At 43.0% G+C, this 288,358-nt stretch overlaps 2 protein-coding genes across 4 annotated transcripts; both read left to right on the forward strand.

The window, feature by feature from the left end:
* The first annotated feature begins 19,899 nt into the window (after window positions 1-19,899).
* On the forward strand, window positions 19,900-203,102 carry WWC3 (WWC family member 3). Of its 3 annotated transcripts, none has more exons than XM_074992746.1 (23): window positions 19,900-20,305; window positions 77,946-78,055; window positions 83,080-83,283; window positions 93,743-93,819; window positions 96,218-96,297; window positions 111,447-111,576; window positions 115,780-115,929; window positions 119,344-119,417; window positions 142,456-142,698; window positions 145,805-145,894; window positions 147,914-148,488; window positions 160,714-160,834; window positions 163,411-163,485; window positions 165,426-165,512; window positions 167,012-167,204; window positions 170,467-170,634; window positions 171,874-172,025; window positions 183,814-183,973; window positions 185,409-185,573; window positions 187,926-188,018; window positions 193,995-194,222; window positions 195,771-195,898; window positions 200,746-203,102. In XM_074992746.1, exons 1-23 carry the CDS (start codon window positions 20,097-20,099, stop codon window positions 200,810-200,812), a joined length of 3,579 nt encoding a protein of 1,192 aa, XP_074848847.1. In that variant the 5' UTR covers window positions 19,900-20,096; the 3' UTR covers window positions 200,813-203,102. The 3 variants fall into 3 exon arrangements, with proteins under 3 accessions (XP_074848847.1, XP_074848856.1, XP_074848862.1); XM_074992755.1 differs by having other exon boundaries at window positions 160,714-160,762; XM_074992761.1 differs by lacking the exon at window positions 83,080-83,283.
* Window positions 203,103-213,336: 10,234 nt separating this feature from the next.
* On the forward strand, window positions 213,337-270,833 carry CLCN4 (chloride voltage-gated channel 4). The gene is made up of 12 exons (XM_074983344.1): window positions 213,337-213,390; window positions 229,911-230,062; window positions 232,425-232,524; window positions 240,778-240,965; window positions 245,418-245,540; window positions 248,403-248,609; window positions 248,698-248,778; window positions 249,758-250,303; window positions 254,298-254,484; window positions 260,171-260,569; window positions 266,816-267,032; window positions 268,333-270,833. Exons 2-12 carry the CDS (start codon window positions 229,919-229,921, stop codon window positions 268,421-268,423), a joined length of 2,283 nt encoding a protein of 760 aa, XP_074839445.1. The 5' UTR covers window positions 213,337-213,390; window positions 229,911-229,918; the 3' UTR covers window positions 268,424-270,833.
* Window positions 270,834-288,358: the final 17,525 nt, after the last annotated feature.

The raw sequence follows: 288,358 nt of genomic DNA on the forward strand, positions 1-288,358 counted from the left end.
TTGGCCAATGTAAATTGCAATGGGGCATTGCTGCCACATGATGGCATCTATCATTTTAGTAGATGTGCAGGTAAAGGAGCCCCTGATGGTGTGGTTGATGTTAGGTCCTGTAATGATATAGTTGGTGTAGATATGTCAGCAGAGTTGGCAGTGAGGTTTGTTGCAGAGATTGGTTCCAGGTTTAGAGCTACTGTGTTGTGGTCTATAGTTGCTGGTGAGAATTTGTTTAATGTTGGCAGGCTGTCTGTTGGTGAGGACAGGCCTGCCTCCCAAGGTCTGTGAGAGTGAAGGATCATTGTCCAGGATGGGTTGCAGATCCTTGATGATGCATTGGAGAGGCTTTAGCTGGGGGCTATATGTGGTGGCCAGTGGTGTTCTTCTGTTTTCCTGTTTCCTGTCTTGTAGCAAGTGGCTTCTGGGTATCCATCTGGCTCTGTCAGTCTGTTTCTTCACTTCCGTAGGTGGGTATTGTAGTTTGAGGAAAGTTTGGTAAAGGTCTTGTAGATGTTTGTCTCTGTCTGATGGATCGGAGCAAATATGGTTGTACCTTAGTGCCTGGCTGTATACAATAGATCTTGTAGTGTGCTCTGGATGGAAGCTGGAGGCATGCAGGTAAGCACAGTGGTCCATGGGGTTTTGGTATAGGGTGATATTTATGTGACCATCGATAATCTGCACAGCAATGTCCAGGAAGTGGATCTCTTGTGTGGACTGGTCCAAGCTAAGGTTGATGATGGGGTGGAAACTGTTGAAATCACGGTGGAACTCTTCAATTGCATCCTTCCCATGGGTCTGGATGATGAAGATGTCATCAATCTAGTGCAGGTAGAGGAGGGGCGCTAGTGGATGAGAACTGAGGAAGTGTAGTTCCAGGTCAGCCATAAAAATGTTGGCATACTGTGGGGCCATGTGGATGCCCATAGTAGTGCCGCTGATTTGAAGGTATAAAGTGTTCTCAAATCTGAAATAGTTGTGGGTGAGGACAAAATCACAAAGCTCTGCCACCATTTGTGCCTTGGTCTCATCAGGGATAATGTTCCTAACAGCTTGGAGTCCATCTTCATGTGGGATATTGGTATAAAGGGCTTCTACATCCCTGGTGGCCAAGATGGTGTTTTCAGGAAGGTCATCAATGGATTGTAGTTTCCTGAGGAAGTTGGTGATATCTCACAGAAAGCTGGAAGTGCTGGTAGCGTAGGGTCTAAGTAGAGAGTCCACACATCCAGACCATCCTGTGGTGAGCACGCCAATGCCTGAGATGATGGGGTGTCCGGGATTCCCAGGTTTATGGATCTTGGGTAGAAGGTAGAATAAACCTGGTTTGGGTTCAAGGGGTGTGTCTGGCCGTGTCTACATGAGCCCCAAACTTCGAAATGGCCACACAAATGGCCATTTCAAAGTTTACTAATGAAGCGCTGAAATGCATATTCAGCGCTTCATTAGCATGCGGGCGGCCGCAGCATTTCAAAATTGACGCGGCTTGCCGCCGCGCATCTCGTCCAGACGGGGCTCCTTTTCGAAAGGACCCTGCCTACTTCGAAGTCCCCTTATTCCGGGGGGACTTCGAAGTAGGCTGGGTCCTTTCGAAAAGGAGCCCCATCTGGACGAGACGCGCAGCGGCAAACCGCGTCAATTTCGAAGCGCCGCGGCCGCCCGCATGCTAATGAAGCGCTGAATATGCATTTCAGCGCTTCATTAGTAAACTTCGAAATGGCCATTTGTGTGGCCATTTCGAAGTTTGGGGCTTGTGTAGCTGTAGCCTCTGTGTTTTTATAGGGAAGGTCTTGAGTAAATGCTGTAGTTTCTGCATCCTAGATTCTGTCATCCTTTTCATTACTAAACTCCAAGAAGGCCATGGTACCTATGAAGGATCTCATATCTATGCTTTTTGGAGATGGCTAACATAAGTGTATGAAAATTCAGTACCTCTGTACACAGTGGTACCCCGATCTATATAGTGATGGTTATACATTATCAGTGAAACCGGTAGCTTGCTTGTAATTTAGATCGCCCAGTACCTTCCATTTAAAACCTTGTTGTCAGCTGCTTATAATTTTGATAAACATCAATCAAAACTCTCCCCAACATGTGAAAGGGTGAATTGTTTTTTTAAATCAGCTAATGTGGTTCAGTTCCTGTTACCTATGTGAATTGGGGAAAAGATGCTGCTCTGCTTTGTACATGGAAAATACAAGTTTCACTGAGAAGCTCTATGAGCTCCATGCTTTTTAGCAGGCACTTGACACTTGGCAAGGTGCTTGCTGTAGTGTTGGGGGTGTGATGGACTGTCCCTGGGAAAACCTGTACGAATTTGGCCAAGTTACAAAGCTAAAAAAAATCTAATTTTTTACTTGCTCAGAAAAGACTCGCTAGAGTTTGGCAGCTAAATTCTCTGCAGATCTGTCTGTCTGAAGCACGGTCTCTGTCTCTCACAGTTCCTGTGTGGCTACTGGACTGCACATGCATCATTCTCATCAGATCTGCATCCTTTCAATCTTACCATTGGGTGCTTGACCCTCACCAGACCCCAACCCTGCTCCCACTCCACTTCTTCCCCCATGCCTGCACCTCGACCCGTCTTTTCCCACCCCATTCTGCCCCATCTTCTGCATGCTCCCTGCTCTGGCTCCTCCCCTACCTGACAGAGCCACCTGAATGCTGCTGAACAGTTCATCATGATGGGCTTGAAGCACTGGGAGGGGCAGGAGCTGACAGCATGTCCTGCTAGGGGAGAAAGGAAAGGAGTTAACTGGGAGATTGCCAGTGCATATTGAGCACCCACTAGTTTTTTTTTTCCGTCAGTGCTCCAACCCTAGAGCATCCATGGAGTCAACATATATAATTCTCATCCAGTGTCTGATTGTCTTACAGTCCAGGGCTGCATCAGCTGAGCAAAATTCCCCCTTCCATCTCTCCTTCCAGGGGCATGGGGCGGCTGTGCAGCCAGGCACCAGAACTACGAGCAGGGTAGCAACATGATGAAATTTCTATTTTTTTCAATTTGCCTTTTAAAAGTTTACGCAGTTATGTAAACACACACACACACACACACACTTGAAAATGCTAAGATTGCAAAGTCAAGACAGCTAAATTTAGGAAATGCTAATTAATATTGCTTATGCATTACGGTGGTCTTTAATTACAAGATCACATACTGCTTTTTCCACAAGACACTTGCCTCACTCAGCACCTGAGATGGACCTGCTCTGGTGATTACTCAGGGTTATATCGTGAAGACGATCATTATACATATCAGTCCTGTCTCATGTATTGCAGAAGTTGGAAAGTATGTTGTAAATGGGTTAAGGAATATTGGAGGTGGGAAAGGAACAGAGAGTATCATGATTAAGGCAGTGGAAGCCTGACCTGGACAACTATCCCAGCTTTTGGCACAGAGCACCTATGTGACACTGGTGTTCACACCTCCAGATCAACTGCTGGTAGTAAGCCTCATCCTTCCTGACTGAGCTAACCTTGTTATCCCCAGCTTTGCTCTGGCTTATTTATACCTGGCCCTGCAGATTTCCATGACCAGCATCTGATGAAGTGAGTCTTTGCTCACGAAAGCTCATGCTCAAAACTTTTCTGTTAGTCTATAAGGTGCCACGGGACCCTTCATTGCTGTATGTGATACTGGGTATATCATTCAAAGCAAAATTTTGATGGGTGTGTTCCTCATTTGCTGGGTGACTAGCTGAGGCACCTCAGGTGTGATCTGCAGAAGTGCCAAACACTTACAGCTGCAGTTGAAGTCACTGGATGTTATGCTTTGGGTGGTATTAAATAAAGTCTTTCAATTATGAAATCCCAGAGTCAAGTTCTCTAAAACTGGGCATCCAAATTTAGGGGATACTTCTTACATTTTTGGCCTTAATCTGAATTAAGTTATAATTTGAAATATGTATCTCCTAGAACTAGAAGGGGTCTTGGAGGTCATCTAATCCAGTGCCCTGCCCTCTTGGCAAGAGAAGGTGCCATCCCTGGCATCTATTTGTCCCAATCCCTAAATAGCCTCCTCAATGACTGAGCTTGCAACCCTGGGTTTAGCAGGCTAAGGCTCAAACCACTCAGCTATCCATCCCCCCTTAGGTCTGTTGGTCTTCATCTCTTATTTGTAAAACGTAGGGGATTTGTGAAGCTAAATTGATGCTAGTGAAACAACCAGATAATGTCATGAGAGCAGGATAGAAAAGCCTTCCAGAAAAATAATAATTCCATTTTCAGAGTTTGGAAGTCATGCATGAAGCCACACGCTGAGATATGAGGAAAAGAGAAATACTGGATGAAAACGCCGCCTGTGAAAATCATCCATTTTTACTTCTGACATTTCTTAACTTTTGAGTGTTCAACTATGCAACCTTAAGTTTCTTTTTAATATAGATTTGTATTATATATGGCCAAAATGGTAATAAAATGCATGATATGAATCATTCATGGATAAGTAAGAAACCCTCAGAAGAAAGGGTTAAACCTAACAACTCACACAAGGGCTGGCTACAGGAATAACATTCCAAAAGAGAGTACATAGGGTAAAGCACCTTCATTTGTCTGGGTGAAGTCAAATAGAGAAGCTGTCTTGATTTGGCAATAGACCAGCTCCTCAATTGCTATAAATTGGCATATCTTCACATTTAGTGACATGAGACTAATTTGCAGCTGCTGAGGTTTGGCTCATTGATTAAAGTCCAATCTATTGGCGGCACTCCCTTGCATTGCACTGTAGCTGGGAAAAAATGGGATTATGGCCAGGTCCAGAAATTAGTCCGTGCTTGGTAATGAGAACAAGGAGATCCACGTGGTCTCAGGGAAGCGATGTGGGACTTTCTGTAAAAATAAGACTTTAAACCAAAGTCTGCCTGAAAAGAGCATCATAAATTTAATGACATCAGACTCATCACACTCACTTTCACTTTTGCTCTATTTAGCTGTGGGTATGTGGATGCTGATCTGCATTGGAGTTCCTCAAATATTCTTCCATTTATTCTGCACCAGATATGATGATATGATTATTGTGGACTTTACAAGGCTAAAATTACTATAGAAACTTACTTGGCACACATTTCTTATATTAAGAATGAATGGCAGAATGATTTGAGACATCATTTTAAAGTGCTGAGGGCGTCTTGGAATTAGCTTGAGTGACCCATTCCTGATTTGTACATAATTGACAAATTTATGGGTAATTGAAATTCACTTTTGAGGTTTGTAAAATCATAACTGGTCTCTTGAGAGTATAAACCAACCATTTAATTTTAGTTTTTAATCGTGGTGTTATTGCCAGACCTCTTCATATCTAGGTAAGCTGTCTACTTAGTTTCTGTGGGACCAATATTTGCTAAGGGAAGCTGATGCTTAGAAGCAACACAGCACGAATACCCTTAACCTATTGTCACTGAGTATTAGAAATTCCTTGCACACATCCTGCTTTTGGCAACGAGCTGTACCACAGTCACGGGCACCAAGAATTGACTTGATTTCAGAGGCTTTTGTTTACTTAAAAGAACAGTGCCCTCCCAGCTGGTGAGACAGAGCTGGTCACATAAAAACATAACAAAATACCAAGCAATGTTAAGTAAAAGAATCCATTCTGTATACTGGGTATGAACACAATGCTTCTATAAAAAAGAGAGACTGCAATTGTCCTCTCATGCATACTGGGGCGTCTGGGAGGAATTCTTGCTTCATGAAATGAGCTTCATCCTGGAGTGCTTCCTGGGAAAGTGTCCTGCCAAATCACCTCCACAATGGGTCTGTGACTAAAAGGCATAAATGAGGCTTAGACTGTAAATTTCAATTTGTCTTGAAGGAAGGGCATAGAGATCAACTTGGATCTGAGATATTTTTCTCAGTATGCAAGGAGGAACCCCGTGTAGTAAAGACACATGATGGCTCAGAGCATAACAGGATCTAGAACAGTGGTTCCCAAGCTTTTCAGCGTCACGCCTCCCTTTTGATTTTTGAGAAACCGTCACTCACCCTCACCTCTTTTTTACTATCATCCAACCCCCCTTTTAACAGAAAAATTCAATTCGTAATTTAAAATAAACACAAAAACTTGATATAAAATGTTATTGAAAATTAAAAACAAGCACAAATAGTTTTTCTTGGTCCTTTGTGGGTGCCTGGTGCAGCCCCAGCTGGCCAGCTGCCTGAGCCCCGTGCTAGCCGCTAGAGCTGCCCACACAAGCCACCCACCCGCCTGAGACCTGCACTGCCTGAGCCACCCACCTGAGGCGCTTACCTGCCCTCCACCTAAGCCCCACACTGCCGAGACCAGCTGCCTGCCCACTAGCCACCCACCCCAGCCATGTACCAGCTGCCCGAGCCCCTCGCTGCTGGGACCAGCTGCCTGCCTGCCAGCCCAAGCCGCCTCGTGCTGCCAGAGCCAGCCACCCACCTGCTAGCCAGAGCTGCATAAGCCCTGTGAGTCACCCACCTAAGCCCTTTCCCTCCCATAAAGCCAGGCACCACTAGCCCTTGCTCTTACTCCATCCCCATCCCCCATCTAACCCCATCCTCCTCCACCTCCCCCATCCACACCAACCCACATTCAATCACCTTTGCAGAAGGCAGCTAGCTCCATGTGGGTCTTTGCCATCCGCCCGGTTCTTATAGTGGCTGTGCTCGGTCATCCACGTAAAATGGCAGGGGCTGAGAGCCACAAGCAAAGGCCAGCTCTTTTTTCAGGTGGGGAGAATGATGGAGGGAGGCTGGGTTGCCTTGAGCCCCCTCTGGAATTTCTTCATGCCCCCCTGTTTGGGAAACCCTGATCTAGAGAGAGATTGCAAACTGGAGACTTGCAGCCCTTTATTTTATTTCCCTCCAGCACAGTGGTAAATACCAGTAAACTTTTGTTGTAAACACCTGCTGGCAATAGCACTACAAAAAAGGCATATAAAAGTACCCATATTCTGGAAAAGCTTGTGAACGTGCTTGCATGGAATTGTAACTCAGACGTTTTATGCCACAGTGATGACAGGAAGATGATCACTTCATCCAGACTGCTGGAACTGAGGAGCAGATTCCTCCCTCCATTGATCTGTGTTAACATATTTCACAGACACTTGATAGATTGCTTGAGGATCAGAATCACAAAGTACATCAGCAGCAAGCATTATTTTCAAACTAGTAAACCAATTTCTTTAAAGGGGAAAAATATTTTCTGCTGAGCGTTCATTTGACCGCAGCCAAAACGTCTTTGGATGGAAAGGGAGAACAAACCCTACTCATGTGACTGTAACACAAAAGCAGCTTCTTTTCCACAGCAAACATCTTGCAGAGGAACACATACCTCTCCAGTGACATCAGTGTGAGAACAAGCTTCAGACTGTTGGTGAAGTAAATGGGACTTGCAGAGTGAAACAGAACTGTGCTGGAGACCCTGTGCGCGCATCTCATGAACCTCAACCTAGGAAGGTCCCTGCTTATTTAATTATTTTAAACTATCCCTAATGGAAAGACGAATACATCTATCTAGTTATTTATCTTACAAACAATTTCTAGAAACAAACTAGTCTGTGAACCTTTATATGCAAGTGTAATGTGATCCACTTGTGCACTGATCGACAAACCATAGAGGAGTGGCAATAATGGAGGGTCCTGACTAATGGAGTGTGGTACAGTTAAGTGTGCATAACTCCAGGGTCCAACAAGAAAGAAGTGATAACCTCTTTGGACTGTAACATTGTTCTTTGTAGTTCACAGTAAATTTGTGGTTCTGCAGTCCTTAAAGTCTGTTTGGTGCTCAGTGGGTTTCCTCTACAGAATCAGAAAAGCGTAAACACTTTTGTCATATACATTTCTCGAAGGAAAGATTTCTTACCCAAGCTTCAAGATAAATTAACAGCTTTTCATTTTCAGGTTAAATTCATAGCAAGATAAACCAGTAATACAATTTTTCAGGGAAGAAGTGATTTTTTCTTACTACAACTTGAGGTCAAGTTGTTGCATAAAATTCTAAACATGATTAGCACAAAACTTGAGTATGTTTGGTAAAGCTTGTTTATCGGTTTAAATGTACAGTCTTCCACTGCTATCTTCACCTTTTCTTCTGAATGGGTCCGCTGTCTCCACGGATGTCCAGTGTAAAGGAGGCAATGTCTTCCCTGGGTCTTAGTGCATGTTCTGTCCTTATTCTGACCAGGCAAGCTCCCACAGCAGGCTGTTGCAGTCCAGTGAGTCTTCACTTGGCCACCTCCTCCCCACCCCTCCCAGTGAATCTATTATATTAAAAGTATCAGAGAGGCAGCTGTGTTAGTCTGTAACTTCAAAAAACAAACAGAAGTCCTGTAGCACCTTATAAACTAACAGATATTTTGAAGCATAAGCTTTCGTGATCAAAGATCCACTTTGCCAGAAAGCTTGTGCTCCAAAATATCTGTGAGTCTATAAGGTGTCGCTGGACTTCTTGTTGTGTTTTAAAAGTGAAAAGCTTTTGAGCCTGCCAGACTTATTAGCATAACATTGAACCTTTGAAAGAACCATTAAGTGGTAATGAAACCATTTAACAGGAGTGTACCAGCCCAGAGGTCTATATAATTTGTTTCTGAATTTACTGACAAAAGCAGCTGTACATTACTGTACAGGAACTTAGTTTAAAATTTGCTTTAAACATGTCATTATTTTGCAGCTGAAGATTACAAAATCACCTCTCTAAAAATATCCTTGCATAGGTTTTTAGATGCACAATCTGAGTATTCACCTTTAACCTTAAAAGCTTGGATCTTCAGACACAGTTCTTGAAATAAATTTGTCAAAAGACCACTCTTATCTAAACTACACATTTTAGTTTTAGTTACTATAGTACAAATATTTTCTTCCAAAGTCTTCCTGTCCTTTCTGTCCATCCCTGCTCTCCTTCATCATCATAGTCTTACTCCCCAACCCCACCATACCCCACCACGCCCTTCTGCCTTCAGAGACTGGTGACAGAGGGGGGGTTTAGCCAGCAGAGGCATGTCCACATCCCCTTCTGCCAGCATTGAACTCTCATGTGGCTATAGTAATGTGCTTCGGAAGTATGCAAATAAGCAGCCATTTGCAATCCCGAGAAACTCACTTTGCATAGCTCTGCTGGCAGCAGTGCTGAGCAGAGCTCTGTGTAGACCCAGCCATAGTGAAATTTCATAAACATGTTTATTGTCATGGAGATCACATAAAATAAATTAATGTTCCTTTTTTTAAAAAAATGGGTGTGTCTACTCTAGCCAGCTACTTCGAAGTAGCTGGCACAATATTGAAATAGTATGCATCACGTCTACATGTGCCGTGAGCTATTTCGATGTTGAAATTGACATTAGGCGGTGAGACGTCGAAATTGCTATTCCTATCCGAAGATGGGAATAGCGCCCTACTTCGACGTTCAACATCTAAGGAGGGCATGCGTAGATGATCTGTGTCCCACTACGTTGAAATAGCAGGGTCCTCCATGGCGGCCATCAGCTGAGGGGTTGAGAGATGCTCTGTCCAGCCCCTGTGGGGCTCTATGGTTGCTGCGTGCAGCAGCCCTTAGCCCAGGGCTTCCGGCTGCTGCTGCTGCAAGTGGGGGTCCATGCTGTGTGCATGGGGTCTGCAACTGGTTGTTGGCTCTGTGGATCTCATGCTGTGCAGACCGAGTGTGTCTGGGAAGGGCCCTTTAAGAGAGCGGCTTGGGGCTTTGCTGGCCCCTTATTTCGACGGGGAGCACTTGTGTGTGTGGACGCTCCGCATTTCCTTCTGGGGCAGCTCCTTTCAATGTTCTCCATTGCTACTTCTATGTTGAACGTTGATGGCACCAGCCCTGGAGAATGTGTAGATGATACATGTCGAAGTAGCCTATTTCAATGTTCTTACTTCGAAATAGGTTACTTTGATGTAGCATGCTAGTGTAGTCGTAGCCAATGAAATTTGTTATGAACACACTAAACCACTTTGATTAATTTAAAATGATGTCTTTGTTTCAGTGCTGTACATAGGTAATAATGTGGAATTATTACTTTCTGAAGGCTTTAGAGTACATTTAAAATATAAAATCAGCTTAGAAATGCCGATTAAAAAATATAAAACAGAAAAGAGCTGCAAGATGTAGTGCCTATAATTTAATGCTGTATTCAGCAAGACAATGCAGTTGCCCTTTCTACAAGGTTTTTGTGAATAAATCTCAGATCAACTTAAGTGTATATCAAAACCTGGTGACTGACTATTCTTATTCCCCACTGTAGTGCTTTTAATTAGGTACTGTCTGCATGTCCAGTTTTCACAATCTGGCATGCAGTAGAAAATATGCTCCATTTTCTTGAGAAAGAAATTTTAGAAGAGGTTTTGTTTTTCAAATGTCATTTTCCATATTTTGGTTTAGGGACCTGACAGGAAGGGGTGAGCAGAGAGAGGGGGAGAAGAGTGAGGCAGTGCAGGTGCCTGTGCAGGTGGGGGATGGGGCTGTGACAGAACCGGGGTGGAGTATGGGTGGGACCATAGGCAACGGATCTTCCCTCACCAAGCCTCAGCCTCACCCACTGCCCACGACTATCTCACTTATCTTTTGGACCTTCAGCCTCCAGGTCCATTTAGCAGCAGCACCCTCTTTTAATTAGGGCATGGGAACAGGCTTTTCAGGATAATTCCATTTATTTTCACATGTCTGAACATTGTTAAATCAAATAAAAATAGTAACTGCATGAGCAGGGGGTAAAAGGTGTTGTGGAATAAAACACCCCCAACAAGAGAAACAGTGGACCTGCACTGTATGAATGGCTTGCTATACTGGATTAGCTCCTCTTGCTCCCTTGCTGGTGCTGGGATCCCATCTCTGCATTCTGTCTGAAGACGCTGCCACATTCCAGTGCATAAATCTGACCTTATGGCTTAGCTTATTAGTAGCTGGCTAGGAAAGCAGTTATGTGTAATGGTCCTTAATTTTACAAATAGGAGAGTGGATGAAGTGGCAACCACCATTCCTCTTAGGAACCAAGATGGAAGAGCACTTGTCCTGGATGTGAATCGGTGAAGGTGCAGTGCTGAGAGTGTTGTCATTTCTAGCACGTGGTGAGGGACTATTTCAAAAACTGTTCTTGTGGAAAGATTTTTGGGGTCACAAATTACTTGGTTGTATTCTGCCTCCGTTCACTGGTCTGGTCTGCTTGTATTGGGCAAACTCCACCTGGGACACCAAAGCAGTTTAAAGAAAAGCTTTGGTCTGTGTCTTTCACTGCTAGCTATAGAAAGGGGAAAAACAAGGAACAGGAGATCTGCTAAGTGCCCATATTCTGTCCTTCAAACATCACTTTCGGGCCAGAGTAGGACTTTTGCACTGATTAAACTGGTTCATCTCATGTAGCTACATCATATAAATTTGAATAAATAAATTAATAAAGATGGCAATATTGTTGCTTGACAAGTTATGACAAGCGTAGGCCTTGAACAACGGCTGGTATGAAACATGCTCTCACTGTGTCAATGGAGTGAAACATGAGAATAAGATGCTCCTGATAGCATAAGTTATGAGCAAATATCTCATAGGTATAAAAATCTAAATTTTTTTCATTGATCAATGAAAAAACCTTATGCATTTGAGACACCAGGATTTTAAATTGAAAATTGGGCCTGTCCTACTAAAATTGAGCTGTACAATTGCTTTAGTAAGAGCAGTTTTACATTCACTTGAACTTTACTCTGTATGAAAATAGTATGTAAACAGCCAACAAGGACAGCAAAACGGGAATTAATATTGCCTTTTCCCCTGTCCTCACAGACAAATGCAAGTGGAGTGCTAAGGACCATAAAGAGAAATAGGATTAAAAAACCCACTGAGGCAACTCCCAAGTATGGCTGTCTGCTCACAGTAATTCATTTTCCCAAAAAGTCTGCTACGTATATGTAAGGATAAACTTTACTAACTCCTATACATTTTCTATCTTTCTTATTTTCAGGTAGGAAGCAGATAAGTCTAGAAAAAGATCATATATTGTTTCTGCCTAATTTGGCTTCTTTCTAATATTTTGTTGATTTACATTTATGTTACCATCTAATAAATAATATACATTAAGAGCCTTCTCACTCATTATTTCACAGTATTACCTTTCAGGTATGCCTTACCAAAGGGTTACCGTAAAGGCATGTCTACACCCTCCTGAAGCTTTGCAGTGTGAGCCTCAATTTCAAAGTGCTGTCTATGCTGTTGTTTAGAGCATGCTAACCCACTATCCCAACCTAGACTGGGAGACCTATGTCTGCAGGCTGTGTAAGCATACCCGAAGGCTCTAATTTACAGAGGTGGTCTCCGATTCTGGATTGTCAAATAAGTGCATGTGCAATTTTTTGAGACCAGATAATTGGGGGCACAAATTCTTTCACTGGACAGCAGAGATCTGATTTACAGACCTGTAAAGGCTAACTGCCTTGTCAATCCCTCTGCTCATTACAGCGCAGATACTGTTCTTTCTGGACGAGTCAGCAGCACCGCCCTCCTCAGTAGGCTGTGTCATCCATGCACACTCCTGCATGCACATCCAGGAGCTTGGGAGATGAACTGGGGATAATGTTTTAATGTTTTAATGTTAAATTGTCTCAATCCTATTCTGCAAGTGCCAGCTGAAAAGTGAGGGTAATTTAACCTCAGAAATCATTCGTTCCTACTGTCTGCTGAAGATATCAGTTGATTAACTTGGAGGATTTTCTAATGTCGGTATTTCTTTACTAAGCAGTACCTCCCCACCCCGCAATTGGTAGCTGGACGACAGCTTGTAGTCTTTTCCTGAGCTGGATTTGAACCAATGACACAGTGATAAACACTCCATAGCCCATTGAAATGAATAATTGCATGAGAGAAAAGAGGAAATAAAATACTAATAGCAGAAAAAAAATAGATTTCTTACCTTTATCCTACTGGCTGTAGGATCAGCAGGACTCAAACCTGACCAGCAACCAATAGCCTCACACTGCCCCAGCAGCAGCTGAAACTCAGGCACTCTGTAACCAACAATCTGCAGAGGTCCCATGTCCTGGGAAGTTACACCTTGAAGGAGTTGACTGATTTTAGTGACCCCTGCTTGGTTCCTTGTCCCTATACCCATGGACCATACCAGAAAGTGTCCTTCAGGTAACAACGGGAATCCTTAGCTAGCTGCCAGAAATGCTCTCTTCCTCTGTTCCTGAATTACTGGTATTGACCCTCAGGCTTAACTCCTCACTCTGGCTTCATCCTTGTCTTTTGACCCTGATTCTGACTCTGACCTCTGATTTCAGCCCTGGAATCCAGTGCTATTTTTACTTGTCTTGACAATTACTTTGGTTGCACTGGTCAGCTTCAAGCCCCCAACTACAGCAACAGACCTATTTCTTGTGAGACCCTTATACCACTGAGTCCCTTCTTTGCTCTGAGTTGCTGTTGAAGACAGTCACCTGTTTAAGTCCTTTTAAGACAATCCACTGTTGCCTGTCTGCTGGACAGCATAATCATAGCCAAACTCCTGAGATGTTGATTTGAACTTGACATCCCTTCTCAGTCAAATACTGCCTCACTTGACGAATAACCCTTTCACAATCGGTTTCCAAGTCGCCTACGGAAGTTGCCTAGAAACTAAAATTTCAGATACAAGTACAGAGCCAATACTTTTATCTTCAAGTATAAAAATGATATGTGAACATGAGCAATATAAAAAGAGTCAGTGAATAGTAAGCTTCCAATAGATACCTCACTTGGCCTACTTTGCACAAGATTTGGTGCGAAGCTAAACCAGGGATTGCAACAATGTTCATGTCAAAATCTAATAATGTCACAACTAGTGAAAGTGAGAAGATGATAATGGAATCTTCTTCACTGTCTGAAGTCACCCTATTTTTTTTCAAGATGGACTCGAAGATAGGGATGAAACGGACCAATAAGATCTTTTCCATTAACTTGATAATTGTGGCAAAGACTGATGGTTGGTGCTAGCTGACTATCATTTAATGGTTTCCAGGCCTGGGAAAAGCAACAATTGTCAGTTCTTGACAGCCTTTTTGGATCTCTTCAGTAGCATATATGGAGGTGAATACTTATCTCTTTGGCCCCAAATCCCTAAGAAATTCATTATAAATGCCAACCTTTCTAACAGCTTTTTTGCCTTGCTTATCTTTTCTATTGTGTATGTGGATGATAGTGGTGAGCTTTGTCACATGTTTAAAAGATCTCTTTCTGACCACTCTGACTAATTGGCTTGTGTTTCGGTCTTCAAGGTGTGAAGAGGTCACACTGGCCATCACTTTCTGTTCCATGGAAGGGGCTTCTTGGGCATAATGGAGTTTCCCCATCAGATGGATTAAGCTATTCTGCCCCAAGAGGAGGGCACTGGATAACAGTTGGCCTGTGGAGCCAGACCTTAGGGATGAAGTGTGTGTGTGTGGCGATTATAGCCTTTTCCCTAAATTTTCCTATTCTGTCCTGGATTAGAACACAGTGACTCTCTGAAAACTGAAACATAAGCAGGTCAGCTGCCCACCTCTAAAACAGTGATATGGGAGGAGAGAGAAATCTTTCAGTGCTCTCCCTCCAGAAGAGTCTGTGTGGGGGATCCAGATGGTTTAGGGGGCAGCAAGATAATGGGGGCAGGGGTAGGGTTAGAATATTGTCTCACAATTGAAAGCTAGGGGAACAGATGCTGCTATTTCCAAACAAGTATGGAATGAAGCTGAGCCAGTCAGTCAGGTAAAGATTTCCCCACAGATAAAGAATTTTCCTCCAGACTAGAAAGGCCAGAAATTCCATAGTCAAGAGGGACTGGATTGACATTTCTGGGATTCAGTGCATGTGCATATGCAAACAGCAGAGGTGGGATGAGCAGGTGCCTGTACAGAATTAGGGGCTATATGTATTCAAATGGTAAGGAAGGTGTGTGCACCTGTACAACAAGTGGGTGGGTAATGTAGAATGAATCGGGGTAGGTGTGGAGTGATAGCTGCCTCAGGAATGAATGAGTGTGTGTGTTTATGGGTGGAACAACTTGGAACGGAATGAAAACAGGTGTGGGGTGGAAATGAGTGAAGTAAGTGAAAGTTGAGGTGCATGTATTGAATGCATGTGGTGGCTGTGAGACAATGAGTTGATGAAAATGTAAATGTGTTCTTTTTCATTAGCTACAAATAACTTGTCAATTAATAATTTGCATATGTTACCAGGGTGCTTGTACTGCACAAATTGTGTTGTCCTTCTTGCAAAGTCACACTCAGGGAAAACTTAAGTGCCATATTTTGTGCACAGTGGCTCCGGTCTGACAGCAGGTTCTTTTGCCTGCTCTACCTAAGGTGGAAAAATTTTGCATCATGCTGGATACCTAGTGCATTCTTTCCCTTCCAACCCTGTCAGAAAACAGAGGCTGCTAAAAAGCAGAGCTGGTTGGCAGCAGCCAGTGATATTTTGGAAAAGGAGGGAAGAGGGCTGTCAGACAGCCTGAGACACTACATTTTTCATAAATTGAGGAACAGAAGTTTGACACAATGTCGGTTCACATACTAGGCTTTTATTAGGCACTGCTCACAAAGCGTCACTTCATTTGTTAGGCTCAGTGAGACGAACAGCTAATTACAATGGACTATATAGGGTGGCGATGGGCAAAGGGAAGCGATGGGGTGGGAATTCCCTAGCCCCTGGGTAGATGCTAACGGTAAGGCATAAGGAGCACAATCAGACAATAGTCTAAAAGGTTATATGAGTGCTCTGTCTATGGTTCAGGTTTACATGTTTGTTAATAGACAGGTGTTATCCCTCAGGTTTTCTCTTGAAGAGGATAGGCTACATTCCCATTCCAGGTCTTTTGGAATGAAGGGTGGCATGTCCCAGTAGGTTTTCCCACAGGTACATTCCTATATGGCAGGGTTTCCCCAGCTTAATATAGTTGGAATCTGGTTTTTTTCAGTGCCTTTTTATGCAGCCCAAAAATATAGATGCATATAAAAAAATGAAAAATGAATACTTTCACTTTTTATTACTTATTCACAATAGTAATAGTACATAATAATGTAACTCTTGATATAAAATACTTAAGTGCCTAACTTATTGTTATTACCTTAATTGTGTGGGAAAACACAAACTGTACCAAATTAATAGGATCGCACACAATAATCTGTATATTTTCTAAGGACAAGTATTTTTTTTCCAAGAACCGGTACTGGGTCGCGGACCACACTTTGGGAAAGGCTGCTCTGTAGCCTGGAGGCAAAGGGAACTATAAACAGTACATTACATTGGCAATAGTATACAGTTATCAATGCCACCCCTTTCGGGGCTCAGACTGGAATCAGAGGAATAGAGACCATCACTCACGCTGACATGTTAGTCCTCTTCCTGAACTAGGCTGGTATTCGAGAAGGACACACTGTCATCTCTCCCTCAACTGGGGAGCAGAGTCTGTGGGCCCTCGTCAGTGAGTTATGGGTCTATAATTAAAGATAAGTCCCAATTACTGCTTTTACACCCAGGGTTATGTTGTCTCAGTTCTTATTTTATGCCTAGTTACAGAGACTAAGGTTTGTTTTCCTATCTGTGCCATGCCATGTCTATTGCTCAGTCAAATCTTAGACCTTCATGCCTGTTTTGTCTAGACATATATTAAAGATTCTGAACAAAGACTGTGGCCAGAATCTTGCATAGTATTATTAGGATCTTAGCCCTTTAATAAATGCATTGCAAGTCCAAGTGTGGTTGTAGGCATGTCATACCAGCTCCAGTCTAGCTATCAGTGAACATCAGAATATAAGGACAGCCATTGTGGGTCGGATCAAATGTCCTTCTGGTCCAGTATCCTGTCTTCTGATAGGGGCTAGTGGTGCTGACAACTGTGGGCCCTGGGGCAGGTTGGGATTGGGGTGGGGACAAGAGTGGTCAGCTCTCAGTGACTCCTGGACCATTGACCTGCCCCCCTCATCCCCACAGCCATGCACAGGTGGAGCACCACTGCCATTGCATTTCAAAGGGTCGCCAAGCTCTGGCTGCCATTGCTGCCAAAGTAGCACTGGCAGAGTCCAGAGCTTTGGGCCCCTTGGAAACACCAGGCAGAACAGGTGATCCATCCTGTTACCCTTTCCCAGCTTGTGGGAAGCAGAGGCTAAGGACACCATGGAACTTCCTCTATGAACTTATCTAGTTCTTTTTCGAACCCTGTTTTAGTGGTGGCCTTCACAATATCCTCTGGCAAAGATCTCCACGAGTTGATTGTGCGTTGTGTGAAGAAATATTTCCAGTGGTAATAACAGTAAAGTAGACCTGATGCCACATACTGCAGAATGGTCTGCCATTGCCAACCTAGATACAAAGCCAGAGTTCATGTCATGTTTGCCTATCTATGCTACAATTGCAACTTCGCTCACCGAACACACATACCACAGGAGGAAAGACAGCAGAAGGGCACAGAATGGGCAGTGGCTCAGAGCCTAATATGCTTCTCTACCTGCTAATAACATTTTATCAGCCTTGCCTGATTTCTCTATTGCCTGCTCCAGGAACTGGCAGGAGAAAAGGGAAATCAAAGACTGGGGGTACTTGGCCTGGTCTGTCAGCAGGACTGGGGTGCAGTTCCTGTTCTCAAGCTGAGTGGTTCTCTGTCCAGGTTTCTTGAGATGGTTGAGAAGGTTATGGTCCTGACATCTTGTGCATATGTGAGTCAAGACAGGGAGTTCCTGCTTTTTGGGGGGAGAGTAACTGACAGGCAACTAAGAAACCTCTCCTAGGCTTCTTGCTTTTCGCACACCTGGGAGAACACCACAGGTGGGGGCAGTCTGTTTCTCAAGATAGCCTCTTGGCCAAGGTCTTTTCACGGCTGTCACACGTGCCAGCTCTCCTCATCATGGCATTCACTAAGCAGCTGTGAGTGGAACCCAAACCTCTGGATCACTGGATATTTTTAGCCTGCTGTCTCAGCAGGCTGCAGCACTGTTTTCCTCTTTGGCCTGCTTGGCAGATTTCCTGGACACCAATTTACTCTGTTGCCCTTTCTATGGAAATGGAGCCCCTCCCATAGCCTGCCTGTGAGCCTGAGGCAGGTAGACTAAGGGGCTCCATTTTGGCTGGGAAGTGCTATTATTCCCATTTTACAGATGGGGAGCTTAGACACAGAGAAACTGACTTGGAAAAGGTCACAAATGGTTTGTCACAGAGCAACATACTGGACCCATGTTTCCGTTCCTAACCTCTGGACCAGCCTTCCTCTCATGGCAGGCCCAATAGCTGTGTCCTCTTCAAAACATGTCTCTGCTGACTCTGTCCCTGACCCTGAATCCTCCCCCGGCCGGTTCCATGCAGCCGCTGGCCTCTCTGTGGAGTAGACATGGAGATGACGCAGAGACAGGCAAGGGCCTAATATGCAGCCACTGCATTCTACAGAGAGTAATCAATGTGAAGGAGCCAGAGGCTGTGAAGGGTGGAGCTGGGTATGATCCATGGTGGTGCTAATTAATTACTTTAAGAAATACAAATTAAATGTCCCCCAGGTTTAACCTAGATTTAAGATTGGCTGGTGGTACTTTGTGCCCTTCCAGACCAAGGTCAGCTGAACTCAACTCTTTGAAAGCCAGGAAATAAAGAAAAGCACACAAAGTTCTGGAAGCTGGAAACAGAATTGAAGTACATGCCAACTCAACCTTAACTCTGAGTGATGCCTCAACTCACTCATACGAGCACTCTGTCCTTGTAGATAATGCAGAACACTCCAGGAATCAGGAGTATGATTGCCTACAGCTGCATCTGTAACTGCTGAAAGCCAGGCTCCAACCTGGGACCTCTGTAGCTTAAGCTAAAAGCTGTCTGGCTCTCAGCTCAGGCTGTAGAGGACACTCATTCTTTCTCTGGGATGCAGTCTAGGTACCTCTCCTTGGGACAGTTAACCACACCTAGGAGTGTGGGTTACACATCATTCTGTCAAGTAAATGTAGTAACAGGAGCTGCCTCCACCTATCCTACTGTCAAATGCTGATCCTGCTCCACAGACACATCCCTCCCCCATTTACTAAATACTGTGACCCCCCTTCATCCTTTGTAGCATTCCATCTAATGGGCTCTCTTAGCCATTACTAAACCTATCTCACTGCTGGCAACCCCCCACCCCCCAGGATACTCTTGTGCCTGACTACTCACACACCACAGCTCAGCCCTGAAAGGAAGAGTGCTGACCCCAGGAAAGCGGTGCCTGCACACCACGAAGCATGAGGAGAAATGGGGACAGGAAGGGCTCGACACCCCCTGACCTGCAGGGCCCCCGCTATCATCCCAGCTTCTCTAACTCATCCCTTCACCTCTGGCTCGCGCTACGCCCAAGGCAGTTCGCCCCGTGGGAGCGCACGCGACTGATGCCCCGGCGGGCTGGGCAGCTGATCTCGCCCGCCTCTCATTCTTACATCTTCTGCGGTCCCTCGGGGAAACCGAGCCCCCCGCTCCCGGCGCACACGAGCCAGCCCAAGGCGCCCCGCCTGGGCTGAAACGAAGCGGGGAGGACGCGGGGAGGGGGAGGAAGCCGGAATGGGCCCGCGCTGAGCCAGCTCCCTCAGCCCTGGGCAGGGAAGCGGAGCAGCCCCAGCAGGGTGGGAGGCGGCGGTAACCCGCGCCCGCCCCCTCCCTCTTTGTCTCCGCGCCGCGGGGGCCAGCAGCTCCCCCCGCCCGCCGCCGCCGCCGCCTCCTCCTCGGCCCCCTGCCCGGGAGCGGGGCTGGCCTAGCCTGGCCCGGCCCGACCCGGCCGGAGGGCGCGTCTGCGCCGGCGGGGCTGGAGGCGGAGGGGAAGCGCCGCTCCCCGCCCCAGCGTGGGAATCGGCGGGAGGGGCGGCCCTGGCGCGGGCGGGAGGCAGGGAAGATGGCCGGGGCCGGCGCCGGGCTGCGGCGGGGGGAGCTGGCGGGGCCGTGAGCGGGGCGGGCGCTGGGCGACGCGGGGCCGCTGCCGGGCGGGGTTAGCGGCGGGGCCGGGCCGGGCTGGGCCCGGCTGCGAGCGGCGGAGGATGAGCCCGGCGCGGCGCTGCCGGAGCCGCTCGAGTCCCGCTCCCCGCGGGGCCGCTTGGTAGCGCTGGAGGCAGCGGCGGCGGGCGGCCGGGGCCAGGGCCAGGCGGCGGCGGCGGTGGCTGCGGGGCCCGGCTGGCGGCGGGCGGGCGGCGGCGGCGGGGCCATGCCGTGGCTGAGCGGCGGGCGGCGGCGGCGGGCAGCGGCCGGGGCGCAGGAAGGCGGGCAGCCGGCGGCGGGGGGCGGCCCGCGGGGCCGGGAGAGCTCGGAGCTGCCGCTGCCCGCGGGCTGGGAGGAGGCGAGAGACTTCGACGGGCGCGTCTTCTACATCGACCACAACACGCGGCAGACCTCGTGGATCGACCCCCGCGACAGGTAAGGGCCGCCGGGGGCTGCGTGCGGGCCGGGGCGAGGGCCGCTAGCGGCTCCCCTGGGGGTCCGTGGGGCTGGAGCCCGGCCAGGCCCGGTTACATCTGGCTGCACCCCCTCCCCCCCCCGGCGCGAGTAGGTCGGGTCGGGTCGGATCGGATCTGCTGCCTCCGCAGCGGGGCGTGTGCTGCTTTCGGACACCAGCGGGTTCGCGGGTAATGCCCCCCGGGTGCTCGCTCGGAGCTGGGCTAACCCCGCGGCGGTGCGGCTGGGCGGCAGGGGCGTCAGCCACCTGAGCAAGCGGCCGGGTTGCAGCGCTGGGTTTGCTGGATCTGGGGCGGCGGTGGCCTGTTTGTGCCGTGGGGGAGGTCTGCAAGCCGGGGAGGGCCGGGAAGGCCACATACCGCTGCATAGTTAAAGGCCTTTGAAAGTCACCAGTTGCCCTGGTAAACTTTAACTCAGCTCCCAATGTGAAAGAAACCAGCAGCTCTGGAGCACTTGAGAGACTAACAAAATGCTTTCTTAGGTGATTGATTTCTTATGCATCTGATGAAAGCGGGTCTTTGCCCACAAAAGCTTATGCTCCAAAATATCTCTTAGTCTATGAGGTGCCACAGGACTTCCTGTTGGTTTTTGAAGATACAGACTAACTCGGCAACCCCTCTGATACTACTAAGGTGAGGAGCTTTGGTGGGACAGACCCACTTCATCAGATCTGGAAATTCTATAGATCTGCTGAAGTGGGTCTGCCCCAGGAAAGCTCATCACCTAATAAATTGTACTGATAGTCTTTAAGGTGCTACATGACTGCTAGTTTGTTTTGTTAGAATACAGACTAAAACTACTACCTCTATGTTACTTTCCAATACGAAGTCAAAGAAATGCCTCTTGCTCTGGTCTCCTCCAAACTTATTGCTTGTATGTCAACATGAGTGTTGGTAAGGTTTAATAGTGGGTGCCATATCCCTTTGAAGTGGAAAAGTGCAGATATTTGGTGCATTGTGGTAGACGTTAGAGTTGTCATTTGTATGTTACTCCTCTGTATGCTAACAAGGCTACCACTCTGATATTTGTATGCTGCTAATATAAAAACCATTTCTCCTTCTCAAGCCTTGGCCCATCATTTCTTTCTCAGAAGACTAGACAAATATTTTGGGCTCCCCTGATATAAGTATCTTGAAGAGGCTTTGTGTGCAGTCTTTGCTTCTCTGCTCTAGAAACCCCGAACTCCTCCTCCTCCCATGAATCTGAACTATTTTAGATATAGCTGTGTTTTAAAGAAAGATGAAAGAAGTCAAGACCCTGGTATTCAGCATAATGGACGGTTGGAATAGGAGAGGCAGACCCAACAGAGAATGGGTAGATGATACAGTAGATTGATGCAGAGCTAGTCTACAGAAACTAAGCCACTCTGCACTGGGCAGGGCAAGGTTGAAGGAGATACTGAGGGAGACATCGGACATGACAGGAGCTCAACGTGTAGTGGGTGGTGGTGGTGGTAATTGTGTGTTTTTAAAAGAAATGGAACAAAAAGTCTCTTATAGTGAATAGATAAACCTGAATAGTGTTTTTTCCTAACACAGTAGTTAGTCCCTGTGAACACTTGCACATGCTTAACTTTACTTGCGTGAATAAGCACGCTGTCTTCTGAACTGGTGAACCCATTTCAGGTAGGCATGTGTGTGGTTGCAGAATTGGGTCTCCAGTCATTTCTGTTAAGTATTACAGTATCTTTTGACTTCTGATTTTTAATAGCTTATTTTAGGAGACAGAGCGGCACTGTCTGACGTTAGTGTCTGTACATAGTTTTGTGAGGTGTGTGTGTAATTGGAATCCCAGAGTGTGTGTGTGTGCATTTCTCAAATGCTATTATACAGTCCACTACACTGTAGCCTGACCATGCTGATTTATTAGCTGGTTTGGACAAATTAGAAACACAGCTGCTTGAGATATGAGGAAATAATATCATACAGTAATCTATTAGAAGACAACATTTAGGGAGAAATCTGGTAAATTAGTGTTTTTTCTAGTCAATTTGAGAAAAACACTGGCCACTACAAATAACTTTGGACTAGATTGTTACAAAATTATTTCACATTTTGGGCTTTGGAGCATGTAATAAATTGCATTAACTCATTGCTAGCAAGCAAGACCATCAAATTTTAAAAAGAGGTTTTACTTTTTTTAATAAACTTGCATCAGCTAAATGAAGAATTTATTATAATTTAAAGATTATAGAAGTGTACAACATTTATAGGTGTCATGATCTGGTAAACATAATCTTACTTTGAAGAGCTGCTGTAAGAAATTTCCACATACTATAGTTACTGAACACAAGTGTCAGTATTTTAGGTGTTGGTAAAATAAGAAACAGTTTGCTGAGTTACTTTTCTGTATTAAACACTTTTTTATATTAAGTGAAGTTGGAAAAGGACAGTTTGAACTTCGGCCAGAACTACCTTGCCAGAAATATGCAAGGAATGCTAAGCAGGCCACAGAAACATTTAAGTGGAGTCTGGTTTAAAGACTGTAATAATAATTTATTCAACTCCTGTTTTCTCGTACAATGGAACATTGCTGTTTTGGTAGATAAATATGCTGTTTATAAAGGTAAATGTTTTATTTTGAAACAGAACTTTGCCTGTTTGGTTCTCTGTGTGTATGTGTACACTTGTGTTCATGTACTGTACTTTTGTGTATTCAGTTGACAAATTTCTATAAGTGATTTTATACTCTGATGCTGTTGTTGATTTATTTAACATATGCAGTGGTGCTATAGCCTTTTCAGTCCCAGGATGTTAAAGAGACAAGGTTCGGGAGGTAATGTTGTTGTTTAATGGACCAACTTTGGCTTTGAATATGCTCCCTGAAGTGTGTCTGAAGTCTAGAATGTTTGTCCCAGTAGTCAGTCTCTGTTTTCCCTTGAAATGTAATGGAACGAACTCTTTCAGTATGGTTCTTTGGAATATGTGGAGCAAATATACTGAGTGCAGAGGAAAGAATTAAACAAGTGTTAGCATAACACCATTGAATTCATTACTGAATCTACCTCAGCATGCTCAAAATTATCATATACCTTAATTCTCTTAAATAATAATTTGGAATGTTGATATGGGTACAGTGTTATTTGAACACCAGTTTAGATTAATGCTTAATCTTCCTTTTGCTCACCAAGAATGCAGAATATGTGACAGTTTATTGAGTGAAGATTGACCCGTTTAACTTGAAGCAGATACTAAAGGTGATTTATATCAAGTTAGCACCATCAGCTTCTGTAGAACTTAAGCTTTCATTCTAGCCTTGTGGTTGCAAAGATAACCTTTCAAACGCAAACTCGGGATAAACTGGTGCTATGTTATCTTACAGACGGACATCTTTGGAGTATGCTGCTGCTAAGATGTTCCTCAGGAAATTCAGTAGACTGAAAACTGACCAGTCTTGTCAGTTTTCATTGTTGTTTCTCAGTGTCTTCTTGATGGCAACAAGAAGTCCTGTGGCACCTTATAGACTAACAGATATTTTGAAGCATAAGCTTTCGTGGGCAAAGACCTGCTTTGTCAGATGCAACAGGGAAGCTTTGTCCATGCAAGCTTATGCTCCAAAATACTTGTTAGTCTGTAAGGTGCCACAGGACTACTACTTGTTCTCAAAGATGCAGACTAATACGGCTACCTCTCTGATTCTTGGTGGCAGTGCAGTAAAGTCAGAATCAGGTTAACTCAGTTGTGTCAATGCCTGGGAAAGCTCTCAGCCGCTGAGGCAAATATATTGCAGCCATTCATTTTTTGGGGAAAAAGGACTTAAGACTAGGTTTAGGGTCGGACTGGGTTGAAGGTAGCAGTAGTCCACCTCCCATAGCATCAGGCAGGAGACAGGGGTAGGAGTAAAGTAGCAGAAATTACTCCCATTCCAGAAGTAGCCAGAAGATTTTGTGGGGTGAGTCCTCTCCTCCGCCTCATGTTTTTATTGTCTAGCAGCCAGGAGGCATTAGGGGGAAATTTGAAGCTTGGCCCACGTGTAGGATTTCCAGTTTTGGTTGGAAGTATTCCTAGAGATTTTATCACGTGACATAATCTTTAATTAAAGATTAATCTTTAATTCTTGGAGACTCCAGGACAATCCTGGAAGGCTGGCAACCCTATCCACAAGTCCCTGAAATTGTTAACCTCTACTAAGTAGAGAATGATAAGAAATCTGGAGCCCCCACCCCAAAGCGCATGTCAGAGGCAAGACTCTGTTAGGCATTCCAGCGTGCTCCCCATTCCCAGCAGTTTGGGGAATGTTTCTTCTTGTTGGGCATTACCTCCAGGTAGTAAGCATGCAGTGTTGCTCTGTCTGTTGTTTGAGTACAAAATTAAACCTACCAACAATTGTCTGGTTAACAAATTGATTGCTACATGAGGGTGGGGAGGAGAGAGGGGAAGGTTGAATTTAACTTTTAATGGATAATCATCACTTAGTGTGAGCTCCCCCTTCTGTATTTATTATACTTAGGCTTTGTAGTGTAGACATGGGCTATGTCCATCAATGTGGATGCGGCATATTCTGACAGAAGTTCTGATGGCATGGTAATATCATATTCCTGAATGACCAATACTTAAGCTGACAGGACTGTTGCTGCTAGTGGTTTTGTCAACATAACTCTCTTTGGGGGCATGATTTTTTTTTAGTTCTATATTTCTGACCAGCATGACTCCCCTTCTCAGTAGGGGCACTGGAATAACTTTTTAGGTGGAGGGTGCTGAGCATCATTGAACCAACTGTACATGATGGAAACTACTTCAAGACAAGGGGTGAAGCAGCACCCCTCGTTCCAGCACCTGGGCTCCTCAGGCAGCAGCAGATCCCACCAGTTGGTTCAAGAGGAAGATGTGTGGGCTAATAAGTGGAGGGTGGTGTGCCGTGCCGTGAATGAGCCTGGCAATTGCAGGAAGAGAAAGCAGGTTCCCCTGACTCAGGCAGCTGAATGCTGCTTTGGAGAATTGGATTCTAGTTTGGTTCTGTCACTTCAACCAGGTTTTCCCGTGTGATCGCTGATTGTGCTCCTCATTTTCTGGCTGCTGCTCCTTTTTGTTATAGTGCTAATCCCTAACTAAACAGGGTGTGCTCTCAGTGCCACCTGGTCTAAAGCTGTTTAACAGTTTTTGTCAATGATGTGGAAGAAAACAAAATAGTTGCTAATATAGTTTGCTCGTAGGTGAAACGGTAAATTGTGATGTTTGGTCACTGATCCAGAGCAGTCAGAATCAGTTGGTAAGTTTGACACAGTTTGCAAGGCGACGGTATTAAAAATACAGGCCATACCTACATACTGAGAAACTATATTCTGGAAAGCTTTGGATCTGAACAGGCTATAGAGCAGGGATTCTCAAACTTCATTGCACTGTGACCTCCTTCTGATGACAATTACTACATCATCCTGGGAGAGAGGGGGCGGGAGCCAGTGTCACAATGCCCCAGTGAGGCATGAGGGAGCTCGAGCCTTGGGTCCCATCAAGTCTAATGGGGTCCATTTTGAGGTCCTGACCTACAGTTTGAAAAATGCTACTTTAGAGGATGTAGAACAGTGGAACCCCACCTTTACAGTAGCACATCACACTTCAATGAGAGAAACAAACTTTTTTCAGCCAAACTGATTGTTCATAAATATCACATTTACTGTGGTTGGGGTCTTACTAGAGAGGTTTCCAACATAGTACTGCATACAACAAGCTAAACAAGGACCAAACACATGAATGTTTCAAATCTACCATAGAATACACAGTCTTAGACAGCAAGCACAGGCACATTTTCAAAATCTGCTCAATGCCATGCTAGAGAGGTTAAGTCAACAAGTAAACACTGAACGCAGGTTCCCATCCCTGTCAGCCTGTTGGATCCAGGACACAGCATTTGAACTGCATCCCAGCTCCAATGGGCTCCTGCCCTCTCTCCCTCTTGCTGGAGCAGGGCATGGGGGCAAGCTCCCACCAGGTCATTCAGGCTGGGAAGCTGAATTTCAGCTGCATCACAGTGTGAATGGGGTTTTGTGGGGTTGCCATTTCTCCTCATGGTGGCTCTGCAAAGAACGCCACAGCAGATGTGGGGTCATCAAAAGTGCCACAGTGAGGGGGAATTGACGACATTTCATGGAACACTTGGACAGTTCTCATGGCACACTGGTCATAAACCACAGATGTAGAAGGTAACTTTTTCCAGAGCACTGCACTGGAAAATCTTGTTGAATTTGTTTAACATATATCCTGGGTGTAAAAATGAGGATATTGCAACAGACAGTTAATATTTTCTTCTTATATGGCATTAGAGAGACCTCTGCTATGATACTGTGCAGTTCATTATGAAGGATGTTGAAAAATTGGAGAGGGTTAAAAAGAGATAACAGAATGATTTGAAATTTGGAAAAATATTCCTTCCAATGACAAACAAAGAGTTAAATGAATTTATTAAGGGGAAAGTTAAGACAGTGACCTAATTAGAAAGAAGTTTAGGGCTGCGACTTCACGGACCTTTGCTAATTTAAAGTCACAACAAGAAATTATGGAACTGGAAGTTAGAAATACTTAAAAGAAGAAATAAGATACACATTTAATTAACATTTGGAAAAAATAACCAACTGGCAAGCCCTGAAATCTCTAAAATAATATCGGTTATCTTTTTATAAAATATTATGTAGTCCGGAGGGTGTATGGGGTGTCCAGGGATGGGTAGCACCTCTGGTGTGGGGACTTGCCGTGTCTCTTCGGGGGCAGTTCATGCACCTTTGGTCCCCACCTGGCACCCAGCTCTCACCTGTGGCTCCAAGAAGCTGTAGCATGCAGCGGCCACACCCCGATAAACCACTTCAACAGGTGGGCTAAACCAGGTGAAGGTAGCCGGCAGGTCTGAAACCTACGGTGAGATAGGGAATTGCCTATCCCAGCATGCAAAGTCAGCCCTGGTGGACTGGGTGGATAAGATCAACAGCAAGATCCAACGATGAGGAAGGTGGTTCTGCAACACTCTGTGGAGAGTGAAGGGCATGACAAGGGACCCAAGATGGCATGGCCATTCACTGAAGCCTAGGAAGTCCCAGCTGTGACTACTTTTCATACCACTGCAACTCGGCTTCTGAGGTCGAGAGAGTGGAACTGCCCCTGTGCAACAGCTCTTCCACTTTAAACATTCTCCTGCACAGGTTCTTTGCACATTCTCATCACTTCTGTCTACCTCAAAGACCTGCGGTGATGGCAGAGGGGCGAAGCGACATGTGGAGGTGACCACTGGGAGTCGTAGCTCCAAAGGTGCATGTAGGCAGCCTGTGGACTTTAGTCTTGATCAGCATCTGGGAAGAAGGCATGCCCAAAGACTTGAAGGATGCCACAGTTATCTCACTCTTCAAGAACAAGGGCAGCAAAGCTGACTGTGGAAATAACCGGGGTATCTCCCTTCTCTGTACTGCTGGGAAGATCTTGATCACCAGCATCTCGGAGGAGAACCTACCAGAGGCACAGTGTGATTTTCGCCCAGGCCACAGCACCATTGACATGATCTTTGTTGTTCATCAGGTCCAGGAAAAGTGCACAAAGGAGAACTTGGATCTGTACGCTGTCTTTATAGACCTGACCAAGGCTTTTGACACCGTCAGCAGAGAAGCCCTGTGGATTATACTGTCAAAACTTGGCTGCCTGAGAAGATTTGTTAACCTCATACGCCTGTTCCACGGTGACATGACTGGCTTTCTTCTTTCAAATGGCGAATCCTCAGATCCATTTGAGATGTCCAATGGTGTGAAGCAAGGGTGTGTGGTGGCCCCAGTGTTGTTCAACCTCTTTTTCACGTGCATCCTCAGCCACACAGTTAGGGACCTGGACCATGGAGTCTACATAAAATACAGACTTGATGGGTCACTTTTCCACCTTCGTCGTTTGAGTGCTAAAACCAAGATGCTTGAGAGGCTCATCCTTGAAGCCCTTTTTGCTGACGACTGTGCACTTATGGCACACAAGGAATCTGATCTCCAGCTCATTGTCAACAAGGTTGCTGATGCCACTTGCTTCTTTGGTTTGACCATCAACCTAGGAAAGACCGAGGTACTGTTTCAACCTGCTCCAGGATCTGCTGCTCTCCCTGCTTCAACCTTTATTGAAGGAACAGAGTTAAAAACAGTAGAGGAGTTGAAGTACCTTGGCAGTGTGATAGCCAATGATGGCTCCCTTGACAAAGAAATCAATGCCAGAATCTGCCAGGCCAGGCGCTAGGACATCTGAGAGTGCAAGTGTTGAATCAGCACAATATCCAACAGTCCACTAAACTGAAAGTGTACAAGGCTGTAGTCCTGACCAGTCTCCTGTATGGCTTTGAAACCTGGACCTTGTACAGCAAACCTAAAAAATGCTGGAGAGCTTCCACACATGCAACCTGAGGTGAATACTGCACATTCGATGGCGGGACAGAGTTACAAACCTGGAAGTCCTGGACAGAGCAGGAACCATGATCATCGAAGCCATGATTCTGAAAGCCCAGCTTCGCTGGACTGGGCATGTCATACGAATGGAGGAGTCAAGAATCCCTAAGCAACTTCTCTATGGTGAACTCTCCCAGGGCAAAAGGGATCAAGGTAGGCCTTGCAAGAGGTATAAAGACTGCATGAAGGCCAACATTGCTCGTGCTGGTTTAAAACCAGTTCAGCTAGAGCAGCATGCAAAAGACCGAACAGGCTGGCATGCTGTCATATGATACATGTATGACAACTTTGAAGAGCAGTGACACGTACACCTCATTGAAGCTTGTGAGAGGAAGAAAGCAACAGCAGCAGCTGCACCAGCAGAGCCAGGACAATTCCCTTGTCCCCACTGTGAACACCCATGTCCTTCAAAGCTTGGACTCCTCAGCCTGCATGCAAGTCCACAACCAATGAGCCTGTGCAAGCTCAAGACATCATTGTTGGACACGACGGACTACCTACATATAGTCCAGGATTTCTCAGGCTTTTCTGAATCTACTTTAGAATTTTTTTAAACTTGGAGGCTCCCCCCACCCCACAAGTCATGACTGTGTGCAAGATGCCATCTCAGATTTCCATTTAGATCCCTGGAAGAGCTTGGATTTTTTTTGAAGGTTAAAACAGTAGTTGAGATTATTTTCTATTCCACTCGGCAATGCTCCTGTGCTGCATTCTGGCAGTACTCCTCAACTTTTATAGGCTTCCCTCAAATCACCAGGCAACATCCACCCTCATGCTCCCTCAGCTCCATCTGTTGCAAGCTTTCTGTCACACTGCACTGCCCTCAAATTACCTGGCAGTGCTCTCACTGGGCAGCTGCTCCACCTCAGTTGCACATCCATAGCTCTCCTCCTCCAGGGAGAGCAGAAGGGTTGGGTGGTTGTGGAGGGAATTCCTCCCTGGGCGTTCTCTGTTCCACACCCTTCCCTCACCATGCTCATCTGGGTTCCTGGTTGTGGTGGGAACCCCCTTCTACCCAGAGATGCTGTGACTGGCAGCACTGCAGGACAATCACAGCTTTTCAGTCTGTGTTTGGGGCTCTCTAAAGCAGCTCATGGATCCACTTAGAACATCCTGCAGCTAGTCTTCCATGCTCAGGTTGGCTGACTTTGTTCTGAGTTACTTGGTCCCTCTTCTCCTTGCTCCCCGCTTCAGGATTTGCTCTGAATGCTAGACTTATTGGCTGGATTTTTATGGCCTACACAATGCAGGTGGTAAGTCAAACACAGAATCACAGCTGTCCTGTTTAGCTTTTTAAATATATTAGTCTATTTCTTTAAATTGCTGGAGAAATAAAGGTGCAAGTATTTTTTACTTTATTTAGTTGGTGCATCCCCTGAAGCTTCAAACATGCTTAACTTGTGTATGTTTGAAGTGTTTTTGAAGGAGGTGTGTTGGACTAGTCATTGTTGGGTACTACATTAAACTTGTGTCAGAGAGGTAGCCATGTTAGTCTGTATCTTCAAGAATAACAAGAAGTCCCGTGGCACCTTATAGACTAAGAGCTATTTTGGAGCATAAGCTTTTGTGGGCAAAGACCAGCTGATGGGCAAAGACCATCTGATGAAGCAGGTCTTTGCCCATGAAAGCTTATGTTCCAAAGTGTCTGTTAGTCTATAAGGTGCCACTGGACTTCTTGATGTACATTAAACTTGGTGTTTACTTAAAAATGGTAGCTTCTTTGTTGTTCTTATTTGATAACTGAAATCGTCCTGGTTAACAACTTGTACTTGATTTTTTGACCCACGGAGCATTATGGTGTAGATACTTTGAAACAATTGAAATGGTTATGGTATTATTTGTTCCAAAATTATGCGTCTGTTCTGGGGAGAAAAACAATGGCAGTTATCTGTCTCTGTGTTGATTCAATATCCACGTTACCTAATTAATGTCTTTGGTATCCTATAGTGTATCCAATCTTGTTGAACACTGATGTTGCACTTCCTGTGGCACAAAATTTTGAATAGTACAGGCTTAAAATTTGCTGAGAGTCATGTTGTTAAGTTACAGAAGGAAGAAATTGAAGCTGCTTTCCAGATTACACAGATTATCTCTCTCCAAAAAGCGAAGGATTGTTTCCTACTGTACAAATTACAGATTCATGTGTTAAAAAGTATGTTACTTTTTTTTTAAAGTTTAGATTGGCTAACCTGACCATAAATGTTTGTATTACTCAATTTTTTGTGACATCTTAAGAAGGACAAAAAAAAAGGTAGAGTGCTGTGAAACCATGACAAGAAGAAAGATAAGCTGCTAAATGATTTGTCAAAACTCACAGAAATTAAATTTTATTTTATGTACTATATAAACCCTGGGGTTTCAAATGCCATTATAAGTATGAACTGCAAGGGATAGGAACATTGTCCTTAACTGCACGTAAAAGGCGGCGTGCTCCAGAAGCACTGAGAAATAATACACGTTTAGGTGTTACCGAACAGGAGTTTAAATATTAGCTGCCGGTAAGTCAATCATAGATAAGTTGATTACGTCTATAGCTATAAAAATGGTAGCTAGAAGGCATATCAAAGAACATTTTTGCTCTGCTTTTCAGCTTCTGTCACTTGCTGATCTGAGAATGAATGACTTGAGATTTCAGTCCTGAGTACAAGATGCAGATTTAGGTTTCTGTTTCCTTGAGCAAGATTCCATATAGCTGTAGAATCCATCAATATCAGTTTAGTTGTGTTAGAGGCAAAAAGTTAGTTATAGAGTTTGAAGTATGATGATAACAGTATGCAAACAAAAGAACAAATGCTGTACAGTCAACAAAAGAAGAATAGGAACTTGTATCTAGCAGAAAACTTCCCCCCCCCCGCCCCACACTCTCTACTACATTTTTCCTTATCCTTCATAAATTATTGAATAAAATGCTTGCTTTGTGGGGCTTTCAGTGTTGTGGTGGAAGTGTGTGGGAGAGCACTTTTATAAAGATACATGTGGGTCTCTACAAAAATACGTGTAATTGCTTTTTTGACAGAATGAAATAAAACTACTTTTTCTGTCTTCAGTTTAAAAATAGCCCTTCCTGAATGTCATGTCCGCTACAGATGTGACAACTTAGATTCTTCTGCCCAGGGAGCAAGCGCCACAGATTCTTAACATTGACTGCAGCATTGGCTAATGAAAATAGAAGTGTAAGGTATTTTCTCATCTTGGTCTTCTTCCCAGTCAAATATAGACTATGGTAGCATCTGTACTAGTACAAACAAGGATAAAAAGAGAAACAAAAGTTGCAAAAAGGCTAGATTGTGGCCAGCCCCCAGGGAATAATGTTTTTCGTGTTTCGACAGTAGGATTCTTGTTTTTAGTTTGGAGTACCACCTGATTTGCTAGGTGCATTGTCAACATCAAAGATATTCTCTGTCTGAGGCCAGGTCTACATTAGGCCTTAAAAATCTACTGTAGATGAACACTTCCAGCTATGGCGACTGTGTAGCTGGAATCGCCTTACGTATACTCGATTTACCTGACCCCCCGCACTGAGGGAGGTCGATGGGAGAAACTCTCCTGTCAACCTACCTCTCTTACTCCTCATGAGATTGAGGCGTACAGGGATCAACTGTTAACCTGCTGATAGTTTGATTTTGCGTGTCCCAACTAGGCAAGTGAAATTGAACCCCAGAAGATTGGCCCTGACTGGATGCCCACATTTATACTGTAAGCACACTCATGGTAAGATACCACTGAGGTGTGTTGAAACAAAATTAGGGTGGGAGGGCAGGGAAAGAGGGTGAAGTAGTAGGAACGCCAGGCATCATATTTAAGACCTTGTCTACACTGATTTGCATTGGTTTAACCAAAGGTGAGTTTACAAGTGGCTTAGAAGAACAGGTATAAATTTAATGTAAATCTATTTTAAAACGGTTTCTATTGATTGATCCGAAGTTGGTGAGGACTTACGATAAATTGAGTCAATTTAAAATACGAGTACAAATCCTTAGTTAGATAGCAGTCTAACAAAACTGATCTTAAAACAAAAACAAAACAAAACAAAAACCAACAAAACCACCAACCCCCCCAAAAAACCAAGATTGTATTATTTAAAATATGTAGGTTTAAATTTTTGGAATTAAAATAAGATGTGTGTATCGGGTAATAGTGACTCTCTGAACAGGCCATGTGCTTAGTCATTATCATTAGTTTGGTGTCATGGTGAATCTCAGTCATTGGAAGGGGTGAAGGACAGGGTATTGGCTGAATCATTTTGGGAAGGCATTTCAGGCATAATGGCTAGGAAGGAAGAAGGCATGGAGGTGTGCTTGAGGAGTACAGGTGAGTTATGGGGGCAAACGTCCTTGGCTAAGCAAAGTGGGTGTGTCATACACTGAGACAGAAGATCAGCTGAGGACCTAGATGGTAGGAACCAAGTTTGTATTTGGTACAATTAGGATGGGAGAGCCAATCAAAATAATTAAAGTTTTTGTGGGGAAGAGGGTAATATGATCAAAGTGGGAGGCTAAGGTGATTTTTCTGGAAGCTGTTATTTGAAGTAGTCAGTTTTTTTAGTTGATCAAAGTTTTGTTGGTTCTTCAGTGAAGTAAGATTGGAATACTCAAGGTCAGAAAATATGGGGTGACGGTAAATGAAGCCTGAGGTGACATATGCAAACTTTGCTTCATTGCTGGTTATTGCAGCATTCATACTGAGGAAAGTACTTCTGATTCTAGAACAGTGGGCCATGGATCTATGCTGCATGGTAACTTGAACATCAAACTAGACCTTGGTTGGCCATATCTGGAAGTTCTGGATGTTTTGTTGACTGATTTTTGTTCTCTCTCCTTTTCCTTCCCTTTTCTAGGTACATAATTTTAAATAGTTCAATCACAAGTTTGTGATCACTTTTAACAGTCCACTGAGTGATTTGTCATCCATCCTGCACACTCTGTTCAGGGAGGATAGCACTGTGTGTATTTGAAGTGGTTAAATGAGAGCTGGTGGACTTCTTGCTTGTGTTCTATAAAGAAGTTTGTTTGAGTCTATTTGCTGGGCGTATTGCTTGTGTGAGGAATGTGGCAATGGTCCCTAAATATGCAATTGCTGGTTGGGTACAGCTCCTGTAGCTTGCAGAGTGGAAGAGGCGTTCTGTGCCATGGCTTCAGTTTTGCTGGGTGAAGAACCTGCTTGGCAATCCAGTCTGAATTAGTGAAAATGAAAGACAGAAGTTGCTGTTTCTTTAAAATACTAAAGATGAATTTTCTATTTCAGTACCCTTGTTGGCAGTGAAACAAAAAATAAAATGAGTGCAGTTATCCAACATCCTTGAACCAGAAACTGTGAATCAAAGAGTAGCTTTCAAAGCTTTCTGAGAGATTTATTTTCAGGGTGAAGTATCTGTGGTGGATCTTCTTGGGACTCTCTTGATTAATATTATATTTAGCTTGAGCCTGTTCAGAAAGAGATCAGATTATTCTTCTTTATGGTAAAAAAAAGTGCGCTTCATATCACCATTGAGAGAGTTGGATTTCCAACCTTATTTTAATAAATCAGATATGAAAATACATACTAATGGCCAAAGCTAAACATCTGAAGTGTATGTTAAGTTTTTGAACATCATCCTCCTGATTCCAACAATACCCTACAGTAAAAGGGCGGTTTGTTTATTTTTCAAAGACTAGTGCAGTATTTCATAGTTATTTAGTACTAACAATGTGTATGCCACTTCACAGAAAAGGGATTTTGGCAAAAGTGTTTTGAATTCGAATTTAATTTTGAAATGTAAATTGTTTACATGAAGGATTGTTTAGATATCTAGTTTTTAAAAAAAAGCTTTAAAATAATTATGAACTAAAAGTTTTGTATGGAAAGAGAAGACTGAGTCGTTTAGTTGATGTTCAGAAAACAATGCTGGTGTTTGTTTGTTTGTTTTAATCAGTAATTTCCCAGTTATGCATCTACTGTTTCCAATAACTGAAGGAATTATGCCTTCTTAGCTGAAGGTGATGATGATGAATTTCAAGACCTATTATTGAATATGGTTAACAAATAGTGAAATGGTACAATTACTGTTAGACCATGCTATTAAAATTAGTTGATTTTAAACATACTATTAGCAATTTAAAATATGTTCAGAATGCAGTAAGTGTGAGTGTTTAATGTTGTAGTCAGATTTCAAAATACAAATGAAACCTTTAGCAGTTCAACAGGCTTCCATCACCGGCGTGAGAGAGCTAGCATTTACTGTTAATATTGTGGTAGAATTTGTAATGCCTTAAAGTGTCTTGGGGGCCATTGTATTGAATTTGTGAATTATTTATGTATAGATGTGCTCTGTGACATGAGGGAGGATTGCTAAAGCTCGTCCAAGAACTAAAAAACGTGGGTTGGACTGATTGAAATGAGTTACCAAGAGCAACCACGTCTTGTCAAAAGTTGATCTAATTTGGTGTCCAGTCAACCCTTTTGACTGGACACCCAAAGTCCAGTTACTACAAGCAGAGGAGGTGGGAGGTTCTGGGTCATTATCAGTTACAGGTCTTTCTCGGTGCTGCCTCCTACCTTTGTCAGGCAGCTTGAGCTCCCATGTCTTACTCCTTGGGCAACTCCCTCTTGACCCAGATGGTATGCCGAGCAGATTGGAGAGGAGAAGGGGAAGAAGGAGTGGACAGGGGAGTGGGATCTCAGGGGAAGAGGTGAATTGGGGCTGGGGCTCAGGGGAACAGATGAGGCAGAGGCGTGGGGCCTGGGCAGGAAGACGCAGGGCAAGCGAGGTTCCAGCACTCCCATGGAAAGTCTGGTTTTTAAATAGTACCAACTTGGCAACCCTAGATAGGTATACTTCCTTGAAGTGGCTTGCATATACTGCTTCAAGCTGGGTTTTCTGGCTAGTCAAACATAGGAAGGTCTTATGGCATAAGACTTCTGAGTTTAAAAGACCCATGTTGTGTTTCTGCTTCAGCAAATGGATAGGGCCATGGGTAGTCACAGTTCTTGCAGAAGGATTGGAATGACTTCAGCTTATTAGGGCCCCACAAAACTTTGATCTAAGCATCATAAGACTTCTGGTAAGCTGTAAGCATGCATCAAAGGATTTTTCCTATAGTGCTTTTACCTTAAATTTAAATGTGCATTTTTAGAAAGAGTAGTAACTGGGAACTGCCAGAAGTACAAATAGTGACTTTCTTGGAGAAAAAATAATGGCTGTTAAGCAGACTGACTTGCTGGGGCTATCATAGTCCATGACAGGGTAATGTGCAGCCTTGAAACCCAGTGGTCAAAAGGGAGTGAGGGAAAAGTTGTCGCCTAGAGCCAGATGGTAGGAACAGATGAACAGACTAGTTACTCTTGCAGTGCATCATGTGGAGGAAGGTCAGGAGATAGTTGTAGTTAACCTGAAGCTGTGATGAATATTATTCAGAATGAATGGAAAGGTTTTACCAATGCATAATTTCCAGCCATACTTAAAGCCCTGTTCCTACTTATACATGCAGGAGTAATAAGCTTATAGATGCAGAATTAAGCTTGACAGAATTTAATTTTTATTACTAAATCATTTTAGTGGATAAAATCAATGTTGATTTTTAAGCCTTGTAATTTTTTATCAGTTCAAACTTTCACAGTTTTAAGTGTTTGAATTTTGTCTTGTTCTTTTGTACAGCAACTCCTCAATGGACAATTCAATTCAATATTCAGTATCATTTATTTAGCAATCTTAAAATATTCTCCTTTTGAAATGTTGCCCTGATTTCATCATGTTAATTTGCAATCTTCTAGCTAAGTAACCAAGCTCCTTGAACTCCAAACTATCCCTGCTGTCTCTCTGGTGGCAGGTTGAATGCAGACCTATTAATACAGAAGGAATTTTTCTACATATTCATCATAAAAGTTAATTAAGCTAAAGTTAGCTTGTGGAACCTGTTAGCCTATTGCTTACATTTTTGGAGAGAAAAACCTTTTTCACTGAATTTTTACAAATATATTCTGGACTGACACAAGTTCAGCGCATACCCTAATGCTGCTCTCAGGATGATGGACAGGCTCTGGGGAAGAGAAGTGGGTTAGATTGGGCATGGAGTCAGTCATCAGTGTGTATGTGTGCTCTTGATAAAAACTGGTTTTAATTTCACCAAGTTCTCAGCCTTTGAAAATTGCAATTCATATACACACAGTATGATTTTTAGGCAAGTTTTTTAGCCTAGAACAGTGTTTCCCAAACTGTGTTCTGTGGAACATTGGTGTTCCATGTGACGCGAAAAGGTTTTCCATGAAAAAAATTTTGATGCTAGTGATATTTTTCCTTCTAATATATTTAATATGAAATTGTGTGTATCAAAACCACTAAGCTGTTTGAATAATATTTTGATTGTAGTTATATTAATCTGTACAGTGTGTTCATAATATAATTATTATGCAAATCGTGCCAAAACAATCAGAATTGATTCGGATAGTTTCAGTATGAGGCGTGTTCAGAGAACTCTCGTGATATTGCACCAGATTTGAGGATCCAGCTCTCCAGCATCAGTCCTAATAGTAAGCAGATTTTTGATTAAAAGATGTGAAAACACTCTTCTCATTAAAAAAAATTCAAATGTTAATATTTTTATACTCCAATAATTCTCTGTAAAAATAGCAAATGTATACAAACAAAATTGAAAAATATTTTTCCATACCTAATTTGTTTTGCATTTTTTTTTTTTAAGTTTTAAGGAAGGACAGTCATTTTTTCCCCAATAATACCGTCCTTTCTATTTTTATGCAAATAGACAACCTTAACCATTCTTCTTTTGGTTGTTATATTGATTTTTGTTTTGGGCTTGTACTTAATTTTTAATTTTATACTTAATTATAGGGTGGCTAACCATCATCCTATCAGAAGGACACTACTTGTTCATACAGGCTACGGTTACACTACAGTGCTCTGTCGAAAGAAGTCACTGTCAGAAGAGATTTCCCAACAAAGCTTCTGTCCACAAAGTGCGGCCACACACAAAAGCCAGTCAGAAGAGTGCTCCACTCTGTTGACAGAGCAGCTGGACTGCCTGGCTGCTCTCTTGGCAAAACAGGCACCTGGAAGCACAGCAGACAGGGCTACCCGTTGTTCTAGATGCCCTGTCTGTCGAGGGAACGCCCTTCCCAGAGCATCCACACACCTAATTTTGTTGACAGAATTTGTTGACAGCAGTGTTGCGCCTCATGGCTGAGAGGCAGAAGGCTGCCGGGAAAAGTGCTGAGGTTTGTAACTAGAGCCACAAGTGATTTTCTCTAATTTTTTTGTTCTTTACAAAATAAGACCTCAAAAAACCCTAACTCTTTTAAATAAACTTTTGAACATTTCAAGTGGCGGTTTTTCAGTCTGAATCCCTTCATGCCATCCCCCACCCCTCCAACGAGCAGGCATGGGTTTCCTCAGTATAGTCTAAGCCCAAAAATGTTCTGTGGGCAAATAAGTTTGGTAAATGCTGGCCTAGGAAGAGATGTGTAATGACTTTTTTTTTTTTTTTTACTAGGGTTATTGATTGATTGCAGTTAATTTATGCAATTAACTCAAAAATTCATCACAATTAAAATCAGCTTAACAACACTGCTAAACGATAGTAAAGAGATTGTACTATTATGCTTGGAGAAAATTGAAAAATACTGTTTTCTGTTTGCAGTGCAATATTTATAATTAAAAATATAACGAGTGCTGTATACTTCATGTATGTGTCATAAATGAAATAAAACATTTGAAAAGGTATAAAATATCCAAAATAAAAATATGGTATTTGGTTGTCTAACAATGGGATTTTTCACACTGTTAATCACTTTTTTTAATCTCATGATTAATTTTAATTGCTTGACAGCCCTATTTTTTTAGTCACTTGAATTATTCTCAATTAAGTAGGACTTACTTCCACGCATATTCAGAGAATATCGGTGTGGTACTAAAGCTTGCTGCCTGCTTTTGCCTTGCTTAACAGAAAGCCTCCTCAGCCAAGGTGAATGTGCACAGGGCGTGAAGGTAGGAACATCTGAATATTGATCTTATTCTCCTCCTTCCACTGATTTGCCTTTCCTTAATTCCATGCATAACCTTCATTTAGCATTGATTCAGAAAAATACTGAAGACCATAAGTAATCTGATTAAAGCTAGCAACCACAAGATCCCTTGTTTTCCATCCTTGTGTCCATTCCTCTGGAGCACCCATGTATCATCATTTTCAAGACCCTCTGGAAATTTTTGCATAAACTTGGATTTCCAAGTTTTTGTCAATCTCTAGACACTGAAGAATGAATACAAAATATTTTTGATTAGTTTTTAAAAAGTTGCTTCAGTTTCATGCTCGTGAACTCCAAAAATAAGGTAAATGTGATCACAACTGCTTTTTTTTTGGGTGTGTGGGGAGGGAGTGGTTGTTTTACCTACATTTCTTTGTAAGGCTACTTCCATGCTCAGTCTTGTTTTTGAATACCCTGTCTCACAGCTTTCACAAAAAAGAATCGCATGCTGATTTGGGCCAGAGGAGAATCTCTAGGACAGTTTGTCAAGGTTTACTGAGATTATAACATCCTGAGCAGTTTTCAGGAAAGAAATCTTAAAACATATTTTTAAAAAGCTCTCTTCTCCAATTTTGTCTGAAAAATTCAGAAATGGCTTAATGTAAAGCCTTATTTTATACTTGATTCTCAGTATAAATCACCTTGTTTACATTTTGTATAAGCTTAGTGTACATTTTGTAGTGTTCCTATTTAAATTGTTCTTCCACAGAAAATACAACTTCAGTTTGTATGTACTGGTTGTTTGCTCGATGCTAACTGCTGTTGACATTAGTTAAATCTTGCAATCAAGTAGACCCATGTTGTGGTCCTGGATGACTCCGTGCTTGTGTGTTTAAACACAGATATTTAAGTCAATTGTTACAATATGCTCTTCTCTTGGGGGTAGCTTTTATTCATTGAGACCATGTATGTCTATAATAGGAAATGAAGTGCCTCATTCACAGTGTACCACATGAGTATCCCTAGTATGTCTCCTTGTAACCCAGTATCCCTGAATTCTGTGGTAACTGCCTACCTTAAAGGGTACATAAGTAATCCATTGGCTTCTTCCATGACATAGCAGTGATTATACCTATATCTACCCTGTTTCAATTTCATAGAGCTGGAAGAGACTGTCAGAGGTCATTCAAATCCAGTCCCCTGTAGGGCCTATCACCACCCCAACACACTTTTTTAAAATCTATTTACCCCAGATCCCTAAATGGGCCCCTCAAGGACTGAGCTCACAACCTTGGGATTAGAAAGCCAATGCTCCCTGCCTCCATGAAGGCAACTCTTTGTTGGAGAACATGGGCATTGATCCTACTGCCTCTTGCATGCTGAGCAAGCACTCTACTTATTTGAGTTGATCCCCCCCAGTGGTATCCTGAAGGATTGAACTCACAACCCTACCTTTAGCAGGCCAATGTACAAACCACGGAGCTATCCATCTCTGATGTTTTCTGTTTTGTGTGTGTGTGACCTTTTGCATATGATCTCAGACTTCCATTTTATTTCACATATGCTACCAAACAGCTGTGAGATCAGGGTTGGGAATCCCCAGCTAACCTGTTCCTGCACCTCTCCCACCCCTCAGCCTGCTCCTATATCCTTCTTCCCACCCACAACCCACACCTCCAGCCCACTTCCTGTCAGCCTCCTGCTACACTGAACATCTCATTTTTGACCCCATCTCAGAGCCTAGGAGGGCCCACAAAATGTATTAGCACTGACCCCCTCCCCAGCTCTAGGGCTGCTGTGCAAAAGGAATGAGGAAAGTGTGTTCTTTTTGTTTCACAGTTAGGGATCAAATCAGTGAGGTTTTTTTTTGGGAGTGGAGTTTCTCACTTGTGTGATCCCTGACTAATTTTTCTATGGATCAGTGGCCCCCGACCCAAAAAAGTTTCCCCACCCTGTGTTAGATTGTAAGGAATTTTCAGTTACCACTGATCTGGTCCATTTAGACAAGTGATCTACACACACAGTTATTTGCCAGTTCCCCCTGTGATATATTGTTCCCTCCTCTCCCCACCTCCTCATATTAACCACTTAATTAGTTGCCAGTGTAAGCTGAAGGAGAAGGTTGTGTGTATATTTTCCCTAATGTGGCTTGATTTAAAATGTTGGCCAAGAATCTTTAGTGGTCTGTATCCTGCTTTTATAAAATCTCTGAACCATTCTGTCATTACAACTTTACGGTAATACATCACTGACATTTTTGTTACATGTATCATGTCTAATACATGAAAATGTTTACCTGTATTTTTAAGATGTTGCACATTTAACTATTCCCAGATTCCTTTAAATGAAACATTTTGTCCAAATGTTTGGTTTATGCTTTCTGAAGTCAACTGGTAACATCTTAGGGAAGTACAGTGTACGTATGTGATATATGTATAAAACTTCAGATGCATAAAAAGGGAACCTTAAGCCTCCGTCAAGTATAAGAAGTTGTGGAAATTAGTAAGAAACATTTTATTTTAAAAATAAATTTACTATGTATCCAGTTCTTTGGTGCCTTGTAAAAAGAACCGTGGAAGATGTCCTTGTCATGGAAAGTGCCATCCCCCATCTCTCTCTTCTGTAGATGAAGTCCTTCCGAATGAGTTTGTAGGTTATGTATTCTATGGATGTGGGTCTGTCCCACGAAAGCTCACCTAACAAACTATTTTGCTAGTCTTTAAAGTGCTACTTGACTGCTTTTTGTTTTGATAAAATGATCATGTTTTATATCTGGAAAAATAATTTCTCTTGTTAGTCTGTTATTTCATCTGTTTTGCTATTACAGTGGGAAAACTCAGTAGCAATGGTAGTCTTTCAATTTTAATAGTAGGTTGTGTCTTTACTGCCAGAGAGGTGTATGTGTTCATGTGTATGTACACCTGCCCCCACTTAGATTTTACATCAGGTTAGCTAACTCAGTTTAAGAATAGACCCTTCTGTGTAATTTTAAAGTAGTAAATAAGGTGGGGCATCACTTTTGTAAGACTCAGTTCCTAGAGGGGTAGGGATGGGGGAAATTTGAGTACCTGATAGGTGTGTGAGTCTAATAGGGAAGATTTTGTATAGATCAGAGGTGTCCAAAAGGAAGACACCCAATCGCCACATGTGCCCCTTAACCAGGCACCCTCCTCCTCCTCCTTCTGGTGACTCACCAGAGCCATGCAGCCCCAAGAGCTGGGGTGGAAGCTTGGGAGGCAGCGAGGTGGCTCTGGTGCCTGCATGACAAATCTTCGAGTGCCACGTAGTGGCAGTGGCTTGGGAGCGTGGGGGCTGTGCAGTGGTGTGGCAGCTCCTCGGGCACTGTTCCATGTGGCTCTTATGACTGCGTGGGTTGGGGCTGGGCAGTTCTGGTGGCATGGTGCCTGAGGAGCCACCATGCAGCTCCCAAGCCACTGCCACCATGTGGTGCCCAAGAAGCTGCGGCATGAGCCTCTGCTCTGCCTCCCGAGCTGCCGCACCAGCCCACTGACCCTCATTCACCCCAATGGGCTTCCCCATTTGTTATATGTGGCAAACAGGAAGTGTGTTGGACACCGTGGGTTTAGATCTTTGACCCTGTGTTTTGGTTAGTCTTTGTGTAAATATCTCAATATTAGCAAGTGTGTTTTAAAGAATGGAGTGGAGTATAAAATTTAGCTCTTATTTGAAAAACAAATCAGACCTGCGTCTCAAGATCCAAGTGAAACTGCTGTTCATATGAGGCTTTAAGAAGGCATTTATATGGTGAAGAATGAATGGCATGCCTACTCTAACACCCCCAGGGTGGCTATTTCCAAGGTATCAGACAGAGCTGTATACGTTGCAGTCTCTCTCTGTTCAGATATGAATGTTACTCTCTCAGCAAATCCTTAAAAACCCCTTATGCCACTGGAAAAAAAAAAGTGACAGAGGTAATTACACTCTTTTCTTTTGTTCCCGTTTGTGAGTTCTTTATGTTTTGTAAGTTTGGGTTTTTAAAAATCATTGTTTAAGTAGCATAGTTTGGAATTTCCTGTTCACATTTTGCTACAATGGTTTGTTTAAAATGATAGACCACAGTTGTTTTCCTGACTTAAAACTAGATTAGCCTTGACTGTTGAAGAAAAGTATAATGAATAAGAATTGTTTGCTTATGTCATGAAGACGGAGCTTTTTTACTTCAATGGGCTCAGTAAAGTCAAATGCCATACGTTGTGTTTTCTTAAATATTTATGAAAACAAACACAATTATTGTATGAACTGTTAGGTCTCCAAATTTAATTTCTTTGATTCTCTGGGGCAGGCCATTTTTAATGAGGATTGCTATTTTTTTAAAAAGAAAGTACTTTACCTACCTATTGGGGCATGAAATTCATTATTGCCAGCAAGGTTTTCTTGCCTTCCTTTGTAACTGTTAAACGCAATAAAACTATTTTAATACAAAGTTAAAGTTGTAAAATGACGCATTCAGATCTCAGGAAATAACACAATTATGGATGGAAGACACTTTGCTGCTCTGCACCGCCTGGTGCTTGCCTTGACGCAATGGTCTTTAATTATATCAACATATATTTCTTTTAAAATAATTAAGTAAAAATATCTCTTTTAGATGCATAAATATGTAGCATATTTTAATATGTGTAATTCTGGTATACTTAAACCAATTTCCTCATCATGACATGACTAATATATGTACATATATTCTAGTCCCAACATATGTGGAAAGTCAAGTCACAGATTTATTTTCAGGAACCTTTAGGCACTTGGTATTACAGTGAAGCGAGGTGAGTAAAAAATACAGTTACAACTTTTTTAAAAAACCAAATTCTCAAAGCTGTTTTTATATGACGATGTATTATAGAGGTTTAGCTGCACATTTTGGGGCAGACCTATGTAACTTGCTCATAGCTTTGCAACCTGCTTGTTAAGTGACTTTTGTGGACTCATGGTGATATAAACCTTTTAACACATTAGGCATATTTTTGTGCGTGAATATTTACGTAACAATGCTGCATATGCTCCAAGACGTGAAGTGAATTAAATTTTCAAGCCAGGATATTTCACATTTTAAAAAATATGGGTTCCATAGCTAATGTGAGACACAGGCATGTTGCTACAAGAGTGTTACCAGTTTAAAATACTCAGCTGTTACAATATTTCTAGCACCAGCTCTGTACCATCCAGCAAATACGCACAAAAATAGGACTTGCTGTGGATTTATAAGGGAAATATTTAATGTATTTTTAAAGAAAATAGCCTTGGAAGCGAAAATATTTGGGTAACTTCCACATGAATGTCTAGGCAAGGTGGGGGACGCATTTGCAGAATGCTGGTCTCAACATTGGATTCTTTTCTGAGAATTCTGAAAGGCTAGTGTGGCTGGAGTTGCATACAAAACATTACTGTTTTTCACATGTTGGTGTTATTTGCCAGCTTTTAGCACCCAGTCTACAAAATCAAATTTATTCTTCATACACACGTTTAAAATCTTACCTCCTTCTTTGCCTAAATGCAGAAATCATAAGAAATAATTCAGTATTAGTGACTCCTCAAAGTATGCTTCAGATTTAGAACTTTAGGGTAGAGACTTGACTTAAGTCCTGCTGTTTCACTCTTACAAACAGCGTCTCCAGAACTGAAAGGAAATATTTGAGTTTTCTATATCAGCTTCAGCCTATATCATCTTTATGGCACTGACTTGATTTGAACTTGGTTTATATAAGGTTTTTATTTATCAGTAGGTGTATCTAAAGTTAGCTAGCCTTCTATTTAAATTGCACAACTACTATCTTTCGATTAGTATCAGAGAGGTAGCCGAGTTAGTTAGATGCGTCTTTGCCCACAAAAGCTTGTTCTCCAAAATATCTGTTAGTCTATAAGGTGCCACAGGACTTCTTGTTTTCATTTGATTGGAGTTCTGGTGTTGCAGAGCAGTGGAAAGGCACTTGTCTTTCAAAAATGTGTAGCAACCCGGAAACCATGATTATTGTATACCAAATCTCTAAGGATTTTTATCAAGAATAGTAGTTCACACAATGTCTGCTTTTGTTATGAACAAGGATTGTTCATTTGTTTTCACCTTACAAACTTATTAGCTCATTTAATTCTTTGGGTAAAATAAAATGCAGCTGAGAATTTCATGGTGTGATAATTCATTACCTTTTTATGGGTCTGTCAAACAATTTAAATACGATTAAAATCATCTGTTTTAGTCACACAATTAAACCATAATAGAATAACTATTTACATTTATTATAAATATTTTGGATGTTTTTCTACATTTTCAAACAAATGCAATCTAGAAGTTGACATTTGAATGTTTAATATATATGGCACATAAGTGCATTGCAGTCTCAACTACAACTGTGCCATGCAAGTACTTGTCCTTACTTTCAATTCACATCATAAATAAGAAGTAGGCAGGGTCATTTCCCACAAATATAAACAAATCTATCTGTCTTAGCGTTTGGCTGACCCAGAAGTAGGACTAAATGGACATGTAGGTTGTAATTTTTTCCACTACTTTGTTTTGAGTGCAGTTATGTAAATAAAATCTACATTTGTGAGTTGTACTTTCACGAGAGGGATTGCCATACAGTATATGTATGAGGCGAATTGAAAACTACTACACTTGAACCTCTTTAATTCAGCAACCCTGGGAAACAGGGTATGCCAGATTATGGAATTTTGCGGAACACGGAAGTGCTGGTGGTAGGAGTGAAGAGGTCAGTGGAGAGGGAGGCTGTGTGCATGAGGGGGATGGGAGTGTGGGGTCTGTACATGAGGGAGGCTGGAGCTGAGGTGCTTACCTGGAACCCTGCTCCTGGGAGCACATGTGGCTGTACACCCTCTGCTGTTCCCACGTACTTCCCCCCCGGTCCCTGCTGCTGTGGGAGCTGTGGTGGAAACGCCTCAGGAGAAGTGCCTTGCTGTGCTGCTGTTTTCCTGGCTGAGGTGGGAGGGAAAGCAGCAGCACGCAGAGTTGCTTTCTTCTCCCCCTGCCAGGGTCCTAAACACCTGTGTTCCTGGATTAGCAACACCTGGATTACAGAGGTTCAAATGTATTTCTCTTACCTTTTTATGGCACAATTAAGAGTATATAGTGAGCACTATTAACTTTGTATTCTTGTGTTCTAATTGAAAGCCATATATTTGAAAGTAGAGAAAAAACATACAAAATATTTGTAAGATATTTCAGTTGGTATTCTGTTAGGCTGGAGCTACATGGCGTTCTGCCCAGTGCCACTGCCAGCAGAGTTATGCAAAATGAGCTTCTCAGGATTGCAAATGGCATGCCATTTGCATACTCCCGAAGCTCATTACCATAGCCCCACAAGAGTTCGGCGTTGGCAGAAGCGGGTGCTGGCACTGCAGAGGCCGTGTGGACATGCTCCTGCTGGCTAAACCTTCCTCTGTTGCCAGTCCCTTGTGCCTCAGATGTTATAATAGGGTTTACCTATGTTGCCATTTTACTGCATTGTCACTTTCTGGCTCTGAGGTGTGAAAAAACACTTCCTGGAGGGCAGCATGTTACAGTACCAAAAGCACCAGTGTAAAGGGTTTCTTAGTGCCGTTAGGTACTCCTATCATGGAGATGGTTTACCTCCAGTGCTGGGGGAGCTGTCTCTCGGTGCTCCTACTGTGGCCACACTGCCTCATTAAAGTGCTGCCTAGACACAGTCATGGTGGGATTCAAAGACTCTGGAAAGCTGGAGTAATTTTTGTGATTAACAACAAACAAACAGACAAACACAGGTAGAAGGCAGCATTGGTGAAACAGTATCCTAACGATTTAAAAATATGGGTTGTTTCTAATACATAGTTAATGTTCGTCACTCTGAAATCATATGAACAAAAGCAAAGGAATGTAGTTGCATTTGCCATAACTGTGAAAAAGGTACAAGACCATAAATGACTTTGAAGGTGCAGGTGTATATATTTAGGAATATTTTTATGATTTTTTTTTTGTTTTGGACATTGAAGTTAGGAGAATTTAAAATAGGGTATTTTCTAATCTAGTCAAGGAAGAATGTGGTGACGCTGAGTAGAAATTGAAATGTCCCATACAGTTTATTAAGGACAGTCCATAAGTCTGCTTTGAGGAGGCCCTCCCCATTAATTAAAATGAACAAAAAAGCAGTTGTAAAGAAAGTTAGAACTACTTTATTTTTCTTCAGAATAAGATTCCAATAGAGGCTAAACTCTGCTAGAAAATTTTATTCCTGTTTACTGTCTTTTTTTTTTTTTTTAAATGTTAGGGGCCTGATACAAGGAAGATAATGACAATTGTGCATCGATTGTGTCGAAAATGAATTTAAATCTAGATTATAGCTTTTAAAATGTTTCATGTACTTTAATAAACTGTATACAGTTCCTCCTGATTTATATACAATTGTTTTGGCACAGTGAAAAACAAATTGTGTTTTATCCTTTCTAAGAGTTCTAAATTAGCTCTGCTTGGCAGACTTTTCATCATGTTCTTTTCCTAGAACCTAATTCAGTTGTTGGCAATCTTTTTTTTTAGTTTTCTGAGCCACAATATGTATTGAATAGTCCTTCTTTTCAGGGTTTGGTAGACTTTTTAAGACATGCACACCATTTAGTCAATGGCAACTTGTCCTGTTCCATGACTTTTTAGGTTTCAGGACTACATGGCACCAATGAAATGTCACCTCAAGAAGTGACATATTGTACAGATGAATGGTGACAGAATTACTTGCGTGTTAGTCTGTCAAGTGTTTTTCTTCGTATTACTTGGCTGTATACATACTGAAAAGGGTGAAGATAGTATTACACTCAGGAGTGTTTTGAATGATAATTGTGAACTCGGTTTAACATGTTGTGCCTTACATGGGAGAAAACATTTAATAGCCTTCATAAGAATAATTTAATGCAAAGCTTGAACAAAACAAAGCAACAGAAATGTAGCACTTTGAAGACTAAACATTTTTTTTAAAGTGGTACGTTTCTGCTGTTTTTGTTTTGTTGGAGTACAAACTAACATGGCTGCCACTCTTACTATGCAAAGCTTGAGTCATCTTAACCCTTCTGGTGAGTAAGTGTCCTTGTTTGTTGAATGGGGATTGGGAGTAGGGGCTAAGCCATTTGTCTGTGCAGATCTTCGCCTTCCTTTAAAAAGTTTTAGTTGTTGTTTCTGTCACACGACAGTGTATACCGATAGGTTAGGTATGAAGTCAAGCTCCTCACTTCAAGGGGTGTCTGTACACACAACACATCAGGAAGAATGAATGGGATGTAGTGAAGTTCAGTTTTACTGAATGGTGATTAAGCATTGCTAGGTCCTCAGATTCAAGTCCTTATGGCTCCAAAGTGACCCTTGAATGGAGTGGTGAAGGGTGGGTGGAGCCAAGAAGGAAACAATCCTCTTGAAGAAGGAGGGAAGAAGGTAAATCATACACCAGCTTGTATTATGGTGATGTATTTGTTTTTCAGTCGTGGCCCAGCTCAGCTCTTATTGAACTTGGTGGCAGGCTTTTGCAGAACTCTTGTGGACCTTAATGATGCAGAATCAGACTTTCAAACACCATCATGAGCTGGATACAAACATAGTACATTACCCGGTGCACTGATGTCTTCTTGAATCTGCAAATACATGCCTGTGCTCCAACTTCAGCTAGCTCAAACAGTGCCAGAGGGAAATTAGTAGAATGCTGGTGAGTGTTAGTAATGCTATTTAAAACACTGGGAACAAGAATCCTGTTGCTTTAAATCTGCCAGTCCCTGCAAAAGCTGTAAGTAGCATGTGCAGATAGTTTGTATTAATGGGAAAATGGGACCTGAAAAAGGAGATGGGAGGAGGGGATAATAGAGACGAACCATCAGCAAAGAGATAGGAAAGGGCCAGCATAACAGAGAAACCCTTAGCCCCTCAAACAGTAATTTGGGTTGTGGAGTGAACAGAGGAAGAAGAGTGAAAGCTACCCTTTCAACACTACAGGGAAGATCGACCCAGTCAATCAGAGTTGATCTTCCAGAGTTTGATTTTTGCACGTCTGGTCGAGACGCATGAAATTGAGCAATCTGAAGTTGGCAGTTGACCCCTGTACTCCCCGATATCATGAGGAGTAAAGGAAGTTGATGGGAGGGTTTCTTCCTTAGACCTCACTACATGTCAATGGCCAGGCAAGTTGATTGCAGATAGGTTGATTCTAGCTGTGCAGTTGCCATAGCTAAAATTGTGTATCTGCAGTTGACTTACCTGCCTACTGTAGACCAGGCCTATGTGAGAGGTTTCACAAATTACTTAGTAAGTATCTCAAGGATTATAAACATAACAGAACTCAAGCAAAACAAAAAGCAGTCAAGTAGCACATTAAAGACTAGCAAAATAATTCATTAGGTGAGCTTTTATGGGACAGACCCACTTTTTAAGTGAGTCTGTCCCACGAAAGCTCACCTAATAAATTATTTTGCTAGTCTTTAAAGTGCTACTTTACTGCTTGTTGTTTTGATAGTGTATACACTAGCACGGCTCCCTCTCTGTTACTATTAGAACTCAAGCAGTGCGTAGGGACAGTAGGTAGGCAAGTATCAGAACACTGTTAGTGTTGGATCATGCCAGCGAGACCTTTACCCCACCAGTCCTTTCTTGCTTGTTCTGCCACAATGGAGGAGGACATGTTTCTTCCCCTTTCATTTCTCCTTTGGGTTCAGACTCATTTTGCTGGACTGCTGCTGCACTGCACACTGGCTGTAGTTTGCTCTCAAGTTCATCTGAGAGACTCGCGTGCTGCACTACAGAATGGAAGTTCTGCTCAGGAACTGCTGGGAGCTGGACTTAACTGGATTCTCAGTAACTCTGTGTTGACTGAGGGCTGCTTTTTGCTGGACAGTCCTTTGAAGACAAGGTCTCCAAGCTCGCCTACCTCTAAGGCAGTCAGAATTCCAGTGAAAGACAGAGACCTGCAGAAAACGTTGGATAACTCAGTGGGTGTCCTGAGCTTGGGGGCAAGGAGATGAGATCAACTTGTGCCTCTTCGATTGCCTGTTAGGGCTATGAAGACCATAGAATTGTTATTGGATAAGGCTTTTGTTTTGCTTCCTATGAGGCAAGCAATCATATTACAGTATAATCTTTCATATCTGGCATTCTGTCATCCAAAACTCTCAAATAACTGACATTTGAACCGTAAGTCAATTTTAGGTTTTCTGAAAGTACAGAATAGTGAAAGTAAATGCAAATAAATACAGCAAATACAGGGTAAGTTTGCAGCATACAATACTACTGTTGTTGGTAAATAAAGTACTGTGCATATATTTGTTTGTTTCTTAATATCTAATCTTCTTTTTCTTTAGTGTTATGCATTCCTAAGTGTACCTCTCTGTTATCCAGAATATTTGACTGTCTGGCAACCCCATGGTCCCGGGGCTGCTGGATGTGAAAGAGTTTACTATATTTACACTATACAACTAAAAAACCATCAGGTCACTTCTAGCAGAGCTGGGAATTGAACTAGCTCTCTAATGTAGCAGCTCCAGTCTCCTCCACTTAGTCACATTGCTTTTTGTAATAAATCTATCCAATCTGTGTGCTTAGTACTTACAAACAAAACAACCAGCCTCCTTGGTAACAGAAGTCTGTTTCCTTCCTCCCCTTACTTTCCCTATTAAGCTCACGCACTAACTAGAGTTACAATACTACTCACATATGGCACATTGATGACTAACATTTTTCTTTTAAAAAGGCTAAGAACATTACCCCCCTCCACCCCACCCCATCTAGCTATGGGCCTGACATCTTTGACTATAATTTTCTTTTTTTTTTTATGCTGTATTAAAATTTAGATCTTGGCCTGCCTTTGGGGTGAAGTAGGAAAATGGACTAGGATGGAAGTTTAAGTACCAGTTCTGGAAAAATTGTAGTTTAATGAACATGCTCTTGTGTTTATCCCTGACTTTTGAAATTTATTAGTTTTCTCTTTTTTCATACACTTTGACTAAACAACCTTTGGTCTCTTAAATGATGATCCTACACGTTTTAGTAAATCTTGAATAACTAATTGTTCTTTGAACAATTCTTGCTGTTTTTCCTTAGCTATCTTAATGGATAATTGATTTTCTTTTGGTCTGGTTGGATACAGCATGTCATACATTTGTGTGGGTCATTTCATGAAAGGCTGTAGAATAAGGACCTGAGTGGAACAGAATATTTCTGGAGTTACTGTCTAGTCGTGAAGACTTGAAAGTGCTCCTGAAATTTTGCTTGTCTGTTAGACAATCCAGGGAGCCAGGGGAAGGAAGGGTGAAGGTTCATTCAAGAAGCTTCTTTTCCATAGAGTAAACTTCAGACGCACATCTTAAATGTAGATTTTTGAGCCTCATTGGGTCCTTTGCTTCTGTAGAGTAGGGTTCACAGGCATCCAGATTTCGGGCTGGAATGCCCTTTTGAAAAGGGACTCTGCTCGATCCAGTCAGCATCACCAACTGGGCTGTTAAAAGTCCATTTGGCAGTGCAATGGGATCCCCGTGGGCTAAGGCAGTCTGCCTACCTGTCTTGGCTCTCTGAAGCTCCTGGAAGTGGCTCCCAGCGCTCTGTGACCGTTTAGGCACAAGGAGGCCCCATGCACTCTCCCTGCCCTAAGCCCCACATCAACAGTTCCCTTTGCCTAGAGACTGCAACCAGTGGGAGGGCGGAGAGGCAGACCTGACTGGTGCAAAGAACCTCTCAGGCCACAGGGACCTGGCGGATGTTTTCCTGGGAGCCTTGCTAAGCCCAGCTGGGATTGTGCCCCTCTGCCCCAACCTGGAGTCTCCTCTTGCACCTAAACTACCTGCTGGAACCTGCACTTCAACCCCCGCGTCTCCTCCTGTACACCAAACCCCTCACCCTCCGAGCTCCGACCCAGCTGGAGCTCACCCCTGCCCCAGCCCAGAGCCTTCCTCTGCACACTGAGCCCTTCATTACTGGCCTCACCCCAGAGTGCTCATTCAGAGCAAGACCCCTCAGATGCCTGAACCGTATGCCCTAGCCTGGTGAAAGTGAGTGAGGGTGGGGGGGAGAGAGGATCAGCGTGAGTGGGGGAAAAGGGCCTCAGGGAAGGGGTATTCAGTTTTATGCATTGGGAAAGCTGGCAAGCCTACTACCGAGTAAATGTTGAATTACATTTTAAAGAATCCTTACCATGCGTTACAGAAACATTACAATTGCAACCTTAATTTGGCCTCTTTTTATTATGAGGTAGTCTTTAATTACATGATCACAATAAGCTGTTCCCACAGGACCCATGTTTCAGCAGGATCTGCATCTGTAGACCCAGATCACAAACCTCCACCATTGGAGTGAGCTAATGGAATGATGGATGGCAGTAATAAGCAGCTGTGCTGTGTGTATCAGTCACTTGACGGGGAAGAGATGCATGTTTTTAGTGAGCTTCACAAATAAGTGCTGCACGCTGAGGAAGGTGGAGACTCCTGGCTTCAATTCTGGGTTTTGTAGGGCAGTGTTCTCCAATGTAATCCCTCTGTCCTCCTGCTCCCCCAAGGTTTTCTGACCCTTAGTCCTCCAATCCTCACCCTGTGCCCCTCTCCCACTCCTTTGCTCGTGCCACTCCTCCCTTTTCATGCTGATTATACCCACCCTCCCCATCCTCTCCTCCCCCCTGCACACACCTTGGCTCTAATTTAATCCAGGGCTACGTGGTTGGGAGTGAGAGATCTGCAGTCCTGTCCTTTCTGCTTGGACATCAGAGGGAATCAGTCTGTGAAGTGATAGTGGATATGATCTTCATTTATGTTTCCATTGACAACAAAAGAATGTTTAAATGCACAAAAATAAGTCAGTGTTGAAGGACATCTAAGGAGAAAACTGGGGGAGGTGGAAAGGGGGAAGAGAGCGAGGAGGGGATTTCATCATTAAAATGGCTCCTGTGCCTTCCAAGAGAGGTGGAGAGACATGCCAATGAGATACCGTTTTATGAATAACAAGTAACACAAAGCGTACAAAGTCAGTTTCCTGAGTTGTTTTAGATGGAAGTATTATTTTAACACTCCTCCTTTTCAAGCACAAACATGGGAAGTTTGCAAACCAGATAAACTTTCTCAGAGCACTGGAATTAAAAGGAAATAATCTGAGGAAGCGGAAATATCTATTTTTAACTTTCTTAATCATGTTTGTTTTTTTGACGGGAGGAGGAGGGCCCTTATCTGGTGTTGAAGGATTTGATAAATATAGCTCCAATTACTATGCTACGTGTGTAAAGTCCCTCTTCATTGATAGAAGTAACGGGATTTGCTCTTGTCCTGTGGTAAACCTTTTTTTTTTTTTTTCCCCTTCCTGCAGCAGCAATTGCCTTCTATTCTCTAGCTGCCAGGTGCCAGTGTTCATTACTTTTGGATGTACAGTAGCATGTAATTTTGCAGTCAAGATCCAATTGTGTCTCCAGTGCTGTTTATACGGTAGCCCAGTTATATTTTGTGGAGTTCCAGGAATTTACTATATTTAAGATTTACACTACTGTATGTGGAAACTTATTTAATGGTTATTTCTGCAAAAGTATTTTATGGGTCTAATCTTTTCACAGTTATTTTAAGAGGGCTTTGCAGTGCAAAGAGTTGGCGGCAGTGCAAAGAGAATAGTAAACAGTTTTGATATCTTAGGTGATGTTTTTTCTTTTGCTTTTGAGAGCACTGCAGTTTTATGTTCTGAACAAGTTTTATAACTTCAATTAATACTATTTTATACTGTTAAAAGGCTTCATCACTCTAACTATTTGTATTTAGTTTGGTATACAGAAAAAGATTTTTCCCCTATAGGTCTATTTCTTTATCCAACCGTATTTATACAGGTTCCATTTCATAGAATCATGGAATTCTAGGGCTGGAAGAGACCTCAGGAAGTCATCTAGTCGAGTCCCCTGCCTAAAGCAGGATCAACCCCATCTAAATCGTCCTAGCCATGACTATGTCAAGCCAGGACTTAAAAAGCCTCTAGGGATGGCAATTCCACCACCTCTCAGGGTAATGCACTCCAGTGCTTCACCACCCTCCTGGTGAAACAGTTTTTCCTAATATCCAACCTGCACCTCTTCCTCCGTAACTTTAGACCATTGCTCCTTGTTCTGTCATCTTTCACCATTGAGAACAGCATCTTTCCATCTTCTCTAGAGCCCCCTTTCAAAAAGTTGAAGACTATCAAATTGCCCCTCAGTCTTCTCTTCTGCAAACTAAATAAGCCCAAATCTCTCAGCCTCTTTACATAGGTCATGTGCTTCAGACCCCTAATCATTTTCATTGCCCTCCGCTGAACTCTCTCCAGTATGTCCACATCCTTTCTATACTGGGGGGGCCCAGAATTGGACACAATACTCCAGATGAGGCCTCACCAGAGCCAAGTAGGGGGGAAAGTAACTCCTTCGAGTGTCCCCGTGGGTGCTCCACGTTAGGTGTCGGGCTTGCCCCAGCGCCGCAGGTCGGATCTTCCAAGCAGTTTCTGCCGGACCGCGCATGCGCCGGTGCGCGCCGCTCCCTTGCGTGCTCCTGGCCACATGCGTGATCCGGTCCCCGTCAGTTCCTCTTTAACCGCCATCGGCTGCAGACGGAATCCTCTCAGGCTACGGCCAGAGTTAGCGTATTTAACGTTTTTAATTGTTTTAAAGTTTCTTCAGTCTTAGATTAAATTAGTCGGCTGTTGTTTTCAAAAAAAAAAAAAAAAAACAAAGGAAGGAAAGGAATTCAAAGCTTCCAATCCTAGTAACAAGCGGAGCACCGGAGGCCAGGAGCCTAGGGCCATTAGCCCTCCTGCCGCGGCAGGCTTTATCTGAGAGGGGAACAAGCACAGAGAAGGTGCTAAGTACCCTATTAACAACTCAAAGACTCACCACAATGTCCTCTTCAGGATTCAAGAAGTGTGAGTCGTGCCGCAAGGCGATGCCAGCGTCTGATGGGCACAGTCAGTGTATAAGGTGCTTGGGGGAATCCCATGTCACTCAGAAATGTTCCTTCTGCACCAAGTTAACAGCCAGAGCAAGGAAGGACAGGGAAATGCGGCTGAAAATGCTGCTGTTCGACAAGGCCCTCCAGCCAGACGTGCCGGAGCGGCCGCAGCAGGAGGGACCCTCCGGGGCCCATAAAAGGAAAGCCGCGTCCCTAACCCCATCAGTGCAAAAACAGAGGAAAATCTCCCCAACCCGATCCCTGCCGGCAGCAATAGCGAGCAGGACGGGTGGAGCGCACAGCCCCCAGCCTCAGCTACAGCTGATCAGCGGCGGCCCGGAGATGCACGTGGCGGAGGTTCAGCCTCTGATGATCAAACAGCCACCCCGCACCGTGGGCAGGGCGGCGGCCAAGCAAGCACTGGAACCGGCGGCACCGCAAAGAGCGGCACCGACCCCTGGGGAACCGGCGGCGCAGAGCGCACAGGCACGCAGCCTGCAGGCACCGGGGGAGACCGCCTGTGCGGCACCGCTGAGGAGCATGCCGAGCGCGGTGCAGACTACGGGGCCGAGATCCCTGATGCGTCAGGGGGGCGGAGCCGCCCCCACAGGGGAGGGGAAAGGCAGCCCAGAAAACACGGCACCGCAGTTCTTCTCCATACAGGGCTGCAGAGCTGCTTTCTCTGAGCCCTCCGCTCGTGCTGCGGACTCCAATGAGAAGGCAAGGGTCATCCCTAGCCTATCCGGAGCCCCCATCTCCATTTCTACAGCCAGCCTCCCCATGGCTTGGACCACCTTCGCCCTCCTTGGGCTTCGAGCCACTTGAGTACTGTCACAAATCGGTCTCTCCAGCGTCCCAGGTCTCCAGAAGATCTCACTCCCCCAGATGTAGGGGGTATGCACCAAGGGAGTGGTCCAGGTCACCATCCCAGGAGCAGTGCCCGTGTTGCCATGGTCGCCCCTATCATGCGGGGCATAGACACCATAGGCATACTACCAGGGACAGATCCCCACAGACGGTTCCATATCCCCGAGGGCAATCGCGAATGGGGACAGAGACTCAGATATCTCGGGGAGTTGGTTCTGGAACCCCGGGATTTTCCCTCGTAAGCTTCTAGCGAGCGGATGTACCACCGTCAACAGGACCCGGAGGGGTCCAGAGAGGCGTACCCTAGCGGTTCCTCGTTGTCCTCCCTGGATGAGGCTACGGCCCCGGGGGACGTCCATCCTCCGGACGATCTCAAACAGTTCCAAGAGCTGTTTAAAAGGGTGGCCTTCACGCAAGGCATCCAGACAGCAGAGGTGCAAGAGAAGCACCATAAGCTCCTTAAAAATCTGAGACCTCCGGCCTCCTCTAAAATAGCCATACCGCTTGACGAAGCAATCTTGGAGTCCGCCACCATGATATGGCAGACCTCTGCGACTATTCCGCCTGTCCACAAGAGAGCGGACAAGAAATACTTCGTGCCGGCGAAGGGCATGGAGGTCCTATTCAGCCACCCGCAACCAAATTCTCTGGTGGTAGAATCGTCTCAACAGAGATCAAAAATGTCTCAGTTCAAAACAGGGGGAACGGACAAAGATGCCAAGAAACTAGAGCTGTTTGGCAGAAAGGTCTACTCCTCCACCCTACTGTTGAGAATGGCGAATTACGCAGCGCGTCTAGCGAACCACAATTTCGACAACTACTCTAGCTTAACCTCCCTCATGGACTCGCTTCCAGAGGACAAGAAGCCGGTGCTCAAGGCTATCGTGCAAGAAGGCTACGCGGCCTCGAGGACAGGAGTTCAGATCGCCCTGGATGTTGCGGACACAGCAGCATGCTCAACACCTACGGCAGTGGTAATGCGAAGGGAGTCCTGGCTCCAAACCTCGGGTATACCGAGGGATCTGCAGGCGAAGATCGTCGATCTCCCCTTCGACACGCAGAAGCTGTTTGCTGAATCAACTGACTTGGTCCTTCATTCCAGTAAAGACTCAAGAGCCACTCTTAGGACCTTAGGGATCCACACCCCTCCATACAGAAAGAAAAAAGTACTACCCTCAGCAAATACGGTACCAGTATCAGCCACAGCGTCCCCAGTACCACAGGGGTTACAAGCAAGGGCGACATCAACAGCAGCAACAATACAGAACTCCCAGGCGACGTTCCCAACAGAGCCGGGCGTCCTCGGGGCAGGGCCAAAGGCCACAAGTTTGACACACAGATCCAGGGCTGCGCCATCACACAATGTCATCTGAAGCTGTTATTCCACCATCGCCTCCGACCATTCTACGACCAGTGGCAAAGGATCACCACAAGCAAATGGGTGCTGGAGATCATAGCCACGGGGTACGCCATCCCCTTCCAGTCGCTCCCACCGCCACGACCTCCACCCAGGCCCCACCTGCAGGATGCCTCCCACAAAGCGAGACTCAAGCCGGAGGTAGACCATCTTATGCTCATAGGGGCAGTGGAAAGAGTGCCGGAGCAACTGCAAGGGAAAGGGTTCTACTCCAGATACTTCCTCACAGAGAAAAAGACAGGAGGCTGGAGGCCCATCTTAGATCTTCGTGGCCTCAACCGGTACCTGTGCAAGCAATGCTTTCGGATGATCACAATCGCCGCCATCCTTATGGCACTGGACGATGGAGATTGGTTCGCAGACCTCGACTTACAAGACGCGTATTTTCACATAACTATCCATCTGGCTCACCGACGATTCCTCCGGTTCATGGTAGGCAAAGAACATTTTCAATACAAGGTCCTACCGTTCGGCTTCTCCTCGGCCCCCAGAGTCTTCACCAAGACCTTGGCAGTGGTGTCAGCCTACCTGCACAGACAGGGGGAATTTATATTCCCGTATCTGGACGACTGCCTACTCAAAGGGGCTTCGAAGGAGGAGGTACTACGCATGATACGCGTCACAGCAGGCACGTTCTCTTCGCTCGGCCTGGTTATCAATCTGGCAAAATCAAAGATAGACCCCACACAGGACATAGAGTTCATAGGGGCACGCATAAATTCTATTACAGCGAGAGTGTATCTACCAGAGACACGCTTTCGGGCCATCGGCTCCCTCGTGCAAGTCATCACCTTCAGCCCTACGGTGCCTGTTCTGACGTGCTTACAGCTGCTGGGCCACATGGCAGCAGCGACGTTCGTAGTACAGAACGCCAGGTTACACATGCGCAGCATGCAGCACTGGCTGGCGAGCGTATACAAACCGGCAGCACACACCGTTCACAGGGTGGTGTCGCCCACGACAGAGGTGCGCAAATCCCTGCAATGGTGGGTAAACCCCAAGAACATGCTAACAGGGGTACCCTTCCACCAACCACAAGTATTGGTTTTTCTTACTACAGATGCCTCCCACATAGGGTGGGGAGCACACATGGGCGAAGAGGTGACGCAAGGACTGTGGTCCTCCACGGAACAGTCACTGCACATAAATATACTGGAGCTCAGAGCAGTGTTCAACGCCTGCAGACGCTTTCAAGACCATATACAAGGCAAAGTAGTCAGGATCAGTACAGACAATACCTCCACCATGTTTTATATAAATCAGCAAGGAGGAGCTTGGTCCCGTGCCTTATGTGTGGAAGCAGTCCAGTTGTGGAACTGGTGCATCGCCAACAATATAACCTTGAAAGCCTCGTACTTACCAGGCGCTCACAATGTGAATGCAGACCAGCTGAGCAGGCGTTTTGCAATCATGCACGAGTGGCAGATCCATCCCGATCTGCTACGACCGATTTTTCATGCATGGGGCTTTCCCCAGATAGACCTGTTTGCCACTCAACACAACAAGAAGTGCCCACGATTCTGCTCCAGGGCAGGACTGGGACGGGGGTCCCTGGGGGACGCATTCGCGATCTCGTGGAGGGGCCCCCTGCTTTACGCTTTTCCTCCCACAGTGCTGATCCACAAAGTCTTGCAGAAAGCCAGGAGAGAAGGAGCCCGAATGATCCTGATAGTCCCAACGTGGGATCGACAGCAATGGTTCCCCCTACTCCTGCGCATGTTGGACCGTCCACCGATGCCCCTCCTGGTGGCGCCGGATCTGCTCACGCAAGCCCAGGGGTCCATAGTGCATCCGCACCCCCAAGGCCTGCGACTACAAGCGTGGTTAATCCATGGCTCAGCTCCCTAGAGAGCACATGTACGGAGGAAGTGCAACAAGTCCTAGAAAGTAGCAGGAGGACTTCCACCAGGAAGACCTACAAGCAGAAATGGACTCGCTTCACGGCATGGTGTTCTACCAAACAGTTAGCCCCCCTTGCTGTGCCTATACCTGTAATATTAGAGTATTTACTGGACCTCAAGAGAGGAGGACTCTCACTATCCTCGTTAAAGGTCCACCTTGCTGCCATTTCGGCGTTCAGACACGAAGAGGAAGGGCACACGGTGTTCGCCCATCCCATGGTTACCAGGTTCCTCAAAGGGTTGGTAAACCTATACCCCCCTCGGAAAACGCTTCCACCTTCGTGGAACTTGGACCTGGTGCTTAGTGCGCTAATGGGACCACCGTTCGAGCCTTTAGCCACGGTAATCATACGGCTGCATCCAGCCTTTGTTCCTAAAGTTTCTTCTGAGTTTCATATTAACGTACCTATTGTTTTACCCTCGTTTTATCCAAAGCCTCATAACTCTAACAAAGGGGCGCGCCTACACCTCCTGGACGTGAGGAGGGCGTTAGCCTTCTATATAGACAGGACCAAGTCCTTCTGGAAAACGGATAGACTCCTAGTCTCTCTCGCTCCCAAATCGAAAGGAGAAGGTCTCTCTTCGCAGAGAATCTCGAAGCACATCGTATCCTGCATAGAAATGTGCTACGAACTCAAAAAGACTCCTTTACTGGTCACGCCCAGGGCTCACTCCACTAGGGCGGTGGCGGCATCAACAACCTTTTTCAAGGGCGTTGCACTAAAAGACATTTGCAGAGCGGCGACCTGGCCATTCTGTGACACCTTTGCCAAGCACAACGCCCTTCACAGGGTATTCCAAGAGGATACCCAGCTTTCGACAGCGGTCCTCTCGGGGACAAGCTGCACATGATCCGATTACCCACCTCCTATTTTGGGTTACTGCTGGATAGTCACCTAACGTGGAGCACCCACGGGGACACTTGAAGAAGAAAGAGAAGTTACTCACCGTAGTAACGGTGGTTCTTCGAGATGTGTCCCTGTGGGTGCTCCACCACCCGCCCATCCTCCCCACTTCGGATCTCTGTTTAGTGTTTTGCAGGAGCATCCGAGGCGGTTGGTCAAGGAACTGGCAGGGACCAGATCGCGCACGTGGCCAGGAGCGCGTAAGGGAGCGGCGCGCACCAGCGCATGCGTGGTCCGGCAGAAACTGCTTGGAAGATCCGACCTGCGGCACCAGGGCGAGCCCGACACCTAACGTGGAGCACCCACGGGGACACATCTCGAAGAACCACCGTTTCTACGGTGAGTAACTTCTCTTTCTCTAGATTTGCTGGAAATGCTTCTCCTAATGCACCCCAATATGCCGTTAGCCTTCTTGGCTACAAGGGCACACTGTTGACTCATATCCAGCCTCTCATCTACTATAATTCCCAGGTCCTTTTCTGCTAAACTGCTACTTAGCCAGTAGGTCCCTAGAGTGTGACAGTTCTTGGGATTCTTCTGTCCCAAGTGCAGGATTCTGCACTTACCCTTGTTGAACTTCATCATGTTTCTTTTGGTCCAATCCTCCAATTTGTCTAGGTCACTCTGGACCCTGTCCCTATCCTCCAGTGTAGTTACCTGACCATGTTTGTTATGTAAAACAAGTTTCTATTTTGTCATTGGTGTTTGTTCATTGAAAATACCTTTTTGGTCAGCATTCCAGAATGGCTTTTCACAGAACATTTTTAATTTGTGGACTGTACTCTGCATAAGAGTGAGAGTGAAGTTATGAGCCACTGTTGTATTACTTTTTTCTAAAGGTCTAAATTGCACTAGCTTTCTTTAAATTTAAATGTATTGTGAAACTACTGGCAGCATTTAAGAATGTAAGGTTTAGTACCGTTGTTGTTACCTCTGAAAAATATGGTGAATATTAAGCTTGATGATTTAACCTAAAATAATAGTCACTGTAAACGCAGCATGATTAAATGCATGGTTGGGATTTATGAGGATATAGGAGCTGAGAGTGATCACAGAACAGTTACTTGAATGGAACTCACCACTGTACATAACTTTCATAGACTTTGAAAAAGCCTTCAACAGGACCAATAGACACTTTGTGGAAATTGCTGAAACACCGTGGCATCCTATCCAAAATTATTAACCTGATTGGTTCAATGTATGAACCCTCGACATGCCAAGTTGTTCACAATGGTGTCTTAACAGAATCTTTCAGCATACACTCAGGAGTGTGACAAGGGTGCTTATTGTCACCTTTCCTATTCTTGATCACAGTGGACTGGATTATGAACAGGACCAACAGATGGCCATCAATGGGGCATTCAGAAGGCACTTTTCAACCAGCTAGAGGACATTGATTTTATTGATAATGTCATCCTCCTGTCACACTGACATGAAAGAAAAGGTTACAACACGGGACAAAACTGCTTCATTGACTGGACTGAGCATTAACCAGGGAATGACCAAGACAATTAGGATCAACCAGTACAGCAACAACACTACCACACTGGGAGGGGATGACCTGGGGAATATTATAGGCAGAGATGGAGGAACAGATAAGAATATCAGTGCCAGGACAGGGAAAGTAACAGCTGCATTCAAGACTCTTTGTCCCATATGGAGTTCACAAATAATATCTACGAAGATGAAACTGCAGATCTTCAACACAAATGTGAAGAGTGTGCTCTTGTATGGATGTGAGACCTGGTGTACTAAAAAAATTCTCAAATCACAAGCTACAGACATTCATAAACAGATGCCTGAGGTACATCCTTCTCATCAAATGGCAAGACTTGGTCACAAATGAGGAACTTTAGAACAGAGCAGGACAAGAGTCACTCAACATTCAAATGAGGAGAAGAAAGTGGAAATGACTAGGCCACACTCATAAAACCATCATCCACGATAGCCTGTCAAGCTCTCAAATTGAATCCTCAAGGAAAACACAAAAGAGGAATACCTTGGACAATGTGGAGCAGATACTGAATTTGAAGAACAACTGGAGTCAGCTAGAAGTTTTGTCCCAAGACAGAACGAAGTGGAGGAGACTTGTAGATGACCTATGCTCCACTTGGGCTATGTCTACACTAGCCCCAAACTTCGAAATGGCCATTTAGATGTTTATGCCTATAAATCTCCTCCTCCTACTACTACTACTTAAACCCTTGCACTCCAAGGCCATGTCTACACTAGCCCCAAACTTCAAAATGGCCATGTAAATGGCCATTTCAAAGTTTACTAAAGAAGCGCTGAAATACATATTCAGCGCCTCATTAGCTTGTGGGCGGACGTGGTGCTTCAAAATTGATGCGGCTCGCAGCCGCGTGGCTTGTCCAGACGGGGCTCCTTTTCGAAAGGACCTTGGCTACTTCGAAGTCCCCTTATTCCCATCTGCTCATAGGAATAAGGGGACATCGAAGTAGGCGGGGTCCTTTCGAAAAGGAGCCCTGTCGGGACGAGCCGCGCGGTGGTGAGCTGCATCAATTTCGAAGTGCCGTGGCTGCCCGCATGCTAATGAGGTGCTGAATATGTCTGTCAGCGCTTCATTAGTAAACTTTGAAATGGCCATTTACATGGCCATTTCGAAGTTTGGGGCTAGCGTAGACATGGCCTTGGAGTGCAAGGGTTTAAGTAGTAGTAGTAGTAGTAGGAGCTTTATAGGCATATGTAGGAGCTACATACATTTACTGGGTCATAATGAAGAACTGTAAAACAAGCACTATTATCTTCTGGGATCGAGGAGACTGAGTGGAGGAGAATGGTAGGTAATAGGATAGGAAAAGCTGCTTAGAGTTCAGAAGAGCTTGTGAGAGGTCCTTCTGTCTTTTAAGATTTGCTTGACTAGCCTACATCTGGGGGACTTTATGAAGCTTTATAATACTATTTGTATGTATTAAGTAGTGTACCTAAACATGGTAAATACATAAAACGTTATTAGCAAATTATAATTAATTGAAATAAAAATTACATACCATAAAGCTATGAACGCAAATAGGGCAGTTACATAGCCCTCTAATTTTTGAGGTCAGAAGAGGTGATGTGGAAGATGAAATGTATTCATGCTGCAGAAAATATTTTAAAAAAAATCTAAAGACGATATAGTTTGGAAAAACGGTTTTATTTACTGGCTAACATGCTTTGGAGTTGGGTGGGTGGTGATGGTTGTCACCTGGTTGGAAGGGTGTTTCGTAAAGGACATGGAAACAGCATGGGCAGGGGAGAGGTGCCAGTTAATGCCCTTAACGGTCATTCACAAATTTGGTTTTCAAGGCATCCCTGATTTTCAGTGCCTCTTTCTGGGTTTTCCTGTTTCCCTTGGGGTCAGTTGCCGGTAATTTCTTGCCAGGATCTCTGCCTCAGCTGCCCCATGCAGGCATGAAACTTACCCCATTGATTCAGAAATACGACGAAGAATACAGCAGTCCCCAATGACAAGGGTAGTGTTTTCTTCATTGAGGTCTAAGAAGGTCAGAAGGCACCTGAGCCTGGCTTTTAAATGACTGAAAGTGTATTCTACTACAGTTCTGCACCTGCTCAGCCTGTCATTGAAGAGCTCCTTATGGGAATCTAGGGTGCTTGTATAGGGCTTCATGAGCCAAGGGAACAAGGGATAAACAGAGTCAACAGGAATCACGATGGGCATTTCCACACCCTCAATGTTAATTTTCTGGTCTGGGAAGAAAGTGTCACTCTGGGGTCTTGTGAACAGACCAGAATTCCTAAAGATTTGTGCATCATGCACCCTTGCCAGCCACCCCATGCTGATATCAGTGAAACAACCTTTGTGATCCACCAAGGCTTGCAACACCTTAATGAGGTGTACTCCTTGCAGTTAACGTACCCTGAGGTCTGGTGCCAGTATGGGGATGTGCATTCTATCTATTGCCCCATCGCCATTAGGGAACCCCATGGGATCAGATCTGTCCACTATCTCCTGAATATTCCTTACAGTTGCTGTCTTTCATAGGAGAAGTTTATTGATTGCCTTAGCTACCTAAATGATAATAGCCCCCACTATAGATTTGCCCACTCCAAATTGATGTACCACTGGTCAGTAGCTGTCTGACACCGCATACTTCCACAGTGTGGTTACTAAACACTTCTGAACCATTAAAGCAGGTCTCATTCTGGTATCGCTGTGCTTTAGAGTGGGAGACAGCAGTTCACAGAGTTCCGTGAAAGCAGCCTTATGCATGCAGAAGTTTTGTGGTCACTGTTTGTCATCCCATGACTACAAGATGATGTGATCCCACCAATCTGAGGTGGTTTTGTGGCTCCAGAACCTGCACTCCATGCTGTGCAGTGCTGCCAGCAACTCCACGCTGCTTCTGTCCAGATTGTCACATTCATCAGTGCCCCTGGCATCAGTGAGCTGATATCGCATGGGCAGTACATTCAGAAGATACTGCATCACAGTATAGGAACTGAGCACAAAAGACTGCTCAGTTAGTGTTTGTAATGGCAGATGACAGTTAATATAAAATCAAGAGAAAATTCCATATGTTTTTGTGGGAAGTGAGGGAAATGCATTCTGGGATGATGACATCAGAAATCCAGAATGGTTTGTGGCGACTTTTTTTCCCACAAGACATTAGCACAAAATCCCACAATGCAATGGGACTGCAGGAACTGTGGGATAGGCCCCCACAAGTCACTGCTGCTACAGTTGTAATTCAACTACCTTGTTAGGGACACATTAAATTGACTTGGTGAGCAGTTTAGGACACTCATTCGACTTTATAATATCTAGTGTTAAAAAGTCAGCTGTAACAAATTCAGCTTTATTCAGCCTCAGAATGAAACCTCAGAGGCTTATGAGTGAGACACTCTTGGCTTGAGATCTTAATGCTACTTTGAACTATAGAATTCTTTGGGTGTGGTATGTTTGTATTGCAAGTGTTTTATTTTACATTTTTCACACTAAATTTGTTTTTAATTAGTTTGAGTGTGAATCCCTGGCATGAATGTATTTTTGGCACCACCTACAAATCATTGTATGATGAAATTTAAAAAGAATGTCATCTTGAACATACATTTTTCAACCTTTTTTTTTTTTTTTGCTCAGTCTAGATGAATTTACTTTTTCCTACCATTGTTAGCTCTTTAATTTCATTTCATAACTCTTCGTAACCTGGTTCTGTAACTTTTTTTCAAATAAGCTTTCTCGTCCATAAGACTCAGACTGGATAAGGTCCAAGGCCAAATAATACTTTACTGGGAAGTCTTAGGGCAAATAGTGCTCGTGGTAGTAGCACTTGCTACTGGGAATAGCTTCATTGAAATTAATGTCAACACTCCTAGTCACAAGCGTTCTGCGGGAACAGGGCTTTATTAAGAAAATATTAAGGGTGAGTTCTTGTGTATCCTGTGGAGTTGGTAACTGCTTTGGCACACTGAAAGTCTCAGCCCCTACTTTGGCTTATTGATATTTGAGTGCAGAGTATGACAAACTGCACCCTGGGACTCTCCCCATGCTGTGGCAAACTGGTATGCTGTAGATTCACACCATGGCTTGCTATGCAGCAGCTAGCTGTTTACATGAGTCTTAAGACCCTGAATTTCTTAGGCGTGATATACATTTAAAAAGTTAGGTCAACCCACCTATAGCACTAATGTGTGAGAAATCCATACCCTTGAGCAATGTAGTTCAACTGATCTACCCCGCCACCCCATGTAGACTGTGCAGGGTCAACTGAAGAATTTTATTCCACCTAGCTGCCATCTTTTGGGGAGATGGATCACCTATGCCAACTAGAGTAACCCTCCCTTTGGGGTAAGTAGTGTCTGCAGTGCAGTGCATTTCAGTTGTAGACATGTCCTTGGTTATCCATGAAAATAAGGTTTGGTGTATTGGTCCATTTAAAAATGAATAAGGTGTGTTTCTAATTTTTGTTTCTAATCTTCTTTAATTTCATCTCCAGAGAGACTACAATAACTAGCCTGTGCTAACTAAAACATTTAAAAATGTGATTTGTCCCTGATTATTATGTTTAACATGCTGTTAGTTCAGGGGCTCTCAAACTTTTTTTTCTGACTCCCCCAACATGCTATAAAAACTCCATGAACAAGCTGTGCCATAACAACTGTTTGTATAGAAAAGCCGGGGCCTGCATTAGAGGGTGGCAAATAGGGCTGTTGGCCCCACACCCCAGAAGGCACTGTGAAGCTGAGGTGCTCATACTTGGGCTTTAGCCTCAGGTGTTGGAGCTCAGGGCACAAGGGTACTGCAGAGCTATGGCTTTCTACAGTGGGCCTGAGAGAATCTTCATGGAAAACCCCTGGTGGATACATGCAAGAAACATTGATCTGTACAGAGGTGTAGAAGTAAGGGTCTCATAACTAGGCTTACAATTTTTCCATCTCTGTGACTTGAGCCCACAGTGCCCATGAGCTGCATGGTCTGCCCCAATGACCACAGTGACCTGGCACTCCCAGCTGCCCTGGGTTGAGACCTGGCACTCACAGCTGTCCTGGGTTGAGAGGCAGTGCTCCAGGAACCCACAGGAAGTGTCCTCCCCTCCCCCGCCCCCCAGGGGTGATATGCATTCCTTGGAGCTCTCCATTTTGTCTTGAATATTTTAGTGAAAGTAATGGATAGGTCACGGGCTTTGGTGAACTTTTTTTTTTTTATACCTATGACTGGTCTGTGATTTTTAGTAAAAATATGCATGACAAAAATCTTAGCCTTACTCATAAACTCCTCCACACCATTGTTCTGCCTGCAGCATGCTGTCCTGTATTCTTTCTTGCTGGCCCTCTGTCACCAGTAGGCTGAGTTTGCCTGGCTCTCAGCTTCCCAGTCCCAGATCCTAGTGTGTCTATCAACTCTTCCCTCTGGAGTTAGCTCCCAGCATACGCTGCCTCTCTGATTTTGGCCTTCTGCCTAGCCTGTTTCCAGGGAATCCTTGTTTGTGAACACAGGGCCATTAAGCTCCTGAGGTCCACATTTACTAGCACATGTGGATCAATAAACAGGCTTAAATTTCATATTTCAAACTTCAAATGCAGGAAAGATACACACATGTAGTAGAAAAAACACATTCAGGGGATCACAAGTTCTTCAGTGATAGGCTATGTGCTCCATTTTCAAGTGAGGCATATTCATATTAAAAAAATGTATTCCCATAAAAGATCTGGGAGTGTGTTCATAGGAATAAGGGGACTTCGAAGTAGCCAGAGTCCTTTCTAAAAGGAGCCCCGTCTGGATGTGCCGCGCGGCGGCGAGCCGTGTCAATTTCGAAGTGCCGCGGCCGCCCGCATGCTAATGAGGTGCTGAATATGTCTGTCACTGCTTCATTAGTAAACTTCGAAATGGCTATTTGCATGGCCATTTTGAAGTTTTTGGCTAGTGTAGACACAGCCTTTGTGGCACAAACTGCATCATAATAGAGATTTTAGTATTCCATAGCTAATAGTACTGATCTCCTTGCTAGGCATTCGGTTTATTTGATATGTCAAAGGGCACACTGAGCATGTTTAGTATGTGTCTCAGATTCCAGTACCTGGGTGTGGGTCTTTCCTGGCTGGCTGATTATTGTTGACAGATAAATAAGTGTAAAGGGGTTGCCCAGCCATGAAAATATCCTGTTGGAGTGATCTCTGAATTGATGGATTTTGCCGTAACACAAAGCTCACAACCTGGTAAAACTGGGGGAATCAAAATCATTCTAGTGAGTCTTCAGGAGGCAGAACAGAATATTCCTGACCTGTTAATTTAATACAGTGATAATTTCCAGTGACATTCCAGTAAAGTGGAAATAATTTTCTTCATAGATAAAATTATGCGATGATAAATGTTTTTTCTACTATGTCTTGGCTCTGCATTCTGTAACAGTCTCCAGCTTAAGCAATATGAAATGATTTGCTGATGTGGATAATCCAGGTTGACCCTCACTAGTCTGGCACCCTCAGGACCCAACTGGTGCTGAACGAGAGGATTTACCAGTCGACTGGAGGTCCACATTGTCTAGCAGCATTGCCAACACTTCCACTGTTTACTGGGCTCTTAGAAGACATTTAGGGGTAGGTTACAGCTAAATAACAGCACAGAAAGCTGAGAGCCAGGACTGGTGGCTGTAAACAAACTTTAAGGGACCATGGGAAACTTGGCCATACCCATGGCAAGTGGTCACCCAGATAACTCAAATCATGCCGGATTACGGATGTTGCAGGATGAGAGTGTGCTGGGCTAGAGAGGTTCAACCTGTTCTAGGTGACGAAGTTCTAATCCTGCAGTCTGATCTTTGCAGGCAGACTGCTTATGTTTTTGCTGACCCTGCTGATTTCACAGAATGTGGCTGAGGCTACATCTACACTATGAGATACTACTGATTTTTGAGTCATTTAGTTCAATTGTACCAAGTGCCTGTCTTCACTGTAAGTTCCATTAGCTTGATTTATGGAGCACTAAAATTGATATAATATTGGTATAATATTATCAGAACCTGATGGGTGTAGCGTTTAGGTCAAATTTAAAATTCCAAATGAAGGGTAGCTAGGAAGTGCTGTGTCTTTAAATGGAATTAATTAGCCTCCAGACATGTGCCCTATCTGCCCCACAATGCCCCTCAGTTCTCCACTCTGGCCTCTTCCATCTCGGCTGCTCTCAGGAATTAAGCAACTGGAAGACCATTTCAGTTCAGCACCTGGAAGCCTGTGGCTGTAGTGTCATGCTTGAATAAGAGGCTGAAAAATCCTTTCTTTCTTTCTTTGCTGTTAGTGCGGCTGTGGGGTCTGTGGTTCTGTGTCTACCTCTGCTGGCTGTCTTTTCTTTTTTCTGTGCTGCCTGGCGCCAGCCCCTGCCCCCCAACACCATGTGGCAGCTAGGCTGTGGGTGGGGGTTGTGCTTGTATGATAAGATGAAAAACTTCTTTTCAGCCATTTACATTTTGTTCTGACCCTCCACAACCCTTTCTTCCCTCCCCCAGAGGCGCCATGCAGTCTAGAACTTTCCCACACCCAGCCGCATCACGTGGCTTGACCCTGAACCAATAAAAGAATGTGCAGCTCAAGTTGCCAGGCAGCTTGCACCTGGTGAGGGTCCTGTAGTTGCTTGAGGGAAGTCTACCTCGATGGCTAAGATATTGGGGGACTTGTACCCGTTTGGAGGCCTTGCAGTCCACTGGTGGAAATCCCTCGTGGCAGCCATGATTTTTGAGGGCAGGCAGCTACCTGGGGAAAGTCTCCAGTAGCTGAGATACTCGGGGGTTAATGCCTAAATTTGGTGGAGTTTTAGGCCTTTCTTCTGCATGTAGGCAGGTGCAGGGGCTTACGACTACAGGGAAACTTGTAGGCTCATGCTTTTAGGGACAAATAAGACACAGACTGAAAATATTATAAACTGGGTAATCAATAGAAAGCAGTTCTCATTCATTGCTTTTTAAGCACCCTGAACTTCGCTCATAACTATTACTTCAGCCTTACGCCATTGGAATACTATTGCAAATGAATATGCCTCACTGGTGCTGTCGTGGCCATAATGCTACACTGTAACGTTTCTGATCCAGAATCTTACTCATGAAAGCTCATCATCTAATAAAAAAAACTTGTTAGTCTTCAAGATGCTACAGGACTGCCTGTTTTTGGGGGTTGGTTTCCTTATTTTTTTGGTAAAGCTACAGACTAGCATGGCTACCCCTCTGAGACACTGTTTATGTTTAATTGTTTAACGTTTGGTTGTATCTTCCATAAAGTACAAGAAGCACTAGAGGAGAGGGTAAAATAACAGACCTTTGAACTGATGTCTTCCCCCCCACACCCCGAAGAGTAATGCTTCATTTCTGAGTTGGGGGGAATCCACTGAGTGGCTGCTTTGAATGCGAGTTGTAATTCAAAATATGTGATAATTTATCATACAATAAAATCACAGTATCATTAATTACAATCTGTACAGTAAGTGAACTGGCATTGATTGTTACTGTAGCTGCTGAGCACAGTGCAGTTTCTTTCATAGTGCGAGTCTTTCTGTGGTTTCCTCCCAGTGACCTCAAGCTGGGATTTATTGCACTTTGAGTTTCTATGCTAACACTGTCGTTCTGAGCATTGAGCTTCATTTGTGCTAATTTCTGTGTGATCATTTACATTGTGGATTTATGTGTGGGAGGGCTTGAAGTGAGGTGTACTAAATTATTTTATTTCAGAAATTAAAGTTAAGTTTGAGCTGCCTGCCATGAGATCCAATTAGCTAGGCAGTTGTACACAGTTGTACACTTTTATATGATAGAAAACTTTGCCTTTAGGTTTTATCTTTAAAAAATTGTTGTCTGATATTTTATATTGCTCTAGCCTATGTATGTTTCTGAGTAGTGAATGTGAGCTTTAAGAGTGAAAAAAGACTGGCAGTTTAAAATGCCAACCTAACTTCAACAATTTGAAAAGTACTCCTGGAAAAATTCTGCACAAACATTTTTAAAAATTCTCTGCACAGTATTTTAAAAATGGCAAAATTCTGCTTTTTATTTGTCAAAATAACACACACAATCATGCCAATTATTTTGGGCATTTTATTGGGATTAGGAGTTTATTAGGAATTAGGGGGCCTCTTGCATGCAGACCCTGGCTGACTCCAGTCTTTCCCATTCAGTCAGGCACATCTGCCCTGTCCCTGTGTGCCCTGTGCTCCCATTCCTTCTTGTGTCCCTGTACCCTTATTCAGTCAGGTTTAGCTTTCCCTGTCTCCATGTGTCCCTGACGTCATGCTTCCCATTCTGCCACAGCTACCTGCTCTTTCCTCTGTGCCCCCGCATCACCCCCTCCCATTCTGCCACTGGCTCAGTAGTGTCGCCCCACTAGCTCCTCTGTCCCAACCCCAGCCAGAAAGAATATATTTTTGGAAAGAAATATTGCTGAAAAAGCACATTCCTTCAGGACCAGTGGAGTGCTTTCATTATTTGTTCAATACTGTACAGTCCTGCTGGGAGGGAGATGGCATCACAAAGGAGAGTGCGTTTGATCTCTTTGAGTTAGTCTCTTTGGAGGACCTGTGAGGGTTTGGGCTGCGGGAGGGATATAGCTGAACAGTTCAGTGGTCACGGACTGGCTTTCTTCAAAGAAGTTCCTGCAGGCCTTGGAATGTTCTCTTAGCCACCCTTTAGTTACAAAGGTGAAGGAAGTCATTATAGCTTCTTCACGATTGGAATGTGACTCAAAAAAGCTGTAAACAGCTTTTCCTGTGAATGGCTTTGTGGAACAACAAAAAAAATCCCTCTGCAACATTTCCCTTTCCTAACCGTAGATCTCTGAAAAGGAGTTGCTAAAATATCAGGCTAATATGAAAGCTTACATTTATTAAAGTGGCTAGAAATGAAATACAGGGTGAAGGGCAAACAGTAGGACAAAAGGCAGACATTTGCCAAAAAACATCTCAGATGCTTGCTTTCTTCTCACTTTACCCTCTCCACTTCCCTCTCCACCAGCAAAAGCCAGTATGGTATGTAAAACAACCTCCCTTTTGTGAGTGAATCAGCATTAACCCTATGAAAATGAATAAGAAAAGTGCAGTGTTTTCTTGTGTCATACTGCACACTCCCTGGTTCAACTTCTGTGACCTTCTGTGTCTCTACTAGGAATAAATTTTAACAAGCTTGTTACATAGTTTGCATTGAAAACCATGAAAACCATCTTAAATCTCTGTTGGGCTGAGGCCAAGTCTACACTACAATTCTACATTGGCTACGTTGCTTAAGGTGTGACAATTCTAACTCCTCCCTCTTCCCAGTTGACATAGTTATATTGACTTAATCATCTATGTAGACACCATTGTCTTGACAGGACATAGCTACTGAGTGTAAAGGGACCATAACAGGTGTGAAAATCTCACCCAGCATGTTCCAGCCTTTTGTGCTCCCAGTGGTCTAGCTCAATTTCTCTACAGGCTATTGAAAGTAATTAAAATTGTCTTGTCCTGGCCTGTACTAATAACCAAATTGCTTTCAGCCCTCTTGGAGGAGCAGGAGGGGGATGTAGATGTCACTTGTTCTGAACCCATAATAATTTTATTATAGAAAGGCCCTTTTTTTTTTGTTTTAGAATCCTGAGGGGATTTCCACTTTAAGGCGAAAAACAGCGTTCTACTTTAAATGGTGTTAAAGTTTGAGAGGAAGAAATTTGTGTTTTCACCAGAGGTAGCATGATTTTTTTTTTTTCCTCCCCATGAGCTGATACATTTTGGGGAACTATGTCTACTTTTCCAAAGATGTTGGACTGTGTTTGGAAGCCGTGACATCATCTGGAGGGGTGGCATTTACGCATCCACAACAGATGATTATGTAAACTGAACAAAATGGGGATGGGAAGCAATTCCCTCTGACTCACGCAGAATCTAATCAGGTGGCAATAGTGTCTCATGTCATAACTGGACTTCTTTGTAGTTTGGCTCTTAAATAGGTAGATTGAATATTACAAAAGGTAGGCATTACAGGCATATTTTTGTATGCTTCGTTGCATGTGCATACAAGACTGTACTTTAAAAATATTTCATTTACTCCAAATATTTAATTTACTAGGAAAAAAAATCCCCCAGAACAAAATATTGTGGTTCTGAACAATTTCCGTCTGTTTATACCAATGGATTTTGGATTCCAGAAGCTTTCTAATGTGCTCTAGAATTTAAGCCTCTAAAGTTACATAGCCAAAAATAGCTGTGATATCAGAACATTGATATTACTTTTGTATAAGGTAAAGTTAAATCAGAAGGCTGAGGAAATCAGCTTAATCTTAATTTAAGTCATTGTAGTAATGGCAGCAATACTGGTAGAGTAGTGTTGTGACAGTTCACTGTGTGCTGGGACTTTTAATGTCTAGTTAAGAGACCATAAACCTTTTCATTTAAAATATACCATCTTACCTTGTACACTGCAGCTGTGTCTACACAGTAGCATTATTCCGAAATAAACTATTCCAGAATAGCTTATTTCAAAATAACACTGCTACATTTAGAAGTAGCACTTGGCTATTTTGAAATACAGCATCTACACACAATAGAACCTATTTCAAAGTAGACCCATTGGATGCACTATGACTTTATTCCCTGTCTAAACATCTCCTGTTTTCAAACAGCTATTTCAAAGTAGGCTCTGTTCCTCGTGCAGTGAGACCTACCTGTTCTGAAATAAGCCAACCGCTTTTTTGAATTTATTTCAAAGTAGCAGTAGTGTTGTGTAGACACTAGGAAAGTTATTTCCAAGTAGTGTTTCTGTGTAGGCATAGTCTCAAAGTGCTTTGAAAGACAGAATAAGCCAATGTGGAGTGATCTCACCGTGTCTCTGGTTTGAAACTTAATCCGTTGGACTTTATTTGAATATTAAAAGTTTACATGAAACCTACCAAGTGCTTTTTCATGTGCTTGGTGCAAAGTTTTGGAAGGTTTGAATCAAGGGGCCACAATGGAATCTCTGCCTCTTAGAGAGCATTAAACAGCTTAAAGGTTGCACATTACTCAGTTGGCTTTTCCTTGCAGCTAGTGTGAATTTTGTTCTCATGAACATGAAGGATGAAAACTATTGGTTTGATCCAAGTAGAGCAGTTGGGCATCATACAGATTTTTAAACTAGTGGAAATGTGTATAACAAGGACCAGTGGCTAGAAGTTGCAGGTAGACAAATTCAAATTAGAAATAGGGCACACGTTTTTAACAGTGAAGGTGATTAATTGTAACAAAAAAACTACGAAGGGAAGTGGTGTTTTTTCCATCTCCAGTCATCACTTAGATGCCTTTCTGGAAGATGTGCTGTAGCCAAACAACTTATTTGGCTCAACACAGAGGAATTGGATGAAATGGTATGGCCTGTGATAAATAAGAGGTCAGACTAAATGCACTAATGGGCCCTTTTGGCCTTAAGCTCTCTGAATCAGGGAGTTTCATCCTATAGGGTTTTTTTTTTTCAGTATGTCTCAGTTTGTTACTCTGTTCTTCAAGTGCTAGTGTTTTCTTATACAGAGATAGCTAATAATGCTATGTTCTGTTTTGGTTTTCTGCTGTGGACAAATGAGGAAATAGGATAAGACAACCAAAATCACTTGTAACTTCAGACAAGAAACTATTAAATTCCTTTTTGATAAAAAGTGACTGCTCTTGTTCTGTTACTGCCTCATTCCTAATATTGATGATTTCAAGTGCTTTTGCAGATGTACTTGTTCCATATGTAATTCCTTCTGTAGAAAACAGGAAAGGAGACATCTCCCATTTTAGTAGCATAGTAATTAATCAGAGAAAGGGGTGTGATACTTCCATCAGCTGTTTAATTTCAGTAGTCTCCTGATGTATATTTTGGCCAACTTGCTGCAGCTGTGTCTGTATGTTACTGTTCTTCAACTGCATGTGGTGGTGTTATTCAGGAGCCTGTTGTTTGCCTAGCAGAAAAAAACCCATTTTTCTAAGTTTGTTTATAGTCAGAGTTGTACCAGTTTAGTGAAAGGTACAACTTTCAAACTGATTAGTTAGAGCTGTGCAAAGCACAATGCAAATGTAACCCTATCTTCTGCCCTGTGCCCTGTGGTTGACCTGTTGGCTGGGCCATCCAGGTGTTACGGTACCTGGTGGCTCAGTTGGACTTAGAAAAATGTTTGCCCTAGCCCCTTAGATTGACTTGCTGGCCACTAGGAGCCAAGGTTGATGTGCTGACCGGCCTGTCCTGGGGTTTACCTGGTGGCCACCAGGAGATGGGGTTGTTGTGTATGTTATACTGTCCCACCTATTGGCACTGAGACCACTTACAGGCGGAATGAATCTGTTCTACAATTCTAACAGCCAACTGGCTTGTAGCCTATGCATTATGCTCCAGAGGTCCCAGGTTTGATTCTGCCTGCGGATGCTTGGGGTCTGTCGGTGTTACACAAATACCATAATCTTATTTAAACTTTTGCTTGTCTTAATTTAGCTTAATTAAACAAGGAATCAGTGAGACACATTAATAAATGTTGTTTTAAATCAAATGAAGAACGTTCATTCTGTTTGTTCACTGGTTTAAGGAAATCAGTTTTAAACTGAATTAAAGTTAAATTTGAGTAGAGACCATTCCTTAGCAAAAGCTTGATTTAAATAACTGAGTTGTTGACTGTGTGATCATGGTTTCCATTTCATTTTTTTTTCTTTTAGCATGCTGGCAGGAATTCTTGACAGCTCGCTGAGGTTTCCTTGGGATACACAAATTATCATTCCCCAGTTTAAACAGGCTTTTGTGAAAACAGCATAAAACCTGTTACATTTACTGATTCAATTTCTTTACTGTTAACTCTTGCTTCATCTGTTTCTTGAAAGTTAATATTGGTTATGTCCTAGAAGTTTAAGCAAGAGTGGTGGAATGATCAGGGTTCTTAGGGCATGCAAAGGCAGTAGACTGCATGTGTAGGTTTTACTTACGAATATGGGACGTGTATGTGTGATGGGCAAACATTCCTTACTGCCCATTCCAAAGAAAACTATGTCGGTAATAAAGCAAAGGAGGCAGGAACCAGTGTCTAGAATGTCTTCAATAATTGTAAACATGGTATCTCTAGAACAAAATCATCAGAGACATACCAATTGCTGTGATTTTCTTGATATTGTTTCGAATATTGCTCAATTATTCTGTTTCTCATGTTTGTAAACATAAAAGTATGCTATTATTATCTGCATTTTGAAAAGGATTGGAACGCTTTTGTATGGAAGTGTGGTATAATGCAGTATTGCTATAAAAGCGTGGAATACTTTAAAAAAAGTTGAGGGAGGGTGTGAGGAACAGGAGACCCAAACAGCAAAATGGATTCATAATATTTTCCTATTTTTATTTGTGATGCTGACATCAGGCTTAAGATTGTGGAAATTAGGAAGAATTTCACTGATTTTATGTGAAAAGATAATGTAATGTCTTTGACTGCATTGAGGCCCGTTAGCAAAAATCTAAATTCTTTATTCTGAAGAGGATGTAGGCAGCCATGGTAGATAACAAAACAAAGATGAGCTGCCAGTGTCATGCTATGGCTAAAAGGGGTGAAGATTGCTTTGGATGAACATTGAGTAGGCATATGGAAATACTTATTGCTTTTACATATGACAATGGTGAAACCACGATGGAAATACTCTGGCCAATTTTGGTGGCAGTATTTCAAAGATCCTGAAGAATCGAAGAGGGTACAGAAAAGAGCCAAGACAGGTTTGAGGTCTGGAGGATACAGCTTCCAACAAAAGACTTAAGCTAAGTAGGTGAGTTTCATGAAGAGAAGGTTGAGACACAAGATGGTAATTCTCTGTGTTAGCACTGGGAGACTGTATCTGATACTTCAGGGCTTTTAAATCTAGAGTACAAAGACTTAAAAAGAAGGAATTTTTCAAAGCTTATTAAATTGAAACAATGAAGAAGGTACACATTTTTATCATTTGAGGGTAGTGAGCCATTGGGACCTCTCACCAATGGATGTGGTAGGTTCTCCATCACCTGAGTGATTGCTTGTGTCCATTCAGCATTGGTGTGTGTTCTGGCCACGTGCACCGGTGCTGGAAGATTTTCCCTTAGTGGTACCCCAGAGGAGCTGGGTCAGGTGCTGATGTACTCGTTTGCAGTAGTACAGCAGACATCTGGGGTTCTTTTGGAGTGCAGCTCCTCTTCTCAGAGTGGCATCAATTGGCTCCAGGTGACATTGGTGCCCGACTCCTTGCAGGCAGTCCAGGATGTCTTGTCAATGCCAGTGCTGTCCATCCCTGTTGTCATGGGACTGAGCTATGAAGGGAAGACAGTAACAGCACTGCCCTGGTTTTCTGCAGAGGCATGAGTCCCTCTTGGGGTGGAACATCCAAAACCTCACCTCTTTGCAGCTTTCCTTGCCAGTGCCCCTATCCTGGACATCTGTAAGGTTGTAATATGTTCCTCTCTGCACACTGTCACTATGCACCTTGATGTAACAAGCCCGAGAGGATGTTGTGTTGCAGATAGCGTGTCAGTTAACTCCTTCCACCTCCAGGCATACTGCCTACGGTCACCTATGCTGAGTGGACATGAGCAATCACTCGAAGAAAAGATAGTTACCTGTTTCCATAACTGGTGTTCTTCAAAATGTGTTCATGTGCATTCGACTTCCCACCCTTCTGTCCCACTGTTGGAGTTTTCCAGCAAGAAGGAACTGAGGGAAAAGGGGCTGGAGGCATCCTATATAGTGCAGCATATAAGTGCCACTCCTGGGGGTGCCTGAGCTGGTTTCCCTATGTGTACTGCTAGGGAAAATCTTCTGGCACCGGTGCATGTGGCAAGCACGTGCCCCTACATTGAATGAACATGAGCAACACATCGTGAAAAACACAGTTGTGGAAACAGGTAACTGTCTTTTTTTCTTTTGTGGCTGAGTTGATTACATGGATAGGTATAATTTTCTACTTCAACTACTTAGGGTCTATTTGGGAGGACATTAGGTTTGAGAAACTGCTGGAATGATGCTGTGGGAAGTAAATTAACACCCTTGATTCTGTCTGCAGTATTTTGCCTTTGTATTGATTTTTTTAAAAAATTTTTTGATATTTTTAATATTCCAGAGCAAAACAGAGGTTGAATCCATGGCAGATAGGGAAAATTACTATTTGCCAGTGTTCTACTAAATATTATCACTTCTATGATGTTGTTATTATTCATTTGTCCAGCAGTTGCTGCAGAATAATATGTTATCCAAAGAGGTTAGTGATGTTGATGCTGATACTGGTGTGCTTCACAAACCTATAGTGATTGCTTGCTTCCATTTTCTGGGGGCAACAGGACAATTTATGTTGACCGAAGAGAATAGAATTTTATTCACCATTTTGCATTGGTAGTTGAAGGTGGGGGGCAGGGGAGAGAGTGTAAATTTCTGTGGACTGTAAATTGTACTGGTTTGACATTCTCACAACTTGGATGCTGTAAAGTTTCCAATAAATGTGAACAGCAATGAATTCCAGCTCTGTTCTCATATTCTTCCAGAAAGTGGAAGAAAAACTGGCAGGACTGCATGCCTTCATAATTAAATAGCTGAACAGAGAACCTGAAGGGAGAAGCGGTCTCACCTGTTTTGGGAGTATCTGTCAGCATAGTTTCTAAATGAAATTTTCCTTTTCTTTGTACATTTCGGTTTTTGTGTATTTAAAATTACTGTTGCATACTCCAGTGTCTTTATTTAATTTTGATCAGATCAGACGTTTGTTTGGTATAGCCAAAGCACATACTAAATAGCAGTAATTGCATAGTAAACTCTGCATCTTTTGAGTTTATTTTCATTATTTATATTTTTACAGGATCACAAAGCCATTAACATTTGCTGACTGTGTTGGCGATGAACTTCCTTTAGGATGGGAAACTGTTTATGATCAACAGATTGGAATTTATTACATGGACCATATAAATCGTGAGTAGAAGTAGAATTGGTTTTACGAACACTCACAAATTGATACCTACAATTGCACCAAGGGTGTCTAAGATGACATTCATTCAACTTCTAGCTCCTCTGAGATGCAAGTTACTTCTTGTAGTGTTTCAGGTGGCCCAAATGACCAATTGCTATAATGTTGTCCATTTGTAAGGTGCTTTAAAATCTATGGATGCAAAATGGTTGTATGTAAAATCACTGTTGTGATGTAATACAAAAGGTTTCCGAAACAACCTTGTCGGAATAGGTCTAGCTTAAAATTTCATTTGAATACATATTTATATTCAGGGAGAATATCAAAGGTAGGTGGATTCCTAATCCGTCCTTCAAGTTCTCTTTTTGACACAAGAGTGTTGAAGGAATTTGGCAAAATTTGATACACATGTTAACATTGGTGAACTCTCAGCATTTTCAGACTTCCTATTGTCTGTTGCAGACCTTTCCAGCATTGTTTTCCTGTAGCCCATAGTTTGCTCCCTTACGAAACCCAAAACAGCCGGAGAAGGAAGTGGTGTGGTATTTTTCAGTATAATTTTAAGATTAACTGATTAACTTGTCACATAATCTTATCTAATCAGACAGTCTCACCCTCTCCTAAGTACTGCAGCCTTCCTGCTTCCACATAGCAATGGCAACTGGATTTATGCAGGGGAATGTGGATGGAGACTGTAGAGCTGTTGCTGAGCTTCATATCACCACTGTCCATCACACTGGCCAATTATACTGTTTAAAGTGTATATCCCTATCTTTATAGCTTGGTATTATTGCTACTGCTAATCTTGTGCCATCATTGAGCTGCTTATTACTAATGAGAGGATGGGTTTCTGTAGTGCACCAGTTGATAACTAGCTGGTAAGAAAAGAGGAAAGGAGTAGTAGCAGAAGTAATATCAGAGGTAAATAGCACTATCTGCAAAACCAGTTTCAGCACTGTCTCTTTAGAATCTAGTTAATTTAAAAAAATAATTTGGGGTATTATACCAGCATCTCTTAACAACTTTGCATATTCTTGTGTGTTTCACAAAAAAAAAAAAAAATGGAAATTCACCTCATTTTGACGTGTAAAAGACCCACACAGAGATAGCACTACTTCCCTATAAAAACAAAACCCTTTATGGAGTTTTTAATGTGGACATTAGAAGGATCAGTAACCTAGCGAGTATTTCAAGATCCATTGAAAAATCACATTGCACATGCTGTGAAATTCTTAGTGAACTTGGCACTAAGAATATTGCTCATTTTAATTATTTTTATTTGAGGTGTCCAGAGAATTTTTATATAACATAGTTTTTATCTCAAACTGTAGTAATGTATAGTAACAGGGAGATGGCTGTGTTAGTCTGTATTCTAACAAAACAAATCAGCACTAAAGTGCTACAACTGCTGGTTTGTTTTGTAATAATGCATATATGATACATACATAAATACCACAGGCATACACACTGTACATATGAACTTAATGTAAACTGTATATCTTCAAAAAGTCTGGAATCTTCTGTTTGTTAAAGGAGTTATGGGAATGGGAGATAATTAAATACGCAACTCCCATTGAGATGCTGTGGTTGAAAGGGCTAATAAACATACAATGTAATGGGATTTATTTGTTAGTAAATAGATTCTTCATGCTATGGAACAGAGATATTTTCATTTTTTGTTTCAGTTTTTTAAGTTTGATTCTAGTGCAGGAGAACAACCTGTGAAGGTTATTCAGTAACCTTTGGGGGGATAGTGATGGGTGAATGCAGTGATGAAAGAAAAAATCAAGGAGTAGTTCTGGTGGGAATTCTGAGATCTGTAGATGTAGGGTGATAGTATCCAATGGGAGAACAGGATTGCTCGTTCATTAGACTTTATTCCGTTCTTCTATACTGATGGTCTGGTTAGCTGCTACAGAGGGCGTATAGAGCCTAATATATTAGTAGACATGGCAAAGATGAATGTGATAGTAAAAAGAAACAAGGGGAGAAAATATAGGAGAGATTTCAGATCAGTGCTTTTCAAAGTCCATGCATTATAGAAATATCGCAAGCTATGCACACCCAAATACTTCTTTTTTTTTTTTTCTTCCTTCCACCCTGCAGAATAAAGCAGCTGTGCAAATCATTCTTCTAGGCCTCCTGTCTTGATAGGTTTACCCAAAAAAGGAGAACACAAGCTGGGAGGTGGTGAAAAGGATTTTGGCCAGTGACTTTCCATTTACCTTAGGAAACCCAAAAGGAAAAGAAATTCTCTGTTAATCACAGAGTTACCTTTAGTGCCAACCATGATCTCCTCCCTATCCTGTTAATTCTGGCCTTTACTGACACCCTGACTAAGCTGGTGTTGGATCCCATCCAACCATTTCTTAAGAAGCTTCAGTGACTGCCAACCACATAATTCCTTTCCCCTCCTCCTCTGAGTCTTGAGAGCCTTTTGAAGTTTCCTTTAACCAGTTGCACATTTCCCAGTTGGGAATAAAATTTTCCATGTTCTTGGCCAGTCAGGGCTATGCTCAAATGACTACAGGAATTTCAGTCAACTGTAAAGAAACTAAATTAGTAGCTATCCAAATCTAAAACACCTTCAGTTTCAGTTCTTCTCTGGTAAGTAGTACAGTCTGTGCTCCATACACTTATTCCGGGCCAGAGTACAACGTACTCTACCACTGAAGAATGTCAGTGTTGTACTTAACAGGAAGTGACGCCCTTTTGGAGTGGGATGCAAGATGCTGGTGAAGATTTTTGATCCCTTGGCAGGTTATTCAGGGCATCAAAATGTACACCCTCCTCTTTTCAGAGGCTATGTATGATACATTTTAACTTTCGTTATTACCTGGAATTAAAATTGGAGGATTGTAAAGAGCAATTTACTGGGATATCATGTTCTGAACCATTTTAAAATATTTTTACTTTTTTTTTTCTCGGAAAATTATCATTTGTGTAGATTACATTTCAAATGGTTCTCAAACAGTGCTTCTTGTGTGTGTCCGTGGTGATTTTTATAATTAGTTAGGTGGAGAACTACAGTGGGTTTTATTATATTGGAGGCTCAGTCACTGAAATCTCAACTTACCCAGCAAACACAGAAATATTTGTGTAGTTTTAGGTTCTATCATTAGCACTTACAAAATAGCTGACTTTTCCTCTTTCCAGTAATACTAACACCAAAAGCAAAGGTGTTTTATTATTTATTTTATTTTTTGGGGTGTGGGGGAGAGAAATAACTGAAAATATTTTCTTTGCTTGTGGTATCTGTCTTATGGCTTATTATACATTCTTAGGGTGACCGTATCTCCCTGTTCCAAATACAGGACAAGGAGATATGGGGGAAGGGGCAGCTCCTCCTGGCTCCACCAAGCCCTGGGGAGCTGGGAAGGAGGCGGCAGTCGCCAACCCTCCCCAAGCCCTGGGGAAGTGGCAGCCACTGGCCCTCCCTGAGTCCCAGGGAAGTGGCAGCTGCCCCCTTCTTTCCCAAGGTTTGGGGAAGTGACCTAGTGCTCTCCAGCCAGCAGCTGCACCTACGCAGCTGCTGACAGAAAAAGTCAGTGGGGGAAGGCCCAAATATGGGACAATGAGTCCCTTCTATAAAATAAGTAGGGGTGCCTTTTTTGCAGCCCAAAAATGGGACCGTCGCACCAAATACAGGATGGATGGTCACCCTTATACGTGCCTCAATGATTGCTGTGGTACGATGTTTCAAAAATCATTTTAGGAATACGTTTGAAATCCATGGCAGAAGTACTTCCTGTGGTGTAATTAACCTGTGCAATGCCCTACTCCAGGTTTACTGTGGCTTAAGTTTGGAAAAAAAAGAGTAGATGATTTTGATAACTATCACACTGTTACGTTAAGGTGATGATAGCACATAAAGATTGATTTATGTGGTGGCAATGGAACTGCAGTGTAGAAAAGATATAAGGCTTTTTACCATCATTCTGGCTAATCTGCTTCTGAAGTATGGTGGTGAAATGCTTGTCCCTTGGCTGTATTACAGACTGCACAATTACTATCAACAGTGGAGCTGCAGTTATGGAGAATTCTGCATCTGATTTTTGAAAACAAAGCCATAGAAAGGTGGTATTCACATAAACAGCAGTCACTGAACAGGCAGGATGATGTAAAACTTCTCTTCCTACTGCCTCCCCCTCCAAACTTTCACCCCCTTGCTCCAGAACAGTGCCTCAAAAAACCTGTGGTTATTTTCCAGGGTTTTCATTCTATTATGTTGAATTTGTGGGCCATTGAAGTGTTTATGTGAACAGGACATATTGAAACTTCTTTTATGCAATAAGCATACGTTTGGAAAGGTTTTTTGATATTAGAAACAAGGCTTACTTTTAGTCTGCGACTATAAACATTAGCCACTCTCACATGTTAAAAGGATAGTGATGAGAGCTTCAGAATTCTTGTTCTGCCTGTTAGGATAGAAGAAATTAAAATTAAACATGTGTTAAAGTGATTTCCTGAATCTGGGCCCAAAATAATAATAATCTTGGTAGCTAACTTCATTGTTCACTGTTTGGTTATGCATACATAAAGATAACATAAATAGCCATTCAGGACACTGCATTTCTCCTTCACCTTTCTGGAGGCTCAATGTGAGGTCTCTGAGCTGTTGCTACCACCCAGTGACTCAGTTATTGGAATATTGATGTGGCTGTCTGGCTTGGCTCTGGATGTATTATGGTAAGGCCAACAGAATGGACCAGTTTGCCATCTTAAAAAAAGTAGTTTGAGTAGTGTCATTTAGGGTAGAATGCTTAGTGTCGTCTTAATGTCATCTCTAGCAATTAAAGACTCACATATAACTGACAGAGCTGGTAAGGTGCCTCTCCTTTTCATTTTCTTTACTGGAGTGATATTGAACTTTCTATTGCATTGGGTAGAGTAGATGGTTTAGAAACAAACATCACCTGGATTCATAAGCCATCCCAAGCTTATGAACTATCAGTAAAGATATTGAGAACTGATATGGGGAAAGTTCTTGTCATTTGTGGAGTAACAGGACTTAAGATTTTTTCCTCAGAGCTCACGCAAATTGAGGACCCCAGAGAGCAGTGGAGACGAGAGCAGGAGCGCATGCTAAAAGAGTATTTAATTGTTGCCCAGGAGGCACTTAATGCCAAGAAAGAGATCTATCAAATTAAGCAGCAGCGTTTTGAGCTAGCCCAAGAAGAATACCAGCAGCTCCACAAATTGTGCGAAGATGACAGCCGCTCCTATGCCAGTGGTGAGTTTACTTTCATTCTCTTGCTCAAAGGTGGTTTTCCACAATTCGCTGTTTCCACACGATCTGAAAGCTTTCTTCCATTGCTCTGCTTTTAGTGAGGTACAAATTTAAACTACTCAAAAGTTCCTTTGTTAATTTCTTGGAAGGAATTGTGTCTTGAAAGGAAATAACTCTCTCCAAAGACAGTTTCCTCCAATATAACGACCAGTTTTATTTTAATGAACTTGTACTTTTAAAAAGTTCTAGCTTTACGTAGAACACAAGGCTAATCTTTTAATCCATCTGTAGAATAGCAAAAGCATTAATGTAGCAATAAGAATAGAAATAGGCCAGCCCCAATTTCTGCTCCTTAAGCTCTATAAAAGTGAAAGCCATATTACTGTAATGAAAAACACATCCTTCACTGGAATATTTTAAAGTATATTTGGATTCAGGTTACATGTGTGCATTCCAGTTTCTAAGGTTACAGTACGCTTTAGAGAAGACAGTGCCTTCTGCAAGGTGTAACTGCAAGTCATTGTATTAGTTTGCAATGCTACACCAGCTGGGGACAAATTTATTTGCTTTAAGTTAACTTTTAGAAAACTGAAAAATTGTCTTAGCTTAATTCACCATTGGTAAAAAATGTATTACTCTCTGGTGTTTTTAAAGGTAGTGGTTGGGATAGAATGAGCAAACAAGTTCTAAGGTAACTAGTCTGGACTTCATCCTTTTATTTGATTCAACCTCTTTATTAATATCATTTTATAAGATATCATTAGTATCATTAAAGAAGTTAAGTTCGTTAAGAAAGTATTTGGTCAGTGCTACTTAAAAATAGAATGACTTTAAGAATTGGTTCATTTTCACTTCCCCTCTACACTATAATCCAGTCGTCTTCTGCTGGCTCCATCCACAGGCCTCTAGCTGTTTTTCATCCCTAACTGTGAAGTCTCTAACAAACAAAAACTTTTACCCCTCAGATGTCTCCGCTATGTTGCTGTCTAATACTGTTTAAGATCTGTTGAAAGACCTACCTGCCTCAACTTTAAACTCTCTTACGTCGTGTGTTGCATAGTTCAGTCTTGGTTAAGTCACACTAAGAGTTATTAGAACTTGTGATAGTTAAAAGTACAAATTCCTGGGGTCTGACACAGACACAGCTGTAGTCCCGCAATTAATATCTGTAGGCAAGTCAGACACAGATGGAGGGCTGGGTGCAGGTTCATTGTATCTCACGCATGGAAACTGAGCATGTTGCAGGGGGGAAAATGGTATGTAATGAGGGGTATGGAGGAATGACTGGAAGGAAAAAGGACAGGGTACCTATTAGGAAGGAATAAAATGAGTGAAAGTCCAAAATGATCTGGATAGCAGTAGATGACTAACTGAATTCATTGAGACTTATCCATCACGAGCTGAGAGTTGGTTTTGATGTGGATTAGGTAACAAGCTAGACATTTTATGAGAGATGACTTTATAATGTGAGCGCCACAGAAAGCTTCCTTTCATATGCCCAACCACTGGTTGGTGACTCTGGCAGACTAGACATAAAGGGTTTCTACATGACTGCCTTCTCATTCCAACTTACTGTCCAATCCCAGTACAATTTATTCTCTTTTATTAGTGTCTGCTTTTAAATATAACATTTACTTACAGTTTGGTATTCAGAGCCAGGAACAAAGATGTCTGATGCATGGCTTTGGCATTTTGGAGGGCTTGGAGCCAGGGTGTCCAAACAGTTAAATAGGTTATACAGTACACAACTCGATAATTTATGTAAGAAAATTCCTTTAATAACTGTATAGTAGCCTTTACTAAAAAGCTACTTTGTTTAGCTCGTTCTTAAATGTTGTTCTTGTTTCATGCATAATATAACACTCAATGTCATTTAACTTTGGGGATCCCTCCAACTCATAATCCTCCTAGGTTCCTTTTTAAGGTTTTTACAATTCAAACACAGAAATGGATAATTTGTAAATACTTTAAAAATATTGTGGCAATGGTGGCTGTATCCCTTGCAGTGGAAATATTGTGTCTTGGGAGCTCTGCTAGTATGAGAACTTGTTCATACCTTGTGGACAGAAGAGAGGGAGTGAATGCTGTGGAGCTGAGGTTTGAGCTGGGAAGCAGGGAGTGGGAATTAGCAGGGCAGCAGTGGGCCCAGGAGCAAGTAGGAACACCAAGCGCATCCTTCTCAGCTGTTGCTGGTGGCAACCTCTTGTTCTGGAGTGTCAGAATCACTTCCCTTCTGATTCTTCTTCCCCCCTACCTCCATTCTCAGTGAGTTCCTGTTCCTTCCTCCCCTCCTCCCAGTGGCAAGAGAACATTGGGAAGCGTGTTGAGTATTAGCTATAAATGCATCAGTTATTTCAGAATGGAACAGACTTCGGAAAAAGCAACTACTGATACGCACCTGGATTCAGGATGGTAACCAGTGCATTCATCACTATATCACTTCAGACTAAAGGCTAGTTTGGGATATGTGTACTTTCATATAGAATCATAGGGCTAGAAGGGACCTCAGGAGGTCATCTAGTCCAGCCCCCTGCTTCAAGCAGGATCAACCCCAACTAAGTCATCCCAGCCAGGACTTTGTCGAGCTGGGACTTAAAAACCTCTAGGGATGGAGAATCCACCACCTCTCTAGGCAACACATTCCAGTGCTTCACCACCCTCCTGGTGAAGTAGTTTTTCCTAATATCCAACCTACACCTCTCCCTTCCTAACTTCAGACCATTACTGCTTGTTCTGGTGTGCGACACCACTGAGAACAGTTTCTCACCATCCTCTTTATTGCTCCCCTTCAGGAAGTTGAAGGCTGCTATTAAATCACCCCTCAGTCTTCTCTCCTGTGAACTAAACAAGCCCAAATACTTCAGCCTCTCCTCACAGGTCATGTGCTTCAGCCCCCTAATCATTTTTGTTGCTCTCTGCTTAACCTGTGCCAGAACATCCACATCCTTTTTATACTGGAGGGGGGGGTCCAAAACTGGACATAGTATTCCAGATGTGGCCTCACCAGTGCTCAATAGAGGGGAACAACCACTTCTCTAGATCTGCTTGAAATGATCTTCCTGTTGCACCCTAATATGCTGTTAGCCTTGTTGGCTACAAGGGAACACTGTTTACTCATATCCAGCCTGTCATCCACCATAACCCCTAGGTCCCTTTCTGCTGTACTGCTGCTTAGCCAATCGGTCCCCAGCCCATAACAATGTTTGGGATTCTTCCCCCCAGGTGCAGGACTCTACACTTTTCCATGTTGAACCACATCTGATTTCCTTTGGCCCAATCCTCCAAATTATCCAGGTCAGTCTGGATCCTATCTCTACCTTTCAACGTATCTACGTCTCCCCCTAGCTTTGTGTCATCCGCAAACTTTCTGAGGGAGCAATCTAGTCCCTTATCCAGTCATTAATAAAGATGTTGAACATCACTGGTCCCAGAACCGAACCATGTGGCACTCTGCTTGAAACCGACTGCCATCCAGATATTAAGCTATTGACTACTACCCATTGAGCCCAACTGTCAAGCCCGCTTTCTATCCATCTTATAGTCCGAGGATCCAATCCATATCTCCTTAACTTATGGTCAAGAATGTTGTGGGACACTGTATCAAAAACATCGCTGAAGTCAATGTATATCACATCTACTGACTTCCCCATGTGCACAGAGCCTGTGTACCTTGTCATAGAAGCTAATCAGATTGGTCAGGCAGGACTTGACCTTGACAAATCCACGTTGGCTACTTTTGATCACTTTCCCTTCTTCCAAGTGCTCCAAAATGGATTCCTTGAGGATCCCCTCCATTATTTTCCCAGGGATTGAGGTAAGGCTGACCAGTCTATAGTTCCCTGGTCTGTCCTCCTTGCCTTTTTTTGAAGATGGGCACTACGTTTGCATTTTTTTAAAAGGCTCGGCAGTGACGTCAAATCATACATACAGTCCTTAGGAAGTACAGTAAACTTTCATATCCAGCAGTCCTGTGACTGGGAGGTTGCTGGATAGTCAGATATTCTCAATAACGGAGAGGGATATCTAGCAATGCATAACACCAAAGAAAAACAGGATTAGATATACTTTATATACCAACAACAGTAGTACAGTACACTGTGAACTTATACTGTATGTGGTGTGTTTATTTGTATTTACTTTCACTATACTGAACTTATGGAAAACGTAACTAACATTTACTTATGGTAAAAATGCCAGGTTATCAGAGAGTTCTGGATAGTAGAATGCTGGATATGAAAGAGTTTACTGTGCTTGTGGTTCACAGAGGACAAGTACTCCTTTGGACTCTCCATGGCACCAAGGGGGTGTCTGGTGTTTTTTTTTTCTTTGTGGGGGGTGGGGTGGGGGCAGGAATACACTATCATTGGTGGCTGCTTACGTGGGGGGAAGGGAAAGCATTCATGCCCCTCAAACTCTAGCTCTGCTCAGGAAATTCTCTGCAACATTTGACTAGACAGAAAAATCTCTGTGTCCCACATCAATCACAGCTGAGCTGGCTTAGTACTTGGATCCTACAAATGCACTGAGAGGGGTGTCCCTTTCAGTCTCTCATGACGATATGGTGTGATCATGGATGTCGGGACAAGCAGGGCTATTCATTTTGACCAGTGAAGAGTCAAAGTCCCCAGGTGAGAATGGAATTATATATGAAAGTCCTGAAGCTGAGAACTGTTGGACTGGTCTGTGTGGTGTTCCTACAAATGCTCTGGAATTTGGTCATGCAAGTTTTTATGGATGTGACAGTGGAACACTGTGTCGTAAGCTATGGGAGCCTTGCTCCTTGGCCCTCTTACTGAAAACCATGAGATTCTAGGCTTAATGCTGTCAGGATGGGGTGAACCTGATAGCTCTTCACTTCCTAGGAGTCAGGAACAATATGATAGATTTCCCAAGTGGACAGTCTGTGACTAACCAGAGATGGTCTGTACATAGATTCATTGCAGAAGAGCTGTTGCATTTTTGGAGATCTGAGTAGATTAGTCTGACACAAGGATAACATCGCTAGTCACTACTTTTCTACAAAAGTTGGACTGAGTCCACAATTGTAGTTAGATACGTTCTTCTTACAGTGGAGCAGTGGTCTCTGATCAGCTGTTCCACAGATTCCCTTCCTGATCTTCAAGACAGAGAGAGACAAGGCCAGGCTCATTCTCTTTGCCTCTGGATTGTGTGAAGTGGTTTTTAGCAGAGGTTTCTCTTTCCAATGTCTGTTCAGTCTTTGATCCAGCTCCTGAAGCACTGAGACCTGATCTCATACCACCATAGTCAGATACTCCATCCAGACCCAGAGATGCCACACCTAAGAGTGGATAGGATAGGACAGGATCCAGGAAATTCTTGTTCAATGTAGGAAAATATCTGTCAGATGGACTTAACTCATCTCAGTGGAAGAGGTTCTCAATATAGGCAGCCCACCGTGGCCTGGACATGATCCAGACTCCCATAGTTAAAATTTTCTACTACTTGTTACTGTTGAAGCAGCAAAACTTCCATTTAGCTTTATAAATGTCTGCTTCATAATGATTTCAGGTCACACATGCTTGTGCTGCTTGATCTTTTATCATCCCATAGTATCAGTGTTTCTCAATAGATTCATATATGCTGATTTCCCTTGGTTTAGCCACTTCTGGGTCCCTCTGCTACCTTATCTCGTGACCCCCTGGTGGCTGTCAGCTGTGCTGAGCTTCTCCCACCAAGCATCAAGTCTCTTACATGTTGCAGTTCATGACTGCAGTGTAATGCAGACGTCCAGTGCAGGTACTCCATAGGACATGGGTACAGTGAGTAGGTAAATGGCTTGGAACAGGACTTAGAGTTGTTCATTAAAGGAGCAAACAGGAGAGCACGTGGAGACTCCTAAGATTGCTATGGCAGGGAGCCAACACCCCATTCTGAGAGTCCACCTTAACTCTCCTACGAGGTAGGGGTGGTATGGTAAGGTCCCAGCAATGGATTTACTGGAATGATGTGGGCAGGAAAAGAGGCAGAGTGGTGGGAGTCCCCCAGGTAATTGTGAAATAAACATAGGGTTACCTGCTCTGTATGGTTTTGTCTGCTGGGTAGTCTCAGACTTCTAAAAATAAAGGTTCAGCCTGTTTAAACTCTTGTCAAATGTCTCCTATCCTTTTTCAGTACAGCCAGACAAATAGCTTTTGGTTTTGGCCCTTTGGTTCCTGAGGTGCTGGATGCTGAAGTCATACCTATTTAGGCTTTTGACTTTTTCCCCCCACATATATACTAACATGGTTTTAGTTGTTGCTACTGCAAACCCTAAAAAAGGTGAAACTGATGCTTGATGAAACATTTAAATCCCTACTGTTGTGGGGTACAAGGTTATCTGTTAAAATAAGTCAAAATTGTAAAAAGCAAACTAGTAAAATGTAGTGATATTTTAAAATAGGAAAGTCACCAGTTTTTTAAAATATTTTTCAAGACTTCCAATGGTTCCATAAAACTCAGTTTTTTGTCAACCTTTTGCCTGCTATATTGCATAGGCAAATTTATATAATTGGGGAAATGAGGTCTCTTTTTTTACTGCTTTATTTGATTCAGCTGTTCTGTTCAGAAATGGGAAAGTGCTTTTGCCAGTAGCATAAGCTAGACACAAACAGTTATTCAGTCTTTGCTGGGAGAGCGTCCATCAGAAAAGTACAAATACCAATTTTGAAGTTACTAAAACTATCGTTTTGCTGGTATTCTTCAGAACCCAACGCCTAACAAAATACCGTTAATATTTTTAATAAACTGTTGTCCTCATGTTTTTAGATCTAGAAACATTATGAACCAGTAAAAATGTTTTCAGTGTTAGTAAACATTTCTGAATATTGGTCCTAGACCAGTTAGAGCAGTTCTGGAGCAGTGAAGAGCTGGCTTGTCAGATGATGATCACATAAGCCTTCTTTTTTCCATTTGTCAAACCACATTGAAAGACAGTTAAAATACATAAAGACTTTTCTGTGTAAGCATTTGCTGCAAGTTCATCAAGGCTGAGTATTTGTGAGCGGGGGGAGATGAAAGCTGTCTGATTGCAGGAAGAAGTGAAGGCATCTGTGAAACTCTTTTGCTATGAGTTAATGAATGCCCTAAATCAGAAAAGCTGATAAGACTGCCAAAAGAATGCCACCGTGGCTGAACATGGCTGGGAAGAAGTTTACAAAATTCTGGACTGGAGAGTTTCATTCTATGCATTGATAGCAATTGCATCTTTTGGCAGGTTACTGCCTGGTTTCAATGACCTCAGCGTTCTAAAGTTCTTTCCACAGTTGATCATGACACAGCAGAATGAAACTCTCTGAGCTGGCTTATAAAGTGTTAGGCCACAATTTGATTAAAAATGGGCATTGAGGGGTTCCCCTACCCAGCCTACTCCTCTGAAATACGAAGCATTTGATTGAGACTAGTGCTTAGCTAAATGGCTTCATGGAATGAAACTAACAGTTAGCAATCTCCTCGTGGACTTAGCCCACTTTCAAATACTTTCACTGCCTCAGTTAGCAAGACCTTCCGGGTTCCTCTTTACTCAACTCAGTAAGAGAGTTTCCCACCATTTTCTGGGACTCTTAAGCTCATTTATGTCTGGGAGCTGGCCCTCTTTGCCTTTTTAGCTGCATTAGACATTCCGATTTTTCTTCTTAACATAAACTGTACTTTTCCATCTACAACAGAGTTTCCATGGCAAAATCCTGGTATCACTCATGACTAATTGAACTAAATAAATTGGATTAAAAGAAAAAAAAAACTTTCTTGTACAAAAAACAAACAACAACAAAAAACAAAAACCAAGCAGTCTGGTCAGAGCCGCACTAGGGAAAGAGTTAGGGGACATGAAAATTAAAAAGTTCTTGTTATTCTTTAAGGCCATTATTATTCATTTAGACCCAGACTGGGGACTGAAAATAATTCTTTCCTAACCCTCCTTTTTTGTTAAATAATTACTTCCTCTATAAACCATCATGTTCCCCCTCAGAATTTAATTGAGCTGCACACACTGGCTGCATCTACACTGCCCCTCCCTTATGAAAGGGGAATGCAAACATGGCTAATCAAAAATGGAAATGAGCCACTGATTTGTGTATTCAGGGCTTCATTTGCATGATGGTGCCAAATCACCATTCCAAAAATGCTGTTTTTGAAAGCCAAAACAGCCATGTAGATGGGGTTCCTTTGGAAGGAAGCCCCCCTTCTTTTGAAAGCACCCTTCTTCCTAATTTTTTCAGGAAGAAGTTTGCTTTTGAAAGAAGGAGGGGCTTCCTTTTGAAGGAATCCGATCTACCTGGCTGTTCTGGCTTTTGGACAGCATTTCAGGAATGGTGATTGGGCGCCATCATGCAACTGAGGCACTGAATATGCAAATCAGTACCTCATTTGCAGTTTCATTTGGTCGCATTTGCATGCCCCTGTCAAAAGGGAGGGTTGGGGTAGATGAGGCCACTGAGTTCTTTTTCCTGTAGTATGAAGACACAGTATGTGTCACTGTTTTGACAGGGGATAATACAAAAAAAAAAATCCCACAGCAGTAACATTTAACTTTAAAAAAAGGGAACTGCACAAGAAGAGGGTGCTTGTTACATGGAGATTAAAAGCTGTCACAAGATTTAAATGCCTGCTTGAAGCATAAAAGAGGCCTAGAGTTAATGTGTGCCCTAAATCTCAAAATAATGCCATCATGGCTAAACAACAGAGTAATGCAGGCAGTTACAGGCAAAGAGGCATTTTTAAAATTTAGAAGTCAGATACTAATAAGGAATAAAGAAGGTGTGTGATCCCTACAAGGCTAAATTTAAAAATATAATAAGGCAGGACATAAAAAGAATTGGAGCTGTTGTGATTTGCTAAGGAAACAAAAACTAGTAATGTGTTTAAAGTACATGAGAAGCCTGTCAAACAGGGGTTCGGGCCACTACTTGATCAGTGTGTTCAAGGAGCAGTCAAGGAAGACAAAGGCCATTGCAGAAAATCAGTTCTTTGCATCTGTCTTCGCTGCAGAAGATTTTGGGGAGGAACTCCCATCAGAGCTATGCTTTTCAGAGAACGAATCTCAGGAACTGTCCCGGACTGAAATGCCAATCTGATTGGAAGTCTGAGGGGCAGCCATGTTGGTCTGTAACTTCAGACACAGCAAGCAGTCCTGTGGCACCTTAGAAATTAAGAAATTTATTAGGTTAGGAGCTTTTATGGGTAGACCTGGTTTTGGAACAAATTAATAAATAATAAGCACTGGAACAAGCCTGTGTTGTAACAGGCTGGAGGGTGGGTTATATAGTGCTAATTTTAAAGAGAGGCTCCAGAGGTATTCCTGATAATTAAACTTGAATGGAACGTAGCACCTTTTAATCAACAGACAGTGCTGATATAAAGCAATTCACAATAGATAGTGAAGAGCTATAGGCAGACAATAAATACTTTCCTGGTTGGAATTTAGCTTAGTGACTTTTGAAATCTTGTACCATAAGAGTGAACATGTTGTGTGAAATGATGTTGCATTTGGGAAAACTTCGGTCTACCAAAAGAGAAAACGCAAAGACATCTTTAAATTGAAATTCTGTCCAAAGGGAAACTCTGATGAGATGGTTAACACACTCATCATGGAAGGGCTGTAACTCTGAGAATAAGAAAAAATTCGAGCTGTAGACTTGCATGTGGTTATTGCATGCTCTGAGCTGCAAGCAATTAGAATTTCATTAGGTGGGATGATTGAGCTAGAAAGTGATTTATTTTTATGCAGAGCAACTTTTTAGTTTTCTCCTTCTTAGAACAGCTTTATTAAATTGAAATGCCTAATGACATAATTTTACTTCCATTATAGGTATTTGGTACCAGACTGAGTCACGTTATCTTAGATTGAGTCCAAATTTATGACAGCGAATACATTTAAAAGTGTATTGCACGTAAATACCATACACTTAATGAACAACCAAAAATGACTCATCTGAAATCATGCTGAGGAGGTTGTAAATAAAATTTGTTTTACCATAGGGCTGTTAAGTTTGCTTCTGTAAAAGATCCTAATTGCAAGAAAAAGAAAAGAAAAAACTTTTAAATTCACAACAAATTTTTAGACACTGCTGGTTAGAAGAAATCATTTTGTTTGCAGATATTTCTGTTTTACTCAAAAGTAATTACACTGAGCAAGTCTTGCAATAAATGATTGTCCTAGCCTACAAAGACATGCCTGCTGTTGTAGATAGTAAGCTTGTGCCATCTCTGAAATAGAATGACTCAGTTTTGGGAACCCAGAATGATGTGTAACCAACTCTTTGACAAGAATGTACTTTTTTTGGCCCTGACCCCTTAAAACAATTAAGCACATGTTTACATGATTGCTGAGTTGGGGCTTTGAACTTTTAGAAACATGTTTTGAACTGGCTAATCTATTGGTGACATTCACATGATGTACAACCTACACACACTGTCCTTTAGCACTTTAAAAATGTGAAAAAATTATTGTTTTCCATCTGTTTAGCATTCTCTGGATTTTCAACTAATACCAAGTATGATCCATATCAGATTAAAGCAGAAATAGCAAGCCGTCGTGACAGAGTGAGTAATAATTTTTGACGTTATGTGATTGAAACTGTGCTGTACACACTCACCCATTCTTAGGCTTAGAAGTTGTGTGTGCATGCTTTCTAAAACTGCATATGTTTAAAGTGACCTTCTGCTCTTGAACAATTATTAAATTAAAATAGCGGGGTCGTTCCATAGTTCTTAAGTCCCAGTGATTCCAAAGTTTTTTTTCTTTCTGTTTATAAATGAATGACAGCCACATAAACTCCACTTGTATTTTAAAAATTATTTCCTTTCTGTCTTGAGCATCACCACTAGTAGCAAATATTCTACAAGTCAAATTCTGTCCCCAGCAACACCTGCCCAAACAAATTGTCTTTAGATTTTGCAACTGTGTTCAGCAGAGTTCCATGGATGTAACTGAGGTCAGGTTGTTGGCTCTGTGTTGAGAACTCAATAATTAAACCAGCTGATTCACAAACCAGAATAGATCATTTGTTCAGGGCTGCATTTATGAAAGAATAAAAAGTGACAAATGAGCCACTCCCAACACTTCCTTCAGGTACTGTGATAAAGCTGTGTAACTGAATACACATACAGACCACATCTGTTGTATAAGAAAGTAGTACCATGTTTTAACTTTTGACCATTTTTAGATTAGAACCATACTTTGAATACTGTCTTATGTGAAGTAGTTGCAGTGGGAGAGAAGAGAGTTGTACTTATCTTTCCAAATCTGCTGGGCAGTGTTCCTAAAGAACAGTAAATACCTACACATAGCATTGAGACTAGTTATTAATGTGGTATATGGTCACAGCTAATAAAACGGCTTATAATGTAAGCACTACCATATTTCTAAATTGCATATTCCTTTAATTAATGGATAAAGTGGGATATAGTATGCTAGATGTTTAATTCATGAAACAAATAAAGTACATATTTTTGAAGGGTGGTGTTTCAGTTTATGACTTCAGGATTTTGGTGACCACTTTTCACAGGCGTGACTCTGAAAATAAAGTATGTTCAACGCCCGTCAAAGGCATTTATTCTGTCTGCATGCATTTAGGACATGCTGTATGTAATAGAGCTAATGTTAAAAAATGTAGCAAATCAAACAAGAAAATAGGAAATTAAAAATTTAAAGTTAAAATTTCACTAAGTTTGAAGGTTTGAAGAAAATAAGTGACTTTTCTCCTTGGATATGGATTACCCATCTCTGTGTCTGACATCAAAGTGACCATGAAATAAGCCTTTTATTTTCATGTATAAGGTGAACCACTGTGTTAAGCATGCTCCTCTATATTAATATAAAGAGTGAAATATACTATACAAGATTGAATATATAGACATGGAAGATATTAGTAATGTTGTTTGTTTTAGCAGGGTGTGTTATAAAGATTGGCCTAGGATAATCCAAGGAGTTACTATATACTGCCTTTTGGGATGTGATGAGATAGTGATCTCTTTTAGTGGGGTATGAGAGAGATGCTGTATTAATCATTTTGTCACTTATTGATTTACATCCATCTTATCAGTGTTTTGGATACATAGTTGAAAGCCTGCCAGTCTCTGGGAGATTCAGTTTGTGCTTTCTGTTTATGAAACTTTCATTATTCCCATGGCAGTATGTTGATGGCATCATTTACTGAAATGCCTATACAAAGAAAGGAATGCCTGTACTAAAATGTATGTACTTCTTTAACCACAAATACCATGGATATAAAACCAGATGCAATTCTGTGTATCTGTTACAACGAGTAACAATTAAGGATCAACTTTATTTAAAAAGTGAAACCCAGTAGTTAAGGTTGTTACAGATGTTCACATAATTTTTGGAAAATTATAATGAATGGCTCTTATTACATGCCACAAATGATCAGCCAGGCAACTTTTACTATTTTACTGCTGCTGAATGGTCACTTTGCACTTGTGTTTTCTAATTCTGAAATAAAAATTGGTAGGCTTTAAACAAACATTTTGCTAGTGACTTTAAACAGACTTTTTCCCATTGGAAAAAACCAAATATACTGATCTTTTCCACTTCCTGGTTGTTTGAGAAGAATGTTTTTTTGCAGTACAGTGAAATACACCTGGATAGGAGATTGGATGTTGATGTACTACAGAGTTGGATGAGAAATCACATGCAGATACAGACTTGTGGGCCACTAGCAAAAGTGATAGCAGGATGGTAGAAGAGTATTCAAGAAAGCCAGTTAGTCCCATTAAGCAAAAACAAAAATAACCCCACTAACTTGTACATTTGGCAGTGGTGTTACTTTGTGACCATTGTTGTGTAACTTTTTATTAACATTTCTATACTGTATTTGTCAATTTTCTTTTCCTGTAGATTAAAAAGTGTCACTTTTCAGTTTGAAAATAGTCTCTGCACAATGCATGTAACGTATTTTTGCTTAAAATGTTTTGTTTTAAGCTTTCTAGACTAAAACGAGAGTTGGCACATATGAAGGAAGAACTGCAGCATAAAGAAAAAGGAGTGGAAACACTGCAAGAGTGAGTTGAGTTGTTGTGTTTGTGGGGTTTCTTATTTCTTTTCTTTCTGTTGGTGTGCATTCTTGTTACTTAACTGGAAGTGTTACAAATCTTTATACAATAATTTTATTTAAGGGTCTTGCGGCAAATTATTTTTGCTTAGGAGTTATTGAAAAGGCAAACTGATATAAGAAATATTGTCAGGAATTAATTTGGGTGATTTTTTTCATAAACTTGCTGGCAATTAAATCAATGAAAAACTAGGAAAATATGCAAAAATTAAGCAGTTTTTGTATTTTAGCACACAGTAATTCCCTTTCGAGCGTAGCGTAGAGGTGGTGTTTGCTCATTATTACGCCTCTTAAGGTTTTCCTTAACAATTTTTGACTAACAGGCAGCTGCTCTTTCTGTTTTAATTTCCATTTGCTAAATAAGCTACTAAGTAAGTAATAAAGACATGTGAAAGATGCAGTTCACAGGTTTAAAAAAGGAAACAAGGTTTTAAAAGAAATGAGCATTACACTCATGTCTAGATTTGTAGTTCATTGGGCTCCTCTTCCTTAAGACTTACTTAAACATTCAAAAGAAGAAAACTCTTAGCAAGCCCAAGGGCTTCTTTGGCAAATATTAACAATACAAAGTAACAAAAAACAGAGGTATATAGTAAAGACGAATTATGAATATACTAAGGTAATGGAAAATATATAGTAACATGCAGAGAAACCTTTTATGTAGTGAAAAGATTTGACTGTTCCAGAACAAGCAGTAATTCAGGCTGCTGTTTTATTTGTATGACAAGCAGCACATACAAACACATTTATGCCTTATGCTGTGACTTAATATTGCCTTTATTAAAATTAACTTTTTAAATGAAATGAAACAGATTTCCGCCTTTTCCTTCTTTCCCATGACAACATAGTTAATTTAAAACGATTGTGATATGTCTCTGATTTAAAGCTGTTTCTATGAAGGATTAGTCATCTGTCTAGAAAGCTCCAAGAACAAAGAATGTGGTTTGAAGGCAATTTCAGACCTTTCTCTTGTATGGTTTTGTGAAAAGAAAAGCCTAAAAAGTAGTTGTGAACCTAAATATTAATGTCTAAGATTTTAGTCCAAATTGAATTACTTATGTCCTTGTCTGTATGCACTATGATACCGTCTTTAATTATTACTATTACTACTTTTTCTTTCTGCCACTTTTTCCTGGTGAGGGTTGCAGCGGAAAGCATGGAGGATAGGGAGGACCAGACCTCCTTTTCCTATGTAAGAGGTTCCAGCTCCTCTTGTAGGATTCGCCAGCAATCCTAGCTCAGCCAGGGATATATCTCCTTAGGTTTGTCCTGGACTAGCCTGGGGTCCTCTGCCTAGTGGGACTTGCCTTGTAGAGTTACAGTGGAAGCCTCCCAGGGAGCATCCTGATGAGGTGCCTGAACCACTTCAGATGGTTCCTCTTGATCTGGAAGAGTAGTGGCTCTAGCCTGAGGCCCTTCTTAATAGCCAGGCCATTCACTCTGTCTCAGAGAGTAAGCCCACTCACACTGTGGAGAACCTCATTTCCCACCATCACATCTTTTCAATCTTCACCATAAGTTCATGACCATAGGCATTAAGCAACTTGTGAAATGAGAACTCACCTCCCACTTCAGCACCTTGGGTCAACAGAGCACCCACGTTGCTACACCAATCTGCTGGTTGCAGGTCCACCCAGAGTTTGTGTGGCCTGGCAAGTGGGTGGTGGATGCTAAAGTCAATTGGAGCATGAGGTCCTGAAGGTTGGGGCCCAAGACAACTGCCTTGCCCTCAGGCCAGGCCTGCTTGGTTGATCTCATGCTCCCACTTGCCATCATCCTTAAGCAAGACTCCTAAATACTTCCACTAAGAGCAGCTACTCCCTCTTCACCTGGGAGAGTGATTATGTAACTACATCATTTGTCTTCCATGGGATCTCTGCCTCATTCAGATTTATAGAAAAGCAGACTGTTACATGTATGACCACTGTCTGATTCTTTTCAGGAGGTGTGTAGTGAATGAGGTAGGAGATTGTGGAAAGAAAAAGGATCTCATGCTTATTGAAGTTAAATGCTGCCTCATAGAATTGGATGTTATCCCCTTCTTTGATACAGGGTTTCTGTAGCATGCTAGGCAGGACATTTCAAATGAACTTTTCACAGGTGGTCACTGATTGTCTGTTCCTCGTTTTCTGGTTGACTGTCTTGAGATGTTGTGGTCTGATTTACAGAAATGCTGAACTCTCAAATGTGTATCTGAAGTCAATGAGAGCTGTCTTGAAAGTATAAAGTGCCGAGTACTCTGAAAAATTAGGTTATAAGTGTTAAGAGAATCCAAATTCAGTGGAAACATAAGCTTCATCTTTTTACACCTCATTTCCCCACCTGTTAAATGAAAATACTACCACCCTTTCACTTCATAGGGGTGTTGGGAAGATGAATGTTTTTTAAGCACTGAATCTTAGTTATTAATTCCAGACAAAGGCCTATGAGGAAATCAATATTCTATTTTAAGAAGAGGGTTGGAATAGTGTTCAGTAAATAAAACATTGAACAATGAGGAGAAAAAGTGGGCATCATCCAACCTGTTCAGTAAGGACGGTCCTTTGGACACAAGAGTGTGATCAAATAATTAAAGGACACATTGTAATCTGTAAATAAAAAAGTAGCCAAATTAAGGTTACATTGGTAAACATAATTTTTGGTGTTTGACCTTGCAATGTGAATCCTGTTTTTAACTGTAGTGTTCTTGTATAATGTAGGTATAAAATCACACTAATTTATGGTTCTTCAAAGAAACTCCAGCACTCTGATAACAGAAAAAAAATAGGAATGTAAAAATGAATATAAATATGGTATTGCTTCTGGTAATGGGATAGCTTTTGCAAAAAACCTGGCTGCTTTATTACTACCTTATGTTGACCGAAGACTTTCTGGAATATATCTGTGGTTAAACTGAAGGCCTGTTGACAAGATTAGTGATGTAAAAGGCAGAAGGTGTATCACTACTTTCCAGGTTTTAAGATGTAATCTATTGTATGATATGGGAAGTCGGTTTGTAGGGTTGGGCGATGGGTTTTTCAAGGTATGTAGAGTAAATTGCTTTACTGCCTATTTGATTTTTGCCCTATTATTTGTTGTCTCTAGATTAAATTAAAAATCATTTTGAAACCAAAACATTTTATAGGGGCCAATTTAATATTTGAAAAGTGATCCAGAAATCTGTTTCAAAATTAAGATTAAATATTTTGCTTTCCCCTTCACCTGAAAATATCACACAAGATAAATATACAGCAGCAGTTTACTCGAGTTGAATTTGATCAGCCTGTTTTTGCTACCACTAGCAATGCATCTCATCATGTACAGCCCAGGGTTCTTCAACCTCTGAGCCAGCTCCTCACACATTATGAGCACAGGACATCTCTAGAAGGATACAGCTCTTCTGGCTATACGTGGTCACTGAGGCTAGTAGTACAGATAGGAAAAAAAAACAAACCCAAAACAAACAAACCCCGATGTATGTCCTTGAAATGTAAGGTTTGTCTGTGTTACTACCCAGATCTGATGGGCCTGGTTAACTGTGATGATTGGAGGATGTAGTAGGTGAAAAGATATTGAAGGGGAGGAACTGTGGTAGATGGGAAGCTCCCAGACCTGCTCCCTAGCAAGAAAGGTGAAGCCAAAAAAGTGGAATAGTGGTGGCTGATTGCTTTAACCTTCTAGCTTTGTTTAGAGAAGATATCCATCCTGCTTTGTGCTTCCACAGGAGAATATAAGTAACAAGGGCTCCCACCATTTAGTCCTCTGATAAGTGGGAGCAGAGGACAAGAGAAGGAATGCCACTAGTACATGTCTGTCGGTAATCCTGATTTGGCTGAAACATTGACAAGCTGTGAAAACTGCATCTGGCAAACTCTCAGATTGTGGCAAGGAGCCCCTCAGAAGCCAATACCTATTTCCTTGTAAGCTTGTTTCTCTTAGGTGCAGACAGCTAGCTCCTGGATGTGGGTTCCCACAGCCACCTGTAGAACTGTAACTGACTGAAAAAGGAGCTGGAGGCTGGGTATTTTGCACTGAAGAGAGATTCATGCAGTACGTAGTAGCCCAATTAGCAACAGGTGAAGAATCATGCACAGTTTTTAATGAGCAAAAGTAGTCAGGAGGGGGAAGATGTCACAAGTTGAAGGGAGGTTTTGGACAGGTGGGAAGAAATCAGACTGGCGTTGTTTTTAGCATATGCTATTTTCAGTCAGTTAGTAGTCTGGAAACTACAGGAGTGGTTCATGTGCACTCTGGTGAATTTGAGAGGATTTCACTTTCCTTTTTTCTGACATTGGTCGTGTCTACACTAGCCAAAAACTTCGAAATGGCCATGCAAATGCCCATTTCGAAGTTTACTAATGAAGCGCTGAAATACATATTCAGTGCCTCATTAGCATGCGGGCAGCTGTGGCACTTCAAAATTGACACGGCTCGTCCAGATGGGGCTACATTTTGAAAGGACCCCGGCTACTTCAAAGTCCCCTTATTCCTATGAGCAGATGGGAATAAGGGGACTTCGAAGTAGCTGGGGTCCTTTCAAAAAGGAGCCCCATATGGACGAGCCACACGGCGACAAGCCATGTCAACTTCGAAGTGCCGCGGCCGCCTGCATGCTAATGAGGCACTGAATATGTATTTCAGCGCTTCATTAGTAAACTTCGAAATGGCCATTTGCATGGCAAATTTGAAGATTTTGTAAAGTGTAAACATAGCCATTGTGTGATGAAAATAACCTGCTTAGAGGTTACAGAAATATGGCCACCAGTTGGGGGTCTGGCAACTCCGGAGCTCCTGCTTATTTGGAGAACTGTTGGTCAACTCCACAGTGGGGCACAGAAGAGAAGTATAACAGTGGGGGAGGGGGGATGTGAGTGGAAGAGAGAGGGAAGGAAGGTGAAAAGCAGGGGGAAAGGAAATGGGAAAGATGGACCATGAAGGACTTGGGAGGGAGAAATAAGCCAATAGAAAGAAACCAGTAAAGAATGAAAATGTTGGGTGGGAAGAATACTGAGAATTTGTGAGGGCTTCACAGAGGAAAGAGACTGGAAAGAAGAGGCCGAGGACAGTGAGGCAGCATTCTGGAGGGGAAAATAGAATAAAAATGTAAATCAACATAATGCATAAAAAGAAAAACTTGAGTTCAGCGGAAGAACAGACAGCAACGGCCTTGTCTACACTAGCCCCAAACTTCAAAATGGCCACGCAAATGTGGAACGGAAGGGGGGTGCTGCTCAGGGTCCATGGGGGCCCAGGATGCCACCTCTCTCTCTCTCTCTCTCTCTCTCTCTCTCGCTCTCTCTCTCACACTGCCTGGGGTCAGGGTTGATTGCCCGCGGAGTGTGCAGGCTGAGGTACAGAGGTGGGCCTTTTAAGGGGACAGTGGGCGACGGCCCCAGAAGGGCTTGTCCGCCATGTGACCCTGCCCATGGCACTTCCTGTCCCTGATCTTTCGAAAGAATGGACCAAACTTTCAGTCCCCGCTGGTGTGTGTGGACACTCTGTTTCAAAACGTCATCTTTAAATGCTCTCTTTTGAAAGACCTTCTTTCAACACAGAACTGTAGTGTAGACGCAGCCTAAATCACCTCCTTGGGAGCTGAGCTCGCAACCCTGGTTTACAAGGTCAATGCTCAAACCACTAAGCTATTTAAACCAATGGGATTGAATTACATGGAAGCAGAGTTAGATGAATGCTTTTGGAAATCCTACTCTTCGCATTAGCACTTAGCACTTCTGAAAATCCCAGCGGGGACTGTAAGTTTGGTCCGTTCTTTCGAAAGGCTCCCAGCACAATTTCGAAAGAGAGCATCCACACACGCCAGGGCACAGTTTCGAAAGATCAGGGACAGGAAGTGCCATGGGCAAGGTCACGTGGCGGACGAGCCCTTCTGGGGCCGTCGCCCACTGTCCCCTTAAAAGGCCCACCTCTGTACCTCAGCCTGCACACTCCGAGGGCCATCAACCCTGTCCCCAGGCAGTGAGAGAGAGAGAGAGAGAGAGAGGTGGCATCCTGGGCCCCCATGCACCCTGAGCAGCACCCCTCTTCCATTGCAGCTGTGGCCAGCCCCCTGGCCGCGGTCCTGGCCACCGTGCTGCAGCGGCTCCAGGTGGCCACCACAATAGCCACCCTCCTGGATGCCATCCTCAGGGCACAACATCCCCAGCTGGTCTCCCAGGTCATCCACTGCCTGTGGAGCTTACCCACAAGCAGTGACTGGTGGGACCGGCTGGTGCTGGAGGACTGGGGCGACGACCGGTGGCTACAGAACTTCAGGATGACAAAGGGGACATTCCTGGAGCTGTGCAACTGGCTCACTCTAGTTCTCCACCACCAGGACACACACCTGAGGCCAGCGCTCCCCCTGCACAAAAGGGCAGCCATCGCCCTATGGAAACTGGCCACCCCGGACAGTTACCGATCCATCAGCAACCAGTTCGGGGTGGGCAAAGCCACCGTCGGGGCCGTCATCATTGAGGTAAGCTGTGCCCAGCTCACACCTAGGCTGCACGTGGGGGGCCAGGGGCAGCCTGGTGACAGGCACTGTTGGGAGAAGGGCGGGCTCCCCGGGGCCAGGGATGGGGATGGGCATGGGCAGGCACCCCAGGGATGGGTGTGGGAACAGGCATGGGTGGGCACCCTGGGGCCAGGGGCAAGGATGGGGACAGGCAAGGGCAGGTAAGCCGCATCCCACCTCACGCTAACGAGTGTGCTCCCCTGTGCCCTGCAGGTTATCTGGATGATCAACAAGGTGCTCCTGAGGCAGCTGGTGCACGTCGGGGACCTGGATGTTGCCATCCAGGGATTCCAGGAGCTGGGTTTCCCCACCTGCTTTTGGGCCCTGGATGGCACCCACATCACCATCCGGGCCCCGGAGCACAGCCACGGGGCCTACGTCAAACGCAAGGGCTACCACTTGGTGGTCCTGCAGGCCCTGGTCGACGCCAACGGCCAGTTCGAGGACATCTACGTGGGCTGGGCTGGCCGCGCCCACGACATGAGGGTCTTTGGGAACTCTGGGCTGGGATGTCGTGTGGCCAAGGGGACCTTCATCCCCTGGCTGGAGCTCTCCATCGAGGACACAACGATGCTGCCCTGCATCGTGGTGGACGTGGCCTACCCCCTGCAGGCCTGTCTGATGCAACCATACAAGCTGAGCCAGGACCTTTTTAACGAGCGGCTGAACCATGCCCGGAATTTGGCTGCCTCAAGGGTCGTTTTAGATGCCTCTACACCAGGCTGGAGGTGGGCCTCCCAAGCATCCTGGCGGTGATCAGGGCCTGCCGCACCCTCCATAACCTGGTGGAGGCGAAACATGAACCCTATATGCAGAGGTGGGCCGCCGAGGCGGGGTGCGGGTACTAACAGCCCCATGCCACCAGGCCCAGCAGGCGGGGTGCATGTAAGGGAGGACCTGGACTAGGCCTTTGAGCAGGGGGCCACAGTAACCCCCCAACCCTACACACTTCCCCCTCACCCACATCCTGCACACACGCTCCCCCCATCCACCCATGCCCTGCACACACATGCACACCCACTAGCACACATGCCTGGAAGACACAGGGTAAACCATAAAAATAAACCTTTTACTATATGGAAAAACTGTGACCCTCATTATCCAGGGGGAGCTATATACACGTGGGGGGAGAGTGAATGGGGAGAACTATTTACATGGGAGCGGGGAGGGTGGACGGGGGGGCCAGGGTGGCAGGGGCCTCACCCCTCCAGGGGGCTCGATGGCCGGGAGCCCTGTCATTGGCGCCCACCCCTTCCTCCTCAGGTCCGGGTGCCCCACCTGGGCTGGGCTGGGACCGGTGGCACAGGGAGGTAGGGGCTCGGCATGGGGGCGGGGTTGGGGGATCAGTCTCCACCTGGCCAACCCTAGCCAGCAGGGTTTGGGCCAGGCAGATGAGGCTGGCCGGGGGAAGAAGGAGGGGAGGGAGCAGGGCCTCCAGATTGGCCTCCTCGGGGGGGGGCATTGTGGGGGGGGGCAGGGGACTGTGGGATTTGGGGGGAACCGTTGGGGGGGATGCATGGGCGAGGGGGGTGTGGGGGACGGTGGGGGGGTGACGGGTGTGGGAGTGACCCACAATGGAGAGGTGGCAGGGGCCAGGTGGTCGACCATGACCTGGGTGAGGGCGTCCAAATTGGACCCCACCTGGTCCCATGCCTGCTGCTCCATGGCAAGCCACTCCAGCATGATGCCCGTCAGCTCCCTGAGGGCAGCCATGTGGGCCCTGTCCCCTGCCTCCTCCTCCCCGGCCTGGTGGCACCGGCAGAGGGACCGGCGCCAGCCCTGTGCTGGCTCTGCGTAGGCCTGGGCTGCTCCCCCTCGCCCTCAGTCTTTGGGCTTCCCGGGCCTGTTGCGGGGCTGGTCCATCTGCTGGCTGTGCTGGAGCTGTGGAGACAAAAGGGGTGAGGAACGGGTCATTAGTCTCGGTGAGGGACTGCGTGAACCCACTGCCCCGTCCTGCTCACTCCATCCCGGCGGTCCTGCAGGGACCGCATCTGGGGTTCCCTGTCTGGGTTGCAGGAGTGCTGGCTCTCCTCTGTCTCCCTCGGTTCCTCCACCGCCCAGCGACCCGTGGTACTGTCTGGCCCGCATGGTATTGGGTGCCACATGTCAGCTCTGTGAGGCGAGGGCAGTGGGGCCGTGGGGTTAATGTCTCTGCAGGTGGGCTGCACCTCCTCCCCAGCCCTGCGGCCACCAGCGTGCATGGTACATACCTGTGGGTCCCTCCAGGAGCTCGGGTGAGGCGCGTTCAGAGGGGGCCAGGCTGGATGGGCCTGAGGGGACGTCGATGACAAGGGCCCCCTTGCTTGAGCCTTGTCATCACTGGTGTCCTGGATCAGTGGGGGGTGCCTGCGGATGGCCGGTGGTCTGGGCCGGTCCTCCCCCTCGGTCCCGTCCCCATCTCCATCTCCTCTGGCTCAGGCGAGGGGTTAGCAGTGTCCACGTACATGGCGGGGGTCCTGCCTCCTTGGGGCCAAGGAGGCAGTCCAGTTCTTGAAAGTAGAGGCAGCTGGTGGGCGCTGCCCCTGACCACCCAGTTGTGTCCCGAGCCCGACAGTGCGCCTGCCGGAGCTCCTTGACCTTGGACCTCACCTGGTCCGGGGTCTGGGTGGGGTGGCTCCGGCCGGTGAGGCCCTTGGCCAGGCACTTGAAGGCAGGTGCGTTTCAGCGCTGGACCCCCGTCTGTTGCAGGACCTCCTCGTCTTCCCACAGAGCAAGGAGGTCCTGCAGCTCGGCCTCTGTCCAGGAGGGGGCCTGATGTTTGGGGGGCCGGGTCCCCTCCTGGGGCGGCTCTCCCTGGTCCCTGGATGGCCCCTGGGGTGGGCAGGAGTCCTGGCTGCTGGCCATGGTGCCAGAGGTGCTGCGGCTTCCCCTGGGGCATCGTGGCTGGGAGCTGTGCGAGTGACAGCCTGGGTTTCCTGCTGCCTGCACACTCTCAGCTTCCCTCCTGAGGGCTTCTGGGAGCCTGCGTGCTGAAAGGCAGCCAGACGCTGGAGCCATTGAACCCCTCTTGTGCTGTGACTGGTGCTGCCACCTGCCAGCTGATTGCAGCCATGGAGGACCCGCTCTTTCGAAAGAGGGGGCCTCGGAGCGGCTACACTTGGTCTCTTTCAACACTGTCTTTCGAAAGAGGGCGCTTTTCCCATCCCAGGAGTGGAGGACCAACTTCAAAAGAACTGGGGAGTTCTTTTGAAGTTAGTTTCAGAAGAGCGCCGTGTCAGTGTAGACGCTCTGCGGCTTCTTTCGAAAGAACTCAGTTTTCTAATCCTGATTTCGAATGTACTTGCTACTGTAGATGTACCCTTAGGGGTCTGAGGCAAATAGATGGGAGGTGCTTGGTCCTGCTAAGAGGTCAGGGGACTGGACTCAATGACCTCTTGAGGTCCCTTCCAGTTCTATGAGATGTGTGTATGTTTGTAAATGGGAGCAGCATTAGAGAAGTGCTGAAGGCTTTTGAAAATCTTACTCTCAGTTCTCTTAGGGGCAAATGATTCCACGAGCACCCAACCTAGATAGTTTTTTGCTCTTTGGCCCAAAAAAGTGGCAATTTTTTTATGTGAAGGTGCAGTTAATTTTGTTCGTAAGAAACACAGACCGTCTGTATACTTCCTACTATCCTAAAGAGTCCAGGCTGTAGGCTTCGTCACTTCTTTGCTAAAAGAGATGCTGAATTCACAATCACAGTAAAGTTTTTTTTTTTTTTTAAAGTAATTAAATTTTCAAACTGTATCTTCCCTCTCATGTAGCTTTCTCAAATATGGGCTCTCACTTCAGCCCACTCCAGTGTGTCTGCTTGCCTTCCTGCCCTATTTATCTAATTATCTAGGAATTTTTGTTTTTTTAAACTAGTAAGTATTGTTGAGTGAGGGCAGCATGAAAAGTGTATCTTACTGAGAGAAGAAAAAGGCTAACCAATTAAAGGCCAAACATTTTCTTCGTGCTCACATAACTAAATAGTTAATTTTAAATCTTAAAGCATGCTATGGACTTAATGCTTAATGAGGACAAAGGTATTTGAGGAAATATGAAGAAAAGTTAAGTTAAAATTACAGAAGTTGCTATAAGGGAGCGGAACTATAGTCCATCCAGCCCTTTCAAAGAAAGGGAAAACAGATTTGCACAGGGAGAGCTCATAAGGTGAGCCCCCTTTATTAATAAAAGGGAGATATGCACAATGTTAGCCCTTAAAGGTAATAACAATTTACACTGGGCTTATAGAATCATAGAACACAAGAACTGGAAGGGACCTTGAGAGGACATCAAGTCCAGTCCTCTGCCCTCTTAGCAGGATCAAGCACTGTCTAGACCATCCCCAATAGGTGTGTGTCTAACCTGCTCTTAAATATCTCCAGTGATGGAGATTCCACATCCTCCCTAGGTAATTTATTCCAGTGTTTAACCACCCTGTTAGGAAGTTTTTCGTAATGTCTAATCTAAACCTCCCATGCTGCAGTTTGTCTGTTGCTCTTTATTCTATCCTCAGAGGCCAAGGAGAACAATTTTTCTCCCTCATCCTTGTAACCCTCTTTGAGGTACTTGAAAACTGCTATCATGTCCCCTCTAAGCCTCCTCTTTTCTAAACTAAACAAGCCCAGTTCTTTCAGTTTTCCCTCATAGCTCATGTTCTCTAGACATTTAATCATTCTTGTTGCTTTTCTCTGGATCTTCTCTAATTTTTCCATGTCTTTCTTGAAATGTGGTACCCAGAACAGGACACAATACTCTAGTTGAGGACTAATGAGCACTGAGTAGAGCAGAAGAATGACTTCTCATGTCTTGTTCTCAACACTCCTGTTATTGCATCCCAGAATCATGTTGTCTTCTTTTTGCAACATCATCACACTGACTCATTTAGTTTGTGTATTATAAACAAGAAATTTTATTAAGCAAAGTAGGAGGGTTGAAATGGTTATAAATAAAAACAAACAGATCAAAGTGAGTTAGCAAATCAAACAATAGAGAATGCGTATCTAACTCTGTTCTTGTGAAAATCTGGTTACTTGTGAGTGTTTACTTTATATCTGGTGAAAGCTTCAAGTCAGGAATGATATTACTAGGTCTGCAGTGAACTGTAAAACACTGAGAAACACTTCTGTTTCTCCTTTGGGGGTGACAGGCAATTTCCAAGGCAGGCTGAAGGCAAAAGATAGAGGAACCCTATGGCACTCTTTACACCTTTGCCTTGTGGAGGGAATTCCACTGTTCTTTGTGTAAAAGTATACACTAAGATGGAGACTGTCACATGAGTGAAATCACCTGTCCCTATCCTTTTTTAGGCAATCAGCCACTGCCTACTCACTGGTCTGAACTTAGACAGCAAAGTTCATTAGATGTGGATTGGCCCCCATTGAGACCTCTTGTCAGCTAGCCCCTCACAAGCCATACTCTCACAATAGAGTAACCACCCCTCCTGTTGAGGTCTTCACAAAGACAGACATTTGGACCCACTGCCTTTGAATAATCATTCGGTTTGGATTGACTGTATGACTTGACTGTCAATCGTACTATACAAGATATTTCTGTTCAGAGAAAATTCAGTTTAGATTTACACCCTATGTCTAAGAAAATAAAAATTTGCTAGTTAGTCTTCAAATACCCCCTACCCTGAATATGAGTTAACAGATGTTCATCTGTAGAAAAATCTACTTTACGTTAAATAGCTCTTTTCCCTAAGGCTGCATCTACACTAGCAAGATCTTTTGGAAAATCCATCCCTTTTTCGAAAGAACACCCAGAACATCTATACACAAAATCTGCTCTTTTGATCCAAAATTAAAAGAATGCAGCTCTCCTTTTGAAAACAGTCTTTCCGCTCCTGGATCAGGAAGAGTGCCGCCTTTTGGAGGGCGAGGCTGGGGGGAAGCATGTGTAGATGCTCCACAGGCCCTTTTTTTTGAAAGAGCAGTCCTCGTGGTGACAGAGTTTTCTGTCTCATCCCTGTTCTTTTGAAAGAGTGGGGACTGTGTGGATGCTCTCTATAGGAAGAGGTGATGGATCTTTCGATCCACTTTTTTGTGTGTGGATGCAGTCTTTTGAAATTTTTTTTGGACGAGAGCTTCTGGAAAAACTTCTTTCAAAAGTTCACTGTAGTGTAGAACTCACCTAGATGTCTTTTTGTACATGTCAAGTAGTGTAACAAGCAGGAACGTAGAAGGGGGCCTTCTGGTCTAATATTTGGGTTGCATCCAAGTTCTTGATATAACCTTGGGTTGAAGCCAACTACTTCCTGTATTATGTGAAATTCTTAGTGAGTTAAGGTCACTTTTCCTACTGTGTTTTGGTTTAATCTTGTCAGAATGTTAAACAAGTGCTGCCAGCTCCAAGCATTCAAAAATCACAAGTCAGGCCCAAAAGAATCATGAGATTTTTAAAAGGAACACCTGTAGGTCCCCTCTGGGCTTTGAAATTGCATGGTTCGCATTTCCCACCTTTTTTCTGCAGCCATGAAGTTGGTTTCATGACTCTAAAATAGTCTTCCAGTAAAATAAAATATTACAAAACCGTCAATAAGATCATGAGATTTAGTATCATTGCTAACCCCATTGATGCCTTATTTACCAGATAATAGGTTTCCTTTCCTTGTTAATTTTTAGGACAGTAAGACTGCATTAAAAATGTACTTTCACCAGCACATGCTGTATGACAGAGCAAGAGATGTTTTGTTCAGGCTATGTATACAGTCGTATACATTTAGTATGTTCAGTGTCATGGTGTAGTACTTTCAGTGTATTGAGCAAATTTTCATTTTTATTATCATTTTCTCCTTCCATATTGTAATTCGAAGACCACTTTCCTTCTAGTCAGCACTGAGTAGCTCAAGATTGTGTAAGGGTTCTGCTAGCTGGGAGAGTAGTTTCTTGATATCTCTCTAGATAGGACATATAAAGATTTACTTTTGTAATCAAATCTGTGGAGCTAGTTGTCCTCCTTCTGTGGTGGCTGTCACAACTGTGAGTGTCTACTTTAGGTCAGACATTCAAAACTGGTGAGTCCTCTATTGTCGCGTTTCACTAACATAATTGTAAAATGTGAACTCTCAAACGACACCTACCTCTCCCAGACACCACCCTCTGCCACTAAAGGAATGGTGGGCGGGTAAAAGCCTTGGGAGAAGTATGGCACTGTGCTGCTGTTCCCCCAGCTGGTGAGAAAGGGAGGGGGAGCAGCAGCATGCAGGCCTGCTTCCTCCTCCATACTATGGGTGTTCCTGGATTAGGAACAGCTGAGTACAGAGGTTCAAGTGTACTACAATAGGGAGAATGACATAGCGGGATAGATGTTTGTAGGTGTTGGTCTGCCAATAATTACTAATAACAAATAGTTATAATGAGCTAAATAGTTGACAGAGTGATTTAATTGGTTGAACATCAGAAACCACCAGAGATAGCTGGACTTGCACTAAGTCCGTCAGCCCCCTAACAAGTCTTCCCCTTGAAAGAAGCTGACCTTAACTAGTAGCAAGAAGTGGTCTGGCTATTGTAAAGATGTTACCTTCCCACCCCTAACTCTTAGACTAAAGATGAATTCCAGGGTGGGTCCTGTTATGGATTGAGTTGGAAGCTTGGGGGACAATCCAATGATTTCAAGCTGGCTGTGAGATCTCATTTTGATGTGAACCCTGTAATCCAGCAGAAAGTAAAAGTTTTAATTACTACTAGTTTAGGCTGTGTATCAATTAGAATGTCTTATAAGTAATGCTTTTAAAACAAGACTGAACAAAGTCCTAAAAAAATGCTGAAAAGAGCAAGGATGGTGATCAAGTGGAGAGGGTTCAGAGAAGAGCTACAAGAATGATATCATATTAGAAAAAGAAACTTAAAGTGGCAGACTCAAGAACTGTATCTACGTAGCTGAACAAATAAAAGGTTAAGGGATGACCTGCTCTCAGTCTGCAGTTACTGACTTAGGAACAAATATTTGTTGTTGGGCTCTTCAATCTTGCAGACAAGGATATAACAAGATCCAGTGATTGAAAGTTAAATACATTCATACTAGAAACAAAGGGCAAATATTTAGCAGTGAGGAGAGCGGACTGTTGGAACCAGGTATCTATGGTTGTGGTGGATTCACGTTCACTGACAGTTGTTAAATCGAGGTTGAGTGTTTGTTTCAAAGATACTTTAGGGAAGTTTTGTGGCTGATGCTATCCAGGAGCTAGCTGACTAGCTGACCACAATGACCCCTTCTGGCCTTGGAATCCATGAATAAATGCTGCATTGTCAGGGAATTAGACAGCTTACATTAATGAGTCTGTTTCAGCTTCACCACTGTGATATTACTTTATAAGTTAATTTTATTTTGATTACATGTAATTGCCTTTAGATGTATGTTTATGTTGAATGAACTTTGAACTCTTGATTCCGGAGGTTAAAAACAGGAAATTGGTCAGTTTTGGGGAAGCTGAGTTGGACCAACTGCACTGCTGTATTAGTTTCTTGGTTTATAGTCAAATAATTTCAGAACGTTCTGAGTACTTGGTGTTTGTTAAATCAAAGCAAGCTTACCTTTTTAGTTACAGAAATGAAGAGGCATATTAGAAACCAATGCTTTCTTTAGGAATCTTTGTATAATTAGCTAACTTTCAAATTTCTGTGGCTTTTTGCCAACAGGATTGATCGTAAGATGTCATGTGCTCATACAAATTATAAACTGGATGAAGCCCAGGCCATAATGAATGAGCTCCGAACCATAAAGAAAGCCATTTGTATGGGTGAGAAGGAACGACAGGACCTTATGCAGGTAAGAAACTTTCTACTGGATGAATAATTGCAAAAGTGCCTCTTACTATGGTCTGTGCTGTTGTTCATGTGTTTGTAGGTGCATAAGAATTCCTAAGCAGTCAGACAAGTGTCTGATTTCATCGGACTTTGTCTGACGTTGATTAGTAGCAATGGAGAGGTGCAAAACCCACATCATGGATAATTTATGCAGTACCATGCTTATCTGGAAAGTTTCTTTCTAATCCCTATAAATTAGTGGGTTAGCTTATTATTTTGGGCCTGAGACATCATATCCTTGAGATATCTATACCTTAGATAGTATTAAGTAAATATTATTGTTCATTTAAATGCCTCATATTTGTTTGAAGTCGAGCGCATATGGATTCAGTGATATCTTCAGTTGCACAGAGTAATTGTTTCATAAGGAAACATTCTTTCAGCAGTTTTACATTATTAGGGTTTAATTTCATTTTTTGTGGTCTCTTTCCCTCTATGTAATGAAACAGGGAAAAGAAGGGATTGTGCTAATCCGTTTATTTTTTATATTCCTCTACCATGTTTCCTCCTATCTTCTTTAAACTTTTAAGTCATTATTTTATTAAATAATCCTCATTTACAATCTGTTCAGACCTCTAATAACAATTTTGTCCCTAATGACCATTTCAGTTTGTGCTATGGTCTTTTTAAAATTCAGTTATCTGCCTTTTTGGTTCTGCAACCAGTGGAGGAATACCATTACTGTGATGTACTAGTCCATATAGCTGGACTGTAATCATATCGCATTATCTGAAGCCTCTTCATCCCTGTATTGCTATTGTTAGGCATTAACATTTCTCCTTTCCTTTAAGTCCTTTAAGTTCACAGTATATGCTGGCATTGTACACCTTATTACAAATCTTCAGAGAGCCTGGGACATGGAAAGATGACCAGAATTGTTCTGTTAAATCAAATCTGCTGTATGTGAAAGGCAGTATCTTAGCTTCTAACTTTTATGAACCTAGTAAATTAATATGCCTTTTAAATGTACATTTCATTTCTTTCAGCAGTATTTCCACCATGTTATGTGAACTTTTGTATTAATTATCAGGGTATCTTGTAATCTATATATAATTTTTGCATAGTTTTAAAATTATTCAGTCTCTGAAGCATTACCCGAAGATCAGCTGGTAGACTACAGAACGTTGTGTAAGGAGTCAGAACAGTAAAGTCACTGTTAAAAATGCCAGCATTGGCAATTTTCGATGTATTTGGTATTTTGTATTGGCCAACTTTTAAAATGGTTTTCAGCCTTCTGCATGCCATGACTCATAAGAATGATTAGAAATCCTTCCTGGATTCTGTAATGCGTGTTTTGCGGAACTAACTGGCCCTTGAAAGATTTGAGTGTGAGAGGGAGCTGGGATTAGCTCAGCTATTGGCCTCGTTTTAACCCTCTCACTAGACGTTTTTTTTATTCTCATGTTTTAGCCCAGCAACACCATGTCTGTCCAACAGACAGAGAAGTCTTGAGAATTGTACCTTTTAAAACAAATTTTAACAATGATAGCAGAGACCCAAAAAGTACTATCCGAAATCATTTCAAATCTGGGATCAAGTTTAATATCGTGGACTGAAATGGGTCATTAGGCAAGCCTGGAATAGAAGTTCTACTGAATACGTGATAAATTTAGGATGATATTAGTCCTTGATTTCAGTTCTGTATTCCTGATGAGAATTGAATTTGTTAAAATTCTATATTACTTCCAGCGCATTTTATGGTATAATAGTCTTTAATATTCATTTGTTTCAAAATTTGTCGTCACATATTTTATTCCATTTTGGCATACTTTAGAATCCTGACCCTGTTTAAAGATTTAACAAAATAAAAATATTTGAACAGCCAAAAAAAAAATTCCTTGCAGGTTTGACATAAAACCCTTATTTGCATTGTTTAAAAAAATTTCAGGTAATCTTTGAGTATTTAAGTTAAGAAGAACCAGTGTGAAGTCTGTTCAAAATTTTCCATATTACCCTTACATTTTAGAACCATTGTTCAGTAAGGGAAGGAGAAAATTCTCTCACAATAAACTCATTTTGGAAAAGGCAGTGGTTATGGAGGAGTTGGGAGTTTTGTGTGTAAACACTTGGTAAACTATTCAAGAAAGAGGAAATAGAAAACTTCATAACTGCCTCTTAATCTAAATTTGTAAAGTGTAGGCAGTGGACCTAAACATAGTAGAGGTGACTCAGACTTTGGTAGGTGCTGAAAAAAAACCTGTGGCTATTGTAGAAATAAGGTAATTGGATGAGGATATGTGGGAGAGAAGTCTAAGGCAAGGAAGGAAGAGGTGGACAGGTTTAAAGTGGGTGCTGTGGTTAGAAAATATACCATATATATGGTGTCATTGCTCCAAAACGATGGGTGAATTATTATAAAAGTTTGTGTCTCTAGTTAGACTTCTGAGAGCTTCTCTTCCTCTGTGTCTCCCAAATATATATTTATATTGATGTCTGCGTGTGTGTGTGTGTGTGTGTGTGTGTGTGTGTGTGTTAATTTGAACATTGATAGCCACAGAGAGAGTTCTTTTTTTTTTTGCTGGGGTGGTGGCTTGATAGGATATAGAGAGGCGGAAGAGTTATTTCTACCCAACATGAAGTACAGGTCTCCTGTCTCAAAATTGTTTCATGGTGTATGTGTGTATTTGGTACAGTGTTCCCAGGATAGAGGGATAAGTGATGGAGAAACAGAAGACCTCCATTGTCCTATACCCAACACAGCTGTATTTTCACTAACCTCATGGAGATGAGTGTCTTTGTGGAGGGTAGTATTGATGGGAGTGGGCTCACACCATGTGTGGGAATTAGAGGTTCCTCTCCTCTAGTAGCTTTCAGGAAGAGTTTTTATCTTGCCTCTCCTGTTCTCCAGTTGTAAGCAAGAGGGAGATGCCAGTGGCACCATGTTATCTGTAGTTCTTTGTGAACTATGATTTGAGCACTTCTGAGCTATATTATGGCCTTTTATTTTAAATTAGGTGTGACTAATAACTACAGGTTGTAGCAAATTCCTCAAAGGAACCTAAAATCATCAAACTGTTTGTCATTGGCACTGAGCCTCTGTAGTTTAAAATCAAAATACGTCTTTGTTGGTAATAGTATTCTGCCTGAGGCTAGTGTGTCTGGTCATAGTAGATAGACTTAATGTTTGATGGGATTTGTTAGTGTGATATTTGTCACCTCTTTTTGGAAATGTGTAGGAGAAGTTTATTTAAATACCTCATGTTTAATTTTGTCAAAGTGAAAGTTGCCAGTGATTTCCCTCATGCAAGCCAGACTGTATGGTCTTTGTGGTAAAAGAAAAAAAAATCTTTTGAAAACATTTGGTTATAGGAGAGGGTAAATAATCAACAATTCAAATCATGAAATTAAAGATGGATTTTTTTGTCATGAAGCATAGCTCTGCTTTATGGGAATTTTATCCCTTCCCCAAATCTCATTGTCTGTGTGAAAATGGTGATACTGGCTTTATTCTTTTAAATAACACTTCATTTAACAAATTGAAAACTTGCCTTCCATCTGACAGCTGCCATTTTCCATGAGTGTGTCTTGCCTGCCATGCTCCCCCTCTGCTATTTTACACCCTGACCTATTCACTCTGATCAGATGCACAAATTTCACAGTGCTGCTCTTCTGTCAATCCAAGTGAAGAACCTCTCTACCAGCATTGACCATAAATTTGTACAATCCAGGCGTGAAATTAACAATGATTAAAAGTGAAGCAGTGGGTGATATTTTTTCAGGATGAATGAGGGAATCTGTCACTGGGGAGTGTCGTGTTTGAGAGGTAGGTAAGATGTGGCCCTCTCTGTTATCTGTCCTGGAATATGGTAACCTCTGTGTATCAAGTTAGTTATTGATATCTTTGATAATTGAAACTGACAGATGTTTCTTGACTAATGTGTTGTTATTGGATTTAAATTATATTCATTTTAGTTTACACTTCTCTGCACAACCACGTACTTTTTTTAAAAATGGCATTTTCAAAGCAAAGTTTCCATGTCACACAATGACATGGTAAATTTGAGTTTCTTACAGGTCACATTTTTATGTAAACATCCTGTTGTATTTCCAAAAATAGAAGAGTAGTCGGTGGAGTAATTCTATTTAAAAAAAAAAAAAAAAAAAAAAAAAAAGACAACCAAAATTAGAGCCTATTAAATTGATTTTCTTTAATGTTCTTTTTTAGAGCCTGGCAAAGCTAACAGATGGTTTCAGGAATAGCTGTTGTATTACAGACTCTCTGCAAGGTCTCCAGCACAATTCTAGTTCTCTCAGTGACTCCTGTTTACCTCAACAACACTGTGATGCTTGTTCTCAAACTGACATCACTGGAGAGGTATGCACTCCAATGTGAGATGTTTGCTGTGGAAAATAACTGCTTTTGTGTTACCACTATGTGATTATGGTTTGTTTTCCATTTTAATTCAAAGATATTTTGGCTGTGATGGATGCTTAGGAGAAATACTTGATTTTTTTTTTCTTTTTTAATTTCTGTTTTTAAAGGTGTCCATTTTGGATTAATAGCATTCAGATAATGCTCACTAGTTCTGTGTGTTGTGATTCTGGTCCCTTTAAACATGCTAAAGGCCTTTGAGAAATGTGTTTTAGAGGAGAATTTGCTCCTCGGCTCATATCAGTTTGATGAGAAGTAATCACTTTCTTACTATCACCATGACCAAAAAGCAGATGGCAGAGTGGACTCTGAATAATAGTTCCCTGTAGGAATGTTCACAAGCCTACCAGTCTATGGTTTTGCTTTTTTTATTGTGTTGTTATTGCCAGCTGTTTGCACCAGGCATCAGATTTTTACTGGGAACAAAATACAGGGTTATAAGTTCTCTGTTTGACATTTACCTCAAGGACCTCTGAGCTGTTATGTTTCTTTACCTCAATGATTTCCTCGTTTTATATGGATTGAAAGATTCAAGATCCAAGTTGATCTCTGCGTCCAAAATGGAGAGAATTTTACAATCAAGGCTTTAACATTTTTTCTTAAGAAACAGTTTTCTTCTTGGTCTGTTCTGTCATACTTTCATTGTCATTTCCTTCAAGGCTTGCCATAAAACATGTTCAGGTAAAGCAGAAGAGCATCACGTTTAAGCAACCTAATGAAAATTACATTGTCACCAGCATACCCGTTAGAAGTTAGTTTGCACTGTTACTTTGGTCATTGTAATTAGCTGTTCACGGGCAAAAAGAATGCATCTGCTTCTAAGGAGAAGATTTGAACTGGGATTGAGAGCTCACTCAATGATATGGAATTAGAACAGAAAGGCAGCCCTGTAACACTTTAAAGACTAACAACATTATTTGTTAGGTGGTGAGCTTTTTTGGGGCAGACCCACTTCTTCAGATCATAGCCATACCAGAACAGACTCAATATTTAATGCACAGAGGACCAAAAATTGCTATCAAGGTAGACAAATCAGAAAAATTGCAATCAAGGTGGGCAAATCAGAAGAGCAGGGGCCGGTTGGGGGAGTTAAGACTCTTCTGATTTGCCCACCTTGATTGCAATTTTTCTGATTTGTCTACCTTGATAGCAATTTTTGGTCCTCTGTGCCTTAAATATTGAGTCTCTTCTGGTCTGGCTATGGTCTGAAGAAGTGGGTCTGTCACACGAAAACTCACCACCTAATAAATTATTTTGTTAGTCTTTAAAGTGCTACTGGACCGCTTTTTTGTTTTGATAGAATATAGACTACTATGGCTATCTCTCTGTTACAATATAGAATTAGAATTGGATAGATTTGGAATGTTACTTCACATATGAAGTTCTGCTTTTCAAGAGATTTAAGTTAGCCAGCATTGTTTGGTTTGGTTTCTTTAGTATTGTGCACCATGCAATTTTCTTTCATCTATTTTCCATCTAGCCCCTTTCTCCCATTCCTATTATTGCCTAGTTAAAATTCTTTTGATAGAGCTGCTGAGTAAAAAGGGATCTTTTTAGAAATAAAAGTGATTTTGGTCTGTGAGCGGTTTGAAGGCACTGAGCTTACACTGACCATTTATTGGCCCAAGTGAGAATTATGTGGTGCAAGTGGAAAGTCATTTGCTGAAATTGGTGGTGGATCAGATTGCAAAATCCAAAAGGATGATAGTAATGTTCCTCTTTTCAGAATATGCACTGAATACCATCCAAGGCAAACCAACTCCAGTAGATTTTGAGGATAATAATATAGATTGAATTAGAAAACATAAATGTGTAACTGCATAGGGGTAACCCTGGCACTCTTGAATTGGGAAAAGTGTTCTGAGTAGAGGAATTAGTAGAAGTTAATGGCTGAGGGTACAGCTACACTACCTAGTAGATCAGCAGGGTCAGGGTCGATCTTCCGGGATTGAAGTTTGCACATCTAGTGTGGACGCATGAGATTAAACTGTCAGGGTTGATAGTCTATCCCTGCGCTCCTCACTCTAGTGAGGAGTAAGGGAGGTTGATGGGAGGACATCCAGGAAGTTGTTCATCGATAAATAGATTTTAGTTACGCAGTTGTAGGGTCTAGTGATCAACCTCAAGGTCTAGTGAAGACCTGGCCTGAGAGTGGGAAATTGGTAGATTGTGTTAGCAGTTGCCTGTCCCTCAAGGCACAAGTAAGGGACTAGAAGCTGAGTGATCTTTTGCATACGGAAATCCAGGGAAGTTATAGCTGTTAAACTAAATGTGGCTGGCTGGAGAAAGGAACTAAAACTGCTTTTGATGGAGCATATTGCCTGAGGAGGGGTTGCAAAAGAAAACTAGCTTTGCCTACAGTAAAGATTGCAACATGGTGATTCAGGAAGCAGTTAGAGCACATTGGAGTAAAACTGTTCAATCGGTTTATTTCTAGATAAATTTTAAGACAAAGAGACTTGGATATCCGGGATTAAAATACAGTAGACTCTTTCCTATCCAGCAGCCCTGGGACCGGGAGCTTGCCGGATATTCCAATATGTCCTGGATGGTGTGCCATGCCATGTGGGGATCCACTCTGGGCAGCTTGCACATGGCCACACAGTGAACCACTATGGATGGCACACTGAGCCACGTGGGTAGCCATCCTGGGTGGGGTACTGTGTGGGGAGCCACTCTGGCCAGCTCACATATGGCTGCAAGCCACTCTGGATGGGGCACCGTGCTGCACAAGGAGCTGCTCTGGCTGGCTTGTGCGTGGCTACACTGCATGCCTCTCTGGGTGGGTTGCTGCTCCAGGCAGGAGAGGGAAGGAGCCGCCGGCTGTGCACACATGGGACGGAATGCTGGTTAATTGAGAAATCTGGTTATTTGAATACTGGTTAAAACAGAGTTTACTGTACTGACTAATGCTTCAGCATACTGGGAACATCTTTTTGCTTTGGAAGCAAAAGCCCCAGTGACTTTGTGCTGAATTTTCTCATAAAATAGGAATACTACTGCAATAAGCAATTAAATATTGCACTATTTCGACTCATCATATTCTTTCTATTTTGAGGTCTTGGTTAGTAAGGTCTTTACAATGCATAATTGTCACCTTTAATTACCAGGAAGACTTTTTACTGAGACAGAAAAGTCAATACAATTTTAAGTAATTTATTAATAATTCTGTTTTCTATCTTAAGAATCCAAAATCTTTCTTGCAGATACAATTTTTGTTTGAAACACTGAAAGGTATTGGTATGCTTGGGTACGGTAGGTACATTTTACTAATGTTCTTTTTAGAGTATTAGTTACTAATGTATGTTGTGTTTTTCCACCTTTTCTTTTCTTCCTGGTTCTCAACTCCCTAAACAGTTTTGCTTTGATGATAAAACGAGACTTGTGGACAAAGTAAGACTGAACTGGCAATATGAAGAGGCCAAAAAGAGGTAAGTAACCTTAAACCTGTTTTCTGAAGCTTTGGAAATCGATTATAAACCAAATTATGATATCAGTTTCAGTGTACCTCGTGAAACAGTCTTTGAAGGGTTAACTTAATTTGCTATTGCTTAGTCCAGAAGTAGCTGAGGTTTACTGTAACATGATATCAGTAAGTTTACAATACTTTGTCTTTGGGAGAAAACCTAAGTCCCAGAGACATCAGAAGCCCATAGACATACACAGTTGCACTAGTTTAAAACTTTATTTTTTTTTAAAGTGGCATTTTTAAACCATCGCAAAACTCTGTTTGGATACTCTTAAATTAAGTCCAGTTTATATCTGTTTGGCTTATGCTGATAAATTTACAGGGTGAGCTAAATCAATATAACCAGTTTAAAGTTAATATAGGTATCACCACACAAAGGTTTTCACTAGTTTAACTAAATCAGTGTAGGTGGGCTAAAAATTCAAGATAAGTATCTGAAAACAAATCTTGAACTGAACAGCAGTTCTGGTAAGCATTTAAGATCTTAATAAAAGATGTTTTTATTTAAAAAATGTTTGAAAATCAACTCATCCTTCACTAATTCTTTAGTTATAGCTGTCTACCTAGTGACTGAATTTATTTTTTGCCAGTGTGTCAATCATGCAGAACTAACATATTTCTATAAATTGGTCACGTTTACGGTTAGTGCATCAAGAAAATTGTTAACTAACTTCTGTTTTCAGTGTTTCTTAGAAAGTCCATTCTCATCAAATTGTGTACACCATTATGCCTATGCATTTCCATTGAACATGATAGAGTAGCACTAGTATATGTGGTAATTGGAAGTTGATGAGATTGCATTGGTATAACTGGGCTTTTTATAGAAGGGGGTGGTAGCATCTATTATTATTATCTGACAGTTCCTACAACCCTGTATTCAGTAGTGTAAATTGTTGTCAAAAGTGAACTTTGGAGTCTGTTATTTCCCAAGCTAGGCATTTTCCTTAGCCAAAAATTTTCAAAATTTCAAGCAAAGTGGGTCAAGCATTTCTCAGAATGAGGCTGGAAAAATATATCTTAGGCCCATGATAGAAAAAATTCTGGTGACCTTTTCTTTTGGAAGCTATAGCAACCCAATGCTCTGGAGAAGACGCTTAGCATTTGGCAGCTGCTATGGATAATATTGTCAAGGATTTACTTTTCTCCATTGCTGTGAAAATCAGAATAACCTGAGCCAAGTTTGAATAACTGCATTTCACACATGCTTAATGGTCACTTGCTGGAAGTTCACAGCTAAATTCTCCAGAGATTCTGTCCATGCTGAACATAACTCCCTCTCAGGCTGAGCTGCACTTGCCCTGCAATTGCTGCTGTGAGCCAGGAGGAGCACCACAACTTCAAGGAAAGAGGCTGACTCTCATGTTATCTGAGCTCACTGCTCCTGGGCTTAGGAAGTGAGCAGGCATAAGCTGTCTGTTCTGAATGCGTGGGGCACAAGAGATGGATGTGGGATGAGCAGAGAGGGAGGAAGCAGATAGGGACAGAGAGTTGGGTAGGGATGACTGGGATTGGGCTGGATAAGGACATCAGGACAAGGAAACAGATTGTGCAAGGGATGTAGGGAAAGAGACTGGGGTGGAGAACATGTGAAGTGGAGGATGGGATTGGAAAAACAGGGACAGGAAGAACAGATGAGACAAGATGATAGGAGAGTGGGAGCTGGGAATAACCGGGCTGGGAGCCAAAGAATTGGGATGAACAGGGAATAAGTGGAGAGGGAGCGTGGAGGAAGGCTTCCAGGGGAACGAGACAAAGGACCCAGTAAGTTTGGGACTAGGGTGATAAGCTAGAGGAGTTTTGGACTAGCAATACAAGGAGGGTGGCACTGGGATGAAGAGTCAGGGCAAGTTGGAAGGCATGGAGCAGAAGAGGTTGTGCTTGGATGGAATGGACAAAAGATTTTGTTTCTCCCAGACACACTCCAGCCTTTAGAAGGAGGGTAACATAAGATTCCTGGATCTTCTGTTTCTTCTGCTGCCATCAGGTATCACTGAAAATCCTGCTGTTTGAAGTGTGTGTTTCATCACCCTCTAGTGCTGGCCTGTATAGAGACATGATGCCCAAACTTCTCTTGGTGCACTTCTAACAGAAACTGTCCAGCCCCCACTCCCTCAACCAAGGCTTCATTCACAGAGAAGCTTGGACAGAAGGCAGAGCTCTGGACAGAATAGGAGAGGAGTTGGGACACAAGTGGACATGAGCTTGTGGCAGAGAAGAAATGAGGGCAGGGCTGGGTGGCGCTCCCCCCCACCCCCCCAGCAGGTTGGGGTGGCCCTGTTGCTGGTGCCCTTTGAACCTCCCTCAGGCTTCCCAATGGAGTCTGTAGTGGGTCAGTATGGCCTCCTGCAGACCCGGAGGCCGGGGAAGTTATGCAGAGGCCCTGGTGGGCGGGGCCGGAGTCAGGAGACCAGAGGCCCGCCCCTCAGAGGGTGGGGCCGAGGGCTAGAAGAGCCAAAGGCGGGACTCGGGAGCCATTCAGGGCTGGGCCTCCGGGCAGGGAGGACGTGCCTGCACGAGCTCCCCGAGGCCAAAGGGAGAGGGCCTGCGGCCGCCCGGCCAGGCCAGAGGAGCAGGCCCCCAGAGGCTCCACGCAACCCCGGGTCCGTATGCCCCAAGGAGACTACCCAGACTTCCCGGACCTACCAGGACCTTCCCGCCGGTGGAGACCCCCTGCCGTGGAAAAGGCCCCGGGAGCAGGCTGCCCCCGAGCCCCGGCAGATCCCTACACCACTCAGACCCAGGACCGACCTGCATCTCCTGTATTGCCACCGCCTGACTACCCTAACGACGTGGTCATGGACGATTGGCCGGAGCCCCCACAGGTGGATGACCCAGAGGAGACCGACTTAGGCGGACCCCTCGACCAGATGGACTGGGACCTGCCGCCAACAGAGGGTGAGGTAGGAAGTGGCCCGGGGAACGTCGCTCAGGAACCAATGGCAGTGTGTTGCGGTCTGGATCCCCACTGCCGGGGTTGCATGTGAGCGACCCCCAGGGCCCCGGGCCGGGTCGCAGTGGAGTGGGAGGGCCTGCGACCCCCTACCCCCCTCCCTGACAGGGCCAGCCCCCACTGAGCCTGTCTGTAGTCCCTTGTGTTGCTGCCCCGCCCCAAACTGAGGGCTGGGCTGGTGTTTTCCCTTGTGTTGCTGCCCCGCCCCAAACTGAGGCCTGGGCCGGTGTTTATCCTTGTGAACTGCTGCCCCGCCCTGGATTGAGGGCTGGGCCCAGAGCTGTATAACTCTTGGGAACTGCTGCCCCGCCCTGGACTGGGGGCTGGGCCCAGAGCTGTATAACTCTTGTGAACTGTTGCCCCGCCCTGGACTGGGGGCTGGGCCCGGAACTCTATAACTCTTGTGAACTGCTGCCCTGCCCTGGACGGAGGGCTGGGGCCTGTACGGGGGTAGCGGTGACTGCCCGAACTGAGTGCGGGCTGGTGCCCTAACCCCCTCCTTTGTTGCCGCCCGCCCTAGACCCAGGGGCTGGGCGTCACGGGACTTGCTACAGAGTCACATACCACTGTTTGGGAACCACTAGTATAGAGTTTTTCAACTTTTTTTTTTTTAATAAAGAAGTCCTTTAAAAATTATAAGTACCCCCCAGACTTCTCTCGCATGCCACTGCTTGAGAAACATGGTCCTAAGGTAATCTTGTTACCTGCACAAATTTCTCATCCCTTTCACACTCAGGGACATACACACCTCTACCCAATCCGTCGGGCTGAAGGCATGACCCTGTTAATTTAAACTCTCACCCTTACACTCTTCCTAGGGCTCAGGGCGTAATTCCCTGCGGGTATGAAGGATCTGTGCCACTGAAAAAAGCCTTACACAGTAATATTCTTATTCTCTATTTATTTACAATTACCAAGAAAGCAGAATACATGCTAAGCACTTCATATCATGCTCACCAGTCCTGATAAGGCAGGAATGCTTCTGCTGTTGGGAAGGTAATGCGGAAGCGGCCCAAGGAGGCAGTTGCTGCCTTGGGGAGACCAGGGTGGGAAGCCCATCTAGCTGCAGCTGCACAGGGTCCCTGGTCTGGAACCTGGTACATGTGGGAGGGATCTGGGTTCCTCCCCAGAGCACCGCACATGCCAGGGCAGCCTAGGGGATAGGAGGAAACTGGGCACATCTAAGGGGTCTCCTCCACTATTGATTGTGGCATGGACAGTGCCAATGATGAGAGTGGCTCAGTGATGCCATAACCCAGGCCTCTGTGAGAACAGGAGGCAGAGCAGGGACAAGGCAAGCCTCTGAGGTAGCGCTTAAACTGCCATAAAGCGCAGGACCCAAGGAGGAGAAGCTTGGGGCTTTGTCACACATCTTAGCAAATGAATTAGAATAGAAATATTGTACTTACATTTCAATGTAAGGCCTATTAAGCAATAGAAACAAGTGATTGTCTGAATGAACTTTTAGATTGTGCTGACTTTATTAGTGTTTTTATGCAGCGTGATGTAAAACTAGGCAAATATCGAGATGAGTTGACGTCCCAGCTGGAAAGCATCAGTATATGCCCAGGGATACACATACCCCTAGTGGAAAAACAGTGGTATAGAGGATGCCAGAATAAGACCACTGGGAGTTCACATAGCAAAAGTCTCTGGAAAATCTAAACGTTCCAACACGGCTGAGGCCCCATTCCAGAAGCTGGGAGGTGTGTAATGAGTTAGTGCATTACAGGAAAGGAATGGAGAGTATCACCATTTAGACAGCAGACTGCTGCCCACGGACAGAAATGTTCTCTAATTCTGCCTCTGCCACAGAACTTTTATGTGATGCTAGTCAAGTCAATTTTTTCAGGGCTGGAAGAAACAATTTTTTAATTAATTTTTAAAAAGCACTATTTTTTATTTTGTTTTGTGAGCTGTAGTTGAATCTGAAATCTTGAGGTGGGCAGTGGCGGGGAGAGAGAGAAATTGATCTCTTTGATCTGGTTAAAATGTTTTCAAGTTGCTGCTCTTTAAGGAATCCTGTGCCTCATAATTGTCCAATTGTGATTGAGAGTTGGGAGGGAAGCGAAAAACTGAAGTGTTTTACTGAGTCGTTGTTTTTATGTAATTAGGAATATGTGACTCAGGAGTGGTTCGAAAGATAGGCATTCATAGAGGATTTTTAAACACATTGGTTACAGACTTGCTAAGAACACTGGCCCATTGCCACCCCAGGTAGTGCAGTTCACTGTGACGCTAAGCCTAGAAGGAAGGTGATAAGAATTAGAAGGGATCTTGGTTAGAGCAACAAACACCATGCTGAAACAGTTCAAGACATGAGGTTTATGCAATATAACGTAACAGGGTTGGCGGTATTTTACAACAGGTTGAACCTCTCTACTCAGGAAGTCTCTGGTTCAGCAACATCCGTAATCCATCATGGTTTTAGTTAGCCAGATTACAACCACTTACCATGGGTGTGGGCAAGTTGCCCATAGTTTGTTTACAGCTACCAGTCCTGGCTCTCAGTATTCTGGCCGTTATTTAGCTGTAATTTACCCCAACTGTCTTGTAAGAACCCAGTAAGCAGTGGAAGTTTTGGCAATGCTGCTAAACAATATTGACCTCCTATGGTCCAGCAAATTCTCTCATCTGTCACTGGTCAGGTTCCAAGAGTGCAGGACAGGAGAGGTTCAACCTTGTAGTTGAACCATGTGAAAGCAGGTGTTGATTACATTTTCTGAAGTGCAGTCAGATATTCTCCATGTTCTTCCCACAAAATTTTTTGTTTGATGATGGGAAAAGCATGTTGTTTGTTTCTTTGTGTTGTAGTATGGAGCACAAGCAGAAATAGAGGAGTTTTCCAGTAAGCATGAGGTACTTGTGGTAGCTGAACATCAATAAGTGACCTGGTTAAATCCATTCTCTGCAAATAAAATTTAATTTTTTTTATTTAATAAAAAAGGACTTCTGCATTAATATTTTTCAAAAATTGCCACAAGGTTACACTTTCGCTACCCAGAGATTACAGCTTTGACAATGGACTGTTGTGTAACAGAAGTATTTTAGTTGCTTTAAAAAAGTTCCCTTTTGCCCAATATAACGTACAGTAGTAAATGGCATTTTAACTTTTGAGTGGAACTGCACAAAGCTCAGTTTGCCCTCAACCAGTTATCTCTGGTCACATTCTTTATCATGCATTCCTTCCCTTTAGCTTGTTGGCATTTCAGTAGGGCTTTTGTCTCCATTAAATATTTTTGTCTGCAGCCTTGCTTGGCTGATGAAACATCTACTGTAACTGCACAGTGTGGGTGCAGGAATGTGCTGTGTTGGATTAAAATCTACAAACTTGAAAATCAAAATGCTGCAATATGTTATAATTGTTAAATATTTTACCATGATTCCATGCTTCTCAAGTGTAACATGAGAGAAATTTGTTATCCTGGAAGTACACAATGAATCAGTGTACTATACAACTCTCGTGTTCACCTGAAAAAGATAACAAAATAAAATTTAACAGGAAATTTAAAGTAGACTCACAGTGCAGTGTGGAAATCACTCCTCTTTTAAAAAAAAAAAAAAATAAAAAATCTGCAAGTGGTAATGTGTGGCACGCCATGTCCTACCTTTTTTTCTTGTAGAGCCAATAAGGTAAAGAAGCATTTGATGGCAATAACTTTTTGGCTTTGCCATCTGATTTGGGGTGGGGGGTGTCAGGGGGAGGATTTTCTGTTTGTTTTTCATGTGTGCATAGGATCTTGGCAGGGAAACGAAAGGGTGAGATTTCAGCTTGATCTCCCTATGGGAGAAAAGACCCAGTAGTAATAGAAAAATTTCCCATGGCTATTTCTATACCCTCCCTTCCCATTGAAGGTGATCTGTTTTGAAATGCTTCCTTCAAAAATTCTCCTCCTATGCCATCCTGAGAGACTTGACCTTTACATAAATTAAATCATACACAGAGATTTTCTACAGTTTCCCACTTTTTAAGGCTGATGAATAACTTGCCCTTTTTCTGACATTCTTCTTGGCCGTGTCTACACTAGCCCAAGTCTTTGAAACGGCCATTTCGAAGATTACTAATGAGGCACTCAAATGCGTATTCAGCGCCTCATTAGCATGCAGCTGGCCACAGCTCTTCGAAATTGCCTCTTTTCGCTGCCGCGTGACTTGTCCAGACAGGGGTCCTTTTCGAAAGGACCCCACCAAATTCGAAATCCACTAACAGCAGATTCCTATCAGCAAATGGGAATAAGGAGGTTTCAAAGTTCCCAGGGGCCTTTCGAAAATGATCCCCATCTGGATGAGCTGCATGGCAGCGAAAAGCAGCAATTTCAAAGAACTGCAGCTGGCGGCATGCTAATGAGGTCCTGAATATGCATTTCAGTGCCTCATTAGTAATCTTTGAAATGGCCATTGGCATGGCCATTTCGAAGATTTGGGCGAGTGTGGAGGTAGCCCTTATGAGCAGCTTCTGCTGGATGGAATTGACTGCTTTTAAGTTCTGGAGAAAACATCCATTCTCACACTGAACTCATTGTTCTGTGCAGAAGCGCACAATGAAATTTTTTTACTTTTCAGCTCACTGGGAGATTGTATATATTAGGAATGTGAAAGTTTAACTAGTAAGCATCACCCTTAACAGATGAGCATTGCTAGTTTCATTTAACTAGTGGTGACTGGAGCAGCTCCCCACCTGATGTGGGTGGGAACTGCTCTTCCTGCTGCACGTAGGAGCTGCTGTAGCCAGTCAGAGTAGCCCCTGTTCATGGCAAACCCGCCTTTGTCGGCTGCCCTGGCCAGCCCCTGCCTGTGGTGGAGGAGGGGGTTCTGCCTGGGCTGGAGCAGCTTGCCTTTTAATTAGCAAACTAGTGAAACATCACATTTAACCAATTAGACAGAATTTTACATCCCTAATAGGTATTTCCTTTTACAGGTAGAACATCTCTAGTCTGGCGCTCTTGGGACATGACCCGTGCCAAACTAGAGAAGTTTCCAAACCAGGGGAGGTCAGTGAAGACTCCCAGCTACTATGGGCCATGCACCCGGCATGGCTTCATGCCTGAGAAGCCTGCTGCCAGTTGAGGTTCTTGTCACCAGGCACCTGCCTGGGATATCAGCTCCAGCTCCCAGACTAACGTCTGCTGCCTGGGGTCCTAGCTGCCAGCAATAGGTCCAAGCTGCTATCTTTTAAAAATATCCACTAAATGCTGCCTCCAAGGGATTTACTATTTGTCTGCAAGCGCTTCCAGTTTGGTCTTGAAGAACAAGGAGTTGGAGGGGTGGTAACATTAATACAGTCTTACTTGGACCATTGACTCAAGATCCTTCTCGTAGCACTGATTTTTGGATTCAGCCATTATAGCAATGAGAGCTCACCTCTTCAGAAAGTAGTTGGTGGAAGCTGGAAAGGCCACTACAAACCAAAAGTGCCAGCTTTGACAATTCTGAATGGTACTTGTATGTTAATGCCTTGTATGAGCTTCTGTCAGCAAAACAATTCTGAAATACTTCAGTAACTGTGCTGCGTTTCCCTTGAAGTATGTGATTATGCTTCTGGAGAAAGGGCATAGTTGGTCTTTAAAATGCAAATTAGAAGTAACACAGGTATACTGTAAAAGAAAATCTCTCTGTGCAGTGTTCATTGGAGGCACCATAACCTGGGGAAGTCTGATTTTACACAGGGAGAATAGAAAAAAAACTTATTTAAACTTCAGAACAGGAATAAAAATTCTCAGTTTTCATATCCATGGTGTTGGTCAAGTACAATTTGCACAGTAATGGTGCTTGACTGTAATGAGATTGGCATGAATCCACCGCTGAAATGATCGCAAGTTGAGCATCTTTAGTCCAGCACCCTCGGGTCTTGGCTGGTGCTGAATGAGAGAATTTGGTGGACCATGGGAGGTCAAATTGTCTAGCAGCATTAGCAATGCTTCCACTGCTTACTGGGCTCTTAGAAGACATTTAGGGGTAAATTACAGCTAAACAACAGCATAGAACGCTGAGAGCCAGGACTGGTGTCTGTAAACAAACTTTATGGGACCACGGGAAACTTAGCCATGCCCATGATAGGTGGTCATCTGGATAACTAAAATCATGCTGGATTATGAATGTGGCTGGGACGAGAGAGTTCCAAATTAGAGAGGCTCAACTTGTAGTGAGAATTTCAGTGAAATACAAGATCACATGGCTAGTTTAAAGGTCAAAATGTGCAAAAAAAAATGATTTAACTGCTGTATGTGCATCAGAATGAAAAAAACAAAAACAAAAAAACCCCAAGAGTTGTAGCGTGCAATTATTATTATCCACAAAGGAAGACTGAAAATTGTAACGCATTATTCTGAGGTGCTTTAAATTTGAATTCCTGTTTTGTGAATCCCAAATTAATGCAATTAAAAATGTGTATATAAAATGTGTTTTACTGCTGTTAAATATTTGAGTGCACCTGGATCTCTGCATTACTGCAAATGGTCAAGATGACATTAGTTTAAATGTTGATGAGTCATTAGATATGTAATATGTTACCTTTTAATAATATGCAGAAACATTTTACAGAGGGATTTTTATGCATTCTTGTGCCAGCTGATTTTTCAACTCAGACCTAGTAAATCATGGCTTCCTCACCTGGAAAGGGTCTCATCTGAGGGCATGAGCAATAACTTGTACCTTCCTTCTCTAGTCTGAGGCCAGACAGCATCATTTTTCTGAGTCCTGCCCATGTACTGCATCAGGGATGGAAAAATTGCTGGTGGGGGATGGGCACTCCATGGATTTGAAAAGTGGTCAGGGGCTGCTGCACTCTTCTGTGATATTAATGGAGGAGGTGAGGGCTCTGGGATGGAGGTTGAATGCAGAAGGGAACGTGGGGTAAGGAGTTGGGATGCAGGTGGCAACTTAGGCAGTTGTGATCTGGGGCAGGGATCTTGGCTGCAGGAAGGGATGCAGGGGTTTGGATTATGACTGAGAGTAGGAGGCATAGGGGCAGAGGGTTAGGGTTGTGTGGGGTAGCGAGGCAGGAGTCGGGCAGAAGGTTGGACGGAGGGAAGGTCTGGAGTCCCAGAGGCAGGCTGTGGCTTAAAAGACTTACCTAGGCAGCTCCCAGCCATTGGCCCTCTGAGGCAGGCTCTGTACCTGCTGCAGCCGCAGACTGCTCAAAACTGCTCCCTTCTCCACATAGCGCTTTGCTCTAGAAACCAGAGTTGAAGGGGAAGCTTTGAGTGCTGTCCTTGCCTCCTCCCCCAAGCAAAAACCTGTCACCTCCTATTGGCAATATATTTTGGAGTCTCCCCTTTCCTCCTGGCATCGGAGCAGATTGCTACATGGAGCGGGAGCCGCTTACAGCAGTGGCTGACTGCTCAGCTGGCTGCTGTGTGCCTGAGGCAGTCTGTGGGCCAGATCTGGCAGCCTGGCGGACTGGACGCGGCCTGTTGACCATATTGTGCACACCCCTGTACTACAAGAAACTTTGGACCAATCTCCAAAAGCTTGGATTCGTTGTCAATGAACAATTCAGGACTTGGAGTTTGTACTTATGGAAAGGACATTGGTTGTACCCTGCAAGTGGTTTCGAATTGTTCCATTGCTATTACATGAGTCAATCAATCAAGAGAGCAATCCTGGTATTTTGTGAAGGCTTTAAAGCCAAAAAAAGTCCATTTCTCAGTGTATTGAAACACTTGTGGCAGCACTGTGATAACTCCAGAGTTGAAGCTGCAAGAAACTTTCCATTGTAGGGCAATTTTGAGCTCAGCTGAATTCCACAGTAAAGATACTATAGCTTGGCATTTCACAAATGTTATTCTTCCTGCCAAAAGAATTGTTTTGGCAAAGTATGGGTGTTTGAGACATGTGACTTGAGAGATTTCATTTTAAGAGGAGTCCTGTATTGAATTCTGGCCATCTGAAAAAAGGAATCGGTCTAGGCACTTGAGATTTTCTGACATTTGTTTGTTTTGAACTATAACCTTCTAGTTTCCTGACATTCAAACATCTGTTCTTTTGTTACAACTAAAATAATGCGTGTAATTAACAAAAATGTATTCACAGTTTTAGCTATATCCTCACCAGTTTTTCATTTGGTATTATAGTGTTTAGAATGCATTTCACTAATAAAGGTATTTAAAAAACAAAATATTGTCAAAGCAGGCTATAAAACCAACATACACATTCATTGAATTTTGCAATTCGATGTCTCTTTAAACAATACTTTTTGTAATTCAGATCAGGAGTGGGGGTAGGAATCTGGAAAGGAACATAAGGGAGGGTAAAAATGAATAGCTTTTTTTAAAAGACGCTGCCCTTTATTGGCAAGGAAGCAGCATCTCCCCAGCCAGCGTTAATCACTGTATAACATTTCTCAGCTTCCTGAGAGAAAACAGTACTAAGTATGGCCAGGAAAGACTTCTCTCAACAGAAACAATACCCAATGTAAAGTTTATTTCACACTGCCATCTGGAAAAAATTTGGTCATCTACAAGATCAGGTGGGAAAAAAAATTAAAATCGGGTGTCAGTGTAAGCTGTATTGCAACCCATATATCAGTGATATGTAGCTTTGCATTTACTTTTTATTTAAATAACATTTCAGCATTTTTTTAATAATAGAAAATGATAATTTTTGTGGCTTTCATTTTAATGTATGTAGTAAGTTTTCTACTAACGTGCGCATTCACAGGTGAAATATGGTATTGCACTGAGCCAGTCGATAGTATTTGTTCTTTTAATGTGAATTGCTGTCTTTGCCACAGTACAAGTGAAAGTGCACACATGACTTGGTATTGTATAGTTTGCACACTTTGTTTCAGCTATTGTGCATGTATTTCAGCTCTGGTTTGCTGAAGAAAATCAAGACCTTTAAGCAGAATGATAGAACCAGGAACAATGATTAGCACTGATCAGCTCCCTAACATCCCTTGTTAAGTGGTTCCGTACTGAAATGATTCAGGAAACATTTCCCATGGCATATATTGCTCAATTTTCAAGCACCAGCAATGCCAAATGAAGCTATGTAGGAACTTCAGGGATGTGTCAGTTCTTAGAAACAGGCCCCTTATCTCTTAACGATTTGTACATCGACAGTTCCTATACTGATATAAGGTAGGGTGTGAATTTACATGGCTGTAGTTATAACAATGTAATTCCATTATGACCAATCTTATTCTAGTATGAGTTTAACGCATACAAAGGTGGACGAGGGGGAGAAAAAGCAAGCAGTGTAGATGGGGTTACTTCAAAAACAAACTCTGTTTTCAAAAGCACCCTTCTTTCTGAGAAATATGAGTGGGGGTTGGGTTTCAGAGGAGGGTCTAAGTTTATAGGCTCATGAAAAGGAAGGAGTCCCAGTTAAGAATAGGGCCAGAGTTGACAAGGTCAGTTCAGTCAGGAAGGATGTGGCCCATTACCAGCAGCTAATGTGGAGATGTGAACATCGAGAGAGGGGAAACCAGGTCAATTTAGTTAGGGAGGATGTGGCCCATTATTAGTAGCTAATCTGGAGGTGTGAACATCAAGAGAGGAGAAACTGCTTTCGTAATTGCCCAGCCACTCCCAGTCTCTGTTCAATCCTTGGTAGATGGTGTCAAATTTGCAAATGAATTGCATCTCTTCAGTTTCTCTTTGGAGTCTGTTTCTGAAGTGTTTTTGCTGCAGGATGGCTACTTTTAAATCTGTTACTGAAAGTCCAGGGAGATTGAAGTGTTCTCCTACAGGTTTTTGTATGTTACCCTTCCTGACATCTGATTTGCACCCATTTATTCTTTTACATATAGACTGCCCAGTTTGGCCAATGAACATGGCAGGGGGCATTGCTGATGGCATATTTTATGTTAGTAGATGTGCAGGTGAATAAGCCCCTGATGGTGTGGTTGATGTGGTTAGGTCCTGTGACGGTGTTGCCAGTGTAGATATGTGATCAGAGTTGACACCAAGGTTTGTTTCAGGGATTGGTTCCTGGTTTAGAGTTACTGTGGTGTGGTCAACAGTTGCGGGTGAGAATTTGTTTAAGGCTGGCAGGCTGTCTGTAGGTTGTCGGAACTAGGTGCCTCTCCACCCGCTGTGGGCAGCTCCCGGATGGCCTGGGTAGCCAGCCGGAAGGCAAGACCCTCTCCCTTATAAGGGGCTCCCAGGAAACTACCCTTAAGGAGGGACGTTAGGCAAGACCACCCCGCCCCCGCCGAAGTGAAGAGACTGGGGTCATGCACATGGACTCCACCTGAGTCCCCTGGCAGGCAGTGGCTGGCCTGAGAAAGCAATGCTGGACACCAATTAAAAAGTGTAACAAAATAGCAATTTATTCAAGACTAACAAATACTAACAACAACTAACTATAACTATTTATGTAACTATATTGATTAATGTAGCCAAACACTTACAAATAATATTAACTCCATTACGATTCCTGTATTTAAAGTCTTTATTATTCCGGAAGGCAAAGTTTGAACAGTTAGAAAGGGAGTGGGAAATGGGATTAGGTTCTTAGAGTCCCGATCTGCTTCTTTTAAAGAGGTGGGGCGAGGGCGCTACTCCTCGCCACCTACCTGGGGCCGGGTCGCTACTCCAGCCCAAAATTTGTTGGTGCTGGAGAGGCTGTAGCTCTCTTCCAAAAGCCCAATTTAAATGCCTGGGAGCCCCTACACTCACTCCGGGCAATGTGGGAAGCCGGGAGGCCAATAATTGGCAAGGCCAGGTTACCTGGCTATTTATTCGAATGGGATGAGGTAAATCAGGTAAGTAAAGGGAGGTAATGCCTCCACCTTTATAAGACTAGACAACTATAACAGTGCAATAGATGCTCAATATCTAGTATTTAAAATTCTTAACTACTAAAATAACTATTATTAACTATTATCATAAATGATTGATTATTAATTAAGTGTGTTATCAAATGGTTATGGGTTTCTAGGCCCGGCCCTATAGGGTCGAACCCCCAGGTACTACCCTCCCCCCGCCAGAGGAAGGTACAGCGAGGGAATGACCCTCGCCCCCCTACGAGGGGTCCTGGTACCCTAGCTGTGAGGTTTGGAATTTGTATGGTGAGTCAATATCTGTGGTGAGGCACTGGGCTATGCCACAGGCCTGAAGGGAATTTTACATGCTCTTGAAGTCCAGTCCAGTATTTGTCCAGTCCGGTGAGTGGTCTGGTCCGGATAGACGGTCTCAGCACTGGAGCAGGGCGCAGGCAATAGTGTGGCCGCAGAAGCGCTGGCAACGGGATGGTGTTGGCGAGCTTCCGGTTTCCTCACCGGGTACACAGTACCCGTGGCCGGAGCCACGGGCAGTTCGCCACCCGGTGAGTATGCCTGGAAAGCCCGCTTGGTGCTCCTGGAAGCAAGCATGGAGCTTGGGTGCGAGGGGGCACGAGAGCGACGGCGCCGCTTCGGAGCTGACCCACTGGCCCTGAGGCAAGCGGCAGCCTGCGTGAATCAGCGCTGCCCAGAGGCAGGCGCTGCTGTGATTTCCAGCTCTTCGCTCTGTTCTGAGCCGGCCTCAGGATCAGCGGACGCCTGTTGGCCAACGCTCTCCCGTATAGGGTCTGCAGAGTCCTCGTCCACAGTACCCAAGGGCCCCAAATGCCAGGACTAGCCTGACTTACATAGACAGAATTCATGCATGATTCATGAGGTAATTATCATATGCAAGTTCTGAACACCTGCTCTCAACCAAGTCCTCTGGGCTGTCGAAGTCTTCAGAAACTCCCACGTGTGCCAAATCAGGAGCCCGGAATTCAAATCCATGATCATGAATTATTTATGAGTTCAGGTTACCGGGGAAACCAACTGACTCAGAGTGACCGTTGCAGGGGGCTGCTAAATGGCAGCCTATGCATCTTTAGATTCTACCTGTACCTGCAGTGATGTTTAATGGCCAAAGGCTTGTTTCCCCTGGCCCACGGGGATGATAATGCCCAAGGGATGGTAAAAATCCCTGACATAGGTGAGGACTAGCCTGCCTGCCAACATCTGTGAGAGTGACGGATCATTGTCCAGAAGGGGTTGTAGATCACTGATGTGCTGGAGAGGTTTTAGCTGGGGGCTGTATGTGATGGCCAGCGGTGTTCTCTTATTTTCCTTGTTGAGCCTGTCTTGTAACAGATGGCTTCTGGGTACACGTTTGGCTTTGTCAATCTGTTTCTCCACTTCCTTAGGTGGATATTGTAGTTTCAGGAAAGCTTGATAAAGTCTTGTAGATGTTTTATCTCTGTCTGGGGGATTGGAGCAAATGGGGTTGTACCTTAGTGCCTGGCTGTGTACAATGGGTCATGTGGTGTGCCCTGGATGGAAGCTGGATGCTTGTAGGTAAGCATAGCAGTCTGTGGGTTTCTGGTATAGTGTGGTGTTTATGTGAACATCATTTATTTGCACAGTAGTGTCCAGGAAGTGTATCTCTTGTGTGGCCTGGTCCAGGCTGAAGTTGATGGTGGAACTCTTCAAGAGCCTCTCTCCCATGGGTCCATATGAAGAAGATACCATCAATGTAGTACAAATAGAGGAGGGTCACTAGGGAAGAAGAGCTGAGGAAGCGTTGTTCCAGGTCAGCCATAAAAATGTTGGTATATGGTGGGACCATGTGGGTGCCCGTAGCAGTGCCACTGATTTGAAGGTATAGATTGTCCTCAGATCTGAAATAGTTGTGGGCAAGGACAAAGTCACAAAGCTCTGCCACCATTTGTGCCTTGGCCTCATCAGGGATAATGTCGTAACAACTTGAAATCCATCTTTATGTGGTATATTGGTGTAAAGGGCCTCTACATCCATGGTGTCCAGGATGCTGTTCTCTTGACTGGGACTCCCTCCTTTTGAGGAGCCTGTAAATTGAGACACTCCTCTGGAATCCCCACTCATGCATCTGATAAAGTGGGTCTTTGCCCACAAAAACTTATGCTGCAAAATATCTGTTAGTCTACAGGGCGCCACAGGACTTTTTGTTGTTTTTGAAGATACAGACTAACTTGGCTACCTCCTCTGATACTTTCCTGTAAGTGGAGATTCATTAAGATAAGTGGTGCCCGTTATCTGCATTCCAGCTACCACCCTTCACGTTGTGGATTGCTCACACTATGGTAAGAATGGGAAACTGGAGATGTCAGCCTATCCCATCCTTTATTTAAGACCTGGGTTGGTAGCACAAGGGGACGTACCATGCATGTGTAGGCCAAAAGATGCCGCTGGCAGGAATCTCTAGACTGAGTCATATGGTGCGCATTTGCTTGCAACATGTGGCTATACATATTGATCATGCATCTCAAAGAACCTTCAGTTATCAGTAAATAACTACCGTTTGCTAAACCTGCCTGACTGCTCCCTGTTACTCTTTTGAGAGCCTTGTTTGTGATCTCAGAGCAGCAACCATTGCTGTGTCTTCAACTACAGAATAGGGAAAAGGCTGGAAGGCAGAGATTAATATTCTTTAAAGCCTGCAATCCCTACGTGAGACCTTTAATGTCATTTTTATCATAAAACATAGCATTGGTCACGAGAAGTACACTTTTCAAATAATAAGCCTTTAGAACTTGCATAATATTGTGTATTGTGATGAGACTCTAAAAATCACCAGCTCAGTAGTTTGCATTTTCTCTGGTCTCCATAGAGTTTTTGGAGAATTTGTTTGTATTTCATGGGTATGCTTGCATTCTTCCTCAGGCAAATCTGAGAACAGCTGTCCTTGGTCATGTGAGGCTGGGAAGCATGTTCAGCGTGCTCAGATGTGTTTTTTAGTTGTCTGTGGTGTTTCTTTCTCAAAGCTACTGTTGCTAAGCATGTTTACCGTATTGAATGTGTGGGCACCAATTTTCAGCCTCTAAACTTCAGCCATTTTTTAAAAACTTTTGGCATGTTCTAAAAGAGTGGCTATGTTTGTGGGGGAGGGGAACTGAGGGCCAGGGACTACAGTGACAGAGTATATATGTGCTTTCCCTAACCACCTCTTATAATCAATGAATATGTTGACCGAGTAACAGAGAGGTAGCCGTGTTAGTCTATACACGATCAAAACAAAAGTGCTACTGGACTGCTTTTTTGTTTTCATATTGACAGATGTAACTTACTAAATGCATATTAAAATCTTATGTAAAACCTCTGTTTTTCAGAAATAATTTTTATAGCCACTATAGGCTTTAGAAGTTTACAGTGACTACACTTAAAAAGTAATACTTAGAGTTTATACCAAAAACGGACATCTCTATTGATGTAGTAACTTAACATTATGCTAAAAAACACTAAATTTCTGAACCATCGAGCTGCGTTCTAGGCATTTTGCCCATTCCCATCCATGAATAACACGTACTGATGGTCTTGCATTCCATACTCCAGTAGGTGGTATCAAATTATTGCTTTCTGGGTCAGAGTGGCTTACTGCTTATTCTGAACAGCAAAATTTACTTGGAAAAATTTAAGTGTGCCTGTAAAGTGCATTGGGGGAGGTGCACAGAGGAGATGACAAAACTTCTGCTGTAGTTCAGAGTGAACACAGTTGTAAGGTGGCAGTGTACACCCTCCAATAAAGTAACTGCTATTCACTGCTTTGTCTGGCACTACCACTGTTACTCCTTTACACAGTAGTTTACTGCTGTGTTACAACCTTTATCTGAATTTATGGTATGTCTCAACGTGTTGATTGTCACATTCCATAAAGCAAAAATAAATTTCACAGAGTAGATTTAAATGCAGTTTTAGGTTCATCTGGACTAGGAAAATTTGCCTATAGGTTGCTATTGGTAATGGAGGTAATTACACCGGTGCAGTCCCATATAATGTAGACTTATTACTTTGGTGCAAAACAAGGCACCGGTAATGAATTGTACAGTAGTGTAGCTATAGCTAAAGAAAAAGCCTCCAGTGTATACCTAATACTTTGGCTACCACAGAAAGTCTCCAAAAAGTAATCTCTGCAAATAGTTGCACATGCATAGGGCAGACACCTTGAGCCTGAAGCAGATAGAGCACCCATTTTCCAACAGTGGGGACTGAAACAGTACTGGATAAAATGCTACCACTGAGTTCAATAAATATTCAGTTGAGAACAAAGAGTACCTGTACATTTAAATAGTAATGAAAAATTAGATGAAAATCTCTCCTCACCACTAAGTATGTTTTTTGTTTTGTTTTGTTTTTAATGTACTATTGCTTATAAGAATCTGTGTTTAAAAATATTTATGTTGTAAGGTCACACTCTTAAGCAGCGCACCAAACGATATACTGATTCCATAATTAGCGTTATGTTCCGAAATGTGCTTGAAACGTGCCATAAATTCCTGCATCTCCAAATATGTGGCTAATTAGCGTGAAATGCCAGATGAGGTTCGTTTTATGCCCTTGAATTTTCTGTACAGTTTTTGTTGGTTTCTCCTAATATATTTTTCACAGGTCAGCTCAAATTCAAGCTCTGGCTATAAATTGTCCAGGGAATTTCTACTGGTCTTTGTTGATTGGTATCTTTCTTCAAAAAAAAAAAAAAAAAAAAAGTCTGGATACCCAAAACTTGGGAGAAATGTATGTCCGTGGTACTGGGTGCAACAACTAGTTTAGATTATTTTTTTAAAGGTAGGAAAGGGTTGTGTGTGCTTTTTTTTTTTTAAAGCCAGTAACCGTGCTGTTTATATCCTGTATTGCTAAATCTAAGTGAGCAGTGCTCACATTCTTCTGCCAGGAGCTACACATTCTGTTAGATATTATCCTTCAACAGAGAGAGTTTTTGTACATATCTGCTGACAGATAAAATCTCCAGATGCAGCAATACTTTAACTTCCCCTCTGCACCAAGCTTGCTCTGCTTAAGAATTTAAAATACCCAAAACCCAAGGAATTAGTACATATTTAATGGTAAAAATGTTAGTTTCTACACAGAACATTCTTCAGTCAAACTCTCAAAACCACAGAAATAATAGTAATGCTTTCTTTATCCACAGGCCATATGTAATCACTCCTACAACACCAATACTGGATGTGCATCATAACCTCAACTCTGCTTTTGAAAGGGTACCAGCCTTTAAACAAGTCTTTGTAGAAGACTTCTTTACCATATTGTCATCTCCAAACACAGTGGGCTGCTATGCCAAGCACCTGCAGATAATACATAAATACTGTAGAAGGGGAAGTAATTTAGTAAAGGGACAGTTAAGGCTGTTCTCTGTGGCCTGCAGTGTCTAGTAGTGGAAAGGTATCTTACTCTGGGTAGTGGAGTAGAAGTTAGATATCCTAACTTACTTTCATTTCTTTGTTTTTGTGTCAGGTATATTGTGTGTAACAATCCTAATCGCTTCACAAGAAAGTTTTATGTTCAAAACATTTTTCAAGTAGTTAGTGGTCCTTCTCAAGACATGGCATGAGTGTTAACATTAAGTGACGCAAGAAAAGGATTGGTTAAACAGTTCCTTAGATCTTCTGTCTTATGGCTCTCAAAATAATGGCTATGGGACAAATCTGATGTAGGAACTTCACATATTTTAAATATAATTTACAGAAAACAACTCAAAAGAGGAGGAAATGTTGTAGTTGGCTCCCATTAAAAGGAACATCCAGCTTAAACCTTGATTCCAGTTCTTTAAAAAAACCAAAAACAACAAACAAAAATGTAGAACTAGATGGATGGAATCCTTTCAAAAAGTGACTGAGATGAAAGGCAAATAGTGCTATTACTGTCGAGCAGAGGTGGGAAAAGTACCCAAAAAATTAATGGAATAAAAGTGCAGCTGCTTTCACTAGTGGATACTTGAGTACAATAAAGATGTGACGCATGTGTTTATGTGCACCCGCGTGCATGTGCGTACTCTTACTCAAGTAGTTTTCAAAAGGGACACCGGTGATTTCCACTTAAGTACATGCCCCCCCATGTGCAAAAAAAAAAAAAAAAAAAAAGGGGCAATTGTACTTTTACTCAGGTAACTTATTGGGTGCTTTTTCTCTCTCTCTTGTCTAGCTAAAAAAATAACAAAACTTTTCCTGAGACTGGTGTAACTGTAGTTTGTGATAAGAAGTGATTCTTCTATTTTAAAAGGTTAGTCTTGCCCCTAATATGGTGGCCATAATTTTATTTCAATTATTTCACTTCCTGACACTTTGGCACACTGTTTGAAAGTGTATGTAGAATATAGCTGGGTGCATATTATACTTATAATTTAAAAAAGTCTTGCTTCCAATCTTATTGGAATTTTTAATCCTACTCTAAAATAAAAAGGTCTCTTGGGTTTTTGTGTTTCTTAATTTTAAGCTATTTTAATAGTATGGGCTGGGCTTTTTAGATTTTAACCTTTAGGGTCATAGCATAGAAACTCAACTTAAGTAGCCCCACTGAGGTGCATTAACCCTGACCATACTCCTGCCATCTCCTCTCTTTATATATACATAAAATTGGCAGGTTTTCAGAAATGACTGACTAACCTCAGAATGTCAAGAGGTTTACTGCTGTTCAATTGCCAGTCAGCGTTGTTTGGCTTTACAGAATTAGGACTAGAGTTTGCCCCTCCATAGGCTGTGTCTGTGCTGCAGAGATTATTCAGGCATAGCTGTATTGGCACATCCGTGCCACTGTAACCCACACACTGCTGGGTGTGGCTCTTAGACCACTTATATGTATAGAGAGAGCCTGAGTCTTCTCTACAGCCTTAGCTGAGGGCCAACTAGTTTTTAGCTCAAGCTTTAGAGGCTCATACAGTAAGCTACAGAGTTCCCAGGTTTGAGCCTGTCTGACCGCAGTTACAAGTGGGGTTTTGTCCAAGATTTTTAGCTGGGTCTCTGACGCTGGGGATGAGCGTCCTCAGCTAGGGGGAATGTGTAGTCCACACGCTTACTGGGTGTGATTCGTTGTCCCATGTAGTGACATCTAGACCCCTTACAGAGAGAGAGAGTGAGTGTCCTTTACAGCCTTAGCTGAGAGCCAGATGGTTTTTAACTCAAGCTCTAGAGCAGCGGCAGCAACCTTTCCAAGGCGGAGTGCCGAAATTTAACCTTTTGACCTCTGCATCCAAGTGCCGGTGATACTTTTAAAGTCACTAAGAGTCCTACTTGCAACAAGTTCATTAATAAATAAATAAAGATGCAGAGATTTACTGTTTAGGTGGCAGTTGGTAGCATTAGCTGGTCTTCTGTTAACCCACAGGCAGCAGGGCTTTGAACAAGCTCCTGGCTGCATGAGGGAAAAGGGGCAGGACTGAACTCCTGCCTTGCATGCTGATAAAAATCAGCTTGCATGCCACTCATGCCAGGGTTTGCTGACCTGTTTCTAGATGCTCATGCACTAAACTCCAGAGATCCCAGGTTTGGTTCTATCTGTTGGCATTACCTTAGGCATGGTACCTTAGTGTAGATGCAGCTTATGCTGACAGAAGGGGCGGTGTAGGAATGCCATTCTCCCCAGTGAAGATAATTGCTGACAGAAGCATTCTTCTATTGACATATCTGTATCTACACTGGAGGTTGGCCAGCATGGCTTACTTTGACACACTTTTATTGACAGACTTTGTGTGAATGGCGAATTTTGTCCCTTAGGCCTTTGAGATCAAGTGGCTTTGAATCTTACGTACCTGGATAGAATGGGGAAGTTGAGGCATGTGAGAGTGAAAAAGAGGCAAAAAGGAAACTGTTCCATCTGAATTTAAATTTCAAAGACCTTGATTTGTCAGGGAACTCAAAAGAACTCGGATTTGGAGGGGAGCAGTGTTCATGCAACAAGAGGACTGACAGAATTTCTGGAACCCTGGAAAAGATGGGTGAGAGGGAGGGTGCCTCTGTACTATGGAAGGGTTGGGGCCAGTTTCCTTATTCCTCCCCTGCCAGCCCTTTGGGGGTGCCTGTGTCTTTGGTGGTGATTCAAAAGGGCCCAGGGTTCCAGATGCTGCCTCTGCTACAGTAGCAGTGGTAACAGCCAGGTGTCCCAGGCCCCTTTGAATTGCTGGGGCCTGGTGCAGTTGCCCTCTTTGTCTCCCACCACTCCCTCCCTTGTGGTGGGCCTGTTCTTCAAATAATCCTCTGCATTCCTCAACTATTAATATTCAAGATAGCATGCTAATTTCTTCTCTTCTGATCTTCGTCATACCACCCTAGGGCACAGGTACTCTTCTGAATAATTTGTGGTTTGTGGATGGGCTGTTGTAGCTTGTGTTTTGTTTTCAAACAAAATAAATCAGTTGTTGGAGTGGGAGTGCTTGACTTCTTCCCAGTAGTACGTGGCTTCTACTGGCGGCATCTGTTCTGCTTCAGCCCCATATTATTTGGACTCGTGGCTTATTTACTCCTGTCCTTCAGTTGTCGGTCATGAAGTACCAAATATTTTTTTGCCCCTTAAAGGGTTTTTTTTTTTCCTTCCCCCAGCTGAATAATAGGCTGTGCTTGGAGAATAGCTTGGTTCTAGACATTGTTGGATTTGTTGATGACTAAGTCACTCAAAGCATTCCCAGAATCTGACTGGGGAAAAGAATAAGAAATAAATAGGATCATTCCCTTCGTAATAGAAAGCAGCAGCTTAGACTATGCAAACAGCACTCAGCTTCCTTGGAACAGCATCCAATGTCTTTTCAGATTTACTGCATGTAATCATCTTACAAATACTCATTTTATTCACACATCTTTATATCATCTTCATAATATGAACTATGCCGTTGAAGACTTTATTTGCTATAATTACGATAGTTGCAATTGTTTGTTTTTTAAATTGTCTTTTGTTATTGAAGAAAAAAGATGTAAATTGAGGTCTGATTTAAAGCCAACGAAGAGAGGAAACTGAGAGTAAACTCTGCATTTGTGTCATATATCATTTTTTTAAATCTGTCTGCAACATGTATTGTACAGTGTAGGAGAACTCAGTACATATCCTTTAAATCCCCAACTTGATGGATTTGTGTGTAAGTTAAGGAAGTTAAGCTGTAGATCTGAACATATTCACTTAGGTGAGACCATAAATGTATGTGTTCATGTTTTTGTGGTTTTATTTCACATATACAAAGTAGCTTCTTTTATTCTTAAAACTAAGTGCTGGTGGCCTTGGAGAGATTTTCAACAACAGTTTTTCCAGAATGTTTTCCCCTTTTACTTATTCATTTCTTAAGCACTTTGTCTGTCTGTCTCTCTTTTTCAAAAGAGTTTCCAATATACAGCAGCAGCTGGCCTTGCTGGATAATGAATCTTGGCCAGGAATGGCTGAAGCAGACAGGGACCGTCTTCAGCTCATCAAGGAGAAAGAGGCTCTTCTTCAGGAACTGCAGCTCATCAGTCAGCAGAGACGATCCCCAGAATATGTTGCACGTTTGGAGGAAGAAAAGAGGCGCTTGGAGGATGAAATTCAATGTGCTCGAGCCAATTCCACTCACGGGGCCACTGAAAGGTTTGAGGACTTAACAGATTCTTTTCTTATCTACTACAGGCTGCAGCTGCACAGATTCCCAGTGCAGGGCTGGTGCCATTTACCAGCTTTGTATGAGATCAAAGCACTACAGGGATTATTTGCGTACTTCATTTACAAAAGGGTCTGGAGTCCCTGTTGATACTTCCTGACCATGCCCTCCTTTAGAGCCAGTCTTCCGAAAGTGTGTCTGACATCTACAAAACTGGTCATTTTCCCTTTTCCCATTCAGATGCCTGGGGTGCAGCAGAACCTATAAAATTCCTATCAGTTTTTCACCTATCTTTGGTAAGGCTGTGAGCTGCCATTGAGCTGTTCAGGGTGGATGGGAACCTAACCAGTGGTGACCTGAGATGATGGGGCTAGTTTAATTGGCACCAGGGGTAAGTTAGAGTAGTGAAGGACATGTCCCTGGAAAGAGCAGAGGCATCAGAACAGAGAACAGCCCTGCACACAGCAGTAGCCCCAGGACCAAGGAAGTTTAAAGATGACCTTCCTGCTGTACATATTTCCTATTTATCTGTGCAGCATACAGTTTGGCTGGATCTAAATGTGGGCCTAAGATTTTGTTACGTATACTTTATATAAATTTTGTGCGTTTAAAACCAGTTTGAAGCTCTGTCATTGGAAGTACTGCTCATTTCAGGGTGCCATAAATAATCATCTAGATTTAAGGAACAGACTGTAATTCCAACCAAGTATGTCAATACGCTGTGCATAGTATAAAATGCTTCCAATTAGAGTGACAGGGCTTCTGTCTAAAACTCATTTCTCCTAATACTCTAGTAATGCTGCTAAACTTCATGATAAACCTTTTCTTGTATTAGAGGAAATATTTCTGCCCACTTAGTGCTTCCATGCAAGCAGCTAGCATCTGCGAGAGGTTTTTCCAGCATTTTTGTGCATTCTTTTGGTTTTCATAACAGGTTGAGGCATGAATTAATGGCAAAAAGCCAACTTTGCTCGGTGTAGTGTCCTCAAGTATCTATGTTAATACTGATTTGTCTAAACATTAACACTTATGTGATTTACTTTATCTTTATAAAAAATTGAAAATGGCTCCATGTCTGAGCTTGCAGAACTCTGACTTGCACAGGCTTACTTTGGGCAGTAAATCCAAATGGTGATAGAGAATTCACAGCTGATTAAATAAATACCGCTGATGTTTTGTATGACATTATTTATGGTTTTTTGCAATATTGACACTCTGACCTAGAAAATGACAGAGAAGGGAGTTCACTTTACCCTGCTGTGTAGTAAATTTTATTTGTTGTTTTTGGGATCTTATGTTAGGTAGCGCATACTGTGCTGGCAAAAAGAGCAGGCTTTTTTTTCCATGTTTCAGTCTGTGCTGTGGAAACCAGCATTTCAGAGTGATATTTGATCTTTCAGATTCTAGCAAAAAAATTGAGCAAAAGCTAGACCAGTATTGAAGGGTGCTATGTTTTTAATAATGAGAGCACAACAGTAGAGACTTGACTAATTATTATGAGTATCTCATGTTTGGTTTTTCAGGTCAGAGACAGAAAATATTTTTTCACTGGAGGTTCTGCTCCATATTTCCCCTCCTTTCTTCCCCCACGGCCCTTGGCTTACAAAAAAGGATTGATATTTAGGCACATTTATTAAGAGTTCTCTTGTTACTGATTTAAGCGATATTGATTGAACAATACATGAAGGTCTGGCATAACTTAAAACTCACGGTACGTTGTTACTACAGGGAAGATCAACCCTGCCAGGTTGATCTTCTGGAGTTTGATGTAGTGTGCCTAGTAGGGATGCTTTAAATCGAACTCCCAGGGCACCTGTGTCGGCACTCCTGCCCCTCATGAAGAGTAAGGGAAGTTGATGGGAAAGTTTTTCCTGTCAACCACCCACTGTGTGAATGCTGGCAAAAATCAATTTTAGGTAAGTTGAGTCCAGCTACACAATTCTTGTAGTTGGATTTGAGTATCTCAAATCAGTTTAATCTCCTAGTATAGATTTGGTCTCATACAGTAAACTACACCCGGGCTTCAAGATCATGCTGTGTAGCGAAGGTAGCTTTTATTAAATAGCTATGAGTGGGTAAGGCTGGTGTTTCCTTTCTAATTTCACTCACCCTTAAGATTCCCCATTTTCTTTTCCTCTTTACTGTGAAATCCCATGCATCATATTAACTGTTTTCCAGGCAAGCAGGGTTTGCTGGGACAGTTTATGGAGCTAGTTAACAGTGCTGTTGAGAAAGCCAGAGAGCTCTGGACACCCAGCCCTTTGTCCCCTGCTTTCCAAATACCAAGTGGCATAGCTCAAATAAAACAGAGAAACCTATGACACCAGGAAGAAAATAATTCTTACTCTTTTTAATCAGTTGCTCCTACCTCTCACATGGCATCTTAGGTAACTTTGTGTGGCCTCAGCAATTTCAGTTACACACTTTCACCACCACAGCTCTAGAATTTTCTTTTGTTTCCATTTGGTTCAGTTACTGCATTTTCTCTAAGCGTTCTGTAAGGCTGAGTTCCTATGCTCTCAATGGGATTTCGGTCCTGGATTAAACCAGTGGTGGGCAACAAGTGGCTTTAGGGCCACTTGCAGCCCATCCGGGTTCTGTGTATGACCTGCAAGGCGTTTTGTTTATCATCAGTTGTGCACAAGTGTTTCACAGTCCACTAGTTTCCATCTGTCGCTTTTTTCATACCGCTATGACGAAAGTGACACACATGTAAAGCAAAGGAAGTGAGGTGCATGCTGGTTATGTGTACTCTTGATTAAAAAGCCATGCACTCCCTCTGCATTCAATCAAAGCATTGCTACTGCACACCCACAAATTCTATGCATGCAACCACAGTAACAAACTACCTTATACTGTGAGATTGTCTTGGTTAAGAGTCTTCTCAGATGGAGTCGCCCATTGCTGGATTAAACACTGTGTATTGTCCTAAGTGAACTAATTCTAATGGTTAAAAAAGGATTCACTGTTTATCCCAACACACCTGCAATATGGTGGAAATTGGCTCTTTTGTATGTGGAAAGCTCTGAGTGCATTTTGAATACACTTCAATATAAACAAAAGATGAAAAATAATAACTGCAATTTTAAATTATAGGGTACTGTTACATGAGAAGAGAAATTGTTTGCTTTTGCAGCTGGAAGAAGCTACTCGTTTAGCCTCCTATTTACATTCCCAGTTAAAAAGGTGAGTTCTTAAGAGAAAGTGTTTAGAAAAAAGTTAAGTATTTACTTGAGCAGAAAAAGCAAAAGTACAAACAGAACAGACCATTTTACTTTTTCATACAACAGATCTAGAGAAGTTATTGTTCCCTTCTACTCGGCACTGGTTAGGCTACATCTGGAGTATTGTGTCCAGTTCTGGGCCCCCCAGTGTAGGAAGGATGTGGATGCATTGTAATGAGTTCAGCAGAGGGCAACGAAAACAATTAAGGGGCTGGAGCACACGAGCTATGAGGAGGAGAGGCTGAGAAGTTTGGGCTTATTTAGTTTGCAGAACAGAAGACTGAGGAGTGATTTGATAGCAGCCTTCAACTTCCTGAAAGGGGGCTCTGCAGAGGATGGAAAGAGACTTTTCTCATTGGTGACAGATGGCAGAACAAGGAGCAATGGTCTGAAGTTACAGAGGGAGAGGTGTAGTTTGGATATTAGGAATAACTATTTCACCAGGAGGGTGGTGAAGCACTGGAATGTATTACCAAGACAGGTGGTGGAATCTCCATCGCTAGAGGTTTTTAAGTCCCGGCTTGACATAGTTCTGGCTGTGATGACTTAGTTAGGGTTGATCCTACTTTAGGCAGGGGGCTGGACTAGATGACCTCCTGAGGTCCCTTCCAGCTCTAGAATGCTATGATTCTGTGATTCTATAAATACATAACAGTGATTTTTTTCTTAAGCCTGTGGTGCTGTGCAAGAAGGTAACACAGGAAACTGGCTAAATAGCCAGTAGAAATCAGACATACAATTCCTAGGTAAACAGAGTAGTCAGAAGTGAGAGAGAAAATGTGCTTAGAAAATTCTAAGATTCACTGCTCTGACATTCAAAAGTAGTCCACATTCAGAATAAGGGTTATCATCTTTGAAACAGGGGATGTCACCCTCTAAACATAAAGATGTTCTGAGATCCACAAGGAACTCCTTCAGATATAAGAGTATCCCCATGAAGGATCAGCCTCTTGGGATGGCTCTTGAGGATCCTTTATCTTACCAGCACCACACCTGCAGGAGACAAGCTCCTGTTGGTTCACACTGTTATGCTCTTCAGCTCCACACTTGGAGAAGGGAAGAGTCATGGGATTAATCCTGACAGGCATTTCAAATGGAAGTTCTGTGGGTTTGCTTGAATATAGAACTGCACTGAGTGGCTGTTTCCTGGTTCTGCTAAGGTACCATTTCTCTCAAACCAAATTAGTGGACTTTATTCAGAAGCAACCAATTGATCTGTAACACCTTGGCTATGTCTACACTAGCCCCAAACTTCGAAATGGTCATGCAAATGGCCATTTCAAAGTTTACTAATGAAGCACTGAAATACATATTCAGCACCTCATTAGCATGCGGGCGGCCGCAGCACTTCGAAATTGACACGGCTCATCCCAACGGGGCTCCTTTTCGAAAGGACCCTGCCTACTTCGAAGTCTCCTTGTTCCTATCTGCTCATGGGAATAAGGGGACTTCGAAGTAGACGGGGTCCTTTCAAAAAGGAGCCCCGTTGGGACGAACCATGCAGCAGCGAGCCGTGTCAATTTCGAAGTGCCACGGCTGCCCGCATGCTAATGAGGCGCTGAATATGTATTTCAGCGTTTCGTTAGTAAAGTTTGCATGGCCATTTCGAAGTTTGGGGCTAGTGTAGACATGGCCCTTGTGATATACAGGCCTTCCGACCAGGTAACTGATGACCCCTCCTGGGTTTAAACTTCCCTCGCAGTCCTGTCTTTGGCCACCTTTCCCCCCAAACCTACACAGCACCAGCTGCATATCTGAGGAAAGGGATGTGACTTCTCTTGCACCACTTCTCCTTTTTAGGCATACTGACCTGATTTGGTTCTCATCTACTTGTTATCCCCTTTATGCCTAAAGGCAGGTCAGGAGCAAAAATATGGCCCTTAGTCTGAGCATTACTGTGCTGAATGCATGGGTTATTGGTTTTCTGTCTATTCCATGTTCCTAGCTATATGATTCATAAATGGACCTCTCTCTGTTTTAGCTTATCTGCTAGCACCCTCACAATGTCCTCTGGCAGCAGTAGGGGGTCCCTGGCATCCAGCCGAGGCTCTCTGGCATCCAGTCGAGGGTCTCTAAGCTCTGTCAGCTTCACGGACATCTATGGCCTCCCACAGTATGATAAATCAGACAACGTTACGGACTATGGACAACACTTGCGCTTTGACCTGATTCCATTTGATTCTCTCAGTAAAGATGCGCAGTACTTGGATTCCATTGGTCATTGCAACTTCAGTAAACAAAGGCGATCCTTGGATACTCCTCAATCCCTGGCATCCCTGTCATCACGGTCGTCCTTGTCATCGTTGTCTCCTCCAAGTTCTCCTCTGGATACACCCTTTCTTTCTGCTTCTCGGGACTCTCCACTTGCCCAGATGTCAGAAGGATTTGAGGAGGTAGCAGGTGTAGGAGCCCTAGAAAGGCTCAGAGCCCAGGCCTCGGTTTTGAGTGATGATGCTGCCCAAGGAGCAGCTTCATCCCAGGCTTCCACCTACCCAGTCGATGAGGAAGGACTGAGAGAGGTGGGACCACAGCTGGCAAACATCCAAACTGGTGGAGGTGAGGTTGCCTTTTTTAATATAATTTTGTCTCACAGATTCTTCAAGGGATAATGAAAAGCACAACAAAAATATAAGCATGGCAGTAGGAGAGGATAGACACCTGTATGTGTTGAATTTATTATTTAATTTAATATTTTAAAAACTATAAAAATATTTTTTTGTTGAAGGGGAGTGCAGAGGATATTTGTATGTGGCAATAGTTTTAAACTTTCACATCAATTGTTCATGGAAACATCCTTTTTCTGAAAATATACCAAAGTTGTTGATTTAAAAATGGGACTTCATGTTACTACTTAGGAAGGCTCCTGAATGAGAGAATCTGAACTCTCGTAGACTGTGTGTGTCAACTGATATCACTTCTTTCTGTGCAAACTCTCAATAATAGCAGTGTTCCATGAACAGAAATGTAGCTGCAACCAGAATTGGCTGAAGTGGGAACATACAATGAGAGAATACAAGTAACAGCAGTAGTTATCCCTTTTAAATGTATATGCCAGTCAGCCTGACTTCAACACATGAAAAGAAAGATACTGGACCAAAATTATTAATAAGTTTGTAAACACCTACAGTGTCCTTTTAAATTTGTAGTGTCAAAACTGTTTTGGGTTAGGAACCACTGACTAACAGAAATATCAGTTGGAGGCTACATGCAAAGCAAGCAAAAATCCCCCCACACCCACCTATCCCCACAAATGTGGCCCTCAGCGGAGGCTATTTGATTTTGTGGGGCCTTTCTGCACTCTGGAAAGGGGCCAACAATGAGATATTCAGGGCTTGGGAAGCGGGGCTGGAGTCTGTGCACTAGGCAGGTTGCAGAAGTAGGTTGAGAAGAAAGGTGTGGGGAGCTGGATGGGAGGGTGCAGGAGTTGGTGATGGTGGAGGGTGAGGTCTGGAATTGTGCTGCAGGAGCAGCGGGATAGGGGTGGGGTTTGGATGTGAGCACGATGCAGGATCAGGGTAGGGGCGAGGAGTCTTGGTGAGAGGAAGGGTGCAGCAGGGACTTGAGGGTACAGGGTCTGGGAGGGAGTGGGCAGGAAATGGGGGCACAGGCACCTACCTGTTGCAGCTCCTGAGGAGGGGACAAGACACATGTTCCACATGGGTTCTGCATGCTGCAGGGAAGGGAACCACTGGCACTGCCCCCTGCCTCTCCCACTGGCCACCATTTGGCTAATGAAAGCAACTGGGGTGGTGCCTGCACAGAGAACTTCCTTGTAGCACACGAAGGCGCTCTCCCATGCCTGGAGCTGACCCCAACTTGCCTGGATCAGTCCTGCAAGGTTCAGGGCTCCCCCCCCGTTGCAGCAGCAGAGCACCAATGCCAGCTCACATTGCTGCACTAGGAGGGGCGAGGCGCCTCATGGCTTGTGAGCCAGATCCAGCCTGTGGGCTCTAGGTTCCCCACCCCTGTTCTGAATGTATCTTATTCATGAAGATCAGATTTTTTTGTGTTGTAATAGGTCTGAAGCAGGCAGACACAAATGACCCGTCAGCCTGTGGTATTATGTATTTCTTGATCTGCATGGCCATGGTATGTAATGTCTACTTCTGAATGTTATTTGGGACAGAATTGGGGTGGATGGGTGCCAGCCGTCACCTATTCTGTTTATGTGAACTGACATGTATACAGCAGGCTAGAGGGGAAAGAAACAAATGAGCTGCTGAGACTATTAGTGCTCTTGAAGTGTCAGAGGGGAGGGGCAGTTATACTCTTACAATAACTCTACTGTAAAGTCTGTGGGTATCAGAGCACACTTACAGAAAGGTATGCCATTTGTAACTGAAATAGGTACTATTGCAAATTATCACAATAGATTATCCATTAAGGTGCTCTCCAGAGATAATCCATTACCAATTATCTTTGAGAATTCATGGAGGGCAAGTGAGATTCCAGAGGACTAGAAAAGGGCAAGATAGTACCAGTCTTTAAAATGGGGAACAAAGAGCACCTGGGAAATTATACACCAGTCAGCCTAACATAGCGGTGGACAATAATTTTTTTCTGGGGGGGGACGCCAAAAAAGTAAGTGGTCAAGGGCTGTTCTCTTCCATGGTACTAATGGGGGAGATTTGCAGTCTGTGACAAAGGTTGGGTGCAGAAAGGAGCCTGGGCTGTAGGAGGGTGTGTGGGATTTGTGAGGCAGTTTCGGTAAAGGAGGGGATTGCCACCTGGGGCAGGTGGGCTGGAGTGCAGGAGGGCATGCAGGGATTTGGGTTTTGACTGATGGTGGGAGATTGGGGTGCAGGATCTGGGAGGGGGTGCGGGTTTGGATTACGTGGGATACGGATGTGGTGGGGAGGGAGGGGCACAGGTGCCAAAGGCAGGCTCTGGCCAGTAGGTACATACCTGGGCGGCTCCCAGCCAACAGCCCAGAAGGCTCCTTAGGTAGCGTCCCTGCCTTCCATGCCCCACACAGGTGATCAGAGCAGCTGCAGGGGGCATGTATATTGCTTTAAACTAAATGTTGGGAGGGGGAGGGTTACTTCGCGTGCTGCCTGTCCTGAAAACAGGCAGGTCCTGTTGGCCAGAAACCAGCCAATAAGAGCTTCAAGATTTTGCTGGGGGCAGGAGTAGCATAAGAAACCCTCTCCCCTTAGAGATTTATCAGGGCGGCCACAGGCCAGATCCAGTCGCTTGGCTGGCTGCATCCAGCCTTCAGCCCATATTTTGCCTGGTAGTGACCTGACTTCAACACCCGGAATCAAAGATACTGGAACAAATTTATTAATCAGTTTGTAAACACTTAGAGTGTCCTAGGGTTATGAGGAGTAGTCATCATGGATTTGTCAAGAACAAGTGAGACCAAACCAACCTAATTTCCTCTGAGAGAGTAGTAATAAGTAGTAAGGCTCTCATTGACAACCTTTCACCTGCATCCCTCATCCTGGGGATCTTTTCCAGTTCTTTGAGAGAATTATTTGCTTAAGGAATTGGTTGAGAGTTGGAAGGGTGCTGTAGATATGCTCTACCTTGGTTTTATTAAAGCTTTTGATACTATCTTGTATGATATTCTCATAAGTCAATGAGGAAAATGTGACAGATTAAATTGGTATAAGGTGGGTATAAACGTGTTGACAGACTGCATTTAAAGAATAGTTATCAATGGTTATCATCAAGCTGAGAGGACATATCTGGTGAGGGTCCTGTATGGGTCAGTCCTGGGCCTGGTACTATTCCATAATTTTTCATTTCTGACTTGGATAATGGAATGCTTATATAAACTGCCAATGACACCAAGCAGGGAACAATTGCAAGCACTTTGGAGAACAGAATTAAAACTCAAAGCAACTTGGACAAATTAGAAACTTGGTCTGAAATTAAAATTCAATAGAGACAAGTGGCAAAGGACTGCAGTTGGGAAGGAAGAATCAAATGCATGACTGCAAAATGAGGAACAGCTGACAAGCCGGTGGTAGTGGTGGTGAAGATGATCGTGAATTGAAAATGAGTAGGGGCATATTATTTCATCGTGAAATTGCACATTTTTTATAGGCTGGTCATGACGTAAATAGCAAATTTTGCAAATGTGTTCATTCCTTGCCATCCTTACTCTTGTGCTGCTGGTGGTGGCCGTGTCTTCAGAGCTTGGCACCCAGCCGGCAGCCAACATGCTCCCTGCCCAGCTCTGAAGGTAAATAGCAGGTGTCAGCAACACCCAGCATGGGTGCCAGTAGTGGCATGCGAGCCGATTTTCATGTGCACGCCACATAGAAGTCCAGCCCTGCTCTCCTCCCCCATGCAACTGGGAGCTTATTCAAAGCTGTGCTGCCTGTGGCTCAACAAAAGACCAGCTAAAGCTACCACCCACCACCTCAGTGGCAAAGCTCTTCATCTTTATTAATTAATGAAGCTGTTGTAAGTAGGGCTATTACAGCAAACTCTCTGGTATCCAGTAATTTTTCAGCCGAAACTCTCAGATAACTGGCACAAACATGCCGCCTGTTCTGAGAGCGAAACTGACTGGAAGTCACTCCCAGCCATCACTGTGAGAGTTTCCCCAGTGGGGTCTCCTGCCCCGAAGTTGTTTGTGTTCCCCCACACTCTGGCCAGCTCCCTGGCTCTGCCACTGCCGGCGCTTCTCCAGTCCCAGACCTGGTGGTGTACCCCGCCCAGGAGTTGCTGGCACTCCCAGTGCTCCCCTGCACACTAGCCAGCTCACTGGCCCTGGCCGGCTTTCCAGCCACAGCTCTTCCTGCACTCCCCTGCACACTGGCTGGCTCCCTGGCACTGATGGCGCTCTCCTGACCCCAGCCCTGGCGGGGTCTCTGGCCCTGGAGTTGCTGGCACTACCATGTACCTTGGCAGGTCCCTGGCTCTGGAGCTGCCTGCACTCCCCTGGCCCAAGCCAGCTTCCCAGCTCCAGAGCCGCCAGTGTTCCCCCAGCCTCAGCCAGGGGTCCTATGGCTTTGTCTCTCCCCACTGCCTGTGCCTCTCCTGAGCCCCTCCTGTGCTTCCCAGCTGCTCTCTGTTAACCAGCATATTTGAATATCCAGCAACCTCCCAGTACCGAGGTTGCTGGATGTGAAAGGCTGTGTCTACCCTACCACCTTCCTTTGAAGGAAGGATGGCAAGTAGCCTGTTGGGAGTTTACTAATGAAGTGGTGCCGTGCATAGGCAGCACTTCATTAAGCAAATTCCCCCCCTGCGGCAACTTCGAAGTTTTAAACTTTGAAGTACTGGCACACGTCTAGCCACGGCGCACCCGCCGGTACTTCGAAGTGCCAGGGCAACTTCGAAGTCCCTTTACTCCTCAAAATTTTCAAAGTACTGGCAGGTGCACCGCAGCTAGACGCGTGCCAGTACTTCGAAGTTTAAAACTTCGAAGTTGCCGCGGGGGAGGTGGGGGGGAGTTGCTTAATGAAGTGCTGCCTATGCACGGCAGCACTTCATTAATAAACTCCCAACACCCTCATTACCATCCTTCCTTCGAAGAAAAGTGGTAGTGTAGACAAGTCCAAAGAGTTTACTGCAGTGACTTCAGAAAGGATCAGAGAGGTAAACATGTTAGTCTGTAGCTTCGAGTACAACAAGATATCTTGTAGCACCTTATAGACTAACAGATATTTTGGAGCATAAGCTTTCATGGGCAAAGACCCACTTCACCAGATGAATGAGTGGGGGTGCTGGTTTCAGAGGGGTATTTAAAGAATGGGGTCCCAGAAAAAGGGAGGGCCAGAGCTGACAAGGTCTATTCAGCAAGGTGGAAATGGCCCAGTATCAATAGTAGGTATCAAAAGAGGAAAAAAGCAAGTCAGATCAGACAGGGGGATATGAGCTGTTATCAGAGTCTAATGGGGAGATCTTAACACCCAGGGCAGAGAAGCTGCCTTTGTAAACTGTGAGCCAATCCCAGTCTCTGTTTAATCCTTGGTTAATGGAGTCAAATTTGCAAATAAATTGCAGCTCAGAGATTTCTCTCTCCATTTGATTTTTGAAATTTCTTTGTTTCAGGACTGCCACCCTTAAATCTGCTGCTGAGTGGCCAGGGAGATTGAAGTGTTCCCCCACAGGCTTCTGTACATAACTGTTCCTGACATGTGATTTATGTCCGTTTATTCTTTTACATAGAGACTGTCCAGTTTGGCCAATGTGAATTGCAGTGGGGCATTGCTGGCACATGATGGCATATATTATATTAGGAGATCTGCAGGTAAAGGAGCCCCTGATGGTATGGTTGATGTTAGGTCCTGTGTTGATGTCACTGGTGTAGATATGTGAGCAGATTTGGCAGCGAGGACCATTGCAGGGGATGGTTCCAGGCCTAGAGTCACTGGTTTGTGATTTGTAGTGGCTGGTGAGGATTTGTATAAGGTTGGCAGACTGTCTGTAGGCGAGGGCAGGCCTGCCTCCCAAGGTCTGTGAGAGTGGAAGATCATTGTTCAGGATGGGTTGCCGTTCATTGATGATGCGTTGGAGAGGCCTTAGGTGGGGGCTGTATGTGATGGTCAGTGGTGGTCTCTTGTTTTCCTTGCGAGGCCTGTCTTGTAGCAGGTGGCTTCTGGATGCCTGTCTGGCTCTGTCAATCTGTTTCCTCACTTCCTTAGGTGGGTATTGTATTTTGAGGAAGACTTGGTAAAGGTCTAGCAGATGTTTGTCTCTGTCTGATGGATCAGAGCAAATATGGTTGTACCTTAGTGCCTGGCTGTAAACAATGGATCGTGTAGTATGCCCTGGATAAAAAGGATCAACAGCACCTGGACCAAGAGGTCAAAAGGTCATAATTCAGCACTCTGCCTCGGAATGGTTGCTGACCCCTGGTGTAGGGTAAATATATGGCATAGTATGGGATAAAAGTACACAGACTATTGCGAGAGTGAGGGGAGGGACCAGATTTCAAGATCTGAAATGTGTTTTCTCATGGTCGTGAATTTGGTAGGGCCCTAGTTATCTTTAGTTCCTGGAAATGAAGACTTGCTGTGAGTGCTGAGGTAAGGACGGCTATGATGGGATTAGGATGATGCTTCCATTACGCTTTTCTCTCCGCCGCCATTTCTTGCCTAGGCTTTTGACTGTTTTACATGCTGTAAATTGATTGGCTTGAATAATTTGCATTCTCTTTCATAGCAATGTTTCTCTAACTTTATTGGTTCATATACCACTGAAGAACTGTTGTAAAGTGAACTGATGGATCTGTTTCACGTCACAGATGGGAACTATAGGGCTTAGAGCCTAGTGTGTTGGTTTTCATTTCTTGTGTAAAATGTTTGGTTGCTGACACCTACTGGTGTTGTAGTATAATGCAAAGGGAACAAGTCATTATTCTGACAACATAGCAAACAACTTTCTTAAATATTAAAATAAAAGATAGTGTGTGGTAATATTGCATATTATTACTCATGGAAGTGAGGGAGGGAGCTAACAGCCCCAGCAAGGTCCTTGTTTACTTACCTGACCTCTTGTTATGCACCTCAGTATTGGCCAGCACCTCGGCTACCCCAGTCTTGCATCTCTCCTCTGAATATGCTAAGAATTGTGCTAAAATACATGGTACTTTTATGATATGTTCAAAATAAACTTGAGTGAGCCATGTAACTCCTCTTACTTTCTGGAAGAGGCTCTCAAAAATTGGCAGAAGAGAATGACATTGGAACAAAAAAATTTTTTAAACTTTATTATTCATCTCCTCTTCTGTGAATTTTAATTTAAATAACTTTCATAATTAATTATTTTGTTAGCTTTTAATTACATTTAAATATAAAGGAATATTTTGTTTTCTTGTAGAGAAGGACCCAAATGAAAAATCCATATATATGTAACAGTCATCCTTGAACTTTGGAGAAGTTTAGATTTAGATTTAAACTTTTGCAACCACCTATATCTCTGCAATAGGCCTGATAAAAAAATCTTGGCCCAAACGTTGCCAAACTTGAGGAAAATTCAAGTCCAGATACATGTACTTAGGTTTCAAATTTCTGTTAATGCCTATATTTTTGTATAAAAAACATTGGCATGAATTGAAAAATTGATTCACCTCCATGTGCTTTTCATTTTGTATCTTGTTTTTCATGCAGCATAGCAGAAAAAATCACTGTAAGTGAACCTGAAATTACTTATTGTGATGGTTTTGCCTTTTATTCTCAGTGTGGTTTTGTATGTAGTGTGTATGTTCTGTATGATGTGCATGTGGAGAAGAGAGTGGGTTTGCTGTATTGGGTATTGGTTGGTATTACATTATATATGTTCAGTCGTCATGGTACATTTAAATTTTTGCTATGTCCACTAAAACTTTATATTTGTAACTGTGGATGACTTCCCCAAATTTTTTCTACATGCTTGACATTGTAGGTAAGGGTCTGTTTCAGTCTTCATTGTATGTTTCTTTTCTGGAGACTGTTCCCCTCTATTTAAATGCATTTTGAGCAGATAAATAAAGTCAAGTTTCATGAAACATGGACTACGTTTTCATAAGCAGCTAGTGATTTTTGGTTCCTTTATATTTGACAGCTAGTTTGAGACACCTTAAAAAGTCCACTTTCTCAGAATCTTAGTGGGTTCTGTGAACTTTCAAAAACCTGTTTAAGGTGTGTCAACTGACACAAAGTAACTACATTTGTTTTTGTTTTGTTTCTTGTAAATGTAGGTCAGCATTTAGTATCCATATTTCTAAGATGTGGAGTAAGGTAGTAAAAGCTGAAATGCTTCCTCTGCACGAGAAATACAGACTTTTATTTTATATAAATCTTTTCAGTTTCCAGTGCTGCTTGACTAAAACCTGTCGTAAGTCCCATTACATGTGATCCAAAATCTGGTGTTACTTTATGGTTGCCCAACTCTTTTTCTCATTGATTTTTCTCATCAGAGAGGTTTTTCTGACATTAGCAGATATTTCTGTGGCCTCCAAGCTGCAAATAAAACATGAGTAAGGTGCAACACTGTTGTAACGTCACTTTTTCATGACTTCACCATGTTGCATTTTGAGATCAGTTTTTTTGCCAGACAGACTCCAAAACATGACACTCCAAAATGGAGAGCTTACAAAGTGCCTGTTAGGGTTCCAGTCTTTACTTTTGTCTCCTATATCCACACCAGCCATCCATGTAGGCTGTGTCTACACGGGCACAAATCTTCAAAATGGCCATGGCTAATGGCCATTTCAAAGATTACTAATGAGGTGGTGAATATTCAATTCAGCGCCTCATTAACATTAGGATACTTCTGACCGTGGTGCTTCGAAAGCGCCGCTTTCAAACATGCGCAGCTACACGGGGGTCCTTTTCGAAAGGACCCTGCACATTTAGAAATTCCCTTATTCCACTCAGCTGAACAGAATAAGGGTATTTCGAAAGGTGCGGGGTGCTTTCGAAAAGGACCCCCGTGTAGCCGCACCAAGCCGCGCGTGTTTGAAAGTGGCGCTTTTGAAGTGTCACGGCCGGAAGCATCCTAATGCTAATGAGGTGCTGAACTGAATATTCAGCACCTCATTAGTAAACTTCAAAATGGCCATAAGCATTTGTAAAGATTTGTCCCCATAGACGCAGCTGTAGTGAAAAATTGCAACATTGTATCCAAAATTGATTTTTAAACTAATACATTTACAATAAAAGCCTGGGTCACCCAGATAACCAGCACATTTTGTTTACAGGCATGGCACAGGGCCAGCTGATCTGGCACATTTGAATATCTGGCAACCCTGGTACCCCAGAGATGCTAGATAATAGAACTTTTACTGTACTTGGTGCAAAAGGCACCATGGACAATTATGGAATGTAAAAGTGGCTTTTGTTAGTTTAGATGAAACTGTTCCTAACTGATTTAAACTAAACCAAAATAAGCTTTTATTATACTAAATAAAGTAAGAGGGTACACCTAGCCTGTTGCTCCAGTATAACTGAGTAGATTAAAAAAAAAATTCAGACAAACCATTGTTGCAAGTCAGCTTGAAGGCCTCATAATAGGGCATCATAGAGTGAATATAGTTTCTTTAGTGCTTTGTTTCCTCTAATTAATTAGAGCCGACGAATTTGCTTGTGCTTTTGGTACAGTTGAAATGCATAGTTTTGCATGATGATAGCTGCTGGACAATTAAGATAGGAAACAGTGATCCAGGAGAGCTGAGTTCATTCTGAAAGCTCAGACACTGCTGGTGATTAGGAGATTGGGACACTCCTGATTGAAGATTTGAATTTCCCTGCTAAATATATATAGCTAGAAACATTACATTTGAAGGAGGGTAAACATGGCTTATTATCAGTCCACAGAGGCCAACACTTGGATCCGCTTGCATCTAGTTGTTGGAATTCTTCAGGCCTTTTCACCTTTCGCAGTTCTCCAAATTGTTTTCTTAGCTTCTGAGTTTGTAATATATATCAGGCTTGCAATGGGGTAAGTCAAATAGGGCAGGATTCTGCCTTATCTTATGTAGCCCCAAGTTTCACACCACTTAAACTACTTGCTTATGAAATCAGATATAGGAATATAAGTTGTCACAGCACACTGTTACTGAAAAAACTGTCCATTTTTACCATATAATTGTGAGTGATTTGGAATATAAGTATTACACTGACTTTATAGTATATAGTGCATATAGCAGTATAAATAAATCATTATATGAAATTTTTGTTTGTACTGACTGGGTTGGTGGGTTCTTTTATGTTGCTTGTTGTAAAACCAGGCAAGTATCTAGATGACACTCACTGGAAGACCTCTTCATACTGTCAGGGCACACATAGCCCTGGTTGAGAACCCCTGATGTAGGTGGCAGCTAAACTCTATCTTGAAGTCATTTGATGTGATTTTAAACACACACATGATTAATTTTAATCCTGATTAAAGTTTTCTGATGAAAGCAGGTACTAACATTTGCAAACTAGCAGCTGCACATACTGTAGTTTGAAATCTTTCATGAACATGACATTATGACTAACCATGGAATCCTTTTCGTATTGTACTCAAAAGAGACTGAGATTACCTCTAGTGAGGAGGTTCTTTCCTAGGCCTGTGCTTCACATATTCCCAGCAATGTACTGACTGAGAGTCTGTTCACATAGCAGCCTTATTCCGAAATAAACTATTCTGGAATAGCTATTCCAAAACAGTTTATTTTGAAATAACACTGCTACACACAAATTCATTTTGAAATACCACTTAGCCATTTTGAAATACATCACGTAAACACACAGTGTCTATTTTGAAATAAAGCCATTGGACGCACTACGTCTTACTTAAAAATAGACTCTATTCCCTGTCTTAGCAGCACCAATTTTGAAATCACTATTTTGAAATGGGCTCCATTCCTCATGCAGTAAGATTTACCAATTTCAAAGTAAGTTAGCCACTTTATTTCAAAATAGCAGTTGTGTTGGGTAGATGCTAGCAAAATTATTTTGAAATAACAGCTATGATTTCAAAATAACTTTGCTGTGTAGACTTACGCTGAGGGTACATTTAATCCATTGTGAATGTTAATGTTTTACTACCACACATTAAAATAATTAATCTCCAGGATGCACTTAGTGATCAATTGGACTATCTCTTTCTCATAGGATATACATTGTGTCCTTTCTCTGTGGTAATAGGCTGTATGCTTTAGTCAGTTTATTTCCAATGTAGTATCCATTACTATCCATGTATGTGCAAAAAAAAACAGTTGCTTTAAAGGGTTACTTGTTCCATTTTGATGCACCTCAAAACCATCCCTTGAAGTATCAACAGCAGGGATAGACAGACGAATGATATGTTTGTTTTTCCCCATTTGTGCTTGCTGCATCTCATTACTTACCTTCTTTAAAACGTCTGTAGTTGGTTTCTCTCTTAATTCTGCCTTGGAGGGAAAGGTAATTAAGTTTGAAAAGATCATGTTCATTGCTTGTGCAATGAGGAAACACATAAATCCATCTATCTCTTGGAGAATTGAAAGATGAAATTTCAAAATGTGTAGGGCAACTTGAATGTGCCTAACTTTGCATATCAGTTCTTGAGCGCTGCCACTTGTGCATGTTTATTTGAGATTCTACAACTGCACTAATCACTTGCATATGCAAAATTATTTTGTATACGTTCTGATATTTATGAGGAAAGTGACTTATGGTCCTTACTGTTTTTGTTTGAGTTAGCTTTACTCTCTAACTGTGTTTAAAGAAATAGGCATTGTGGATTTGGTTTTAGGAAGAAGGGGCTTTCAAAATCTGGGGGGTCCTTTTGAAAGGCCCCTGGCTGTATGGGCAGCGTGCATTCCAAAAGTGGCACTTTTGGATCACCAGTGGCTGCTATTATGCTAGTGAGGGTCTGCATATGAATACCAGTGCCTCGTTAGCATCTTCCGAACTCCCTCATTACCGTGGCCTTTCCAAAAGGAGGGGGCTAGTGTAGATGTAGCTAATGTGTCACACATTTAGAAAGGGATAGTTAATAGGTAAATTTTAATATTAGGATATCGTGTGTGAATATACTGGGGTTTAGGCAGTTTAAGGCTTACTCCATTGGTCATGGCGAGTCTCCCAGAAACACATTACGTAGAGATGAGATCAGCTTATATTTTATCTTGTCATGGAAAAATCAGCATGCTTCCTAAATTTCCCAGAAAAATAACTCCAATCCATTTTAAATATTTTTCTAGGTTTCAGTAATGTTCTAGCATGTGTAAATTGTATTTATATCAACTATATGTTTGTTTGAGAAGTTAAAGATATTAAAACTGCTTTTTATATAATGTGAGGAAATGTTTTAACCGGGTGTTTTTCTTTTAAACCCCCCCCCCCCCCATCCCCCCACCCCATCTTATAGCTGTAATGCTACGTGAAGACAGTGCAAGAAGGTCGGAGAGGCGAGCCAGGCGAGTCTCAGCATGTCTATCCAATTATTCACTGGCTAGTGACAGTGGCGTATTTGAAGCTTTAAACAAAAGGTCAGGTGTATAAATGCTCAATAAACTGGAAATGTCCTTTTACTGCCACCTAAAAATTGCAAAAATAGTTTGTAAATTTCTAAATTGGGTATAATTGTTCACACTGGATGCATAATGGATAATATTTCATAATGTATGGTGTTAGGTTAAAATGCTTTAGAAAGAATGGAGGCTGGCCATTTCACTGTCACTTTCACAGGTTACTTCACCTTGTCCTCTATACCTCTCCTGACAACCTGTAAGATATTATTGTTTCCTTCTGCGTGTAAAATGTTTTTTTTTCCTCTTGTTGAATGGCTTGAGTGCTGTCCCTGCTGCCAGTAAAATCTCTCACTTCCTGTTGGCCAGTATTTTGCTGGAGGTGGGGACAGCACACAAAGCCCTCCATCCCCCACTGCAGCATAGCACAGAAAGCCACAGGGAGCAGCCAGACACTTTGAGCCATCTGAGCTTCTGGCAGGCAGGGAAGCTGCTTAGATAAGCACCTCCCAGCCAGAACCTGCCTCTGGCGCCCCACACCCTGCTGCACCCTAAATCCCTCCCAGATCCTACACCCCTTCTCCAGGCCAGAGTGCTATTCTGCACCCATATTCCATCGTGGATCCTGCACCACAAAACTCTGCCCCAAATCATAACATCCTCCTTCATCCAAACCCTCTCTGAGACCCCACATTCTCTCCTGCATCTCAGTTCTCATCCCAAGCTCCCTTTTGCTGCGAACCTCTACCCCATCCCACACCATGTGCTCCTTCCATAGAAGTGTGTGACCACTTTCCAAAATGTTAGAGTGGGGCCCCCCAGATCAAAAAGTATTACCCAGCCCAGTGTATAGCTTGGCCAAATGATGATTAAGAGGAGGAGGTATAACAATATACACGTGTGTTTAAATTCATGGAGGCTAGGTCTGTCAGTGGCTATTAGGCAGGATGTGCAGGGATGGTGTCCCTAGCTTCTGTTTTCCAGAAGCTGAGAAGGAGCAGCAGGTAATGGATCACTTGATGACGACCTAATCTGTTTGAGGCACCTGGCATTGGCTACTGTTGGAAGACAGGATACTGAGCTAGAGGGACCTTTGGTCTGACGTAATATGGTTGTTCTCATGTTTTAAACACAGTAAAACAGCATAGTTTGTCCAAGGAAGCTGTAGAAGGTCCATTCTTTGAATCGTTTAACATTGGTCTAGTGTAACATAGCTGAATGATCTACAGTGGCAGAAGCGTAACTGTGGGTGTGTGTATATCACAGTAATACACCTGTGACTGGCTTGTGTCAGCTGATTTGGGCTTTGGCTGCAGAGCGATAAAATTGCAGTATATCTGTTCCAGTTTGGACTGGATCCTGGCTTTTGGAACCTTTTCCCCCTAATAAGGACCAAGGGACTGGGCTGGAGCCTAACTGTGAATATACACAATGCAGTTTTATTGTCCTGCAGCTGTTGTGGGCCAGCCGTTGGGAGTGTTTTACTGCAACACAGACATACACTTGATCAGGGTTGTGCAAACTGGGGGGAGAGGGAGTGCAAAATTTCAAAAGGGGGGGCACAGCACAGTTCCCCACCCCCCACTGCAGAAGCCGTCTGCTGCCTGCCTGTAGCTTCTTTGCATGTCTGCGCTGTGCTCGTGTGCTGCCGGGCCTGCCGACAGAGGGCCAGCTTCATATCCAGGCCCCCTCACCCGCGGAGGCCGTCTGTTGAATTCCTGCAGCCTCTGTTGGCTCAGCTGCCCACCTCCCTTTCTCTCGCAGTCTCTACCATCGTTTCTGATCCTGCACCCACTCAAATTTTGCAGAGGCAGCTGAGTGGAGGTGAAAGATGTGAGATTTTACTGGCACAGCCATTTGTTTTAACTCCCTGACAAAGTGCAAGTTTTTGTTGTTTTTTAATTTTATTTTAAGTGCAATTATGTTGAACTTTTGTTTAGTTTTTTTTTTCTTTTTCCCCTTTAAAAAGCTGCCCAGGAGGGCTGGAAAGGGGGATGGGCAAGCTCTTTAAACATCATGGAGCTGTTGTTGTTGGTTTGCTTTTTTTTCCTCCTAAGATAGGTCAGGCTCTTGAAAAAGCCTGGGACTGCTGGAGTGGGGAGGACTCTTTAAACAGAGATTTTTGTTTTGTTTTGTTTTTAATAGCTGCCTGAGAGGGCTGGGGAAGGTGGCTCTTTAAACATGCTGTGCCTCCATCTGTATAGCGTTTGCTCTCCCATGGTGTGCATTGTCCTTGCACCATTGCAGTTTATGTTGCTGTCTCACATTGACTGACACGTGCCAAAAGGGTTGTTTTTTCATATGAACATAACAGAAATTTCAGTTGGTTTGGATTTTATTAGACAGGTTGTGGGGCGCTGGCTAATTGCAGGGATAAAAAGGGGGCCCAGCCCAATGTAAAATTGTTTGCTCACCCCTATGCTAGATGACCTAATGAGCTTTTCCCATGTTTTCTTATTTGCATTGTTTTGGGTCACAAAACAAGACACAAAGCTTGTGTCCACTTCTTGCATGTTAAATAGGTTTTGCATTTTAATAATAAAATAAACCCATCTAAATCAGCTTGTAAGTTTATGGTTGGCATTTTTCCCATGTAGGAGTGAGGATGTTGAAGATCCTGTTTACAGTGATGTTGCTTGTAGTGAAGAACCACAAATACACGTTGGATTCCTGTGAGTAATGACTCTTGGGTTCTTCAGTAGATACTGCCTACCAAGATTCTCATTCTAGGCTCTTCTATCAAGTTCTGAATGCTGAGGGCAGTGGTAGCTGTGTGCGAACATGAACCAGACCCTTACGGGCTCTCATGCACCAGCCACTGCAGTATATTAATACTACCATCAAGCATTCCATTGAGTCCCCTCTATCTTGGTTGGAAAAGGACCACCTGGTTTGCCACATTTTCCAACCCTTCCAGCTGTTTTCACAGGATTCTTTTCATTGTTGGGAATTTGTGTGAGTAAGAGGATGAGGATTTGTCTCAGTCCATGAGATCATCACCCTTTCTCTGGCATCTTAGTGTCACATAAGGGGCAGTGGAAGATGGGTTTAAGGCTGCCTCCCAAATATCCCCTGGCAAGCCCTGATGTTGGTGGGGTGAGGGGCACTGGTCACAGCACACAGTGCTGCAAGATGTAAGCTCAAATAGCACAGGTTGAATTCTCTCATCCAGTGACATTTGTAATCCAGCATGATTTTAGTTAGCTGGATGACCACTTACCACAAGTGTAGCCAAGATTCCTGTGGCCACTTGACGTTTGTTTAGAGCCATTAGTCCGGTCTCTCAGTGTTCCATGCTGTTGTGTAGCTGTAATTTACCACTAATTGTCTTCTAAGAGCCCAGTAAAGCAGTGGAAGTTTTGGTCATGTGCTGTTAGACAATATTGACTTCCCATGGTATGGCAAATTCTCTCATTCAGCACCAGTCAGGTCACAAGGTTGCTGGACTAGAGAGGTTCAACCTGTACTGTCACTTGAATGACAACTATGGATTCTAGACAGGCCACCAAGACTGGCTATGTTGTGCCATGGGCCTCTCAGTCCCAGGGCAGTTCTCTGCTTTGGCCGTCGCATAAAATCTGAGATACTATGTTTAACTCATTAGTTCGGTTTCCAAATTCATGTTAACTTGAGTAAAGTTAACTCCTACTACACAGCATGTGAATTTGCAAAAAACGCAGAGCATGGCAAATTGCGACTGGTGTTCAGGTAGAGGAAGGAATATGCTTTCTAAGGCCCATTATGTGAATTGTTTTTGTACTGGTATAAGTGTTTTGGATAAGCATGTGACTTTACTTTTTATCTGTAAATATACGGGTACAACTCTTAGGGATTGTCTTTACTGCTGCACTGGGTGTCAATTTAGTGGGTCTCGTGAAGACTTGCTAAACTGTGGCAGAATGGTCTGTGATACTCCACCTCTCTGAGAAGAGAGAAGTAAGTAGATGGGAGATGCTCTCCCACTGATGCAGCGCAGTGAAGACACTGCGGTAAGTTGATCTATGCTACGTCAACTCCGGCTGTATTATTCACTTAGCTGGAATAGCGTAAGTTAGGTCGACTAGCCCCAATAGTACAGATGTGCCCTAAGTGTGGATGCAGTTAAATAAGTATAAAAGTGCCTTGCACCTTTATTAGCTTATTCGCCTTCCATATGAAAATAGTTCTGGAAGCATAAAGGTCCTTCATGCTGATACAACCTCACCCCCATTAAGGTGGCTGTATTGCTCTAGCTATAGCTGTGTAATGAAAGCTGTACAACTTTTGTGACTAGATAAGCTTGAATTGTAGCTGAGGGTTGGCAGCATGGGGGCAGGGAAGAAATTTTTTTTTTCTAAATGTAATGGTTCTTAATTCTTATATTGTTGGTTCTGATAGATTCTTTAGGGTAGCATTGTAATAATATTGTTTCTCTTACCTGGGTACAATACCAGAATCATTGCATGCCAACAGTTTTGACTAATTTCATTCAATTGCACGTGCAGAGAAGATTTATCTTATTTCAAAAATAGCTGATTTTCTTCCTTGTAACACATTTATTCTTCTATCCAAATTCGGCAAGCTTAAACACTAAGGAGTTCTGCTAACTAACTTAGGCAATTTATTTTTCCAGGCACGATGGTGGAAGTGAATGTCTCCTAGTCCATGTTTTGCAATTGAAGAATTTTACTGGGCTTGTTGTGAAAGAAGGCTGCAAAATGTAAGCTCAAATATCAGCAAACAACTGATTTATTACGAGTTGTAGCTTATTTTGTGCTCCAACCCCAAAGGTATAACAAACCTGTCCAGATATTCTTTGTATAATATGGTACATCATTTGGGGAAGCATGAAAATTCAGTACATTTTGATAACCATTTTGGGGAATTTTGTGTTAATATTCAGAGACATTAACAAGTGACCATTGAGGAAATATGTTTCTTAGAGGCCAGTCATGACTACCTTTACTTACATGAATAATGATTTATGGCCCTTAGCTAATTGTAATAATTCAGCTGTAATGCTCAGGAGAATTGTATTTCTGTAGATTTTGTGGCCATACATATCATTTGTGATAGTATTCATAAAGATAAACTAATTTCAGCACAGAAATTATCTGACTCCCTCTATAACTGGTCTAGTAAGTATGACCGTTCATCACTTCCATTTTTTTTACCACAGCGTGTAGAACATGCACCTACGTCTCCAATAAAGAGTATTTACAATACCAATCTGGACATTATATTTCTCTATTTAGATATTGGTTACCTATATATCTCCAAATTAATGATTAACAATAGAAATTATTGTCTGATTTATTTCTGCCCAATAAAATTGCAATAAAACTTTGGAAAATTGATGTATTATAGAATAGTTATGAGCAGTGCTTTTTTGTTTAAAAAAAAAAAAAGGAGCTGGTACTCAGCCAGCTCCCTGCCCTCTGCCCCCAGCCAATCCTGCAGCTGCAGTGGCTGAGGTGCCGGTACTCAGTTCCGGTGGGTACCTGCAGAATAAGCACTGGTTATGAGTATTGTAAAGTAAATAGTTCCAATGGGATTCTTCACTTAACATAAGACCTCTTAATCATAAAATTCCTTCCTTTCCCTCCCCTTAGCTACAGCTAAAAATAATTTCAACATAAATTGTGTCACTGATGTAATGTTATTCTGTAGCTATACACAGAATACCAATGTTTGGTTTTCCTGGGAATAGAAGGGGATGGTAAGGAGAAGGTTATCATCTTGCCTTGTTCAACCCATATTCCTATGTAATGAGAGATTTTGATAGACTCTGAACAGTGCCTTGTATAGTGATGATCATTCAATCCAGCATGGTAGGGACTGCTCATCTGGGCTTGAAGTTTCATTGTTGAAAGAAGCACGTGGAGGATTGTCAACTGTGAAGCACTCGATCTGATTTTTTCTCCCTTCTACCTAGCTTCACAGGTGAAACTCAGAGAGGGAAGTGGGGGCACAGCTATATTGTAATGTGTCTCTGCATTAATTAGTGGTTTTGGAATGTGGAAGATCTGCTCAACTTTCCATTTCTTTCACTTAATGAATTCAAAATTCATTTCCTTATTAAAGAGAAGCAGTATGTTGTGCATGTAGAAAGTACATTTATGTTTATTGTTCAGTTTGATTTTGGAATTTTAAATAATCATTTGAACCTAGAATTCTTTATTTCATTGTGTTGGTTTTTGGTTGTTTTGCTGTTGCCAGACATATTCGAGTTTACTTACCACCACTGGAATCAGGCACACCGACCACTTACTGCTCCAGAGCTTTGGAATTCCAAACCACATTAATATTTAATGAAGTTTTCCGAATCCCTGTTCATTCAAGTGTATTGAAATTAAAATCGCTGCAGCTGTATCTTTGTTCGGTTGACAGCCAGCAGCAAGAAGAACTCTTGGTAAGTGGTCTGTTTGTTTGTTCTTTTCCTGGAAAAGGCAGTGGTGTTGTGGGCTATAAATTCCTTAATAGGAGTAACTTCAATATCAGCAGGGATGGTAGAAGGACTTATTTTTTCTTAAGCATGAGAGAAGTAGAACTGGAAACAAGGTAATGTTCTGATATGTGGCATTTCTGTGAACTAAACATACTCATAGCTGTTTTTCCTTGCAGATAACAGGAATAATAGGTACAACTGTTTTAGGTCTGTCATATTTAAAAAAAATATAATTTAGGGATGGGATTTTCAAAAGCCATTTTTCACACTCACTGGGTTTGTGCTCCTCAGTCACTTAGGAATTTTTGAAAAGCCTTTTCTCAATGCTTAAAAGAAATTAGCTAAAAATAAAGCGTTATTGGTCTTGGAGACTGCCAACATTTTAATATAACTTGCTGTATATTTGATATCATTTCACTTTTTCAATGCAGAGATTTAGTAAATGAATAGCCTTCCAGTGCTATTCATTCATGTGAGATTTGGTAGATTGAGAATATTAATAACATTTAATGACTTAGAAAATTGTATTGTATATACAAGTAAAAGACTTGTATATAGTTGCTGGTGCCACCAAATGCTGAGAAAAGAAAAACATTGCATACAAGTCACCCTTTCGTAGGCCTGAAAATGGATTTTTTTACACGTTATTTCAGTAGAGAATTCATACTTCATAGTTGTGGTGAAGGCATTCTGTGCTATCGTTCCAAAAGCTGTTCCAACATGATCACAGCCTTTTCCCTGCCTTTGGTCCATGTATCATATTCATCTTTCTCTGCCAGCACTAATGGCTGCCTTTTCATCACCTGAACAATCCCAGTTAGTAAATTTATGTTCCCAAACTCAATTTAGCCTTGATTAAACAAAAGAGAGAAGCTAAGAAAAGCTCTTTCAAGTAGCCCTAGAGTTTGCTGATGTAGGAGAGCAGTAAAGATATGAATGTGGCTGTGTAATTTCCATTTTGCAGTCCTTGTCTTACTCACCTAATCTGTCTCTGATGTTCAGAGCTTGATTCTGTAGGATTGTTTGTGCCTTTAAAAAAACAAATACAGACCTCTCTAATAGGCTCCTCACCTTTGATTTTTAGTGTCAGTATCTGCAAAATTGGTTTTTCTCTAGTATTGAGCCAAAATGAATATCAGCTGTGGAACAAGGCACTCTTTTGATGATGAAACACATACACCAAAATAAACAGTGTCTTCCTTTGTGGTATGCAATATTGACATATATTTCCCAATATGTGATTTTATTTTGTTCATTTCAAAGCCGTTTGTCCTTGGTCCTCTGCCACCTGTTTAAACAGAGCCCTGGGGAACTTTCAGCATGAAAACACAACAATTTAAATACTTTACATACTTTCTAATTAACCCTTTAAAAGCTGTTTAAAGTTAAATTTCTGAAAGTTTCCTAGCTTTCTGCACTATTAGAGACATTTAATCCACTAACCTCTGTTGTGAGAGGTGTAACCCATATCTTTAACATAACTCATTTAAATGCAAATGACCTCTGCTGGTAGGTTCCCAGCATAGAGAAATAAAAGTTCCACTCTTATCTAGATAAGGATATAAGCCGGAGATGAGTGAATTAGGATAAACAATTGAAACTCAGTTGGAAACTTTCAATCCCTCACTTTTTGTCCTGCCCATCCCCAGTTGAATTTGGGGCATCTAAAGGTGATTTGCAAAGGAAAATTAATTTGCTTTATTTGCTATTTGGCCTCTTCATGACATTATAAGGAAAACAGATTGAACCTCTCTAGTCTGGCACCTTCAGAACCTAACCAGTACTGAGCAAGAATATTTGCTGGACCATGGGAGATCAATCTTGTCCAGCATATTACCAACATTTCCTCTGCTTCCTGGGCTCTTAGAAGATATTTAGGGGAAAATTAAAGCTAGATAATGGCATACAACACTGAGAGACTGGATGGATGAGTGTAAACCAACTTCATGGGACCACAAGAGTCTTGGCCACACCCATGATAAGTGGCTGTATGGCTAACTATCACAGAATCCTAGGGCTGGAAGGAACCTCAGGAGGTCATCTAGTCCATCCCCCTGCTTCAAGCAGGATCAACCCCAACTAAATCGTTCCTCATTACAGATGTTGCCGTGTGAGAGAGTGCTGGACTAGAGATGTTCAACCTGTGCTTATTGTTTTTACACAGGAATTTCGGTCTTGTCTACCCTTCCCCTTTACCCTTCCCTCTCCCAACCCTCTTGATGACTGGAAAAATGTCATAGCTATCTTGCAGATGAAACTCAATTAACTGAGAACAGTAGTGATTTTTATCCAGATTATTTTTTAAAGACAATTTAACTCAGATACACAAACTCTTGAGTGCAAACCTGTCTTGGTACACAATTAAGAGCTGAGATTGCTAATACCACATCCTGTAAGCCTCAGGAACATCAAACTTAGTCTGGTTAATGCTAGAAACAAAATTTGACCTAAATTGTGCTACTTAAGCTACAAGAATTGCACAGCTAGAGTCAGTGTACCTTAGGTCCAATTTTTGGTGCATCCCCGCTGCCAGAGGTTGATGAAAGAAACGTTCCCATAGATTTCTCTTACTACTTACGGCATACCCTTAGATTAGATTCTTCTTTCGTCATCATCATCATCATCGTCTTTGTCTTTTGTCATCGTCGTCATCTTTTTCTTCTTGTCCTTTGTCTCCTTCTCCTTCTCGTGAAAGTTTTTTGGGAAGAAAGTATTTTTTAAATACATGTTGCACCTTCCTGGTCTGGCATGATAAGAGAATTTGCCAGACGAGGTGAGATTCCCTACCACCAGCTTCCCAAACCCTGGTGCTATGCTCTGGCAGGGCTGCCAAGGGATTCTGGCCCTGCGCTGCCGCAGGACTACCGAGGGGGATTTTGAGTCCCATACTGCCGCAAGGCTGCCAGGAGACTCCATCTCTGGCCCCGGTCCTGCACTGCCCCCATCTGGGCTGCTACGCTGTTTTCCTGGTCCTGGCTTAGGCTCCTGGACTCTCTGGTCCAGGAGTGTTAGAACCACACATATTTCCAGACCAGAGGAAGTCGTTTAAGGTGGTGCAACCTGTACAGCATAAACAAACGAACCAAATCAGCCTTTTTCTTTTCTGTTCTGAGTCACCTGTGAAGCGTACTGTTTTGATGCAGTATTTATATGAAATGGAATAGCTCTGTGAATGGGAAATGATCTGTTGTTTTCTGTGCTTATTTTTGGCATGTCATTTTTACAGGGCATTGCTCAGATTAGTTTGGCTGATCATGAAAGTTCCACTGAGATGCAGCTTCACTGGTATATGGTCCAGATATTCACTGGTGCAGATCCAGAAAGGGTGAAGGACAAAAACCAAGGTGAAGAAAGCACTCCACAGTGTTCTGGAAATGCAACTGCAGTGAAATCGGTATGGCCAGAAAGCACCAGTTTTTGTTAGCTTTTAAGTGGAGACTCATCCTCTGTGAGTTTGTGGTTTTGTGTGGAATTAATGTGTTATATGCGCAAGTAGATTAAATTTTAACTTTTTTGTTGTTTGTTGCAGGTGTCTTAACCTACCAATAATAGATCATGATTAATTGTGCAATTAAAGATTTAATGACAATTAATTGTGATGAGTTTTGGTGTTAAACAGTAATAGATTACTATTTAAATATTTTGAATAACGTCTATATATTAAAATCTGTTGATTTCAATTACAACACAATATAAAGGGTAAATTGATCACTTAATTTTAGTACGAATATTTGCACTTTAAAAAACAAAAGAAATGTTTTAAATTCACCTTATGAAAGTAGTGAAGTGCAGTCTCTTTATCATGAAAGTTGAAATTACAAATACAAAATAATGTATAAAAATCGGCATTTAACCATAAAACAACATTTGAGTCTGATCTTCATATTATAAAGTTGTAAACAAGAAGTGGGCAGTACTATCAAAACAAAAACAAAACTTATTTGTTTGACTGGCTGAACAAGAAATAAGAGTGAATGGACTTGTAGGCCCTATAGTTTTATATCATTTTGTTTGAGTAGCTGTGTAACCAAAAACAAAACAAAAAAAAATCTGTTTGTAAAGTTGCACTTTCATAAAGAAGAGAATTCAGTGTTTGTATAAGGTGAGTTAGAATAAAGACCTATATTTATATAAACCAATATTTTGGAAGTATTTTATAGAATGGAAGTACCAAATTTATTTTTTCCGGTGTAAGGAATACTGCATTGTAACTATTTAATTACTTTCTCTGTGAAAAAATATTATGCTGATTTGTTCCAGTGGTGTACATTGATACTCCTCAAGAATCTGAAAATATTCTATGTTTTGAAGTTTCTTTCAAACAAATCACTAGTCATGTCTAGTTTTCTTAAACTTGGCTGGAAAAAAGGCTCAGATTCTGCAAATACTTACGCTTGTGCTGAACCTTAATCCTGTTACTGCTCTTTAAAATATAAGTAAAATATTCATACTTTCTGCCTCTTTGGGGTGGGGGGGTGTTCCAGTAACTACATGATTGTGCTTTGGTTAGCTGGTGAATATAAAGTCACATGATTCAGGACACACTTCTCTGAACATGTTGCAAGAGTTTTTTGTTCTAAATAGTCTATGAAAAGCAAATGCTGGTTTATTTGAAGCCCATTTTCTCTTTCAGGATGCAGTGACAGCCCTTTTGGCTAGGACCACAGCTCAACTGGAAGCAGTAGAGAGAGAGCTGGCAGAAGAGAAAGTGAAATTGGAGTACACAGAGGAGGAAATCCTAGAGATGGAAAGAAAGGAAGATCAGGCAGAAGCTGTATCAGAGAGGTAAAAATAAATGGTTAAACCCTGATCAAAAAGAATTTGTAAGATTTTGTTTGAGTTTTACACTGTGCTTCTCTACTCAAACATGGCTGTAAAAACAACAGATGTTAACACTGAGTTGTATTCAGTTATGATCAGTTGCTAACACGCAGGAACCCCAGCTTGCTCTTCGTATTCCAGGTTGAGTTTGCCAGGATGTTATTTAGGAGAGTGGTAGAAGACATCTTTTTGTTGCACACTGAGTACATTTGACATGGAGCTCTTGCAAAGCAGGGAACCCTTCAATCCCAAGCTTACAGTCACTTTCTGAAATGTAATTGCACTTTAATTAAAATTCTATTGCAGACAGGGAAATTTAAGGGAATTCTAAATGTATAAAATAATGTATGTATAATTTAAGGGAAATTGAAATGTATAAAATTTCATGTTGCAGAGGAAACAAAACTGAAATTTAGACATTTCATCTCCATACCCTGCGAACATCTATACGCATGAGTTCAGGATTGGGCCATATGCATTGATGAGTTTTAAATTGTTTATATGTAACCTTGTACAAAAGTTAGAAATATGTTCACACTGTAAAAAGATGCATTTTTGGGGGGAAGAGCAGCGGGTGATTGATTTTTGTTTAGAATGATATGGTATTGTTAATGTATTTCTCCGAAGAATAAGAGTGATAAGATCCAGTTTGCACACTAGAAATAATAAAGTGCTATCAACTGAACTGGGTGGGAAATGTGCAAAAGTAAAGAAAATGCACAAGACTGCTTTCAGAATATTTGTTAGAATCTTACTGAATTTTATTAAACCCCCATAACAATCCTGTAAAATGCAGCATGGGTGGATTAGATTTCTCAGCAGAGATTCAACATGCTTGGAGAGTTTTCTTATTATGGCAATTTCTTTTTAAAATATTTGATTAATCCTGGTTTTATTCATACATAGGCTAATATTTTAGAAGTGCCTGAGAGACTTAAGTTCTTATTCAAGATGTGTTTTGCACATGGATTTGACGCTGGTACACATTTGCACCACATATATGAGATTGTGTCTTTTTTGCCACCTGTGTCCAATTAGGCTGCATGAGCCCTAGGTGTCCTCATACCCTCCACCTGATCATTGAGAGGGCAGAGTGGGCCCCAGCTATCCCTTAATTCTTTCTTACCACCTGTAGTAGTGAGTTGGAAGAGCTGCAGTGTCCACCTTTTCTCTGCACGGTGAACTAATGTTATTGATCTTAATAAATTGCTTGTGGGCAATAGAACTATAAAAAAGTTAATAACATCTTAGACGAGATTCACATGTTAGTACATTTCAGTTAAGGTAGCAATATGTAAGAGGAGTGTACCAAAAGTGAAATCTCTAGGATTCAAGACATATCCCTTTACAATATCTGATGTCTGTTGGTGGGGTACTCTACTAGGAGTTTATACAAGTGTCTACTGTGCAGAGGAGAGGGAGGCATCCTGGAGCAATGTTCCATTTGTCAATCTGTCTCCAAGTGGCACTTCTCCAGAGATAATCTGAGCCTCTCCAAATGCTGAGTGGAAGACTACCATAAGGCCTCATTCATTTGGTCAGATTTTCTCTGTTCGTGCCCGAAGAGCCAAGCTTCTACCCTGAGCTGTCAGGCCACATCTCCTCAGAGTTTTCACGAGTCCATTGCTACCTCGGCATTCTCTGACAAGCAGAAAGAAGCAGTGCTAACCTGTACCAATCTTATCTTGTACCACCTATCAATTAAAAATACCTTTTTAGTATCCTTTACCTCAGCACCAAAGGTTTGGGCCTTCATGTCGTCTCTGGACAGTGCTTTATAAGGACAGGGTCACTCTCAGGCTTCACTCCAAGTTACTGCTGAAAGTTATCTCAGTGTTTCATATAAATGAATTAATTCACCTTCCATTTTTCCCTCTTGCAAGCCTCACTTAGCCCCCAACGAAGCCAACCATCACACACTTCATATAGTCAGAACATTATGTCTCTACACTGACAGGATGGAATCATTCAGAAACATACTTTGAATATTTGTCACTGTTGCAGGTAGAGCTAAAGGATATTCTCTATTCTTACTGAGGTTAATTAAATGGATTTCCCACTGCTTAAGGACGTGCTAGGCAATGTTCCCTCTAATTTTTTCCATCCATATGCAGATTTTTTCCTTCCTTGTGCAAAATATTTTTTTATGTGCATGGAGGCATATGTGAATATGCAATACCAATAAAAACAAAAAAACCTTGTTGTGGGTGCTCTGCTAATCAGGTAGGTGGCATTTGAATCTCTCCTGAAAAGCCTTAGGAGTGGACAACTTGCAGGGAACACTGAATCTAGGAGTTAGCCAGGTTACAGCCATCCGATCACATTAGTGTTCATCCCACTAGGAGTTCAGGCATGTTCTGCTGCCTGTTAAAACAATGTTCCTGCACATGATTTTTGTAGGGCACTATATGGAGGTCTGTCCATGCCTTGATAAAACACTACTTTTTGATATAAGCTTCCAAGTTAGAGGCATGTTTTTTGGAAGGGCTGTTACATAAGTCTCCTAGCATCCACCTCCAACCAAACAGATTGTGGCTTATTAATCAACAAGAACGGAGTCTACAAAGGCAATCACTTGAAGAAAAAATAACTTACTCACCCTGTGGTAACTGTGGTTCTTTGAGATGAGATGTTCACATGGATGCCAGGAGCATCTTGTCCATTCCTTGGGCACCTTCCCTTCTTTCCATGCTATCTTACATAGTTGGTATATTTCCTGAATCATGCTTTCTCCACCTTACATGATCATCTCTCCCATGGTCTTCTCATTTCTGGGGCTCTTGTTGTTCTTTAGTCATTTCACTGCTTTTTCTACTTCCTCCTTCGAAATATCGGTCTTGCTCTCGATGCTTGCTGGAGATATCTCTTTCAATTCCTCAGTCAGTCTCTCTGAGACACTTGGGTCCAGCTGTGCTTTATATAGGTTGGTGCAATATCTCATCCATCCCTGCACAATCTTCTCCCTGTTCAAGAGCACTTCTTCGTTCTCATCTTTGATCTCCATCTGCTTTGGTTGCCATTTCCTATTAATATTCCTAATTGTCTTATACATCTCCCTGGTCTTACGTTCGCCGTAATATCTCTCAATGTCTTCACTTTGCTCCTCTAACCATTTCTTCTTCTCCTTTCTGGCTGCTTTCCTTACCTCATCGCATTTCACCCTGTATTGCTGTTCTGCCATCTCAGAGGCATCTCTTCTGATCTTCAACACTCTCTTCTCTTGAACCAACTTCAGTGTGTCCTGGGTAATCCACTTCTTATTGATATTTTCTTCTTCTGGAATAGTCTGCACAATTGCCTCTTCTATAGCAATGACTGTCCCTTTGACTCTCTTATCTAGGTCTTTCTCTGTGGTGATAATCTTCTCTTCGAGCACTGCTCTGTATGCATTCCGTATTTCTTCCTCACATAGCCTCTCTACATCTCTTCTTTTCTTAAACTCTGTCTTACGTTTTCTTCTGAGTTTTATCTTGATGTTTGCATTCACTAGATTGTGGTCTGAGTCTATATCTGCTCCTTGGAAAGTTGGGCACTGCTGTATTGATGTTATTTATCTTCTTATCAAAATCATATCTATCATGTTCTTGGACTTCCTGTCATTCAATTGCCATGCCCACTTCCTACAGTGGTTTTGTTGGAATCTCGTGTTGCAGGTCACTATCTCATGCTCTGTAGCAAACTCTAGTAGTTTCTCACCTTGTTATTTCTTTCTCCATATCCAAAGCTTCCCATGACTCTCTCCTAACCTTTGTTATCTGTTCTAACTTTCGCATTCCAACCTCCTCCGATGATAAACACATCTTTCTTCAGTATCTCCTCCACCGTCTTTGTCAAGTCTTTATAGAGTAGCCCAATCTCTTCTTCTGTGCTGTCCGACATGGGTGCATACACCTGAATGACTGAGATGCTGAACAGTTTTGCTTCGAATCTCACTACCATCATTCTTGCACTCACTGGTTTGTATCCTAATAATGCTCTTCTAGCTGTTTTGCTAAGAAGGAATCCATCTCCTGCGTCATGCTTTGTTTTGTTTCCTGACCAAATGACTTCGCAACCGCATATCTCTCCTGATCCTGTCCAATGCATCTCTGCCAGTCCAAGTATATTGCATCAGTGTCTCTCCATCTCCTTCCAAAGCATCTCTAATTTTGCAGTTGCCCACGATGTTTGGACGTTCCATGTTCCAATGGATAGCATATGTGTTAGTTGTAATTTTCTTTTGGTAGCCAACTTATCAACCCAACCCCAATCGCTCAATTGGTATCGCGGACCTCGTTTATCCGGGTGCCATCCAAGCCGGCATCTTTTATCATTTAATTGTACTGGCTTCCGATTTCATTTGTATTGCTGTTTGATGGTCAGCGTATCGACACTCATCTGACCAACCCTCCTCCTTCATTCAGGCTTGGGATTGGCATGGAGCTCATAGAGGCTTCATGGTGGAGTTTCTTCCTTTATGGCATTCATAATTTTGAATACCTTCAGATGGAGCACCTGTTGCTCTTCATCTTCTATTTTACAGGCTGGCTAATTTAGTCTTTGCAGCCTTTTATTTTATCTTTCCCTGTTTTCCATGGTTTCTGTGTGTTGTGTGAGAAAGGCATTTTATTTTATTTTTATGTCCTTCTGAAGGCTGATAAGTGACTTCCTGGGAATACTAGACAAGCTGGGCTTTTTAATGAAAGAGTTGAAATTGATTGCTTCCCTGGGTGCCTTGGAAGTCCAAATAGGATTCTTCTTTGAGTAGTCCCCATGGGTGCTCCACAGTAGGTGTCGGGCTCGCCCGGCGCCACAGATCGGAATTCTTCTAGCCGTTTCCACTGGATCGCACATGCGCCAATGCGCGCCGCTCCCTTGCGCGCCCTCGGTCATGTGCGCGATCCGGTCCCCACCAGTTCCTTCTCAACCGCCAATGGCTGCAGACGGAATCTGCTCCGGCTCTAAAGCCTGAGACAGATAAGATAGTTGGTTTTACTTGTTAGCTCGTTGTTCTTACTATTATAAAAAAAAGAAAAGAAAAAAACCTTACAAAATAGTAGGAGAGAAGAGAAACGGAGGGAAGGGGAGCAGACAAAGAAGGCTGGTTAAGCCGTCCGCTACCCTGAAGGCCGTGAATGTTGTTTGGGTTGTACAACGCACTGATTAGCAGCTAAGTACCCTATTAACAGTAAAGACTCACTGCAATGTCTTCCTTGGGGTTAAGAAGTGTGAGTCATGCTGCGAGGCTATGCCGGCCTCTGTTGGGCATAGTAAGTGCGTTCGCTGTCTGGGGGAGTCCCATGTTAGTCAGAAGTGTTCACACTGTGCTAAGCTTACAGCCAGGGTCAGGAAGGACAGAGAGATGAGGCTCAAAATGATCTTGTTTGATAAGGCCCTTCAGCCTGAGCTGCCGGAGAAGCCTCACACAGAAGGGCCCTCTGGGTCACGTAAAAGGAAGGCGGCTTCTTTGACCCCCACTGTGCAAAAGAAGAGGAAACTCTCCCCGGCTCGATCCTTGCCAGCGGTTTCAGCGAGCAAGACGAGCGTAACGCAGAGCCCTGAGCCGTGGGCTGATGAAAGCGGCAGCGCGGTAGCGCACGTGGCCGGGTCCAGGCTTCCGGCTATTCAGCAGTCGGCCCTGAGGGTGCCGCGGGCGCCAGCGCGGCATGCGCCGGAATCGGCGGCACCGCCGCCTCATGCGGCACCGGCTCTCACGGCACCGATGGCGCAGGGGCACCCAGCACGGGGCCCGGCAGCGCCGGAGGAAGCTACCCACGCAGCACCACTTATGACAGTACCGAGCACGGCACTGACAGCAGGGCCGAGATCCCCGGCACGGGAGGGGGCGGTGCCCACCCTGCAGAGGCGGGGGAAAGCTGGAGCCAAAAACCTGGCACCTCAGTCCATCTCCAGGCAGGGCTGCAATGCCGTTATCACCCAGCCTTCCCCCGCCCCCACCCCCGAGATACACATGCCACGTTGCAGGGCGGCAACTCCACCGGCCTATTTTGGACCTCCCTCTCCATTCCTCCAACCACCTTCGCCTTGGCTCAGGCCACCTTCACCCTTCTTGGGCATGGATCCCTATGAGTACTATCACATACCAGCTTCACCATTATCAATGTCGTCACGGAGATCCCACTTTCCCAGACATCATGGATCCACACTCTGATCGTGGTCCAGGTCTCCATCACCGGGCCCTTGTCCATGTTGTTATGGCCGTCCTCATCATACTGAACACCGACATCGGAGGTCTAGATCCAGGGGCAGATCCCCTCCCACTCCTCGCCAATACCCCCATGTACGCTCTCCCTCTGGGAGAGGAACGCAGCTGTCTGAGGGGGAATTGGGTCCAGAGTCCCGAGAGTTTTCTTCACAGCCCACGAGGGAGCAAGCACACCAGCGAACTCGGGAGCCAGAGGACTTGGGGGAGGTTTATCCTAGCAGCTCCTCCTCATCCTCCTCAGATGAGGCTATTGTCCCTGGGGATGTCTCACCTCCAGATGACCTTAAACAATTCCAAGAACTGTTCAAAAGAGTAGCATACATGCAGGACATTCAAATAGCAGAGGTGCAGGAGAAGCATCATAAACTCCTGAAAAATTTGAGACCCCCGGCTTCATCTAAAATCACTATTCCACTGGACGAAGCCATTATGGAGTCAGCCACTAACATATGGCAGACTCCGGCCTCTATTCCGCCTATGAATAAAAGGGCAGATAAGAAATACTTTGTCCCAGCCAAGGGCATGGAATTCCTGTTTAGCCACCCACAGCCCAATTCTTTGGTGGTCAAATTGTCCCAGCAGAGGTCGAAGAAGCCTCAGTACAAATCAGGGAGGTCAGATAAAGATGCTAAGAAATTAGAGCTGTTCAGCAGGAAGGCCTACTCCTCCTCTACCTTATTACTGAGAATGGCAAACTACGTGGCACATTTATCAAACCATAACTTTGACAACTACTCTAGACTTACCTCTCTCATGGATTCCCTCCCGGAAGATAAGAAGCCAGTGTTAAAGGCAATTGTCCAGGAGGGCTACGCGGCCTCACGAATGGGAGTTCAGATTGCCCTGGACGTGGCGGACACAGCGGCATGCTCAACAGCCGCAGCAGTGGTAATGCGTAGGGAGTACTGGCTCCAGATGTCTGGTATCCCCAGAGATCTACAGGCAAAGATCGTGGATCTTCCCTTCGACAAGCAAAAGCTGTTTGCAGAATCAACCGACTTGGTCCTACACTCTAGCGAAGATTCGAGGGCCACACTTAAGACCTTGGGTATCTACACTCCTCCATACAAGAAAAAGAAATTCTATCCTCGGCAAAGGTGCTACACTTACCAACCACAACGCACACAATATCAGCGAGGCTATGACCAAGGGCGCCATCAACAGCAGCAACAGTACAGCACCCCCAGGCGATGTTCTCAACAAAGTCGCACAACCTCGGGGCAAGCCCAGAGGCAGCAAGTTTGATGGCTATGTCGAGGACTGCACTATCAACACCATCGCTCAATGCCACTCTCACCTCATGTTCCATCATCGCCTCAAACCGTTCCCCTCCCAAAGGCAAAATATCACAACAGACAAATGGGTGCTGGAAATTATAGCCACGGGTTACACGATCCCCTTCCAGTCACTACCACCGACGAAACCTCCCACCCGGCCTCTTCTCAGGGACCCTTCTCACGAGGCGAGGCTGAAGCAGGAGGTAGATCACCTCATGTTCATAGGGGCGGTGGAAAGAGTACCGGAACAATTCCAAGGAAAAGGTTTTTACTCACGATACTTCCTAACAGAGAAGAAAACAGGAGGTTGGAGGCCGATTTTGGACCTTCGGGGCCTCAACAGGTACTTGCACAAGCGGCGCTTCCCGATGATTACAGTTGCCTCCATACTTACGGCACTGGATGATGGAGACTGGTTTGCAGCCCTCGACTTACATGACGCTTACTTTCATATAACAATCCACCCGGCACACAGACGCTTCCTCCGCTTCACGGTCGGCGGGGAGCATTTCCAATACAGGGTTTTTCCATTCGGCCTATCCTCGACACCCAGAGTCGTTACCAAAACTCTGGCAGTGGTATCAGCTTACCTGAACAGGCAGGGTGTGTTTATTTTTCCATACCTGGATGACTGCCTACCGAAAGGGGCCTCAAAGGCAGAGGTCCTACGCATGATACGCGTTACCACGAACATGTTTACTTCGCTGGGACTAGTTATCAACCTTGCAAAGTCAAAGACCGAACCCACGCAAGATATAGAGTTCATAGGGGCGCGCATAAACTCTATCGCATCGAGAGTATACCTGCCCAACGCCCGCTTCCGCACCATCAAATCCTTGGTGCAAGTCATGATGTACAGCCCCGTGGTGCCGATCCTAACATGCCTGCAACTGTTGGGGCACATGGCGGCCGCCACGTTTGTGGTACAGAATGCCAGGTTACACATGCGAAGCCTGCAGCATTGGCTGGCGAGCGTTTACAGACCGGCAGCCCATACCGTTCACAGGGTAGTAGTGCCCACGACGGAGGTACGGAAGTCGCTCGCGTGGTGGGCAGATCCCAAGAACCTGCTCGTGGGAGTGCCCTTCCACCAACCACAAATTTCCATTTTTCTCACAACCGGCGCCTCCCACATAGGATGGGGAGCGCACATTGGCAGCAAGGTGACGCAAGGGCTATGGTCCCCCATGGAACAGACACTGCGCATAAACATACTGGAGCTCAGAGCAGTGTTCAATGCATGCAGACATTTTTGGAAATACCTGCACAGCAAAGTAGTCGGGATCAATACCGACAATACCTCCACCATGTTCTACATCAATCGACAAGGAGGGGCACGGTCCCGTGCACTATGTGCAGAAGCAGTCCGATTGTGGAATTGGTGCATTGCCAACAACATAACGTTGAAAGCCTCATACTTGCCGGGTGCCCACAATGTGAAGGCAGATCAACTGAGCAGGCGCTTTGCACTCACGCACGAATGGCAGATCCGCTCCAACCTGCTATGACGCATATTTCGCACCTGGGGGTTTCCCCAAGTCGATTTGTTTGCCACCCAGCGCAACAAGAAATGCCCTCAGTACTGCTCCAGAGCAAGAATAGGGCGGGGGTCCCTGGGGGACGCCTTCATGATCTCATGGAAGGGCCCTCTACTCTACGTGTTTCCCCCCACAACACTTATCCACAAGGTTCTGCAGAAAGCCAGAAGGGAGAGAGCTCACATGATACTCATAGTTCCAACTTGGGACCGACAACAATGGTTTCCCCTGCTTCTGCGCATGACGGATCGTCCACCACTCCCCCTACCGGTAGCGCTGGACTTACACAGGCTCAGGGGTCCATAGTGCACCCGCACCCTCAGGGACTCCACATACAAGCATGGTTAATCCATGGCTCAGCGCCTTAGAGAGCACGTGTACAGAGGGAGTAAGACAAGTCTTAGAGTGTAGCCGAAGGACCTCCACCAGGAGGACTTACGAACAGAAATGGACGCGCTTTACCGCCTGGTGCTCTGCCAAACAGTTAGCTCCTCTGGACGTCCCTATAACTGTAATTCTAGAATACCTGCTGGACCTCAAATGAGACGGGCTCTCTCTATCCTCGCTAAAAGTCCACCTCGCAGCTATATCAGCTTTTCGGCACAAAGAGGAAGGGCCCACTGTATTTGCCCATGCTATCATCACAAGGTTCTTGAAGGGGCTGGTAAACCTGTACCCTACTTGAAAACCACTACCACCGTCGTGGAGTTTGGACTTGGTACTCCACACGCTATCAGGACCACCCTTCGAACCATTAGCCACGGTACCCCTCTGACTACTTACCATGAAAACGACCTTCCTTCTTGCGATTACGTCAGCCCACAGGGTGAGCGAGCTCGCAGCAGTGATGGCAACGCCGCCCTGCACAGTATTCTCAAAGGAGGCAGTGATCTTACGGTTACACCTAGCCTTCGTTCCGAAAGTTTTCTCGGAGTTCCACATTAACGAACCAATAGTATTACCCTCGTTTTACCCGAAGCCTCACAGCTCCAGCAAGGAGGCGCGCCTGCACCTCCTAGTTGTGAGGAGGGCATTGGCCTTTTATATAGACAGAACTAAACTCTTCCGGAAAACGGACAGGCTTCTGGTGTCTCTCGCTCCCAAGTCGAAAGGGGAAGGCCTCTCTTCCCAGAGAATTTCAAATCACATTGTGTCCTGTATAAAACTGTGCTACGAGCTTCGAAAGACCCCTTTGCTAGCCCCGCCGAGGGCTCACTCCACCAGAGCGGTAGCGGCATCAATGGCCTTCTTCAAGGGAATCGCGTTGAAAGACATTCGCAGAACGGAGACTTGGTCATCCTACGACACCTTCGCCAAGCATTATGCCCTGCATCGGGTGTTCGATGAGGATACCCATCTGTCGACAGCAGTCCTCTCAAGGGCAAGCTGCACATGAATCGAGTACCCACCTCCTTACTTGGGGTTACTGCTGGGTAGTCACCTACTGTGGAGCATCCACGGGGACGACTCAAAGAAGAAAGAGAAGTTACTCACTTGTAGTAACGATGGTTCTTCGAGATGTGTCCCCGTGGGTGCTCCACTACCCGCCCATCCTCCCTGCTTCGGATCTCTGTCCAGTGTTTTTCAGGAACATCCGGGGCGGTTGGTAAGGAACTGGCGGGGACCGGATCGCGCACATGACCGAGGGAGTGCAAGGGAGCGGCGCACATCGGCACATGCGTGATCCAGTGGAAACTGCTAGAAGAATTCCAATCTGCGGCGCTGGGCGAGCCCGACACCTACTGTGGAGCACCCACGGGGACACATCTCGAAGAACCATCGTTACTACACACGTGAGCAACTTCTCTTTATCACCTCATTCAAGTGGAATGCATCTCAATTGCAGGAGAAAAAAAAAACAAAACAGATCAGGAAAGGGATCTTGGACTTGCAGTGGATAGTCCGCTGAAAACATCCACGCAGTGTGCAGCAGCAGTCAGTAAAGCAAATAGGATGTTAGGAATAATTAAAAAAGGGATCGATAATAAGACAAAAGATATCATACTTCCCCTATATAAAACTATGGTACGCCCACATCTTGAGTACTGCGTGCAGATGTGGTCTCCTCACCTCAAAAAAGATATACTGGCAAAGTTCAGAAAAGGGTGACTAAAATGATGAAGGGTTTGGAAAGGGTCCCATATGAGGAGAGGCTAGAGAGACTGGGACTTTTCAGTCTAGAAAAGAGGAGATTGAGGGGCGATATGATAGAGGTATATAAAATCATGACTGGTGTGGAGAAAGTGAATATTGAAAAGTTATTTACTTGTTCCCATAATATAAGAACTAGAGGACACCAAATGAAACTAATGGGTAGTAGGATCAAAACTAATAAAAGAAAATTTGTCTTCACACAGCGCACAGTCAACCTGTGGACCTCCTTGCAGGAGGAGGCTGTGAAGGCCAGCACTCTAACAGGGTTTAAAAAAGAGCTTGATAAATTTTTGGAGGTTAGGTCCATAAATGGCCATTAGCCAAGGGTAAAGTATGGTGCCCCTAGCCTTTAGTCAAAGGCTGGAGACAGATGGCAGGAGACAAATCGCTTGATCATTGTCTTCAGTTTACCTCCTCTGGGGCACCTGGCACTGGCCACTGTTGGCAGACAGGATACTGGGCTGGGTGGACCTTTGGTCTGACCCAGTATGGCCGTTCTTATGTTCTTAAAAAATGGCAAATTGTCTTTGATTTGGATGTGGAAATTCATCATCTTTCTGAAAATGTTCTGTCCTTAGGAGTTGGCAAGCAGACTCTATTGACAGCGGATGTAGTAATTGCACTCAGACCAGCCCACCTTATCCAGAGGCATGTTGTGGTGATTTGTTACGTGGACATATGTTTGCAGTTCAAGCAGGCCAGTACAGTTTTGGCAAAGTACACATGCCACCCCTGAAGGTAAGTAGAGAAATCAGAGTACTGCAGAACATTGGCAAATATCTAGTGCACTTAGTACTTTATTGGCAGTTAATGAATTTGTCTCACCAGATCAAAAAATAAAATCAAAACCTCACTGACAACCCTGACATACTATGTGCAAAGCTGAAAAACATACTCTGTTCAATTTGTGCTTTTTAGTTCATTTTAGGGGGGAAACTACATCTTTTTCTGGTCATTTTACTTCATATAATTACAGCAATGAAGGGTCCTGTGGCACCTTATAGACTAACAGAAAAGTTTTGAGCATGAGCTTTCATGAGCACAGACTCACTTCATCAGATGCTGGATCTGATGAAGTGAGTCTGTGCTCACGAAAGCTCATGCTCAAAACTTTTCTGTTAGTCTATAAGGTGCCACAGGACCCTTCATTGCTGTTACAGATCCAGACTAACACGGCTACTCCTCTGATACTTCGTATAATTAGATACTTATCCCATTGCCTGTTGAGCAGAATCATTTTGTCCACATGAGGGGAAATATTTTTGCTCCTGCATAATGTGTGAGTATGGAGCTGCAATCAGTAGCCGTGATCCCTAGAAGGGCTGTGGAGAAGGCCATCCCCAAATCAAATACCTATAAATGTCATATTCACGGAACATTTTTAAGAAGTAAAAACTGAAAGGTTAAGCTTACCGTGCTTTCAGTGTATTAAAGTAAAAGTAGCTAGTTTTCAGACTAAATGTGGGGCATTGAAGGCTGTATGTCATTTAAAATGGCTTGTTTGATGGGTTAAGACATGGACCAGGTCCTTACATAGTATAAATCTGTGCAATTCCTTTGAAGTTCCCTTGAAGTCTACTGAGATTCTGGCCCTTTCAGGGTGTGGTACACCATTTTGTATCACACATTGTGGTTGGGTCACACACAATGAATATTTACATGAGCCATCTAAACATTTTGGGGCTTGGTTCAAAGCTTAGTGTTCAAGGTCACTAAATATTTTGAGATTTTTCTGTGTTATCTTGAAAAAAGTCTCCCAGTTCCCTGCGACTGACTCCTCTCCCTATTTTTGTAATGACCTAGTTGTGGGGTTACTCCCTTCCCTAGAATCAGCACAGTTTTCTAAAAAGTGATCAACTCTTTCCATTGATGTAACAGCTCAGGCCCATATCTTGTCCAGCAAAGTGCCTGTGCTATTTTGTGAGATGTAGCTGTAGATGTGTTGTGTTAATCTACAGAGGCCTTAAAGCCCAGCAGCAAAACTGTTAGCGCTTTCAAACCAATCCCGCTATCTTGAATTGTGTGGTTTTTGAATTACATTTTCTGAAGTGAGAGATGACTCATGCTCTGGATGTATTAATTAAAACTAGATCACAGTTTACATGGCATCCTTTTCTACTTTTGTTGCAGAAAAGGTCATTGGAGTAAATGCATTTTTTGACTGTGATTCTAGGTGGATAAAGAGACTAACACAGAAGATCTCTTCCCAGAAGAAGTCACTATTCTTCCAAAGGAGAGAACCTGCCGCAGACCCCGTGGCTCTGCTTTTGTTCGTAGTAGCACTATTGTCCGATCACAAACCTTCTCACCTGGAGCACGAAGTCAGTATGTTTGCAGAGTGAGTAGCAGTTTTGTGTTCAGAAGCAAAAGTGTATTAGTGTGCTATTTTAATACTTGCATCATATTTACAAGAATCAGTATCTACACATTTTTTTAAAGTTCAACCAAACATTCTGCATTGCCTTGAGGTATTATCACTGGAAAGAGTTCACCAATAGGAACTTAGTTCTCTATAAAATATGAAGAAATACATGTAAGAATAGCCTCTTAGGGTTTCACGAAAGATGCTGCTGATCTCCATTATACAACTCTTGTCTTTTGTCTATTTGGAACGTAGCATGGGAAGGTTCTGTTCCTTGTTCATAGTTCCTTCTTGGTACCATAAGCATAACGCATAGTTAGAGCGACCATATCTCCCTGTCCCAAATACGAGACAGGAGCTATGGGTGAGGAGGGATGGCTCCTCCCAGCTGCACCAAGCCTCGGGGAGCTGGCACTCCCCACCCTCCAAGCCCTGGGAAAGCGGCCGCCACGGGCGCTCCCACCCCAGCCCCCAAGGACCTTTTAAATACAGGATAGTTCATCCCTTTTAAAAAATTAATAGGGACACCTTTTTGGCATCCCAAATTCAGGACCATCCCTCCAGCTATGGGATGGTTGGTCACCCTACACATAATAACCCCTTGACATGCCTCTCATACCTCAGGAGGCTCACGTGAAATTTCTATCCAAAGTGACTCCTTCCCTGTAGAGTCTACCACATAATAGGTGGAATGATGATAGCACTTACGGTAACATTAGCAAACGTAGTCAATGTTCATAGTGGCATTTCCTAACTTTTTCTTTTTGTTGTATCCTACTTCTGTTATTTATAAAATGGGGTTGTGTATTCAAGTATATCCTCAAAAGGTGAAAACTCATATTGTCGGTTTTTCATAACATGAAGTATTTACCAACACGTGTTGTTCAAAAATTATCTGTTGGAGCCTGTAAATCTGTGCTTATTTGTTGCAATATGTGCTTCAAAGAAGTGAATGAATACGTAATGCTAGATACTATCTTACAATAGATTGTTTAAAGCGGGCACCTCATTGAATCTGAAAAGCTTGTAATTTAATGGTGTATGGGGCAAGTGAGGGAATAGTCCTGTTGGTGTGAGGAATTTTCCTGGATTACACACTACCCGGTTGGAATAAGCTAGCAGTTAGACCCAAGTCCTCACTCCTACTACCTTTACCCAGAGGCCTGCCTTATCTCCCCTTCCACTCCCCTGTGTGGCAGAGTCCTGTAATCCTGGTAAGGCTGGGCTCAGGATTCCTGGGGGACATGATCCCCAATTTTGTTGAGGTCACGTAGTATGAAGTAAGGTGCCCTACATGCTTCCCTGACCCACTGGTCGTTACATATAGATCAAAGCAAATACAGTTTATTAAATAGCAACATATTTTTAACAAAAGGAAAAAATATGGGAATGGTTAAAGCAAAACTTGTAACTCTGCCCCATGGGCACAGAGACCCACAAACAGCCATCCAGGTTCACAGTATATTCCTTACATGTCTGAGGCCTCCAAGCCTGGCTTTACTGTGGTGGTACAGACACTTGATCTGGCGGTGGATCATAGATAGGTATAGATATAGATAGGTCGATAAAAATAAATATATAGTACGTGGCTCAATGCTCTCCCCCTGAGCCAGGCATCCCCAGCCCCGTGCTCTAACACAACCCCTCTCCCCCAGCCCCAGGCGTCCCCAGCCCCCCTGCTTTAACCCGATCCCCTGTCCTCCCCAAGAGCCAGCCCCCGCCCCCCCCATCCACCCGACTCTAACCCAGTGCCTGAGACTAACCAGTGCTGCTGCCGCCACACACTTCTCTCTCCAGTCGCTGGGGCTTGTGTGCAGGTAAGCACTCCTGGCGCGCAGCTCCATGTAGGAGCTGCATTTCGTTGCTCAAAGAGCCACATGTGGCTCAAGAGCTGCAGGTTGGCCACCCTTGATCTAACCAATGAACCAAATTCAGTGATGAATCCTGGTCAAACGCCACCTTCTTGCAAATACTTCAAGAAGATCAGCTTGTTATACGTAACAGTAAACCACCTTAGATGGTCAATCAGTCTTGCTAACAGCAAAAATCTGTTGGCAGCTTAAAAAGAAACGTAGTGAAATATGTCTTTTAACAAATATGCTTTGCTCAGACCCTGCACAATAGACATTTTTAAAGTGAAGAAAAGTATAGAGTTTCTGATGGAGTCTAAGGACTTGTGTGCATCAATGTAAATATATCCCAGATGTCCTAGAAAAGTATTACGTTATCTGAAAAAGGGTGCCATTGTTTCCAATTAATTGTAACACCATTAATTCCAAAGCAACCATGAGTAAATGATCATTTATGTTTAATTTCTTTTCTTATCAGCTGTATCGTAGTGACAGTGACAGTTCAACCCTGCCAAGGAAGTCACCGTTCATCCGCAATACATTGGAAAGGCGTACTTTGCGCTATAAGCAGGTATACTGCAGTATGTGAGCCTGTGTATTTTTCTCTACTGTCATAGAATCATAGAGCTGGAAGGGATCTCAGGAGGTGGTCGAGTCCAGCCCCCTGCCCCAAGCAGGATCAAACCCAACTAAGTCATCCCAGCCATGACTGTCAAGCCAGCACTTAAAAACCTTGAGGGATGGAGATTCCACCACCTCCCTAGGCAACACATTCCAGTGCTTCACCACCCTCCTGTTGAAGTAGTTTATCCTCATATCCAACCTACTCCTTTCCTTCTGTAACTTCAGGCCATTATCCCTTGTTTTGCTGTCTGTCACCGCTGAGCACAGTTTCTCCCCATCCCTTTTTAGAGCTCCCCTTCAGTAAGTTGAAGGCTGCTATTAAATCACCCCTTAATCTTCTCTTCTGCAAACTAAAAAAGCCCAAATCCCTCAGCCTTTCCTCATAAGTCCTGTATTCCAGCCCCTTAATCATTTTTGTTGCTCTCTGCTGAACCTGCTTCAGCACATCCACATTCTTTCTATACTGGGGAGCCCAGAACTGGACACAGTACTCCAGATGTGGCCTCACCATTGCGAAATAGAGGGCAACAACAACCTCTCCAGAACCGCTCATAAAGCTCCTCCTAATGCACCCCAATATGCCATTGGCTTTCTTGGCTACATGGGCACACTGTTTACTCATATCCAGCCTCTCATCTACTATAATCCCTAGGTCCCTTTCTGCTGTACTTCTGCTTAGCCAGTTGGTCCCTAGCCTATAACAATGCTTGGGATTCTTCCATCCCAAGTGCAGGATTCCACACTTTTCCTTGTTTAACCACATCAGATTTCTTTTGGTCCAGTCCTCCAATTTATCCAGGTCATTCTGGATCCTATCTCTACCCTCCAACATATCTGCTGCTCCCACTAGCTTGTTGTCGTCCACAGACTTGCTGAGGGTGCAATCCAGTCCCTCATCCAGGTAATTAATAGAGATGTTGAACAACCCTGGCCACAGAACTGAGCCTTGGGGCGCTCCACTTGAAACTGTCTGCCATCCAGATACTGAGCCATTGACCACTACCCACTGGGCCCGACCATCAAGCCAGCTTTCTATCCATGTTATAGTCCACGTATCCAATCCATACTTCCTTAACTTATGGGCAAGAATGTTGTGGGAGACTGTATCAAAAGCTTTACTGAATTCAAGGTATATTGTATCCACGGACTTCCCTGTGTCCACAGAGCCAGTTACCTCATCTTAGAAACTAATCAGGTTGGTCAGGCATGACTTGTCCTTGGTGAATCCATGTTGACTACTCTTGATCACTTTCCCCTCTTCCAAGTGCTCCAAAATGGATTCCGTGAGGATCCCTTCTATTATTTTCCCAGGTACTGAGGTAAGGATGACCAGTCTATAATTCCCTGGATGGTGCTTCTTTTCTTTTTTTAAAGATGGGCACTATATTTGCCTTTTTCCACTCATCAGGGATCTCTCCCGATATCCAAGAGTCTTCAAAGATAATGGCCAAAGGCTCGGCAATGGCATCTGCCAGTTCCCTCAGTACCCTTGGGTGCATTAAATCCAGACCCATGTATGTCTGGTTTTTCTAGGTAGCTCTTAACTCATTCCTTCCCCACTGAAGCCTGCCCTCCACCTTCCCACACTGCATTGTCTATCACCATGGTGTGGGAGCTGTCCTTACCCGTGAAGACTGAGGCAAAAATGCATTGAGTACTTTAGCTTTTGTTACATCTGTCACTAGGTTACCTCTCTGATCCACACCTTCCCTGATAACCCTTTTACTGATAACATGCCTGTAGAAACCCTTCTTGTTACCCTTCACATCCCTTGCCAGCTGCAGTTCCAATTGTGCCTTTGGGGTCCCGATTACTGCCAGGCATTTTTCAGCCATATATTTATACTCATCCTTAGTCATCTGTCCAATTTTCCACTTCTTATACATACTCTTTTTGAGTTTAAGATGACCAAGGATTTCCCTGTTAAGCCAAGCTGGTTGCTTACCATATTTGCATTTCTTACTATGCAGCAGGATTGTTTGTTCCTGTGTCTTCAGCAAGACTTCTTTAAAATATTGCCAGTAGCCCCTTCGTCTTCATTTCCCAGGGGATTCTGCCCATCAGTACCCTCAGGGAGTTGAAGTCTGCTCTTGTATGAAGTTCTGATACTGTCGTGCAATAAATTAATTGGGGTTTTTCGGAAAAGAGATGGAGACTCAGATTTTAAATGGTCATAAACGGTTGCAAAAACTTTCCTCTTGCCTAATGCCCAGTTTAAATAGATGATTAATTGGTTTAATTTTCCAGTGTATTAAAACACTGTGGGTAAGATGGTGCTTGGCTGCATACCCACAAAGTGGAGTGAGACCAATTAGAAATTACTGTTACAGCACACAAGCCCACTCACCATGACAAGGTGACAAACCTGAGAGCAATGTCATAGGGAATCTCATACTCCCAGCAGGGTCACCCATGGTGGCGAGGTCAAAGGGGAGGGTCCAGATGAAGAACAGTCCTAAAAGTCCTCATTGGTAGAACAGGCAAGGATAGAAAGGGTAATACTGCAACAGCTGTGAAGGCAGATGAAGGCTGCAGTGGATAGGGGACTCTCATGCCTTTGGACCTGAGCCTTCCATCTATCAAGAACCATGAGGTGGCTGCAGTCCAACAGTGCCCACCACCCCACACTTGCTAAAAGAAGTCCTGCACAGGCATCTTCCTCTGTGTACTAGTCTCTGAAACTTAAGACCTGCAGTGACTGGCAAATGATGATGGGAGCAGGATTGTGAAATTTGGAAGGTTTTAGTCATGAGCCAGCACATAGGTGGTGGATGTACGCATCAGTTGTTCTATTTCGATGACCGAGGTGATAGACCAGTCCAGCTGCTGCATCTATGACTGAGAAGCCCTATTTAGGATCTGCTCTCTTCACCCCACATGGAGAAGGGGACTAGAAAAGGTGCCCTAAACATAGTCAACCTCAGCCCCCTGACTGGATAACTGCATCAAGAGGGTTCACCTCTGTGTGGTCAAAATTGAACAGTAAATTTTGGAACATGGAGTATGTAGGCTCAAATGGACAACCCAGAAGTGGGCAACACAAAAGATGCACAACAGTTATCGTCTGCAAGCTGTGATGATTCAACTTCAATATAGCTGCTCTGGTAGAAATGCATAGACCAGAAGAAGGACAGTTAAGGGAAGAAGGCGGTGGGTTTACATTTTTCTGGAAAGGAACCCCAAAGGAAGAAATCTTTGATCTTAAATTTGTTTTTCTGGTTTAAGAGGATGTTCATGATGCTGAACTTGTGTTCCACACATTTCATAAAGAAGAGTACTCTACTGGAGTTACTGTTGCCAACTCCTTTCCCCATGGTAGTTTGCCAGAGGTCCACATGTCTTCCAAACCTGGTGTTGAAATCCCCCAAGAGAATAATCTTGTCATCTTTGGGGATATCTTTGAGGAGTGTAGCCAATTGGGTGTAGAAGAATTCATGGAGGAACCATTAATGGAGGAGGATTTGCCATCAAAAATGAACTGATGAAGATCCTAGGTGAAGTCCCTGTTGGCATCAATGAGTGTCTCATGACTCTCCACTTAAAGCTTGCCAAAAAACCAACAGGCAACTGTCATCAGTGCTTATGCACCGACTCTAGGTGCCAAAGATGACATGAAGGAGAAGTTCTACACCCCGTTGGACATGGTCCTGAAAGATATCTCCAAAGAAGAAAAAATTAATTCTCTTCGGGGGATTTCAATGCCAGGGTTGGAAGAGACGTTGGACTTCTGGCAAACTACCATTGGGAAAGAAGGAGTTGGCAACAGCAACTCCAATGGAGTGCTCTTCCTTATGAAGTATGTGGAACGTGAGTTCAGAATCATGAACACCCTCTTCGACCAGAAAAAGCAAATTTAAGATCTCATGGTAGCATCCTCGATCAAAGCACTGGCACCTCATAGACTGTGTCATCATCTGTGTTCGAGATTGGCGTGATGTCATTCTCACATGTGCAGTGACTAGTGATGATGACTGATGGGCTGATCACCGCCTTGTTTGATCCACAGTGGTGATTAGGATTGTCTCCAAGTGGAGAAGTCAGAGGAAACAGATCCAAGAAAGATCAACATACAAGGCTTGAAGGACCCCATCAGATGAAGTGAGTTCCAAATACCGCTCCAAAGGAAGCTGCTGACAGTATACCCTGAAGACATGGAAGAACAAAGGTGTCAATTGAAAAATGCCATCATTGAAACTTGTGCTGAAACAGGTCCAGCATCCATCAGAACTGGTTTGATGAGAACAATGTGGAAATTGAATGCCTAATTGAGGCAAAAATGAAAGCTTTTAAGGCCTGGCAAAGCAACATCATCTGCACAATCAAGAGAGAGTTGCATGTCAGGGCAGAAGACCAACGTAAAACAAGGACTCTGAAAACCTGGTGGTGGACTGAGCGCGAGAACTCCAGTGTCTCACAGACATAAGTACAAGAAGTTTCTTCCGTGCTACCAAAGCTGTTTATGGACCAAGAAACGATGGAGTCAGTCCTCTGAGATCAAAGGATGGTACCCAACGCTAAAAACAATGAAGCCATTGCTTCTACCTCACAATCTGTGAGGGGGTGGCACAATTTGAGAGGACCCGCCACAGTGCAGATGAGGAGAGGCAGAGAAGAAGAAAAGAGTGGCAAAAACAGTCCTACACCCCTCCAACACCTGCCCCTTCCTGAGAAAAGACCTGCAGCTCCAGAATCAGGCTGATCAGCCATCAACATACTCCCAAAGAGGAGGGTGGCATGAAGACATCCTACTTGCTATCAAGTGACCGTCAAGGAGGAAGTTGTTATAACACTATGTGGTCCACCTAGACTTGGTCCTAGGCGTTCAGGAGTAAGCAAGGTTAAGTACCCCTTTAGTCTCTTACCAAAGCAGAGGGATGGGCAGTGTGCAGAGCCTTCCTTTTATCCCTCATACTTGCTAATCAGTGCTGCCAATCCAGAGTGGGAGGAGGTGTTACAAATTATTGCTGAAAGAGATGAGTAGCAATTTGCTACCTCCTTTAACTCAAGGAGGAAGCTTAGAAGGAACTTTTACTCAGGATATGTCTCTTGAGTAACAGTGCTTTTTGGTCTTACTCTTGTAGTGGTGTAGTTTATACAGCACCCCTTGCTGAAAGCGGTTTCTGAAGTAGTCATATAACAGTAAGAATTTCATGATAGCAGCGGAAGGCATGCAAAATAAGAAAGTTTGGTTCACCACCTTATAAATATTTATAAACCAAGCCATCTTACCAGGAAAAGGCAGTTTTTCTGGTACCAAAACTTAGGATCTGCCATTAAACATGAATTGAAATAGTATACGTAATGTACAGAGTATGTTTAGTCTTGTCACAATGGCTGCATCTACACTGGCCCCTTCCGAAAGGAAGGGGCATGGCAATGAGCCACATCTGTAGATGCTAATGAGGCACTATTGTGAATATGCAGCGCCTCTTTACCATAATGTCGGCCACGTGTGGTTCAAAAGTGCCGCTTTCAAATCTCACACTGCCCGTGTGGACATAAGCCTTTCAAAAGGACCTGCTGGACTTCGAAAGCCTCTTCTTCCTAAAACCAAATAGGAAGAAGGGGCTTTCGAAGTCCAGGGGGTCCTTTTGAAAGGCCCACATCCACACAGGTGGCGTGCGATTCGAAAATGGCATTTTTGAACCTCGCATAGCCAGCATTATTAATGAGTCTATGCATATTCATATCAGCGCCTCATTAGCATCTGCTGATGTGGCTTGTTACCATGCCCCTTCTGAAAGGAAAGGGGTAGTGTAGACATAGCCAATGAGATTGGTACGTTGTATCCAAAACTTCCAGTGCCAGAAGACTTAAAGGCATACATGAAATGTTTGCTTTAATCCATGAAGAATATACCAATATAACATGGTCTGTGTAACATATCTATTGTGTGTTTATATATGATTATGATATCCGGCAGTCCTGTAGATCTTCTTTGGCTGAGCTTATGGCAAGGACATCCCTAGACCTGGAGCTGGATCTCCAGGCATCCAGAACTAGACAGAGACAGCTAAATGAGGAGATATGTGCTTTGAGAGAGCTGAGGCAACGTCTAGAAGATGCCCAACTCAGAGGGCAAACCGATCTTCCCCACTGGGTCCTTCGGGATGAACGATTCCGAAATTTGTTGAAGGAAGCAGAGCGACAGGTAAGGTGTGTTGGGCTATATGTTGGGAATACTCAGAACTTTGATCCAATCCTGTTGGTTATAAAATACACCTTGGAAATGTTGAAGTTAAATGAATGGAACTTCACAATGTTACATAGTCTACTATGTATTTTATAGAGTTTGTCTGTTTGATCAAGAACTCCTCCTAAACAGTAAGAGGTAGGACCACCAAATTTGGTATCCACCTCCTCTGATCATAACTTAAAACAACGTAAGGATTTTGTTATGCCAGGAATATGGGGAGTGCCTGAAATGGGATAGCTCCTCCTAAAACCCAAACAGAAAAGAGACAGACTCACCAGATCAAGTATAGTCCTCAAAATTGACCTAATTGAGCGACTGTTGAAAGAGTCTGAACCAGGATGAGCCAGAAAAATACAAATAACCTAGAATGGTGTCATTTTTCAGTAAATCTTCCAGAAGAGACGAAAGGAGAAATTTGGAGGGTTTTTTTTTTTCTGTTTTGGCACAGCTGCATGAATACTTAAGGTTTGAAATATAGAAGAAATTGTTATGGGAAACCAAATTAACTGTAGCCCTCTTTCGTCAAAACATAACAAATTATAAGAGTTTAGAGCGATGAATTAAAAATACACTTCCTAGAATTCCCATTTTAAAAAAATACTAAAAATTAAATGGAAAATTTTAACCCTTTTCTTTAAGAAATCCAAAAAAAACACTTTATAAAAATAACACTTTTTTTAAAAAAATTACAACCATTTTTTTCTTATATTTAAAAAAAACAGCCAAACAAAAAAAACTTAATTGAGTTACGGACCCAAGCAATGTTGGGTAAATCTGCTCGTTTCAGTTTAACCCCAGATACCCTCAAGAAAACAACATTTCATTGGTTGTTACTAAACACCATACTGGTGACAATTATTGGAGAATGGTACTGTTTAATGTATCTGAGAGGTTAAAACTCTCTATCCAAAGTTTGATTTTTGTGGTATTGTAAAGCATTTTCTGGTACTGCTATAAGTTAGAGATATTTAGTAGGGGAATCACAAAACATTTCTTCCCATGTGTACTTTGGACGAATATCTACTGAGTTGATATTTTATCATACATGATCATTTTGCATACTTTCTCCTCTGACCATGTATGCATACTTTAAAAACCAGTGGTGCGAAAGGTAAGTGTAATAAAGCATGTTGGGGCAAATGACTACTGAAAAAAAATTGCCATTGGATTTTCAGAGTTCATTTAGAGCAGATATAATCTCTATCTTACATGTGTCATGGGTTAGCCGAGTTAGTCTGTATCTTCCAAAACCAAGAAGTCCTGTTAGTCTATAAAGTGCCACAGGACTTCTTGTTGTTTCTATCTTATGCTCTTATTTGAAGGATTCAAATAACAGTAAAGTACGTGAAACAGTTCTGTAGCTCTAGTGAGTCTAGCTATTTTGGACCTTCTGCTTGGCTGATTTCAGTGAAGTGAAGTTGGAAAGCATGCTATTTAACAAGATGTCTTTATTTCCCTATGTTTCCAGCTGTTCATTTTTAGCTTGCTTTTCATACTTTTCAGACAAGACAGACCAAATTTGAACATCACCAAGAACAAGCAGCTGAAAAAATGCTAAAGAAAGCATCCAAAGAAGTATACCAACTGCGTGGACAAAAACAGAAAGAACCCATTCAGGTGCAGACTTTTAGGTAAGCTATAACCCAGTGGTGTCCAATAGAAATTAAAGGATCACCACACTCCCTCCTCCCCCTCAGAATAAATGCCCTCCTCTTCCCCCCCTCCAAACTGCTGGCAACTTGCTAGGCTGCCAGGCCTCTGTGCTGGAGCCACGCCAGAAGTTGTCGCTGTTGCTGCCGCTTGCTTGTCCCACCAAGGGGTAGGTCACGTGTGCAGAGCGGGTGGAGGGTGCTCCACGTGTGCGGCTCTAAGGAGCCACATTTTGCCACAGCATGGTGTCCAGTTCACAAGCGTATTGGATGCCACAGCTATAGCCTCTGTACTGAGAATGTTTTGCAGATCTCTGTGATGTAGTACTGTGTTCTTATTTCAGCTGATCTGGCAAATCCAAGCCAGCTGGTTTCATTAATTAGTGTCCTTTGTATCTGTAATCTTTATTTCTATGTTGATGTGGGACTGTCTTCATATTTTTTGTTTTGTTTGATTTTGGGAGCAATTCATGACAGAAAGACTATAAGTCAAAGGGAAGAAACACTGTTGCTCCAAATACAAAAAAATAATGCCATAATACAAAAAGAGAATGTCCATATGTATGTAAATTTGTTAGGCTTTGTTTCTAATTAGGACAGCAAATACTACCACTGTGTGCTCTGGGCTCCAAACTCACATTGGTTTCAAGAGCTGGCTACATCCCTGTATGCACAGTCAATTAGTTAATGTTTTATACATACGAGAACATATATATAAGAACAGGTTAGATAAATGTCTGTCAGGGATGGCCTAGACAGTACTTGGTCCTCTCATGAAGGCAGGGGCTGGACAGTCCCAGTATTCTATGATTCTGTGGTTTAAAATAGCTGAAATAGGAGAAGAACAAGTTAAAAATTACTTAGACAAGTTAGATTTCTTCAATTCACCTGGGCCTGATGAAATGCATCCTACAATACTCAAGGAGCTGACTGAAGAGATATCTGAGCTGTTATCGTTGAAAAGTCATGGAAAAAGGCAAATATAGCACCCAACTATTTATAAAAAAATGAGGCGAACCCAAGGAATTACAGACTAGGCAGCTTAACTTCTGTCCCGTGAAAGACAACGGAGAAAACTTGTAGAAGATGATAAGAAATATTGAGCATGGATTTGTCAAGAACAAATCATGTCAAACCATCCCATAAGCTTTCTTTGACAGGCTAACAAGCCTTGTGACTAAGGGGAGGCAGTAGATATGGTATATCTAAACTTTAATAAGGTTTTGTTACAGTCTCTCATGATCATCTGATTAACAAGCTAGAGGAATACAGCCTAGATGGAGCTACTGTAAGATGGTGCATAACTAATTGGATAACCATGAATATTTATCAGTGGTTCACAGTTAATGCTGGAAGGGCATAATGAGTGAAGTTGCTCAGGTATCAGTTCTGGGCCCAGTTCTGTTCAATATTTTCATCAATGGTTTACATAAAGGTATAGGAGTCCACTAATAAAGCTTGCAGATGATGCCAAGCTGGGAGGGATTGCAAGTACTTTAGAGGGTATGGTTATCTCTCTATATAAAAATACTTTTCCTCCTGGGCAGCAGAATGTCATTGTCATGTAAATGATGTCTGTCTTCTCCTTGGGGAGTGGCGGCTGGGAGAGAAGCCAGGGCAGGAGGTGGAGGCTCCAGGAAGGAAGGGGCTGGCCAAGTGGTTCCCTGACCCCCCAGGAAAAGAGGGTGGATTGGTGAGTGTAGCAAGCAGGTGGTGCAGCCCCCTAATAAATTATTCAAAATGATCTGGACAAATGGGAGAAGTGATCTGAAGGTAAGTAGAACGGCATTCAGTAAGGACAAATGCAAACTACACCTCTTGGGAAGGAACAGTCACTTGCCCGCATACAAAATGGGAAATGGCAGCATAGGAAGAAGTAATGTGGAAAGGAATCTGAAGGCTGGTGGTAGCATGGGAGAGAGGTGTCATATTGAACTGTAAGCTGAAATGAGCTAACAGTGTGACACTGTTACCAAAAAAAGAAACGTCATTTTGGGATATATTAGTAGAGTTGTAAGTAAGAAATGAGATGATTCGTCTGTTCTACTCTGTGCGGATTAGGCCTCAGCTGGAGTATTGTGTCCAGTTTTGGATGTCACATTTCAGGAAAGATGTGGACATATTAGAGAAGGTCCAGAGAAGAGCAACAAAATGTATTAAAGGCTTAGAAAACATGATCTAAGAAGGAGGTTGAATAAATTGGTTTTGTTTGTTATGGAAAAGAGTTGTTACCATGTTCCTTCTGTCTTTAGTACCTAAAAAGTTGTCACAAGGAGGAAGAAAAAGTATTTTCCTTAATCTCTGATGAGTGAAAAGAAGGTTTAGGTTGGACATTAGGAAAAACTTCTCAGTTGTTAGGTAGTTAACTAGTGTAATAAATAAATAAAATCTCCATCACTGAAGATTTTTAAGAGCAGGTTAGACAAACACTTGTCAGGGATGGTCTACAAAGTACTTACTCCTGTCTTGAGTCTCTTCTAGTCCTATGATTCAAAAATTGTACCAGTAACTGTTCTTTCTTACTATTGCACCCACAGTTCTGTTTCCCAACTGCTCTTTCCACAAATCTCTGTGCTTTGTATTGCTCCTCAGCCCTTCCTCCTCTATGGCTGCTGCAGCTGTCTATAGTTCTTATGCCATATACACAGTTTTAAGCTTTGCTTGTGAGTGAATTTGGTAAATATTAACATGCATTTCAGATGATTTTTCTGACTCTTAGGCTGCATCTACACTACAGAGATCTTCTGAAAGAAGCCCTCTTTTCTGAAGATCTCTTTCGAAAAATCTTTCTTCTTTTGACAGAGTGCGTCCACACACACAAAAGCTGTTCAAAGGAGTGATCTGCTCTTTCAAAAGCGATTGTTCTAACAGCTCCCACTCTTTCAAAAGAATGGGCCAGGGATTGAAAAATGAGGCCCCAAGAGGACTGCTCTTTTGGGGGGGGGGAAAAGGGGGGGGCCTGTGGAGCATCTACACGTTTTCTTTCAAAAGAAGTTTTCAAAAGGGGGCACTCTTCCTGAAACAGGAAAGGAAGAGTGATTTCAAAAGGAGCACCGCATTCTTTCAATTTACTTTCAAAAGAACGTTTTTTGTGTGTAGATGCTACAGGGGACTTTTTGAAAGAGCCCCCGTCTTTCAAAAAATCTTTTGAAAGAGCTTGCTAGTGTAGAGGCAGCCTTAGTATTTAAAGTACCCATTTGTTTTGTATATTCATATTTGTAATCCATACCACAAAGGTCGTTTCTACACAGGCCACTTTCTTCGATAGTGGCATGGTAATACACGGCCCGAAATATGCTAATGAGGCATGGATGCAAATTCCCCGCACCTCATTAGCATACGGTCATGTGATTTGGAGTCCGGAAGACCGTTCTTCCAGACTCAAAACTCCGTGTAGAAGCGTGGCCCAGGGGGAGCTTCCAGAAGGAAGTCCTTCTTCTGGAGGTCCCTTCTTCCCGAAAATTTTTGTGAAGAAGGGGCCTCCAGAAGAAGGACTTCCTTCTGGAAGTTCCCCCGGGGGGCCGCGCTTCTAAATGGCATTTTGGAGTCCGGAAGAACGGTCTTTCGGACTCCAAATCACATGACCATATCCTAATGAGGTGTGGGGAATTTGCATCCGTGCCTCATTAGCATATTTTAGTCCGTGTATTACCATGCCACTTTTGAAGAAAGTGGCCTGTGTAGAAACGGCCAAAGTGTTTGAGTAAATGTTTTCAATGCAAGGATTGTGTCAAAAAATACAGATAAGCTACGTCTACACTAAAAATATGTTCTGTCGACAGTAAATCGACAGAAAACGGCACTTATGTCGATAGCCTTCTGCCTCTCCTCCATGAGGCAGAGCACCTTTCTCGACAGACTTTGTCAACACAAAAACCATGTGGCTGCACAGGGGGGCGGGGAGGCCTCCGTCGACAGAGGTTTGCTTGTGGCTTGCATTTGTGTAAAGAGAGCAACAGATTACGATTATTGAGAAATTGTGCTATAATGTTGTCAGGAAACATTAAATAAAAAAATAAATAAATCACTGTTTTTAATGTCATTTTTCATCTGGGGAATGCTGAGTGTCTATAATCCTTTTATCCTAGGCTGACAGGCAGTTTCTCAGGACAGCAGAAATTACAGGGATGGATTTTTATAGCTGTGTAATACCTGTAATAATAGGGCCAACTTAAATCCTGCGTATTGGGGAACACAAGGCAAGGAGGAAATAAATATACAGTGTGGTATGCAGAGATGAAGACATAGGTAGTTTTTAATGCTGTGTGTAGCGGAATTTTTTTAAAATAGAAAGCGAGAAGAATGAAACTTTCCCTATTTGATATGCACATATCCAGAAAAAGATGGTTGCTTTAGGTATGTGTTGTCAGCAAAATCTGAATCGATGTAGGCTATCCAGAGATGTGTAGAGCCTTGTGTGGTTCTGTGTACTGTAGGGTATCTTTCACCCAAAAAGTAATAGTGTCTATGGTTTATGTTGGTAAGGAATTTTTCTGTATGCCCTATTCAGTTCGTTCCTACATAGCTAATAGTGGATACTCATAGTGCTTTTTTGTTTCTTCCAGAAGACTGAGTCTATGATGCTGACTTCTTTTGCAAAGCATTTTGAGAGCTACTTTTAAAAAGTGCTGTGTAAGAGCTAGTGGGTATTTATTATTTATTATAGCCATATAATATGGGTTTGATTTACAATGTTTATAAACACCTCAGATCTGAAGAATTTAATCAGAGCTGAATGAAAATAGCAATACATTCGGTTTCCTAAAATGAAAGTCTGTTTATATGCATCTGTTTGAACACCTTTTTGTCTGGGTTTTTTTCAATGACAGAGAGAAGATAGCATTTTTTACAAGACCAAGAATTAACATACCTCCTCTGCCAGCTGATGATGTATAACATGTTACATTGGAATCATGAAGTATTTATCTATCTGTTTCATTTTAATGAATTATTAGATTAGCTAAATTCCTTTTTCAAAGTTTGTGCAAAAGCTATTAATATACATCTTTTGTAAAAAAATAAAAACATAAAAAGTAAAAGTAAAAATATATAAATATATATATATATATATATATATATTATATATACATACACTTATATATTTTATAATAGTGACTGCAGCAAGGCTTGGTTTTTCCTTGTTGTGAAATTGACATTTCTGAAGACAACTTATTTTATAAAAGATCAGCTATCCTGTTAAGAGTGTACAGTTTTTATGCTGTTTTATTTGATTTAAAGGCTGGAAGACAGAAACAAAGTGAGTTCAGGCAAATTCACTGTATTGTAATTTATTTATAGCACATTTTTCCTTGAAGGAAAATACCTACTTTAAGATGTATTTTAAGACTGAAATTTTGTTCTTCAGTATTTGTCATACAGTAGAATCCATAGAGCTGGTTTTGTTTCTGATACCTGAAATGAAAATACTATGTTCTAAATGTGTCACTTTTATCAGCTTTATTATGCAGATCTTACAATGTAAATTGTATTCTTTAGCACTGTCTGTGTTATAGGAAAATATTGTCACCTGCAATGTTTTAAATACTGATTAAAAATGCCATTCAACATTGCAAAACTCATTTGCATGTTTTTACTGTGCACTAATTGTTCTCATTTCGGTTGTGTTTAATGTATCTTTATATTTTTAATTAGAATCTCAATTTTAACGGGGGGAAGAAAGAGGGTGGCAATTCTTTGTTTTTCTATGATTTAATACAGATGGAAATAAAGGGGGAAGGCATACTTGCCATATTACTAAAACCAGTAAAGGACCATAGTATCTGATTAGTTTTAAAGATTGTGGCACAATGGGAAAAGTAATAGTATCCTATATTCTGGAATGCATCCCTATTGGAAGTAGGAAGGGGAGGGATAAACACCTGTGTATGTGCTTTCCTGAATAGATGCATTTCAGGAAAAAAAGCATATATCCCTGGAAGAAAAAGGTCACTTGGTTGGTAGCTGAGCCAGCCACAACTTGGCAAAGAGTGATTTTGTTACCGTGTACTTTAACATAGGACTGTCACCCTAAATTCCCGATAATGCCAGTTTTGTGTCCTTGCATCTTACAAGTATGTAAAAAAGCTTCTTGCTAATCTACTATAGACAGTTTCTAGTGTTTTCTGATATGCATTACCTAAAGAGAAGGGCACCCCACATGAGACCTATTTAGCCTAACTGTTGAAACATACAGTGTAAAAATCATGATCTCGCTCAGTTAAAGGGACATTGTCTTGACAGATTTGGCCCCAAATTTAGGTTTTTTAAGAAGCCAACAAGCCAATGAAATCTGACCAGTAGAAATGTTTTTATTATTTTTATAAACAAGTGAATGTTCCTTGAGGGGTTAGCACTCCTATCTCTACTGTTGTGTAAGAGCATAAGAACCTCAACGTTAAACACAGTCTATTTTCATTCTCCAAGCTAAGGAAGAAAGTAAGCAGAATATAAATAATAAATGTCTATAATTTGGAAAACCCAAACAGATTCATAATCGAATATTATTAGAAATGAAGACATTTGTGTTTTTAAATTACATTACTACTTAACTGATGTAGTGTTCCTATTCATCCAATGTGGCATGAAAAAAAGGCAAGAAAATTGGATGTGGAGGTAAAGAAAATTTGACTTTCAGTCCTCTTTTCTTGGCACTGCTACTAATACTTGTGAATAAATCTCTCCAGCCTGCATAAGAGAGATGCAGAAAATGCACAGAATAGACGCAAAACAAAATTAAACACTTTAAAAGAAAGAGAGAAACTAAAATCCAGTTGTGAAAGAATTGTCAGTGTTAGGATGAAAGTCTGAGACAGCAACCCTTCCATTCCTCATTACCAGAATGTGTCCTGGTGTCTGAGGGGGAATAGATCTGTCTCCTTGACCATTAAAAAGGCAGTATTTACCAACAGGTATGCACTGTGATATCTGAGATGACACATGTCATATGCTTGGATAGCAGCACAGTATCTGATGGCAAATGTTCCTATTTTTTTTAAATGGTGACTACTGTACCATATCACCAGAATGTTTTGTGAGTCCGAGATTGACTGCTGTATTGAGTCCTCTTCTAATGTGGTAATGAGTTATAATATTCAGTATTCATCTCTCTTGTTGTTGTCAGTTTTGTATGATTGTGTCATTTGTATTATTTGGAAAGTATTCCTTCTACAGAATAAAAAAATATTACTATGAATACAAGTAAGAGATTTATTATGTACCACAATATCCAATATTTTTGAAGTTATGTACATACAGGTCATTATAGTAATACCTTTACAAAGTAATTTTGTGGGCAGTATAGCATTATTTAGATAACATCACTAAAATCAACTTTCACCTCATAGTAAAATTGGGGAAGCTTGTGAAACTAAACCGTCTTGGAAGATTGCCCCGAAGACTTTAAATGGATCCAGAGTGCTGTGTATGGGAACAATGTCCAGAAGCTTTAGCACTAATATTGTTCCTTAAAAATAAGTTCTCATCTGCACCAGGTTAAGAACTTTTCTGAGCTTATTTGCTTCTTTAGTATTATGATGAGCAATTTCTCTGGAGAGAAAAGGCTGCTCAAGATTTCCTTACTAAGGTTTAATTTGTGCTCTGCAGATAGCATCATCATATTACTACTACCTTTACTTCAACAACTTGTTGAGCATCATAGACCTTAAATAGCATTCCCTGCAAACAAAGGGACTGTCTCTGAGTTTCCTTCTTAGCTTGACCTATTACTAAGCCTCATTATATTTTCTTCAAAAGAATATGCATATGCTTTGAAAATGAATACAAAAGACACATGGAAGACATTGGATCACTATGCTGCAGAAGCATGGTTACTCTATTGTATCTGTGTAGAAGCATAAGCACAGAGGGAATTCATACCACTAAATGTGTGCTGGTCTCAGTTCACTGTTTGTAAGGCATTATGGGTGTAAGAGAGCTAGACTATTTTTAACCTGTCTAGTGAAAATAGGCTTTGGATGTTTTGTCCTCCAGTTGTTGCTGCCATCAAGTTAAATAATAAAGGAGATATGTTAGAAATGGCAACATGGCATGAGACCAAAAAGCTCAATGTACCTTTTACTCAAAGGATGGTAAATATGTTGCAAGATAATAGTTCAAGGTAAGTCTTACACAAAGATGACAACTTTCTTCTAAGGCTGAGCTGATTATGTATGTTATTAACTATAAATCCTGTTGAGCATAATAAAGTACCAAATTTTATCCCATGGAGGAAGACTGTGCTCATTAGGAACCCCAGTGTACTTTTTAAGTGTAGAGGAACCCCACAATTAGAAAATCTTGAAAGATTTTTAAAAGTTCCTTTTACAAGGATAAGGTTTAAAACAGTCAAGAACTATTCTCTCCTCTCCTCGCCCAAATCATATACACAATACTATGTTTTTCACCATTCGCTATGAAACCATAAACTGAGCAGCTTGGTCCACTTCATAGAATAGTTGTTGGGGGAAGTTAATGAGTAATTGTGTTGAAAGGCATCTGTGCTTTATCTACTCTTGACCCTCTTTAATCTGGCAATTCTTGGGAAATAGGCTATGCCACATCATGGGATTTTCCAGACCAGGGCTGTTCATGTATATACTTTTTTGTTTTGAAGGTTAAAATAAAAACACTTTGCAAAGTACTGAATTTTTATTTCACGTGTAACATAGATAGCAGTATATATATGGGTTCTAGAAAGGGTGGAAGGCACACAAGCATGCTGGGGGTGCTGGTGTGGAGCTTGGGGGCAAGGGTGGGAAGTAATGGGGGTGAGGAGCCTGGGCATGAAGGGCATGGGGTGGGGCACTCTACCTGGCACCCTGCTTCTGGGGGCACGTGTGGCTTTGTGCCCTCTGCCACTCCCAGGTGTGTGTGCACGTGCACGTGCACACACACACACACTACTATGGAAGCAGTGGAGGAAGAGCCTCTGGACAAACTGGGGCTGCAGGGGAGCTTTAGTGCACAGGGCCATTTCCTTTTCACGCTTAACAAATCTGAACCACAAGTGTTCCTGGATCACGGATACTCAGATTAGGGAGGATCAATATATATGGAAATGGTAGAATTCACTTATGAGGTTTAAAACATTAGTTCAGCTTGCACTCTGAAAAATGGCTGTGTTCCTGCTTAAAAATTTTTACGGGACATTTTATCTGCATGTGTTTGTGTAACCTCCTGAAGCAACTCACTGGTTGAATTTTGTTTTCTATGGTGAATCGGGTATTCTGATCGTTAAATCCTTCAGCATATTAGTAATGAGTCCACAGTATTTAAAATACACATCCAGGGTGTGTGAGGCAGAGAATATAACTTTGAGATGACTTCAGTGAGACTGACACAGAAGAAGGGAAGAAATCAGACTATTAGGTAAGGGCCTCACTACACAAAAAAGAGAGCCCTATGATGGAGCATTCACTTCCTTGCTTATGGTATAGGACTATATTGTATGTAATGGGTTTCTCAGTTGTGGCCCATAAAGAGTAGATGGGTCACATAATGCTTGCTCACCTTCTTATTTCCAATTGCTAAACTTCATTAAAGGAAACTTTGGGTACCTCAAGGGTGGAATTTTCAAAAGTGATGACAGCCTAGCAGTTTCCATTGAGAGTTTTACCTCTGCTTTCTAGGTGGAGCAGAAGTAAGCCAATACTGAGCACTTCTGAAAGTCCTATCCTAAATTTCCTACTCCTACTTTTCCATGCATGCAATTGTTGTAATTGGCACAGGTCTCTTACATGTTTATGAATGAGGATGAGGGACAGGAGATCATTTTGTGTTGGGAGGTGGACCATAACGTGGTCCACTCTGATAAATTGTGAGAAAACCCAGACACAGCAGACTACATGCTAAACTAATCCCTTGTGCCAAATCAATGTAAAGAGGCTTTGGTCAGAGGATCTGCATGAGAAGTTAGGGAAACAGGCATGTCTTTCAACTTGGAGCCCCATGTTGGCACTGCTCAGTTGCCATTCTGGAGCCAATAATCCAGTTTCCCATTTACAGTAACACCTGCTTTGCAGCCCTGACTAAGGGTTTGGCCTTTAGTATACATAGGGACACACCTGCTGGCTATTTGTTTGGCCTGCCTCAAGTGTTCTGCATTAATGCAAAGAGACTGTTGCATATTTGTTCTGTCAACCAAAAGAGTATGGGTGTTCTTCTTCAAGTGTCGCTGTTGGTGCTCCACCTTAGGTGTCAGGCATGCCCTGGCACCGCAGCTCGGAGATCTTCATAACCATTTTCAACTGGACGAAACATGCGCAGGCTCTGATGTACCATTTAGCGCCTTTTCAATCACAAGCACGGTTCAGACTCGGCCAGTTCCTCTCAACCACCAGCAGCTGCAGATGGAGCTTCTACCTTCTCCTCAGCCTTAAGTATTGTTCTACCTTCTTCTTTGGTTCATTGTACCTAGAACAGAGAATTATTATAGTTAAAGTTAAAAGTTCAAAGTTTGAAGTTTAAAGTTCAGTAGTTTCAGTTAAAGTTACAAGTTAGCTGTTAGAGCTCTTGTTTCAACTCTTTGTAGAGCGAACATGCCTTCTAGTTATTTTTAAAAATAAAATTAAAAAAATATAAAACAAGAGAAGAGAAAAGAAAAAGTGAGAGAAATATATGTAATCATGCCTGGCACCGCCAGTTTTAAAAAATGCAACACTTGCCATGAGGCAATGCCCGCCTGGGACAGCCACTCCAAAATTGTTTGATGCTTGGGAGAAGGGCAGATTGACCAGTAGTGCCCACATTGTTCAAAACTTATTGGACGGGCTCAGAGAAACAGGGAAATGTGGTTGTGCATGATCTTGTTTGACAAGTCCCTCTAGCCATCTTCTCTTGAGAGTGCTGAGCCTTTCCAAGATAGCCAGCACAAGCACAGGGCGCTCTCCTCTCCAGCTGCTGCACACAAGTGACCAAGAGCCTTCCGACTTGATCGTTGCCTGGTTTGCCCAGAGGAGCGACTAGTGAGTCTGAGGGTGTTACTGAGATGGTCTCTGGCTTGTCTAAAAAGGCCAAGACCAAGAAAACAATCCCTTCAACAGCATGGAGATATAAATCAGAACCGGGAAGCAAATCCTTTCTGGATTATTCTAAGTTGGCACCAACAGCTGCTGCACCTCAACGATCAGCACCGACGGCCCCGAATCCAACGGCATCATCTGCTCTGGCACCACCTGCAGCACTGGTGAAGGCACCAGCTCATGCAGCACTGACCCATGTGGCCGCAGCCAAGGCACTGGCCCTTGCAGCACCTGTAACAACAGCACCTAGCCATGATTCATTGGCACCGAGTGCATCAGCACCACCTATTGCTCTACCTACTGTGGACCCAACCAAAAGGACCAACACTGGACAAGGACCTCAAGCATACCAAAGCCAAGTCTAAATCCAACCACAGGCATACTCCCGAGCCTTCCCTGCATCACTTGTTATCACTGCCTGTCTTGGTTACTTCACAGCTGTCTCTGGGATGGTATTTAATTCTGTCATTGTTCCTCCATCCCTCATCACATTACCACAGATCAAGGTCGCCGTCACCATTCTTGAAACCGTGATCTCCTTCTCTGTACGAGGTTGAGTCACAGTGGCACCAGGGTAGCCGCCCCTCCATATCACCACATCCTTCATCTAGGCATTCACACTCCTATTCCTCACACAGGTATAGTTATAAATATCACTCCTCACACAGATGCTATTCCCGTGGGAGGCATCACTGTTGGTGTGCTAGATCCCCGGACTATGAGATGCATTATCATTGGGACTGGGACATGTATATACAACAAGAGTAACCAGAGAGATATTCAGTCTTGATCACCTGGCCCATCTCCAGAAGCTCCACCACCATCAGAGCCTCAACCTCCATTCCCTCCCCCTCAATCAGGGGAAGAGGAGGCTTGTTTTTTCCAGACACATTCTCTGATCGATGCTTCTTCATCTTCAACAGATGAGGCTCCTGGTACTTCATCTACCCCTAATAATCTCAGAGAATTTCAGGACCTGTTCCAGAGAATAGGCAGTAGGTAGGGTGTTCAACTGGCAGAAATTCAAGAAAGAAAGTAGGGACTCTTAAAGAACCTGAGACCTCTTGGAGTGGCTGTTGTGGAAGTGGCCAATAATATGTCAGATGCCAGTGTCTTTACCTGCTACCAATAAAAGGGTGGATGAGAAATATTTTGTCCCTTCCACTGGCATGGAGTACCTGTTCCCCCTTGCCCCACCAGCAGCCAAATTCAGTGGTGGTGGAGTCTTCTCAACAGAGGGCCAAAGCACCATACTAAAAGTTGATGGGTAAAGACTTTAAAGTCTCAACCTTTTCAGTCATAAAATTTATTTTTCTCCACTGTAGTCCTCTGGATGTCCAATTATGCAGCACATCTGTCCAATCATAACTTTGACAATTACTCTAAGCTTACATCCTTAATGGAGTAGTTACCAGACTCAAAAAAGCCCTTGCTTAAAGCCATCTTCCAGGAGGGCTATGCTGCTTCCAGGACCAATGTCCAGATTACCTTTGATGTGGCCAGTATGGTGGCTTGATCTGCGACCATGGCAATAGTTATGAGACGGGCACCTTGGCTTCAGACTTCGGGCATCCTGCAAGAGCTCCAAAGCAAAGTGGAGTTATCTGCCCTTTGACAAACAAAAAGCATTTTGCCGAATCTACGGGTATGGCACTACACTCATGCAAGGACTGTCGCACCACCTGAGAACTCCTGTGTATGTACACCCTGTTGTTCAGACAGAGGGTTTGGTGGGCGATGCACACTTCCAGTACCAGGTCCTGCTATTAAGCCTTGTTACAGCTCCCAGGGTATTTTCCAAGACCCTTGCAGTGATTGCAGTGCACATTTGATGGCTCGACATCGTATCTAGACGACAATCTTACGAAAGGGGCATCTCAAGCAGAAGTTGCACCATGATACAGGCTATGAAAGCCACCTTCTGCTTGGCAGGCCTCATCAGAAATTACCAGAAATTGATTCTGGAGCCCACACAAAGCATAGAGTTTATCGGTGCATGATTAGACTCCATCAGAGTCCAGGCATACCTTCTGCTTCAGCATTACCTTCCCGTTGAAGACATCATCCATACAGTGTCTATAAGCCTGAGGGTGCAGACTATAACTTGCCTGCAGCTCCTGGGACATATGGCTGCCACTTCTTATGTTGTCCAAAATACATGCCTGTGGTGTCGATGCATCCAGCACTGGGTAGTGACTGTACACAGACCCGTTAATCACAGTTTCCACAAGTGGGTCGTGGTGCCAAACGACGTCCTCCAATCCTTACAGTGGTGGATGATGCCAGACAACCTGCTCTTGGGCGGCCCTTTCCATCAGCCACAGTTAGTGGCACTGATAATGCCGTATGTGTGCCTCCTGGGATGGGGAGCCCACCTCCGTGGTCAGCCTGTGCAGGGCCAGTGGACATGGAGGCATCTCCACTATGGGGGTGTCTGCTGGAACTCAGAGCAGTGTGCAATGCCTGCAAACACTTTCTACCTTGCATCTGCGGTGTGCCTGTCAAAATGCTCATGGACAATATGGCTGCGATGTATTACATCAATCGCCAAGGAGGAGCACGCTCCCAGTATCTTTGTGCAGAGGTGATCCGTCTGTGGAACTAGTGCATTTGCAATGACATAATGCTGGTAGCTTCTTACTTACCAGACGTCAACAATATGGAAGCAGATGCTTTGGGCAGACGCTTTATACCAGACCACGACTGGGAGATCCGCCGTGACATTCTTCTCCCATGTTTTCACCAATGGGGATTCCCAGTCATAGGCTTATTTGCCACCTATCTGAATTGTCAATGCAAGCAATACTGCTCCAGAGCAGACTTGGGACCCAGCTTGCTAGGAGCTGCATTCCTTATGAATTGGAGGGGTCTGCTACTTTACGCTTTCCCTCCAACAGTGCTAACTCCCAGAGTGTTAGAGAAAGTCAACAGTCACAGGGCCAAGCTCATACTGATAGCACCTGCCTGGGCATGCCAGCACTGGTTCCCTATCTTATGCAGGATGTCACTGCACATGCCGTAGATCCTGCCTTGTCCCACAGATCTGTTGACTCAGGATTGGGGGTGATTGTACACACACAACCTTCCACTCTCCACCTCATGGTCTGGCTCATTGCTGGTTCGACAGTGCCAAGGATCTCTGCTGAGACCAAATGCAGAGCAAATGACAGAATACATGCAAGACTTACTTTCCTAAGTGGAAGTGGTTCACCATCTGGTGCTCCTCCAGACATCTGTCTCTGAGTAAAGTGCCAACCCATATTATTCTGGACTACCAATTGGACCTGAAACAACAAGGTCTAGCGTTGGCATCTTTGCAAGTGCACCTGGCTGCCATATCAGTGTTCAGGCACTCAATTGATGGCACATCAGCCTTTTCTCACCCAATCACAGCATGTCTTCTCAAAGGGCTGGCTAACCTGCACCCCCCAAGGTGCCCCATTGCACCCCTGTGGAGTTTGGCCTTCATTCTAGAGACACTAATGAAAGGCCTGTTCGAGCCTATGGCGACGGCCCTGCTCAGATTGTTGGCATTAAAACCTGTGTTCCTCCTGGTGATTACATCCACCCGAAGGGTGTGAGCTGTCCGCCCTGATGGCGATCCCGCCATATACTATTATCATCAAGGATGGAGTGGTACTCAGATTACATCCCCGCTTCATCCCCAAGGTCGCCTCGGAATTCTGCATTAAAGAGCCAGTAATGCTCCCTGCGTTTTACCCTAAGCTGCATTCCTCTGCATGTGAGGTGCAACTGCACTCATTGGATGTGATAAGGGCTCTAGCCTTCTACATCGACAGAACCAAACCCTTTCGGAGGACTGAGAGGTTGATTGTGTCTATAGACTGTTGCTCTAAGGGCGAGGTGATATCTTTGCAGAGACTATCTAACCTTATTACATCCTGCATCACAACCCACTACTCCCTGCAGGGCATGTCCTTACTTGCCAGCTGAGGGCACACTCAACCAGAGCGATGGCAGTGTCAACAGTGTTCTTCAGTCGCCCTTTCCTACATCTGCAGGGCAGTGACCTGGGCGTCCTTCGACACATTCGTCAGGCACTACTTCATCCACTGACAGTTGACTGAGGATACCTCCTTGTCTACAGCGGTGCTGTCTGTCCTGGACAAGACTTGAATCTGGTATCCACCTCTTTGTTTATTTGGTTGTGGGGGAGTACTGCTGCTCAGTCACCTAAGGTGGAGCACCCATGGGGACACTTGAAGAAGAAAAATAAGTTACTTACCTTCATGCAGCAATGATGGTTCTTCGAGATGTGTCCCCACATGTGCTCCACCACCCACCCTTCCTCCCCACTTTAGATTCTTCTCCTGTGTTCTTCTGTTTCAGATTTGAAGCACTTTTGAGGAACTGGCTGAGTCCGGACTGTGCACATGATTGAAAGGGCGTGAAATTGTGCATCAGAGCCTGTGCATGTACAGTCCAGCTGAAAATGGCCATGAAGATCTCTGAGCTGCAGCGCCAGGGGAAACCTGATACCTAAGGTGAAGCACCCACAGGGACACATCTCGAAGAACCATCATTACTGAAAGAAGGTGAAACTTTTTATTCACCTGTGTGCCCCTCTCTGTAACCTCTCATCCTGTCTATGGGTAGGAAGCTGATTTTTCATAGGTATCACAATAGAAGTAGATTTTTAGGAAAGCTTTGAACATGAAGAGACTAGTGGACTTGACCAATTCAAAATGGATATTCCAAGTAAGTGAGGGGTTTGTGGCTGACACAAAGAGAATGTAATAAAAGTGTGGGACTTAAACCCCTAAACTTTTCTGTGTTTACTCTCTTGTTTGGTTTTGAAAACATTTTAATTGAATATCATTAAGGCTAAATCAAATGTATATTCAAGTCAAGGCGAATGAATAACATTAGTGTAATGCTACAATAAAGCATAAAAAAATTGATAACATGCTTCTAAACAGTAATGTGTATATAGTGTATTTGGCAAAGTTTCATTGTGAACTGTGTCCTGTGAAAGACAATTTAAAATTCTTACAAATGAAATGCTTGTTTGCAACTAGAGAACTGTCAGTGTGCTCAGAATAGTACTGTAATTAGTGTAAAACTCAGCCCAGACTTGTCTTAGGCCGGGGTGAGCAAATGTTTTTTATGTTAGGCCCTACTTTTTCCCTCTGCAGTTAGCAGCCCCCCACCCACAACCCATCTAAAGTAATCCAAACAGACAGAAATTTATATTTGTATTTAAAAAAGCCCTTTCAGCATGTGTAAGAAAATTAGTTTGTAGACTATATAGAATATAAAAACTTTATTAATCAGTATACAAACGTGAATACACATATATAAGAACAGTAACGTATGTCAACATTTTTAATGAGATGGATGAGCCTGAGACCTAGCAGCCCATCTTGCTGCATGCCCCCTTATGAAATTTCATGCCCCCCTAACGGATCTCACCCCCTGCTTTGCACATCCTTGCCTTAGATAATGGTTCTAGATGTGATATTCTGGATGACCAATGATTTGAAAATCACAGCAACGATGGGTAGGGTTGGGCTGATTTTTTTTTTAAAGCTATTTAATATATTTTGATTATTAGTGAAAAAAATGTAACAGGAATTTGACAAATAAGAGGGTAATCACGCGGCACAAAGAAAAAGAACAATTTCAAGCATGAGAGGTGGCGTGGAAGAGTGGAGAAAGATGAATAAGGTGATACAAAAATGACTGGTTAGACATGGGCAAAGTGGGAGAGGGAGGAGATCAGAGATGAAGGGAGATACTGAACTTTGGAGTTAAGGATAGGAAGCTTGAACATGATGCAGAAGATAACAGGAGTGACTTAAAGAGTACAAAGAGGGTGTAAAAATGGGTGGAGGAAAAAGATGTTTTGTACAGATTCATTTTCCATAGCCTTGGAAAGGATTAAGGTGGGCGGCAAGCCCTCCAGAGTATTGCAAAAGATTATGAAACTGTTGGTTTGTACCATTTTCGAACAACTGTGGTTAGTAACTTTTTCATCTTTGTGAAATACACCTTGGGGTCTTGCTGTAAAATAAACAGCAATATCGCTCGTAACTTACAGACACAGGAGTTCATAGTTACTTAGCTGTTTTCATCAGGGATGATTTATTATTGCTATTGTGACAAAATAATTACTAAAGGATATTAAATAGCTGGCCATCCATTTGGTTGATAGAGCTTTATAAGTCTCAATATGATATATGTAGAAAAGGGTAATTGAGCTTTTACTGCCACAGCTGATTTCGGCAGGCTTACAGACTCTTTCACCCTCTCTCTCACTCTCTCTCCCGCCCTCCCCTTCTCCCACTCCACCAGCTGATACCCTACAGAGGGATGATGCAGTCACATGACTGTAACTGCTTCCTCCCCATGACATCATTGCTTTTGCAGCCATGCCGGTGAGGAAAAGATGCTCTCAAAATCTGTAGGACTGGGCTAAATGACGTTGCTTTGCAGGTAAGGAAGACAATTTTCCAACAACTAAAGTCTTTTTCTATGTGGTCATCCTGGAGCTCAATCTCTGTTAGGCAGACCCTACACTAAAAATAGAGCAGAGGAGTTTCTGTGCAAGCAGAGAATTTGCAGGTACAAGGGCAGCTTCCTTGCACTTTGCAGTTCTTCCAGCTCACATCTCTAACAGCAGTGGGACCAAATGGAGCTTTAACGGTGAAGAAGGCCCATTGTCCTGTGTCCGAATATAGGTCTTTCTCGTAAGTGCCACATTATGTATTTATATAAGCAGCCATCAGCCTAAATCAGTACTGAGAGGCATAGCATAGCAGTATTGTTTTGTTCCCTGTTTTTCCCCACATATAAAATAAATTGGTATAGAGATAAAATATCTCTAGTCTAAAAAAATTGATTGTAGTAGGGCTTAGCAGATCTTAAGGGAGAGGATTTTTTATTTTTAATTTCTTGCTAACAATATTTTCAAGGACTGAAATCTAGCAGGTTTCTTGCATTATTGCTACGCACTGTGTCAGATGGTTCTGTTTGAAAAGATTTTCATCATTCAATATAAGCAATGAAGATTTTTGGGGCAGAGGTAGGAGGGAGATAGGGGAACATGAGAAGACAAACAGCCCTTGCTATTTAACCAAAAGTCATAGTCATATAACCTGAATTTATTCAAGTCGTAGTTAAAGTGGTAATGGAGCAAAACTTCAAATTCCAGATTTTTTTCCCTTTCTGCTGTAATTTAAACAAACAGAATGCAAATTCATAAAATGAAATTTAATTTGACATGGGGGAAGTGTTTGCTACTCTGTTATTCTCTAGTTGATTTTAAAATGTATTTTGTTGCTATTAAACTAAAAGTAATGGCAAACGAGGAGTTTTAAGAGGCAAGATATCAAAATCACTTTCAAACATGACAGTCAAAGAAGAAAATGTATCTTGCTTTCACTCATTTGTAAGAACTTTGAATAATTATCTGTCTGAAAAAAATGGATGATGACTCAGTAGCAGCAGAAGTAGGGAGATGATCAAATGTATCGTTATATTATGCAGGAAGTTTTTTGATTCTTGAAAGTCACTTTATTTGTTCATACGTATTTTCCCATCATAGAAAATGCAAGAAAATATATGCTATGGTATGTGTATTTGTATGTCCACCCATGGGAGGGAAATCTGGTTGCGTCTCATGTTTTTAAATGTGTTGTACATCCTAGTAAAGGAAGGGTGCCTACCACTTTCACTAATGGTTAAAATATAATACCAGAAAACATTAGAGGCAGTGTGGTCAAATGTGTCTGAGACTTCAGCTCAATAAGCCTTTAAAAAAACATTTCAAACAAAATCAAACCTGACAGATAAAAGCATCTCCAGAAATCTTTCATTTTTCCACATCTAGGAACTGAAAGCAATTTGGACACATTTCCAGTTGCAGTATTAATGAAGTTACATCAAGGGCTGTATTCTGGTGCCTTCAGTACTGGATATAAACCTTGAAATTTCAGCTAGAGTTGTGTGAATTGTCTCTCGCACTTCAAGCATACTAATATGTTCCTGTTTAAAATACACTGTAGTCCTTGACTAGTGTGGCTTTTTGTCTGTGTGAAAAATGCACGGGGACTTCAGCTCCAATCCTAAAGGGGATTATGAATTTATGTTTCCATTGCTAACATTAGAATTCACTGAGGAAATCAGGTGGGAACAAAAGCGCCCAAAGCTGATCTGAGTCAGACATTTTCCATCCAACAAAATGACAAGATAGCAAGCTAAATCCATTTTCTCTCTATGACCCAAGCAGATGTTTTGTGTGCATAACACAAGCAGAATATTACCTTTTAAGCTCCACTTTCCATTTGCTTAGATTCTGCTTCTGCTGTGTTGTTTGGCTTCTGTGTAGGGCACCCACATGCTGTTCAGTGAAATGAAGCATGTCATAGATTCAACCACTAATTATTTTTATGTTAAAAATAAAAAAAAAAATGATTACGAAGTTTAGTATTTGTGGACCCTCACATTCCTAGATCAAGCACCTGTGTTTCTGGATTTCAGACTGGGAAATGATTTGTGGCTAATGCAAAGCTTCTAGATCTTGCCAAAAAAAAAAATCATATGATGGTGTTCAGCTGTCAGAGCAAATCTCACCTCTTGACCTCAAAGTGCTTCACAAAGGAAGGCTGACACACACGTACACATCCCATACACACACATCCCACTTGCAGATCAGGAATATGTGCAGGCAGGGAAAACTGGAGTGTAAGCTCCCAGAGGCTGTTTTTGTCCAATGACCCGTATGTGTACAGCCCTGCTCTAGTGTGTAGTGTTTTCATCCCTAAGCATTCAAAATTGTGAGTCTAAACCCAAAAAGCAGAGACTTGCCTGAGACCATACAGCAGGTCAGTGAGAGATCCAGCAATAGAAGCAAGGGCTCCTCAGTCCTACTCAGGCCTGCCAACAGCAATCTGGGCCCTGTGGCAGAACGGTCAGTGGATTCCCATGCAAGCATAAGCCATGTCTGCATGGGAATAGTCTGTCTGGCATTTGGGCGGTGTTGTGCCTGAGCTGGCTGGTGCCCAACGAGCTGCTGGCTGTGCTGCCAGGCACGGTCTTCCAGCATGGCCAGAGCTTCCATCTGCCCTCATTGCAGGATTGCAAACTGCCTAATCATGCAAACTCTTGCCTCACCTCTTCCCTCAGGCAATGCCCCTGTACGCCCACCCCGTGTCCAAGGCCCTACTCTGTCTAACCCTTGCCCATCTCTTGATCTCCTCCACCCTCACTCACTTGCTGGAGGTGCAGGCACTGGGGAAGGAGTTTGAAAGCTGGCCCAGGGCTGGGGAAGGGGGATGGCCAGGGGTTAGGAGGTTGGTGCTTACTCTGGGAGGTTCCCCAAAGTGACCAGCACACCCATCTGGTAGCAACTAGGTGTGAGTGGGGGCAGGGAGCTCCATGTGCACTGACCAGTGAGACCTGGGGAGTTGGCACTGAGAGTGGGGACAGCCCACGGAGAAACCCTCACCTCCCCAGGGACTATAGGGATGTGCCATGCCCCTGGCTGCTTGCAGAATGAGGAAGCCTTCCATAGCCCAACTGCAGTGAGGCCTTTGAAATTGCCTAGGGCTCCGAGAATTTGCCTTGCTGTCCCAAACCTGTCCACAGGCCTCTGGCCCACGTCGTCTCATTTGCTCTCCATCAGCATCACAGGAGCTGAAAGAGCAGCACATTCCAGTAGTGACCTTTCTAATGCAGGGCCATCAAACTCTTGGGTGTTGAGGGCCAAGCAGAGCCGCTCGCTCAGAGCTCTGGGGTTAGGGGGCAGAGTTCTCTTGTGGAAGGCCAACTTTTCTGTCTGACAGCAGGGATGGCAAATGCGCTGCATTTAAAGGATGGTATTTGTAAAGAATAGGTACATATCTGAGACCTCCTCTCCTCTCTCCATTGATAGCATGATGCTCTTTCCTGGTAGCAGAGGTGACAGTAAGGGGATGCACTGTGGTGTGCCGCTCTGGCAAGAGCCAGCTGGGCTGCTCTGCTCTGCTGCTGGCTGGTGCTGGTGTCAGCAGCCAGAAGGTTAAAGAGGCCAGCAGGCCAGAGGCCTTTTGCAGCTGGGAAAGGGCTTCCCCAATCCCAGCATTGTCCAACCGGGGGTAAAAGGCAGTGCAGCCCTACCCTGGCTCCTGCCACAGCTGCCCAGATTGAACCTTTTGTGGAGTGCCAGCCACAGCCCCCATCTGGCCCTCATCCAGCCCTGTTATTTGGCTGCTGGGACATGGCCCTGCCCCAAGCGCTGCAGTATCAGGGGGTGCAGTCAGTCTCCATTCAGTTGTTGTGATCCTGGCCCCGGCCCCCTAGCTAGCTGAGGCAGCCTGGCCATGCCTCTGTTCAGCCACTGTATCCCTGATGTGGTCTATGGCAGCCTGGGGCCCCATCTTTTGCAGGAAGAGCTGGCGGTAGTCCCCACTAGCTATGGCGGCTGGCCCTGGTCGTATTCTGCTGTGGGAGGGACCAGAATTGGTGGGCCCAGTCCCTCTCTGGCCACATTGACCTGAGTCTAGCCTTTGCCCCAATCCTGCAGGAGGCCTGTGAGCCAGCCCCATCTGGCTGCATCAGTCCCTGCACATGGGTGGCTCACAGCTCTAAGTTACAGCCATGGCAGCAGCAGCAAACAGCAGCATCAGGGTGGGGACCCATCCGCCAGTTAGGTAATCCAGCCTTTAAGGCCCCCACACACACACTCCCAGCCCCCTGCCCTGACTTCTGCACCCCCTCCACGCACCCAGACCTCTGCCCTGAGTCACCCACACTTCAGCCCAAGCTTAAGTTTCTTACAGCTACTGCTGCGCTGCAACCCCACCACTAGCCCTGAGCCCCCACCAAGGGGGAGGGGCAGGCTGTGAGACAACAGTAGCGGCAGCTGCTCAAAGAGCCATTGCTGAGCAGCAGGGGACAAAAAGCTCAGCTGCCTGTGCTCAGTCAGGCATGAGCTTCTTCCTCAGTTCCACCCACTTCCACACACTCCACTCTCTCCTGCCACTCCAGCTGCAAAGCAAGCAGCTGCAGGCTGGGGACCTTAGGAGCACAGAGATCAGCTGCCAGCAGGAGAAAAGGGTCGTTGGCGCCAGATGTTTTACAGTCCTGATCTAGTTTTGTGATCTCCCAGCTGTCATGAGTTTGTTTGGAAATCACAAGCTTTTAAAATAATAAATGTTGTGGGGATGCCTCGGGGTCCTGAAACCTTCAGGGAGACACACTCAAGCATTTCGCCACAGCCAGGAGTGCTTAAAATTTACTTTTTAAGAAGTCAGAGAAATTCAATTGTTTTAACATTATTATGAAGATCCATATGTTGCCCAAAGACATGTCTCTTGACCACTCTAAACCAGCCCTCCTGTTTACTGGCCCACTAGGAGGTTGTTTGAGTACAGTAAGTCTGCCTTGTGGCTTTTTTGACACAAGTGGGGGAAGCCAGGCCCAAGGTCACCCCTTTGTTATGCTCTTTGTTATGTTTCAGTGTGTATCCCTGTCAGAACAATCCCACACAGGCAAAGCACCAGGAACAAAGATTTATTTAAGAAAGAAACACAGAGCATCACTGAGTCTGGCAGCCTTGTCTCTGCTTGCTTGCCTTGTGCTCCCAGCTTCAGTCAGTGAAACTTCCTGTGAGGAGGACAGAGGGGACTTCCTGACAGAAACCAGGAAGCTCTCCCCACACACTTGCCATTCGCAGTCTGCAGCTTGTAGTTCCCATGGTGGCAGCTGCTGCTACTTCTGAAGCATACCAGACTTCGGGCTACACTAGAACACATCTCTGCTAAATTTGAAATACCTTCTTTTCAATTGTATCCATAAGTCCATTCTCTTTCATAAAAATATTTCTTGCCTAAATTCAGTTGTAGTCTTTCGATCCTAATTTGATCCTAATTTGATCGTGTTAAATTAGGACTGAATAAGGACTTAGAATACTTATCTCCCTACAAAGGCAATTTTCCCTCTTTTGGCATTCAGTCCTTCCCATCAACTGCTGGGAGTCAGCTATGTCCGCCTGGATTGTTATGGCCTCCTTAACACTGGTCCTACACTTGAAAAGTAATTCCCTTCTTTTGATATGCTAGTACATATATATGGTACACCTGTGATTTCCACCTTACACATCTGATAATGTGCTTTTTACCCATGAAAGTTTATGTCCAAATAAATGTTAGTATTGAAGGCGCTACAAAACTCCTCATTGTTTTTGTAGATACACACTACACAGCTGCCCCTCTGAGTAATTGTTTGAAATTTTGTTTGCTTGGGGTCATCCTATCTCTTCTCCGTACTATCATGGTGTTTCATTACACTTGACCTGTTGACAGATTACATCACAATCTAGTTCTATAAACAGAGTTGTCCAGAAATCTTGCCTCCTCAATCCCAGTTTTGCATTTTGTACACTGCATGGATTCCAGGCACTTGTTTTGAAGGTGACACATCTAAGAATGTGGAATGCAACCCTTTGCTCATTTGGATAAAAGCTTCGTGGAAGCAGTGAGCTCAGTCCAAGAAAGAAGCAGTGGCCTGAGTAGGGCAGAGGTCACCACACTTAACTCAAAAACAATGTGTAGAGCCGATTTCAATAACATTAACTAGCTCCTATCTATACTCCTTGACTACAGGTTGGTGGCTGTTGGCATGGGGGAATTTATCTTAAGAATAAAGAAACATTGATGTGCAATAGTCAGAGTACACTCAGAAAGATTCTATAGGTAAGGAAGGAATCAAGCAACATATTTTGAGTTAATTTAGTGAAAGATTCCTGGCTGGCAATGTCAGAAGCAGAGTTTCTCTAGTCATAGTACAGAGATTTGCAGTGTGAGTTTGCCCACAGTGCTCAGACCACGTGCCTGAACCCTGATCTTGAGGATTCTGTTCAAACTGAGATGGTTTGGAAGAGACAGCTGACTGGAGCACAGGTTGAACCTCTCTAATCCATAACTCTCTCTTCCGGCAACATCTGTTGTGTGGCATGATTTTAGTTAGCCGGACGACCACTTATCACGGGTATGGCCGAGTTTCCCATGGTCCCATGTAGTTTGTTTGTTCTGTGCTATTATTTAGCTCTAATTTAGCCCTAAATATGTTCAAAGAGCCCAGTAATCAGGAAAAGTGTTTGCAATGCTGCTAGACAATATTGGCCTCCCGTGGGCTGGCACATTCTCTCGCCTGGCACTGCTCAGGTCCTGAGGGTGCCAGAGCAATATTCATCAATGAGCAAAGAGGTACTCCAAAGCAGACCACCTGATACTTATGACTTCTTTGAAACAGTAATGGCATAAAGGTCAGTTGAAATGAAAAAACTAGACTAGAAAATGAATATATTAATAAATCTTATTGTTCATCTTTAAGGTGCTACTGGTCTGCTTTCTTTGTCATATGGGAGTCGTAAGAATTAATGGTGTGATACAAATCCCAACTTCACCACAATATTGTATCATTGCCAAATTTTGTTTAATTAACTTTTCCTGTTCTCTTTAACAGACAAAAAAGGAGAAGTTAGGGCTAAACCACAGAGCTCTCTTCCCTGAATTGAACACAAGTTAACTGTGAGACATTCTTTAATAAAGAAGTGTCTATAACACAACCTGAAAAGGCCAGATAGAATAATTCTAAAATCTGTGCATGAACTTGCTGACTTTGCACATTAAGTTGAGATCTACTGAATCCATTTTCTTCAGATGTGGGCTGTTATTTAAGTATCACTGGGAACAACAAAATACACTGAGTTTGGTGCTTTTGTCTTGAGCTGATTTTGAGTTATGTGAGGAGTGCAAAAACTCCACTTGGAACATATGGGGAAAGTGGTTTGTGGAGATCTTCTTTTTCTGACGCAACTCAACAGCTGAACCAATTTTGCTCAAACTTTCCAAGAAAACTCAAGCTGTGCCCAAACCCAGCATATTTCAGACCCAAAGGAATTTGTTTGAAAAAAGACTTACTACTAAACTGAAAAGGGAGAAAGCTTAGCATGAATGCTAGAAGTCAACCTTAAATGTAGTGGGGACAATCCTTGCAGGTGAGGCTATGTTTTAGCACTAGCAGGGATGGTCTTAAGATTTACAAAGTGTGTAGCAACAGGAGTACTATATAGCTACAAGACAGGAAATCAGGTCATAAATTCTTCTTCCTGCATAAATTCTGATTCCATTCCCATTGCCAGAGGAGAGTGAAGGCCTGGCAGCAAGAGACTGCTTCCCCTATATCCATGCTTTGCCAAAGATGCAGATTATGTTGGCGGGTGAGCTTCAGAGTGTCCACAGGTGGACCACTTACTTTGTTCCTTCTTAATACCAGCTCTGTTATCCTCACTGTGATTTTGTCCTTACGTGGAATATTTGAGAGCTAATGGCCAGAGAACCTGATTTAATTTGGAGCATTTTTTTCCCCTTTGTGCCTTAATTTCCCAGTGATTATCTGGCGTGTTTTTTCCTTTCTTCCAGAATCTCTCCCATGTGGTGCTATGCCCTACGTCTTTTCATCATTGCAGCAACTTCACATTTTTTTCCACGGAGATTATCCAGGGTAAAACCACACATCAAAGATATACTGCACTTAGCTTGCCCACAGCATCATAGCTAGAGAGTCCTTAATATGCGATATCCATCCCATGTTAAAAAAAAAAAAAAAAGGCACCACAATGCTTTAAAGAGGTGTTTCAAACCACTTAATTCCCCTGTAGAAATGCTGCTATTTTAGGTGACCGCTGTAGAAAATGGTAGTATGTTTTTCTATATAAGAGAGGTCTATTTGATAGTCCCATAAGCATAATAATAAAAATACTACTCGTTTTAATCCTTTTTATATTCCTAGGGTTCTCCCAACCTAACTGGTCTCCACTTTCTTATGCTTCCAAACAGGCTTCCGCTGTTTTCTTTGGGGGATGGAGGGGTGAGGAAGGAGGGCAGTAGACATTATTCCAGTTAAATGGCCTTTTAAATTTTTTAAATGTATATGGGCAATCAATCAATACAGTCATGTATGATTTTGAAAACCAATAGCTTTAAATTGCCCAGGGGTATTTTAAAACGTGATTAAAACACAGTATAATGTGCCAATGGTGCAGGCAATACCGTCGCTAAACATATCTTGTGATTCACTACTCTCTGCTTTTACTTTACTAGTTAGAAGTATGTTCCAGGACCTTTTAATTACCCTCCAGAGCACAGAGCATCATGTAGCTGTTATAACATCATCTTCCTGAGTTTCTCTCTGTATATTTGTGGTTGATAGGGAAGGATTTTTTTTTTAAGGGAGAAATTTCTTAGACCAGGACTGGGGGCAAATTCATCATCATGATACCTTCATGGTTACAGAAAAGTAAGTCCAAACTGGCTGCACTTGCAGGTGTAATTTGAGCCAAACCTCCCTAGATTAGTTGGTCCTGGAAGAAAAGGACTTACAGAGTATCTGTCTGGGTCAGGCCTGCCAACAGAGGTGCCCAGCAATTCTGAAGGAGCTCCTGGCCACCATTGCCGCTACTGCAGTGGCAGCAGTCAGTACGCCGTGCCTTTTAAATCTCTGTCGGAGCTCTTGGCAGTGCTCTTCTCTGCAGTGTGGTCCAGGTGGCTCTGAGGGCTGGAGGGTTGTGGTGGTGGTGGTGGCGGTGGCGGGGCAGGGTGCAGTGCAGGCTGGGTAGTGCTGAGGGCTGGCTACTCCGTTCTTTCCACTTGAGGCCATTCTCCTGGAAGCACAGAGCCATCAGTCCCCCACACCTGCCCCACACACTGCCTGGGAGCCCAGCAATCCTGTCAACCCCCCGGTATGGGCTGTGGCTCTGCCCTAGGCAGAAGACACATCATGTCCATAATGATAGGGATTCGTTCATAATAGAACAGGTAGGTTTTGGAGTACACTGTGAGGCATAAGGGCTGGCTCAAAACGCCTCAAACCCTGTACAGGGGAGTCGCTGATAATGAAGAGTGAAGGAAATTGGTAAAAATAATTTAAAGACTCTTAAGAGACTGGGAAGTAAGTATGAAAGTTGTTCATAAAATATGAGAAATTAAATACACTCGAAGCCTGGTTGCAGCTCTGCTTGCAAGTGGAAGTTGGGCTGGAAGAAAGTTCTAGACAGAAAATTGTTGTAATACACATCCCAAATATATGGGCTGGGCCCCACACTGACTGGGGAAGGAGTTGGGGCCAGCATAGTGTGGAAGGCATGTGGGAACACGGTAGAACCTTGTCCAAATGGGCATAGCAAAAATAATATATATGATAAATGACTTTTTCTTCATCAAGTATGGGTCAGTGAGTACCTCACCTTAGGTGCATGTGCACCATATACATGCAAGATCATCGTTTCAATTAGCTTTGTCTGTCAGGGCTACATATAGACACTCTGCTCCTTGTGCATCCATGGAAGGTCACAGCAGTCTCCCCAGCTTCTCTTCAGTTCCCTTTTGTTGCCCAGGGCGACAAGACTGAACTTGTCAAGCATCCAACCTGCTGCTAAGCCTAAAGACTTTAAAACATTTAATCACAGATGTATCAGGCATAGGTTAGGAGACCAGCTGGATCATCAAATACGCAAGGCACTTGGTCTCCAGAAGATGCTATCAAGATAGTATGTTGGTAATTCAACAATCCATAGTGCAGTTCCTGACAGACAACACATCTGCAACGCACTACCTATCTGCCCTGTTCTCACAGCCCTATGGTCAGATACCCCATCCAGACTCTGCACCTCGGTGCACCTGGGGTGTTTGCTCATTAAGTATCATAGACAAAAAGTGCTCTGAGCATGTCCTAGAGATCCTGATATAGAGCAGGAAGGATTTGCCAGAGGGATTTATTTATCAGATGGATGAAGTTCTCAATTTGAGTGGCCCGGTAGATCCAGATAAGCTTTGCTATCATGGATTTTTGATGACCTGCTTCATCTGTAGCATTCTGGCAAATCATTCTGCTCCATCAAGTTTGCAGGGCTCTTAGGATGCCATCCACCAGTATAGTCACACTCCATCTTCACTCATACAGCCCTCAGCAGCGCCTGGGCCACAGTTCTGCCCCTCCCTTCTCCCTGCAGCCGCATGCAATGGTGCAGCAGCGCTGCTGCAGAACTTCAAAGAAGCCCTGAGCTTTGTGCCCCTTGGAAGTGCCAGGACCTGGGACAACTGCTCCCTTTACCCCCTCCTACCTCCTGTCAGCAGGCCTGTTTGTAGGCCTCTATTCAACTCCCTTTCAGATTGCTCCTGACCTGAGCTGAACGCAGGCTCCCTACTTGGTATCACTATGTCCAGAAGACTGAATGAGCTTTGAGCACTTAAATGCTGAACCTCCACACTAGGGACATTAACAGATAACCAGTTCACTGGTAAGTCTCACCCTAAATGGATGAGGCTTACAAGTTATGCTTTACCAGTGGGGGTTGGAGCAGTCCCACTGCCGCTGCAGTCAGCAGGTATTCCAGTGTGGCTGGAGCAGCCCTCACCCACAGTGGGCCCAGCCTGGGAGCGCTGTGGGCAGGGGGTGCTCCAATGCAGTCAGAACAGCCCTCATCCTCGATGGGCTCCCCCAGCCATCCTGCCTGTTTAACCAGTTAATCTGTTAACCAATTAAATGGGATTTTTCATCCCTACTCCCCACATGACCTTTCAGAGAATGAAATAGTGCTGAAATTTCAGTCCAAAATCATCCCCAGAGAGGGGGGGTCTCAGAATTCGACCTAAATCAACCCATTATAGTACCTATTTCTTCTTGGAGACCAGCACTACATTGGAAATCAAGAAGTTCTGGACATTTCCAGCATCTTGTGTCAGCAGGACCAAGTCTTTGAGGCTGTCTGCTCATTTGATTCAGGCTGTGGCTGGCCATTCCAAGAGCCAGGCCTCTCACTCCAAAGAATATCTAAGTAGATAACCCAACATACCATACCATGGATAAATGCAACATACCATGCAGTAGATAAATGCAAAGGCAAACTTCACAATGTTGCTGTTCTGTATAACGGCCAACTGGTACCACATTTGGCATAAAGCAAAAATAGGGTTCTGCTCACTCTGGGAAAGAAGAGCCATACAAATACACACAGAAGGAGTTAACAATGCCACATCAGACACATTCTTTCTCCCCCCAGTGTGTGGTTTTTTTTCTTTTGTTAAAGTGCAAAATTAACTGCAGATGATGATAACATGAAATCTGTCAGGGGAGCAAATGCACAATTACAAAATGGAGAATAAGTAGAGAGGTGGTACTACTGCTGAAAAGGATCTGGTGGTTGTAATTGATCAGCAATCGAATCTGAGTTAAGAATGTGAAACAGTTGTGAAACACGCTCGTATCATTCTGTGGTCTATTAACAGGAGTGTCACACATAAGAAATAGGAGATCGTTTTCCCATTCTCTTGCCACTGGTAAGTCCTCCACTGGAGTACACTGTCCAATTCTGGGTGCCACACTTCAGGAAAGATGTGCTTGCCATTAATGTTCTATAGCAGCAGTTACTGAAGTGTGGGTAACCAGGGCTGGCTTATACTTGTGAGACCCCATGAGAAAGCCCAAGCCCTACCACCCAGGGGGATAGACTAAGACTAAGAGTTTCAGCCCTGTGTGGCTGGCCTTTAATGAGGGACTGAAGCCCTTGGGCTTTGACATTAAGCCTCCCCACCCCACCCCCTTCCCTCAGAGCAGCAAGGCTCAGGCAGGCTCAGGCTTGAGTTGCCACTCAAGGGTCATGTCGTAATTTTAGTTCTCAGAAGGGGCTTGTGGTGCAATGAAATCTGAGAACCCCGCTATAAACATCTGACAGCATTATGCTGGAGTTTGATGGCTTCACTCTGCTGTAGGTGGAGCAATGCTGTAATAATTTATTAATGCAGTTTGTTGGTTATTGAAATGTTCAGGGTGTGCATATATTGGCTTAGTTTAATAAATACTGTAAGGAAAACTAAGCAGGGATGGGAAAAATTAGATAAGCCACCCTAAGGGAACACTGAAGAGCTAGTGGTTAAGAGACAATGCAAGGATAAGAAAAGGCCTGGAAACCAGATCAAAAGGACAATATATTTAGAAATACTCTCTCAAGAGGAGCCGTTGTTTGGGGGGTACTCTACCAGAGGTGAGCAATAATTTTTGATCTGAGGACCACTCCAAGATTTTGGTAACTGGTCAAAGGCTGCACTTTTATATAGTGGGAGTGCAGGGTCTGGGATGGAGGTTGGGTACTGAAAGGAGCTCAGGTTAGGGGAATAGGATGCAGGAGGGAGCGGGGGTCTGAGTGGGAGTTTGGATGAAGGAAAGAATTCAGGCCTGGGGGAAGGGTGTGGGAAAGAGTGCAGGGCCTGTGTGTGAATTGTGACCTGAGGGAGAGGGCGTGCAGAGGGGTTAGGTGGTGACCTGGGGCAGGGAGTTGGAGGACTGGGGTGCCAGAAGAAGGCTGTGACCCAGAAGTGCTTACCTAGGCAGTTCCGGCTAGCAGTCCTCTGAGGTAGGATTCCCTGAGGCAGGCTCCATGTGGCTCTCTTCTCCAGATGTTGAAGGGGAGCGGGAGGAAGGCTTTGCATGCTGCTCTGTCCCATCCCACCCCCAGCAAAATTTCTGAGCTACTATTGTTCAGAAACAGGGGTTTGGAGCAGAGAGCTACCCATGAAGCCCTGTGCTGCTTTAAGTAGCTTCCTGTTATGTGCCTGGGGCTTCCAGTTTCAAGGGGCTGCTGAAATGGACTGACCCATGCGGAGCTGGAGCCAGTGGTCACTTACCGTGCAGGGGCAGGGCTGCATCAGAGCAGCCTGGTGGCTGGGGCACACTGTGGGTGGCCAAGGGTGCAGCAGGACCCATTGGGAGGGTGCAGCAACTGGGAAGGCACACCTGCCTCCCTCCCTGCTCTGTGGGATGTTGCAGCCCCCTCTCAGTGGCCCCTCCACCGCCAAGCAGCTCCCATTTGCCTAGGGCCACCAATTAGTTGGGACCGGCCCTGCTTGAGGGTTCTGGTGAGGTGGCTGTAGGCCGGATCCAGTCGTTTGGTGGGCCCAAGCATGTGCAGGAGAGTCTTTGCCATCTGCTGTATAATCTGCCATTTTTCTAAGAGTCAGTCTTGCTCTGCTCCTTTCAGTAAAAAGTCAGTCCAGCAGCAAATTCTTGCATTGCTACGTCGGTCTGGGTTTCCTGTCCCTCCCTGGGCTTTGGACTTCCTAGTTTCATTTATTTTCAGATAAAAATATCCTGGTGCTTGGAAGATTATTTGATTTCTGCCCTTAAAAGACCTTCTATAGTTGTCTTTATGACCGGCTGAATTCCTTGTAAGATAATGCCTGCCCCCACCCCTCCCAGTTGTCTGCTCAGAGCAGATTGTCAATTTACTATAAAACTCCCTAGTGTGGCTGTGCTCAAATGGACAGAAACTCAGAAAACGGAGCTCTGGCGCTATGTCCTTTACACTCCTACTTCAAAAATTAAAGGAATAGAAAAAGAGAGATTAAAGAACCATAATTTAAAACAAGAAAATAGGAAAGTGGATTGGGAGGAGTTGAGCACAGTGTCAGGAAAAGATCTGTCACGCTTTTCCCTGTGTTTCAATTACATGAATCAGTACATTTCCTAAGAAATTCATGAGGCCAGATTCTGCCTTTACCTGCACATGTGTAGCTTCTATTGATACACACATGGAATCTGTGTGTTTATGTCTGAGAGCAGAATATGATCCAGACTGTTTAGGATTTTATTAATCTTGCCAGCCCATGGCAAAGGTACATTTTTTCTGCTAAGGAATTTCAAATGCTGAAGAGCTGCTTCTGTCAGGTAATCTAAGAATCTTTGAAATCCACATTTACCTCCAGTTTTTGCTTGTAAACAACAATTGGGCTACATCTACACTAGCATTCCTCTTTTGAAAGAGGCATGCAAATGAAGGAAATTGAAAATGCAAATAAGGCACATATTTACGTATCTGGCACCTCATTTGCATATTCTTTCAAAAGAAGAAAAGCAGTATAGATGCAGGTTTTTCAAAAGTAAACTCATCTTTGAAAAAGTGTTTCCTCCTTAAAAAAAAAAAAGGTGGGGCTTGCTTATGAAAGGAAGGGGCTAGCGTTGACATAGCTGAAGACTACATCTACACGAGCATTCCTCTTTTGAAAGAGGCATGCAAATAAAGGAAATCAAAAATGCAAATGAGGCACAGATTTACATCTCTGGCACCTCATTTGCACAAAGAAACTTGCACTTCTAATAGAGTTTGCATCGTATATGTATTCCACCAGCCAGCTAGTGTACCTTTGCTTAAGGTTTGCGGGGAGAGAAATTTAGTGTTGCTATGTTAATCATTTTATGCTGGGTCTGCGTGAATTACATGGACCACATATGGTTTTCAAGGCTTGGCTGTAATGACAGTGGCAAACCTTGCCTTTGAAGGTAAGTAAGACCATCACCCCAGAACTGGGAAGGTTCTTTGAGCTGCACTGAAGAAGCCCACCCACTCTGCTTAGTATCCTCCCAAACCAGGGGTCTCAACATTAGTTTATGTTTGTGCCAGTGCCAGATGTCAAATACCCCCTGTGAGCCAGCAGGCATCCCCCTTTGGCAGGGCTCCAGATGGTGCATGGAGGGGTCTCCATGTGTTTCTCTCCCCACGCATCTGCCTGCGCACATTCTCTCCCCATGTATCCCTCATCCCTGCCTGATGCCCCTGGGCTATTTAACCCCCAGCTCCCCCAGAATGCCATGGTGCCACCACCAGTAGGGCAGCAGGGCTAGAGTGGCTTCCAGCTGCAAGATCTGCGGCACTGCCAACACAATCATGTGGCCCAGTGAGGTGTGTGCAGAGCCCTCCCATCCATAGGACAGTTCAGTGCAGTTCCTCCAAGCTCAATATTTTGGGAGACCCCACAGTAGCTGCTCCGCCTATTTTATGGATGGGATGGTCTCCCATCTTCACGTTAGCCTGTGGGGCCCTGGGTGGGCTAGAGCCAGCAGCTGCGGCCAGGTTCCCCCTTCACTCACTACAGCCTGCTCTGCTCTGCTACCATCTTCTCTGAGTCAGCTCATGCTGGGACTGGGGTACTCTGCCTCCTGCTACCACAGTGAACCTGAGCCTGGGAAATGGCAGCACAGCAGAGGCTGCTGCATTGGTCTGCATCTCTGTGGCTCCCAGGAATGCAACCACTGCTGCCACCCTCTGCCAGCCCCCCACCAGTTCCAGTATTCCCTGAGGCCGTGTTCCTCAGGGGAGAGGGCTTGAGGGAAGGAGTGTGATGGAGCAGGGGTGGGAAGAGGTGATGGGGCAGAGCATGAGCTGGACATTGGGAAAGGGTACAGACCTCCTCTAGGGCCACAGGGACTCACATGACAGCATCTGCATGTGGACGGAACTGTAGAACTGCTTGGGCCACAGACAGCCCTCAGGTTGTGAGTTTGAGACCCCTGTCTCAAACCCTGTGCTTACTATTAAATGTCTTCTGGAGGCTGCATGATACCTGCCACCTCTATCCTGTCGTCAGGTAGCCAACCCCCCGCCCCCCCTCCCCGCCAGCCCCATAACTCCTCTAGGTCTTCTGAGAGATTATCACATTATGGAGATGTGCATGATATACTACAGGTATCATTTTGTTTTGGCACTACAAATGGATAGAGCTGGGATTTTAGGTTAGTGCCATCACTTATTTCCCATTGTGGCCCCTTTGATTATAAGGTTTCCTTCAAGCAAATAGTGTTATAGACTTATGCTTACTTTTTCAGACATGGGCTGATGAGCACCATCATCTCAACAGAATTCTGAAGGCATCCTAGCTTAGTGGGCTCAGAATTTTATGCAAATGTTTTGCTCAGGGTGAATATATTTTTTCTGTTGAAGCAGGCTTTAGGAACAATTACATTTCATACATACTGAACTCTTTAAAGCAAAAATTGCTTCCAAGAAATGTTGACTCTCAGTCCCGCCACTCTTGCACTGTCCATGTAGTGATTGGTGGGAGGGGTTTTTTGTTGATTTTGTTCTGAAACATCTGGAAAAGTTTCATGAATTTACTAATTTTGTGTTTTTTCCCCTCTTACAGGCAGTAATATGGTTAATGCAGGAGACATGAATGGTTCTGGCAATCTGATGGATTTCCTGGATGAGCCTTTCCCTGATGTTGGGACATATGAGGATTTCCACACCATTGATTGGCTAAGAGAGAAATCACGTGATACTGACAGACATAGGAAGGTAAATCAAACCCAGGTTGCCAACTATGATTCTTTATTTGAAAAGGACAGACTTTGGAAAATTAAGGGAATTAGTTAAAAAAATCTGCTGGACTGAAGAACTCAGGGTCTTAAATATAGAGGCATTTTCAAATCAACTATACCAAAGTTATCAGAAATCTGCCTCCCAAGCAAGGGGAAGAAACTGAGAGAGAGAGAGAGAGAGAGAGAGAGAGATTGGCTGTAGACCCACCTCGATAAATAATCACCTCAGAAAAGTTAGGAGTAAACAGAGCCTATAAGGAATTGAAAAAGATGTCGATGGACAAAGAAATTACTCTATGCCAGTTAGAAAATATCAGAATAAAGTGACAATTGTTGAAAGTCAAACTGAATTAGCTCTGGTTAAGGAAATTAAAATAAATAATGAGATTATATTTTAGTTATATAACTAGAAATAGACTAAGGAAGGCTGAGGTTGGGCCACTATGCAGTATGGGATGGGAAGGAGATGAAAGATAATGTAATTACAGCCCAAAAAGTAAATGAATACTTTGTTTCGGCTTCAATAATGTTGAGCATTGGTGTGCCGGCAGTACAGATGGTGGAAATGAGGTGGAAGAAAAAATGAAAGAGCTCAATGTGCTCAAAAAAGGCATACCAGACATTTTCTACCTCAGAATAGTGAAAGAATCAGTGCATGAAATTGCTAGTACAACTACAAGGATTTGTGAGAAATTTAACTTTAGAAGATAGTACCATATGACTGGAGGCTAGCTAACATTGTACGTATATTTAAGAAGGTGGGAGTTGGGGGGGAGTGATCCAGGCAATTACTGACCTGTTAGTCTGACCTCGTAGTGTGCCAGGTTTCAAAACATATTGTGAAAGAAGGAATAATTACAGTAATAGAAAGGGGATGAAGTGTACTGAAGACTCACTCGCTTATACCTACCTGACAGGTTCTCACTCACATGTTCCATGTCTAATTGATTGCCATATGTGGTATTAGAAAGAACTTTTCCCTCAGTCTAGACTGACAGTGATTTTTGTTTTGTTTGTTTTTTTTTTGCCTTCCTTTTCAGAATGGAGGTGCAAATCAACGGCCAGAAATATCTGAGAATATCTCACAAATAACAAGCAGTCCTGTGGTACCTTAGGTTATGTCTAGATTGCCAAGAACTGTCGGCAAAGATACGCACCTTATGCAATGCATTTGCATATCTTTTGCCAACAGTTCTGTTGGGATAGGCCATTTTGACATTTGGCCCATCCACACAGGACCAAGTGTCAGAAACCCCCAGTCTGTTGAGACATCCCTTCTTCTTGGTGGAATAAAGTGTACAGGGATGTCTACAGAACGCTCCCAACCAGCAGATCTCTTCTGAGAGATCTGCAGTCTGGATTTGCACTCTGTTGACAAAACTTCTGTCAATAGAAGTTTTGTCAACAGAAGCCTGAAATCTACCCATAGCTTCAGAGACTAACAAATTTGTTAGGTCATGAGCTTTTGTAGGTAAAACCACTTTAAATGATTTTTCCCTATGAAAACTCACAACCTAATAAATCTGTTAGTATCTAAGGTGCTACATGACTGCTTGTTATTTGTGAAGCTACAGAGGCACATGGCTACCCCTCTGGGAATATGTCACTCATTCCATTCCCTGCCATTGCAGGGGCATTGGTACATCTTACTCTCCTCTGTTCTCTCCTGGTGGCACACAATAGTCCAGTCTCCTGAGGACTGTAATGCTTTGGTTTAACTTTAGTGGTTGGGTTTAGTGTGTGGGTAGTGTGTGGTGCTGGTATCCAGTGATATATTGGACAGACTCGATGATCTGGTGGTACCTCATGGCCTTTAGTTGTTGGGTTTAGTGTGTGGGTAGTGTGTGGTGCTGGTATCCAGTGATATATTGGACAGACTCGATGATCTGGTGGTACCTCATGGCCTTAAAAGTTTATGACTTTTTGTGTAAGAGATACAGACTAAAACACAAATGCATTCATCAACAAATGACCAAGTTATATCCACCCCTAAAGCAGGAAACTATTGTTTTTGGAACTGTGGTATCTCATCTCATTCTGCATGCCCTGGGTATTGAGCAGAACCTCCCAAAAGATGGTCATGATTTCCTTTCCATCATTTGTGATTTCGTCTGTTAGTATGAAAAAAAAAAAGAAGAATCATTGTATTGAATTTTGTGGTTTAGAGCGGAAATGATAAGTAATTAAGATTGAACAAATTCACTTTGAACAACTTGATTGCAATCTCTATAAAGTCTTTTAATTGTTCAGTCTATCTGTGTTCAAGTAAGAGTCTTCCTTTGTAGATGTGACATAACAAAACTGACTTTTATGAATCTGTGTATGCATTTTTTTTTCAGATTACAAGCAAAAGTAAGGAATCCATATTGGAATTCATCAAGAGTTTGTTGGATGCCTGGTCAGGATGGGTTGTAATGCTTCTCATAGGACTACTGGCTGGTATGTACAAAAGAGCAGAAATGCTATGTCTTGAACGCTGTCACAATATTCCTGCAGAACCATCCATTTATGTTTTTCTTACTTTATCTACTCCCTGACTTTTCAAGGTGGGTGAGTTGAAGAGACAGTTATGCACCCACACAGTTTTCATACTTCATTTGGAAAGTCTCACTTTGAGAGCGGAGCAAGAAAAATTGGTCTTTACGAAGGAATGTGATTTCTGTATTGCTTTTGAAAATATGCCTCTGAGTGAAAATACCTTTCCTCCTTGATGGTGTGTTTTAACTCTCTCAGCTGCTGATTCACATGTTCCTTTTAAATCTTGGTGAATTTTAACTCCATGGATGGATATTTTGATGCAGCAAGAGTGTCCCTGGTAGAGTACATTAAAAATGTAATTCTCCAAAGCCGTAGATTCACTGTAAACTGGGTTATCTCTTTAGACAAGCTTGAAAAAAGAGCTGACAGACAACCAATTTCAGACGGACTTCGAGATCTGCTCTCAAATCACAGAGACATTACATATTTAGAAATAAACTCAGATGGGAAATTCATTAATTTCCTGAGTTGCTCCTGTCTCCTATTCCATTTAGTATGTCTTCCAGTTTGGAAAGCTGCACTCAAGTTACCAACCTAAAACAGTGGCCTTGAATAGTTTTTATGCTGCCTCAGTTTTATCAAGGTGATTATGGCTTCAAGATAATGTGATGCCAAGTTTTACACATTATGTTCTCATAAAAATTGTGTGAATCTCCTGATTTAATGAATTTAAAGTTAGTACGTTTAATATTGTTGTTCAGAACAGTGAAAGCTTTTTGGAACATTATAGCTAAAGGGAACTGGTACATTTCTGTTGAAGTGAAATTTTGGCAAAATAAGCTGTTTCACAGAGATGTATACATTTCCACAAAACATTTGTTGGGAAGATGAGAGAGCAAGTGGGTGTATGACTGACTAACTCTGAAGCCTGGTGGATAGGGTACTAGTCTGTGATATGAGAAATGCAGGTTTAAGTCAATGCTCTGCCTGATTTGGAGAGATTTGGGATGAAAAATTGTGCTCTGAATGAGGAACTTCCAAAGCTACGGATTGACCCTCTCTCATCCGGCACCCTTGGGACCTGACTGGTGCCTGATGAGAGAATTTGCCAGACCACAGAAGGTCAATATAGTCTAGCAGTATTACCAACACTTCTACTGCTTACTGGCTCTTAGAAAACATTTAGGGGCAATTTAGAGCTGTATAATAGCACAGAACACTGACAGTCATGACTGGTGGCTATAAACGAACTTTTTGGGACTGCAGGAAACTTGGCCACATCCATGATAATTGGTCATCTGGCTAACTAAAATCATGCTGGATTACAGCTGTTGCTGCATGAGCGAGTTCTGGATTAGAGACATTCAACCTGTGCTACCCCAATCATCCAGCCATACAGCCATATTCTCACTGTCTCATTTCAATGTGGAACCAGAACATTGTGAAACCTCCAAAGTTGATGCCAAATGGAATGGTTGTAGTTCAGATATGTCATGTAAGTATGTTGAAATTAGATTGGAACTAGTTAACGCAGGCTATGTAATTCCACCCTTTTCCCTAATATGGGTATACCTTTTATCTCAACCAGATAAATCATAACAAAACATGTTATCCTGCATATATGCTAGGTTTGTGATTAGGCTGGGCTTATAAAGTTAACAAATATTAACTACTTTAGACATGCACTTTGCCCCTTCATTGACTACTGTACACCACAAACAGCCTACAACAAATTTAAATCCACCAAATGTGCTTTCCAGTGTCCCCTTTACCAAACAATCCCATTCAAACACATGAGATGATACCTAAATCTTGTCTTGTAGTACACTTCATCACTGTGGTGGCTTGATGTAGAAGACTTCCTGTTTGACCTGGTTTTTACAGGTGTTCAGGTGTTGTTTCACTCAGCATTGCAAGGCCTAAGGGATCTCGATGGCTAAGTTCCATCTTAAAAAGTGATTTCGGCACTTGGGATCCTAAATTTCACTGAAAGTCAGTAAAACTAGCCTCACTTTCAGCCAATGAGGAGCTTTATCTTCCATTGACTTCCTTGGAGTTGTTTTCAGTATTTATGGAAATCAGGCCCAAGATTTACTGGTCTTAGGGCTCTGCCTAACCTACTAGTCTGTAATACTAGTCATTAGTCTTAATACAGGTCATTCAGCCTTTCCACGTCTCAGTTTTCTTACCTAAAAAATAGACCACACATGCAGCACTTTTATCTGTTAGCAGATGTCAGAACATTTCACCACAGCAGCCTAATTTTACAGTCAGCCTAACTGCACTGTTTTCTAAGAGAGGCACTGTAGTGTAATGGATGAGATATGAGCCTATCACATCAGAGGTCTGGTCATATATCTTCAGCTCTGCCACAGATTTCCTTTGAGACCTTAAGCAAGTCTCTCTATCCAATAAAAAGAATTGTATAATCCTCATTTATTCCACTTGTAAAGTGATATGAGTATGAATTTACCCAACAGGGCAAAGTATAAGGCTTCTCTAAGTATCTGTCTACATTGCATATCCTGGGCAACAGTGTGTAGGGTATGTACAGCAACACGCCTCAGTGAAAAGGCAGGCTGCATCTACACTGTGAAGTGTAACTACGTGTGTCAATAAAAGGCTCTGGCAGGGGGATATTTATAGCCCGCCTGAGGTGTGTGTGTAGAGTACAGACTCAACCAGCTGCCAAAAGCAGGATTCAGGGTAGATGTACTTAAGCAAATCTTGGAAAACATAGATAAACATGAAGGTCCATCAGAAGATGAAGTGGGACAGAATTCTGTACATTTTGGATGAGACAAAGGATTAGAGGATTCCTCGCATTAGTCACAGATCCAGTGGGGTTGACAGCTACCTTGGGCCTGGCTCTGCACCCCCCAGAAGCGATGGGGTCCAGAGCTGAAGAAGCAGGGCCTAGGATAGAGCTTAGCGCTGTTCATATCATGGCACTGCCCCTCCTTGGTTGCCCCCCACAGCTGCCTGGAGTGGCAGAGCAGCACTGCTTTGGCAGTTAAAAGGGGCCTGGAGCTCCAGCTACTTCAGCAGCAATGGTGGCCAGAGCTCTGGGCCCCTTTGAACCACTGGGCCGCAAGGCAACCGCCTCCTTTGGTCCACCCCGACTCTATTGGCAATCCTGTGCAAATCTTGTGTTTTCCTGATCCAGTTTGATTCTGATAATAAAGTCATAGAACTGGAAGGAAACTGGAGAGGGTCATCATCAAGTCCCTGGCACTCATGGCAGGACCAAATACCATCTAGACCATACCTCTCAGCTGTTTGTCTATTCTTCTCTTAAAATCTCCAATTATGCACATTCCACAAACCCACTAGGAAATTTAGTAGTAGTAGGTAGGCTGTTGTGTCCAACGATGATGTTTTGAGTTTGCACAGGCTCATTGGTTGTGCACTCACATGTGGCTGAGGAGTCCAAGCTTTGAACGGCATGGGCGTTCACAGTGGGGCAAGGGAATTGTCCTGGCTCTGTTGTGCAGCTGCTGCTTTTGCTTTCTTCCTTTCATGAGCATCAATGAGGTGTACGTGTCACTGCTCTTCAAAGTTGTCATACGTGTGTCATACAAGAGCACGCCAGCCTGTTCGGTCTTTTGCACGCTGCTCTAGCTGATCTGGTTTTAAACCAGCATGAGCAATGTTGGCCTTCATGCAGTCTTTATACCTCTTGTGAGGCCTACCTTGATTCCTTTTGCCCTGAGAGAGTTCACCATAGAGGAGTGACTTAGGGATTTTTGACTCCTCCATTCATATGACATGCCCTATCCAGCGAAGCTGGGCTTTCAGAATCATGGCTTCGATGCTCATGGTTCCTGCTCTGTCCAGGACTTCCAGGTTTTTAACTCTGTGCTGCCATCAAATATGCAGTATTGACCTCAGGCTGTGTGCGTGGAAGCGCTCCAGCAGTTTTATATGTTTTCTGTGCAAGTTCCAGGTTTCACAGCCATACAGAAGACTGGTCAGGACTACAGCCTTCTACACTTTGGCCGTGTCTACACTAGCCCCAAACTTCGAAATGGCCACGCAAATGGCCATTTCAAAGTTTACTAATGAAGAGCTGAAATGCATATTCAACGCTTCATTAGCATGCGGGCAGCCACAGCACTTCGAAATTGACGCGCCTCGCCGCCGGGCGTCTCATCCCAACGGGGCTCCTTTTTGAAAGGACTCCGCCTACTTTGAAGTCCCCTTATTCCCATGAGCTGATGGGAATAAGGGGACTTCAAAGTAGGCGGGGTCCTTTCGAAAAGGAGCCCCATCTGGACAAGCCACGCAGCGGCGAGGCGCGTCAATTTTGAAGTGCCGCGGCCGCCCGCATGCTAATGAAGCGCTGAATATGCATTTCAGTGCTTCATTAGTAAACTTCAAAATGGCCATTTGCGTGGCCATTTCGAAGTTTGGGGCTAGTGTGGACGTAGCCTTTCAGTTTAGTGGACTGTCAGATATTGTGCTGATTCAACACTTGCTGTCTCAGACATCCTAGTGCCCGGCTGGCCTGGCAGATTCTGGCATTGATTTCTTTGTCAAGGGAGCCATCATTGGCTATCGCACTGCCAAGGTACTTGAACTCCTCTACTGTTTTTAACTCTGTTCCTTCAATAAAGATTGAAGCAGGGAGAGCAGCAGATCCTGGAGCAGGTTGAAACAGCACCTCGGTCTTTCCTAGGCTGATGGTCAAACCGAAGAGGCAAGTGGCATCAGCAACCTTGTTGATGATGAGCTAGAGATCAGATTCCTTGTGTGCCATAAGTGCACAGTCGTCAGCAAAAAGGGCTTCAAGGATGAGCCTCTCAAGGGTCTTGGTTTTAGCAGTCAGACGACGAAGGTCGAAAAGTGACCCATCAAGTCTGTATTTTATGGAGACTCCATGGTCCAGGTCCCTAACTGCGTGTCTGAGGATGCACGTGAAAAAGAGATTGAATAACATTGGAGCCAGCACGCACCCTTGCTTTATACCATTGGATATCTCAAATGGATCTGAGGACTCACCATTTGAAAGAAGAAAGACAGTCATGTCATCGTTGAACAGGCATATGAGGTTAACGAATCTTCTCGGGCAGCCAAGTTTTGACAGGATAATCCACAGGGCTTCTCTGTTGACGGTGTCAAACGCTTTGGTCAGGTCTACAAGGACAGCGTACAGATCCTAGTTCTGCTCTATGCACTTTTCCTGGACCTGATGAACAGCAAAGATCATGTCAATGGTGCTGCGGCCTGGGTGAAAACCACACTGCGCCTCTGGTAGGTTCTCCTCTGAGTTGCTGGTGATCAGACGGTTGAGGATGACTCAAGCCAAGATCTTCCCAGCAGTATAGAGAAGGGAGATGCCCCAGTAATTTCCACAGTCAGCTTTGTTGCCCTTTTTCTTGAAGAGTGAGATGATTGTGGCATCCTTAAAGTCTTTGGGCATGTCTTCTTCTTCCCAGATGCTGATCAAGATGTTGTGAAACCTAGGAATTTATTCCTGTGCTTAATTACCCTGACAGTTAGACAGTTTTTCCTAATGTCCAACCTAAACCTACCTACTCCTTGTAATAACCGTTTAGATACTTGAAAGCTTCTATCATGTCCCCTCTCAGACTTTTCCATATTAAACTAATCTAGTTCTTTCAATGTTCCCTCATAGGCCATGTTTTCTAGATCTTTAATTGATTTGTTGCTCTTCTTTGGGTTTCCTCCAATTTGTCCACAACTTTTGCAAAATGTGGCACCAAGAAGTGGATACTATTCTGCTGTTGAGGCCTAATCTATACAGAGTAGAGTGGAATAATTCTCATGTGTTGCTTGCAACACTCCAGTTAATAAATCCCAGAATGATGATTGCTTTTTTGCAAGAGTGTCATGCTGTTGAATCATATTTAGCTAGTGGTTCATTATGACCTCTGGATTTCTTTCTATAATACTCCTTCCTAGACAATCATTTCCCATTTGGTAATTGTATGATGGGCTGTTTCTTCCTAAGTGGAGTACTTTGCATTTGTTCATATTGAGTTTCATTCTATTTACCCCAGACCTAGACCATTTCAATCAGTAGGAGTTTTTTCAGCAATTCATAGAGCTTACTGCAAAACTTCCTTAGCTAGGCATGCTGAGGTAAATATATGGAGTTCGTGTAAATGTATAAATCACTATTATGCTATCCCCCACTGTTTCCATAGAAACTTGAGCAACAGAAATGACAAGCCACAAATACATATGGATATCTATCTATCTATCTATCTGTTCAAAAGCAAACGCTTGGATTGCTAGACCAGTTTTTCCCTTTGCTTCTATAGTGATCTCACATACCTTTCATTGGCATATCTGTGTTCTCCTTAGTTTGGAGAGCAGTTCTTTCCTTATCACATGAAATTCTTCATTGCTATCATATGGCAATATGATAGAATGGTGAGACATATTATCCCTCTTGATGTTGTGACAGTAAATATGATGTATTTACAAAGACATTGCAAAACCTTTCAGTTGTCTTTAAAGAGTTAATTCTAAATTTAACTTTTAAATACAATTTTAATAGGTTTTCAATAACGACATCTAGAGAAACCTGCGTAGAATAAGTCAAGATATGTACTGAACTCAGAGGTATGAAAACCTCAGGGCTGGAGGCTCATAACTCTGAAATATGCATAACTCTGAACAAAATGTTATTGTTCTCTCAAAACTGAACAACTGAACGTTGGCTTAATACAGCTTTGAAATTTTCGTATGCAGAAGAAAATAATGCTTTTAAACATCTTAATTTAAATGAAACAAACACAGAACTGGCTTCCTTGCCTTCTCACATTTTTTTAAGTGTTCCCTTCATTTTTTTCTTGGTACGTTTAACATAGTATTGTACTGTTTTTGCTTTTTTTTTTCGGTCTCTCTCTGCTGCTACCTTATAGTGTACTTCCAGTTTCAAATGAGATGTATGGTTGACCAGGCAGTTTGTAACTCTGGTGTTCACAGCTTTGCAGTTTTACCGTATGCTAGTTCTGTGGTGGAAGAGAGGCTTTAACGGTCCTATGCACTGATGCAAAATGCAATAGTGCTAAAGTAACTTTTCTGTTTTCACAATACAGGAGCTGTGGCTTATTATGGTGTTTGATTAGGAATTACACAGGAAAGTTAAGATCTGTAGGAATTCACAGCATATAGCAGAGGTGTACAAAGTGGGGCGTGGATTCACTCCAAAGGGGACATGAAATTTCAGTCGGGAGGCAAAGCACAATTGGCTGCTAGCTCTCAAGCTCATCTATCTCATTAAAAATGTTGAAATATGTTACTGTTTTGGGGTATGTGTATTCCCATTTATATATTGATTAATAAAGTTTTTGCCTTCTACAGGCTTATTTTCTTACATGTGCCAAAAGGGCTTTTGAATATGAACATAATCAAAATTTCCATTGGTTTGGATCACATTAGACAGGTTGGGGAGGGGGTGAGGTCTGCTAATTGCAGGGGCGAAAAGTGGGGCCCGATGTGAAAAGTGTGCTCACTTCTGAGATAGGGCACGTAATCAAGCGTTCTTTGGCCACTGGATGTCACTCTTGTGCTGTTTAAATATTTGAAAAGTCTGGCTTTGTGTAGGATGAAGCTTATAATGTATATTACGGGGGGGTTTATTCTTGGCTTCAAATTACTGTTAGCTAGCCACATCAAAGACTAAATTGTAGTCCCATTGATCTTAATGACTAAACTGTCATGAAATTCAGTAAGTCAGGGTTGGGATTTAACAATTTGTTTATTACTTAAATCTCTTATTTTAAAGATCAGTGTACTGGCAGCAACGGAAATATGCATGTGTGTGTACACACATGCACCCCTTTCCTAATCTAACATAGACAACAATTTCGCTGATTCTGCAGTCTCATATGTACATGTTGATTTCTCTGCACATGTGAAGTCCCATTAACTTCACTGGTACTCCAGCAGACAAATGGTGTGCTGGCTTGGATCAGAGTGTAGGATTGGAACCTGTGTCTGTATTTGGAATGGGATGTTCCATTTTAACAGAGGCAGTGCCAAGATTAGAATTATGGTAGTGAAAAAGAAGCATTGCAAACTAAACTAGAAGATGAGCGGATATTTTTAGAGAACCTCATTTCCTCCCTATAAACGCAAAGCTGTTTAGTCTAATTATTTGCATCATGTGTTTTGCTTCAATATAATCAGATTAATATGTGTTCCACTTAACTTTTTTTGTTTCCTGATCTTTTTTTTCAGGCACATTAGCTGGAGTTATAGATTTAGCTGTAGATTGGATGACAGATCTAAAGGAGGGCGTCTGCTTATCTGCATTCTGGTACAGCCATGAGCAGTGCTGCTGGACATCTAATGAAACCACATTTGATGACAGGGACAAATGTCCCCAGTGGCAGAAGTGGTCTGAGCTTCTAGTAGACCAGTCTGAGGTATGCAGGACTTCATTAGGCTGGAGACTGGGTAATACTAACCATCCCTGGAACATTCTTTTTTTCCTCCTACTCTGTAATATTTCTCTGCAGTCTGCCCCCTCCCCCACAGCCCGATCAAAACACATGCTGCCAATATTGTAACCAGAGGTTCCCACGTACATTTTCTGCTTAGCCTGTTACAGACCCCAGGTCTCAGGTATGTTTTGCTATAGAGACAAAGTCTGTTGAAATGAGGAAATCTCTTAGCTGTATCCTTACTAGAATAAAAGAATTATAATTAGAGCTGGATGAAAATTTTCAGATAAGTAGTTTGTTTGCTAAAAAATGCAGTGGTGGCAAATCTGTAACTGTTCACCAATTTTAACTGATTAAGTTTGGCTGGGAAAACTATCTCCAGTCTCTCTCTCTCTCTCTCTTTGTGGGTGTGAAGAACAGTGTTATGGGATTGTTCTCCAGCACCAATTTAAAAAAAAAGTCTTGAAGCTTCCTGAAGTCTTATCTGGTCAGGAAAAAAAATGCGTTTTGGATGTATTTTTATGGGCTAATGGGATAAGTCACCTCTGGCTTGAGGAATTTAGCAGAGTAAACAAAGGTTTGCCTGTAGCAGGGAGAACACCACCATTTTCACTTCAGTTTGACAGTGACATTTTAATCTAACACTCCATACAGTCTCTGAGAACCCAGTTATCACTGTACTTGGCCAATCTCAATAGTAATCCCAAAGATGCTGTTTTAGTTTTACATTCGTATTAATGCTGAACTGCTCTGCCAGGGGACATGCATTCCAGAGCTGATCTCACTACCTTCACTGGGATGTGTGTGTACATGCCATAGTTTTAAATACTAAGCAGGAATCTCTCTGTGATACACAGTGGCATGATTGTTGCATGGTATTTCAGCTGTTTTAGTATTTATAGACTGGTAGTTGTTTCTTAATAACATTAAAGAAACATTGTCCCTGACTAACTTGCTGAACTAGAGTGAATTTGTGGTCTATTAGAAATTCTCTGGATGGAGAAGATTTGGAAGGAAGGAGAAGAGGGAATATATAATCCACACAGGTCCTCCTGTCTTGAGGAAATCTACAGCTGGTCACTTATATCTTGGAGAACGTAAACAGAGAACATCCTCCAGGATATAGCTTTTCCTCATATGTACAAGAAACTCAACAGTCAGGTCTACTTTATTTTATGATTTGCAGTAAACATAACACATGAGTGTTTTAGTTCAAATGTAGTTAACACTGTCTCCATATTCAGGATGGGCTTATGATCAGCTAGGATATTATAACAATAAAAATAAGTTTTAGTTTGATCAAGTGACTTTCCCAGACCAACAGAATTTGTATGATTTGCAGTTGTCTACTGTTTCACTATAGATCTAACTGACTGTTGTTGTTGTACAATGGTAGCATCTAGGGACCCCAGTCAGAGACCGAAGCCGTATGGGAAATGTATACTTGCACAACAGAAGGTCAGTCCTATCTCTGTACAAAGTTTTAGAACTTCTAAGAACAATCAAAATTGATTTAATTACAATCAGGAGACGGAGAGATTTTGGTTCCCATTCATAAAAAAGTATTTTGGATGTACATTACACACCTTACTACACCTTACACAAGACATCCAAACAACAGACACAAGCACTGAGAGAACTGATTGCTTTGAATGTACATATGGAGCAATTCACAGAACATTTTGCGTAAAAAAGTTCTTGGAGAGTGTTTTTCCCAGATGTAATCTGTTCAGACTCTTCTATTTTCTGCACCGCTGTGGCTCTGCTGATCATATCTAATTGAATGTGACATTTTGGAACTCTAGATGTAGATAGATATGGTTTGCAAACCATTGCTTCCCTGTGGTTTTGGGCATTAGGGCTGCTTTAAGCCCCTTAAATATGTGGCCACTATGAATTCTGACACATCCTATGGGATCTGTCAGTATTGTTTTAATTATAATCTTTTTGTGAAACCTTGCTCCCCCAAAAGAGAAGATATGAAAATAAATCAAACTATGCAGAAAGCTATGCTTTAATAAAAGTCAAGGACAGGTCACAGGCAGTAAAACAAATATTCACACCCCATGACCGGTCTATGATTCGTATAATATATCCTAAATAAAACTTGGGTGCTTGGGGTGGGAGACGTGTGTGGACTGGGGATGCCACAGTTGCTCATGGAGGGGTAGCCTGAGAACCCACTGATGCTGGGCATGAGTTGATGAGTCTGTCAGGCTTCATACCCAGCTCCTTGTGGCTCTCAGGAAGCAACAACATATTTCTTAGTACCTAGATGGAGGTGTGGCCCAGGAGCTCTGTGCATTGCCTCTGCCTTGATCACTGGCTCTGCAGCTCCAATTGTCTGGGTACTACAGCCAGTGGGACCTTCAGGAGCAGTGCCTGTGGACAGAGGCAGCATGCAGGCCTAGGAGCTGAGGGAGGGACACATTGCTGCTTCCCCAAGGCAAGCACTGCTCAGAGCCCTTACCTCCTACTGCACCGTGTTTGCCTGCCCCAGCCCTGAGCTTTTCCCACACAAAATCACTGCTGTGGTTAGGTGGGGTGTGGCAGCCTGAGACTGCCCCAGAAGTAGCTGGTGTCACTGGCGTAGCTACTGCCTGTGTTGCTCAGATGGCCTCAAGGACAGCCACTATTGCAGATGTCATGGCAGAGGTCAAGGAAAGTCTTAGAATCTATGATCCCTCTGGCAGACTCACAGCCTTAACTATGCATCACACTGTTTTCCTCCTTACTCTTTATCATGTAGATACCTGAGTTGCCATCCCTGTAACCCCATGCCCTTTCCTTCTCCTAGTCCAGTGACCAGGAATTCTGGCCAACCAGAGTGGTGGGATATAGCCTCTGGACAGCACTCCTTCTCCCCTTTCCCCAGCTGGGGGAACAGCAAGGAGCAGCAGCGGCACCATGTTGAGCTACTTCCTGTTGAGCCACTTCCTGCCCCTCGTCCGCTTGCAGAGTCTGTGGGCTTGATCCAGCCCAAGCTTTCCTGGCTCTGGCTTGTGAGGCCAGGGCTCCCAACATGCCGCAGGCCAGATGCCAAGGAGGGGAGCCCCAACCCTTGAGGTCCATACCCAGGCAAGCTGTGGTCCAGATCCAGACTGTGGGCCGGGGGTTCCCCACCATTGCTCTAAGGGAATAGTGAACATTATCATTGAGTCCCTAACTGAAAGCACTATGGGGAAGATCTTTATGGGGAAATTAAATAAACTGTTGTCAGGTGTTGCAATAAAAATCCACTATGTCTCTGGATGGGTGTAAGTCATGCTCCATGCCTCTTACTGGATTGGTCCAGTAGGGGCACTTTTTGGCTATTGCTCTTTCCAGATGGCTTTATTGTTTGGAGAGAGATCTGGTAGAAACTGAAAGCAGAAAAGGTCAAGCTCATGCTTGTGGGTACAGAAAAGTATCTTGAGGAACACTTTGGCAGTTCTTGTATGCCCGTTCCATGGAGAATGGCATCACTAGTCAGATGCATGTGGAACCTGAAAATCACCACTGACTGTTTGCTCAGCAGTTACAACAGTGACTAAGAATGTCTATTACCATTACCATCTACATCCTGTTGGGAAGGTCCATTTTTTACCTTGAGTACTGGTCTTACCGTGATTGCTTATGTTTTGTCATATCCCAGATAAAGGACAGTAATGCATTCCTAATTGTGTGTCTTTTGAAATTGCTTTGGAGGCTGCAACCACTGTAAAATGAGTCTCGTATCGTATATGTTCATATAGGAGTGAGGAATTCAGTTAGGCCCATCCTTTGTGAAATGTGCTGATTGCTAATACACACAAAAATATAATTTACGATATCAAAGTTAGTATGCAAAGTCCTTTCCATACTCTGAAGCCCCGAGAACTGGATTGATCACTTGCTCATCTTACATCTCTTCCTGATCATGGTAATTACCCAGGGTAATTCTGGTCTTGGCCCTTCTATTAAAATTAAGAGGGAAATGTTGCTCAATCCCCTGGCTTTGGAAATCTCTGTCAGTGTCCCCAGAGAGGTTCACCATAGTCTCCTGTTGGCTGACTTTAAACTACAGTGCACATTCATTGTTTGGAGTGCTTTTTACTTTCCAACTCTAACTGCATTTGCCCTGGTGTTAGACTTGTTTGATGTTATTTGGTCTTTGTATGTTTGCTTAGATTTTCCTTCAACTGTTTAAGCGTTTAGTTCTGTATTTTGCACAACGGTTTAGAACTTACAAAAGCTATCCTATAGATTGATTTAAGCAAACTAAGATACTGCATCTCTATCTGTTTTGGAGCACAGAAAGCACAAATGTTCACATTTACTGAGGGAAAAGCAGTTTCAAACATACTGCTAGTGGTGTAGCAAATGAACAGAACCCATCCCATTCCTACTCCTAGTAAAAAAAACAGGAGTTATTGCACTGCAGTTGTCTAACAGTGTTGCTGTTATTTTTTCCAGGGTGCAAGTGCTTACATTCTAAACTATTTTCTGTACATTATGTGGGCTCTGTCTTTTGCTTTCCTGGCAGTCTCCCTGGTCAGGGTGTTTGCTCCTTATGCCTGTGGTTCTGGGATTCCAGAGGTGAGTTTCTTCCAGATGGGTGCCTGTTTAAAAACTGAAAAATTATTTCATATTCCAGACCTGTGCTGTAATACAGTTAAGTCTTTGGCATAGGAACAAGCAGAAGCAAAGCATTTGAATGTTTGTTTTCCACTTGACTTTTCTTTATATTGTGCCCTTTGCCTAAACTGTGTTCCTATCACCCATCAAAATTCTTCATATTAGAGTCCACTCAAAAGCATATGCAGTGGTCACTGCTTGGCCAACAAACCAGGACATAAACGGGACATTCCCAGAGCTAAAAGCACAAACTGCTACAACTTGAGCGAAAGGTTTCCTAGCTGCGTGATAACAATTCACAACATCTTTGGACTGGACACAGCGGGACCATAGTTCATATTCATGAGTGGATTACACATAAATATCTGCCTAGTAGTCCAGCAGATGGAATTATTTGTGAAGGGAGAAGATAATAGTACAGAAGGGAGGCAAAAAAAAAAAAAAAATGGAAGGGAGGCCGGGGAGAGAGAGAAGAGAGGATGAATCAAGACCAAGTTTTCCAAAGTAAATAGTGATTTTGAATTCCTCGGTTTTGGGTGCCCACCATTTGGAACTCACTAAAATATATATATATTTTTTTTGTTTTGTTTTTTTAACCAGGTGCGTCAGACTGGGTGCCCAGAATTAAAGGCAACCAGAACCACCTGTCACTTTTGAAAACTTAGCCCTAAATCCATATTTTATTCTTAAATGAGTAAAGACAGTCAGGTTACTCAATACATGAATAAAACATCAGACATTTATTGAACAAGTACTATGTAACAGCTGGGTATTATTATTTAAGACCCTACATATTTACACTTCAGTCTTTGAAAGTCTTATCCTTATTCTTCAGATTTAGGCTCAGAGAGGTAGCTGTGTTAATCTGTAGTTTCACAAATAACAAGCAGTCCTGTGGCATCTTAAAGATGAACAAATATATCAGGTCATGAGCTTTTGTGGGTAAAACCCAATTCTTCAGATCATCTGAGCCAGCTGCAGATTAGCTTGAAGAAGTGGTTCTTACCCCTGAAAGCGCATCACCTAATAAATGTTCGGGTTTGCTGCAGGACTGCTTGTTTCTTCAGATTTAATTCAATGTGCTGATCAGTTTGATCTTTTCCTCACCTACAGGACAACAAACCAAGAAGTCTAAAGTCGATTAATCAAAAATCTGGAACTGGTTGGGAAAAATAATTGCAACCCTACCTCCCGGAAACAGTGACATTATTTCTATTGCACAGATTTCAATATGAAATTGGTTTTTCTGTTTTTGTTGTAACTTTTTAATTTTTAAATGAAAATATTATTAAATATTTTCATTTACGGGAAATCTAGATTTTAATAATTGAAAATGTCTAATGGTTTTGATAACACTTTGATAAAGAAGTCAGAAAAGTTTTGGAAAATTCCACTCATTTGTGAAATCTGTTTTTAAGGCCACTTTTTGAGGAAAATTTTTCGTTTGGAAAAATTTGAACCCTTTTTTTTTAAAGAAAAAAACAAAGCCAAAAACCTTATCTCAGTACTGATTTGCATGTGCATTTAAGAAACTTGCTTCGAGATTGATTCATTGTTTTATGTCCTGGATGAAGAAAAACAAAGAAAAAAAGAAAATCAGTGTTGGGGGGAATCAGTCTGTGTAAACTGGAACTTAGAATGGTGTGTGCTTAACTGCTAAACTGGCACAGCTTAGTCGATACTCGCTTTTAAAATCATGATATTCTCAGTTAGTGCTATAATCTAATAATATATTTGTTGTATCATTTTCATTCTAATTTTACATGTATATTGCTTTAATGCCTATAAACTAACCATGTCAGGTCTCTGTTGTGGTAGGCACTGTACAAACATTTAGTAAATCATGGTTCCTGATCTCAAAGGGCTACAAGGCACATACAAACTATTGCTTTGAATATGCTCAGTCAATTCGTTTTACACTGCAGCCAGGAAAGGAACTCCCATCAGAAGCTATTCTGGCTTCAGATGCCAATCCAGCTCCCTGTCCTTGTCCTACTGGACTGGATTTCTGGGGAAAAAGATATAGAAAATATAAAAATCACTGCTAAGAATGGTGGCAAGTAATACATATGTGCTAGAGTGAACACCAGTTTGGACATTTTTAGTGATGAATTCAAAATCAGATTTCTTGCCTGTTGACTTTATCTGTTTAAATATGACAATATTTGATCCACATTTAAGAAAGTGAAGAGAAACTTGTTAAAACCAAGGCCTCTGCAAGATTCAGTTTCATAGGACTTTTAGAAATAACAATTTTTTTTATATTTATGGAACCTGCCATCAATGCTCCCTCTATTTTTGACCATCCATGGGTGGAATAAATGTTGTAATGTGCACAAAGATGCGTGGGTGTCCACCACCAGTAGAAATACAGGCTGCCAGCTGTGGGTGTCTGTGGACGCTCTGCTAATTAGAGTGGCAGCACGTCAGTCTCTCCTGGATGGCTGCCAAAACATTCAGCTTACGGGAAACACTGCCTACTGTCCACTATAATTTTTTGCAGTGGAGAGTTGGTGACACTCAGTTGCATTTACTTAAGCCATGAACCTGCAAGCCAGTCTGCACGGGCAGCCTCTCATTGACTTCACAAAGTCAGGGATCCACTTATAATAACTAGCTTGTAAAATTGTTGCCTTGTTGTCCCACTACCCATGTTCATCACTTCTAGAATATCGTTGTAGAAAAGTTATCTTAATCCTTTGCTCAGTGCCTCCTTGGCTTCTTTCAAGTAATGATTTGTCCTACTGTAACTGTTAAGTTGGTTTTGCAAAATGGAAACTGCAAGTTTATTTAGTTCTTCAACCTCGTCTTCCTGCCTTGCAGATCAAAACTATCCTGAGTGGTTTCATCATTAGGGGCTACCTGGGGAAGTGGACACTCTTAATTAAAACTGTCACCTTGGTTCTGGTGGTGTCTTCAGGCCTCAGCCTTGGCAAAGAAGGTCCTTTAGTGCATGTTGCTTGTTGCTGTGGTAATTTCTTCAGCAGCCTTTTCTCAAAGTACAGCAAGAATGAAGGAAAAAGGAGAGAGGTGAGTTTGGACTTGAACTGGCATCTCCCCTCATCCCTTAAATGTAGTCAACAGCTTCATGCCTGGTATGCAATTTTTTGTGTGGCAGGTGCTTTCAGCTGCAGCTGCTGCAGGAGTCTCTGTTGCTTTTGGTGCTCCGATTGGTGGTGTGCTTTTTAGCCTGGAAGAGGTAAGAGCTACCAGTAATCAGCTAAGTTTCAGTTGTATATGTTTGCAAAATCTGTTAGCACCAGTAAAATGTTTTCCCTTGATTCCTTCCTTAAAAATCCTTTTTATTTTCCCAATTTTTTTATTTTAATCTTCTGCCAAATGTAAGCATATCTAATTTGTAATTGTTACCATTAAGAAGTAACCCTGGCCTGTAGATTAACATAATGTTGGCAGAAGAGGAGTAATAGACTCTTGAAATAACCAAAGGCACAGTTATGCTATGTGTGTTTAGCATTTGACTCCACACAGAAAGGTGTACCCCTTGAGCATTCTAAGAAATCATTGCAGAAACTTGCTAAAGCATGTCTAGAGATTATAACTCCAGTTCATTCATTTTAAACATCACAGTTCAACAGCTTGCTTGTGATTCAAGAGGCATGCAAATTAGGGAAATCAAAAATGCAACTGAAATGCAGATTTACATACCTGGCACCTCATTTGCATATTCTTCTTTCGAAAGAAGAAAAGCAGTGGAGATGCGGCTCCTTGAAAGGTAAACCCCATCTTCAAAAGAACCCTTCTTCCCATGAGAAAGGGAAGAAGATTCTTCTGAAGATTGGGTTTACTTTCAAACGAGCCGTGTCTACACTGCTTTTCTTCTTTCAAAAGAATATGCAAATGAAGTGTCAGATATGTAAATGTCCACCTAATTTGCATTTTTGATTTCCCTCATTGCATTCCTCTTTCAAAAGAGGAATGCAAGTGTAGACACAGCCCTTATGTTCATGTTCATTTTTTGATATTTCCTCTTGAAATCTGAAAAAGCTTTCCTTATAGATGTGAGACCACATTCTGGTCAGAGACACACCCATGTATGCAAAATCATCCTAACCCTATACAGAATGAAGCTGGGGCCATGGGGCAATGAAAAGAAAGTAATCAAATCAAGCACCTTACTTCCCACTCAGTTGAGCATTCACTGTCTCTCTTTGTTTTAGGTTAGTTATTACTTTCCCCTCAAAACCCTCTGGAGGTCGTTTTTTGCTGCTCTTGTGGCTGCCTTTACTCTGAGATCCATCAATCCATTTGGAAACAGCCGACTAGTTCTTTTTTATGTGGAGTACCACACCCCTTGGTATATGGCTGAACTTTTTCCTTTCATTCTGCTTGGAGTTTTTGGAGGTCTTTGGGGGACGCTCTTTATCCGCTGCAATATTGCATGGTGCAGGAGGCGCAAAACAACTAGACTTGGGAAGTACCCAGTCCTAGAGGTTATTGTGGTGACTGCTATCACTGCCATCATCGCCTATCCTAATCCATACACCCGGAGGAGCACCAGTGAACTGATCTCTGAGCTTTTCAATGACTGTGGTGCTCTGGAGTCCTCACAACTCTGTGACTATATCAATGACCCAAACATGACCAGGCCTGTAGATGACATCCCTGACAGACCTGCTGGCACTGGAGTCTACACTGCCATGTGGCAGCTGGCCCTGGCTCTGATTTTCAAAATTATCATCACAATATTTACTTTTGGCATGAAGGTAGGTTGGAGGGTGTGTAACCTTCATTGCTGTAATCCATATGGCAAGTTGCATGACAAGACCGGGTTAGTGTTAGTGCTTTGAGTGTCATATTCAGGTTCCATACATCTGCCGTAATGCCAAGGATATGTATGAGAATGTGTGTATTCTGAAGCACAAAGTGTTAGAAAATTAAGGCTTAATTAGGATTTTGCTTTGAGGGCAACAGATTCATCTGGTGTCAGGGCTGAATTGTAAGATGCTATCACCAAATCATTTCACTTTTTTCATTCAGCTTTTGTATTTTGTTGACATATATAGAGTAACTAAGTTTAGCTGTAGCATACTGTCTATTGTTACATGTCTCACTTCCCCTGCTCCTCATCACCTTGCATCGGATACAAAGAAGGTAGTATTGGAATGAGCCTACTTGTGTCTTCTAAGCATCATTGATTTTCTTGGTTAAAAAAGATATTGCAGTTGAGCATATACATTCACTTCTGTCAGTAAATCAATTCAACATAATTCCCACTTCAGCTGTAACTCAGCTCCCCTGGAAATATGGAGTATTTTATATCGTTGCATATGTTGTTGAATTCATTTTTCGATAAAGTACAGTGTAGCCAAGTTTCACTGATTGTGGGAACCATAAAGTTGAATTTCTTGACTACTTAATACACTTAAAGTGCATAAGATTATGCAAATGTGCATCTTTTAAAATAAAAGTTCATCTGTAATATTCCATCAGTAGAGGTTTTATTGGTTTGGTTTGGTTTTTTTTCATAGTATTGGTCAAGTTTTGCTTTGTAGAAAGAAAGAGTGTATAGAATTAAATACATCAGAGCAAATGGCTAAAAGAAAAAAGAAAAGGGGCTATCGGAAGGTGAACCTACAGCAATTAAGGGTTATTTTGGTTTAATACCCCTCCCCAACAAACAGGGGTTTTTTGATCCAGTTTCCATTTTATGTAAACCCAAACTACAGAAAATGAAAAAAGGCAAATTGTAGCTAGCTGTTTGTTGATGGGACCCATTGCTAAACATACATTTGTCTGTACAAACTGGTAGCTCTCATTCACACACAGATATTCATGGTTTTATTTCAAAATGTGAAACTGTTGAAATAAACCCAACCGTGAGATCTTAACCAACTGATATTTTCCCAATGCCTAATTTAGGATCTGTCCATAGCAGAATGAATCAAATTCTGCTGAGCCACCCAGTTTAATATGTTATTGATGCCACATGCTAAGCTAAAACTATGAGGCTGCATCTACACTAGCAAAGTTTTTGTGGAAAAGCCTGGCCTTTTTCGAAAAAAAACATAGAGTGTCTACACATAAAATGCACTTTTTTGATCTGAAATTGAAGAATGCGGCCCTTTTTCTGGCAGCCCTCTTGCTGTCCCAGATGAGGAAGAGCACCTTTTTCTGAAAGCATCTTTCAAAAAATGTGTGTGTAGATGCTGTGTGAGCTCTTCTTTCAAAAGAACAGTCCTCATGACACCAGATTTTTCAATCCCTGGCCGTTCTTTCAAAAGAGCAGAGACTGCGTGGATGCTCTCTATTGAAAGAGTGGACTGATCTTTCAATCTGCTATTTTTTTAATTTTATTTTATTTTGTGTGGACGTGCTTTTTCAAAAGAAGTTTTTTTTGGAAGAAAACTTCCAGAAGAAGTTCTTTCAAAGGATCACTATAGAGTAGATGCAGCCTTAAAGTCCATCTTGCAAAATTAAGCTTGAATTGAGCATGCATAGTCAAAAAACCCTACTATTTTTATCATGTGATGCTCATATTTTGAAATATTCTTTATGGTACTACTCTTACAAGATTTAACTCAAGTTAGGTTTTCTGTTTTATAAGAGGTTATTATTCTTGAATTGATTTTGAAAATAATAATATGATGATCTAAGTCAAGTAATGTGGGTTTTCTTGCGCTGAAGATATTAATTATTTAATTATTAAACATATAAGTTAACTACCTCTCTCAATTTAAGTAGATTTCCTGAGTTGTTGGAACAAGCAGGAATCTAAATACTTAACTTGGACTCTATAGCTTTAACATAATTTGACGAACCTGGCGGAGGATTTGAAATAGGATGGTGACACCTTTCACTCTTAAAGTCTCAAGTTCAGGTGCGGCTGAGGTTGATACTGACACAAAGTTATCATTATGATTGGTTAGTAGCAAAACCATCTCATCACAGTTCTTTAGTTGACAGGTGTCCATGTATAAAAAGCTACCGGCATCAATTGGCAGTATCAAGAGAGATGCCTAGGACAGAACAGGCAAAGAGGCTTAATGCTTTCCAGAGCAATGTCTCTTAAACTATTTTTCTGCGGAACACTGGTGTTCCATGATCACCTGGCAGGTCTTCCACAAGTGTTTGGAAAAATACACCTGATGGTATGTTATTAAAACCAAACACAATGTTAGTTCTTCATTGCTATGCTACCTGGTTAAATTACTTCATTTTGTTTTGCTGTATATGTTGCTGTTTGGTTTTGGGTGGGTGTTTGTTTTTTGGGGTTTTTTGTTTGTTTTTGGTCTGACAGCCATTTTTTAAAAGAAAACTTTCGTAGGGATTCTGCATAAAAATATTATTGCTTGCTGTTCCATGGTCTCAAAAGTTGAAACTCTGCTCTAGAGAAAGTCGTACTTACACAGGGAGGAGAACGCTGGGGAAACTCGCACAGCCGTTACCAGTGACTTACCTTTTCTTAGAGTAGAGCAAAGCTTCTAAAACTGTAGGTGGACTGTTTTAATGGGGTTGACTTGCTGGGCCTGGGGTTGAAGTTGAAACCCTGAACATCAGTGCGAGGTGCCCAAGGGTGCCAGCCATAGGTGGCAAGGTTCAGGTTACAGGTCCCTGCCTGGGGCTCAAGACTTGGGCTTTGATTTTACTCACCCAATCCATGTCAGTGGTGCCCCATCATGCTCAGGCTTCAGCCCATCCCCACCCCCACCCTGGTCTGAGGTCGTGTAGTAATTTTTGTTGGGAGAACGGGACCAGAGTGGAATGAAGTTTGAGAACCCCCAGGGCAGATATCTTTTTAATTCTGAAAATAGAGTATTTTAAAACCCTCCAGAATTTATAATTGGCTGCCAAATACTTTCTTCCACACCAATAAATATCTCCCCTACCTGAAATACATGTTTGATTTATTGCAAAACATTACTTAGCAAGCTCCAGTGATGAATTCTTTCGTTTCTTGTTTTCTGTAGTATTGCTTAGTGGCTTGTGACTTGACTGTACACCATACAGCAAGGCAATAGCTCATAGCAATTACTGGAAGATACACAGCAAATTGAGAAGAAGAAATGAACTACTTATGAGCATCAGACTCCTCATTTCAATTTTTATGCTATTGATGTTTAATTTAAAACCAATCTAAATTACACTAATAAAGTAAATAAAGGTAAAGAGTAGCAATGAAGTTTTAAAGTGTCCCATATGATAGCAGTTCTTATCGAGGTGGTATTTACAGTTAAGCCTCTGTTTTTCAAATGTATGATAACAAAAAAGCAATGCCTTCAGCACAGGAGAAATTAAAACTATACAGTGTGCAATTTTTTGATTTAAAAAAAGATCGCTCATACCAATATTGAGAAAGAAAGCTGGTGTAAATTCAGAACTCTGATTAGGTCAATTAGATAATAATGCATTTAAATTATATATTATTTTTAAAATATGTGTATAATTACAATCATTACGAGACAAAGACATCCCTTGGGTGCAGTAACTGTGGTGGGGTGGGGTAGCATGTTTGGCGGGGGGAGCTGGTCCCAGAAGTGATGTATTCATCACTGCCACCATGGGCCCCACACCCTCAGAGAACATCTTTGTTGCTGAGGACCATCTCAGACCAAGGATAAGATCTACAGAGACTTTCTGAGAGTTGTGCTGTTTGGCACTAGCTCCAAAAAGTGATATTAATGCTGTACTACTATACGTCTTATGTGCATAGCTGAGAACTTTTGGTCAAAACTGTCACTCATCTCTGTTTCATTTAAGATCCCTTCTGGTCTCTTTATTCCCAGCATGGCGGTGGGAGCCATGGCTGGTCGAATGGTTGGAATTGGAGTGGAACAGCTGGCCTACCATCATCACGACTGGATCATCTTCAGGAACTGGTGTAGACCAGGGGCAGATTGTGTTACCCCAGGGCTTTATGCTATGGTGGGAGCTGCTGCATGTCTAGGTACTATAAGTGGTGATCTTTATTTGTGTGTATCTGTGCATGTGCAACAAGATGATTTCCAGATGCACTGTGTTTTTTTAATGGCTAAGAGAATTTCATGCTCATGGAAGCATGTAAAAATGCCACTCTGACAACCCTGGAAACAAATTATATGACCAGGCACAGGACAGGCAGTAGTAGTGAAGTCTTCCTTATGTTGCGCCCTTCAATAGTCTTTACAGTAAACCCTCAATAATATGGACCTGGATTTAGCAGGTTTTGGGAACAATGGCCATCCCCCTCATGGTTCCAAAGTCCACTGGAGTCTGTTAAATTCCAAATCCCCTCACTAGGCTGCCAAAAATAAAAGGTGTGGGGGCGGGACTTATGGGGTGGCAGGAGAGCATGGCAACTTTGCCTGAAGCAGTGGCTTCTACAGGCCACAAGGTGGCCCCTTCAGCCACTCGTGCATAGCAGGGCACCTCCAGCAGCACATGGCAAGGTGACTTTAGACTCATGGTGGGGCTCCTCCAGCCATTTTCGGCTGGGTGCCTTCAGCCATGTGTGGCAGGGTTCTTCCCACCACAGGAAGTGAGGCAGCTCCAGCTGCACATGGCAGCTGGGTCCTGGACACATGGCAGGATCTGAGATTGGGCAGGGTCCGGGGATTCCTCCAGCTGCAGCTTTGGTGAGTGTCGGGGTTTTTTTGTTTGTTTGTTTGTTTGTTTTTTTATGTTTTTGAGGTCTTTCTATTTTGGGGGGAAGGGGCAGGAATATGGGGCTGAGGGATCCTGGTGGGGGCAGTAAACCCTTGCATTTAGCAGACTTCTGGGTATAACAGACACCCCTCCCCTCCATTAGTCCATTAAATGGAGGGTTTACTGTAAACATGATCTATAGAAGAAGGGGTAGTTAGCTCTCCCTACCCAGTTACACTGAGTCACCTCTCTGGTTTTTTTTTTTTGGTTTTTTTTTTGGTTTTTTTTTAATAAACACTGGGAAAAGGGAATCCCTCCTGAGAGGCTTGCTCATTTTTGGTGGCTGTGATTTCAACTGTAATTGAACTGGAGTTACTCACTGATTTAAAATATTCTACTATTGAGCCAAGGGAAACAATCATTGGTCACTACCAATTTTACTTAGATTGAAATCATTGCTCTAGAAGTGAAGGATCTGCAACCCATTACCAATCACACAAGATGTATTCAGTCTTTCATCTCGGATTACAGGTCAAAACCTGATTCCTTTGAATCAGTGAGAATTTTGCTATTGACTTCAAGTAGAATGCTCCTCACTCCTCCATGCTAATTGTTAAAGGAAGGCCATTGATATAAACTAAATCTCATATATCCAATGTCCAGTTATAGATGGAACTGAAATGTGAAAATATCAACTCCAACCATATTACTTCTTCCTTCGTTTTTTACCTGACCCATATCCTATATCATTTCCACTGCCACTTGATATTTGGACTATGCAGTAATGCTGGGACATACATCACAGACTTAGGCATTGTTTACAATAAAACCTACTAATGCAGATGTAACTATACAATCAAAAGAGTGCTTTTGCCCACACAGCTTATACTAATTGCTAAACAAAACAGGATAGTCTGGAAAAAGAAATCCTGTATCAGTTTAAATGTGTTTCACAACAGTGCTTTTCCTGGCATTGATATGTCATTTAGGGCATGGATTCTCCCATCCCACCCCCAGTGCACATAGCTATACCAGCAAATTTTAAGTGTAGACCAGGCTTTGTTATAATTGAGTTACTTTTATTTATATATATGTATATAATATGTGAATGTGTGTGTATATACATATATACAAATACACACACATGTACACATATATATGTTCTTTACCATGTATCCATTAGTAGGCAATCATATTCTGTGTTTATATGTCACAAATAGCTATGTAATAATTACATACCCATGTTGGCTATGTAATAATTGCATACCCATAGCATTACCCATGTTGTTGTATAAAAGCCAAATTTTAATTACCTATCTTCTTTTTTATCTAATCTAAACAATGGCACTTTATTTTGAGACTTAACAATACAAAATTATCACATTTATCTTTCTGACTTATTACCAGGAAAAACATATAGTGTTTATACAGTGATTATGTGAGCCTTTATATCCCATAATGCAAATTTCAGCAGCAAACAGATTGCTTATAAAATCACACCAACCATAATGGAGAATGTTGATACTAGAATTGATTTCGGTACAAAGGGCATCACAAACCAAACTACAAAAATGCATTTCAAGGAAGCTGTTTAAATTATAACAAGCAAGTTACAAGAGGTTGATCAAGGAGTGTGCTATGTTTAATACAGTTCCCTTCACATTTCCTCTTCTTTAAGGCTACGTCTAGAATAGAGCAATCTGTTGACAGAAGTTTCTGTCAGAAAATATCTTCTGACGAAACTTCTGTCAACAGACTGTATCCAGACACCAAAGTGGATCAGTCTTTCAATCTGTTCTGTTTACAGAGAATGGTGGGACTGCCTGGCCACTCTGTTGACAGAACAGCCTCCAGCACCCTGTCAGACAGGGTGGCCAGCAGTCCTTTCTGGGAGCCCTGGTGAGGCCTGCCCCCCCACCAATCCCCATACCCTGTCCATCCTGAGGCTTGCCTACCTACACAATGTGGACAGCACAGCTGCTACAATAGGGCTCAAACACTTTCTGAGAGAAACAGAGTGCTTTCTGGATAGCCATGTTGTCAGAGCAGCCCCTGGGCTTGCATTGGCCCCACCCAGAGATGCTTCAGCATCTGCTGAACATCCTTATGGCTGTCATCCTCCTCCTCCCCAGGGAAGGCGACCTGGAACCACCTTCGAGGAGCATGCCTTGGCTGCCTCACAGGCTCATCTGTGCTCGCCTTCCTCCCACACCAAGTGCTCAGATGGGTCTGGAGACACAACACCAGTTCCAACTAGTGGGACCGGCTCATCATGGGGCAGTCAGATGACCAGCAGTGGCTCCATAACATCCACATGCAGAAAGACACCTTTCTGGAGCTCTGTACCTGGCTTGCCCCCACCCTGCAGAGACAGGACACCAGGCTGCAGCCCTTCATGTCTACAAAGAAGTGGGTCCCCATTGTCCTGTGGAAGCTTGCCGCCCCAGACAGCTACCGTTCCATTGAGAACCAATTCAGTGAGGGGAGGTCCACCAGTGGGGCCGTCTTCGTGGAAGTAAGGCACTCTTGGGCTGCAAGCCCTTCATGGAAGGGTGAAGATAGGGTGTCCTGCCCAAGGGAGGACCCTCAGGGAATGGGGTCAGGGGTGCAAGAGGTTGGGCGGGGAAGACCCATCCCTGGAAGACTGTGCCATCCCACCTTCACTCATATGTGCTGCCAGAGAGGCAGCCTCACACTGGGGGATCACACCCAGAGAGCTCAGGGGGAGAGAACAGGAGGGGTTAGGGGGAGATGCCCCGCCTAGGAGCCTCCTCCCTCCGTCCCTGATGTATGTTTGGTCCCCTCTACTTGCAGGTCAGGACAGCCATCAATACACTTCTGCTGCACAGGGTTGCCTGTCTGGCAGACGCAAATGTGGTCATGGCTGGATTCACCACCGTAGGGTTCCCCAACTGCTTTGGGGCTATCAGCAGCACTTACATCCCCATCCATGCCCCAGACCATAGCATGAACAAGTTCGTCAACCGAAAGGGATATTTCTCCATTGTGCTGCAGGCCCTGGTCAACCATAGTGCACAGTTCCTCAACATTTATGTCGGGTGGTCAGGCAGGGCACACAATGCACAGGTGTTCCACAATGCCACCCTGTGCTGGAGAATTGAGGCTGGGACAATAGTCCACAACTGAGAGCTTCAGTCAGGGTCATGGACATGCCATTGTGCACTGTGGAGGGTCTGGGGTCAGGCTGGCATCTGTGTGGCTACCCTGTTTCCAGACATGGCAGGGACTGGCAGGCCCACACTCCCCTGTTGCCTGGGGCTCATCCGGGTTCCTGTACAGCTGACAGTGGGCTGGCGTCCATGCTCGGGGGCTTCCTGTTGGGTCTGGGAGGGACATGCTGCCTTGCACATGGTTCCATGTGCCTGGACTGCAACACAAGGTCCTGCCCAAGCTGGCTTGGGCGACGCTCACAGCATGCCCCATCTGCGCTGGCCTCCCATGCCCTGGCTTGTGTGATGTGTGTGGTACTTATTGGAGGGATCATTGAACAGCTCTGGAGAGGGCCTCGCTGGAGGGGCTGAAGTCCAGGGTGATAACCAGGGAGCTGCCACTGGCCTTGTACCCCATGTCTGCCTCCAGCAGGGGTTGGGTCCTGGGTTGCAGCTGGTCCTCCTTCTCCTACTTGGGCTCCAGCTGGGGAGGGCTATGTTGTGTCAATGGGGGAGATAGGTGTGAAGGTGTCATCACCCCAGGAGCTCATGCAGCTCCCTATAGTGGGGGCAGGTGGCGGGCCCTGCACCAGATCTCCACCTGGTGTCAAGGGCCCAGGTTGACCCTGGTGGAGTTCCTTAACCTTTGTCTACACCTGCTCCATAGTGCGGGTGGGGTGGCTCCATGCTGCCAGGGAGGTGGCCAGACAGGTGTATGTGGGGGCATTCCTCCACTCTGCCAAGGGGTTGAGGAGGCTTTCTTCCTTGACCCACATGCCCAGCAGGTCCTGGACCTCAAGCCTGGTCCAGGAGGGGGGCAGATGTTTTGTGCCCAAGGTGGCTGCTGGGACCCCTTCAGCTGGTCCCCAGAGGGCCCCTGTGGCTGGCTGGCTGCCATCTTTCAGGAATCAGCAGGGAAGGAGTGGCTGTGAGGGCATGGGGAGAAGCAGTCTGTAGTTCTGCTGCTTCCACGCTTTCAGCTGCCTGCCATGGGGTTTCCATAGCTCCCTACAGGTTTAACACTGGCTGCAGACTGGGACCATAGAGCGCCAATCGCTGTGGACAGGGCATCCCCTAGGGCAGCTCCGTGGTGCCCTGGAGGCCTTTTCTGTCAACAGAAGAGCCCCCCCATCCCAAATGTTCAGACTGGCTTTCTGTCAACAGATCTCTGTCGAGAGAAGTGTTCTGCCTCATCAGGGTGACAGCAGAACACTGTTGACAAAAGTGCCACATTCTGCCGATTTACTGTTGACTGAATGCCCTGGTAATGTGGATGCTCCATGGGTCTTGTCGACAAAACTCTCTAGTGTAGATGTAGCCTAAGAGAGTAATACTTAGTCAAATATGTTTTCAAATTAAACCTTTGATATGAGCAATTGTATTTAAATGAAGAAGTCAGTAATGAAAATACACGTCTCCAGTAGTTATGCCTGCACGTTAGCATCAAATTTCCTAGAAATACAGGCTAAGTAGTTTATTGACCCAAATGCAGGTTTAGTATGTCACATATCTAGTTCAGATGTATGCGCACTTTGCTCCTGTGCCATATTATTTAAATAATCTAAACTCCATGCAGGTATTATAGGCCATAATTACCTGCTTTTCACGTGTTAACAAACTTGGACTGAGCATGTCGCTGTGACTTTTCTGATCCAAATTATAGCAGATGAAATGGAAACCTGTACTTTCAATGAACACCACACAGGGAGGAGTTTGAATAATTCCATGCCTTAATGAATGTAAGATCCTGGAAAGCCAGAAGAGTTGATAAATACAGAAATTTTTGTTGTTGTTGCTGTTATATTTAGGGGGGAAACTGAATGATCTTTTTCTCGGCAGGTGGGGTTACTAGAATGACTGTCTCTCTGGTGGTGATTATGTTCGAGTTAACTGGAGGCTTGGAGTATATTGTACCTCTAATGGCTGCAGCTGTGACCAGCAAGTGGGTAGCAGATGCCTTTGGGAAAGAAGGGATCTATGAGGCACACATCCATTTGAATGGTTACCCATTTCTGGATGTTAAGGATGAATTCACACACCGAACCTTAGCAACAGATGTCATGAGGCCTAGGCGTGGTGAGCCTCCACTCTCTGTCCTGACACAGGATAGCATGACAGTAGAAGACGTGGAGACATTAATCAAAGAGACTGATTACAATGGCTTTCCAGTGGTCGTTTCCAAAGACTCAGAGCGTCTCATTGGTTTTGCACAGAGACGAGAACTGATTCTTGCGATAAGTGAGTACAGAATACAATATAGATTTTAATGGGAATGTAAAGGTTATTAATGATACCATGAAGCATGTAGGAATAGGTAAATAAGAACAAATCTGAATGTTTACTCCACAAGATGTGGAAAGCTGTGTCTAACCTTCTTTATCCTGAGAGGTAGTTGTGTTAGTCTGTATCTTCACAAAACAAATAAACAAACAAAACAGTCCTCTAGCACTTTTAAGACTTACAAAATAATTTATTGGGTGATGAGCTTTCGTGGGACAGACCTACTTCTTCAGATCTGGAAAATTCTGAAGTGAGTCTGTCCCTCAAAAGCTCATGACCCAATACATTATTTTGTTATTCTTTAAAGTGCTACAGGACTGCTTTCATCTTTATACAAATCGTGCCAAGCAGCCTGTCCACTATAGCATACCTTCAGCCAATTTCTAGGGCTTAACTGCACGCTCTGTTATGCTGAGGTGAACCTGAAGTAGTTCTGTTAAAGGCATTGGTTTAAACCAGTTTCAAATAGGTGAAAGTCAAATGAAACCCTGGTCAGTAGAATCTCTAGTCTCCAACCAAATCTCTTGTCACTGTCAGCAGTAAAAGTCCCAAGACAGCTGTGAATCCCAGCCATCACATAACAATGGGCAAAGTGCTGCTGCCACATTGTGTTAATTTTTGTTATTGCATCATAGTTATTCTAATTGTCAAGTATTTAAATCTTGCAGACCTTGGTGACCTGAAAGACCAGTGATGTGATTTCAGATAAGTGGAGGAAAATAAAATCTATCAATAGAAAATAGCAGCTATTTTGGTGTCAGACCTTGCTTACAGGGACTTTTTCACAAAAGGAAGACTTGCTCTGTAGCCCATTCCAAAGCTCTCTGAGTCTGTAACCCCTGTACTCGACATTTTAAGCTGCTGTACCTACCAGGATACTTCCTAAGGCCTCGACCTACAAAAGGAAGTTAAGTGTTGCAATGCTGAGCTTTGTAATACCTAACTTTTCAGAGCTTTGCCTCCCAATTTGTCCCTATGTGGAGCTACCCCTAAGTAATATTAGACCTAAAAATTAAATTACTTGTTACTTTCAGGCGTCTATCTATTATGATTTCCAATCTCCCATCCTCCAAAACTGATGATTGCTGCCGTAGGATCTGTATCTGTATTCATATCAATCTAGATATAAAGCACAAAGAATGGAAGAACTCTTTGTGCCTACTTTGGAATCTACTTCATCATTGTAGGTTTAACAGAATACCAGAGACTCAAAAGTTACTGAATTCATGGAGCAGTGTACACATAAAACCATGGGCAGCTAGCTCATCTAAATGTAGACAAAGTTCAAGGCCATCTTCTTTTTTGAACAGCTTTAACTTAATACCCCCATCTCCACTCCTTGTCTTCCCCTCCCCCTCACCCCATATCACAAGGAAGGAGTCCTCAATGTAATAACCTCAGTAGTAAGACAGTTGTTAGGCTTTACAGGCTAATTAAGCCAATAGTTGTGATGGTGTCTCTTTTAATCTCTATTTTACCTAGAGGTTGTCACTTCCTGTGGCAGAAACAAAAGATACAACATATGGCAGGATCAGAAGAGCAAAATACACCGGTGTTTGAAAGTTGAAAAAAGATATAAAGACCAAATAGTGGCACTTTTTAATAAAATATATAGATTTTGCATTTTATAACATTTTCTTTCAAACTGTTTTTAAGGTGCTTCCCACCCTCAACTCCCTAAACTCCCTCGTGGGCATTTGAAAATACAAATGAGATGCATTGAGCCTGACTTGCCTGTCTTGTACCTTGTGTCCTCATGTAGTGAACATTCAGCAGGCTGCCATGCTGCAGTGCAGTCCTATTGCACTAATGTTGCACCAATATCAGTAACCAGCAAAGCTGCAAGCAGGAAAGAATCAGGCCTGTTAATTCAAAAGTAGAGAGATCAGGTATCATTTGAAATGGGTATAAATAACCAGGACTTATACTTTCTGGTGGTGATGCTAACTGGCAACAAGATGAGTTTGTTTGCCGGGAAGAACATGGATATATGGTCCTGCCTCTATGTTTTTTTATCACTAGTGCAGAGTTAAATAAAAATGAAAGCTGGTGCTCATTTTTCTATCAAAATATTTTTCTCTCAGAAAAATGGTTTCTCTGAAATACAAATTTTCCGCAGTAAAAACATGTGATTCCTGGGCAGCTCTAATTAAAATCTATTCTATTTGACCTGGGGCCAAATTAAGCATTAAAAATCAAAGAACATTTCTTCATTGATAAGCTTTCCTAAAACATTCAGAACTTGTTGGCTATACATAATTATTTCCCATACATTTCTGCTGGTGGTGGGCCTCCAAGGGAAATAACAGCTGCCATTTGCTTGAATCTGATGTCTTATTACACCAGTTTTGCAATAATCTGTTAATTAAGCATGTTAATTTTCATAATACATGGTGATTGTATATGATTTAATGTGCATCTCCCATAAATCAAAATCCTAATTTAAATTTTGTACCTCAGAAGGACTCCTATTCATTTCTCTTTGCTTCTTTTTGAGCCCTGCACCATAGTATAAAAGAGCCATCAATCTGGGCATCAGATTCTACCACAAACATAATGTGTCTTCTTTCCTCATTTATTTCTTCCTCTCCACAGGGACAAATTGCATGTTTTCTGACATTTGTATTAATTTTGTTTTTTCCATATTTTTATGTAAATGTGTGCCTTGTGTACCAATTAGTGAAGGCAAGGCTAAAGTGCACCTTGCTTTTTGGAAAGGAAGCTGGTGAGGTTTCTGGTGGTTCATGCTCTGGAGCTACGAGGCAGTTGGAAGTTCTCATTAAGTATGCTGGCCCCAGGCCACTGAGCACTTTGAAGAAAAGACTAGTGATTTTGAACATGAATCAGTAAATCTAGTGTAACGAGCAGAGGACCAGTTGGATGAGTTCATGGTGGCCCATGTGCTGCTGTCTTCTGTACTCAGGGCTTTATGGTTGTATGCCAGGAATATTGCATTGCTGAAATCTATTTGGAAGTTACAAAAATACACATTACTGAGGCCAGGTCTTCAGCCACCAGGACTGGATGACATCTTCTAGCCAGCTGTAGAAGACAGTTGTGACTGCTACCATGTGACAGCTTAATGTCAGTGAGAAGTTCAAAAGCACTCAAACTGCAGACTGGCTTAACCAATTGTGGGTGTATTTTGCTAACCACAGGAGACTTCACTGTGGCTGTAAACTCCTCTGCCAACCAACATAACCCCAGTCTTTTACAGATTTAACTTCAGCCAGATGTTTTCTGTCCATGAATTGGTCTCAGCCAAATATTGGGCTAATTTAATGCCAGTATGTAGGATAGCAGAAGCTGTGCGTCATCTGCATACTTTTGGCACTTGAGCATGTGATGTCTTCCTAAATCCACTATGCTGCATGTGAATAACGCTAGCGAGAGAACTGAGCCTCCATGTGAGGATTCTGGTTGGGAGAGGGTATTGGTGCTTATCACTGAACATTTGAGAGGGTTTCGGTGGAAAGATTCAAGCTGTGTTAGAGCAGTCCCCTTGACTTTCTCAAACAGTAACTCATTAGCCATGTCACCCACCACCTCCAAATGCACATTTAAATATGACTTAGTTTGTCCAAACCTCGAGCAAAAGTAGTATTTCACATCATGTGAGTTCAAATAAGTTAACTCATTTTATTGTATGACATAGCTCTCCAGTACAGACATACTCTGAATTAAAAACACTGATGGTTGCAGAAGATGAAGGTGAGGCAGATGTAGAACTGTTTATCTAAGCAGAAAAATGCCCACTTTTAATATAAAAGTGGTGTAATCACATTGATTTTGCATTACTTATGGCTAGACATAACTAGCGAACAAGGTTTTAAACCATTCTCATGTACCAGTACAAGCCATGTTTAACATTGTATTCATTCAAACAGGATAACTAACATGTTGGGTAACAGTGTACTTTTCCACTAAAGAGAAACCCCACGTATGGGATCTAAGAGACAGGTAGCTTAACCAGGTTGGGATTTGAAGCACGTCTGGGTAACTTGGATCTAAGAGGCCATTTCCAAATCTGGAGGGACTAATTCACCTTCTAAATCTGACAGGAGTCATCTTCTATTGATCACTTTGGTTCAGTGGAGTCAGCAAATATGCTGACCCTTCCTTTGGGGCTGCTTTGCTCCTTGGGTTAAGTTAGATCTATTTTGCACACTTACATTTAGTGACTGAAATACATCTGTGCAATTACTGTTTTTTATCACTTTGCTAAATTCGTAGTGCATTTATTCCTCAAATACACATCTCACTATATTTATGGTACCACTGAATTCAGACCAACAATATCACTTGCAAAAGTACCATCTCTAGAGATACAAATTTTACTTTCAGGAGTAAAATAATGGCATTGGCCTATCACTGTTTTCTAGGATCTCTGTGAGTTTGCAGGGAGAGGTACTTCTGGAAAAATGGTAACCAATAGTTCAGTGCATGTCACTTCTTTTGTAGATAAAGAAGGGAAAATAATGAGCTGATTTAGTCATGGTTTTTTACGTGTAGAACATTTCTTGACCCGAGTCAAACTAAATGAATCACCTTGAGCTAGATGACATAAACCCATAGCTTGATATATCGAAGATCTTTGCAGGCACATTAACTTTTGAAAGTGAGAAGTATAAATAAAGACAAAAAGAGACACAGTTAGCATCATTCCTGTAAATTGCAATGGTATGTGTGATGTATAGGGTGAGAAGGTTCAAAGTCATGTGATACAGTGGTATAAGGTGTGAACTGGAGCTGTTCTGATTCCAGTGATATTACAACAAAGTAATCTTTAACAGAAAAAAAAATACAGTAGGAATGTGTTGGAAATCATTACTGTCTGCACATTACAAGTCATAGACCAGGTTTCTTCACTTTGATTGATGGAAATGAGCTCCAAGAATATATATTTGCACTTACTGTCTCCAATTTCCTGTGCCTCTCAAGAACAGAAGCAAACCGAATCAATCAAAAAGGAAAATGCTTAGAATTTGCTATGATTTCTTTTAAAAAAAACAAGATGTGTTTATGTTAGGCAGAAGGGAGGTGTCTATCACCATTCTTGAAATTTCCTCTCATCTGTTAGCACCATACGCTGTAACGAACAGCTAGCACAGAGAAAAGTGTAAAGAACCACAGCTATTTCCATGCTAATAATAATTGTAAAGCAAACTGTGAGAGTATAAATTACATGAAAAGTGTGTATTAGTAGTCATAAAATCCAGGTGAAAACTTCACTTTGCAGCTTGATCAAGGTGCCAGTGAGAGCTTTGATTTGGGTATGGGCAAATATGCACAGCTGAGAAAACTGAGGTGCTCAAACTCTTTTAGCTCAGGATTTATGCCCACACTATTGCTCCTTTTCCTTGGAGAAGGAACCAAACATTTTCCCAACAGAAAGCTGAAGTAAACAAATTTGTGTGGCTTTATACAGAGGTTCAAGGGACAGTCTCTGCCCCTCCCATCCAACCAGTGGTGGAAAAAGTACCCAAAAAGTTACTTGAGTAAATGTGCAGCAGCTACTTTAACTTCTGGGTACCTGAGCACAATATAGATGTGATGTGTGTGCGCGTAGTTTTCCAGACGGACATCAGTAACTTCTACTTAAGTTCATTCCCTCCAAAGCAGTTTCACTTTTACCCAAGTAACTTTCTGGGTACTTTTTCCACCTCTGCACCCAACCTGTGGGCAGGGCATGTGGTGGCTCAGCAATCCTGGAATTATGACTGTGACTCCTACACAACCCCTGAGAGGTAGTGTTGTTTCTGGATTTCCCCTTTGTGATGGTGTAGAAGGCACAATGTCCAAATCAGTAGCACAGGTATAGCAAAAGTTCCACATTTCCACCATGATGGAGGTTTCACATACCGCTACACCCTTGTGGTGAATCTTGTGGGCTAAAATGAATAGCGTAAAACATTTGAATTTAAGGAGAATGATGGCAGTTCACATACCAACAAGAAATTGCATGTTGGTAAAGATGTGCCAAGCAAAATAAAAGGCTCACACTATCAGAAACTACTTTGCATTTATTTTGTAATAGGAGTCTTTGATTTACTGTGATGGCCTTGTGAAATGTGAGTGATATGCTCTGTCATCCCATTTTAGGAGACCTAGGCTTACTAAAAGCAAATGTAACTGTTCATTTCCAAATACTGGTTGGTGTACGTGAGTTTGGTCTGCTATTTGCCTGATATCTTTGTACTCCAGAGAATGCAAGACAGCGTCAAGATGGGGTGGTGAGCAATTCCATCATGTATTTTACTGAAGATCCACCAGAGCTCCCAGCCAATAGCCCTCACCCACTGAAGTTACGGCGCATTCTCAATTTGAGCCCTTTCACAGTAACTGATCACACACCAATGGAGACAGTGGTAGACATCTTTCGGAAACTTGGGCTCCGACAATGTCTTGTCACACGCAGCGGGTAGGTATATAGAGATGAACTGAGAAAATTAAGTATTTCCAGGAGAGGAAAGTGGAACTGCAGCTTTGCTGCAACAATAATAAATATAGCATTTTCGTTTTCCAAAGGAATATACTAAGAGTAACTAATTCTCCACAGCCTATGAAATCAGCTAGGTAAATATTATCATTTTCTTTACATTAGAGGTGGGCAAAATAAGATAGGCAGGTCATGTGTCTACCCAAGGAGTCAGAGAAAAAATCTAGCTATAACTAGAGTTAGCAGCTAAGATGTCTTGGTTGCCTTTGAGCACATGCTTAGACTATATTCCCTTCTCTGCACTGTATTGTGATTTAGCTGCTATATCTAAGATAAGTGGCATTAGAAGCAGTTAGTATTTTGTTTTTAAACAAGTACAAATGCAGAGTTGGCAAAATATCTCTGTTTGCAAAGGATTTGTTGGTTTCCAGGCAGACTGAAGTGCTCATAAATAGCATGATGTGGATGGCAACCAAGGAAAATAAATCTATTCAGTTTTGTCTGACAGAAAGGGAAGGCATGTGTGAATTAAAACCCCATAAGAGACAGAAGATAGAATATAATCTGATGAGAAGCTGAATCAAAAGTGCAAAACAATAGCTTTGTCTGCATTGGGGAATATTCAGGAATAACGCCGCTGTACAGATATTGCCTAAAAGTGTCACACAGCTGGCTCTTGTACTGCTAGTTAATAACTTACTAAGGAACAAATTCCAAAACTCTTATTCATTATTTCTTGTTATAGTCCCACTAAAGACAACAGGAGCAAGGTGCTATGCTGTGAGAGTAAAGGCATCAGAATTATTTAAAAAGAACACCCAAGCTGAAAGCCACCCTTCTGTAGAATGCCAGCACAAGTCATAGGCCCCAGTTAGACCTGGGTTTGACGGTTAAATGGTTATGTGTTGCTCAGGTCTGGTGCTGGTAGCCCTCTGCTTAGGAGTGAACCGAATTATTTTTTCAAACAAAATACTGTTTCCTTAATTACAGTTGTCACTTGAACACAGAGAGGAGTAGATTCTCCACAGAAGGAGAAAAGAGAACCAATGCAGTTTATGTATAATACACATGATATCTGTTACTTACTTGTCCTTATTGGGTAGGAATAGGGTGCACTTATTTTCTTTTTGTTTTGTTTTGTTTTTAGTCATTATTTTGGAGACTAAATGGGGATTTATCACAGCATATGAAAGCTCTCAAAAAAGGACCCTGCGGCAGAACAGGAAAAAAAAATAGATGAGATATAAAGATGATTCACCTTTCATTTCTTCTTCTCTTCCAGAAGGCTGCTGGGCATAATAACTAAAAAGGATGTGTTAAGACATATGGCTCAAATGGCAAATCAGGACCCAGAATCTATCATGTTTAACTAGACAGGTAACCTAAGATGGGAAGAAATAACCTCGATGGAATCTCTCTTAGATTAACACAAAAGCTGCATACAGTATTTTTTTTGTTTAAAGAGAAAAATGCACTGTGTATGAGAAGTGGCTCAAAACTCAGCTATAGCAGACAGGATTGGATTGAGTGAGACTTATTTAATCAAGTGGACGGGTAAGACATTCCCTATAGCTGGAAACATCAAGCTATATTTCTTCAATGAGTTTCCTAACAGCTCTGCTGATATGTGTAACATGGTCTGAAGTGATACAGGTTTAAGTGATGTGGTCTGAAGAGAAGGAGCCAGGAGTCAGGGAGAACACACCCACATTCACACTAACATATTAGACAGGTGTGAAGACTGGCAGGCACTTATGAAAGTTAGTTACAGCTGTAAAGCTTTGTGTTCTAAACTAGAGAACTGAGCATGTATAATTCACATTGATTTATTTGTTACTGGTGTCCTGGATATTTATTTACTCCTGAACTATACTAACATATTTTCATGGAAAAACCATATTTATGGAGAAGTTTGTCATCTTCATTTATTTTTGTAAAAGTCAATTGATGCTGGAGTGGAACCAAGGCTGTAAAATACACTTCTGTTCACTTTAAACACCCTATCCTTTGTTCCCTGCTTCAAGCCACCCAGTTGAGTAGTTTTGTCAATCAGCTCTTCTCTATTATTTTTAAAATGCAGAGACTGATTTGTAAGGATTCGTTATTTCTCTATGCAAAATTGGTATACTGGTACCATAATATTTAGTAACATGTAGTTTGCTATTATTGTGGAAAAAAGATGGTGTGGGGGGGAGATTTTCAAGGGCACAAAAGGCAATTAGATACCCAACTCTAACTGAAAGTCAATGGGATTTAGGCACCTATCTCCCACTGTGTAAATAGGAGAAAGAGAAAAATGAAGCTCTCCAGTGATTTCTGTCCTGTTCCAGTTTATTCCTTATTCCTCCCCTGGCAATTGTTTGCACTTGCTAAGAGATCCCTTAAATTAACAAAGCATGGTTGAAATGTTTATTTTCTAGTAGAGCTACTCACTCTTTAAGCTGCTTGTACAGGATTCATGTTGCAATCCTCAATAGCACCAAGCTTGCACAAGGGTGCAAAAGAAGCAATTGTTATTATGTCACTTATTTTCCCAAAATGTGAGGTTTAAATGGAAATAACTTAAGGTATGCTGGAGGTAACTGTGGTAACCTGGCCCTAAAGACTTCCTGGTGCTCTGTGGGATGCAGAAAGTATGCATTTTGTATTTTAAGAGACTATAATAGTCTGAATGCAGAAGGCCAAATGCTGTTATCACTTACACCCCCTATCTCTGAAAGAAAGGAGGCTATTTTTAATACCACATTAGGTTTTCTGAGCCCAAGAGAATGACTGCTTTTGAAGGCTGTCACCAATAATAACAGACACCCAATATGATTATCAGAGCTATAAATTATGGCTTACATAATTCCCACAGTACAAAAGCATTTTATGCTAACATTAGTGTTTTATGTCCATACGCTATGCCCAAAAGGCATCTCAGAAGTTACTGGACAAACCCTTGAAATACAGATCCCAGCCTTAAGTGATTCTGCAGAATCTAAGTTTCACAGAATTTGGTTAGTTTAAGAGCGAGGAATTTGCTACTTTAGTATATAACTCAATTTATGCAACTACAGTTCAATACTTGCTTTTAAGCTGTTGGACCGAGGATGATGTCAAACCAAATGGGTGAATAAAATCTTTGATGATGAATGATGATTAATGATGCAAGGACATATTACACATTTGTTATGCATGGACTGCGCTCAGTTAGGCTCAGCTTCTGACATGTATTTGAAAGTATTCTGCACCAGGAGGCCTTCTGTGAGAAAAACAACAGGACAAAGGAAACATGTACCAGTCCCTTACTTGTCAGTCACTGTAATACGAACTGCTATTTTTTGGTTTTGGTAAAGCAGAACACAAAACCTTTCAAGAGTCTTAGAAGATCTCATTTAATTCGGTGTTGGAATCACTACATAGGAAAGAGTATTGTTTTGCTTTGGTTTTTGAACTGTGTAAAGCAGTTCACCTGTTGCACCTTGTTCAAAAGTAATGTTGGAATTTATTTTAAAATAAGACTGAGTTACATGCTAGTAACAAAGACGTTTGTAGTGTTAAGTAAGTGAAGCAGCATTTTTTTCAATATGACTTTGAATTTCACCAGTCAAGCTTGTTGGATTATTTGGGATCTCTCTTATTCAGTTTTGTGATTACCTAAGTTATGTATGAAGTGATCAGCCCCATGCAATGACTTTCAGGAAAAATGGTCTTACACTGTATTTGGAAAACAACACTGCAGTACAACATCTTAATATTACAAACTGTTTATTTATTTAAAAATAAAGCAAAAAGAATGTGTTCTCCCTCCAGGTGTTTTGTTTGCTGTCTTATTTAAGCTCATTTAAGGCTGCTAATTCAAATTCTTGTGTGAGTTCAATTTTTGGCTGTGGTTAATAATTACATTTTTGGATTGGTGCTAACTAAACTGATGAAAGTCCATCATGTATAACTCAGGCACAAACCCCCATTAATGCTGGGACTCAGAATTGCTTTCAGTTAAGAGTGTAGGATTGGGCTCTCTCTGGTTAACGTCCCACACAGTCATGGATATTTCACTGTGTTTTTATGCAGATGTAACACTAAATCAACGGATTGACCACAAAGGGCTTTAAAGATACCAAGGCGCTTTTCCAGAAAGTATGTGTGTTAACCCTGACATTTTGGCAATATCCCAGTTAAACTATGTATTACTATGTATCTGGCCTAAAAGCAATAAGAAGGTCTGTGGTACCCTATAGATGAACAGATTTTTTGGAGCATAAGCTTTTGTGGGCAAAGACCCGCTCCGTCCATGTGCCCATGAAAGCTTATGCTCCAAAAAAAATCTATTCATCTATAAGGTGCCACAGGACTTCTTGTTTTTGCGGATACACACTAATGCAATACTGATATTTGTCTGGCCTAAGTTTCCCTGCAGTCTCCACTGGACACAGTATTCTTCATTTCCTCCTCCTCCTTTGTGCAGCTGAGCCATGTATTGTTAAATGCCTTTGAAAAATAGCTGCATGTCAAAAGCAGGTGAAGAAGTACCTGGAGATATTGTAAGTGGGCCATACAGGACAGGGAGATATGGAGGCAGGGGCAGCTCCTCCCAGCTGCACCAACCCCCAGGGAGCTGGTCCCCTCCCTCAACGCCAGGGAAGTGGCAACGTTGGGCATTCCCCCACCCCTGGGAGCCCTGGGAAAGCAGCGGCAGTGGGCGCTCCCCTCTCTGAGCCCCAGGAATGCAAAGCAGCGGAGGCAGTCCCTGCCTGGAGCCCTGGAGAAGCAACAGCCGCGGGCACTCCCAACCACACCCCCATCCCCACAAGGGGCTAAATATGGGACAATTCATACTTTGTAAAAAAAAAAAAAAAAAAAAAAAAAAAAAGTAGGGATGCCTTTTTGGCATCCCAAATATGGGAGCGTCCTGCCCAATAGGGGTCAGATGGTCACCTTACCCACATCATAATGCAGGCTCTTCCCCATGCTTACACCAGTGTCCAGAAGCTGACAGGAGGCATCATCATAGCAGAAGCCTCTGGCAGCGGGTATAAAAAGTGGAGCAAGACCCATGAACTGGCCATCAGAGAACCTTGGAGGTTCTTTGCAGGGGTGGTGGTAGTCTTAGGACCAGGAGGTGAGAGAGATCTGGTAGTCTCCTCTCACACCTGTGCTTCATCAGCCCTGGGCCAGGTACTTTCCTCCTTCTCTGAACCTTGCCTGCCCTTCTTCAAGGACCAGACCAGCCAGCTGCCACATGGCCTAATTGACAGCCTCATATCCCTCTCCTCCCCTGCCCCCTCACCATTCACATTCTTCTTCAATCTCCACTACTTCCCCTTCCTGTCCTGCTTTCCTGTGTCAGCTCTAAACAGAGGAAAGGGGTGATATCTTTCCAGGTCTGCTGTAGCCATGCTGGGCAGGTCCCATCCAAGCACAGTCTTAAAGTCAGGCTATCCCGCCCAAGGAAGATCATTCCATGGTAATGAGGATCCTATAGTGGGCTATAAGTTTGTATGTCATTTCCTGCTGCTAGCACAGCGAAGGGAAGCGGACTTGGCTGAAGAGAAGGGGCTGTGCCTGAGCTTTCTTGCATTGCACTGTTTTCTAGCCTTTTTTTTTTTGGCCTCTTGGGGCCATTAGCAGCCAAAATAAGTTAGGCAGCTCTTAGTGCAGGGGGCAGTTGCCTGAACTGCAGCTGTTGGTCATCTTTGCCTGCCTCCTCCAATCTATCTTATGCTATGCAAGCTCTGGTCAGACCTGAGGATCTGGACCAAAGCATATGCAGCCAAGAACAAACAAAACAGACCATTCATGCTGTTACAATTCTTTCCTGGCTCCCAGATGTGGTTAACTGGCTGGGAAGACTCTACCCCACATGAAGGGAGATAGGGGATAGCCATGTTTTGGCACCTCTTCAACATTCTATTTCAGTAGAGAAATAATTCTGAAAAAAACAAACAAACAATAAGCATGCAGCACCTTGTGGGGATTTCCAAAAGCCCCATGAGTCGGTTCCTGGCTCGTGCAGTGAGATGAACAACTTATGCATGATTCAGACTTTGTTATGGAACACACATCTTAATGATTAAACACTTTTTTTAATCCAAACAGCTTCAGTAAGGCGAGAAAAAAACACCCAGCCAAATTCACTTTCCTCAGATCGCTTAATGGCCTAGACAGAGTCAACTGCTTTATACAGTGAATAATGCTCTGTTGGGTGAAATGCATTTATTTATACATATATACATGGAAAGCCCAATAGGAAGGCACCAGTTGGATTCCAGCTACCTCCATCACTAAGCATGAGTTTCATATCGCCTCCCTAAGGAAAACTGTTTGGGATGGAGGACATGAGGAATGTAGTCACCATTTCCTTTCCTGTTTTCAAAACTACAGCATATTTCCATCAAGAATAAGCCCTTTCCCTGAGGCCTGAAACATCATTGTACCTCAACCCTGCTTCTGGCAGCAAAAGTTACAGCACAATACTGGAGGGGGAGTGGTGAAGTCAGTCCTGGTGCCCCAGATGCTGGAGCCAAAGCTCAAGGGATCCAACGTGAGGCAGGAGGCTTGTAAATAGCCCCATCAGCCAGGGCTGAAGCCCACGGGCTTTGGCCCCCAGCAGGTGGTGCTTGGGCTTCCACATCAGCCTGGGTTGGTGGAGCTCAGGTTTTGGTCTCAGACCACAAGAAATCTAAGACAGTCCTGGACACTCCATTAAAATGGGATCACAATCCACTTTGGGGTTCCAGCCCACAGTTTCAGAACCATTGGGATAGGCTGGACTGGGTCATGGAGTGGTTCATTAACAAAGTGCTGATGTGCAGTACTGTAGGATACCAGCATCAACTGATTGTTAAGTGGTAAGGAATTCTTTCTGAGAAAGACAGTAGAAATTAGTGGACTGACTGGAGTAATGTGCCATGGAATGAGACCATCCCATATAATTATAGGGATGAAGGCTTTTGGCTGAATATGACTCTAATTTCATATTTTTGAGGTCAGCCACAGAAAGTTTTCCTGTCCCTGGATAAGGCGTTTCCGATGGTACTTGGATTATGTGATGAAGCCTCATGCTTTAGAAAAAACGAGTACAAACATCCATTTATGTATATTTGTAGATAATTTTCTCATGCTTGCAAAGCAGGAGGCTAACACAGCAGAGGGGTAATTAAATATTGCACTTCCACAGTGACCTCTGGCACAAGGAGCACGCTAATGAATTAAGCTTCAGATATACAGTAATATTAGGCCTTCATGCACAGTACTTAGTTACCTCCCTATTACCCTTCTGTTATAAACAGAAAAACTGTGGCATAGAAAGGCTGAGTGTCGCAGAGGTGCATAGAACCCAGATAGTCACTTTTTCTGTCTTCAGAGCCCTCTGTCTCTCTCAAGGTTCATCCCTATTTCCCACCTAGCTGAAGGCACTGTGACAGCAGCCTGGAGAGGGGAAAAAAAAAGTTAAAGTTGCCTCCTCTATACCATACCTGACTGTTGAATGAAATGGGCCTGCAGCCTTGGAAACCTCAAGGCACCTCTCTAACACAGAAGGCAGGAAAAGCACCCTGTTCCAGCTGTCATTAGCTAGAATATTGCATCATTTTCCATGTCATTCAGATTTGGTCATGCTGACTCATGATTTGGGTATTTACGCCAGGAACACACAAGGATGTTGCTAAACTACCATTTGGAGGATGTTGCTAAACTACCATTTGGTTATATTTGTTCTTTCTTCCCCTCCTGCCCCCATTCAAGTGACACTATTATCAGAGGTAGACACAAGACAGTAAGTGAAGAGAGCTTGTTGCTGATTTTGGATGCCCCACATATTTGAGTGTCTGAGGGATGTTTTAGACACATATCAAATTTAAAATAATGCCACCACAAAGCACTAGTTACAAGGGTGTGGGAAGTAAGTCACAGGCTTCCAATCCTGGTCTATGGCTCTTTATTCCAAACCCAGAGGAATCTGCCTAGGGCACTCTGCCCACAAGCCTCCCTTTCTTCTCTGCCTGGAACAGCTTTGAGGGGTTGGGTTGATGGTAGTGCCAGTATCTCAGGGTTTCGTCACCAAAGCACCCGTGGGTATGTCACAGCCTTTTAGCTGTGCCTCCTATCCAGAGTTAGAGGGACCAGTTCAGGACACATCAAACTGGAGCAAAAGTGGAGTCATCTGTCTACCACAAGTTCCTTTCTCCATTTCCATATCTTAAAGCAACAGGCTTTTCCTTTCCCTGGCTTCACCCAGGAGTACCTCACAGTAATACCCTGCCACATTTTTGTAACAGAAATAAACTCATATCATTTTAAAATAAAAAACAACAAAAAAACCTGACATGTATCCAACACGTGATTGGTGCCACTCTTGTCAGGTTTTTTCTTGTGTGTTGTACCCTTTTCTTTTGCCCCCATCCTTTTGCATTTTTTATATAGAAGGCCTATATTGACTAAAGGACTGACTTTTGTGCCTAACTCCTCCACTGAGCATTTGAGATTGTCAAAGCCCCTGTTCAGCGGCTGCCAGCTACAGAGTTGCCTAAAATCCCTCCCTGCCTAAATTTCCACTGTACAAGTCCCCTCAAATTTTTGCTGCTGGACTTTTGCACAATGCCGCATGCTTTGTGCCCTTCTTATAGCTCAGCCCAGCATGTACCTCACACCAGATGAAAATAAGCAAGCCCCCACCTACAGGCCCTGCTCTGATAAGCAGGCTGACAGCATGGAATGGCTCATGATGCAGTTACTGTAGCCGAATTGCCTAGGCCAATGGTTCTTGCCACATATTTGAGAAGCGTCCATTCAATTTCCTTTTCCTGAGGGCTATGTCTACGCTACAGAGATCTTTTGAAAGAAGCCCTGTTAGAAGTGCTGTTCTGAAAGAACTTCTTTCGAAAGACAGCGCCCACACACAAAATAGTGGAACAAAAGAGTGATCTGCTCTTTTGAAAGAGATCATCCACACAGCCCCCGTTCTTTCAAAAGAACAGGCCAGGGATCGAAAAATCAAGCCCCCTGAGGGTGGCTCTGTCTGAATAAAAAGGCCTGAAAATCATCTACATGTGTTTTCTTTCAAAAGAAGCTTTCAAAAGGGGGTTGCGCCTCCTGAAACAGGAAATGAAGAGCAATTTTGAAAGGAGCACCGCATTCTTTCAATGTACTTACAAAAGAACGCTTTTTGTGTGTTGATGCTCCATGGGCTCTTTGGAAAGAGCCCCCTTCTTTCGAAAAGTCTTTTGAAAGACCTTGCTAGTGCAGACACAGCTGAGGAGAAGGGATTTAAAGATGGGACTCTGCCAGAGCTCTAGTCTGTCTCATTATGCCCGAACAAAGAGTTAATTATTTCCTAACAGTGAAAAGGCATCATCAAGCAGTGATGCTAGAACAATTTGGATGCTAAGAGCCATTGAACTAAACTGTAAACCCGGTGTGTAATGGAAACCATGTCAAGCCAGTGAGTGCTGCTGTCCCCCTAATTTCAGCACCAACATCAATGACAGAGTGAGAGCAAGACCCACGTCTCCCCTCAGGCACACACACACTCACTCCCTCTCAGAATAGCCCCTCAATACCAGGGCACTCACTTGAGGGGTTCAAACCCCTTGTCATAGGGCATAGGAGGAAACAGCACTGGGACCACCTACATGCCAGGTGCATTCCTTAACCCATAGGCTAAAGGCTTTTTTGTGAGACTCTTTCACCTCCCCACACTGGGTGAAGGAATACATTGAGGGGTGGGGAGGGCTCACTCAGGCTGTCCTGATATTGTCTGTGGGCCACCTCCCCAGGGAGTTGTCTACCCAGAAGGCTAGAGCTTCATTCTCAGGCTTGTTTGTTCTCTCAGATTCGACTAATCTGAGCCATTTGTTATTTAGCCACAGTTGAACAGCATCAGCAGGCGAGCATGAGGGAGCCCCAGCTCAGAGCTGCCCATTGCTCAGTGGCTGAGGCACATGCCTGACAGGTGGCAGATCCCTGTTTAAGTCTCTGTGCCTTCCACCATGAGGAAGAGTGGATAGCTGCATGGGGAGATCTCCTATTCCCCCGGGGGGAAATGCCTTAACCAGTAGGCTAAAGATGATGAGGGAGATGGTGTAACTTCTAAGTTTCTTTTAGCATCTAGCCAGAGGTGCTGGAGCCACTGATGTCATGTATTTTGAAGGTCTCAAAGGACAGCTCTGTTCTTGCTGTGCAAGCCACAGACACTGTCGTACAAATCCAGGAGTAGCCCTTAGGGCTCTTGCCTTTCAGGCTACTCTGCCTTTCTAGCACGCTCATCAGCATACAGGTGGTCTAAACAATTCTGAATGTGTTTGATAAAAATGAGTGTTAATGTGCAGGGGCCTGCGCAGTGGCCGCTGCTGCCCAAATAAGCAGTCATGAGTTGCCTAACTCCATTTTTACTGCACCCCGGCTCTCACCCACAGTGGGTTGATCATATGTTTCAGAAAGACAAACTGGGACAATACTGGAGATCATGAGGGACAGTGAACCAGGGAGAAAACATCAAAGGAAATGGGGTGTGTGAACACATATGGTGCTGTATCTATCTCATAGAACTGGAAAGGACCTTCAGAGGTCATCAAGTCCAGTCCCCTGCACTCATAGCAGGACCTATTATCATCCCTCATAGTTTTTTTTTTTTTAAATAGTCTATTTGCCCCAGTTCTTGAAAGGGCACACTCAGGGACTGAACTCACAACACTGGTGTAGCAGGCCCTTGCTCAAATCACTGAGCTATCCCTCTTCCCAAAGAAAACCTCCCCCCACAGCTATTGTATACAAAAGGGCAAGGGATGGACAAAAATCATAATTATCCCATTGAACTGCTTTGCTAACATCTTTGACTTCCTTCAACCCAGGCTCTCACAGACATTCACCAAGAGAGTCCATTCTTCCTCTTCATCTTGTCATGCTATTGCCATAGGCGCTTGTCTCCCATACAGGGGCTCCATCGAAGGGGGCATGCTAATCACACTAAATGGAGAAGGCTAATGAGGTGCTGTGCTGCATATCCAGCACTTCATTAGCATAATTCCAGGTGCGCTAACTTTGAAGCGGCAGCAAGTGGTGTAGCCGTGGGCACTTTGAAGTACCCATGCAACTTCGAAGTTCCCTTACTCCCAAAACATTTTAGGAGTAAGGGAACTTCGAAGCAGCACAGGTACTTCAAAGTGCCCACAGCTACACTGCTTGCCGCTGCTTCAAAGTTAGCAACTTTGAAGTTAGTGCAAGGGGAATGATGCTAATGAGGAGCTGTATATGCAGAGCAGCACTGCATTAGCCTCCTCCGAGAGGGCTGAATATCATGCCCCTTTCAAAGGAGGGGCTGGTGTAGATGAGTCCTAGGTTTTCTGAAGCTTCATGGGACCAAATATGCCAAGAGGAAAAGATGGGGCACATTGCAACTTGCCTGCAAATTCTCCCGTTGGGGACTGACCTTTAAAAGGTCCTTGGGTGATCTGATTGGCCAAGTGGCATTTCCTTGTACCCCCATGACATACTAGGGGAGAATATAGGTCACTAAATTTCCACACATGCAACTCAGTGGTTTGAGCACTGGCCTGCTAAACCCAGGGTTGTGAGCTCAATCCTTGAGAGGGCCATTCAGGGATGTAGGCAAATAGCGTTAAAAAATGTCAGGGTGGGTGCTTTTGGTCCTGTCAAGAAGGGTAGGGGACAAGATTCAATGACCTTCCAAGGTCCCTTTCAGTTATTTGAGAAGTGGATCTCCATATATTGTGACTCTGGTTACACTGCAGCTCTCCGTTGACCACATACCAGGAACTGCCATGCATTTATTTCCCACATGCTGCTCTAATCCACCTTACAAGGGAACCCAAATCTGTCACTGCAGCTAGTACAGCTGTCTGCATAAAAGCACACCACACACACACTACAACTTGTCAGAGTCATCAGCATTAATCTGTTCTTATTTCTGTACAGAAGCCCAAAGAAGTCCAGTATTTGACCTCACAGTTAGATAGTCTGTGTGCTTCAAAGAGAGGTCTAATCTTTCCCTGTTACATTCTTGTAAGAGCATTCAAGTGCCAGAAAGGGTGTCCTGGCCAATGTCCTCTTCTGCACTTGAGTGTATAACACTTACATCAGTGCAATACTCTTAGCTGGTACTGAGCTAGCAACTCATTTATTGGCACTACATGAGGGTGCACCTAAATTTGGGTATACCTCCAATTAACATTAATGGCACTTGCTACAGATACAGAATATACCTCTTTATGTACACAGCATTGAGTGTACTATGGCACTTATTGTGACATAATATACAAAATGCCATCGGCACAGTAGGATGCACTACTAAAGGGGTGAGCAAACTTTTTGTTTAGCCCCACTTTTCATCCCTGCAATTACCCAGGACCCCATCAACTTGTCTAATGTAATCCAAATCAGTGGAAATTTCAGTTATGTTCATATGAAAAAAATTTCAGCATGTCTAAGAAAATGTGTCTGTAGAAGGTAAAAACTTTATTGATTGGTATGTAAATGTGAATACACGTACATAAAGCCAATAACACATTTAATGAGCTGGATGTGCCTGCGACCCAGCAGCCAATCATGCTGCTCCCCTCCCTTAGGAAATGTCATGTTCTCAAAGGGTGACTGCCCCCTCCCCCACACGTTGCACATCCCTCTATTGATTGGGCATAGGTTAATTTATTTGTTCCCCTGGCTGCATTGTATAAGCCCACTAGGTGGCATTCACATACCCACTATAGCAAAGTCTTCAGCCTCAGAATACCAGCAAGTTATGCATGTACCCCCCTCCCCCGACCCCACACACTTTTAACATTTGTAGGGGATAATACTTTATTTTTTTAACTATGAAATTATACCTATGATTTTCCTTAGATGCACTCTATATTGTAATTAATTATTTTTAAAGGCTGAGATTTGTTAAAAGCTTTTTGAGTGGGAAGGAAAAAAGAAGCTCTACCGTGGACTAGTTGGCAAGAGCAAAGTACGGCTGGTGGTTTGTTCATCCATACATCACATCTGTGAAAACATAGTGGCAAAAAGAGGAAAAAATAATCTGCAGCCTCCTTCCTGGTGGTTTGTGTGAGAATGTTCATATACATGAGACATTTTCATCGTTAGTGCAGTGAGGTCACAGAGAGGGTGGGATTCACAAAACCCTCGCTCAGCTCCTGCCTGAGCCTGTAGGTGTCTAGACGCTCTGTTTCCACTTTTAAAGTATCTGAGGCATCTAAAGCTCAGCAGCTGAGCATGTGCACAGTCCCTTAAGTTCTGACAGTACCAAACAGAGTAGGAAGAAGGCCTGAAACATATAGCCATATAGGCGGCCTGGCATAAGGCCCATAGAATCTGAGGGCTAGAAGGGAACTCAGGACGTCGTTATGTCCAGTTCCCTGCCTAAAGCAGGATCAACCCTAACTAACTTATCCCAGCCATGACAATGTCAAGCTGGGACTTAAAAACCTTGAGGGATGGAGATTCTACTACCCCTCTAGTTTAAGTAATGGTCAAAAATTTGCTTCTATAAAACAAAGTTAGAAGCAAGAGGCAGGTACTGCACATAGAATCTTGTGCACATCTGGCTGATATTGCAAAAGAGTCGCTTCCAGAAAGTGTTAGCCACAAAACACACATCTAAATGCAGTCCTGAAGGGTGGTACCAGAGCAACCCACATCAACAGGTACAAGCGCATTTTTTCAAAAATAGCAGGAACACCTGGATCTCTCCTAAAGATGAGCTTAGGCTAACAGTGTAATGAATAAAGTTGTCAACGTGATGGATGGTAACCAGCTATGTCAAGAGGGTGTTAACTAACGCCATCAAAGGGGCAACACATAACTGGTTTGTACTAATGCATGAAATCAAGTCTCAGAGGGAGTGTCTGTCCAGCCTTGGGGGAAGTGGAAATTCCTATCACAGAGTAGTGTCTGTTGTTATGGGCATACACATATTAGTGATTTGGTAAAGTCTGTGAAATACTCGTACCCATACTTCATCAACAGTAAACCTAGCCAGGTACCTTTGTACCTTAATGACTCTTGTGGCCATTGGGTGATTCACTCCAGATCTGCTGAGACAACTGTCTTGTTCAGTGGGAAGCCACAGCTCCCCATCCTCCAAATAATTGCCAATACCTGGAAGCTCAGCACTTGTCTAAAACCTAAAGTACAGGAGCATTAACAAACTAGGTGTTCCCAATTATCTTGCTCTCAGGGGGTTATCGAGTAGGTGTGCTGAAAGCCTATCAAAATCTACATAAAAGATGGCTGTGTTCCTTCAGAGATGGTTAGTTACATTTGCGGTAACTTGTTCACAGAGATGTAGGTGCAGCTGTGTATTCTATTCAGCTTTGGGTGTGTGTGCATGGATGTAGCTGGGTGTGGGTGAGATCATTGCCAAGCAAACTCTCAAGGAACTAACAACTAAGCCAGCAGATTTTAAATGTAGTAGGTAGTCCAAAGTACTTGGACCATGAGCCAGCATGGATTGAATTCTTTTTGGTATTGCCCACTTAAAAAAAAAAAACTTTCAACATAGACAAAGAAGGTATATGCTTATACCTACATCTATCATAATAGATGTTTTATTGCTTCCAAACAAACTTCCTCTTCTTTTGGCCTGGGCCCTTCATATCATGAGATGTAAGTTGGCTGGTGCTGGATGAACAAATTGGCTGTGATGCTAAATCAGCAGGTTTGGGTAGGAGTGAGAGAGAGTTGAACAGATATCCTGATATAGTCAGATACCTATAATTGTCTCAGCCAGTCAGATGCAGTAAGAGCCAGCTTGGCATTATCCAACTCTAGTCTTGAGGATAACCCAAGGAATCAGAGGGAGAGAGAGAAATACATGCATGAAGTCTGCCTGCCCTTCAGTTCAGATGGAAAACATAGGTTAGGGTCCCTGGACTAAGTCCTGCTCACGAAAAAAAAAAACCAAACCTGATGACATGTCTTGTTGTCCTTTGTTACAAAAAAGATGACTGAAAGTATGTCCCATTTCCTGAAAATGAACCTCCTTGTGTTGCTCTTCAGGGACTGCTCATACTTATTTGAGACAGTTGCCCAATTTGTTCTGAGAGTGTGGTAAATGTACCACTGTGAGCATAATGTATTCCTGAGTAAAGACATGCCAGAACTTTATTGCTTCCTCACCAAGCTGGCTGGTGAAGGCTCCTATTTGCTTATTCAAATAATATATTGCAGTGGTATTGTCTACGACTACATGAACCACTGCTCTGTGGATCTGACCCTGAAAGGCCCATTATGTGTTGTATACTGCTTGAATCTCCGGCAAACTGCAGACTTAAATCTTTAACATCTCTACATGCACTCCACAACTTCTCGTGGGGACCTTAATGACTATCACTCTGGTTAGGGGGTGATGTGCAAAGGGCACCTCCTGGATCACACTGTTCTGGTCTGTCCACCAATGTGGCAAGCATGCTATCTCTGGGTAGCTGAGTAAGCTTGTCTGATGAATGGCAATAGGGGACTGTAGGGAGCAGGGGCGGCTGCTCTCTAAAGCAGACAGGGAAAAATCCCTCCCTGCACCTGGGGGAACAGAATTTAGCCCCAATCCCTTACCTGCCCGGAAGGCAACGGGCAGCCAACCAGTACAAAATCCTCAGCCCACACCTCAGTATGGGCCTAGACACCAGGCAGGCCCGACAGAAGCTCTGCACTTTCTGGCTGGAAGGAGGATCCTTAACTCCAGAAGGCTGAGGACTAGCCTGGACCACCGGGACCCCTGCTGGAAGACCTGGAGGAGGAACTACTCATCCCACCTAGAGAAGCCAACCACCATTATAGCAGGTATGAGAGGGGGAGATATGGAAATGACCGAGGGGTAACAGTGGGCAGCGTGTTTTGGTCTGGAGCCCCACTGACTCTGGTGGTGGAGCACTGCTGCTAGCAGAGCCCCGGGCTGGGACACAGTGGAGTGGAAGGGCCTGCATCCCTCCTACCACACCTAACCTATGGGAGGCAGCATCTCCCCCAGCCCCAACCACTAGGCCAGGCGTATACCTGGGTAGCCTCACCCTGTCTCCGCTCCTGAGGGCCTGGGCCTGCATTGACTGGTTATTCATTACCCCGCCCTGCATCCGGGCTTGGGCCATTTGACTTTGAGGCTAGACTAATTGTGGTGCCTGCCCCCGGAGCTGGGTGTTGGCCTGCTGAGGCCTGAACACAGGACTGAGCCCCAGGACTAAATCCTGTATGGAGCAGCTGTGGCTGCTCCCTGAGACAACTTGCCTACAGGCACATCAGACTAATCTAAGCCATAACTGAAGAGGACCTCACATGCTGTATTAAGTTAGTGCAACAAAACAAAGCAGCAGAAATGTAGCACTTTAAAGACTAACACAATGATTTATTCAGTGATGAGCTTTCGTGGGACAGACCCACTTCATTTTGTTGGTCTTTAAAGTGCTACATTTGTGCTGCTTTGTTTTGTTGGAGTACAGAATAACATGGCTACCTCTCTGTTACTATTCGATATGTAAGTGCATATGGCCCTGTATCACAAGCACATATGGACCACAGTCGATGAATGCAACTGGAGGTCTAGTCAAAGTTGCTGTACTATCTGGGATAATGTGCCTTGGAGAAGGGACTTCATTGAATCTAATAGAGCCCCATTGAACTCCTTTTTTGAGTTAGGTTGAATGTTGATTTTTCTTTGTTCATAATTAACTGTAGGTGAACTGGGCATCATCAAGGATTTGCTCCATGGATCTGCCTCTCCCCAGCCAATCATCCAATTACTGGGAGACATAAATTCCCCTCCTTCTGAGGTAGGTTGCTACTGTGGTCATGCATTTGGTGAAGTCACATGAAGCTCATGGCAGACCAAAGGGAAGAACATGATATTGATTGTAATGACTAGTGATGAGAAAAGTTAGGAAGCTCCTGTGACCTGGGAAAACATGTGGAAATAAGTACCCTGAAGATCAAGAGCAGAAAATCAATCATGATTTAACTCAGGAAGAATAGTAACCAAGGTAATCAAGTGGAATTTCATACACATAATGATGAACAAGTGAAGACTGAGCAGAGAGAGAATACAGTTCATTCTTACCTTGAATTTATGGATTAGGAACTAATGGGAGTAAAATTCCTTCATGTGATGATGAGAAACCTTCTATCTGGCTCCTCAGTTGCACAGTTTGCACTTGCTGAAGTGTAGTAGCTCAGGAGGCTTTGGTCTACACAAGAAGTGTTTTGAAATGACCCCAGTTATTTCAAAATAATGTCTAGTGTGTATGGACAACACACGATTTTGAAATAACTGGGAGATACTTCAAAGTAATATAGTCCTGGTTTTGAGAGGAATAAGCACCTATTTTGAAAGAATTGTTTTGAAATAGCACTAGTGTATGTGAACAGGGAGTCTTATTCTAAAGTAATTGGCCTCCAGGGCCTGGCAGAGCTGCAGGCCTGACCACTCTAGAGAAATCTGCAGCCAACTCCACTTCCCCACAACTCCACAGAGCCACAGAAGTTGGCCACAGGCAGACAGGCTTGTGCATGTGGCCTACCCTGAAGCCCTGAGCTGCAGGGTATGCAGAAGTAGCCCTGAGCCAGGTCTGAGCTGCTCCCATGGCACCTACTGCCCTGGGTTGCAGGCAAGAACTGTCCTGGACTGGTGCAGATAGCCAGGACCTCACAGGGTTCTGGGGGAAGGAGAGAACTCTCCAGAATCTCTGCTTCAGGTGGAAAAATGGGTAGAACACTGCTGCCCTGGTGGACAATGGGCACACCCAGATCCTTGAGTAGTGCTGGCTCAAAATTAAGGTGCTGTGCCAGGGCTATCACAAGGCCTGGAAGGAGTCCAGCCTCTCTGGAGAGGCATGCCACAGGTACCTCCATAATGAATAACTGAATGCCTTCCTGGGAGCAGGGCGATGGGGAGGGGAGTTGAGTCATGAGCCCCCTGCAATCATGGAGTCTGGATGGGACATGCCTGACATCACCCTCAATGTACCCAAGGATGACAGGGGGAAGAAGGAGTAGGAGGAGGCCAGCTACTCCACCATGCCTACTAGCCAGGAGGTCCTGCTGATCCTACAGCCAGTCCCCCACCCCCAGGATCCTCTCAAGGACATTTCAGATGAGTTAGAAACCTTAACCATATCACTAGGGGGGCAGGCAGTGTCTGGGGGGTGGGGCCACATTCCTCTTGAGGCCCATGCAGCCTGGTCACCTGTCTGCACGTGGCCCACCAGTCCGGAGCAATCAGCTTCCACACAGGGACCCTGTGGTCTGTCTCATGAGATTCTTGCAGAGACCTGCCTCATTCCAGCCTCTGTGGTAGGATACCTGTGACAAGCCACCACTAAAGTGATTGGGGTCAATAAGCCACAGAGCAGTGCTGCTCCTGGCAGAGGATTGGGCCTGCATTCAGGCAGCAGTCACTCCCAAAATACAGGTCTGCCCATGGGGGTCCATTGGAGCAGGCCGGCATCCAACAGCTGTTCTCCATGCCAGCTGAGCAATGCCTTCTGTACCTCCTTCCAGCTGCTTAACCAGCCATTGAAGGGTCTCTGCCATATCAGAGCTGCCAAAAGCTTGCTCTGGCAAAGGATTCCTAGACAAGCCCTCATGTGTAGGAAGGGCTATCTTGTCACAGGTCATGTCTCATTCCACAAAGTCACTTGGAGACCTTGGATTCAATAACAGGCAGTGTGGTTTATTTGCAGGTGTATTCCTTCCACTGTTTCGCCATCTGCAGGCAAGAGAGAAAGGAAAGGTAGCTCCCTACTTCTTCTCCCTTCCTTGCTTCCTGGCCTCCTCAGGATTCAGGGCTGTTCTTAGGATTTATGTGCCCATTCACACTGCCATCAAGTTCTATTAAACACTGGTGCCTCTATGGCCGATGGCAGCTGAAGCAGGGGAGCAGATGATACTTTGAGAGATGTGATTTTTATAATCTTCAAACAGCAACAAAGGGTCCTGTGGCACCTTATAGACTAACAGAAAAGTTTTGAGCATGAGCTTTCATGAGCACAGACTCACTTCTGACAGGACCCTTCATTGCTGTTACAGATCCAGACTAACACGGCTACCCCTCTGATACTTATAATCTTCAGTTACACACAATGAAATATTTTAAACAAAGGTTCTGTGGACTAAGACGGTAAATTCAGAAGCTGACACCCTAGAACCCTCTATTTTTTTTTCCAGTGTTGCACAAAGTATTCATTGGTATGCTGTGCTGAGCGCTTTTGGATCTTTGGTTGAAAGGTGCATTGCTTTGATTGCCGAAAGCAATAGGCTCAATTTAAAACATTCAAGCATAAGCACTTTATTTTCAAATTCCTTTCAGTCAATGTATCATGCAAAATCCTTCCCACAAAGCCAGCTTTGAGACTTCACTGTTTCACAGAATGAGGATGGTTTAATCCATGTTGAACACCCAGATTTACAGTCACAGTTGATTTGATTTCAAATGCTTCTCTTTAACACTTAGCTCTGGATGCATATGAACTAAATATTTCAAGATCAGAAAGTCAGAATGTCATCTAGGTGCTATTCAGCTTCTGTGTTTAGAATGACAAAATAAAGCATCCTGAAATGTTCAAACGAGGCAGCAGGAGGGAAATCAATCCAACATGTCTGCATGTGAAGAAAATAGAGCATGGAACATCACGTCTGTTCATAGGATGATTACATTGTCATTGCTCTGCAGCTAGCAAAGTTTTAAAAACTATTGAAAAGAAAAGCAAGTTCAGACAAATCTCAAAGAAGACAGGTGCTTTATAGTGTGTGCTTAAGTGTTCTTTCCAGACCAACAAACATTTTTTCATTATAAGTGTTGTCCCATCTTCAGTTTGCATCCTGCTCTTTTTCTTTTCACCTGAGCTTCTCACACTAAGGTACCCAAATGGGAAAATACAGTCATTGCCATGGTTTTAGCTCAAACTTGGGAATGTCCTGGGTTTTCATGAGCTTTAAACACGCCTTTGTGCCCTATAGGTTCTCTAGATAAGTAGCAGCAGTGCTTGCTTTCTTTTCCTTTTTTATTGAAAAAAGGGGTGCTTGTACTCAGCAGACTCCTCATCCCCACTCCCCAGCCAATCCCACAGCTGGGGCTGCTGAGGTGCTGGTACTCAGTACTGGTGCAAAAAACAAAACAAAACAAAACAAAACACTGAGTAGCAGTAAGTTGAAAAAAATAAAAAAGTTTACATTGTTCATAGGCAGACAGAGGCCAACTTTCACACATTAAGTATAACAACTAATCACCTAGAACATTTCCTAAAGGTTTATGGTGCTGTTTTCATTCTGATATGATTGTCTCCTAGCAGGCTGCTGCTGCCAGTGCCACTTTACTGGTGTTTTATAACACTTCCTCACTAATTGCCTTTGCACCCTCTTTCTTACTTAACAGACAAAACCATCACTAGATGGCTGCTGAATAAAAGAACTGGAAAACAGCATCAGATTTTCTCATTTGAACAGTTTATTAATATATCAAAGTAAATCTTGGTTCCTAAGTCATAAGGAAAACACAGTGAATTCTTCTTTTCTTTTTCTTTTTTTTTTTTTTTTTTTGGTGGCTTACTCAAATAATTTTTTCTTGCTGAAACAAGAATCTAAACTAAATAATTTTGTTTGCATCTATTCAAATTTACATTTTTAAATTAAACTGTTTATGCTGACAGTGTTGAATGAACCCTTTAACATTTTTTAAATTGATTTATTTTTATTTGGCCCAAATCTGCATTTTCTTAAAAATATAGTGTTTGACAAAAATTCTCACTCAGTTCTATCCTGAACACTAAAGATCAAGGTGAAACTGAAAACGAAGGCTTATGCACATGCTTAACTTTCAAACAGAGCTGCTTAACATTAGATTCCCAAATCCATGTATAGACAGTTTTAGGCAATTTGGAGATATTAGGGTGATGAACAATTTTGGAAATAAGGTAGATGCCTATGCATAGGCTTAGAAGCCTAACATTGGTCTTTTTTAAAAAAACTAAATAAAAGGTCTTATTCAAAAAAAGGAGTGTATACACAATCTTTTATAGTATGTCTGGTTTTGAAAAAAATTGACTTTTATTCTCAGACATTCACACACTCACAAATTATTTAGCCTGTCTGCTTTTCATGGCAGGGACTATGCCTCTTATGTGCAGTAACATGTCTAGATAATATTGGGCATTATGTAAATAATTAATGATAATAAATTATAGTATGTGCTTTTTAAATAGTTAATAATTCTCTCACACTAGACTTAAGATCTTAAGGCCCTGGCATTGCCAAAGAAGTATGAAGTAGTTGGAATAACGGAGACTTGGTGGGATGATTCGCATAACTGGAGCACGGTCATGGAA

Source organism: Carettochelys insculpta, chromosome 1 (assembly GCF_033958435.1).
Source record: "Carettochelys insculpta isolate YL-2023 chromosome 1, ASM3395843v1, whole genome shotgun sequence".
Taxonomy (NCBI): Eukaryota; Metazoa; Chordata; order Testudines; family Carettochelyidae; genus Carettochelys; species Carettochelys insculpta.

Excerpts from the sequence above, each read along its gene's own strand:
- CLCN4 (XM_074983344.1), top strand. The coding sequence starts at position 229,919 with ATGGTTAATGCAGGAGACATGAATGGTTCTGGCAATCTGATGGATTTC. Across the intron at positions 232,525-240,777 it reads TCTCATAGGACTACTGGCTG|GCACATTAGCTGGAGTTATA; the intron begins GTATGTACAAAA and ends CTTTTTTTTCAG. Across the intron at positions 254,485-260,170 it reads GGGAGCTGCTGCATGTCTAG|GTGGGGTTACTAGAATGACT; the intron begins GTACTATAAGTG and ends TTTTCTCGGCAG.
- WWC3 (XM_074992746.1), top strand. The coding sequence starts at position 20,097 with ATGCCGTGGCTGAGCGGCGGGCGGCGGCGGCGGGCAGCGGCCGGGGCG. Across the intron at positions 83,284-93,742 it reads CAGCCGCTCCTATGCCAGTG|CATTCTCTGGATTTTCAACT; the intron begins GTGAGTTTACTT and ends CCATCTGTTTAG. Across the intron at positions 148,489-160,713 it reads AAACATCCAAACTGGTGGAG|CTGTAATGCTACGTGAAGAC; the intron begins GTGAGGTTGCCT and ends CCCATCTTATAG.